The sequence below is a fragment of the Pseudophryne corroboree genome, chromosome 9 (assembly GCF_028390025.1).
Source record: "Pseudophryne corroboree isolate aPseCor3 chromosome 9, aPseCor3.hap2, whole genome shotgun sequence".
In the NCBI taxonomy this organism is placed as follows: Eukaryota; Metazoa; Chordata; class Amphibia; order Anura; family Myobatrachidae; genus Pseudophryne; species Pseudophryne corroboree.
In genome coordinates, this window is record NC_086452.1 from 419,335,967 (window position 1) to 419,624,324 (window position 288,358).

At 46.7% G+C, this 288,358-nt stretch overlaps 1 protein-coding gene and 3 pseudogenes across 1 annotated transcript; 2 read left to right on the forward strand and 2 right to left on the reverse strand.

The window, feature by feature from the left end:
• Positions 1–73,945: 73,945 nt before the first annotated feature.
• Positions 73,946–210,530, forward strand: LOC134958374 (monocarboxylate transporter 2-like). The gene is made up of 5 exons (XM_063940927.1): positions 73,946–74,076; positions 90,711–90,944; positions 196,956–197,099; positions 208,323–209,180; positions 210,073–210,530. Exons 2-5 carry the CDS (start codon positions 90,740–90,742, stop codon positions 210,360–210,362), a joined length of 1,497 nt encoding a protein of 498 aa, XP_063796997.1. The 5' UTR covers positions 73,946–74,076; positions 90,711–90,739; the 3' UTR covers positions 210,363–210,530.
• Positions 110,195–110,313, reverse strand: LOC134964569 (5S ribosomal RNA; annotated as a pseudogene).
• LOC134964570 (5S ribosomal RNA) lies at positions 117,960–118,078 on the forward strand (annotated as a pseudogene).
• Positions 139,201–139,318, reverse strand: LOC134961771 (5S ribosomal RNA; annotated as a pseudogene).
• Positions 210,531–288,358: the final 77,828 nt, after the last annotated feature.

Consider the following 288,358-nt stretch of genomic DNA (forward strand, 5'->3'; position numbering starts at 1 on the left):
AAAGTAGATTTGATTTTAACAGGACATTCAGGTACTTTAAGACTATTATCAGATTTAGAGTTAAAGAATTCTCTAAGACGAAGTTGTCTATTAAATCTGGACAGATCAACCATGCTGTCAAAAGTTCTGTGCTGGTTGGTAGGCACAAAATTAAGTCCTTTGGATAGAACTCTGATCTCTGTTTCTGTCAGAGAACGTGAGGAGAGATTGTGCACTATTTCTTTGGTTTTGCCCTTTTCCTCCCTTCCCTTTGGCATTGCTTGCCGCGTCTTGTTCGTTTGGGCTTTCTCGTTGGGCCCTGGTTTTGACGCCTAAAGGGACATGTTGAGCCAGGGGACGTCGTCTGGTGGGCGCTGCATCTGACTCACTGTTGGAAGCTCCACTTGAGGTATCTCACTCCAATGGAAATCTGCGCCCTCTTCCATGGGATTTTGGACGATAGGAGTGGGGTTTAAATGATGGATTGTTAACCCAAAGGTATACTTTATTTTCAACATAGTCCTTGGTGACTGTAAGCAAGTTTTTTGGTCTTGAATTTAATCAGATCTGTTTTGTACTTTTCGACCTGCTGTGACAGTTTCAACATCCAGTCACAGCTTGTATCGGCAGTTAGGATAGGCAATGTAGTAGTTTCAAACTCTCTGATTTTATCCCGAACACTATTCAATTCTCTTGTCGCTTCCTCCACAACAAGTAACATCAGGTCAAAAGATGCCTTGTTTAATACAGCCGCCCATTTGCGGCAAAATTCTGAATTGTACCTGCCAATCGTAGGAGTGTTTCGGATACGGAATCCTCTGGGGAGCATTCTGTCCCGGTAATAATCTGAAAGACAGACTCCATGCAAATAAAAGTCTGTCTCTTTATTTTTGAGTCTGAGTAATTGTTGATATAGCTGTTCTGTAGAATCAGGTGCAGCGGCAGATAGTAACTTATCCTTAATTAAGATACGTTCAACATATATGTCCGACAGGGAAAGAAATTCTCCTTGTGGTAAACGAGTATGTCGGAAACCAGAAACTTCCTCTTGTAAAGTGTCCATGTTGTTCTATCGGTATATTTCAACCGATTTGCAAGCAACTTCAGAAAGAAATAATGGTGGTCAATAATGGTGGTTGACCACCATTATTTCTTTCTGAAGTTGCTTGCAAATCGGTTGAAATATACCGATAGAACAACATGGACACTTTACAAGAGGAAGTTTCTGGTTTCCGACATACTCGTTTACCACAAGGAGAATTTCTTTCCCTGTCGGACATATATGTTGAACGTATCTTAATTAAGGATAAGTTACTATCTGCCGCTGCACCTGATTCTACAGAACAGCTATATCAACAATTACTCAGACTCAAAAATAAAGAGACAGACTTTTATTTGCATGGAGTCTGTCTTTCAGATTATTACCGGGACAGAATGCTCCCCAGAGGATTCCGTATCCGAAACACTCCTACGATTGGCAGGTACAATTCAGAATTTTGCCGCAAATGGGCGGCTGTATTAAACAAGGCATCTTTTGACCTGATGTTACTTGTTGTGGAGGAAGCGACAAGAGAATTGAATAGTGTTCGGGATAAAATCAGAGAGTTTGAAACTACTACATTGCCTATCCTAACTGCCGATACAAGCTGTGACTGGATGTTGAAACTGTCACAGCAGGTCGAAAAGTACAAAACAGATCTGATTAAATTCAAGACCAAAAAACTTGCTACAGTCACCAAGGACTATGTTGAAAATAAAGTATACCTTTGGGTTAACAATCCATCATTTAAACCCCACTCCTATCGTCCAAAATCCCATGGAAGAGGGCGCAGATTTCCATTGGAGGGAGATACCTCAAGTGGAGCTTCCAACAGTGAGTCAGATGCAGCACCCACCAGACGACGTCCCCTGGCTCAACATGTCCCTTTAGGCGTCAAAACCAGGGCCCAACGAGAAAGCCCAAACGAACAAGAACAAGACGCGGCAAGCAATGCCAAAGGGAAGGGAGGAAAAGGGCAAAACCAAAGAAATAGTGCACAATCTCTCCTCACGTTCTCTGACAGAAACAGAGATCAGAGTTCTATCCAAAGGACTTAATTTTGTGCCTACCAACCAGCACAGAACTTTTGACAGCATGGTTGATCTGTCCAGATTTAATAGACAACTTCGTCTTAGAGAATTCTTTAACTCTAAATCTGATAATAGTCTTAAAGTACCTGAATGTCCTGTTAAAATCAAATCTACTTTTGATCCTTACTCTATAAATCCTGCTATCAAGGTATATACTAAAACTTTGTCTAAATGTATTGATGAATGCAATGAGAAATCTTGTGTTTCTAATTTATCCACAGATGAGCGCGCAGCCTTGCGCAATTTATCATCATATCCTGATATCACTGTGCGCCCCGCCGATAAGGGGGGTGGCATAGTGGTTCAGGATCTTGTTGATTACAAACTTGAAGCGTATAGACAGTTAAATGATAATACAGTATATACAAGATTACTTACAGACCCTACTGTTAAATATACTAAAGAGTTAGATCAGCTACTTGCGATGGCAGTCACAGATGGTATCATTACTAAAAACACACATGCCTCATTGATGACACCGGCTCCTAAAGTGCCAATATTTTACACCATCCCCAAACTGCATAAGGACTCAGTTAGCCCCCCGGGGCGTCCTATAATTGCAGCTAGGGATTCTTTATATTCTAATGTGGCCAAATACATAGATTATTTTTTACAGCCAGTGATACAGAATGAGGACACGTACCTTAAAGATACATCTACATTTTTGCAAAAACTACGTAATTTGGAAGTTAATTTGAAAACATGCTGGTTATGCACGGCGGACGTTGTTAGTCTGTATACCAGCATTCCGCATAATCGAGGTTTAGAAGCAGTCAAAACATTAATAGAAGGAAATTCTAATTAAACTGGTCCTGCGGTGGAGTTCTTTATATCTCTACTGAAACTCACGTTATACAGAAACTATTTTTTATTTAACAATGAATTTTTTGAACAAATATGAGGTTGTGCGATGGGGTCTTGTGCCGCACCGGCATATGCAAATTCTTTCATGTTCAACATAGAAAATGATTTGATTCTGTCTAATACCAACTTTAAGTCCTATATCGCTATATATATACACGCTACATAGATGATGTGTTTATACTATGGACTGGCTCAAAAGAAGCCTTCATAGATATGATGGAGCAAGTGAACACAATGGATGAATCCATTAAATTCACGTTTGACATACAAGCTGAGAGCATACATTTTTTAGATGTAAATGTGAGCAAACTTGAAGGTAAATTAGTCACTTCCATTTTTCACAAACCCACAGATGTCAATAGTTTATTACTGTCCTCAAGTCACCCCCCGAAATCTCTGAAAGATGGGCTCCCCTATTCCCAGTACCTTAGAGTACGTAGAATTTGTAGTGATTCTATAGAAGAATCTAAGCAAATGGATTCCATGACCCAAAGATTCTTGGAGCGGGGGTATAGCAATAAACTGCTTCAAACAGCTAGGGCAAGAGCTATGCTAGAACCAAAGATACCAGCAAAGAAGGCTAGTAATAAGAAACTATTGGATAATGCAGTTATATGCGTTTCCAAATATACTACAGCTAGTCAGAGGCTCACTCAAACGGCCAAAAGGATATGGCCGGTAATACAAGCAGATCCGGACCTCTCCAGTATCAAATCCAGTAGGTTCCTTCCTTGTTACAAAAGGGGTAGCAATATAAGGGATTTGGTTGTTCATAATGACATATCTCAATTAGGTGACACTGATGCGGGTACTTTTTTGAAAAGGAAGCCAGGTAATTATAAATGCACTGGCTGCACCACGTGCCTGTACCTGGAGACAGGTGACTACATATTGCATCCTCATACAGGTATTAAAATCAAAATTCAGCAGATACTTACCTGCACTAGCAAGTTTGTAATTTACTGCATAAAATGTCCATGTGGTCTGTATTATATCGGAAAGACCACATGTCTTTTTAAAGAACGTATGTCCCAGCACAGAAGCGCCATCAAATATATATATGTGTGTATGTGTGCAAATGAGGATGCACTCACCAGACTTCTCCAGAAAACGATAAACTTTAATCCAGACAGCACATACTCACAAAAAGAAGGTCAACGTTTCGGCTCACAGCAGAGCCTTTCTCAAGACCAAATTACCAGGTTGCCATCTTCCTAGCACTGTCCTGAATGAGAGCATTTATTCCACTCGTGCAGCCACGCCCCCAGTTACCCAATTAGCAGCAAAGACCAGCTAACCATCACTAAACTGCTAACTCAAGACAAAGCCAAATACACACAGATAGCGCTAGCCAAACCTACACACACATCTGTGTGTATTTGGCTTTGTCTTGAGTCAGCAGTTTAGTGATTGTTAGCTTGTCCTTGCTGCTAATTGGGTGACTGGGGGGCGTGGCTGCACGAGTGGTATATATGGTCTCATTATTCAGGACAGTGCTAGGAAGATGGCAACCTGGTAATTTGGTCTTGAGAGAGGCTCTGCTGTGAGCCGAAACGTTGACCTTCTTTTTGTGAGTATGTGCTGTCTGGATTAAAGTTTATCGTTTTCTGGAGAAGTCTGGTGAGTGCATCCTCATTTGCGCACATGTATTGTGGAACCTTGTTCAGATTGGACCTGTTCCTGGATTCTGCACCCCAGCTACTGTGATTGCTAACGACGTGAGTGCGGCTTTTCTACAAAGGATATGTTTTGGGACATTTGATCGTGTCCCTGGGCCGCCACCCAGCTGATATTAAGGCTCTATATGTGACACTTGGCATGCTGAAATACATTGTTTCAACTGACTTTTGATCTAAAAACTTTTTTAGCAGTTTGCAGTAGATCTTCCATTTTTTAGCACTGTCTTTGTTTTTTCTTTTTAATGTTATTATTTTTTGTGATTGTTTGGATCAGAGGATGTGGGCATAGATTGGGTTTACAAGCACACCGCAGTTATTAGCTTTTTGCAGTATGTCACATGCCCTAGGTATATTGGACGAGCAGTCACTTAGTGATGCAGAACATTTGCTGGTTAGCCTTACTGATGATGAGGCTGAACGTGTATTATTTAATCAGGTAGATTTTGATGAACTGCCTTCGCAGACACCTATTGATTTATACCATAAACTGCACAGATTGCGCAGGAGGGAGGTTAACCTTAATCCACATGGTCCGTTCCTTTCTGAGTATTTTTCTGTGTCAAATGGTGTGGTGTGTTGAACAAGTGTTCTCTAGACCTGCTTGTGCTAGTAATTGAGGAGGTTGGTGTTGAGCTCAGAAAAGTTGTCTGAGATTGAAATCTTTGAAAAGGAACAGGCGGCCTTACTTAAAGTTGATAAAACTGAGAATTGGTTGGAGAAAATACAAGATCAGATAGACAAATATAAGCAGGAGCTGATATCCTTTAAAAGAAAGAAATGGGAGACCGTAGAACAGGATTACCAAAAACACTCAGTCTATCGGTGGCTCTCTGGTGAGGGTAGGGATAGTTCTTTTCGTTATAATTGCCCACACAGGTTTAGAGGGCGGGGTGGCCATTCCTTTGGTTCACATTCCCACAATTCATACTCCTCCTCCGATTCTGACTACACAGATACTCTACCACCCTCTGGGGCGTCATCCTCCTCTACATTTTTAGGCCCGGATACTCGCTCCAAATGGGAATTAGCTACGGGAGGCCCCACCCGCGGCGGGTGGGTACAAAAAATCATGGAAAAAGCAAGAAGGGGCACAAAATCAAAACCTAATCTTTAATTTGTCTGACCACCAGCTTACCGAGGCTGAGACGTCTCTGTTGAGTAAGGGTTTATTTTTTGTGCCCACCAACGGTTTTAAATCTTTTCAGTGGTCTATTGAGCACTACAAAATGGGCCGGCAGTTAAGACTGCGTGAATACTTTGACAACCAACTCAAAAAAACAAAATCTATAGAGACGGTCTCTACTTCATCCAAAGTGTTCCGCAGTCCCAGTACTTTTGACCCCATCTCCAACAATGCAAGTTTACGAACTTTTATGAGATTGACTAATTCAGATGTGACCAGGGCTGCTAGCAGTAATAAAAAACACTATTCTAATCTCACTAGTGACGAATGGAAAGCACTGAGGAGTTTGAGGAACGACACCGCTCTTGTCATCAGAAATGCTGACAAGGGCGGTGCCATTGTACTACAGAACTTTACTGATTATGACGAGGAGATTAGATCCCAGTTGGCCAATGGGGACACTTTTATGCTCAGGTTGAGTTTAATCCAATTCCACGGATTAAGAAGGAAGTTGACTCCTCTATGAGGAAGCTTCAATTAGAAGCGAAACGCGTCAGAGAAGGTGCCCTTTGTGACCCAATGGACATTTGATACTAGATCCTTATTGATGTGCAATACTGCCTGAGGCTGACAAGCGGGAGACAAGGAGGACGCTATATGCGGCGGCTTGAAGACGGGAGCAAAACCATCTAATCAGCGCCTGCAGTGCGCAAAGCTCCGGGAGCCGGACAGACCTCTATCTCTCAACGTGAATTAAGGTGTGTGTGTGAGAACCTGACACAATAGAAGACGGAGTGCACCACTCACGGACTGTGGCAAACGGGAGCTTTCCTTAGGTGCTTGCCGTGCACCAAGCCCCAGGTGACATTTAAAATTTCCTCTGTGCTGTCTGGAGAATATCTCCACATGTAAAAGAACCACTCACAACTGATATATTGGTTCAATTTACCTGTTTGGTACATACCTAAATCAAATTCTACGAGCACATTTAATGGGACTATCCTATTTTGAGAATATGAAATATGGACATCGTCAACTTATGATTATTGAATAATCCGTTATGGTCACAATTAGTTATATGATCCACCTCTTATGCTCAAATAGTAGGTTTAGTATTTAGCTTTTTTATTTGTATGCGCATACTAATCAATTCATTTTTTATATGTTTATAATTTATTTTATGGATATTAAAACTATCTTAACCAATTAATCATGTGTCTTCACGTCATGTTGCCTTTTATTTAATAGCGCAAGGGGTTAATTAGAATTGTTTGTGCTACACCTGGTTTCAATCAGGTGTGATTGTGTTGGCCACTTCCACTGGCCATTCTACCCTATTTGCGGCTATTTAGATTATATGAGTTGTAAGAGAACTTTATACCTTTTATATGATTACTGTTGATAGCGCCTGACTTCAGTACTAGTATTTTTAATTCAGATGTGACCAGGGCTGCTAGCAGTAATAAAAAACACTATTCTAATCTCACTAGTGACGAATGGAAAGCACTGAGGAGTTTGAGGAACGACACCGCTCTTGTCATCAGAAATGCTGACAAGGGCGGTGCCATTGTACTACAGAACTTTACTGATTATGACGAGGAGATTAGATCCCAGTTGGCCAATGGGGACACTTATGCTCAGGTTGAGTTTAATCCAATTCCACGGATTAAGAAGGAAGTTGACTCCGTGTTACTTACTGCTCTCCAGCAAGGGTGGATTACTGAGGATGTTTATGAATTTCTGACGGTTGAATTTCCGGTGTGTCCAGTAATTTATACCCTCCTGAAAGTCCACAAGTCCTTGAGCAAACCTCCTGGGCTTCCCATTATTTCCGCACGTTGCTCTCTTTTGCAACCGTTGGCGGTGTTTGTAGATTATTTTCTGCAACCTTGTGTAAAGAGTATGAAGAGCTATTTACGGGACACAGATGACTTTTTGGGTGGTTTAAACTCTATGGACTGCATCCTGGCTGATTACCAACTAGCGACCCTTGATGTTAACTCTCTGTATACCGTTATCCCCCATGATGAAGGATTAATGGCTGTACGTGAAGCACTTTTAGCAGGCCCTTATGAAGGACCTCCTATTGACTTCATTTTGGATCTTATTAGATTAGTGTTGTCACATAATCACTTCCAATATCAGGGGGAGTACTTTATCCAGCGCACTGGGACAGCGATGGGGTCGAACCTGGCCCCGGGGTTCGCTAACCTTTATATGGCTAAATACGAGAATGAACACATCCTTCCTAGGTTGGGGAACAGATTGTTTACTATAGGAGGTATATTGACGATCTCTTTGTGATATGGAGGGGTACCACTGAGTCGTTTTATGCCATGGTGGATGCGCTTAATGGGCTGAAAACCCCTATTAGGTTTACTGCAAACATCAGTAGTTCTACAACTATTTTTTTGGATGTGACGATTTTGAGTCACCCACCAGTTTTAGAATACACTCTATACCGGAAGCCCACCGATCGTAACATGCTATTGTGGGCCACAAGTCACCATCCAGATAAGCTCAAATCAAACGTACCTGTTTCACAGCTACTCAGAGTCCTCAGGAATAATTCCGATGCAGGTCGAGCTGAGATTCAGTTGCAGGACTGTATTGACCGGTTTGTGTGTCGTGGATACAAAAGAAGTGAAGTGCTGAAATGCCTTGCCAAGGCACGTACTATCCATGATAAGGGTGGCAATTCTGCCAAACAACCAAGAGAGCCTAACCGTTTGATCTTCAAAACCAGTTGCAGTACCAATTTGAAGTCTATACAGAAAACTGTCATGGACAATTGGCCCATTGTTAGCTCTGACCCCAGGTTTAAGTCCAAATCCTCCTTTATTCAGTATACAACGTGGCCAGAATTTGAAGGACATTCTTCTAAGACCAACTATGAGCGCCGTTGGCTCCAGTGGTGGACAATGGCTTGGTAAAAGACCAGGGTGCTACAAATGTCTGCAGTGCACCACAGCCGATCTATGGTTACCGGACAGTTCTTTAACCATCCACTGTATGGGAACAAGATCAAGTTGAGACATCATCTGGTCTGCACCTTGGATCATGTTATTATACTACCTGACGTGCCCTTGTGGCAAGATGTATGTTGGTAAGACGATACGTACCTTCCGTGAATCGATGAACCAACATTGGTCTTCGATTCATTTGGCTTACTCAACCGGTAAGACTGACAAACCGGTGGCAGCACATTTCTTGCAATCCAAACACCACCTTTCCACCATGCGGTCCATGATAATTAACTGGGTGCCTCCTCTCACTAGAGGCGGGGATAGGAATAAGCTGTTACTGAAACGCGAGGCATATTGGATCAATTTCTTGGGGACAATGTCACCGAAAGGACTCAATGAACAGAATTCATTACACATGTTTTTGTGACTTGGCATCAGTTGATGCTAATGCTAGTCTGACTTTTTGTCAAGCCTTTATTGTTTTTTCTATTTTTTTATTTTTTATGCATTTTTTGACAGTGCAGGGGTGTTCAGCTCATTGAGTGATCCACCAGTCATGTCCTCTGATCCTTTCTTGTTTTGTTTTTTGATTGCATTTATATGTATTCCACTAGGTGTATATGCATCTTGTGGTGCTATATCCTCTTGTGGTTTTTTTCTTTTATTTGTTTGTTTTTTGGGGGTATATGTTCAGCACTATGTTTGTTTTTAAATATATATACCTGTTTCGCTCTGACCATTATTCTGATGGGTGCCTGTGTGCCACTGGTGCAGCCCGCCTAGTAACCCCACTAATGAATGAGACACCTTATTTACCCTGGTAGCTAGGTGGTAAGGTTGGTCCTCGTTGACTTTGTCCTACGCTGATTTGCGTCATATGCGGGAGGTGTACAGCCATGTTTTTTAATCTGAGGTTTATTTTATTTGAACTTTTGTTTGTAACTTGGTATTTTCAGTCCTGTCACTAGCGGGGTATATGTTGCCGTGTAACCTCTATGCGTATCCTTTAGATCCTCTCATTATGCAAGTACATTGACCGAGGCACTCTCCAGTTACGCTAGAGTATAATACTTAAATGAGGGGAGTACATAATTAGGTCTATTAGATTCATCAGCTTATCACTGCTGCCTGGTTACGAGTGATCGGAAGTGACGCGCAGCAGTCAATCTGGGTGGCAGCTTAGGCATTACAGGTTGCTAGGCAACCTATCTATTCATCTTGGCTATCTATTTGTCTTATATGCGCAGCTGTTGTGGAGACCGTACTTGGTTCCACACTCTTGCGCACTCCGATACACTGAGGCTGTTTATATTACTCACGATGCCGTTACCAAGTAACGCCGGACCGGAAGTGACGCGCGGCACACAGGAAGTGCCGTGCGTGTCACTGTCCCGGCGTGCGTTCCAAACACGGGGCTAGACTCCCTTTGTGGCTATAAGTAGTTGTTCTTAAGCTGTTGTGTGTGTAGGTTTGGCTAACGCTATCTGTGTGTATTTGGCTTTGTCTTGAGTTAGCAGTTTAGTGATGGTTAGCTTGTCTTTGCTGCTAATTGGGTGACTGGGGGGCGTGGCTGCACGAGTGGTATATATGCTCTCATTATTCAGGACCATGCTAGGAAGATGGCAACCTGGTAATTTGGTCTTGAGAAAGGCTCTGCTGTGAGCCGAAACGTTGACCTTCTTTTTGTGAGTATGTGCTGTCTGGATTAAAGTTTATCGTTTTCTGGAGAAGTCTGGTGAGTGCATCCTCATTTGCGCACATGTATTGTGGAACTTTGTTCGGATTGGACCTGTTCCTGGATTCTGCACCCCAGCTACTGTGATTACTAACGACATGTGAGTGCGGCTTTTCTACAAAGGAGATATATATATATATATATATATATGATATGTGTGTAATTGTGTATTACATTATGTATAGTCATATTATGATTTATAATGAATGCTGAAGTATTGGTATTCCTTCTCATGTGCTGGTTGCTCTGTTGATGAATGAAGCTCTAGGTCGGCCGTGACGAGTTGGTCTCAGATCCTCTCGAGGAGTCCAAATGTTTATTCTTTTCTCGCCAAGTTTAGAATACTGCGAAAGTCAACTCCTGGTCGACACGGGGCCCGGTCACAAAGGATCGCATACAGGAAGCTAAGTGATATTTTATTTCTATGCTTTGGGCTTATTTGCATTACATGCACATGAAGGAGTGTTTGTATTCGGAAAGACATCCGATAGATTTACCTAAAGAGAGAGGGGATGTTCCTTATGTTGGTTCTTCTCTATAACATTGCGGCAGGCTGTCGTTCGACTACAGGAGGTATGGCCAAGGGAATACTGAGGTTGACTCCGAGAGATGTTGGAGTATTTTCCCTGGGTAGGTGTAACCACTGTTTGGGGATGCCTTAGTTAAGTTGCTCTCGGCTGATTCCATTGGTAAGTCTACCTTCGTGAGATAGGTTCCCGTACAACGGTTGATGACGCATTCCTTTGTGGGATGCAGTCGTTTAAACCGGTTCGATTCCGTTCTTTTTTCCTTTTCTGTGCAGGAAGGTGAAAAGGTAAGAGTTCTGCAGCCTTGTTAGATTCACAGAAGCGGATGTCGTTTTCTGTTCCTACCACATCCACCACATGTCGCTGAGTCTATCTGGATGGAGCCCACTCTGGTGGAAACTGGAAGATCGGTGTGGCCTAAGAGGCCTTTTCAGTGAGCAGGTCAAAGGCCAGAGTGGTTTTCACGGGGCCAGTTGGAAATGTGGTCCAGGTCTCACCTGCGCAAGCGCTGGAAAATAATCCTAATGACCAGGTTTTCGCTCCTGTGGTGTCGGCTCAGTTCTCACCTCCTAGAGAGACGAAGGTTCGGAATCCAGGATGAGATCCTGGTGTCTGTGCATGCAGATCTCCGAGATTGGGGAGCAGTCTGTCCAAGGGAAGTTTTTCCAGAGGAAAAGGTCGAGCTGGGAAGCTTGTGTAAAATAAACTTTCTTGAATTAAGAGCTATTTTCAATGAACATATGCTTCGTGATCTGCCCATGTTAATTCTGTCGGACGACCTGACAGCAGTGGTGCAAGTAAGCCGCTAGGGCAGAACAAGGAGAAAAGCTGCAATGGCAGATGCCGAAAAAGGTTTCCCGCTGGGTGGAATGACTGGTAAACGCTATTGGCGGCCTTCGTTCCGGATGTGAGCGTCGGAGAAATAGATTCCTCTGCAGGCGCGATCTCCATCCGGGAGAAATACGATCGTCATCGAGAAGTTTTCGCTGAAGCGGCAAGTCATTGGACATGTTGGCGTCTCGCCTCAACGAAAGATCTCAGAGATATTGTTCCAGGTCATAGGACACTCAAGCTATAGCAGGGGATGTCCTCGGGACATCTTGGGTGTTTTCAATTGGTCTATATGTCCCCTCCGTTTTCGCTCTTATGAAGGTGATAAACGTAAGAAGAACAAAGGTTCAGGTGATCCACATTGTTCCGGTCTAAATGAGGAGGGCTTAGTATCCAGTGCTTCATGATTTACTCATAGAAGATCTCTGGCCTCTTCCTCTACCTGGGGAACTGTTACAACAGGGTCCGGGCGTGTATCAAAACTTACCGCGGTTGCGTTTTACGGCGTGGCGGTTGAACGACATATCCTCACCAGAAAGGATATTCCCAATAAAGTCGTTTCCACACCTCTTCGGGCTAGAAAAGAAGAAATGGCAGAGCCTTACCACCGTGTTTGCGGAAAATGTGTGTCTTGGTGTGAATCCAGGAAGGCTATTATGGAAATTTTCAGCTGGGTCGTTCTTCTCTATTCTTTGCAGACAGGTGTCGGTGGAGGCCTAAAGTTTAGGCTCCATTTCAGTACGGTTTTGGCCTTGTAAAATTTATTTCAAGAAAGAAGTGGCAACCTTTCCGGAAGTTCGGACATTCGTGGAAGGAGTACTGCACATCCAACCTCCATTTGTGCCCCATTGGCACCGTGGGACCTTGACGTGGTGTTGCGTCTTCTTGTGTCAAGATGTTGGAACCTTTATGAAAGGTTGTGTTAAAGTTTCTCTCTTGGAGAGTGGTCATAATTTTGGCTTTGGCGCCCGCAGGGCGGATGTCAGAAGTAGCGGCTGGGTCTCACAAGAGCCCCTGTTTGATCTTCCAGGTGGATAGAGCGGAATCGAGAACTCGGATAATAGTTCTGAAATAAGTGGTTTCGGTGTTTCGCAGAAACCTGCCTATTGATGCCTGGGGTTGCTTAAGCATTGGCTGATTCAAGGTCTCTCGATGTAGTCAGGGCTTTGAATATTTATGTCGCTAATTTGGCTTAGTTTGGGAAAACAGAGGCTCTGTTTGTCCGCTATGCCCCAGCATGGTTGGGGCGCCTGCGTATTAGCAGTCTTTTACACGCTAGATCTGTGATACGATTCGGCATGCTCGTTCTACGGCTGGATTGCCGTTACCGAAGTCGGTGGTGACCCATTCTACTAGGTAGATGGGCTCTTCTTGGGCAGATGCCGAGGAGTCTCGCCGGTTCAACTTTGCCGAGCGGATACTTGGTCGGGTGCAAACACTTTGGCTAAGCTATACAAGTTTGATACCCTGGTTGATGGGGACCTCATGTTGCTCAATCGGTGCTGCAGAGTCGTCCGCACTCTCATGCCCGGTCTGGAGCTTTGGTATAAACCCCATGGTCCTTACGGAGTCCCCAGCATCCTCTAGGACAGGGGTGGCCAGACTTTTGGAGTCGGTGATCTACTTTGAAAGCTGAAAAGCTTTTGTGATCTACCTAGGTGGAATAATAGTGCGCGCCGCAGGCGCGCGACCAAAAAGGGGGCGTGGCATAACAAAAAGTGGGCGTGGTATAACAAAAAAAGGGACGTAGCCTTGCTGGACAGAGTGTAATGACTGTCTCGCACGAAATAACATATTGGCCCCCACAGGTGAAAAACCTCAAACACATATGCCCCCACAGTGCCAGATACACATATGCCCCCACAGTGCCAGATATGCCCCCACAGTGCCAGATATGCCTTCACAGTGCCAGATATGCCCCCACAGTGCTAGATAGATATGCCCCCACAGTGCCATGTGCCCACAGTGCTAGATTTGCCCCTACAGTGCCAGATATGCCCCCACAATGCCAGATACAGATATGCCTCCACAGTGCCATGTGCCTACAGTGCCAGATATGATCCCACAGTGTCAGATACAGATATGCCCCCACAGTGCCATGTGCCCACAGTGCTAGATATGCCCCCACAGTGCCAGATTACAGATATGCCCCCACAGTGCCAGATACAGATATGCCCCCACAGTGCCATGTGCCCACAGTGCTAGATATGCCCCCACAGTGCCAGATTACAAAAATGCCCCCACAGTGCCAGATATGCCCCCACAGTGCCAGATACAGATATGCCCCCACAGTGCCAGATTACAGATATGGTCATTCTCCGCATCACATGCTGAGCACAGGGACTGAGTGGGGAGCTATTAGCAAATTCATTGCAGGCAGGCTAAAAAATTATATGTCAAATTAGACAAGTCAATAATAACACATATATAAAAATATTACAGGTTATGGCAAAATTCCAGGAGGAATAGCAATGGCTCCACTTGCCCTTCAATGCAAACTGCCATGAGTGATGCCCTGCTCAAGTAGCAACACTTAAAATAAGACGTCATGACGTCACCCGCGCAATGCATAATTGGGAAGGGGACTCACAGAGGTGGCAAGTTAAACTGGAATGCAGAAAAGTTACACTGGAATGCAGAAGTTGGTTGCGATCTACCGGTGGGAGCTCCGCGAGCTACCGGTAGATTGCGATCGACCTTTTGTCCGCCTCTGCTCTAGGACGTCTGAGAAAATAGGATTTTAATACCTACCGGTAAATTCTTTTCTCTTAGTCTGTAGAGCAGAGGCGGCCAAAAGGTCGATCGCGATCTACCGGTAGCTCGCGGAGCTCCCGCCGGTAGATCGTGACCAACTTCTGCATTCCAGTGTAACTTTTCTGCATTCCAGTGTAACTTGCCACCTCTGTGAGTCCCGTTCCCAATGATGCATTGCGCGGGTGACGTCATGACGCCAGCCGCGCACCCGCGCTATGCATCATTGGGAATGCAAAGTGAGGAGCCTCTGCGCCTATTGTATCTTGTTTGATCCAGTCAGCTCAGGCGGGAACAGGCACACTGACAGTGCCAGCCCAGTGGGGAGCCAGCCAGAGATCCAGCCACCGGGGATCTATCAGACCAGGCAGTTCAGGTACATTGTCTTGGAGGGGAAGGCTCAGCACTAATGGAATAATTAAAGGAGGTCTTATTTTAAGTGTTGCTACTTGAGCAGGGCATCACTCATAGCAGTTTGCATTGAAGGGCAAGTGGAGCCATTGCTATTCCTCCTGGAATTTTGCCATAACCTGTAATATTTTTATATATGTGTTATTATTGACTTGTCTAATTTGACATATAATTTTTTAGCCTGCCTGCAATGAATTTGCTAATAGCTCCCCACTCAGTCCCTGTGCTCAGCATGTGATGCGGAGAAAGACCATATCTGTAATCTGGCACTGTGGGGGCATATCTGGCAGTGTGGGGACATATTTGTAATCTGGCACTGTGGGGGCATATCTGTATCTGGCACTGTGGGGGCAAATCTGGCACTGTGGGGGCATATCTGGCACTGAGGGGACATATTTGTAATCTGGCACTGTGGGGGCATATCTAGCACTGTGGGGACATATTTGTAATCTGGCACTGTGGGGGCATATCTAGCACTGTGGGCACATGGCACTGTGGGGGCATATCTGTATCTGGCACTGTGGGGGCATATCTGTAATCTGGCACTGTGGGGGCATATCTAGCACTGTGGGCACATGGCACTGTGGGGGCATATCTGTATCTGACACTGTGGGGTCATATCTGGCACTGTGGGGTCATATCTGGCACTGTGGGCACATGGCACTGTGGGGGCATATCTGTATCTGGCATTGTGGGGGCATATCTGGCACTGCAGGGGCAAATCTAGCATTGTGGGCACATGGCACTGTGGGGGCATATCTGTATCTGGCACTGTGGGGGCATATCTGGCACTGTGGGGGCATATGTGTATCTAGCACTGTGGGGGCATATGTGTTTGAGGTTTTTCACCTGTGGGGGCCAATATGTTATTTCGTGCGAGACAGTCATTACACTCTGTGCAGCAAGGCTACGTCACTTTTTTTGTTATACCACGCCCACTTTTTGTTATGCCACGCCCCTTGCGCTGTTATTCCACCTAGGTAGATCACAAATTCAAAGTAGATCACCGACTCCAAAAGTCTGGCCACCCCTGCCGTAGAGGATGCTGGGCGCCCGTCCCAGTGCGTACTGGATCTGCAGTTATTGGTTATGGTTACACTCTTGTGGTGTTTCTTTTCGGTCAGGCTGTTGCTGACGTTGTGCACAGGGCCGGCCCGAGCTCAATTTTTTTGGTAAGCGAGTTTAGACTTTGGCGCCCCTTGATGGGATCAAATTTTAAAAGGGGTGTGGGCTCACAAGAAGGGGGTGTGGCTACACAACAGTACCCCCAAGGGTACAGGGAGTTAGTGTGTGACTGCGGAGGCAGAGGTGACGGAGATAGTGGGTGACTGAGGAGCAGTGCTTAAAGTGGTCCTAGAGAGGTGGGGGAACTCACCCCTCCCCTCGGTGCCCATGTAATAAAGGTATTGTGCGCGCCTTAGGGGCGTGGTCTCGAAAAGAAAGGGGTGTGGTCACACAATAGTAATAATGCCCATAGTAGTAGCACCCAGTGGTCGATGTGGAAATTTTTAAGTGGGGGTATGGACAAGTGAAGGTTGTAATTATGTGCGCGCCTAAGGCGCGCACGCTCTGGAAATGGGGGCGTGTCCTTCAGTGTAGTTTACCACACCATATACACCTTATACACATTATGCACCCCAATAGTAGGACCCCTTACTGGTGCCCCTTTCACATTATACCACACAGTGGGGATAATTCAGAGTTGATCGCAGCAGCAAGTTTGTTAGCAATTGGGCAAAACCATGTGCACTGCAGGGGGGGGGGGGGGGAGAATATAACATTTGCAGAGAGTTAGATTTGGGTGGGTTATTTTGTTTCTGTGCAGGGTAAATACTGGCTGCTTTATTTTTACACTGCAATTTAGATTTCAGTTTGAATACACCCCACCCAAATCTAACTCTCTCTGCACATGTTATATCTGCCCCTCCGGCACATGGGCCCTCATTCCGAGTTGTTCGCTCGTTATTTTCCTTCGCATCGGTGCGATTTTCCGCTAACTGCGCATGCGCAATGTTCGCACTGCGGCTGCGCCAAGTAAATTTGCTAAGAAGTTTGGTATTTTACTCACGCCATTTTCTTCGTTCTGTTGATCGTAGTGTGATTGACGGGAAGTGGGTGTTTCTGGGCGGAAACTGGTTGTTTTATGGGAGTGTGTGAAAAAACGCTGCCGTTTCTGGGAAAAACGCGGAAGTGGCTGGAGAAACGGGGGAGTGTCTGGGCGAACGCTGGGTGTGTTTGCCTTATTTCACTGAAAAGGTGATGTCAAATAAAGTAGCATGCACATATAAGGACAGCTTTCTATACCGCAATTGCTGCATGTTTATATTCTATCCTGGGTCCTGTAGTCCGCCCAATCATTTTGAAAACTTTCGTTGTAGCTTTTTTATTTTAACATCGGCCAGAGTTATTTCCAGAAGATATGCAGGCCTGAGCTGGCACATTTTACCTAGTTGGTTTATTCGCCATTTCAGATTTCTATATGCTCATTTATAGTGTATATTTTTTATGTAAAGGTATTATTTATATCTAAATCATTTTGACGTGTCTTTGATTTGTTCTGCTATATCAGTATACTTGATTTTATTAGCTATTATAGTAACATAGTATCTGAGGTTGAAAAAAGACAATTGTCCATCGAGTTCAACCTATTTGTGGTCTCCTATGCATGATGATTTGACTAAAATTTCTGACTGATGCTGCTTTCAGCCGTTGCATTTTATCCCTATTTATAGTAACTATAATGCATGACTATGCACCATACCCCTGGATATCCTTATCCATTAGGAATTTATCTAACCCATTCTTAAAGGTGTTGACAGATTCCGCCATTACAACTCCCTCGGGCAGGGAATTCCAAACACGTATTGTCCTTACCGTGAAAAAGCCTTTACGCCGTATTGTGCGGAATCTCCTCTCCTCTAACCTGAGCGAGTGTCCACGAGTCCTCTGTGTTGATCTAACCAAAAACAGGTCCCGCGCAAGCTCTGTGTATTGTCCCCTTATATATTTGTAGATGTTGATCATATCCCCTCTTAGTCTCCGCTTTTCCAATGTAAACATGCCTAGTCTTTCAAGCCTTTCCTTGTATTCCATCGTCTCCATGCCCTTAATTAGTTTGGTCGCCCTCCTCTGTACCTTTTCAAGCTCCAGGATATCCTTTTTGTAGTACGGTGCCCAGAATTGTACACAGTATTCAAGGTGTGGCCTCACTAGTGATTTATATAACGGGAGTATAATACTCTCGTCCCTAGCATCAATACCCCGTTTTATGCATGCTAATATCTTATTAGCCTTCTTTGCTGCAGTCCTACTTTGGGTACTACTGCTTAGCTTGCTATCTATGAGGACACCTAAGTCCTTTTCCAGTACAGAATCCCCTAATTTTACCCCATTTAGTAGGTAGGTGTAATTTTTGTTCTTGTTACCACAGTGCATTACCTTACACTTGTCTGTGTTGAAGCGCATTCTCCATTTGGCTGCCCATGCTTCTAATTTAACTAAGTCGTTCTGAAGAGACTCGGCATCCTCCTCTGTATTTATAGCCTTACACAATTTGGTATCATCTGCAAAAATTGAAACCATGCTCTCTAGACCTTCTGTTAGGTCATTAATGAAAATATTGAACAATAGCGGTCCTAATACTGAGCCTTGCGGCACACCACTTAGCACTTCAGTCCAAGTTGAAAAAGATCCATTAACCACAACGCGCTGCTCCCTATTATCTAACCAGTTTTTGAACCAAGTGCATATTGTGCTTCCTAGCCCTGATTCTTGTAGCTTGTAGATAAGTCTCATGTGTGGTACAGTATCGAACGCTTTGGAAAAGTCTAAAAAGATTACATCCACGTCTTTACCCTGATCTAGGTTTGCGCTTACTGTTTCATAAAAGCCAAGTAAGTTGGTTTGACAGGATCTGTCCTTCATAAACCTATGTTGATTCCTTTTAATGACCTTATTGGTTTCAAGGAACTTCTGAATACTATCTCTTAGAATACCTTCCAATACTTTCCCCACTATAGATGTAAGACTAACTGGTCTATAATTACCTGGTTCAGCTTTACTTCCCTTTTTGAATATAGGCACTACTTCCGCTATACGCCAGTCTTTGGGAACCATACCTGATATAACTGAATCCTTAAAGATCAAAGATAGCGGTTTTGCCAGTTCAGAGTGAAGCTCCATTAGAACCCTTAGATGAATGCCATCGGGCCCTGGTGATTTATTAATCTTTAAATGTTTTAATCGGTCACAGACTACTTCCTCGCTTAAATAAGTACCTATCAGTGTCATATTCTCATTATTGAGATTGTGTGTCAGTCCCTGAATTGGGTCCTCTCTAGTGAATACTGTTGAAAAAAACTAATTTAGTCTGTCCGCTATGTCATTATCATTTTTGCTTAAGACTCCCAACTTGTCTTTTAAAGGGCCTATACTCTCCTTCTTTAATCTCTTGCTATTAATGTATTTAAATAATTTTTTGGGATTCGCTTTGCTTTCCTTTGCTACTAGTTTTTCAGTTTCTACTTTAGCCGCTCTTATTTCCTTTTTGCAAATTTTGTTACATTCCTTATAGTGCTGAAATGACTCTGCTTCCCCGTCAGATTTGTATTTTTTAAATGCTCGCCTTTTCTTGCCCATAAATTCCTTAATCTTTTTGTTAAGCCACATCGGTTTATGATTTTTATTCCTTTTTTTGCTACTCATAGGAATACATTTGAGTGTATTTTTAGCTAGCAGGAATTTTAGTACCTCCCATTTCTCCGTAGTATTTTTTCCTAAAAACAAACCTTCCCATTCAATATCCCTGAAAAATACTCTCATCTTTTCAAAATTTTGCTTTGCTAAAGTTTAAAGTCCTAGTTGAGCCAGTATAGGGCTGTTTATAGAAACTGATATTGAATGTGACCATATTGTGGTCGCTGTTTCCTATGGGTTCCCCTACTATAATACCTGATACCAAATCCCCATTGTTTGTTAATACCAGGTCTAAGATTGCATTGTACCTAGTTGGTTCCTCAATTAGTTGGACTAAGTAGTTATCATTAAGTGTGTTTAAAAATATATTGCCCCTAGCAGTATCACATAAGTCGTTTTTCCAGTTTATCTCTGGATAGTTAAAATCTCCCATCACTACTATGTCTCCTACTCCTGCTGCTCTTTCAATTTGCTTTAGTAACAATTCATCATCAGATGCGTTGATACCAGGCGGCCTATAGCATACACCCAATACTAACCTTTTTATTCCTTTTTCCCTGCATGCAATTTCTACCCATAATGTCTCGACAGTGTCTACAGTCCCCTCCTGAATATCTTCCCATATATTAGGTTTTAAAAACGGCTTTACGTAAAGACACACCCCTCCACCCTTTTTATTTAGTCTGTCTCTCCTAAACAGTGTATAGCCCTCTAGATTGACTGTCCAATCATGAGATTCATCCCACCAAGTTTCAGTAATGCCTATAATATCATACTGTTTGCTTGCTGCAAGTATTTCTAGTTCACCCTTTTTACCAGTAATGCTTCTGGCGTTTACATACATACAACTAAGATAAGTATTTTCCCTTGCGTTAGGGACATCTTTCACCTTATGTAGCAAGGATGACCTGTAATCGTCATTGGTTAGTGCTTTGGTAAAATCCCTTTTAGTACCCATGTTAGTAACCTTACCGCCTGCTCTTACCCTCCCCCTAACTTCTCCCCCATTTCGTTTACTACCGCCATCCCCACTATTCTCACTGCATGACCCGTAGTTTCTAGCTAAACCCTCCCCCCAGGCTCCTAGTTTAAAATCTCCTTCAACCTTCTAACCATCCTTCCCCCCAGCACCGCTGCCCCCTCCTCAGTCAGGTGCAATCCGTCACGACAAAAGAGATGGCGCCTGACTGAGAAGTCCGCCCAGTGTTCCAGGAACACAAACCCCTCTTTCCTGCACCAATCCCTAAGCCACACATTTACCTCCCTAATCTCCCTCTTCCTCCCTGGACTAGCGCGTGGCACGGGTAATAATTCCGGGAATATTACCTTAGATGTCCTTGCCTTCAGTTTCTTTCCTAAGTCCCTATAGTCTTTCTTAAGGACATCCCACCTTCCGCTAACTTTGTCATTGGTGCCAACGTGCACCAAGACCGCCGGGTCTTTGCCAGCCCCTCCCAACAATCTATCTACCCGGTCCGCGATGTGCCGTACCCGAGCACCCGGGAGACAACAGACTGTACGGCGATCACGGTCCCGGTAGCAGATTGCCCTATCTGCCTTCCTGATGATAGAATCCCCTACCACCACCTTCTGACTAGGTACCTCTCTATCTTTTATCCCAACCGCGCCAGAGGGACCGCACCTCTGGATGCTAGAGGGAGCAGTCTCCTCCGGCACAGTCATTTCTTCACTATCATCCTCCGATTCCTCGTCCAATCGGGCAAATTTGTTCGGGTTTGATAGTTCGGAGATGTCGTGCCTCCCCCTCTTTTTCTTCCTTCTAACTGTGACCCAACTGGCTACCTGATCATCATCCTCTTCTACCAGTGACCCCTCCCGCAACTCCTCCACCGTTCTGTCTAAACTACGCTCGAGATTGTGAATCCCCCTCAGTCGCGTAACTGTTTGCTCTAGATCAGTTACCTGGGCTTCCAGGGCAACCGTTCGCACACACCTCGTGCAGATGTAATCACACTGGGCCGGTAGCTCCAGGTGTGCATACATCTTGCACGACATGCACTGAGTGAGGTCCTCAATCACAGCCCCTCCCATATTGTTTGTAAGGTCTAACTCCCTGTTACTCTCACAGAAAAAGCAGCAAAAATACAAAGTAGAAGACAAGCAATCTCACTTATACAATAAATTAAGCTGGCTTATACTTATCTATCTTTGTGTGGTTCTTGGTCCTTCACTTTTATGCAGCCGTGGTACTCTCTCCTGCGGCACCTATACTCCACTTAGCAGTTGCAGTTGTTCCAGCTCACGGCACCTCCTTTTCACTCGGCTTCCAGCTCCTGGAAAAACGCACACACAAAAAAAAAAAAAAACCGCACACACGCACAATCACATCCCCTCTGCTACTCCAAGTAAGAGACCCTCTCACTCACTCACAAGGTCAGCCCCTTGCAGCCTCACCGGAAGTTTAATGGTACTGCAAATGTGTGTTCCTGATTGTGTATTGTGTATTATAAAACTCACCTTTTTGTTGTTTAAAACTCACACTTAGAAATCCAATCAGCACTTGGAAGAGACAAGCCCCACAGAGCAGAGAGTGTGTATACCCATAATATTGTATTATGGGTATACACACTTCCAGTTAGAGTTTGCAGCTACAGTAATATCAGTATCCTATTTAGGATTACCATTGTGATATTTTGTTTTTTATTTCTTCAATTTTTTCATTAGCACCTGGTTACTTATTTGTGTTATTTGTAACATAACATCCCTGCATTCTGTCCTGGACTGGCTGAATGCTCCTGAGGAAGCTGGATCACTCTGTTGCCAGTGAAACGCGTTGAGCTTATTCACCCACCTGGATACCACTCTCCGACGTCATCCATTGGGACTTTGACACTCTTGGCTACAATTGGACACATTTCCTATCACTGGGAATTTCTACAAACAAGGACCTGATCCACATATACAGCTAGCAATGGATTCTTCCTAAAGCTGATGCCATCATAATCGCCTACTGTGGAACTGGTAATTATCTTGTGTTACAGTGAATGCCATCTGCAGATTGTCCTAGCCGTAACAATACACGTCCCAGAGGAGAGTGGATTTATAATAGATTTCATCCAGGGAGAGACTATGACCACAAGTGCTATTAATATTAGGTAATAGGAATCGATTCCTGTTTTTTTTAATGGTTTAATAAATTGTTATTTTTTATATTCAGCAAACCGTCCTTTTATAATTTATTTATTACAGCCAGCGCTGGTACCTTGTGTGTTTTTTCCTCTTTAGTATATTGGGGAACCTGACCATCCCCTTACCTGCTGCTGCTGACTGCGCACTTACACACCTTTTTATTTTCTGAATGGTGGGAAGCTCTCCTGGACTCCCAACAGAGTAGATCAGTGTCATCCTCCTCATCCCTATCACCCACAATTATATATCCCCTAAAAGTGGTTTCTTAAGGCTACAGCTGAGTCAGAATTGGATATGTATCTGTTTGGCACACCGTTTCTATTCTGAAATTATACTGCAACACCCTGATCAACCTTTCCATGCACTTAGGGGGTAATTCAGAGTTGATCTTAGCAGCAAATTTGTTAGCAGTTGGGCAACACCATGTGCACTGCAGGTGGGGCAGATATAACATGTGCAGAGAGAGTTAGATTTGGGTGGTGTGGCCGGAGAGGCCCCAGCTACATGGAAAATGTCCGCCGCGGCACTGAAGGGGTTAACCCCTAGTGCCCGGCGCCATTATGAGGACAATGGGCGCTTGGCGCCATATTCAAAATGTTGTGGGCGCTAGGTGCCGTTTTTGTAATGATGTTTTAACAAATGTATTTTTAAATGATGTGCCGTGGTCCCGGACCTCTCCGGAGACCACAGCAGTGAGGGCAGCCCCCGGCGCGCTGAGCAGAGTGTGCGCGCCGGGTGAGAGGGGAGCTGCTGACCGCCAGAGTCCGGGAGCACCGCTCCCGGCAGCGGTCAGTGCAGCCCCGGGCGCACTAGCTGTGTGCGCGCCGGGGAGAAGGGAGAGCCGCTACAGGCGGGAGATCCACTCCCGCTGCAGCGCTCTCTGTGTGTGCCGCTGCTGGGGGCCGGGAGCTCTGCTCCCGGCGCCTCAGCCCATCGGAGGTGGCCAGCCGCGGCAGCCGGGATGAACGTCCCGGGCTGCTGGGCGGCAAGAGGGGTGCGCCGCAGCCCGGCTCCCCGCCGGACGCTGCGGCGAGGCCACAGATCCAGCGCCGCATACAGGGGACCGGGCTAGCCGGCTCTCTGGCGGCGGCGGGGGGGGATGAGTAGGTTGGTAAGTGCTGGGGTCCAGGAGCTAAGCTCCCGGCAACTCAGCGCTGAAACAAGCCAGAGCCACAGCGGCCGGGACAAGTGTCCCGGGCCGCTGGGCTTCGGATCAGGGGGGTGCGCCGCTACATGCGGCGAGGCCACAAAGTGAGTGCCCCACTTGGGGGACAGGGAGCGCCAGCTCCCTGGATCCCAGAGGCAGGCAGACAGGCTGGAGGATGGGGGAAGCCAGCCCCATACCTCCAGCACAGACAGAGTCCTAGCAGCCAGGCTGCAGGACTAGGGGACAGGATGTAACAAGAAAAACAAAGACATTGTTTTAAATGTAATAACATGTACAGTGTGTTTTAAATGTGATGTATTTAAAGGTAAATTGCACTTACTTGGTTGTGTGTCCCAGGAGGGGGGAATCCATGGCTGTGAGGGCTGATGGATTCTCCCAGACCTTTTCCCCAAAAACGGAATACTTTCCCATCCAGCCTCACACTTTAAAGGGGCATTGGGAGAAAGAGAAGAAGCTCAGCTGTGAAACAAGCTGAGTGGTTTTCTGGAGCTCCATGGAGATCACCCGTAGTGGCCCGGAAACCTGGACCAGGGAGCCAGGCTGCCCAGCTCTGGAGCCCAAATCCAGGCTGCAGGCAGTGTGAGCTGAGTCCCGGGCAGGTTTCTGGAAGTCAGTTTTAGGAGGGAAAACTTCCTCCAGCCTAGACTGAACGGCACCGGGGCGTATCCTGATCCTCCAGGATGGGACAGTCAAAGGAGAACGACCACTCCCCACTGTCCATAGGGAACAATGTTAGCTGTGCATGTGACCAAGGCATGCACAGCTCATGGGTAAACATTGATTGGTTGTACACCACAGGGCGGGCTTACCCCCTGTGGTAATGTGTATTGGAGTGGGATAAAAGGAGTGCAGTTGGCCCATAGAGATTGTATTGTACCATCTTTATTCTGCTGAAACATCCGATTGTATGCTGTTGCCCCTAGCAATAGGGAGGAGCCTTTTTAAAGGTTATTATCATTGAGCAAATAAACATCATTGCCTCAAGAAGACTGCTTCATCTTGTGACCTACAGGGTTAGGCCAAACCTAGCCCCGTCCTCCGGCTGTCCAGGGTAGCACCTAACGTCTCCAAGTTCCACCTTCCGCCAGCTACCGGTAGAGGCCTAGCAAGTGGCTAGTGGGGATTCGTCAACACCACACAGGTGTGGTAAGGCAGTACGTCGGCACATACAGAGCAGAACCGTGGTTCCAAACGCCACGGCAGGTTAGGAGTTTGGTGGTGGCAGCATAAACCCGCCCACAGCGCAGTGGGTGGAGTCAGTAACAGGCGGTTACTGACGGTAAGCGGGAATCCCCTATGTGGTCAGGCCTCGTGTGACTTGACCTTCCATTCTGTGCGCAGCCAACGGGACGCGAAAGCGGCGAGTGCTTTCGTACGGGACCGTCCTGTCACAGAAATTGGTGGCATAGTGGTGGGATTATCCCAGGCGGCTTTTCATCACCCGATTGGAGAAGCCGAGTTACTCAGGAGAGGAGTAACTGCAGCGCAGGAGAACGCACAAGATGGCGGAATTCAGCGGAATGTCCAAGGATGATCTGGAGATCGTGTGCCAGGAGAAGGGTGTGGATATCCCTTCCAACGCGTCCAGAAGCGTCATGAAGGCGGCGCTCAGGAGCTGGGAGGAGTCCCATCGGGCGGAGGTGGAAAGCACTGACGGCATCAGCATCGCAGAGGACGGCCCACCAGTGGACCTTCGTACAGAACCGGTGAGATCCACAAGCCCCGCCCTCTCTCACAGCAGCCATGTTTCCCAGCAATCCCTAGCAGGGCCAGGATCCCAACGTCCCAGGGGGGGCGGCCCGGATACCCTAGCAGATCGGCTAGCGGAATTGGGGGAAAGGGCAACGGAGCAAGAGCGCTTGATCATCATCCAGATGTGGCGTGATGAGCGGGCACCACAGGCCGTGGTACCCCGGGAGCCGTTGTCATCTGTTGTACACAGATCAGGACGTATTCAGTTTGCCAAGTTTGCAGACAGTGAGGGGGACATTGATGGACATTTGCAAGTTTTTGAAAGGACTTGTAAACTACACGATCTACCCAAGTCAGAGTGGGTGAGACACCTTGTGCCCACTCTGCATGGAGAGGCCTTGGAGGCCTATCGAGGAGTGGCCACGGAGGACTGTGGGAACTACGACGAAGTTGCGAAGGCCCTCCTCCAGCGATTCTTCATCACTCCAGAGTCTTACAGGAAGAAGTTCAGAGACTTGCCCAAGAATCCTAGTAGCACCCATGAGCAGTTCGCTAACCAGCTGCGGCAGTACGTGGTGAAGTGGGTGAAGGATTCGGAAGCCACTACATGGGACGCACTGATTGACCTGATCTGCAGGGAGCAGTTCTACTGCAGGTGCGCCCCAGAAGTGAAGGAGTGGGTGCTAGATCGGGAGCCACCCAGCTTAAAGATGGCTGCCCAGTTAGCAGACAAATATGTGGCAATTCGGCCATGGGGGCAGAAGCGCCCAGCCAGCTCCAAAAGACTGCACCACCAAGGGGACCCCCCTCTTCAGCTCATCACCCCCAAAGACAAGCATCTTCCAACCCGGGTGCTCTTGGCCAGCAACCGCACCGCAGCGTCCCTGCAACTGATCAGAGATCATCGGTGCCACGACTGGAGAAGAAGTGCTACGGCTGTGGGAAAATCGGACATCTGAGGATGAACTGTCCTGCATCCCAAGCACCCCAGACTCGTGCCCCAAATCCGAGTGCTGCTTGTTTGACGAGAGGAGATGAGACTGTTCCCCCTCCAGTCAGTCCGATGGAGTGTGGCGACAGACAGGTGCACTCTGCGGAGAGAGTCACCTGCATGGCCAAACAGCCCCTACACAACATGTGGAGGCACCTGCAGCCAGTCCACGTGGGACCCCTGCAGGGAGAAGGCCTAAGAGACTCTGGGGCCTCAATCACTGTGGTGAGCCCCCACCTTATAGATCCTGCTGCAGTATTGCAGGGTCGCACTGCCAAGGTCACCCTGGCAGATGTAATGGAGAAAGCGGATCCCATGGCAAGAGTCTACCTGGACTGGGGAGCTGGACCAGAGTTGCGAGAAGTTGCCGTCATGGATGGTCTCCCAACTGATGTGGTCCTGGGAAATGATCTGGGTGGTGGGATCGTCACTACGTTTGTTGGCGCCATTCCCCGGAGTCAAGTTCCAAAACCACCGTTGACATCCAGCACAGCCCAGCCCAGCACAGCCCAGCCCAGAGGAAAAGACTACAGCTGCTAGACAACTGCCAGCACAGCCAACCACAGCATCAACCAGCCCAGAGAAAAAGATTACAGCGGCTAGATCAGCACATCGACCCCGCATGCCTTTTGCCTCTGGTATGCCTACGTCCCCTAGCAACGCAGAGGATGTCGGTTCCAGCTCGTTTGATCCTGTGGGGGTGCCCAATGATGCTCCTGACCCAAGTGGTTTGCCAACTCCGGCGGTGAGTATGAGAAATCACACTGACTTTTCCATGACTGACCCCTACCAGACTGACCCTAGTAGTCCCCACCTAGATTCCCCTGTAGTGTGTCCCAATTTAGGAGAGATTGAGGGCCGCAGGCAGGAGTTTAGGGAGGCTCAACTCTCTGACCCATCCCCGAAAGGCATGAGGCGCCACTCTGGCAGTGGCCTTGACAGGGTTGGGGCGGGAAGTTTGACCTGGTGGGAAGGGTTAAGGTACAGGGTAGCCAGGAAAGTGGGAGGGGATAGAACAGATAGGGAATGTGTCCAACTGGTCCCCCCAGGGAACTTTCCTGCGCAACCGGTGTCGGTTGCCAGTGAAACCCCTTTGGACAGTAACCCTGAGATAGACCGTACCCTGAAGTGCCTGACACAGTGCTTACCCTGGTCTGGAATGTCGGATGACGCCCAGACCAACTGTAAGGCTGGTGCCATGCGTTGGCAGCTGGGGCACTCCAGCGGTTGTGTTGTCTTTGGGCCTCTGCCCATAGGAGAACCTTTACAGCAAGTTGCTGTGGACATAGCAGGTCCCCTGCCTGTGCTCAGTAGATCGGGGAAGACACGCAGCCTCCCTGTAGTGGATGCCACACAGGATCCAGAGGCTGGTGGTCTGGCCGCCATCACTGTGGCACAGGTAGCGGACGAGGAGGAAAGAGTAGGCCTAGGTGACAGGGTAGGTTTCCCGAGTCATAGGTCGACAGAGGAGGATTGGAGGGCAGGTCTGACAGTTCGGGCAGACAGTTGCCAGATAGGTATGACGGAGGTGCAGTGCCTGGGGCACCATGTGGGAGGAGACAGGGGTAGGCCCAACCCAGAGGGGGTGGAGGCAACCAGAGGCTGTCCCTGACCCACGTCACCCAGACTGGTACTGACCTTAGAACCTCTAAGGCCCTACGGACATGTTGTCATTGACTTTAGTCCTGTAGTGAACCCCTTTACAGAGATGGCTAGGAAGGGCATTCCCAAGTCAGTGGACTTTGCACCTGCTTGCGAGTTGGCATTCCAGTCATTGAAGGAGGCCCTGGTACCCGCTCCAGTGCTGATGGCGCACATTCTTGACCAGGACTGTGTGTTACGAACTACTGCGACACTGCATGGACTGGGAGCAGTACTGAGCCAGAAAGAGCCATATGGGCAGGAGAACCCTGTGGCCTGTTTGAGCAGAATACTGCTATGGTGGGAGGTGGGGTATGCCACAATTGGGACACCGTGGGTGGCACTTGTTTGTAACCAGCCCCCCACCGTGGTGACTTACCACCTACCTGTTAGGTGGCTGCAACCTACCTTGGGGAAATTGGACAGACTTTTGCGGTGGAGCCTTGAATTTGGACTTCAGGTGGACTATTTGAACATTGTGCACCCACGAAGAGAGGCCCACTACACTATGGATGAACTGTCTAGGCCAGAGCCTACACCCCCCAGGTTGCGTCCCCTTCACACCAACGGACTGCGGGACCAGGACCCAAATCGTTGGGACATGGGTCCCTGGTTGACCCGCTTGAATGGGGGGGGAGGAGTGTGACCGGAGAGGCCCCAGCCACATGGAAAATGGCCGTCGCGGCACTGAAGGGGTTAACCCCTAGTGCCCGGCGCCATTATGAGGACAATGGGCGCTTGACGCCATATTCAAAATGTTGTGGGCGCTAGGCGCCGTGTTTGTAATGATGTTTTAACAAATGTATTTTTAAATGATGTGCCGTGGTCCCGGACCTCTCCGGAGACCATGGCAGTGAGGGCAGCCCCCAGCGCGCTGAGCAGAGTGTGCGCGCTGGGGGAGAGGGGAGCCGCTGACCGCCAGAGTCCGGGAGCTCCACTCCCGGCAGCGGTCAGTGCAGCCCCGGGCGCACTAGCTGTGTGCGCGCTGGGGAGAAGGGAGAGCCGCTACAGGCGGGAGATCCACTCCTGCTGCAGCGCTCTCTGTGTGTGCCGCCGCTGGGGGCCGGGAGCTCTGTTCCCGGCGCCTCAGCCCATCGGAGGTGGCCAGCCGCGGCAGCCGGGACGAACGTCCCGGGCTGCTGGGCGGCAAGGGGGGTGCGCCGCAGCCCGGCACCACGCCGGACGCTGTGGTGAGGCCACAGATCCAGCGCCGCATACAGGGGACCGGGCTAGCCGGCTCCCTGGCGGCGGGGGGGGATGAGTAGGTTGGTAAGTGCTGGGGTCCGGGAGCTACGCTCCCGGCACCTCAGCGCTGAAACAAGCCAGAGCCACAGCGGCCGGGACAAGTGTCCCGGGCCGCTGGGCTTCGGATCAGGGGGGTGCGCCGCTACATGCGGCGAGGCCACAAAGTGAGTGCCCCACTGGGGAGACAGGGAGCGCCAGCTCCCTGGACCCCAGAGGCAGGCAGACAGGCTGGAGGATGGGGGAAGCCAGCCCCATACCTCCAGCACAGACAGAGTCCTAGCAGCCAGGCTGCAGGACTAGGGGACAGGATGTAACAAGAAAAACAAAGACATTGTTTTAAATGTAATAACATGTACAGTGTGTTTTAAATGTGATGTATTTAAAGGTAAATTGCACTTACTTGGTTGTGTGTCCCAGGAGGGGGGAATCCATGGCTGTGCAGGCTGATGGATTCTCCCAGACCTTTTCCCCAAAAACGGAATACTTTCCCATCCAGCCTCACACTTTAAAGGGGCATTGGGAGAAAGAGAAGAAGCTCAGCTGTGAAACAAGCTGAGTGGTTTTCTGGAGCTCCATGGAGATCACCCGTAGTGGCCCGGAAACCTGGACCGGGGAGCCAGGCTGCCCAGCTCTGGAGCCCAAATCCAGGCTGCAGGCAGTGAGCTGAGTCCCGGGCAGGTTTCTGGAAGTCAGTTTTAGGAGGGAAAACTTCCCCCAGCCTAGACTGAACGGCACCGGGGCGTATCCTGATCCTCCAGGATGGGACAGTCAAAGGAGAACGACCACTCCCCACTGTCCATAGGGAACAATGTAGCTGTGCATGTGACCAAGGCATGCACAGCTCATGGGTAAACATTGATTGGTTGTACACCACAGGGCGGGCTTACCCCCTGTGGTAATGTGTATTGGAGTGGGATAAAAGGAGGGCAGTTGGCCCATAGAGATTGTATAGTACCATCTTTATTCTGCTGAAACATCTGATTGTATGCTGTTGCCCCTAGCAATAGGGAGGAGCCTTTTTAAAGGTTATTATCATTGAGCAAATAAACATCATTGCCTCAAGAAGACTGCTTCATCTTGTGACCTACAGGGTTAGGCCAAACCTAGCCCCGTCCTCCGGCTGTCCAGGGTAGCACCTAACGTCTCCAAGTTCCACCTTCCGCCAGCTACCGGTAGAGGCCTAGCAAGTGGCTAGTGGGGATTCATCAACACCACACAGGTGTGGTAAGGCAGTGCGTCGGCACATACAGAGCAGAACCGTGGTTCCAAACGCCACGGCAGGTTAGGAGTTTGGTAGTGGCAGCATAAACCCGCCCACAGCGCAGTGGGTGGAGTCAGTAACAGGCGGTTACTGACGGTAAGCGGGAATCCCCTATGTGGTCAGGCCTCGTGTGACTTGACCTTCCATTCTGCAGCCAACGGGACGCGAAAGCGGCGAGTGCTTTCGTACGGGACCGTCCTGTCACAGGTGGGTTATATTGTTTCTGTGCAGGGTAAATACTGGCAGCTTTATTTTTACACTGCAATTAAGATTTCAGTTTGAACACACCCCACCCAAATCTAATAGGCCCTACACGCCGCTGAGCTGCCTGACGGGGGAGGGAGGTGACTGTGTCATCCAGCTCCATAGCAGAGCATGCTAATATGGACGAGATTGCCCATATTGGCTTGCATGCATAAGCGACTTAGCACCAACGATGAACGAGCGCGGGGACGCGCATCGTTCTTCGTTAGTGCCTACACACTGAGCGATATGAACGAGTTCTCGTTCATTAATGAACAAGAACGTTCAGATTGTTCAGTGAAATCTTTAAGTGTGTAGGGCCCATAACTCTCTCTGCACATGTTACATCTGCCCCACCTGCAGTGCACATGGTTTTGCTCATTAGCTAACAAATTTGCTGCTGCGATCAGTTCTGAATTAGGCCATTAGATCTGGAAATCTAGGATATTCTTTATTCTATAATGATTGCACGGTGCACACTTGCATAGTGCTGCATACTTGCCTACTCTCCCGGAATGGCCGGGAGGCTCCCGAAAATCGGGTGACCCTCCCGGCCCCCCGGAAGAGCAGGCAAGTCTCCCGGAATCAGGGGTCCTCCTGCCCGTCCGCCCACTTAGTGTGTAAAGTGGGCGGTCCGGGCAGTTGATGACGCGATTCTTGCTGAATCGCGTCATCATAGCCACGCCCCCTGCAGTGTAATGCCGGGGATCGCGGCATTACAGAGTGGGGGGCGTGGCTTAAAGGATGTGCCACCGAAACCCCGTCCCGCCCCTGCTCCATCCCTGTCCCGCCTCCGGTCCACCTCCTCGCCACGTCACAGTCCTCCCCTGCCCCCTTGCTGAGCCGACCTGGCTGCTCTCTCCCGCAGAGAGCAGCCAGAATGTCGGCAAGTATGTAGTGCTGCTACATTTATGCAAGTCTCATTCTTACAGGTCAAATACTGATTATGGCTAATGCTAAAATAGAAGACAGTATATACCCAGGAAAATATAGTTTCCCTTTTTAACTTAGAAAACTAATGGTACCCAATAAATGACACACTCCTGTGTCAAAAGGGTTAAACAACAGATTAAAAAAATCATTCATTGTTAATGCCCAGGTTGGTTATTATACAGTAATTGTTCAATATTGAAAAAAGCGGTTGGTCTACCAGTGAGGGGGAACTTTTGGCACTCCAGCTGTTGTTGAACTACACATCCCATCATGCCCTGCTACAGTTTTGCTATTTGGCCATGCTAAAACTGTAGCAGGGCATGCTGGGATGTGTAGTTCAACAACAGTTGGAGTGCCAAAGGTTCCCCATCACTTGAGTCTAGGCACTGGCCAAGCACACTGGTAGATGGAGACAATGATAACTGGTGTTGTGGCTGGAAGCTGCTCTATGGGGGTAATTCTGAGTTGATCGCAGCAGGAATTTTGTTAGCAGTTGGGCAAAACCATGGGGGTAATTCCAAGTTGATCGCAGCAGGATTTTTGTTAACAATTGGGCAAAACCATGTGCACTGCAGGGGATTGCAGATTGAACACACCACACCCAAATCTAACTCTCTCTGCACGTTATATCTGCCCCCCCTGCAGTGCACATGGGGGGTAATTCCAAGTTGATCGCAGCAGGATTTTTGATAGCAACTGGGCAAAACCATGTGCACTGCAGGGGAGGCAGATATAACATGTGAGAGAGAGTTAGATTTGGGTGGGTTATATTCTTTATGTGCAGGGTAAATACTGGCTGCTTTATTTTTACATTGCAAATTAGATTGCAGATTGAACACACCACACCCAAGTCTAACTCTCTCTGCACATGTTATATCTGCCTCCCCTGCAGTGCACATGGTTTTGCCCAGTTGCTATCAAAAATCCTGCTGCGATCAACTTGGAATTACCCCCATGGTTTTGCCCAACTGCTAACAAAATTCCTGCTGCGATCAACTCAGAATTACCCCCTATGTTGATACACTGAATAGCATCAGAGAGGTGTTGCTGTCCTGACACCCTGCTCTACAGCCAAGAACCAGAGCACACAGACATCATTTGGTGCAATTAGGGAATAAGTGCCTGCAGCTTCTCCAGGTGTCTAGTTAACTAAAGGTCAACTGTTGTTATTATTACCAGTTATTTATATAGCGCACGACTATTCCACCGCACTTTACACAGAATATTCACATCAGTGGAGCTTACAATCTATGGGAGTCATTCCGACCCATTCGCACGCAGCAGTTCTTCGCTGCAGTGCGAATGGGTCAGAACTGCGGCTGCGTGGCACCCGCATTGCACATGCGTGTCGTTGCCCAGCGACGGCTGTCGCCGGGCAACGACGCCAGGACCGAAGAAAGCGATCGCAGGCCTGATTGCAAGAAGATTGACAGCGGGAAGGAGGATCGGGGCATCTACTCACAGTTTCCCGGGCGTGGTAAGGCGAACGCAGGCGTGTTAAGGCGTTTGAAGGGCGGATGTCTGACATCACAGCCGGGACCTTCATCACTGGATCCGTCGCACTGGGTAAGTAGGTGCAGGGCTGGTCTTGTTCTGCACAAAACTTTTTTAGCATAGCAGGGCTGCACAAGCGATCGCAGCCCTGCTATGCTAAAATACACTTCCCCCATAGGCGGCGTCAGGTTGATCGCACGAGCAGCAAAAAGTTGCTACGTGCAATCAACTCAAAATGACCACCAATATTCCCTACCACATGCATTCATGCTAGGATTAATGTTATAGGGAGCCAATTAACCTAACAGTATATTTTAGGATTGTGGGAGGAAACCCACACAAGTATGGGGAGAATATACAAACTCCACACAGTCAGGCCCATGGTGGGAATCGAACGCATGACCTCAGTGCTGTGAGGTAGTAATGCTAACCATTACACCGTCTCTGCTGCCCACCAGACTCATCTTGAAACCCGTGTTCAGTGTCTTGGGCTGGACCCGGGATTTAAGTATAAAAGGGGTATTACCTGTCTGCTTGGGATTCAGTCATTATATTGACAATCATAATGGAAACTGCAATGTCAACATGTTCGTAATTGTTGACATTTGAAATGTCGACATTCTGCTTGGAATGGATGGTTATGGTTAGAAACTGTGGGGAGGGTTAGGAACTAGGGTTACGGTCATTGCTGTCGACATCTCATTTTCTCCATGATCAGCTATGCGTCTTCCGCATACTTGCCTACCTACCTGACTCTCTCCATGAGGGAGAAAATGCTCTGTTCCTGGACTTTCCTGGTAATGTATGATTGCCATCACCTGTGGTGAAACACCTTTTTTATCAATTAACTAGCTCACCACAGGTGATGGCAATCATACATTACCAGGAAAGTCCAGGAACAGAGCATTTTCTCCCTTACGGAGAGGGTCAGGTAGGCAAGTATGGTCTTCCGCTACAACTTCTGCAAACATGGGGAACAAATTATCTTCCCCTCGCCCCCATTCCCCCTCCCCACCTTTAAACAGCATAATGCTAAAGAAAAACAACAAGCACATGGTGCTCTTGCAGCAGCAAAAGCCTTTTCCTGAACGAGAGGATTAAGGAGGATAAGGTGAGACAAACGGTAAAAGACAGTAATGGCTGCCAGCAGCTGACATTGGTACATTACTGATTCACACATTTTTATTGGGTTTCCACCGGACACTGGGCCTGATTCAGATGTGGATGAAGGTGCTATTGCTGCTAATATGGTATTGCAGCAGGAGGCCTTGTCAGTCCCCAAAAATTGAGGCTTCATGCATTCTTTTTGGGAAACGGTGGACGATGCCACCCAGGGCCGGCTCCACGCACGTTCCAATAGAGCGGCTGAACAGGGCACCAACCTTAATGGGCGCCGCTATTCTCGCTGCTATATTGGAGCCTGGAGCCAGCAGCAGCATTCGGCCAGCAACCCCCAGTTGTCTTGAAGCTTCCTGGATGTGTAGAGAGGAGGAGGAGCCTTGACAATCCTCTGGCGGCGGGCCCCTCCCTCCTGATCACATGCAGCGGCTTCACGAGGCAGAGAGTGAAGGCGGCTCTGCGGCTGCGCTACACTGTGCTGAGGGCGGGAGATGAGCGTCGATGACAGTGTAAATGTTGTGGGGAAGGGTGAGGAGCCTAGGAGCGGGTGGCTGGACTTGCTTTGGCGACTGGGGGGGGCTGCTGATATTGTGCTGCGTGATCAACTTTAATGACACTCACTGTGCTGACTGTCTTTGCAGTAACCAGCAGTAACCAGCAAAGGCAGCCAGCACAGTGAGTGTCATTAAAGTTGATCACTCAGCACATAAATTACAGGCACCCTGACTCGAATCCCAGCGGCTGTACCGAGTGTCCGAAAAGTCAGCGGATGGGATGCAAGCGTTCAGTATACAGACGCCGGCATCCCGATCGCAGCAATGCCGACAAGGGTGCAGAGGGCACCCTAACCTCCCTACCCTACCCCTAACCCTCCCACTCTGCTGCCTAACCCTAACCTCCCCACAGTAGTGCCTAAACTTAACCCTCCCCCATTATTGCCTAACCCTAACCCCCCTCTCTGCATCCTAACCCTAACCTCCCTCACCCTATACCCTAACTCCCCCTGAGTGTGCCTAAACCTAACCCCCCCTCCCACACGCTAAACCTGTGGTGGCAGTGCATACTTACCTTCATGATCCCAACGGGATACCAGCGTCGTTATTCTGGTGGCTGGCGGGATTCCGGCGCTGGTATTACATCTGCTGGGATCCCAACAGCCGGGATCCTGAAAGCATACCGCCGGTATAATAACAGCCCAACAGCGTTATCACCCTCTGCCCCCCCCTCCCTCCCTCCCTCCTCCCGCAACACTTTTGTAGTGTCTAAATCCAGTCTGTGGCTCCTATCATAGCAGCACCATATACCCATTACATATATAAAATGTATTATTTAATAATGTGTTTAGAATAATTTATTGTCCTATTCTTTAATCATATACTTGCGAAGTGGTCTACCTGGCGCAAAGTGTATAATGTGCTCTACCTGCTGCAATGTGTATGAGTGCTCTACCTGGTGCAATGTGTATAACATGCTCTACCTGGTGCAATGTGTGTGAGTGCTCTACCTGGTGCAATGTGTATAACATGCTCTACCTGGTGCAATGTGTATAATGTGCTCTACCTGGTGCAATGTGTATGAGTGCTCTACCTGCTGCAATGTGTATGAGTGCTCTACCTGGTACAATGTGTATAACATGCTCTACCTGGTGCAATGTGTGTGAGTGCTCTACCTGGTGCAATGTGTATAACATGCTCTACCTGGTGCAATGTGTATGAGTGATCTACCTGGTGCAATGTGTATAACGTGCTCTACCTGGTTCAATGTGTATAGGGCAGTGGTTCCCAAACTTTCTTGAATTACGACGCCCTACAGTATCACCATTTTTTTCATAGCACCCCTAAGATAAAAGTTTTTTTTATTGATAAATGTATAAAAAAAGTAAATTATGCTTATCTGTTATCCTTAGGGTTAGTTATGTGGTGGTGTACAACTGTGCTTCTGATCGTTCACATGTTGTATGATTGGCGGCCACTAGTACTGGTTTTGCCTATCATTTTGACCATAAATTATTTGATATGGTCCTGGTCCACCAACAAGACCCCTGCAAGAACCTCGGGGCACCCCAGGATGCCTAGGCACAGTTTGGGAACCACTGATATAGGAGGTTCTACCTGGTGCAATGTGTATAACGTGCTCTCCCTGGTGCAATGTGTATAACGTGCTCCACCTGATACAATGTGTATAAGTGCTCTACCTGGCGCAATGTGTATAGGGGGTTCTACCTGATGCAATTTGTATAAGTGCTCTACCTGGTGCAATGTGTATAAGTGCTCTACCTGGTGCATGGTGTAAAATATGCTCTACCTGGTGCAAAGTGTATAACGTGCTCTACCTGGTGCAAAGTGTATAACGTGCTCTACCTGGTGCAATGTGTATAGGGGCTCTACCTGGTGCAATGTGTATAAGTGCTCTACCTGGTGCAATGTGTATAGGAGTTTTCTACTCAGTGCAATGTGTATAATGTGCTCTACCCGATGCAATGTGTACAATGTGCTCTACCTGGTGTAATGTGTAGAACGGGCTCTACCTGGCTCAGTGTGTATAGAAGGTTCCACCTGGTGCAATGTATATAAGCGGCACTACTGGTGGTGTAGTGTGAATTGGTACTATTTGTCCACGCCCCTTCCCCACAAAGCCACGCCCCTACATTTTTGATGCGCCACGTTGGCACGCACTGTCCCTTATTTGGGGTATGGGTGGGGAAGCACCAATTTATTTTCTGCCCAAGGGCACCAAAATGTCTAGATACAGCTCTGGTGCAGAGTGTCCTGTATGCTACACAGCCCAGCAGCACTGTCACTCCCCTATTACAGCACTTTTGTAGTGTCAAATCAAGTCTGTGGTTTTATATTTGAATCAATAGCAAGATTACTAAGAACCTTTATTCCGATGGGACCCAGAAAAGGACAGGTAGGACCCCAATTTTTAGTCCCTGGGACCCACTTTTTTGGGGGGCTCAGCGTGATCAGTGCAGTGGCTGTGACGACGAGGGGGAGTGCTGTGGGCGGGCCAAAGCTAAACTATGTGCGCGGTGTGTAGCGATCCACACAGCGCATATATAGTTTAGCTTTGGCCCGCCTACAGCATTCCCCCTCGTCATCACAGCCACTGCTAGGAGGCGGGCCGCGGGACAGACGCTGCTGTTGACCCTTCCCGCACACACTGTCACTAAAGCAGACTCCCGAGCACCCACTCGAAGTAAGCCCTGCCTTAAGGGTATTTTTTTCTCTCATATGGTGTGGGGCATACAGTAGGTGTTAAAGTGAGCCGGAATGGGGCGGAACTGCGTTTGTGTTACCAGCGGGCACCCGGCTCCCTCTCCACAGCTGCAGCAACTCACTACTGAGCTCCGGCTTCCGGATCTGTCAGTGTGCGCTATGGGAGAGACGTCATGACGGCTCTCCCATAGTGCCGAGGAGCGGATGCCGGAAGGACCACAGCGGTTGGAAGCGGGAGCGGGGCTTGGTGAGTATTGTGTTTTGTTTTTTCATATGTGTGAGTGTATCAGTGGCACTTCTACTGGGGGCAAACTACATTGGGGCTAACTACTGGGGGCATAACTGCAGGGGATATAACTACAGGGGCTAAACTACGGGGGGCATTACCACTGGGGGCGAAACTACAAGGGGGGGTAAACTACATGAGGGCTAAACTACATGGGCTAAACTACTGGGGGCATAACTACAGGGGCTAAACTACTGGGGGCATTACCACTGGGGGGGTAAACTAAAGGGGGTGTAAACTACATGGGTCATAACTGCATTACCACTGGGGGCTAAACTACTGGGGGCATAACTATTGGGGCTAAACTACAGGGAGCTAAATGACTGAGGGCATTACTACAGGCGACATTACTACTGGGGGCAATACTACACAGGGGCATTACCATTACTACTGGGGGCATTACTGATGAGGACATTGTAAAGGGGGCACTTCATAAGGGGCATCACTCCTGGGGACATAAGGGGCACTACTACTGTGGGCATTGTACAAGAGGCGCTACTGCTGTGGGCATTATGTATATATTACGAGGTGCCACTACTGTGGCATTATGTTTATTAGGGGTGCTACTACTGCGGGCTTTGTGTATAAGGGGCACTAATGTGTATCATAACATGAATAAGGTACATTAGCGCCACGCGCTAGTCCAGGGAGGCAGAGGGAGATTAGGGAGGTAAATGTGTGGCTTAGGGATTGGTGCAGGAAAGAGGGGTTTTCCTGGAACACTGGGCGGACTTCTCAGTCAGGCACCATCTCTTTTGTTGTGACGGATTGCACCAGACTGAGGATGGGGCAGCGGTGCTGGGGGGAAGGATGGTTTGAAGGTTGGAGGAGATTTTAAACTAGGAGCCTGGGGGGAGGTTTAGCTAGAAACTACGGGTCATGCAGTGAGAATAGTGGGGATGGCGGTAGTAAACGAAATGGGGGAGAAGTTGGGGGGGTAAGAGCAGGCGGTAAGGTTACTAACATGGGTACTAAAAGAGATTTTACCAAAGCACTAACCAATGACGATTACAGGTCATCATTGCTACATAAGGTGAAAGGGGATCGGTATGAAATACCTCCAATCAAAATCCCAACGTTCAAAATCCCGACACCAATTGACCGATGGTCAAAATCCCGAAAAGGTCAAAATCCCGACATGGACAAAATACCGACATTTAAAATACTGACAAGGTCAAAATACCGACATGTAAAATGCCGACAGGTCAATATACGACACACGTTTTCTTGTTGTTTTTGTGTGTATGTCGACATAAGTCAACATGGACACCATATAAAGTGTACCGCGTCCCCTCGCATGGCTCGCTGCGCTCGCCATGCTCGGCACACTATTATATTCCCCCTCCAGGTCCACTGGGATGGTAAAGTATGAACAAGTCGGTTTCAATGAAAAAAATCATGAAAAACTCATGTCGGTATTTTGACTTGTCGGCATTTTACATGTCGGTATTTTGACCTTGTCTGTATTTTAAATGTCGGTATTTTGTCCATGTCAGGATTTTGACCTTGTCGGGATTTTGACCATCAGTCAATTGGTGTCGGGATTTTGATTGGAGGTAAATTGACTGCATCCCGGTGAAAGATGTCCCTAACGCAAGGGAAAATACTTATCTTAGTTGTATGTATGTAAACGCTAGAAGCATTACTGGTAAAAAGGGCAAACTAGAAATACTTGCAGCAAGCAAACAGTATGATATTATAGGCATTACTGAAACTTGGTGGGACGAATCTCATGATTGGACAGTCAATCTAGAGGGCTATACACTGTTTAGGAGAGACAGACTAAATAAAAAGGTTGGAGAGGTGTGTCTTTACATAAAGCCGTTTTTAAAACCTGATATACGGGAAGATATTCAGGAGGGGACTGTAGACACTGTCGAGACATTATGGGTAGAAATTGCATGCGGGGAAAAAGGAATAAAAAAGTTAGTATTGGGTGTATGCTATAGGCCGCCTGGTATCAACGTATCTGATGAGGAATTGTTACTAAAGCAGATTGAAAGAGCAGCAGGAGTAGGAGACATAGTAGTGATGGGAGATTTTAACTATCCAGAGATAAACTGGAAAAACGATTCATGTGATACTGCTATGGGAAATATGTTTTTAAACACACTTAATGATAACTACTTAGTTCAACTAATTGAGGAACCAACTAGGTACAATGCAATCTTAGACCTGGTATTAACAAACAATGGGGATTTGGTATCAGGTAATATAGTAGGGGAACCCATAGGAAACAGCGACCACAATATGGTCACATTCAATATCAGTTTTCATAAACAGTCCTCTACTGGCTCAACTACGACTCTAAACTTTAGCAAAGCGAATTTTGAAAAGATGAGGGTATTTTTCAGGGATATTGAATGGGAAGGTTTGTTTTTAGGAGAAAATACTACGGAGAAATGGGAGGTACTAAAATTCCTGCTAGTTAAAAATACACTCAAATTTATTCCTACGAGCAGCAAAAAAAGGAATAAAAATCATAAACCGATGTGGCTTAACAAAAAGATAAAGGAACTTATGGGCAAGAAAAGGCGAGCATTTAAAAAATACAAATCTGACGGGGCCGCAGAGTCATTTCAGCACTATAAGGAATGTAACAAAATTTGCAAAAAGGAAATAAGAGCGGCTAAAGTAGAAACTGAAAAACTAGTAGCAAAGGAAAGCAAAGCGAATCCCAAAAAATTATTTAAATACATTATTAGCAAGAGATTAAAGAAGGAGAGTATAGGCCCTTTAAAAGACAAGTTGGGAGTCTTAAGCAAAAATGATAATGACATAGCGGACACACTAAATGAGTTTTTTTCAACAGTATTTACTAGAGAGGACCCAATTCAGGGACTAACACATAGTCTCAATAATGAGAATATCCCACTGATAGGTACTTATTTAAGCGAGGAAGTAGTCTGTGACCGATTAAAACATTTAAAGATTAATAAGTCACCAGGTCCTGATGGTATTCCCAAAGGTTCTAATGGAGCTTCACTCTGAACTTGCAAAACCGCTATTTTTGATCTTTAAGGATTCAGTAATATCAGGTATGGTTCCCAAAGACTGGCGTATAGCGGAAGTAGTGCCTATATTCAAAAAGGGAAGTAAAGCTGAACCAGGAAATTATAGACCAGTTAGTCTTACATCTATAGTGGGGAAAGTATTGGAAGGTATTCTAAGAGATAGTATTCAGAAGTTCCTTGAAGTCAATAAGGTCATTAAAAGTAATCAACATGGGTTTATGAAGGACAGATCCTGTCAAACCAACTTACTTGGCTTTTATGAAACAGTAAGCGCAAACCTAACTCAGGGTAAAGAGGTGGATGTAATCTTTTTAGATTCTGCCAAAGCATTCGACACTGTACCACACATGAGACTTATCTACAAGCTACAAGAATCAGGGCTAGGAAGCACAATATGCACTTGGGTCAAAACTGGTTAGATAATAGGGAGCAGCGCGTTGTGGTTAATGGATCTTTTTCAACTTGGACTGAAGTGCTAAGTGGTGTGCCGCAAGGCTCAGTATTAGGACCACTATTGTTCAATATCTTCATTAACTACCTAACAGAAGGTCTAGAGAGCATGGTGTCAATTTTTGCAGATGATACCAAATTGTGTAAAGTTATAAATGCGGAGGGGGATGCTGAGTCGCTTCAGAACGACTTAGTTAAATTAGAAGCTTTGGCAGCGAAATGGAGAATGCGCTTCGATACAGACAAGTGTAAAGTAATGCACTGTGGTAACAAGAACAAAAATAACACCTACCTACTAAATGGGATAAAATTACGGGATTCTGTACTGGAAAAGGACTTAGGTGTCCTCATAGATAGCAAACTAAGCAGTAGTACCAAAAGTAGGACTGCAGCAAAGAAGGCTAATAAGATATTAGCATGCATAAAACGGGGAATTGATGCTAGGGACGAGAGTATTATACTCCCGTTATATAAATCACTTGTGAGGCCACACCTTAAATACTGTGTACAATTCTGGGCACCTTACTACAAAAAGGATATCCTGGAGCTAGAAAAGGTTCAAAGGCGGTCGACCAAACTAATTAAGGGTATGGAGACGCTGGAATATGAGGAAAGGCTTGCAAGACTAGGCATGTTTACACTGGAAAAGAGGAGATTAAGAGGGGACATGATCAACATTTACAAATATATAAGGGGACAATATACAGATCTTGCGCAGGACCTGTTTTTGGTTAGATCAACACAGAGAACTCGTGGACACTCGCTCAGGTTAGAGGAGAGGAGATTCCGCACAATACGGCGCAAATGCTTTTTTACGGTAAGGACGATACGTGTTTGGAATTCCCTGCCTGAGGGAGTTGTAATGGCCGACTCAGTCAACACTTTTAAGAATGGGTTAGATAAATTCCTAATGGATAAGGATATCCAGGGTCACGGGGCATAGTCACGCACTATGGTTATTATAAAAAAGAGGGGTAAAACGTAACCGCAGTCATCAACTTCAGTCAAAATTTTATACAAAATAATCGTGCATAAGAGACCACAAATAGGTTGAACTCGATGGACAATTGTCTTTTTTTCAACCTTAGATACTATGTTACTACTATATGGTGTAATGTGGATAAGATTGCGCTACTGTGTGGCATAATTTTAATTGGGGATACTGTTGTTACCACGCCCCTTTGTTTTTTGAGACCATGCCCCTTTTGGGGGCGCATGCAATACCTTTATTACATGGGCATCTGGGGAGGAGAAGTGAGTTCCACCACCTCTCTAGGACCACTTTAAGGACTGGTGGGGCATATAATGTGTATCTGGCACTGTGGGGCATATAATGTGTATCTGACACTGTGGGGGCATATTATGTGTATCTCGTGCTGTGGAGCATATCATGTGTATCTGGCACCTTGGGGACATATCATGTGTATCTGGCACCGTGGGGACAGATCATGTGTATCTGGCACTGCAGGGGGGCATATCATGTGTATCTGGCACCGTGGGGGCATATCATGTGTATCTGGCATGCTGGGGGGCATACCATGTGTATATAGCACTGCTGGGGGGCATATCATGTGTATCTGGCACTGCTGAGGGGCATATCATGTGTATCTGGCACTGCTGGGGGGCATATCATGTCTATCTGGCACTGCCCTTCTGGGGTCCTTATGTGTATCTGGCACCATACTGGAGACATTATGTGTAAGGAACATTACTGTGGCTGTTATGTGTAAGGCTGATAATTGTGTGTGTGTAGAGGGGGTGTGAAAATATATTTATTTATAGTTTGATAAACGGAAGTTGTGAGGCGACGCCCACATTTCCAGGAGCGCCTGCACCTTTGGCATGCACGGGGGGGGGGGGACTTCAAAATTTTCTCGCTCAGGGCGCTAGTAGCCGACCTGAATTGGTCCCCCCTGTCTTTCCTCATTCCAAAAACACCCCACCAAGTATAGCTGCACAGTGATTCCCATGCACTCCTCCAAGAGCAGCTACAATTGTGATTCCACTGCCTTATGTATTATTACACTACACACCACAAAGATTGTAAGCTCAGTCACACAGAGCCGCATTTATCCTCGTTTCATATCTTTGTACATCATTTGTTTGTATTGTGATCCCATCTATATACAGAGCTGTATAATATGTTGACAATGTCTAAATAAAAGATAATAATAATAATAATAATAGTAATACAAGGAACTTTGCTGTGCAGTTAGTCTCTGCTGAAGTCTGCATTTTACACTAGTTACATGGACAGAGTTCTATTTTTTACACTAGTTTCATGCAATAGAGCATACTTGCCTACTCTCCCGGAATGGACCGGAATGGCCGGGAGGCTCCCGAAAATCGGGTGACCCTCTCGGCCAGAGGCGTAGCTAGGGTTTCCGGAGCCCAGGGCAAGATGGAAAATGCCCCCCCCCTAAAAAAAAAAAAAAAAAAAAAACACAAAAAGAAAAAACGGCCGTGGTCAAACACTAGAAGGGGTGTGGCCACGCTCCAGAAGAGGTGTGGCCACTGAAAATGGCCCACAGTGCCAGTTACATTGCCCCCACAGTGCCAGATCAATGCCCCACAGTGCCAGATACATGCCCCACAGTGCCAGATACATTGCCCCACAGTGCCAGTTACATTGCCCCACAGTGCCGGAAACATGTCCCACAGTGCCAGTTACATTGCCCCACAGTGCCAGTTACATGCCCCACAGTGTCAGATACATGCCCCACAGTGCCAGTTATATGCCCCACAGTGCCAGTTGCATGCCCGACAGTGCCAGATACATTGCCCCACAGTGCCAGTTACATTGCCCCACAGTGCTAGATACATTGCCCCACAGTGCCAGTTACATTGCCCCACAGTGCCAGTTACATTGCCCCACAGTGCCAGTTACATTGCCCCACAGTGCCAGTTACATTGCCCCACAGTGCCAGTTATATGCCCCACAGTGCCAGGCCCCACTCAGTGCCAGTTACATGCCCCACTGTGCCAGTTATATGCCCCACAGTGCCAGATACATGCCCCACAGTGCCAGTTATATGCCCCACAGTGCCAGTTATATGCCCCACAGTGCCAGGCCCCACTCAGTGCCAGTTACATGCCCCACTGTGCCAGTTATATGCCCCACAGGGCCAGTTATATGCCCCACAGTGCCAGTTATATGCCCCACAGTGCCAGGCCCCACTGTGCCAGTTATATGCCCCACCGTGCCAGTTATATGCCCCACAGTGCCAGGCCCCACTGTGCCAGTTACATGCCTACAGTGCCAGGCCCCACTGTGCCCCCCCCCCCCCGGTAACTCACCGGCGCCTGTTGTGTATGTGAGGGGAGGAGAGCGCAGTGCAGCGCCTCTCCTTCCCCTCACCGCTCCCGGTATCCGGCGGCTGTCTGGGGCCGGTTCGCTAGCCAATCAGAGCTCGCGGACCGGCAGCCAATCAGGAGCCGGTCCGCAAGCTCTGATTGGCTAACGGTGGTGACCGGGTGGACACAGCAGCGCTGCTAGGGCTTCCAGCGGCGGTGAGGGGAGGGAGAGACGGTGCGCTCTCCTCCCAACACATCTCGGGTTGACAGGGGCGAGTGGGGCATGATGCCCTGGCCGCCGGCGGAGTCCCCCTCTCCTGGGCCTGCCAAGGCGCCGTGCCCCACTCGCCCTACCCTAGATACGCCTCTGCTCCCGGCCCCCCGGAAGAGCAGGCAAGTCTCCCGATTTCAGGGGTCCCCAGCCCGTCCGCCCACTTGGTGTGTAAAGTGGGCGGTGTGGGCAGTCGATGACGCGATTCTTGCTGAATCGTGTCATCATAGCCATGCCCCCTGCAGTGTAATGCCGGTGATCGCGGCATTACAGAGCGGGGGGTGGCTTAAAGGGCGTGTCACTGTAACCCCGTGAACGGGTCTCGGGTCGCACTGACCCGGGTAACCCATTCACACTGCGCTTGACCTGGTAATTACCCGGGAATTACCTTTCTTTATTCCCGGGTTGAATTACCAAATCAGGCAACCCGGGAATGCAGCAGTGACCCGTTCACACTGCACTGTGACCCGTGTCAACCCGGCAAAATACCGGGTCGATACTGGGTTTTTGGTACAGTGTGAACGGGGTATTAGTAAGTAATCGGCACCTGTTTGAACAGTAGAACAAGGGGGACAGACCTGACCTGTGCGGACCTCTGTCGCTTACTGATCCCTTTGTCTTTCATTTTATGCACCTGTTTCAAAAGATAATGTGAATACAAGAAATGAGTAATCAGCTCCTGCTACAAACAGAGGACAAAACAGAATATCTTACTGTGCTTAAGGCACTGTGTATTTATCAGTGCTTACATATTTATAGCGCATGACAGTAACTGAGTGTGTCAGGCCCGGATTAACAATGGGATGGCTGGAACGGGTGTGACAGAGGAATAGAATGCTGACAGGGGACCGGGTATTTTACCCCTCCTCTGTCCCCTACCCTAACCCGTCTGCGGTGGCGGCTAGGGCTAAGATAGTGGGGGCAGCGGCTAGGGCTGAGTCACCAGGGGTGGTGGCTAGGGCTTAGACTCGGGTATGGCTAACCCCCCCCCCCCCCTCCTCTAGGGCCTAACCCTAACCCCCTCCAGGCCCTAACCCAAACCGTCACCCCGATACTTCGGGATGTCAGCGGTCGGTGTTCCATCGCCGGTATTCCAAGTGGTGTCGGGATTCTATCTTCGGTTATATGAGCGTCACCATCATGATCGCTGGGCTGCTAACCGCATCCCGCTGGTACTACAGTTCCAGGACTCAGCATAAAAAAAGGCCCATCATTATGACAGCATGAAGATGACCAGCCGCCCATTCATAAATCATATAAAATTATATTTCTATTTTCCTCAAAAAATAAAATAAAAAATGATGTAAGTATTTAGGGGGCTGATAATATTGGAGGTGGACATGCACACACATTATCGCCGGACAACAGATATAAGGGACCACCAGAGATATGCAATGGCAAGAGTCCATTGAAGGGGTGAGACCATCCATTGGTAGGTGTGGCTGTGAGCTGGAGGGGCGTGGCCATCTGACAAAGAGTACGTCATTGTACTATGCAGCCTCAGATTCCTGGGCCCAATTTTGTCCAATACATTTTATCTGTGCTCCAGTTAAACTAATAATAATGCATTCATATAATAACAATCTGTGCCACCATTAGTCTAGTAATATAATCTGTACCCTATTTTACTATTAATAATGTGTCCCTTGCAGTAGAATAATTAGAGTAATAATATGTGGCGCTTTATTAGACTAGTAATTATATGTGCCCCAGGGGCACCAGAATGTTTTGAGGTTGGGGGCGTGGTCGCAGAAAAAATGACATATTAGCGCGCCCCCCAACCCCCATCCCCAGTGCGGGGGAGCGCTCACCTCCGGATCCCCGCGGTGACTTATCCTTTGCAAAATCAGCTGCCGCAGCGTGATGTGCCATGCGCTGTCCTAGCCGGCTCTTCACTGATGCATTACTGGGGGGAGGCGTGGCCATGCTGAGCCTGCTGGTTATACCCGCCTCCTCCCAGTAATGCATCAGTGAAGAGCCGGCTAGGACAGCGCATGGCATAACACGCTGCGGCAGCTGACTTTACAAGTCACCGCATGGATCTTGGAGATAAGCGCTCCCCTTCCCCAGCGCCTCTGTCATATTTGGGCGGGGGGGTGGAGGATGTGTCCCCATCAATATATTGCTATTTATATAAAATATGCCTCCAATACTGACACACACACACACACACACACACACACACACACACACACACACACACACACGCATTGAGAATGGTTCCCTGGGTCAGACCCACTAGTCGTCTCCTAGAGTAGGAACCAGGCGGCACTCCACGGATTTCCAAATAAATAAAATATTTATATTTCCATAAAAGAATGCAGTTACATTATGTGCAAACAAGCATAGTGCAAAAAAGTTCCGACGTTTCAACGCCCAAGGGTGTTTTTCTCAAGGTGTAAAATGCACTGTTGTTTTGTTTGTTGTCTATTCACACTGCATTTTGCACCTTGAGAAAAACACCTGTGGGCGTCAGAACTTTTTTGCACTATGCTTGTTTGCACATAATGTAACTGCATTCTTTTATGGAAATATTTGATTTATATGGAAATCCGTGCGGCGTGCGGGTCCTGGGCGTGCGGGCGGGAGAAGCCACTGATCGGATTGGTGATGGTAAAGTATAAATTGTTTTTCATTTGTTTTGTTTGTTATCCTGATGAAGTGGGTGACCCCGAAACGTTGAGAATAAGGGCGTGATTGCTACTTTGCACATAATGGAGTCTCTGAGTGCCACTTCATTTACTTGGATATATATATATATATATATATATATATATACCACAGAAAGAATGTAGTTGGCACTCCAGACAAAATAAATGGATGCAGACACGATGTACATCGTGTCTGCATCCATTTATTTTGGGTGGTATTCATGTGACCGCCGGTCAGCTGACCGACAGTCACATGACCTCCTCCACCAGCCCTACGGGTCACTGTCCCGATGGTCGGCATGCCGACCAACAGGGACTATTTCCACTCGTGGGTGTCCACAACACCCATAGACTGGGAATAGAACCCGTGGCGACCGCAGGTCGCCACCGAGCCCGCAAGGGGCTTGCTGCACTCGCCCCTCCCCGCCGGGATCCCGGCGTCGGTATGCTGCCGGGATCCCGGCGTCGGTAAGCTGACCGGCGGTCTCCTGACTACACCCATTTATTTTGCCTAGAGTGCCAACTACGTTCTTTCTGTGGTATATTACATCTTATGGTGGCAGTAAGGCACCCGGCCAGTTGTGTATATTTCTCTTACGAGTGCCGGTCTTACACCCCAACTATAAATATATATATATATATATATATATATATATAGAAACATACCACAAGCCTTACTAAAGTCTAGATAAGCTATATCCATGGCTCCACCTTTATCCATCACTTTAAGTCTAATATTGCGTCTTTCCGAGTGGGCTCCCTCACCAATTGGTGGAGGGATGTTCCCTGAAGGGAATTTAAAATGTCTCTACTTCTAGTGGAACTAGCAACAGACACCTCCCAGGTTACATCAGGAAGATTAAAGTCTCCCATGATTATTACCTCTCCTTAATGCCATTTTAGTAATGTCCTGCAATAGGTTCTTGTCGAGTTCCTCTTCCTGACCTGGTGGCCTGTATATCACGCCAATACGAATAATCGACTTCTCCTCTGTTTCTATGGTCACCCAAAGGGCCTCAGTTTTTTCTTCAATACTTTGTATTAAGGTAGTATTTATGCATTTTTTCCTCTTACGTCCTAGAGGATGCTGGGGACTCCGTAAGGACCAGAGGCGTATCTAGCATGGGGCGAGCAGGGCACATGCCCTGGGCGCCGTGGAAGCCCCAACAGAAGGGGCGCCACCGGCACGGCCTGCTCGCCCCATGCGGCAGGGATTCCGCCGGCACTACCTGCGGCGCTCTCCCTGTCTCCCCGGCTGCTGTGCCTGTCACACTGGACATGCAGCGGCAGCCAGGAGCCTCCCCTCCTCCCTGCACATTGTACAGTGCGCGATCGCGACCTCGGAGGTACGCGCGCAGGTGCGCGGCCGAGGTGAGCTGGGTTAAACAGGTGAGCGGGCTTTACAGTTTTTAAAGATGTTTATAGTTTTCTGTCGGGAGAGGGGGGGAGAGGGGAGGGTGGTGCGGGACAGTGTGTGTGTGTGCTAATTGTGTGAGTGTGTTAATTGTGTGTGTGTGGGACAGTGTGAGTGTGTTAATTGTGTGTGTGTGTTCTCCAAGTACCAGCAAGCGGGGGAGGCTTGCTGGGCCTTGTAGTTCCACAACAAAAAACAATATTCTTTTTTTTATTACATGGCTACAGGGCTTAAAGTGGTCTTGGAGAGGTGGGGGAACTCACCTCACCTGCAATGCCACAGAAAGGGTGTGGCCTCACAAGGAAGGGGCGTGGCCACACAAAAGTACCACCAATTCAAAATAATGCTTCACAGTAGCACAATCTTATTCACATTGCCCGCCCCACATACTAGTGCCCTTTACACACAATGCCCACAATTTTCAGAGTCCCCCCTTTTACACAGTACGGCAGACAGCGTCCCCTTTTACACACTACGACAGGTAGAGCCCCTTCCAGGGGCAAACGCAGGATTTTATGAGGGGGTTTTATATATATATATAAACACACACACACACACACACACACACACTCAGAGTCTTGAAAGTGCAAAAACAGACAAAAAGAGTGACATTGCAAGAGAGGGTGAGAGAGACATGGGGATAGAGACATTGCAAGAGAGAGAGAGAGACATGGCAAAAGAGAGAGAGATGAAGAGGAGACATGGCAAAATAGAGTGACATGGAGAGAGAGAGAGGGACATGGAGAGAGAGAGAATATCAGCAGCAGAAAGACTGGGCACCCAGAGCTGTGAATTGTGGCAGCAGTTACCTGGAGGTCTTCATGAGGAGGGAGAGTTGACTCTCCTACCAGACGCCCAGGCAGGGGCAAACGCAGGATTTTCTTGGGGGGGGTTCCGTTCACGTATGCATGTACATATGTTGTGATAGATATATATATATATATATATATATATATACATACATACTAGAGATGAGCGCCTGAAATTTTTCGGGTTTTGTGTTTTGGTTTTGGGTTCGGTTCCGCGGCCGTGTTTTGGGTTCGAACGCGTTTTGGCAAAACCTCACCGAATTTTTTTTGTCGGATTCGGGTGTGTTTTGGATTCGGGTGTTTTTTTCAAAAAACACTAAAAAACAGCTTAAATCATAGAATTTGGGGGTCATTTTGATCCCAAAGTATTATTAACCTCAAAAACCATAATTTCCACTCATTTTCAGTCTATTCTGAATACCTCACACCTCACAATATTATTTTTAGTCCTAAAATTTGCACCGAGGTCGCTGTGTGAGTAAGATAAGCGACCCTAGTGGCCGACACAAACACCGGGCCCATCTAGGAGTGGCACTGCAGTGTCACGCAGGATGTCCCTTCCAAAAAACCCTCCCCAAACAGCACATGACGCAAAGAAAAAAAGAGGCGCAATGAGGTAGCTGTGTGAGTAAGATTAGCGACCCTAGTGGCCGACACAAACACCGGGCCCATCTAGGAGTGGCACTGCAGTGTCACGCAGGATGTCCCTTCCAAAAAACCCTCCCCAAACAGCACATGACGCAAAGAAAAAAAGAGGCGCAATGAGGTAGCTGACTGTGTGAGTAAGATTAGCGACCCTAGTGGCCGACACAAACACCGGGCCCATCTAGGAGTGGCACTGCAGTGTCACGCAGGATGTCCCTTCCAAAAAACCCTCCCCAATCAGCACATGATGCAAAGAAAAAGAAAAGAAAAAAGAGGTGCAAGATGGAATTGTCCTTGGGCCCTCCCACCCACCCTTATGTTGTATAAACAAAACAGGACATGCACACTTTAACCAACCCATCATTTCAGTGACAGGGTCTGCCACACGACTGTGACTGATATGACGGGTTGGTTTGGACCCCCCCCAAAAAAGAAGCAATTAATCTCTCCTTGCACAAACTGGCTCTACAGAGGCAAGATGTCCACCTCATCTTCACCCTCCGATATATCACCGTGTACATCCCCCTCCTCACAGATTATCAATTCGTCCCCACTGGAATCCACCATCTCAGCTCCCTGTGTACTTTGTGGAGGCAATTGCTGCTGGTCAATGTCTCCGCGGAGGAATTGATTATAATTCATTTTAATGAACATCATCTTCTCCACATTTTCTGGATGTAACCTCGTACGCCGATTGCTGACAAGGTGAGCGGCGGCACTAAACACTCTTTCGGAGTACACACTTGTGGGAGGGCAACTTAGGTAGAATAAAGCCAGTTTGTGCAAGGGCCTCCAAATTGCCTCTTTTTCCTGCCAGTATAAGTACGGACTGTGTGACGTGCCTACTTGGATGCGGTCACTCATATAATCCTCCACCATTCTATCAATGTTGAGAGAATCATATGCAGTGACAGTAGACGACATGTCCGTAATCGTTGTCAGGTCCTTCAGTCCGGACCAGATGTCAGCATCAGCAGTCGCTCCAGACTGCCCTGCATCACCGCCAGCGGGTGGGCTCGGAATTCTGAGCCTTTTCCTCGCACCCCCAGTTGCGGGAGAATGTGAAGGAGGAGATGTTGACAGGTCGCGTTCCGCTTGACTTGACAATTTTGTCACCAGCAGGTCTTTCAACCCCAGCAGACCTGTGTCTGCCGGAAAGAGAGATCCAAGGTAGGCTTTAAATCTAGGATCGAGCACGGTGGCCAAAATGTAGTGCTCTGATTTCAACAGATTGACCACCCGTGAATCCTTGTTAAGCGAATTAAGGGCTGCATCCACAAGTCCCACATGCCTAGCGGAATCGCTCCCTTTTAGCTCCTTCTTCAATGCCTCCAGCTTCTTCTGCAAAAGCCTGATGAGGGGAATGACCTGACTCAGGCTGGCAGTGTCTGAACTGACTTCACGTGTGGCAAGTTCAAAGGGCATCAGAACCTTGCACAACGTTGAAATCATTCTCCACTGCACTTGAGACAGGTGCATTCCACCTACTATATCGTGCTCAATTGTATAGGCTTGAATGGCCTTTTGCTGCTCCTCCAACCTCTGAAGCATATAGAGGGTTGAATTCCACCTCGTTACCACTTCTTGCTTCAGATGATGGCAGGGCAGGTTCAGTAGTTTTTGGTGGTGCTCCAGTCTTCTGTACGTGGTGCCTGTACGCCGAAAGTGTCCCGCAATTTTTCTGGCCACCGACAGCATCTCTTGCACGCCCCTGTCGTTTTTTAAAAAATTCTGCACCACCAAATTCAAGGTATGTGCAAAACATGGGACGTGCTGGAATTTGCCCATATTTAATGCACACACAATATTGCTGGCGTTGTCCGATGCCACAAATCCACAGGAGAGTCCAATTGGGGTAAGCCATTCCGCGATGATCTTCCTCAGTTGCCGTAAGAGGTTTTCAGCTGTGTGCGTATTCTGGAAAGCGGTGATACAAAGCGTAGCCTGCCTAGGAAAGAGTTGGCGTTTGCGAGATGCTGCTACTGGTGCCGCCGCTGCTGTTCTTGCGGCGGGAGTCCATACATCTACCCAGTGGGCTGTCACAGTCATATAGTCCTGACCCTGCCCTGCTCCACTTGTCCACATGTCCGTGGTTAAGTGGACATTGGGTACAACTGCATTTTTTAGGACACTGGTGAGTCTTTTTCTGACGTCCGTGTACATTCTCGGTATCGCCTGCCTAGAGAAGTGGAACCTAGATGGTATTTGGTAACGGGGGCACACTGCCTCAATAAATTGTCTAGTTCCCTGTGAACTAACGGCGGATACCGGACGCACGTCTAACACCAACATAGTTGTCAAGGACTCAGTTATCCGCTTTGCAGTAGGATGACTGCTGTGATATTTCATCTTCCTCGCAAAGGACTGTTGAACAGTCAATTGCTTACTGGAAGTAGTACAAGTGGGCTTACGACTTCCCCTCTGGGATGACCATCGACTCCCAGCGGCAACAACAGCAGCGCCAGCAGCAGTAGGCGTTACACGCAAGGATGCATCGGAGGAATCCCAGGCAGGAGAGGACTCGTCAGAATTGCCAGTGACATGGCCTGCAGGACTATTGGCATTCCTGGGGAAGGAGGAAATTGACACTGAGGGAGTTGGTGGGGTGGTTTGCGTGAGCTTGGTTACAAGAGGAAGGGATTTACTGGTCAGTGGACTGCTTCCGCTGTCACCCAAAGTTTTTGAACTTGTCACTGACTTATTATGAATGCGCTGCAGGTGACGTATAAGGGAGGATGTTCCGAGGTGGTTAACGTCCTTACCCCTACTTATTACAGCTTGACAAAGGGAACACACGGCTTGACACCTGTTGTCCGCATTTCTGGTGAAATACCTCCACACCGAAGAGCTGATTTTTTTGGTATTTTCACCTGGCATGTCAACGGCCATATTCCTCCCACGGACAACAGGTGTCTCCCCGGGTGCCTGACTTAAACAAACCACCTCACCATCAGAATCCTCCTGGTCAATTTCCTCCCCAGCGCCAGCAACACCCATATCCTCCTCATCCTGGTGTACTTCAACACTGACATCTTCAATCTGACTATCAGGAACTGGACTGCGGGTGCTCCTTCCAGCACTTGCAGGGGGCGTGCAAATGGTGGAAGGCGCATGCTCTTCACGTCCAGTGTTGGGAAGGTCAGGCATCGCAACCGACACAATTGGACTCTCCTTGTGGATTTGGGATTTCGAAGAATGCACAGTTCTTTGCTGTGCTGCTTTTGCCAGCTTGAGTCTTTTCATTTTTCTAGCGAGAGGCTGAGTGCTTCCATCCTCATGTGAAGCTGAACCACTAGCCATGAACATAGGCCAGGGCCTCAGCCGTTCCTTGCCACTCCGTGTGGTAAATGGCATATTGGCAAGTTTACGCTTCTCCTCCGACAATTTTATTTTAGGTTTTGGAGTCCTTTTTTTACTGATATTTGGTGTTTTGGATTTGACATGCTCTGTACTATGACATTGGGCATCGGCCTTGGCAGACGACGTTGCTGGCATTTCATCGTCTCGGCCATGACTAGTGGCAGCAGCTTCAGCACGAGGTGGAAGTGGATCTTGATCTTTCCCTAATTTTGGAACCTCAACATTTTTGTTCTCCATATTTTAATAGGCACAACTAAAAGGCACCTCAGGTAAACAATGGAGATGGATGGATTGGATACTAGTATACAATTATGGACGGGCTGCCGAGTGTCGACACAGAGGTAGCCACAGCCGTGAACTACCGCACTGTACTGTGTCTGCTGCTAATATAGACTGGTTGATAAAGAGATAGTATACTCGTAACTAGTATGTATGTATAAAGAAAGAAAAAAAAACCACGGTTAGGTGGTATATACAATTATGGACGGGCTGCCGAGTGCCGACACAGAGGTAGCCACAGCCGTGAACTACCGCACTGTACTGTGTCTGCTGCTAATATAGACTGGTTGATAAAGAGATAGTATACTCGTAACTAGTATGTATGTATAAAGAAAGAAAAAAAAACCACGGTTAGGTGGTATATACAATTATGGACGGGCTGCCGAGTGCCGACACAGAGGTAGCCACAGCCGTGAACTACCGCACTGTACTGTGTCTGCTGCTAATATAGACTGGTTGATAAAGAGATAGTATACTCGTAACTAGTATGTATGTATAAAGAAAGAAAAAAAAACCACGGTTAGGTGGTATATACAATTATGGACGGGCTGCCGAGTGCCGACACAGAGGTAGCCACAGCCGTGAACTACCGCACTGTACTGTGTCTGCTGCTAATATAGACTGGTTGATAAAGAGATAGTATACTCGTAACTAGTATGTATGTATAAAGAAAGAAAAAAAAACCACGGTTAGGTGGTATATACAATTATGGACGGGCTGCCGAGTGCCGACACAGAGGTAGCCACAGCCGTGAACTACCGCACTGTACTGTGTCTGCTGCTAATATATAGACTGGTTGATAAAGAGATAGTATACTCGTAACTAGTATGTATGTATAAAGAAAGAAAAAAAAACCACGGTTAGGTGGTATATACAATTATGGACGGGCTGCCGAGTGCCGACACAGAGGTAGCCACAGCCGTGAACTACCGCACTGTACTGTGTCTGCTGCTAATATAGACTGGTTGATAAAGAGATAGTATACTCGTAACTAGTATGTATGTATAAAGAAAGAAAAAAAAACCACGGTTAGGTGGTATATACAATTATGGACGGGCTGCCGAGTGCCGACACAGAGGTAGCCACAGCCGTGAACTACCGCACTGTACTGTGTCTGCTGCTAATATAGACTGGTTGATAAAGAGATAGTATACTCGTAACTAGTATGTATGTATAAAGAAAGAAAAAAAAACCACGGTTAGGTGGTATATACAATTATGGACGGGCTGCCGAGTGCCGACACAGAGGTAGCCACAGCCGTGAACTACCGCACTGTACTGTGTCTGCTGCTAATATAGACTGGTTGATAAAGAGATAGTATACTACTAATATTATATATACTGGTGGTCAGGTCACTGGTCACTAGTCACACTGGCAGTGGCACTCCTGCAGCAAAAGTGTGCACTGTTTAATTTTAATATAATATTATGTACTCCTGGCTCCTGCTATAACCTATAACTGGCACTGCAGTAGTGCTCCCCAGTCTCCCCCACAATTATAAGCTGTGTGAGCTGAGCAGTCAGACAGATATATAATATATATAGATGATGCAGCACACTGGCCTGAGCCTGAGCAGTGCACACAGATATGGTATGTGACTGACTGAGTCACTGTGTGTATCGCTTTTTTCAGGCAGAGAACGGATATATTAAATAAACTGCACTGTGTGTCTGGTGGTCACTCACTATATAATATATTATGTACTCCTGGCTCCTGCTATAACCTATAACTGGCACTGCAGTAGTGCTCCCCAGTCTCCCCCACAATTATAAGCTGTGTGAGCTGAGCAGTCAGACAGATATATATAATATTATATATAGATAATAGATGATGCAGCACACTGGCCTGAGCCTGAGCAGTGCACACAGATATGGTATGTGACTGAGTCACTGTGTGCTGTGTATCGCTTTTTTCAGGCAGAGAACGGATTATAAATAAAACTGGTGGTCACTATCAGCAAAACTCTGCACTGTACTGAGTACTCCTAATGCTCCCCAAAATTAGTAAATCAAGTGTCTCTCTAATCTATTCTAAACGGAGAGGACGCCAGCCACGTCCTCTCCCTATCAATCTCAATGCACGTGTGAAAAATGGCGGCGACGCGCGGCTCCTTATATAGAATCCGAGTCTCGCGATAGAATCCGAGCCTCGCGAGAATCCGACAGCGTCATGATGACGTTCGGGCGCGCTCGGGTTAACCGAGCAAGGCGGGAAGATCCGAGTCGCTCGGACCCGTGAAAAAAAACATGAAGTTCTGGCGGGTTCGGATTCAGAGAAACCGAACCCGCTCATCTCTAATACATACATACACTTCTGTACATATACATACATACTTACACACAGCATACATACATTCATGGCGTACTTTCAAAAACATATATACAATACATAACTACTCGGATCAAACATACACACTGCAGACACACACACGGAGCATACATGCATGCATACACACAGAGCATGCATACATATACACACAGAGCATGCATACACACACACAGCACATACACACACATAGGATACATACACACTGCACATGATACACACACAGGATACATACACACAGACACATGATACACACACAGGATACATGCACACAGCACATGATACACACATAGGATACATGCACACAGCACATGATACACACATAGGATACATGAACACAGCACATGATACACACATAGGATACATGAACACGGCACATGATACACACATAGGATACATGAACACAGCACATGATACACACATAGGATACATGAACACGGCACATGATACACACATAGGATACATGAACGCAGCACATGATACACACATAGGATACATGAACACAGCACATGATACACACATAGGATACATGAACACAGCACATGATACACACATAGGATACATGAACGCAGTACATGATACACACACAGGATACATGAACACAGGCCATGATACACACACAGGATACATGAACACAGGCCATGATACACACACACAGGATACATGAACGCAGCACATGATACACACATAGGATACATGAACACAGCACATGATACACACATAGGATACATGAACACAGCACATGATACACACATAGGATACATGAACACAGCACATGATACACACACAGGATACATGAACACAGGCCATGATACACACACAGGATACATGAACACAGGCCATGATACACACACAGGATACATGAACACAGGCCATGATACACACACAGGATACATGAACGCAGCACATGATACACACATAGGATACATGCACACAGCACATGATACACACATAGGATACATGCACACAGCACATGATACACACATAGGATACATGCACACAGCACATGATACACACAAAGGATACATGCACACAGCACATGATACACACGTAGCTTATAAACACATAGCACCCCCCCCTCTTCCTTCCAAACACCAGGGCAGTGGGTTCCTCACCCGGCCAACTAAGCCCCCCCCCCTACACTTAAAACAAATACCTGTGCTCAACTGCAGTACAGTTCACTGCAAACATTTCCGTCCTGCCTCACCCGGCCGGCCAGCTCTGTCACATGGGAGGTCTGCCTGGGAGGAGCTGCAACTTTCTCTGCAGCTACTGTTGTTCCCCGTACATTCAGCCAGCCTGCCTCCGTCCTCTCCTCAGTTAGTGGAGGCAGCTGCCGGCAGCCGCACCGCACAGTCTATTTGCGGGGGGGGGGGATCGGGCGTTACAGCCCGCGGCTCAGTCACACTCCGGCGGCTGTGGCTGCGGCAGAGGGGGGGAGTGAGGGCAGTGGGCACTTTGAACCTGGCGCCGGCTGAGCGCCATTCACGGCTCCTGGACCGTCAGCTAATGAGAAGCTGCCACTTGGCAGCTTTTCATTGGCTGGCGGTCTGCGAGCCGTGATTGGCTCACGCCAGATTTTGAAAAAGCCTCATCTAGTTCTAATTGGTGCTGCAGCCGGTCCGCGAGCCGTGATTGGCTGGCGGCCGCTGCCACCTTTATAATGGAACAGGGACATGATGCTGTGGTCGGGCGGAGGCGGAACTGGTTCCGCCTGCAATTAGAGGTGACGGAACGCAGTTCCGTCCCGTTCCGGCCCACTTTAACCACTGCATGGCTATCAGCCTCCCATCCACCGCCCACGGATGGGGGGACAGCCTCGGGCTTCACCCCTGGCCCTTGGGTGCCTGGAGGGGGGGTGACCCCTTGATTTAAGGGGACCCCACTCCTCCAGGGAACCTCGGCCTGTGGTGACTAGTTGGGAGGGTAATGCCACGGCCGCAGGGACCTACAGAAATGTGTCCCCTGGCTGTGGCATTATGTCCCTGGCTAGTGGAGCCCGGTGCTGGTTTTAAAAATACGGGGGACTCCTACATCTTTTGTCCCCCGTATTTTTGGAACCAGGACCGGACTAAGAGCCCGGTGCTGGTTGTCTAAATACGGGGAACCCCTGTCCAATTTTTTCCCAGTGTTTAAACAACCAGGACCGGCTCAAAGAGCCCGAGGCTGGTTATACTTAGGAGGGGGGGACCTCACGCATTTTTTGTTATTATTTTTTTAACCCATTCAGACCCTTCTCCATTTAGATAATGGAAGCCCTGGAAACAAAATTGCATTCATGTCCTCCTCCCACTCCCTTCCCAGTACCAAACACTAATTATAATTTTTTTCTATAAAAATGTACAATATATCACAAGTATGATGAGCAGGCAGGCAGCGGGCATTGGCGGCATCGGACTGAGATGCAAATTAGTGGCAGAGGGCTGGGTCAGTTGATGGTGGGCGGGTTTGTAAGCCATTGGTGGTGGCAGCAGGCATCGGCTCAGAGGCAGTGGCGGGCATTGGCTCGGTGGCGGTAGGGGTCATCGGCAGGATTCGGCGGACATTATGGCTGTAGTGCCTCACCAGCCACTGACCTCACCGCATGCCACTGGTGTGTGGGACAGTGTGCGTGTGTGTGTGGGACAGTGTGAGTGTGTGTTAATTGTGTGTGTGTGTGTGTGTGTGTGTGTGGGGGGGACAGTGTGAGTGGGTGTAAATTTTTGCAGTCCAGTGTGTGTGGGGGAGGGGAAAGTATGAGAATGTGTGTGTAGTCTAAGTGGGTGTGTGTGGGGTTAGGGGGTGGCCAGTCTGTGTGTGTGTAATCTACAGCGTGTGTGTGTAAGTAAGGGGGTGGGGCAGTCTGTGTGTGTGGACGGGATGTACTAATGGCCATTTACCGAAGAGGGATATGTATTAAACCACGGGCACTGAGATGCCCTTCTCACTCACCATCCAGCTGGGTGGGCGAGCCGGGCAAGTGGAAAGTCAGCAGCAGGGGCAGCATGCCGGATATCAGCAGCCGAGGGTGCGGACTGTAAGGCACGTGCGGAGCCCAAAGCCGGAGATCGGCAGCATGTTGACCTGCAACAAGCGGCTTCTGCATCCGCGTTCAACATGATGCCTTTGGGCTACGCAGGGTTTGGGGGATGGGTGTCATCTGCCGGTGTACTGCAGCTCCGGGGGTGTGGGCTCCGGAGGCTTTCAGCACTGTTGAATATCCAGCTGCCTCAAGTATGTACAGCCCGCACCCTCGGCTGCTGATATCCGGCATGCTGCTGGCTGTCCCCCCACCCGGCTCGGCCACACAGCTGTATGGTGAGAAGGGCATCTCAGTTCCCGAGGTTTAACACATATGCCTCAGTAAATGGCCTCTGCGGTAAACGATGCTAATGCTTACCATGACAGTAACAGCGGGGAGGAAGGCGCACATCGGGATCCTGCAGCATGAAACAAGAACCCCTTCGGAGCGCAGCAGGCCACACTGAAAAGGGTGCATCCCCGGTGCGGTGCTCTGCATCCCGGGTGGCGCCGAAGATGTGGAGTGTCGGAAGTGGCAGAAGCGCCGCAGCTTGGGGTGAGAAACCGCTGCAGCCCTTCCGCTGCTAAACTTTGCAATTAGTCTATTAAGGGGGTAGGCTTCCCTCACCACAGTGCCCCGCAGGATTAGTTAATTAAGGGGGTAGGATCCCCTCACTCTATAATGTGAATTTTGGCTCATACCATGTGCTGTAACGTGAATTTTGGATCATACCGTGTGCTATAATGTCAATTTCGGCTTATACTGTGTGGGGTAATGTGAATTTCGGCTCATACCATGTGGGGTAATGTGAATTTCGGCTCATACCATGTGGGGTAATGTGAATTTCGGCTCATACCGTGTGGGGTAATGTGAATTTCGGCTCATACCGTGTGCTGTAATGTGAATTTCGGCTCATACCGTGTGCTATAATGTCAATTTCGGCTCATGCCATGTGGGGTAATGTGAATTTCGGCTCATACTGTGTGCTGTAATGTGAATTTCGGCTCATACCGTGTGGGGTAATGTGAATTTCGGCTCATACCGTGTGCTATAATGTGAAAGGGGCACCAGTACTAGATAGTATAAGGGGTCCTACTACACTAAAGGACACGCCCCTTTTGAGTGACCACGCCCTTTTTATGGAGCGCGCGCATAATTGCTATCTACACTCTTTCATTCCGCCTTCAAAAATTAAACCTCGACCATTGCACCTACATCTATACATACACACCCTGACATCTTTATATACAGTGACACCGGTGGCGTCTGCACATACTTTCCTTTTGTATTTTTTTTTTTGTATTTGTATTTTTTATTTTTATTTGTATTTATTTGTATTTTATTTTGGGGGGGAGGGGGGGCGTCATTATTGATCTTGCCCTGGGCTCCAAAAACCCTAGCTACGCCTCTGGTAAGGACCATGGGGTATAGACGGGCTCTGCAGGAGACATGGGCACTATAAAGAACTTTAGAATGGGTGTGCACTGGCTCCTCCCTCTATGACCCTCCTCCAGACCTCAGTTAGAGAACTGTGCCCAGAGGAGACTGGGTGCATTACAGGGAGCTCTCCTGAGTTTCTCTGAAAAAATAATTTTGTTAGGTTTTTTATTATCAGGGAGCACTGCTGGCAACAGGCTCCCTGCATCGTGGGACTGAGGAGAGAGAAGCAGACCTACTTAAGTGAAAGGCTCTGCTTCTTAGGCTACTGGACACCATTAGCTCCAGAGGGAGTCGGAACGCAGGTATCCCCTCACCGTTCGTCCCAGTGCCGCCGTCCTCCTCACAGAGCCGGAAGATAGAAGCCGGGTGAGTATAAGAAGAAAAGAAGACTTCAAAGGCGGCAGAAGACTTCAGATCTTCCCTGAGGTAAGCGCGCAGCGGTAACGCTGCGCGCCATTGCTCCCACACACAACACACACGAGCAGGCACTGATGGGTGCAGGGCGCAGGGGGGGGGGGGGGTGCCCTGGGCAGCAATATAAACCTCTAGGACTGGCATATAAGTATATATAGGCTGCGGAGGCAGTAGTTATAAAAATCCCCGCCAGTTATACAAAATTGAGCGGGACCGAAGCCCGCCGCCGGAGGGGGCGGAGCTTGGTCCATCAACACTAACCAGCGCCATTTTCTCCACAGTGTACTGCAGAGAAGCTGGCTACCCGGACTCTCCCCTGCTGAACACGGTGACACAGGGCTGAAAAGAGGGGGGGGGGGGGGGCACTTGTAAGGCGCAGTGAGTGTATTACACAGATAATTATATATAAAAGCACTATATTATCTGGGAATTTGTTTCCAGTGTCAGTTGGCGCTGGGTGTGTGCTGGCATACTCTCTCTCTGTCTCTCCAAAGGGCCTTATTGGGGAACTGTCTCCATATAAATATATCCCTGTGTGTGTGGGGGGGTGTCGGTACGAGTATGTCGACATGTCTGAAAGCGGAAGGCTCATCTAAGGAGGAGGTGGAGCAGATGATTGTGGTGTCTCCGTCGGCAACGCCGACACCTGATTGGTTGGACATGTGGAATGTTTTAAATGCAAATGTGACCTTATTACATAAGAGGATGGACAAAGCAGAGTCCAGGGAAAAAGCAGGGAGTCAATCCATGGCTTTGACTGTGTCACAGGGCCCTTCAGGGTCTCAAAAACGTTCTCTATCCCAAATAGCAGACACTGATACCGACACGGATTCTGACTCCAATGTCGACTACGATAATGCAAGGTTACACCCAAGGGTGGCCAAAAGTATTCATTATATGATTATTGCAATAAAAGATGTTTTGCATATCACAGATGACCCCTCTGTCCCTGACACGAGGGTGCGCATGTATAAGGAAAAGAAACCTGAGGTAACCTTTCCCCCATCTCATGAGCTGAACGAGTTATTTGAAAAAGCTTGGGAATCTCCAGACAAAAAGCTGCAGATTCCCAAGAGGATTCTTATGGTGTATCCTTTCCCTGCACAGGACAGGGTACAGTGGGAATCCTCGCCCAGGGTAGACAAGGCTTTAACGCGCTTGTCCAAGAAGGTGGCGCTACCGTCTCCTGACACGGCAGCCCTCAAGGATCCTGCTGATCACAGACAGGAAACTATCTTAAAATCTATTTATACGCATACGGGTGCTTTACTCAGACCGGCAATAGCATCGGCATGGGTATGTAGCGCAGTTGCAGCTTGGACAGATACCTTGTCAGCTGACATTGATACCCTAGATAGGGATACCATTTTTTTGACCTTAGGTCATATTAAAGACGCAGTCTTATATATGAGAGACGCTCAAAAAGACGTTGGGCTGCTAGGTTCGAGAGCCAACGCCATGGCGATTTCTGCTAGGCGAGCCCTGTGGACCCGCCAATGGACGGGTGATGCCGACTCAAAGAAGCATATGGAGGTTTTACCTTACAAAGGTGAAGTTTTATTCGGGGAAGGTCTTGCGGACCTGGTTTCCACAGCTACCGCGGGTAAATCTACCTTTTTGCCTTTTGTTCCCCTGCAGCAAAAGAAAACTCCGCAATATCAGATGCAGTCCTTTTCAGTCGCATAAGTCCAGAAGATGTCGGGGCTCATCCTTCCTCGCCAGAGGTAAGGGTAGAGGGAAAAGAACGCCTGCTTCGGCTAGTTCCCAGGAACAGAAGTCCTCCCTGGCTTCTACTAAATCCACCGCATGACGCTGGGGCTCCACTGAAGGAGTCCGCACCGGTGGGGGCACGTCTTCGACTCTTCAGCCAGGTCTGGGTTCTGTCAGACATGGATCCTTGGGCGATGGAAATTGTATCCCAAGGCTACAAACTGGAATTCGAAGAGGTGCCCCCTCGCTGATTTTTCAAGTCGGCCTTGCCAGCTTCTCCCCCAGAGAGAGCAGTAGTGTTAGCTGCAATTCAAAAGCTGTGTCAACAGCAGGTGATTATCAAGGATCCCCTAGTCCAACAGGGGAAAGGGTACTATTCAACCCTGTTCGTGGTCCCGAAGCCGGATGGCTCGGTCAGACCCATTTTAAATCTAAAATCCCTAAACCTGTATTTGAAAAAGTTCAAATTCAAGATGGAATCGCTCCGGGCAGTGATCTCCTGTCTGTAAGGGGGGGATTTTATGGTGTCACTAGACATAAGGGATGCATACCTTCATGTTCCCATATATCCTCCTCATCAGGAGTACCTGAGATTCGCTGTACAGGACTGTCATTACCAGTTTCAGACGTTGCCGTTTGGGTTTTCTACGGCCCGAGAATTTTCACCAAGGTGATGGCGGAGATGATGGTGCTCCTGCGCAGGCAGGGAGTCACAATTATCCCGTACTTGGATGATCTCCTGATAAAAGCGAGATCGAGAGATCAATTGCTGAAAAGTGTATATCGCTCTCACTGAGAGTGCTACAGCAGCACGGTTGGATTCTAAATCTGCCAAAGTCACAGTTGATTCCAACGACTCGACTATCATTCCTAGGCATGATTCTGGACACGGAACAGAAGAGGGTTTTTCTCCCAATAGAAAAAGCCCAGTACCTCCAGAACATGGTCAGAGACCTGTTAAAACCAAAAAGAATGTCTGTTCATCAAAGCACTCGAGTTCTGGGGAAAATGGTGGCAGCCTACGAGGCCATCCCCTTCGGCAGGTTTCATGCGAGGACATTTCAGTGGGACCTTCTGGACAAGTGGTCCGTGTCCCATCTACAAATATATCAGAAGATAAGTCTGTCTCCCAGGGCCAGGGTGTCTCTCCTGTGGTGGCTACAGACTGCTCACCTTCTAGAGGGTCGCAGGTTCGGCATTCAAGACTGGGTTCTGATAACCACGGACGCGAGCCTCCGAGGATGAGGAGCAGTCACACAAGGAAGAAATTTTCAGGGACTATGGTCCAGCCAGGAGGCTTGTCTGCACATCAACGTACTGGAATTGAGGGCTATATACAACGGCCTACGACAAGCGGAGAATCTTCTTCACGACCTACCGGTTCTGGTTCAATCAGACAACGTCACAGCAGTGGCTCATGTAAACCGCCAAGGCGGGACAAGGAGCAGAGTGGCAATGGCAGAAGCCACCAGGATTCTTCACTGGGCGGAAAATCACGTAAGCGCTCTGTCAGCAGTCTTCATTCCAGGAGTGGACAACTGGGAAGCAGACTTCCTCAGCAGGCACGATCTCCATCCAGGAGAGTGGGAACTTCATCAAGAAGTTTTTGCAGAGATAACAAGTCTTTGGAGAATTCCTCAAATAGACATGATGGCGTCACGCCTCAACAAGAAGCTTCGGAGGTATTGTGCCAGGCAGAGGCGTCACTAGCGTTGGTGTCACCCGGTGTGGTAACTCATGGTGTCACCCCCCATGGACCTCCTCCCCTATCACACCACACAGAATTCTGGTGAAGGGGGGGGGGGCGTGGTGATGGGTTTGCTAACAAAAATCCTGCTGCGATCAACTTGGAATTACCCCCTATAGCCAGAAGTGCCGCACTGTTTTGAATATGCTATGAATATATAGTTTGTGAGGGCACCAGACACAGTTTTTCTGTTTAATGGAGTGTTGAACCATATGCTACATATTATATATATATATATATATATATATATATATATATATAAATGTGTGTGTGTGTGTGTGTGTGTGTGTGTGTGTATAATATACACCCAGTATCATAATATGTATATACCCAGTGCAATGTCAGAGATCCTATTGCCTGCTTATCCCCCCTGTCCAAGTATTTTCTATCCCTACCCGCCTCCATTCCCCTAGTACTGCCCAAACTTCTATCTACCCTTACCCCCTTAAAACCCCCAGTACTGCCTGCCCTCACATCCCATAATATGTGATAGGACACAGAAATGTTGAGTAGGACCCCAATTTTTTAAAGTGAGGAGTCCCTGGGACCCACAATTTTTTTTGCTGTGCACGATCACTGCAACACCCATTAGCACATTGATCCACCCACCCTATCAGCTGACATAACGCTCCCCTCACACAGCAGCACCCATACTTCGCTCACACAGCATCCACACTACGCTCACACAGCAGCACCCATACTACGTAACACAGCACCCATACTACACTCAAACTGCATCCATACTACACTCACACAGCACCACCCATACTTCGCTCAAACAGCATCCACACTACGCTCACACAACAGCACTCATACTACACTCACACAGCAGCACCCATACTTCGCTCAAACAGCATACACACTACGCTCACACAGCAGCACTCATACTACACTCACACAGCAGCACCCATACTACGCTCACACAGCAGCACCCATACTACACTCAAACTGCACCCATACTACGCTCACACAGCAGCACCCATACTACGTCACACAGCACCCATACTACACTCACACAGCAGCACCCATACTACGCTCACACAGCAGCACTCATACTACGCTCACACAGCAGCACCCATACTATGCTCACACAGCATCCACACTACGCTCACACAGCAGCACCCATACTACACTCAAATTGCACCCATACTACGCTCACACAGCAGCACCCATACTACGTCACACAGCACCCATACTACACTCACACAGCAGCACCCATACTACGCTCATACAGCAGCACCCATACTACGCTCACACACAGCACCCATACTACGCTCACACACAGCACCCATACTACGTCACACAGCACCCATACTACACTCAAACTGCACCCATACTACGCTCACACAGCACTCATACTATGTCACACAGCACCCATACTACACTCACACAGCAGCACCCATACTACGCTCACACAGCAGCACCCATACTACGCTCACACACAGCACCCATACTACGCTCACACACAGCACCCATACTACGCTCACACAGCAGCACCCATACTACGTCACACAGCACCCATACTACACTCAAACTGCACCCATACTATGTCACACAGCACCCATACTACACTCACACAGCAGCACCCATACTACGCTCACACAGCACCCATACTATGTCACACAGCACCCATACTACACTCGAACTGCACCCATACTACGCTCACACAGCAGCACCCATACTACGTCACACAGCACCCATACTACACTCAAACTGCACCCATACTACGCTCACACAGCACCCATACTATGTCACACAGCACCCATACTACACTTGAACTGCACCCATAGTATGCTCACACAGCCCAAATTACCCCCCCCCCACAGCACTCAGTAATCCAACAATTTATACATCCCACATTCACCCCCATACAGACACATACACACATCAGAAATGGATTCTGCTCATCATGGACATGGAGAAGCCACTATAGAAGTTACCTGACATCATGCAGCAACATCAGCAGCAACTACATGCTCGTGTAGTTACAGTCTGGGGGCGGAGCTTGTGTGTGTCAGGCTCAGTCAGGACCCGGAGTGAGGAGAGAGTGGACGCTGGAGGAGAGGGGAGGGCTGGCCAGTGCACTGCCTGCACGGGTCTGTGGCTGCTGCCTGCTGATCTCACTGACAGGTGAGAGTGTCGGGCTTTAGGAGGCGGGGCCTGGGAGGAGGGGGTGTGGACGCAGCCATGGACCAGGCATTTTCATGTCAGGGGATGGGGGTGCATGTGAGTGTGCGGCTCGTTTTGGTGTCACCCTATAGAAGGGTAACACCCGGGTGCGGGCCGCACCCCCCGCACCCACCTCATGACGCCACTGGTGCCAGGTTAAGGGACCCTCAGGCAGTAACGGTGGACGCCCTGGTGACACAATGGGTGTTTCAGTCGGTCTATGTGTTCCCTCCTCTTCCTCTCATCTCAAATGTATTGAGAATCATAACACGAAAAAGAGTGCAGACAATACTCATTGTTCCAGATTGGCCTCGAAGGGCCTGGTATTCAGATCTTCAGGAAATGCTCACAGAAGATCCGTGGCCTCTTCCTCTCAGGCAGGACGTGTTACAGCAGGGGCCCTGCATGTTCCAAGACTTACCGCAGTTACATTTGACGGCATGACGGTTGAACACCGAATCCTAGCTGGGAAAGGTATTCCGGAAGAAGTCATTCCTACGCTGATAAAGGCTAGGAAGGAGGTGACGGCAAAACATTATCACCGTATCTGGAGGAAGTATGTGTCTTGGTGTGAAGCCAAGAATGCTCCTACGGAGGATTTCCATCTGGGCCGTTTTCTCCACTTTTTTCAGACAGGAGTGGATATGGGCCTGAAGTTAGGCTCCATTAAGGTACAGGTTTCGGCCCTATCTATATTCTTTCAGAAGGAATTGGCTTCTCTCCCAGAAGTCCAGACTTTTGTAAAGGGAGTGCTGCACATCTAGCCTCCTTTTGTGCCCCCAGTGGCACCATGGGACCTTAACGTGGTATTACGGTTCCTAAACTCTCACTGGTTTGAACCGCTTCAGACGGTTGAATTAAAGTTTCTCACTTGGAAGGTGGTCATGTTGTTGGCCATGGCATCTGCGAGGCGGGTGTCCGAATTTGGCGGCCTTGTCTCACAAGAGCCCCTATCTGATTTTCAATATGGATAGAGCGGAGTTGAGGACTCGTCCTCAATTTTTGCCCAAGGTGGTTTCGTCGTTTCATATGAACCAACCTATTGTGGTGCCTGTGGCTACGGGTGACTTGGAGGACTCCAAGTCCCTGGATGTAGTCAGGGCCTTAAAAATCTATGTAGCCAGGACGGCTCGCGTTAGGAAAACAGAAGCACTGTTTGTCTTGTATGCGGCCAACAAGGTTGGCGCTCCTGCTTCGAAGCAGACTATTGCTCGCTGGATCTGTAATACGATTCAGCAGGCTCATTCTACGGCAGGATTGCCGTTACCAAATTCGGTGAAGGCCCATTCCACTAGGAAGGTGGGCTCTTCTTGGGCGGCTGCCTGAGGCGTCTCGGCTTTACAGCTTTGCCGAGCAGCTACCTGGTCGGGTTCAAACACTTTTGCAAAGTTCTATAAGTTTGATACCCTGGCTGATGAGGACCTTGCGTTTGCTCAGTTGGTGCTGCAGAGTCGTCCGCACTCTCCCGCCTGGTCTGGAGCTTTGGTATAATCCCCATGGTCCTTTACGGTGTCCCCAGCATCCTCTAGGACGTAAGAGAAAATAAGATTTTAAACCTACCGGTAAATCTTTTTCTCCTAGTCCGTAGAGGATGCTGGGCGCCCGTCCCAGTGCGGACTACTTTCTGCAAGGCTTGTATATAGTTATTGCTTACATAAGGGTTATGTTCCAGTTGAAATCAGTCTTTGCCTGATACTGTTTTGTGGCATACTGTTAACTGGTTGCGTATATTCCATGTTATACGGTGTGGATGGTGTGGGCTGGTATGAATCTTGCCCTTGGATTACCAAAATCCTTTCCTCGTACTGTCCGTCTCCTCTGGGCACAGTTCTCTAACTGAGGTCTGGAGGAGGGGCATAGAGGGAGGAGCCAGTGCACACCCATTCTAAAGTTCTTTATAGAGCCCATGTCTCCTGCGGAGCCCATCTATACCCCATGGTCCTTACGGAGTCCCCAGCATCCTCTACGGACTAGGAGAAAAAGATTTACCGGTAGGTTTAAAATCTTATTTTTACATACATTACTACCCCTCCTCCGATTTTTCCAATATACCTCACAACTTTTGAAGCAGTAGAATAGGGACCTTGCGCACCCAAAAAGGGATGTGACCTCAAGCAGAGGGGTGTGCTCTTGTACCACAAACCCCATGATCGTCATTTTTCGGGCGTGCTCAGCGCTTTCCGAGCAACTATGCAGCCCACTGCTCTTCACCCTGCACTGTAAGGTGCCATGCGCATGGCATGGCATCTGTTTAGTGATCACTGGCTGCTCTGCAGAGCAGCGGTGATGATCACAGGCTTCCCTAACCTGCCCATCCGCCTAGGGGACACTGTGACCTGCGGGTGGGATAGCAGGACAGTGTCTGAATAGCGGGTATGCATATTATACGTCATACAGTACACAGCATATCACAAGTACAGTACTGCAGGACATTAAATACCAGCATATCACAAGTATTCAATAAAGCAAAAGTTGGAAAAGTATTGCAAATAATACCAGCACAACTTTAAGGAGCACTGCAGGACGTTACTATTAGAGCTGCGGGACATAATAATATTACCAGTAGAAGAATTACTGCAGGACATTGCACGAATCCCAAAATACAAAGTACTGCAGAACATTGCACTGATGTCAGCATCACAGTAAGAACAGCAAAACACGTAGCAGGCCATCATTCCCAAGGCCGCAGATCATGCACTGACACCAGTATGACTACATGACATTACTCACAGGGCTGCAGGACATTACACTAACACCAGTATAACTGTAAGACACAGCATTACTCCACATCTGCAGGACATTGCACCAATCCCATCTGCACATTACTCCTCTGGCACAAAGACATTGCACTCACACCAGTACGACTGCAGGACAATGCACTAATACCAGTATAACAACAGGACATTACTCCCATGGCTGCAGGAGATTGCAGTCACATTAGCATGGCTGCAGAACATTGCACTCACACCAGTATAACAGGACATTACTCCCATGGCTGCAGGAGATTGCAGTTATATCAGCATGGCTGCAGAACATTGCGCTCACACCAGTATGACTGCAGGACATTACTCCCATGGCTGCAGGAGATTGCAGTCACATCAGCATGGCTGCAGAACATTGCACTCACACCAGTACAACAGGACATTACTCCCATGGCTGCAGGAGATTGCAGTCACATCAGCATGGCTGCAGAACATTGCACTCACACCAGTATAACAACAGGACATTACTCCCATGGCTGCAGGAGATTGCAGTCACATCAGCATGGCTGCAGAACATTGCGCTCACACCAGTATAACAACAGGACATTACTCCCATGGCTGCAGGAGATTGCAGTCATATCAGCATGGCTGCAGAACATTGCGCTCACACCAGTATGACTGCAGGACATTACTCCCATGGCTATAGGAGACTGCAGTCACATCAGCATGGCTGCAGAACATTGCGCTCACACCAGTATGACTGCAGGACATTACACTCACCCCTGCTTGTTCCAGTACACAGGGGGTCATTCCGAGTTGTTCGCTCTGTAAATTTAATCGCATCGCAGCGATTTTCCGCTTAGTGCGCATGCGCAATGTTCGCACTGCGCCAAGTAAATTTGCTATGAAGTTAGGTATTTTACTCACGGCTTTTTCTTCGTTCAGGCGATCGTAATGTGATTGACAGGAAGTGGGTGTTTCTGGGCGGAAACAGGCCGTTTTATGGGCGTGTGGGAAAAAACGCTACCGTTTCTGGGAAAAACGCGGGAGTGGCTGGAGAAACGGGGGAGTGTCTGGGCGAACGCTGGGTGTGTTTGTGACGTCAAACCAGGAACGACAAGCACTGAACTGATCGCAGATGCCGAGTAAGTCTGGAGCTACTCAGAAACTGCACAGAGATGTCTTTTCGCAATATTGCGAATCTTTCGTTCGCAATTTTACTATGCTAAGATTCACTCCCAGTAGGCGTAGGCTTAGCGTGTGCAAAGCTGCTAAAAACGGCTTGCGAGCGAACAACTCGGAATGACCCCCACAGTGTGAACGTCCATAGACACGAACCACTCAAACACAGATGAGCAGCACCCAGCAGCGGCCCAGTTCCATGTCATACTTGCCTACTCCATACCTTCCAACTTTTCAGATAAGAAAATAGGGTGTGATCTTGGGGGATGGGCGTGTCCTATGAAAAGTGTGTGTGGCATCGCAACGCCGACTCATTCTGCAGCATTTTGGGGGTATGCCCAGCACTCCCTGAGCAGCTGGGCAGCCCCCTGCTCAGCTCCCAGTACTGAATACATGCCATGCACGTGCGCACAGCATATATTCAGAGATCACTTGCTGCTTTGCAGAGCAGAGAGCGAATAATCAAAGGCTCTCCATTATTCAGTAGTACTGTGGTACAGGCAAGTGCCAGGAGCAGGGTGCCCAGAATGCCCTCCACACCCTTTTCCTCACCAGAACTATGGGCAGGGCCGTCTTAACAGCAATGTGGGCCCCTGGGCACAGCAATGCACTGGGGCCCTTACCCATCCTCCAGCGGTAGGGGTGGGGGGTGCTATGAGCAGCAGCTTTGATGTCCTGTGGGCAGTAGTGGGTTCTCTATCTTCCGCTCAGCATGTAGGACCTGGAGCAGTAATTTCTGCTAATTGCTCCTTTATTGCACAGATAGTGGAGGATGGGGTGGGAAGGAGAACACTAAACTGTAGAAGGGGGCATTGGGCTGAATGAAGGGGCCCCGGTACATGACTTCCAGGGTGGTAGGGGGTGTTTAATACATAGGGGAATGGTCGATAGTGGAGTGGGCTTAATATTCTTCATTTTCTGGTGAGAGGGCAGCTTGCTTGACTGCAGATATCTCAAGTTCCAGGGAAAAGATTTCTTAGCTTTGAATGGGATAAAAAAATTAGAGAGTCCCACCTTTCAGGAGGTACTGGGATCTTGGGGATCAGAGTTCAGGAGCCAGAGCAATCCACCAATGGAAATATAATACTGCATACCAGGCGTGTGGAGCTGGAGTAGGGACCAGCTGCTGGAAGGCTGCTATCTCTGGTTCTGGGCATAGTAGAGACAAGCTGCCAGTGTCAACCAAAAGTTGAGAGTCTCAGCTTTTGGAGTATACCCTCATAAAATCTGTAAGACAGACAGAGCCCGAGAGACCTGGCTGGGAAGAGCAATTAACAGGCTTGGATGGGGACCACTGCTTTGAAGTCGGATATCTCCGATTCACTAGGGCCGATTTTCAAAAATCTGGTACCACTGGAAAGAGGGGATCCTCAGCTATCTGCCTATGGCCCTTATACTCCTGGGGCCCTTGGGCAAATGCCCATTGAGCCCATATGAAAAGACGGCCCTGACTATGGGGTACTATATGACACACACTTGCTGTGCTGCCATTTTTGGCACTGAATCCTGTGGGATGTTATTTGTTTACATATATATTATGTTTACTACATTCTCTGTATGTGATGTAAACAGCGTCGGACTGGCTGATCGGGGAACCGCTTCCGGTCCATTTATGCCGGGACAGTGTTTAGAAGCACCTGGCTCTTTACACCCGCTACCTGCATCGCAGATGATTGCAGGTGCGAGTGCAGAGAGCCGGGTACCTCTAAACATTGTCCCGGCATCAATGAACTAGAAGCGGTTCCCCGATCAGCCAGTCCTAGGGAACCGGAGATATCCGACTTCAAAGCAGTGGTCCCCATCCAAGGACCTGCTCGCAAGTTTACAATCTATAGAGAGAATAGGCATTGATACAACATGTAGCAATATTTTGACCCTACTTCTCTGATTTGTAAGGATTTACAAATGTGTATCTTTTTTGCCCTGTCCAAGGCAATATGTGTGAGTGGTTTTTTTTTTACCCTGATCGAGAGTCGAGACAATGTTTGTGTGTTTTTTTTACCCTTTCCAGTACAGTGTGTGTGTGTGTGTGTGTGTGTGTGTGTGTGTGTGTGTGTGTGTGTGTGTGTGTGTTACCCTGTCCAAGACAGTGTGTATGTGTTTTTTTGTATTCCTGTCTGAGGCAATGTGTGCAACGAAGTGCTCGCCACGCAGAGGGCTCGGTGACTCGCCACAGGTTCTACATCTCTCATTTTGGGGGTTTGCGCAGTGCAAAATCACACGAGACAATCTTTGCATACAGGCGTAATCTACATCAGCCCTTGTGAGTGTGGGCCAAACCTAGACACAGATTGGGGGTTGAGTTGAGCGATCAGATCTGCATATGGGTCAGGAGGACACCAATAACATGTTCTATATCAAATGTTAATGCTCACATTAAGCTGCAGGATAGAGCAATATGGAAGGAACTGTTACTACCTCAACCTGCAGATCTTGAATTTCAAGATAGTTGTAAAATTCTGTCTTGCGCTGCCTCTCATTATAGACGGTGGGAAGGCACCTGTAAGAAGTCACTAGTACATTTGTCACCATAAATCAGATTTATTCCTTGCACACTTGTTACAAATATGTGTGCAGTGTTGTTAGTAACTCTGTACAGGGATGAGACATAACTGATTGCCTTGTACACTTCAGTGACTCAGCAGCACATTCTCTGCAGCTGCTGCAGAGCCTCTTGGGTCATGATTAATAATATGTCCCTGGAAGCATCTACAACAGTCTTTGCTTTCCAAGACGTTCTGCAGCAGCTTATTTATTATTGTTATTTTGCCTGTACACACAGAATTAATGATTGGTATATGCAGTGATTGAAGAAGAAGCTATGAGGTCTCATGACGTCTGTATGAGGTCTGCTGCTGGTCTCTGGACCAATCATTCCCCCCTGGCCCCCTTTCAAAAAAGTTTTACAGCCTGCCCCTAGGTAAGAGAGGACAAGCCCGGCTCCTCCCTGCATCCTGCCTCCTTCTGCTACAGATAAGGTCTGCATCTGCATTAAAAAGTGTTTTCTTACATAGAAGGCTTCACGTCTGCATGCTGCTGGCAACTCCACGTCATCCAGAGGCACATGGTAAGTGCATTGGGATCCCAGTGCAGCTAGACCCCTTATAGGGTTATATAGAGTGGTGACTGTGCACACGTGGTGAGAGGAGGCTCAGACAATGGGGACTGTCCCTAGTCCTCTGCACAGGAGTATCCCAATACAGGCTGTGTGTGTATGTGTGTGCAGAGAGTGGGGCATTAACCCCATCCTAGCTGGCAGTGGAATTAGGAGAGACTCCTTGCAGTGTGACATGTTCGTGCCCCTGCTGGAGGAGGTGTCCTTTCCGTCTCTGTGGCTGTTGTTGTCTGCTGTGATTCCTGTGACAGTGGATTGATGTGTAATGCAGGACATCACCTGTGGCCAGTAATATTTAGATAAATTAGAAATAACAAAAGATGAGATTAGTTATCTGCTGACACTATACACAGGGGAAGCCGGGAGAGGGACATGTGGGTCATACAGCTTTTTCATTATATTTATTATTTGGTGTAATTGCTAACATAGAAGCTCCTAAAATATATACATAATGTAAAAATATATATTAAGTACTGTGTACATTATGTATGTGTGTGTATGTGTATATATATATATATATATATATATATATATATATGTAATCTATGAATCTATATATCATTGACGTGTGTGTGTGTAAGTATATATACAGGTTGAGTATCCCATATCCAAATATTCCGAAATACAGAATTTTTTTTAGTGAGAGATAGTGAAACCTTTGTTTTGTGATGTCTCAATGTACACAAACTTTGTTTATTACACAAAGTTATTAAAAATGTTGTATTAAATGACCTTCAGGCTGTGTGTATATCAGTGGTCAGGGAACAGGGGTAAATTTACCCCAAATGGGGTAAAAATGAAATTCCTGGGGGTAATGGATGGTCGCGCTGCGGAGACACAGCCCCATCCAGCACTGGCCGGCTCGCGATGTGACGTGCTGACGTCACACCGCGCTCCCTCCTGCCCGCCCTGCGCTGTGCTCCTGGCCGCCCTGTGCTGTGTTCCTGGCCGTGGTGTGACATCAACACGTCACACCGCGCTCCCTCATGCCCGCCCGTCCTGTCCTGTCCTTCCGCCTGCGGCCCCGCCAACCCACACACAGAACTGACGGAGTTCCGCAGGATCAGACAGTGGCCCACATAACAGTGGGAAATTCCCACTGACATTACTGAGGTGAGGATGTGACCATCTGTCTCCTAAAAGTCGTGCCCCCCCTTCCCCCCTCATCCATCTTCTTACATTCATTCTGGTGTTAATTAACCTATTCATTGCCAAAAAATAATTGGCGAAAATAATAAATTTTATATATATATATATATATCTATATATATCTCCAGTATCTCTGAACTGCCATATAAACAGTGATAACCAGTATATATGCACAATAATATATGATTTCCCTCCTTTCAAATCAAGGGGGTAACGTCAGCGTATCCAGAGCCGTTTTAACAGCAGTGTGGGCCCCAGGGCACAGCAATGCACTGGGGCCCCTACCCATCCTCCAGGGAAGGGGGTGTTATCAGTGGCAGCTTTGATGTCCCGCGGGCGGTAGGGGGTGTACTAACTTCCGCCCAGCATGTAGGACCTGGAGCAGTAATTTCTGCTAATTACTCCTTTACTGCACAGATGTGGTGGGAGGGAGAACACTAAACTGTAGAAGGTGGCATTGGGCTGAATGAAGGGGCCCCGGTACATGACTTTCAGGGTGGTATGGGGTGTTTAATATGTAATGGAAGGGTCGATAGTGGAGTGGGCTTAATATTCATAATTTTCTGTTGAGAGAGCAGCTTGCATGACTGCAGATATCTCCAGTTCCTGGAAAAAGATTTCTCAGCTTTAATGGGATAAAAAATTAGAGTGTCTCACCTGTCAGGAGGTACTGGTGACTTGGGGATTAGAGTTCAGGAGCCAGAGCAATCCACCAACGAATATATAAAACTGCATATTAGGCGTGTGGAGCTTGAGCAGGGACCAGCTACTTGAAGGCTGATATCTCTGGTTCTGGGCATAGTAGAGACAAGCTGCCAGTGTCCACCGAAAGTGAAGAGTCCCAGCTTTTGAAATATACCCACATAAAAACTCTAAGGGGGATATTCAATTTGGTTCGAAGAGACATCGGGAGTAAAAACCCCCGATGTTTCTTCGGGTGCTGTGGTCGGGCTATTTAATTTGCTCGGCCGGTAACAAGTCCTCTTACACCCGAAAACACACAGGTTCAGTGAAACCTGTGTGTTTTTGGGTGAAACAGCCCCGTTTTCGGTTGAAAACGGGGCTGTTATCGGGCATTTCTCTAACGTCCTAGTGGATGCTGGGACTCCGTCAGGACCATGGGGAATAGCGGGCTCCGCAGGAGACAGGGCACATCTAAATAAAGCTTTTAGGATCACATGGTGCGTACTGGCTCCTCCCCCTATGACCCTCCTCCAAGCCTCAGTTAGGTTTATGTGCCCGTCCGAGAAGGGTGCAATCTAGGTGGCTCTCCTAAAGAGCTGCTTAGACAAAGTTTTTTTAGGTTTAAATCTCAGTGAATCCTGCTGGCAACAGGATCACTGCATCGAGGGACTTAGGGGAGAGATTTCCAACTCACCTGCGTGCAGGATGGATTGGAGTCTTAGGCTACTGGACACTTAGCTCCAGAGGGAGTCGGAACACAGGTCATCCTGGGGTTCGTCCCGGAGCCGCGCCGCCGACCCCCCTTACAGACGCTGAAGATCGGAGGTCCGGAAAGCAGGCGGCAGAAGACTCCTCAGTCTTCATGAAGGTAGCGCACAGCACTGCAGCTGTGCGCCATTGTTGCTACACGTCTCACTGATTCAGTCACGGAGGGTGCAGGGCGCTGCTGGGGGCGCCCTGGGCAGCAATATTAAATACCTTTAGTGGCGAAAAATACATCACATATAGCCATTAAGGCTATATGTATGTATTTAACCCAGGCCAGTTTTCTTAAAACCCGGGAGAAAAGCCTGCCGAAAAAGGGGCGGAGCTTATTCTCCTCAGCACTCAGCGCCATTTTCCTGCTCAGCTCCGCTGGTGAGGAAGGCTCCCAGGATTCTCCCCTGCACTGCACTACAGAAACAGGGTAACAAAGAGAAGGGGGGCATAATTTGGCGATATTGATATATTAAAAGCGCCTATATCAAAAACAACACCTTCTAGGGTTGTTTATATACATTTATAGCGCTTTTGGTGTGTGCTGGCAAACTCTCCCTCTGTCTCCCCAAAGGGCTAAGAGGGTCCTGTCTTCGATTAGAGCATTCCCTGTGTGGCTGCTGTGTGTCGGTACGTGTGTGTCGACATGTATGAGGACGATGTTGGTGTGGAGGCAGAGCAATTGCCGGTAATGGTGATGTCACCCCCTAGGGAGTCGACACCGGAATGGATGGCTTTAGTTATGGAATTACGTGATAATGTTAGCACATTACAAAAGTCAGTTGACGAAATGAGACGGCCGGAAAACCAGTTAGTACCGGCTCAGGCGTCTCAGACACCGTCAGGGGCTGTAAAACGTCCCTTACCTCAGTCAGTCGACACGGGTACCGACACAGATGAATCTAGTGTCGACGGTGAAGAAACAAACGTATTTTCCAATAGGGCCACACGTTATATGATCACGGCAATGAAGGAGGCTTTGCAGATCTCTGATACTGCTGGTACCTCAAAAAGGGGTATTATGTGGGGGGTGAAAAAACTACCTGTAGCTTTTCCAGAATCAGAGGAATTGAATGACGTGTGTGATGAAGCGTGGGTTAACCCAGATAGAAAACTGCTAATTTCCAAGAAGTTATTGGCATTATACCCTTTCCCACCAGAGGTTAGGGCGCGCTGGGAAACACCCCCTAGGGTGGATAAGGCGCTCACACGTTTATCAAAGCAAGTGGCGTTGCCGTCTCCTGATACGGCCGCCCTCAAGGATCCAGCAGATAGGAGGCTGGAAACTACACTGAAGAGTATATACACACATACTGGTGTTATACTGCGACCGGCAATAGCCTCAGCCTGGATGTGCAGTGCTGGGGTAGTGTGGTTGGATTCCCTGACTGAAAATATTGATACCCTGGATAGGGACAGTATTTTATTGACTCTAGAGCAATTAAAGGATGCGTTTCTTTATATGCGAGATGCTCAGAGGGATATTTGTACTCTAGCATCAAGGGTAAGCGCGATGTCCATATCTGCCAGAAGAAGTTTATGGACGCGACAGTGGTCAGGTGATGCGGATTCCAAAAGGCATATGGAAGTATTGCCATATAAAGGAGAGGAATTATTTGGGGTCGGTCTTTCGGACCTGGTGGCCACGGCAACTGCCGGCAAATCCACTTTTTTACCTCAGACCCCCTCCCAACAGAAAAAGACACCGTCTTTTCAGCCGCAGTCCTTTCGCTCCTATAAAAACAAGCGACCAAAAGGACAGTCTTATCTGCCGCGAAGCAGAGGAAAGGGTAAGAGAGGGCAGCAAGCAGCCCCTGCCCAGGACCAGAAGCCCGCCCCGGGTTCTACAAAGCCATCAGCATGACGCTGGGGCTTTACAAGCGGACTCAGGAGCGGTGGGGGGTCGACTCAAGATTTTCAGCAATCAGTGGGCTCGCTCACAAGTGGACCCGTGGATCCTGCAGATAATATCTCAGGGTTACATGTTGGAGTTCGAAAGGTCTCCCCCTCGCCGGTTCCTAAAGTCTGCTTTACCAACGTCTCCCTCAGAAAGGACGTCGGTATTGGAAGCCATTCACAAGCTGTATTCTCAGCAGGTGATAGTCAAGGTACCCCTCCTACAACAGGGAAAGGGGTATTATTCCACACTATTTGTGGTACCGAAGCCAGACGGTTCGGTAAGACCTATTCTAAACCTGAAATCCTTGAACCTGTACATACAGAAATTCAAGTTCAAGATGGAGTCACTCAGAGCAGTGATAGCGAATCTGGAGGAAGGGGACTTCATGGTGTCCCTGGACATAAAAGATGCTTATCTGCATGTCCCAATTTACCCCTCACACCAAGGGTATCTCAGGTTCGTGATACAAGACTGTCATTATCAGTTTCAAACGCTGCCGTTTGGTTTGTCCACGGCTCCTCGGGTCTTTACCAAGGTAATGACCGAAATGATGGTTCTTCTACGAAGAAAAGGCGTATTAATTATCCCTTACTTGGACGATCTCCTGATAAGGGCAAAGTCCAGAGAACAGCTGGAAGTCGGTGTAGCACTAACCCAGGTAGTGCTTCAGCAACACGGGTGGATTCTGAATCTTCCAAAATCTCAATTGACCCCGACAACACGTCTGCTGTTCCTGGGAATGATTCTGGACACGGTTCAGAAAAAGGTGTTTCTCCCGGAGGAGAAAGCAAGGGAGTTATCCGAACTTGTCAGGAACCTCCTAAAACCAGGAACTGTGTCAGTACATCAATGCACAAGAGTCCTGGGAAAGATGGTGGCTTCTTACGAAGCAATTCCATTTGGCAGATTCCATGCACGAACATTTCAGTGGGATCTGCTGGACAAATGGTCCGGATCGCATCTGCACATGCATCAGCGGATAACACTGTCACCAAGAACAAGGTTGTCTCTCCTGTGGTGGTTGCAGAGTGCCCATCTGTTAGAGGGCCGCAGATTCGGCATACAGGACTGGGTCCTGGTGACTACGGATGCCAGCCTACGAGGCTGGGGAGCAGTCACACAGGGAAGGAACTTCCAGGGCGTGTGGTCAAACCTGGAGACGTCCCTTCACATAAATATACTGGAGCTAAGAGCGATCTACAATGCTCTAAGCCTGGCAAAACCGCTGCTTCAGGGTCAGCCGGTGTTGATCCAGTCGGACAACATCACGGCAGTCGCCCACGTAAACCGACAAGGCGGCACGAGAAGCAGAAGAGCAATGACAGAAGCGGCAAGGATTCTGCGCTGGGCGGAAAATCATGTCATAGCACTGTCAGCAGTGTTCATCCCGGGAGTGGACAACTGGGAAGCAGATTTCCTCAGCAGACACGACCTTCACCCGGGAGAGTGGGGACTCCATCCAGAAGTCTTCCACATGATTGTGAACCGTTGGGAAAAACCAACGGTGGACATGATGGCGTCTCGCCTCAACAAAAAATTGGACAGATATTGCGCCAGGTCAAGAGACCCTCAGGCAATAGCTGTGGACGCTCTGGTAACACCGTGGGTGTACCAGTCAGTGTATGTGTTCCCTCCTCTGCCTCTCATACCAAAGGTACTGAGAATTATACGGAAAAGGGGAGTAAGAACAATACTAGTGGCTCCGGACTGGCCAAGAAGAACTTGGTATCCGGAACTTCAAGAGATGCTCACGGAGGATCCGTGGCCTCTACCTCTAAGAAGGGATCTGCTTCAGCAGGGACCTTGTATGTTCCAAGACTTACCGCGTCTGCGTTTGACGGCATGGCGGTTGAACGCCGGATTCTAAAAGAAAAGGGCATTCCAGAGGAAGTTATTCCTACCTTGATGAAGGCTAGGAAGGAAGTGACTGTACAACATTATCACCGCATTTGGCGAAAATATGTTGCGTGGTGTGAGGCCAAAAAGGCCCCAACGGAAGAATTTCAATTGGGTCGATTCTTACATTTCCTGCAAGCAGGATTGTCTATGGGCCTAAAATTGGGGTCCATTAAAGTTCAAATTTCGGCCTTATCAATCTTCTTCCAGAAGGAATTGGCGTCAGTTCCTGAAGTACAAACTTTTGTCAAAGGTGTACTACATATACAACCCCCAATGGTGCCTCCAGTGGCACCGTGGGATTTGAACGTAGTTTTGAATTTTCTCAAATCTCATTGGTTTGAGCCTCTAAAATCGGTAGATTTAAAATACCTTACATGGAAGGTAACCATGTTATTGGCCCTGGCTTCAGCCAGGAGAGTTTCAGAGTTGGCGGCTTTATCGTACAAAAGCCCATATCTGATTTTCCATTCGGACAGGGCAGAACTGCGGACACGTCCTCATTTTCTCCCTAAGGTGGTTTCGGCTTTTCACTTGAACCAGCCTATTGTGGTGCCTGCGGCTACTAGCGACTTGGAGGACTCCAAGTTACTGGACGTTGTCAGAGCATTAAAAATATATATTTCAAGGACAGCTGAAGTCAGAAAATCTGACTCGTTGTTTATATTGTATGCACCCAACAAGATGGGTGCTCCTGCGTCTAAACAGACGATTGCACGTTGGATCTGTAGCACAATCCAATTTGCACATTCCGTGGCAGGCCTGCCACAGCCTAAATCTGTAAAGGCCCACTCCACAAGGAAAGTGGGCTCATCTTGGGCGGCTGCCCGAGGGGTCTCGGCATTACAACTTGGCCGAGCAGCTACGTGGTCAGGGGAGAACACGTTTGTAAAATTTTACAAATTTGATACTCTGGCTAAGGAGGACCTGGAGTTCTCTCATTCGGTGCTGCAGAGTCATCCGCACTCTCCCGCCCGTTTGGGAGCTTTGGTATAATCCCCATGGTCCTGACGGAGTCCCAGCATCCACTAGGACGTTAGAGAAAATAAGAATTTACTTACCGATAATTCTATTTCTCATAGTCCGTAGTGGATGCTGGGCGCCCATCCCAAGTGCGGATTGTCTGCAATGTTTGTACATAGTTATTGTTACAAAAATCGGGTTATTACTATTGTTGTGAGCCATCTTTTCAAAGGCTACTTCATTTGTTGTTATCATACTGTTAACTGGGTTCAGATCACAAGTTGTACGGTGTGATTGGTGTGGCTGGTATGAGTCTTACCCGGGATTCAAGATCCTTCCTTATTGTGTACGCTCGTCCGGGCACAGTACCTAACTGAGGCTTGGAGGAGGGTCATAGGGGGAGGAGCCAGTACGCACCATGTGATCCTAAAAGCTTTATTTAGATGTGCCCTGTCTCCTGCGGAGCCCGCTATTCCCCATGGTCCTGACGGAGTCCCAGCATCCACTACGGACTATGAGAAATAGAATTATCGGTAAGTAAATTCTTATTTTTGCTTCGCCTGCCGGAGGCAGGTGAAGCAAAACCCCCGATAAGCCGCGGCACGCGCCGGCTTATCGGGGCCAATTAAATAGCCCCCACCGGCCGATACTTATCACCCGGCACCCAGGGCCAAATTGAATATCCCCCTAAGTCATACAGAGCCTGAGATATCTGGCTGGGAAGAGTAATTATCAGGCTTGGATGGGGACCACTGCTTTGAAGTCGGATATCTCAGGTTCCCTATGGCCGATTTTAAAAAATCTGGTACCTCTGGAAAGAGGGGACCCTCAGCTATCAGCCTAGGGCCCTTATACTCCTGGGGCCCTTGGGCAAGAGCCCATTGAGCCCATACAAAAAGACGGCCCTGCGCGTATCTAAATATATTTTGGGGTAAAAGGTAAAAAAGTTCCCTGGTGTATGTGAAACATAAATGAATTGTGTGAATGTACACACATTGTGTTTAATGTACAAAGTTATTAAAAATATTGGCTAAAATGACCTTTAGGCTGTGTGTATAAGGTGTATATGAAACATAAATGCATTCTGTGCTTAGACTTAGGTCCCATCACCATGATATCTCATTATGGCACAGGTTCTCAAACTCGGTCCTCAGGACCCCACACAGTGCATGTTTTGAAGGTCTCCTCACAGAATCACAAGTGAAATAATTAGCTCCACCTGTGGACCTTTTAAAATGTGTCAGTGAGTAATTAATACACCTGTGCACCTGCTGGCTTACCTGCAAAACATGCACTGTGTGGGGTCCTGAGGACCGAGTTTGAGAACCTATGCATTATGGTATGCAATTATTCCAAAATATGGAAAAATCCGATATCCAAATACTTCTGATCCCAAGCATTTTGGATAAGGGATACTCACCCTGTATATACATACATATCATGTGATAAATATCACGTCATGTACATAGTTATACATACTGTATATACAATATATAGAAGATACTTTGTGTGTGTGTGTGTGTGTGTGTGTGTGTGTGTGTGTGTGTGTGTGTGTGTGTGTATGTGTGCAATAAAAAAAGAGTGTTGAGGGCCACTAATATAAATAGATAGACAGACAGACTGATACAGTAGATACATAGTATAGGGGGGTACACACATAGCGATGTTCACTTAATTTCTAAGCAATCTGACCAGATTGCTTAGAAATTAAGCACACATCGCTCCGTGTGTAGGGTGCCTACACGTCGTTATAGCCGGCTCTAGATTTGCCAAATCTAGTAGACCGCTCATTTCACCGCTGGGTGAAATGAGCCCCCCCGCCCCCCTCCCTCCCCCCTTCCCTTGCTCAGCACACATTGCTCTGTGTGCTGAGCGGGGGGAGAGATGTGTGCTGAGCGGTCTGTGCTAGATCACTCACTACACAGAAAAATCTCCCGTGTGTACCCTTAACTCTCAGGTTACTGGGGATGGCCGGTGAAATCATTCTGCCGGGGCCAGTGAAGCCGAGTCTAGGGACGCAGCGATTGGCTTCCGCCCCCCCCCCCCCCCCCCCACCCGGGAATCCTTGCTGAAATGCCTCCATTTTTTAGAACACTGCCTCTCGCCATTCCCAAACGCCAGCAGTCAATCATACTGCAGCTTTTGGGGCACTGCAATCGTTATCACAGCCCCGGATCTGCTCATCCACAAATATATAAACATCGGGTTAGCATACATCTCAGAATCAGCCACTTATTGTGGTTAGTTGTGTGGGCTGGGTACGGGATACGGGCACTCAGGATGCCGGCATTCAGAATACCGACAACGGCATCCCGACTGCTTGAAATCCTGACGGCGTGCAGGAGGCAGGTAAGCCTAATCCCCCCCCCTCACCCTAACTCTCCTTGCCCACAGCTAAACCTAACCTCCCATCCCCGCGGCCTAACCCTAACCTCCCCTTGGCACAGCTTAACCCTCCCTCCCGCAGGCTAACCCTAACACTCCCGCCCACAGCCTAACCCTAACCTCCCCTGGCCGCAGCATAATCCTCCCTCCCGCAGGCTAACCCTAACCGTCCCGCCCACAGCCTAACCCTAACCTCCCCGGGCTGGCATACTGACAGGTGTTGGGATTCCAGCGTCGGCATTCTGACTGGCGGGATGCCGAACGCAGGGGTCTCATCTACGTACCAGTTGTGTATTGAGGCACATAGAACAGAGCAGTCAGTGCAATAATGACCTGACACTGAGGTCGCAGCGGTTACATGGCACCCTGATCAGACAGCTAAAACTCTGTGTTCTCATCTCCATCTAATGTCTTTTTGCCATAAGTTGTCTTGGATTCAGCTGAATGGTTCCTTTGTGCACAGAAAGCCACCAGAGCTTTCCTGTGTCCCGGCTTATTATATTTGATTTAAAGTATTTATTAGTAACATGTGACAGGCAGCTATAACGTGGCTCAGCATTTACTGTAACCTGTTCAGCGTGATCACTGGAGCAGACCAAGGGGTATATTCAATTAGGGTCGAAAACTGCCGTCTGTCGAAAAGACGTCAGTTTTCGACTTTTTAAGGTCGAATAGTGATTCGACCTATTCAATCCCAGCTGTTTTTTCTCGACAAGTCTGGGAATTCGACTTGTCGATTAGTACGTGAATCGCCGGTATAGCTGCCGATTCACGTACTTTTGAGTGAAACGGGGCCAAATTCGACAGGATTTGGCCCAGTTTCCGACCATCTCAGTCCGACTTAAAAAAAAAATGTCGGACTGAGATGTGGGACCCGGAGGAGGAGAGGGGGGACAGCCGCAGGGAGACGGGGGAGAGCCGCGGGCATACAGGGGAGATCAGCGCTACAGCACAGCGCTGCAGAAGGATGTCTCACAGCTGCGCCGCTCGCGGCAGCGTCCATCCGGCTCCAGCAAGTGAGGTCACGCTTGCTGGAGCCGGGTGGACACTGCCGTGAGGTCGGGCAGCTGTCTGACATCCTCCTGCAGCGCTACTGTAGCGTTGCTCTCCTCCGTCTGCCCGCGGCTCCCCCCGCCCCCACCCCTTCTCCTCTTGGTCCCTCATCTCAATTCGACTTTTTAAAAGTCAAATTGAGATTAGATTGAATAGGGGTTGTCGGATCCATTCTGACAAATGCATGTAGGAATGGATCCGACCCTAATTGAATATACCCCCAAGTGCCAGCTAGTGTGGATTACGCCCTCTCTGATTCAGATGGGATACAGTCACTTTGGCTGTAACCAGGGTATAACTGAGAAATACCTCAGCCGTTTCCCCAGGACAACCGGTATAACCGAAAAGCATCATAGCCTAAAAGTAGAGAGTATTAAGGTTATAATTGTTATTATCTTTATTGCTATAGTGACAGCTTATTCTGATGCTCTGTACTATAGTTTCATGAGGCACATAATTATTCCCCTGGCCTTGCCCCTGGAGTTTAATATCTGATTTCCCTACAACAGGTGGAAACACTGGCACAGGACAACCACTAACAAACAGGGCTTGAAAATCAAAACTCTGTAGATTATCTTTCTAAGGCGCCACGTAGGTTCCGCAGCGATGCGATATCACGCTTGTTGGCGCCACCTCTATGGTTTTTTGGTGACGGTCAGGTTTTGGCATGTACTGCCCAGTTTCCAGGTTGCAATAAATACCGAACACTTGAAAGTGATGCAACCCTTATCTGAAAATAAACTAATTGCATAAAAGTGCACACATACATCTAATTACCTTTGTTATGTAATCCACACCTGGGGGCATATGTAATAAGGTCTGGGTTTGCCGGGAAGCTGGATGCAGGCTGATCGCTGATGTTGTTTTTTTTTTTTTTTTTAGTGGTAATCATTTGCAAGGCATGGTTTTGCCTTGTAAATGATTGGCGCTTAAAAAAAATATCCTTATCGGCTGCCATACCACGCCTCCGGCAATCCCAGACCCTATTACATATGCCCCCTGATCTAGTCTTAGCAAATGGATTAAAAGATAACTGGGCATCATGGGTGGCGTAGCCCTGCGGTCAGGTGTTCAATTCCTGAGCAAGGTATTATATGTGTGGAGTTTATATATGTAAATGTGTGGAGTTTGTATATTCTCCCTTTGCTTGCGTGGGTTTCCCCCGGATGTCCCAGTTTCCTCCCACAATCCAAAAATATACTGGTAGGTTAGTTGCCTTCTGACCAAACAAAAATGAACCCCACTGTGTACTGTATGTGTTTCTGGGTCAGGAACTGATGGTAATGACTATATTTTCTCTGTAAAGCGCTGCGTAATAAGTGCGCGCTATATAAGTAACTGTTAATAAACCAATATATGAGATCAGTTTGGAATAATCTGTGCTTCATTTGAAATGAAATCAAAGTTTAGGATTCAGATGAAAAAATACATTTTGTGTCTTGGAATTGTTGTTGGTGTTATCCTGTGTCTCTTCACCGGTGCAAAAGTTCCCTCTAGCGGCCAACACTGTGTTCATGATTATGTCCGTGGAGTGTACCAATCATGACCATATAACAGGGCCATGTTGTGCCACACATGACCATATAACATGGCAGGGGTGAGGAACCTTTGGCCCTTGTTGCTCTATCAGTTCAAATGTTTTGCTGCAGGCAGTGCTTAGACAAGGAGTAGTAATAGGATTTCAGCACTTATGCAAAGTGGTATTGCTCTCTAGGATATTAAAGCCCCGTACACACAGGGGAAATGTGTGCTGAGTGATCTAGCACAGACCGCTCAGCACACATCTCTCCCGCCCACTCAGCACACAGCGCGATGTGTGCTGAGCGAGGGGGGAGGAACGGGAGGGGCCGCTCATGTCACCCAGCGGTGAAATGAGTGATCTAACTAGATTTGGCATGCATACATGCCAAATTTAGCGTCAGCGATAGGGCCGCCAGGGGCCACGCATCGCTATCGCTATGGGCAAGCACGGATCTCTCCATGTGTACCCCCTTAAGAGTTTACAATCTGTAGGAAGGAAGGGAGATAGAGGAATTCATAATAAGCCTTTCTAAGGGAATTGCTGTCATTATTATTTATTTATTATTACCGGTTATTTATATAGTGCACACATATTCCGCAGCGCTTTACAGAGAATATTTGGCATTCAGTCCCTGCCCCAGTGGAGCTTACAATCTATATTCCCTGCCACATGTACACGCGCACACATTCATGCTAGGGTTCATTTTGTTGGGAGCCAATTAACCTACTAGAACTAGTATATTTTTGGATTGTGGTAGGAAACCAGAGCACCCGCAGGAAACCCACACAAGCACGGGGAGAATATACAAACTCCACACAGTTAGGGCCATGGTGGGAATGTAACTTATGACCTCAGTGCTGTGAGGCAGTAATGCTAACCATTACACCATCCCTACATCAGTATTAGACTGAAATAAAATGAAGAGGAAAACAAAAAACAAAGAAACGTTCTTATAGTGATATCAAAAACATTGCGCATACTTATAGAAAGTAAGCAAGACATTTGACATTTACCATGTGTAAATTCTAAGGTTTATTTATTTCATTTATTTACAGCTTCTTATATAGCGTAGCATATTCCATTGCGCTTTGCTATAGACACATTACATGTAATACATGCTTTAATATAAGCAGTTGAATGCAGCCTTTCTACTGGCTCTTTATAAAGTTACCTCAATTCAACTTTAAATATTTCTATATCTTGGTTCTTTTAAAGGGGCAACTCAATTAATGGTGTTACCCGTGATAACCTCTCGGAATGCCAGCATAGAAACATAGAATATTGAGGGGTGATAAGAACCACTTGACTTATCTCGTCTGCACCTCGTGGCCAACAACATTGCAGATTATTCTCTGTACCCTATAAATATGCTCAGTAAAATCTAGTGTTGTATGGTAATTCCCAGCTTCACATTGGGCCTAATTCTGACCTGATCGCAGCAGCAAATTTGTTAGCAAATGGGCAAAACCATGGGGGTCATTCTGGCCTGAACTGCACATGCGCCAGAGCATGGCTGACAACCGACGGCTGTCGTTGCCTATCGATCGCCTCTGCCTGATTGACAGGCAGAGGCGGTCGCTGGGTGGGAGGGGGCTGCACAGCGGCGTTTGGCTGCCGCTTTGTGGGCGCGGTCTGGCCAATGCAGGCGTAGCCGGACCGTGCGGGTGGGCGGGCCGCTGCGAGCCGGGCAGCGACGAGTAGCTCCCGGCCAGCATGCAAAAGCTGCTCTGGCCGGGAGCTACTCCTGAGGTACAAAAGCTTTTGTACTTCAGCGACGGGGCAGGGACTGACTCGCGGGGCAGGCTAGCCCTGTGCTGGGCGTCCTCCCGCATGTCTGTGTTCTTGATCGTAGCTGTGCTAAATTTAGCACAGCTACGATCAACTCGGAATGACCCCCTATGTGCACTGCAGGTGTGGCAGATGTAACATGTGCAGAGAGAGTTAGATTTGGGTGGGTTATATTGTTTCTGTGCAGGGTAAATACTGGCTGCTTTATTTTTACACTGCAATTTAGATTTCAGTTTGAACACACCCCACCCAAATCTAACTCTCTCTGCACATGTTATATCTGTCCCCCCTGCAGTGCATATGGGGGGGTCATTCCGAGTTGTTCGCTCGTTGCCGATTTTCGCAACGGAGCGATTAAGGCAAAAAGGCGCATGCGCATGGTACACAGTGCGCATGCGCTAAGTATTTTAGCATAAAACTTAGTAGATTTACTCAGGTCCGAACGAAGAATTTTCATCGTTAAAGTGACCGTAGTGTGATTGACAGGAAGTGGGTGTTTCTGGGCGAAAACTGACCGTTTTCAGGGAGTGTGCGGAAAAACGCAGGCGTGTCAGGGAAAAACGCAGGAGTGTCTGGAGAAACGGGGGAGTGGCTGGCCGAACGCAGGGCGTGTGTGTGATGTCAAACCAGGAACGAAACTGACTGAACTGATCGCAGTGTAGGAGTAAGTCTCGAGCTACTCAGAAACTGCTAAGAATTTTCTATTCGCAATTCTGCTAATCTTTCGTTTGCTATTCTGCTAAGCTAAGATACACTCCCAGAGGGCGGAGGCTTAGCGTGTGCAATGCTGCTAAAAGCAGCTAGCGAGCGAACAACTCGGAATGAGGGCCATGGTGTTGCCCATTTGCTAACCAATTTGCTGCTGCGATCAGGTCTGAATTAGGCCCATTGTGACTGCTTATCAGCGGGAATTGAATTCAGGACTGTGTTGGAGGCTGACCAATCTGATATGATAAGGGGAACTTGTGCATGTAAATACCATGTGTTTTCACACCCAGGGACAGATTTAGCAGAGCTTGGAGTGAGATAAAGTGGAGAGAGATAAAGTATCAAACAATGAGCTCCTTTCATTTTCCTGGCTTTCATCAATCCCCCCATCCTTCTCGTTGGGCAGCTAACAAAACGTGCTTTTGCCTTAATATGTTAAGAACTGCTGCCAGCTTTTGCGGAGCTGATAACAGATTTAAAATAAAGCTGAATTATTTAAAACTCTAGTTTACCTACAGTAGTTTTTTTTTAGATTACAAAGAAAGAATATCCAATTAGATTGTGACAGAAAGTTTTATTTCATAAGAAAGTGGCGAACGTAGATTTGGGGAGTGTTTTATTCTATTACAGTTTATTTAAAAATGTTTGTTTATTTGTATATTTTTGTCCTAATGTTGTGTAATGGATTAATTTTACTGAGACCACTGGTGTTAAAATTTCCCCCTTAAGGGGGTACCAAACTTTTTTTTTTACCATGGGTTAGGATGATCCTTAATGCTTTTCCACGCAGGGGTGGGAGTTTTTGATAGTTGGGCTTCTGTCTTTTTGACCCCTGTAGCCTTGTCATAGCTGCACCCCCTATTATAATGGTATCAGCGGCTGGTGCTTTGCCCCACCATAATATTTAGGTGATCCGGTCTGAAGATCGACAATGTTTAGGTCGACCACTATAGGTCGACAGGGTTGGAAGGTCGACAGGGTTTCTAGGTCGACAGGTCAAAAGGTCGACATGGGTATTTCAATTTTATTCCTTTTTTTGAACTTTTTCATACTTAATGATCCATGTGGACTACGATTGGAACGGTAATCTGTGCCGAGCCATGCGAGGGGACATGGTGCACTAATTGGGGTTCCCGGTCACTCTACGAAGAAAATGACACCGAAAAAATCCAAAAAACTCATGTCGACCTTTTGACCTTTCAACCTAGCACATGTCAACCTGGAAACCCTATCGACCTTCCAACCCTGTCGACCTAGTGACTGTCGACCTATAGTGGTCGACCTAAACATTGTCGACCTAGACACTGTCGATCTCTTGATCGACACCCAATATTTAGCGTATATAAAGATTTGTATTGTCAATTAGCTGTAGAAAATGTACTACACAAAGGGGGTAATTCCAAGTTGATCGCAGCAGGAAATTTTTTAGCAGTTGGGCAAAACCATGTGCACTGCAGGGGGGACAGATATAACATTTGCAGAGAGAGTTAGATTTGGGTGGGTTATTTTGTTTCTGTGCAGGGTAAATACTGGCTGCTTTATTTTTATACTGCAATTTAGATTGCAGATTGAACTCACCACACCCAAATCTAACTCTCTCTGCACATGTTATATCTGCCTCCCCTGCAGTGCACATGGTTTTGCCCAACTGCTAAAAAATTTCCTGCTGCGATCAACTTGGAATTACCCCCAATATGCACAGATGCAACATAAAGTATGTTTAAAATTTTTTTTGATACTATGTTTACAGTATATTTACAATTCAGTGTTAATGTCTTTTAGGTCTATGAAAACAGTGTCTTCATTTTATAATGGCTCCAGACTTGGGGTACACCCCCCCAGATGGAGGCTGGGGGTGGATGGTCGTTTTGGGAGCTTTTATATCAATGGGATTCTCCTATGCCTTTTCTAAAGCTGTGACTGTTTTCTACAAAGAAATCCAGGAATATTTTGGAGCCTCTTATAGTGAAATAGCCTGGATATCCTCATTGCTGCTGGCTGTCATGTACGCTGGAGGTAAGTCTGTCTGCAAACACAAACCAGAAAAATAGACTTTGTCGTTTGTACAGTGTCCTATGCCAGCAATAGGTACTGTGCTATTACTGATTGCCTGAGAGTCATCACAATAATTCCTCCCGGTTGCGGCCAACTTTTTACAATTAGAATGTTCCCTCCAATACCATACAGTGGAGGCTGCAGATTCACGAAGAACCGGTGACATCACTTTCTCACCGGCTCATTGGTTGGCTCATTGAAATTGGTTCAGCCTTATCATGGCTACCTATATTGTGTGTCAATGCTTGTGATTTAACACTTTATGTATATGGTTCTTTTTGGAATTTCGCATGGTCGCACTATATATCATATTAATGTTTATGGCGCACACAGCGCCATAAACATTAAGATTACCGGGAACACTGGGAGCAGAGGAGGTATGTATTAGTAACAGGATAGAAGGAGACGGAGAGCGGGAGGGGTGGGTGGAGAATGCACTGGGAAGGGACAGGTGGGACGAGGGCGGCAGTCGGCTGATTATAAATATATATATATATATATATATATATATATATATATATAAACAGGCTGGCTTGGTACTCACGGATTGGATGTTATCGGGCTGGGTACCATCCAACAGGTATAGTATATAAGAGATAAATGGCGAGTGCCGTCAATTATCTCATTCATATATATATACACCGCTCAAAAAAATAAAGGGAACACTAAAATAACACATCCTAGATCTGAATGAATGAAATATTCTTATTAAATACTTTGTTCTTTACATAGTTGAATGTCCTGACAACAAAATCACACCAAAATTATCAATGGAAATCAAATTTATTAACCCATGGAGGTCTGGATTTGGAGTCACCCTCAAAATTAAAGTGGAAAAACACACTACAGGCTGATCCAACTTTGATGTAATGTCCTTAAAACAAGTCAAAATGAGGCTCAGTAGTGTGTGGGCTCCATGTGCCTGTATGACCTCCCTACAACGCCTGGGCATGCTCCTGATGAGGTGGCGGATGGTCTCCTGAGGGATCTCCTCCCAGACCTGGACTAAAGCATCCGCCAACTCCTGGACAGTCTGTGGTGCCACGTGGCGTTGGTGGATGGAGCGAGACATGATGTCCCAGATGTGCTCAATTGGATTCAGGTCTGGGGAACGGGCGGGCCAGTCCATAGCATCAATGCCTTCGTCTTGCAGGAACTGCTGACACACTCCAGCCACATGAGGTTTAGCATTGTCTTGCATTAGGAAGAACCCAGGGCCAACCGCATCAGCATATGGTCTCACAAGGGGTCTGAGGATCTCATCTCGGTACCTAATGGCAGTCAGGCTACCTCTGGCGAGCACATGGAGGGCTGTGCGTCCCCCCAAAGAAATGCCACCCCACACCATTACTGACCCACTTCCTAACCGGTCATGCTGGAGCATGTTGCAGGCAGCAGAACGTTCTCCTTGGCGTCTCCAGACTGTCACGTCTGTCACATGTGCTCAGTGAGAACCTGCTTTCATCTGTGAAGAGCACAGGGTGCCAGTGGTGAATTTGCCAATCTTGGTGTTCTCTGGCAAATGCCAAACGTCCTGCACGGTGTTGGGCTGTAAGCACAACCCCCACCTGTGGACGTCGGGCCCTCATACCGCCCTCATGGAGTCTGTTTCTGATCGTTTGAGTAGACACATGCACATTTGTGGCTTGCTGGAGGTCATTTTGCATGGCTATGGCAGTGCTCCTCCTGTTCCTCCTTGCACAAAGGCGGAGGTAGCGGTCCTGCTGCTGGGTTGTTGCCCTCCTACGGCCTCCTCCACGTCTCCTGATGTACTGGCCTGTCTCCTGGTAGCGCCTCCATGCTCTGGACACTACGCTGACAGACACAGCAAACCTTCTTGCCACAGCTCGCATTGATGTGCCATCACTACCTGAGCCACTTGTGTGGGTTGTAGACTCCGTCTCATGCTACCACTAGAGTGAAAGCACCGCCAGCTTTCAAAAGTGACCAAAACAACAGCCAGAAAGCATAGGAGCTGAGAAGTGGTCTGTGGTCACCACCTGCAGAACAACTCCTTTATTGGGGGTGTCTTCCTAATTGCCTATAATTCCCACCTATTGTCTATTCCATTTGCACAACAGCATGTGAAATTGATTGTCAATCAGTGTTGTTTCCTAAGTGGACAGTTTGATTTCACAGAAGTGTGATTGACTTGGAGTTATATTGTGTTGTTCAAGTGTTCCCTTTATTTTTTTGAGCAGTGTATGTATGTATGTATGTATGTGTGTATATGTATATATATATATATATATATATATATATACTTATGTCCCACAGTGACATCAATAGAGTTCATCAATGGGGTGCTCCGAGTGGAGGTCCACTATAAAGGTGGGTCCACTTATATATTTGTAGATTCCAAAAGAATAGAGAGGCAATCTCCAAAAAAGATATCTCCATATAGTGCAATTAGAATTTATTCAGGTATATTCATGGCTCCATAACAGTCGACATTTCGATTCATGTGCTGAATCTATTTCAAGACAAGCCTACATCATATCATCATGGTATATATCCGGTATCCGTTCTTAGGAGAGGATGAAACTGACCTCACCAACACTCTCTGTGTAGTTCCCATGTAGGATAAATCTTAATAGACATCAAAAAAACCACAGGCGCCTCCACGCAAGGCAATGTATGCAGAGGGGCTAAGATGCCACCCCTATTCACGGGAGCCAACACACCAACATGTCCATAAGTATTGGTGAGGTCAGTTTCATCGCCTCCTAGTATGGATATATACCATGATGATATGATGTAGGCTTGTCCGGAAAAAGATTCAGCACGTGAATTGAAACGTCGACTGTTCTAGAGCCATGAATATACCTGAATAAAATTTTGTTGCACTATACGGCGATATCTTTTCTGGAGAGTGCCTCTCCATTCTTTAGAATCTACATATATATATATATATATATATATTTCTCTATCGTCCTAGTGGATGCTGGGGTTCCTGAAAGGACCATGGGGAATAGCGGCTCCGCAGGAGACAGGGCACAAAAAGTAAAGCTTTTCCAGATCAGGTGGTGTGCACTGGCTCCTCCCCCTATGACCCTCCTCCAGACTCCAGTTAGATTTTTGTGCCCGGCCGAGAAGGGTGCAATCTAGGTGGCTCTCCTAAAGAGCTGCTTAGAAAAAGTTTAGCTTAGGTTTTTTATTTTACAGTGAGTCCTGCTGGCAACAGGATCACTGCAACGAGGGACTGAGGGGAGAAGAAGTGAACTCACCTGCGTGCAGGATGGATTGGCTTCTTGGCTACTGGACATCAGCTCCAGAGGGACGATCACAGGTACAGCCTGGATGGTCACCGGAGCCGCGCCGCCGGCCCCCTTGCAGATGCTGAAGTCAGAAGAGGTCCAGAATCGGCGGCTGAAGACTCCTGCAGTCTTCTAAAGGTAGCGCACAGCACTGCAGCTGTGCGCCATTTTCCTCTCAGCACACTTCACACGCAGTCACTGAGGGTGCAGGGCGCTGGGGGGGGGCGCCCTGGGAGGCAAATGTAACCTATATAAAGGCTAAAAATACCTCACATATAGCCCCCAGAGGCTATATGGAGATATTTAACCCCTGCCTGGATTCACTAAATAGCGGGAGACGAGCCCGCCGGAAAAGGGGCGGGGCCTATCTCCTCAGCACACGGCGCCATTTCCTCTCACAGCTCCGCTGGTCAGGACGGCTCCCAGGTCTCTCCCCTGCACTGCACTACAGAAACAGGGTAAAACAGAGAGGGGGGGCAAATTTATGGCGATATTTTGATATATATAAAGCAGCTATAAGGGAGCACTTATTATAAGGCTATCCCTGTTATATATAGCGCTTTTGGTGTGTGCTGGCAAACTCTCCCTCTGTCTCCCCAAAGGGCTAGTGGGTCCTGTCTTCGTTAGGAGCATTCCCTGTGTGTCTGCTGTGTGTCGGTACGTGTGTGTCGACATGTATGAGGACGATATTGGTGTGGAGGCGGAGCAATTGCCAAATATGAGGATGTCACCCCCTAGGGAGACGACACCAGAATGGATGCCTTTATTTATGGAACTACGGGATAGTGTCAACACGCTAAAGCAGTCGTTTGACGACATGAGACGGCCGGACAATCAATTAGTGCCTGTCCAGGCGACTCAAACACCGTCAGGGGCTGTGAAACGCCCTTTGCCTCAGTCGGTCGACACAGACCCAGACACAGGCACTGACTCCAGTGGTGACGGTGACGAATCAACCGTATTTTCCAGTAGGGCCACACGTTATATGATTTTGGCAATGAAGGAGGCGTTACATTTAGCTGATACTACAGGTACCACTAAACAGGGTATTATGTGGGGTGTGAAAAAACTACCTATAGTTTTTCCTGAATCAGAAGAATTAAATGACGTGTGTAATGAAGCGTGGGTTGCCCCTGATAAAAAGCTGATAATTTCAAAGAAATTATTGGCATTATACCCTTTCCCGCCAGAGGTTAGGGAGCGCTGGGAAACACCTCCTAGGGTGGACAAGGCGCTAACACGCTTATCTAAACAAGTGGCGTTACCCTCTCCTGAGATGGCCGCACTTAAAGATCCATCAGATAGGAGGATGGAAAATATCCAAAAAAGTATATACACACATGCAGGTGTTATACTACGACCAGCTATAGCGACTGCCTGGATGTGCAGTGCTGGGGTAGTTTGGTCAGAGTCCCTGATTGAAAATATTGATACCCTGGACAGGGACAATATTTTACTGTCGTTAGAACAAATAAAGGATGCATTTCTTTATATGCGTGATGCACAGAGGGATATCTGCACACTGGCATCACGGGTAAGTGCTATGTCCATTTCGGCCAGAAGAGCTTTATGGACGCGACAGTGGACAGGCGATGCGGATTCAAAACGACATATGGAAGTTTTGCCGTATAAAGGGGAGGAGTTATTTGGAGTCGGTCTATCAGATTTGGTGGCCACGGCTACAGCCGGGAAATCCACCTTTCTACCTCAAGTCACTCCCCAACAGAAAAAGGCACCGACTTTTCAACCGCAGCCCTTTCGTTCCTTTAAAAATAAGAGAGCAAAGGGCTATTCATATCTGCCACGAGGCAGAGGTCGAGGGAAGAGACAGCAACAGGCAGCTCCTTCCCAGGAACAGAAGCCTTCCCCGGCTTCTACAAAAGCCTCAGCATGACGCTGGGGCTTCTCAAGCGGACTCGGGGACGGTGGGTGGTCGTCTCAAAAATTACAGCGCGCAGTGGGCTCACTCGCAGGTAGATCCCTGGATCCTGCAGATAATATCTCAGGGGTACAGGTTGGAATTAGAGACAGATCCACCTCGCCGTTTCCTGAAGTCTGCTTTACCAACGTCCCCCTCCGAAAGGGAGACGGTTTTGGAAGCCATTCACAAGCTGTACTCTCAGCAGGTGATAGTCAAGGTACCTCTTCTACAACAAGGGAAGGGGTATTATTCCACTCTTTTTGTGGTACCGAAGCCGGATGGCTCGGTAAGGCCTATTCTAAATCTGAAGTCCTTGAACCTGTACATAAAGAAGTTCAAGTTCAAGATGGAGTCACTCAGAGCAGTGATAGCGAACCTGGAAGAGGGGGACTTTATGGTATCCTTGGACATCAAGGATGCGTATCTCCACGTTCCAATTTACCCCTCACACCAGGGGTACCTCAGGTTCGTTGTACAAAACTGTCACTATCAGTTTCAGACGCTGCCGTTCGGATTGTCCACGGCACCTCGGGTCTTTACAAAGGTAATGGCCGAGATGATGATTCTTCTTCGAAGAAAAGGCATATTAATTATCCCATACTTGGACGATCTCCTAATAAGGGCAAGGTCCAGAGAACAGCTAGAGATGGGATTAGCACTGTCGCAAGAAGTGCTAAAACAGCACGGGTGGATTCTGAATATTCCAAAATCCCAGTTAATGCCGACAACTCGTCTGCTGTTCCTAGGGATGATTCTGGACACGGTTCAGAAAAAGGTTTTTCTCCCGGAGGAAAAAGCCAAGGAGTTATCCGAGCTTGTCAGGAACCTCCTAAAACCAGGAAAGGTGTCTGTACATCAATGCACAAGAGTCCTGGGAAAAATGGTGGCTTCTTACGAAGCAATTCCATTCGGCAGATTCCACGCAAGAATTTTCCAAAGGGATCTGTTGGACAAATGGTCAGGGTCGCATCTTCAGATGCACCTGCGGATAACCCTGTCTCCAAGGACAAGGGTGTCTCTTCTGTGGTGGTTGCAGAGTGCTCATCTATTGGAGGGCCGCAGATTCGGCATACAGGATTGGATCCTGGTGACCACGGACGCCAGCCTGAGAGGCTGGGGAGCAGTCACACAAGGAAGAAACTTCCAGGGAGTATGGACGAGCCTGGAAACGTCTCTTCACATAAACATTCTGGAACTAAGAGCAATATACAATGCTCTAAGCCAGGCAGAACCTCTGCTTCAGGGAAAACCGGTGTTGATCCAGTCGGACAACATCACGGCAGTCGCCCATGTGAACAGACAGGGCGGCACAAGAAGCAGGAGTGCAATGGCAGAAGCTGCAAGGATTCTTCGCTGGGCAGAGAATCATGTGATAGCACTGTCAGCAGTGTTCATCCCGGGAGTGGACAACTGGGAAGCAGACTTCCTCAGCAGACACGATCTTCACCCGGGAGAGTGGGGACTTCATCCAGAAGTCTTCCACTTGCTGGTAACCCGTTGGGAAAGACCAATGGTGGACATGATGGCGTCTCGCCTCAACAAAAAACTGGACAGGTATTGCGCCAGGTCAAGAGATCCGCAGGCAATAGCTGTGGACGCGCTGGTAACGCCTTGGGTGTACCAGTCGGTGTATGTGTTTCCTCCTCTGCCTCTCATACCAAAAGTATTGAGAATTATACGGCAAAGAGGCGTAAGGACGATACTAGTGGTTCCGGATTGGCCAAGAAGGACTTGGTACCCGGAACTTCAAGAGATGATCACGGAAGATCCGTGGCCTCTACCTCTAAGGAGGGACTTGCTTCAGCAGGGTCCCTGTCTGTTTCAAGACTTACCGCGGCTGCGTTTGACGGCATGGCGGTTGAACGCCGGATCCTAAAGGAAAAAGGCATGCCGGAAGAAGTCATTCCTACTTTGATTAAAGCAAGGAAGGAAGTAACCGTGCAACATTATCACCGAATTTGGCGAAAATATGTTGCGTGGTGCGAAGATCGGAGTGCTCCGACGGAGGAATTTCAACTGGGTCGATTCCTACATTTCCTGCAATCAGGATTGTCTATGGGTCTCAAATTGGGATCTATTAAGGTTCAAATTTCGGCCCTGTCGATTTTCTTTCAAAAAGAATTGGCTTCAGTCCCTGAAGTCCAGACCTTTGTTAAGGGAGTGCTACATATACAGCCTCCTGTGGTGCCTCCAGTGGCACCGTGGGATCTCAATGTGGTTTTGGACTTTCTAAAATCTCATTGGTTTGAACCACTAAAGAAGGTGGATTTGAAATATCTCACATGGAAAGTGACCATGCTTCTAGCCCTGGCTTCGGCCAGGAGAGTGTCAGAACTGGCAGCTTTATCTTACAAAAGCCCATATCTGATTTTCCATTCGGACAGGGCAGAACTGCGGACTCGTCCGCATTTTCTCCCTAAGGTGGTGTCAGCATTTCATCTGAACCAGCCTATTGTAGTGCCTGCGGCTACAAGTGACTTGGAGGACTCCAAGTTACTGGACGTTGTCAGAGCATTAAAAATATATATTGCAAGGACAGCTGGAGTCAGAAAATCTGACTCGTTGTTTATATTGTATGCACCCAACAAGATGGGTGCTCCTGCGTCTAAGCAGACGATTGCTCGTTGGATCTGTAACACAATCCAACTTGCACATTCTGTGGCAGGCCTGCCACAGCCTAAATCTGTAAAGGCCCACTCCACAAGGAAGGTGGGCTCATCTTGGGCGGCTGCCCGAGGGGTCTCGGCATTACAACTTTGCCGAGCAGCTACGTGGTCAGGGGAGAACACGTTTGTAAAATTTTACAAATTTGATACTCTGGCTAAGGAGGACCTGGAGTTCTCTCATTCGGTGCTGCAGAGTCATCCGCACTCTCCCGCCCGTTTGGGAGCTTTGGTATAATCCCCATGGTCCTTTCAGGAACCCCAGCATCCACTAGGACGATAGAGAAAATAAGATTTTACTTACCGATAAATCTATTTCTCGGAGTCCGTAGTGGATGCTGGGCGCCCATCCCAAGTGCGGATTATCTGCAATAATTGTACATAGTTATTGTTAACTAATTCGGGTTATTGTTGAAGGAAGCCATCTTTCAGAGGCTCCGCTGTTATCATACTGTTAACTGGGTTTAGATCACAAGTTGTACGGTGTGATTGGTGTGGCTGGTATGAGTCTTACCCGGGATTCAAAATCCTCCCTTATTGTGTACGCTCGTCCGGGCACAGTACCTAACTGGAGTCTGGAGGAGGGTCATAGGGGGAGGAGCCAGTGCACACCACCTGATCTGGAAAAGCTTTACTTTTTGTGCCCTGTCTCCTGCGGAGCCGCTATTCCCCATGGTCCTTTCAGGAACCCCAGCATCCACTACGGACTCCGAGAAATAGATTTATCGGTAAGTAAAATCTTATTATATATATATATATATACTTTTTTTTCTGACCCGTCATTTGTCTACTCGCTTGCCGTTGTAACTGTTTTTTTGTTTTGATATTTTTTCTTCCCCTCCTTCCCCAGACCCCCATATCGGCCCTAGGGGGCTAGATCCATCGCATTGCTTGGCTGCTTTATCTGGTCTTGCTGTTGTCGTAGTGGTTGGGAGGGTGAGTGGGTGAGGCCTGCAGCTGCATGTCCTGGGCAGGTAGTTCTGTGTATAGGGTCCAGCACTCTAGCGCTAGACACACACCATACAGGATTATATAATAGATATATAGATATAAATAAAAGTGGATTTTTAATGCAAAATGTGTAAAACTACATTGAAATGTGCAAACTAGAATTTTTTTTTCATTTTGCTTTTTCTTATTTCTGTCTCTATAATATTCTGTATTTCGCACTGGTAACATCCACGTCCATGCACACTGATATTATCTCACCACTATACATAGTGTGCTTCAGGGTCAGTTTTTCTGCCCAATCAGTGTTGCAGCCAATGCTCTATCTGTGCCACAGACGAAGGTCATGAATTTGGCAAGGATCATATTTAGCAGAGAGTGGGACATGATCTGTGTCTCCTCCTGGGAATCTCGCAGTGCTGTTGTTTCAGCTTTACTGCTGGTAACTGCTGAGGCGCCGTGTATACTTAAACGCTCTGTAAATGACTAATAAAACCCAACATGGAAATTTACAAATATTAACCACGGAGAGCACACAAAACACTGTCCCACTTTTTTACTTAGAAGTCTAGAAGAACACAATTACCTCACCCCTTCCTTATAGGTAGCTAAGTAATAAACATCCAACTTATTTCATTTATATTATTCATTTCAGTAAGGCACATCAGAAATTGCACATGTAATGAGGATGAGGAGCTGGGCCTGGATACTCAGTACCCCCCCAATCCACCTCAGCGCCCTGCATTCATTCCATCTATGAACGTTATTTCACGTTAGAAGCTATGAACATCTGTGGGCTCATGTACTGTTGGGTGTCAACAAAATTTGCATTCCCTTCCCCCACTACAAATTTTTTTTTTTAATCTCACTGCGCTTGTGTCCCAAACATTCTTATGTTCCTTTTTCTGAAACCATATGAGACACATTTTTCATTTACTGTATGACCCTTTACACTAAGGTGGACGGAACACATCTGTACTGGCCCGGTGGGGTCCTGTGCTCTGGATTTGAACCTTAGGAATGTTAGGGAACCACCTGATGAGGTCATCTGCCTGTGGTAGATGGGCCCATATTTTTTGGCCAAAAACGATGCTAAGAACCTCAATTTTACTCTATGTTAAATTGCAGCTTATTATAATTGTTCTGATTACCAGTGTTCTTAGTGTTTAGAGTGTGCACTGTGCACCTGCATTTTCTCTTTTTTTCTGTGTAATCTTCGGCTTACTCAGATGGCCAGTGGTAGTGATGGGGATCCGATGATGCGTCTTCTGGCGCTGCATGCAAGAGGCGTCTTTTACCTACAGATGCCTCCTGCTGCATTAGAATATTTGAGCATCGCAGCTGTATCCAATAACAAATATACAAATTTTATATACACGCAAGTTTTTTACTTGCTCTGTAAAAATATGCGTGCCTTTACACTATAACATATAAATTCTAACATATACATTCCTCTATGGAACAGTCTTTCACATTTTTTCCTTACAAGTAAAGCTATTTACATCTTATATTCATAAGAACATAAACTATTATAGACGATCATTCACAGGTTAGTGTCTATACTGAATAGGTGGAGCGCCTTTGTTTTTCCTTCCCGACTTTCTCAAACCCTTCTGCATGATTGAACCATATTACTTAACCCAAAATTTTCCTTGCACTGGCTGGCAGAACATGCTGCACTGACCACTTTTATTTCGTTCTGCAATATTGGGCCTAGATTCACATCTCTGGGTTGTCCTACTTCAAAGAGGGGACCAATTCTCTCTAGTTCTTCCTGAGTGTTGGAGCTTGACCTCTGGACCTCAAGGTTTAATGGCTCCTGTTGTTGGCAGTAGTGTTCAGACAGCATCTACATATTGACTGGCCCTGCTCATCAAACTTGTCGGTGGCCATCTTCTTGAATTCTTTATCATCCAATCGAAGTTTCTTTTGTGGTCACCATTCTTTCTTGTCCATTATGAAACGCTCCTTTAAGGTTTTGTGCTCCTGACACATGCTAGTTATTTTTTGAGCCAAACCTGCAACTTTCTCTTCCATTATGCTTTTCATTATGCTAAAAGATTCCACTAATGCTGTTGACTGAACTTGTTGCACCACCATTTCCGGAATTGAAGTTACTTGCGGTTGGCTGGAAGTGATGCCCAAAATTTAAATTGCCATCTCCTTAAACTCCAGGAAGCTGCAAGTTGGATCCTGGAGTCATACCATCCTGAGCTACTGTAGGTTTTGATACGTTCACCAAAAAAACCCTCAATAAACTGGCTAGTCAATGCCTCATCCTCCTGTGTTTTTTCTCTTGGTTCTCAAATATTAATGGCCTGCATGTTCACACTACTGTTGCCGACATCCAGCTATCCAGTCAGGATTTACTGCTATAAACAACAAAACCTGTGCACCAGCAAAGTGAACTAAAGGGCCCCATACACTAGAACGATCTCAGGTCAGCGGTGATCGCAGGCGATCACCCTGGCAGCCTCCCGGGGGACAGGATCGGCCAAGATACATCGGATGCTGCCCATTTGCATACGATATATCTTGGCGATCCTCCACTATCCCAAACCATGCCCCCAGGTCGGACCTGATTGAATGTGCAGCACATTCAATCTGGAGGATCCGATCCGATGCTCACGGGAACGCGCATTGGAACGGTTTGGGAACACCTCTAAAATGCCCAATTTCAGCCGATATATCGGGCAGAATGCCCGAATTGGGCTGAAATCGGGCATTTTCGCTCTAGTGTATGGGGCCCTTTAGACTTTTGCCCTCAAGGGATTTCATATGCATTTAGGGTTTTATATTGCACTTTAAAGAGGAGAAATAGGATATTCTAGCTGTAGTTTGTAATAGATGTTACAATAGTCTAAGCTGTGTTGTTAGTTTATGTTGAAACTAGTTACCAGCCCGTCAAACAAAAGGAGCAACAATTGAATTGCTCCATCAGCGCCATCTATTGCTATCACTATGTAACCCAATCACTGGACAGTGAAGTATCGACTTCCAACTTTTACGCACAATTCACAAAGGTTTCAAATATCAGATTACATTTTTCTATAGTTCAGTGTATCCATGTGTCTTGTGCTGTGCTGTGGAGTTTTTTCACTCTACAGAACAGAACAGGACACATGGATACTCTGAACTATAGAAAAATGTAATGTGATATTTGACAACCTTGCGGATCTCCGCATGTGCAGAACGAGTCATGTGTGATCGGGCTGGGTATGCTTGACCGGCAGTCAGGAGACCACCGATGACCATACCTCCACCGGGATCCCTGCAGCAGAATGCCGGCGGGGGGGATCGCAACAAGCCACAGGTTCTATTCCCACTCTGTGGGTGTCGTGGAATAGTCCTTCTTAGTCAGTTTGCCAACCGTCTGGATTCTAAGGGGGCGGGATATAGGGGGAGGTTTTGAGACCGCCGGTCACATAACTGCATCCCTGTGTGATCAGTCGCAGTCCCTCTTTATCTGCAATGTGATTGACATGCTGCAGCATTTGGGGGGTGGAGCACGGTCGGCAACGGGGACTGTTCTGCTTATTGGGGGATGTTGCCCCCGTTTTGTAGGTGTTCTAAGGTAGAATATCTGAGCGATGCTCCCTGGGTCCATCTCTAAATCAGGCCCTGAAATATTGCACGTCCTCATGCAATTTTCACCCATAATCTCATCCCCATAGAGAAAACATTTTTCATACAGATTTTATATACCAGTATTTTTTTTTACTTCCTCGTTAAAAATATGCGTGCACTCACGTTGTAGCATATAAATTCCTCTGTCAGACAGTCTTTCACATTTTTCTATATCAGTAAAACTATTTACTTCTTATATTTATAGGAACATAAACTACTATAGACAATCATTCGCAGGCTAGTGTCCATACTGGATAAGTGCATGCACCTTTGTTTCTGCTTCCCTACCAAAATTTTCTGCATAATTGATGCAATCTCACTAGATCTAATCTCAGTATATTCATGGATTGGGAATTTATACTCTGCTGGAACAGATGATGGGATACGTTTGGCTAGACTACATGATTCCCCTGCCTCTGTGCATCCAGTTTCACATGCATCTTGCTGGTTGTAAGAGCCTGGGTTGCCTCTGAGGTAATGGCTCGGCAAGGGAAGGTGATAGATCTGTCTTCTGTGGCTGCTGACACATCACTACATGGTACTGTTCCATCTCTGGGTTGACTACCACTTCCTTGACTGTAATTAGTTCCTCATGTGGGTTAACCACCAGGTCTTCTACTCTAGACTGCTCAACATCTGATCCTACCGCCTCGTCTAGCTTCTTCACTTGCTTGCTACCAACAAAAACGGGAACACTGGGATACTCTTATAGATGTCCATGTGGCCGTCTCCACTGGTTTGGGTCATACTAGCATCTCCTATATGACATCTGCGGGTTGGTCTGTATCTCTGAGTTGCTTAGTGTATCTTTGTATACAATGAAGCTATCATCAGGGCTAAGGTTTAACTGTTGCATCCCTCCTCTGCTTCTTGTTAAGGAGTGTCCGAGCTGTAGTTACCTGGGGTGTGTATTTCTTTTACCTCAGTAGAAGCTCACTTTGGCCAGTGTTTCAGAGGTGGCTCTCAGTACTGGTAAGTGACTACCCCACAGCTGTGCTGCACTGATGCACGGTCTCTCTGCTGGTTCCTGTCTCAGCCCGCTCTCTCCGCCCACAGCCTGTCACTACCGCTGGTCCCACTGTCACTACTTTCCAAGAACAGCACTGTGATACACCATGACAGGAGCAATATTCATTTATTTATTATTTATTTATTAACAGTTTCTTATATAGCGCAGCATATTCCATTGCGCTTTACAATTACAACAACAGTAGTAGAACAAAACTGGGTAACAACAGTAATAGAACAAAACTGGGGAACAACAGTAATAGAACAAAACTGGGTAAAAACAGACAGACAGAGGTAGGAAGGCCCTGCTCGCAAGCTTACAATCTATAGGGAAATAGGCATTGATACACATGCTACCTATCGCATAATGGTCCACCAGATTGCTAGGTTCTTAATGGTTTGTATAATATGATCACCCAGCAATGTTGGCCAAGGGTCAGGAGGGTGTGAGAGTAAAGAGAGGCAAAATATGTGAGTTTATGTGTACTGTACAGAGAGGATGTAATTAGATAGGGAAGTACTGAAGGTTATGTGGGTGGTCTGGAATTTGATAGGCTTGTCTGAAGAGATGAGTTTTCAGAGAACGTTTAAAGGTTTGGAGACTAGAGGTGAGTCTTATTGTGCGTGGGAGGGCATTCCACAGAGTGGGTGAAGCCCGGATAAAGTCCTGTAATTTTGAGTGTGAACAAGTAATATCTGGAGTAAGATATCTGGACACAATTCCAGACCTAGCACCGTGTGACTTCTTTCGTTCCCCTAAAGTCAAATCTGTACTCAAGGGAACCCCTTTCTCTTACGTCCTAGAGGATGCTGGGGTTCCATTTAGTACCATGGGGTATAGACGGGTCCTTTGGGAGCCACTGGCACTTTAAGAGTTTAACAGTGTGGGCTGGCTCCTCCCTCTATGCCCCTCCTACCAGACTCAGTTTAGAAAATGTGCCCGGAGGAGCCGTTCACAGCTAGGGGAGCTCCTAGGAGTTTTCTTAGTTTTATTGTTTTCTAGAGTTTGTTATTTTACAGGCAGGCTGCTGGCAACAGCCTCCCTGCTTCTTGGGACTTAGGGGGGGGAGTAGGATCCAACCCTTGAGGTTAATGGCCACTATCTCCGCTGACAGGACACTGAGCTCCTGAGGGTGATGATCGTTAGCCGCCCGAGGCGACCGCTCATTCCCGCAGCATGCCGCCACCCCCTAATAGAGCCAGAAGAAAGAAGAGTGGTGAATCTGACGCAGGAGTCCCGGTAAGCGGGTCCCCGGCAGGAATGGCGGCACAAGGGTGGAAGCGTCGCACTGACAGGCTGCGCTCCGGAAGGCTCAGCGCCACACTGTGTACGGCGCTGTGAGGGGCGTCCCGGGCCAGCGCAATACCCTACACTGGTCAAACATAGCTTTCAAGGTCTAACCCACTGTTTGCTGCAAAAATTACCTCAGGCCAGTATAATCTCTAAGTGCGGGAAGACGCACCATTACAGGGGGCGGAGCTTCTCCTCAGAGCGGATCCAGCACTAACCAGCGCCATTTTCTTCCAGCAGACACACGCTGACGGGGAACGCTGCCCTCCACATAACTACACTGAGGTAAAAGGTGTTATAAAAGGGGGGAGTGATATTATGTACTAGCTACCCTGTTAAGGTTACGCTAGTCAGCGGGGTTTTTATCTTTATAAAAGCCTGTAAGGGCGCGCTGTGGCTGGCTTTTTTGTGCTCTGTGATTCTCTGAAGATATTGCGGGGGGGGGGGGGGAACTCTGTTGACATTTTCCTGTGTATGTGTAATCCACTTTACCATGTTTAAGGGCCTTTGTCCTGTACTGCAGAATGTATATCTTCTCCTGGAGAGTCTATACCATGCTCAAAACTGTATACATAGCAGGCTTCGGTGGCAGATTCCCCTGGGGTGGCCTCCATAAGGTGTACTTTAAGAATAAATCGCTTCCAATATATCCCATACTGGGTAGAAGCCACAGTTTTGAAAAAAGTGGGGTTTCAAATCCCACTGCTGTGCCTCTCACCTCATCTCCGTACCCTAGAAAGCGTACACTTGCCCATATAATGCATATATATGAGGGGTCCAACATATGTTTGAGGCTATTAAGGATGAGGAATGTTATTATACGTATATAATGAATGCCTTTCCACTGTGTAGGGCATTGAACTCCTTATTTGGGAAAACCTGAGTACATTCAGAGTTATTATCCACATCCCTATAGAGTGTCTAAATTGTCAAATATGGTTGACTTACCTGTCCCTGGTACAACCTCCATAAAGGCTGATCACCTATTGAGACTAATCTCTAATACTGTACACTGCTGCAGGTGTGACTCGGGGACCCACTTTTGCGTACATCTCTGGGGCTATTGTAACATGGTCAGGCTCCTTACTTGATGATTTAGATTCTATGTGTAGAAGTGACCTGTACTTGTTTCTATGTCACATACAGGATTCTACAGGCTTCACGGCGAGACGCCATGAAGGAGATTGACCTGCGTAATGCAGGGACCACGGCTCTGGCAGTTTCGACACGCAGGGGACGGTGGCTACATCAATGGACTGCGGATACAGAATCCGAGTAAGGTATGACAGGTCCGCCCTTCACAGGTAAGCCCTGTTGGGACGCACGGGATACGTGATTATCCATGTCAACTGCGGGTAAGTCGGTATGTCTTCCTTCCGCAGCTGCACAGACCAGGAAATTATATCCTACACCTACACTGCAATTCCTTCGAACATGATTCCACAAATCCCTCCACTTCCTTTAGAGGACGTTGGGGAAATCAAGAAAACCTGCGCCGCCAGGTTCCCAGAGACGGATTTTAAATTTGACTTTTTTTCAAACCCTTCGGTTTGTCGGTGGACCTCACTGCCTGGGGATCAGGCAGGTGGAAGCGAGACTAAAGAGATTCAGTAACACATCTGGGTGATATACTGCCTAGACCCCTGGAAACAGTTGGGTTGCCCGGAGGTGCAGACTAGAATTTCTAGTATTCCCGCCTCACAGATTATTCAAATCTGGCTTACTAGCTTCTCAGACAGAAAGTGCACTACTGCTGGAAGCTATCATAACATTTGTGTCAAACTAATGTCATTATTCCAGTTCCACCTCATTTACCTAATAGGGGTTACTATTCAAACCTGGGGTCATTGATTCCCTACTGGTGGGTGTTCAATTCAGGATGGAGTCTGGGAGTGGTGATCTCTGCTCGAGATGTAGAGGAATTACTGGTATCCCGGGATATCAGGGGTACGTACTTCACATTCCAATCTGGCCGCCTCTCTAGGCCTAACTAAGGTTGCACTACAACTATGTCACTTCCAGTCCCAAACACTGAACTTGGCTTCTACGCAACACCGGGGGTGTTCATCAGGGCCATGGCTGCCTTTATACTCCCGCTCCACAAACCAGGAATGGACATAATTTCATATCTTGGTGACCTTAACATCCTCCAGGGAGATGTTGTTACGGAGTGTTGCTCTCTCAAATCAACTGTCCCGGGATCTCGGGTGGATCCTGAAGCTTCCAATTTCGCATTTGAAGCCGATAAGGAGGCGTTCCTTCCTGGGGATGATTCTCAACACGGTAGTGCAGAATGTGTTTCTACCGGTGAATAAAGCGTTGGTGATCCAATCAATGGTCCGGGATGTCCTGATGCCAGCCCGGGTATCGGTTCATCTGTGCATTCGCCTTCTGGAGAAGATGGTTGCCTACTAAGAGGCTCGACAGTACATAAGATTCCTTGCATAGTCTTTCCCACTGGATCTCCTGGTCTTGTGGTCAGGATCTCATCTTCACATGCACCAGCGGATACGCCTGTTGCCGAAAGCCAGAATTTCACTCCTCTGGTGGCTGCAAACTTCTCACCTACTTGAGGGCCGCAAGTTCGGTATTCAGAATTGGATTCATCTAACCACAGATGCAAGTCTCAGGGGTTGGGAAGCGGTCAGTTCAGGTATCTCTCCTTCCAATAAACATTCTGGATCTGAAGGTCGTGTACAACGACCTTCTACAAGCGGCACATCTTCTGCGAGATCAAGCCGTTCAGGTTCAGTCGGACAACGTCACACGGGTGTCCTACATAAACAAGCAGGGCGGAACAAAGAGCAGGGCTGCAATGTCAGAGGTGACAATAATCCTCCTCTGGGCAGAGAAGCATGCGGGGGCGCTGTCAGCAATCTTCATTCCGGGAGTGGACAACTAGGAAGCAGACTTCCTCAGCAGACAGGATCTCCTTCCAGGAGAATGGGGCCTCCACCCGGAGGTTTTCGCGAGAAGCTTCGGAGATACTGTTCCAGGTCACGAGACCCACAAGCAGTGGCGGTGGATGCCCTGGTAACTCCGTGGGTGTTCCAGTCAGTGTATGTGTTCCCTCCACTTCCACTCATCCCATGGATTCTCAAGCTAATAAAAAGAACAAGAGTTCAGGCGATCCTCATTGCTCCGGACTGGCCAAGAAGTGCTTGGTACGCGGATCTTCTGGAGTTACTGCTGGAAGATCCGAGGCCTCTTCCTCTTCGCGAGGACCTTCTGCAACAGGGGCCGTTCGCTTATCAAGACTTACCATGGCTACGTTTGGCAGCGTGGAGGTTAAACGCCAGATCTTACTTCAAAAGGGCATTCCGAACAAAGTCATTCCTACCCTGATACAGGCTAGGAAGGGGGGTAACGTCTAAACATTACCATCGCACTTGAAAAGAGTACGTGTCTTGGTGTGAATACAAGAAGTTTCCTACGGTGGAGTTTCAACTTGGACGGTTTCTCCTCTTTCCGCAAGCAGGTGTGGTTGTGGGCCTACGCTTGGGCTCCATATAGGTCCAGATTTCGGCCTTGTCCATTTTCTTCCAGAAACAATTGGCTGCTCTCCCTGAGGTTCAGTCTTTCTTGAAAGGGGTTCTGCACATCCAGCCAGCCTTTGTGCCTCCTACGGCACCATGGGATCTTAATGAGGTGCTGCAGTTCTTGCAGTCGGATTGGTTCGAGCCTTTACAGGAGATGGATGTCAAGTTTCTAACTTGGAAAGTGGTCACACTGTTGGCATTGGCATCTGCTCAATGGGTGTCGAAATTGGGGGCATTGTGATGCAAGAGCCCCTACTTGTTTTTCCATGAAGATGGAGCTGAGCTCAGAACGCGTCAGCAATTTCTACCAAAGGTTGTGTCGGTTTTTCATATCACCAACCTATTGTGGTGCCAGTGGCTACTGACTCCTCAATTACCTCACTGTCCTTGGATGTTGTGAGGAGGACTTCCTGTCACAGGTAGTCGGACGCTCTGTTTGTCCTTTATGATCCCAACACGGTTGGGTGTCCTGCTTCTAAGCAGACATTTGCTCGCTGGGTCGAGTTTACTATCCACCATGCTTATTCTACAGCAGAGATGCAAAGGGGAAGGAGAAAAGAAGACTCTTTTGTGGGCGCACTCTTGTTATTCTTGAAGTCTCAAATGAAACAATGATTATTATAAAACTATAATTTTATTAACAATATCAATAAAATAATTAGTAGTTGGATATACAAACAAAAAAGAAAAAAAGGGAGAAACAGGAACGAATAATATTGGCATGAATGCTTGATGAACGTTCCAAAACTGTCCGGGTTTCAAACACAGATTTGCCACAGCTAACTGCCTGAAAATATATAAAATCCTGAAATAATGCAAGTCGATAGGCTAAAGCTCCTCAAAGATGATAATGATTATAATTTCTTGCCACTTGTATTTAAGAAAGAGGATAGAAAAGACTGAATAGAAGAGATGAATCTGCTGTCAGTGTTAGACGCTGAGCATGGTCGTCCAAATCTTCTACTGAACTGAGTATTCCTCAATAGTCTCCCACTTGAGTACTAACTCAGCCCAACACTGCTTAGCTTCCAAGATCGGAAGGATTCGGGCGTTGCCAGTGTGGTATGAAAGTAGAAAGAATATCCAATGTTGGTGGGCTCTGGAATCACTGATGAGAGTTCACGAAGATTGTAGTAAGAATAGAATAGATGATAGATGGGAGAAGAAAATAGGGGATCTGCTTAATGAGTTCTTTGCTGAGATCACCCCCGCGTATGCCTAAATGAACTCTATCGAGACCAAAGGCGCGCATCTCACAGGGTGAACCTTGATGTAGAGCATGGTAGTGTCTGGCTACCGATGTTAGTTTTTTGCCCTTCAGAAGATCCGATGCTGCATTTCTGATGGAACCCATATGTTCCAGAATTCTGGTTTTAAATTTTCTGGTTGTCATGCCTACATATCGTTGATTACAGCTGCAGGTTAGGCAATAGACTATTCCTTAAATTAAATTAATCTAATTTATTTCAATTAATTAAATTAACCATATTGCACTATTAATATATTCCAATATCCGCAATGTGCGGCACGTCTTCTTTTTCTTTTCTTTTCTTCTCTATCTCTTTTTCTTTTCCCTTTTTTTATTTTATTTTCTTTTTATTCTGGATATATGCCAACACTTGTTGAGGTACATACTCAAACCAATACAGATTTATTTACATGGTAATATACATGCATGTCTCTCCTTTTCATAATGCATATGCAGGTCCAGCATACTGTCATCTAATTATTCTAGTTATCCTTAAAACTCTCTGTTTTTACAAAATAAAAAAAGACACTAATTTGCTTGTTTGTTTTGTTTTGTTTTCTTATGCTCGTGAATGGGCCCCGGATTGTAAGATAATAAGAATGGAGTACCACTAATTTAAAGAGTAATGGGCCCCGGATTGTAAGATAATAAGAATGGAGTACCACTAATTTAAAGAGTGACTACAGCCTCGCAACAATCTTAATACGGGACGACACCCCCCCTCATTGATTGGATAACTGCCAGCCTTCTCCAGAATAAAGCCCGCACGAGCCTGTGATGTAACAGGAAGTGACCAAGCCCGGTGAACGGGCGAAACGCGTCTTCCACACACCCCTGTCCGGGGACACAGCCGTCTTCAGCCTGCCTCAGCTTCGTTCAGCCACGTCTCATCCAGTACCAGCGTTCACCCGACGTTTCCTGTCCACTATGCACTCTCACCACGGGATACCTGACAACGCATCTTAAAGACCTCCCATACAGACTTGGACAAACCGTGCATTATTCAGCACAGCGGCCACACGGTATTCCACATTACAACGTCGGACCTCTCCACGGACGTCCTCCATCTGCACCGCATCCCATCCTGATCCAGCGTCTTTCAGCGACGGACCCGCTCCACGGACGTCTCCTGTCTGCACCGAATCCCTGTTTTCGCTCCAGAAGCACGGCGCAGGACCAATTTACTTTGGACTCGGGTAATATCTTCATATATTACCCCATTATCACATATCAGGAACTGCACAATAGAACCAATACTGCTGTAAAATACTTTACATCTGGTCCATCACGACCATTAACTTCTCCCCCCCTCCCCCCTTCCTTTTAAAAAGGATCTCTTTATAATCATTGTTATGTTTAACATCATATGGAACGGGTTGATTATAACCAAAGTTCCTTTATCTCTCAAACTGATGTTCTTTTGACAGCTTGTTCATTGAATTGGAATTATTAGCTATCCAGAGACTTCTCTCTTGTTGCAATCTTTACAGAGAACGTACTTAGCTACTATTGTTTTCTCTATCGTCCTAGTGGATGCTGGGGTTCCTGAAAGGACCATGGGGAATAGCGGCTCCGCAGGAGACAGGGCACAAAAAGTAAAGCTTTAGGATCAGGTGGTGTGCACTGGCTCCTCCCCCTATGACCCTCCTCCAAGCCAGTTAGATTTTTGTGCCCGGCCGAGAAGGGTGCAATCTAGGTGGCTCTCCTAAAGAGCTGCTTAGGAAAGTTTAGCTTAGGTTTTTTATTTTACAGTGAGTCCTGCTGGCAACAGGATCACTGCAACGAGGGACTTAGGGGAGAAGAAGTGAACTCACCTGCGTGCAGGATGGATTGGCTTCTTGGCTACTGGACACCAGCTCCAGAGGGACGATCACAGGTACAGCCTGGATGGTCACCGGAGCCTTGCCGCCGGCCCCCTTGCAGATGCTGAAGTAAGAAGAGGTCCAGAATCGGCGGCAGAAGACTCCTCGGTCTTCTAAAGGTAGCGCACAGCACTGCAGCTGTGCGCCATTTTCCTCTCAGCACACTTCACACGGCAGTCACTGAGGGTGCAGGGCGCTGGGAGGGGGGCGCCCTGGGAGGCAAATGAATACCTATTTTGGCTAAAAATACCTCACATATAGCCTCCGGAGGCTATATGGAGATATTTAACCCCTGCCAGAATCCGTTAAGAGCGGGAGACGAGACCGCCGAAAAAGGGGCGGGGCCTATCTCCTCAGCACACAGCGCCATTTTCCCTCACAGAAAGGCTGGAGGGAAGGCTCCCAGGCTCTCCCCTGCACTGCACTACAGAAACAGGGTTAAAACAGAGAGGGGGGGCACTAATTTGGCGATATGCTTATATATATATTAAGATGCTATAAGGGAAAACACTTATATAAGGTTGTCCCTATATAATTATAGCGTTTTTGGTGTGTGCTGGCAAACTCTCCCTCTGTCTCTCCAAAGGGCTAGTGGGTCCTGTCCTCTATCAGAGCATTCCCTGTGTGTGTGCTGTGTGTCGGTACGTGTGTGTCGACAGGTAGGAGGACGATGTTGGTGAGGAGGCGGAGCAATTGCCTGTAATGGTGATGTCACTCTCTAGGGAGTCGACACCGGAATGGATGGCTTATTTAGGAAATTACGTGATAATGTCAACACGCTGCAAGGTCGGTTGACGACATGAGACGGCCGACAAACAATTAGTACGGTCCAGACGTCTCAAAAACACCGTCAAGGGTTTTAAAACGCCCGTTTACTTTAGTCGGTCGACACAGACACAGACAGGGACACTGAATCCAGTGTCGACGGTGAATAAACAAACGTATTCCTTATTAGGGCCACACGTTAAAGGCAATGAAGGAGGTGTTACGTATTTCTGATACTACAAGTACCACAAAAGAGGGTATTATGTGGGATGTGAAAAAACTACCATAGTTTTTCCTGAATCAGATAAATTAAATAAAGTGTGTGATGATGCGTGGGTTCCCCCCGATAGAAAATTATGGGCGGTATACCCTTTCCCGCCAGAAGTTAGGGCGCGTTGGGAAACACCCTTTAAGGTGGATAAGGCGCTCACACGCTTATCAAAACAAGTGGCGGTACCGTCTATAGATAGGGCCGTCCTCAAGGACCAGCTGACAAGGCTGGAAAATATAATAAAAAGTATATACACACATACTGGTGTTATACTGCGGCCAGCGATCGCCTCAGCCTGGATGTGCAGAGCTAGGGTGGCTTGGTCGGATTCCCTGACTAAAAATATTGATACCCTTGACAGGGACAGTATTTTATTGACTATAGAGCATTTCTATATATGCGAGATGCACAGAGGGATATTTGCACTCTGGCATCATGAATAAACGCGATGTCCATAACTGCCAGAAGATGTTATGGACACGACAGTGGTCAGGTGATGCAGATTCCAAACGGCACAGTATGGCCGTATACAGGAAGAGGACTTGTTTGGGGTCGGTCCATCGGACCTGGTGGTCACGGCAACTGCTGGAAAATCCACCGTTTTTTACCCTAAGTCACATCTCTGCAGAAAAAGACACCGTCTTTTCAGCCTCAGTCCTCTCGTCCCTATAAGATCATATCTGCCCAGGGATAGAGGAAAGGGAAGAAGACTGCGGCAGGCAGCCCATTCCCAGGAACAGAAGCGTTCCACCGCGTCTGACAAGTTCTCAGCATGGCGCTGAGACCGTACAGGACCCCTGGATCCTACAAGTAGTATCCCGGGGGTACAGATGGGAATGTCGAGACGTTTCCCCTTCGCAGGCTCCTGAAGTCTGCTTTACCAAGTCTCCCTCCGACAAGGAGGTAGTATGGGAAAAAAATTCACAAGCTGTATTCCCAGCAGGTGATAATTAAATTACCCCTCCTACTACAGAAAAGGGGTATTATTCCACACTATATTGTGGTACTGAAGCCAGAAGGCTAGGTGAGACTTATTCTAAAAATTTGTTTTTGAACACTTACAAAGGTTCAAATTAAGATGAAGTCACTCAGAGCAGTGATAACGAACCAGGAATAAGGGGACTATATAGTGTCCCGGGACATCAGGGATGCTTACCTCTATGTCCCAAATTTGCCCTTCTCACTAAGGGTACCTCAGGTTCGTGGTGCAGAACTGTCACTATCAGTTTCAGACGCTGCCGTTTGGATTGTCCACGGCACCCTGGGGTCTTTACCAAGGTAATGGCCGAATTGATGATTCTTCTTCGAAGAAAAGGCGTCTTAATTATCCCTTACTTGGACGATCTCCTGATAGGGGCATAGTCCAGGGAACAGTTGGAGGTCGGAGTAGCACTATCTCGGATACTGCTACAATCAGCACGGGTGGATTCTAAATATTCCAAAATCGCAGCTGATCCCGACGACACGTCTGCTGTGCCTAGGGATGATTCTGGACACAGTCCAGAAAAAGGTGTTTCTCCCGGAAGAGAAAGCCAGGGAGTTATCCGAGCAAGTCAGGAACCTCCTAAAAACAGTGCATCATTGCACAAGGGTCCTGGTAAAAATGGTGGCTTCCTACGAAGCAATTCCATTCGGCAGATTTCACGTAAGAACTTTTCAGTGGGATCTGCTGGACAAATGGTCCGGATCGCATCTTCAGATGCATCAGCGGATAACCCAATATCCAAGGACAAGGGTGTCTCTCCTGTGGTGGTTATAGAGTGCTCATCTTCTAGAGGGCAGCAGATTCGGCATTCAGGATTGGATGCTGGTAACCACGGAGCCCAGCCTGAGAGGCTGGGGAGCAGTCACACAAGGAAAAAATTTCCAGGGAGTGTGATCAAGTATGGAGACTTTTCTCCACATAAATATACTGGAGCTAAGGGTAAATTTATAATGCTCTAAGCTTAGCAAGACCTCTGCTTCAAGGTCAGCCGGTATTGATCCAGTGGGAAAAACATCACGGCAGTCGCCCACGTAAACAGACAGGGCGACACAAGAAGCAGGAGGGCAATGGCAGAAACTGCAAGGACTTTTCGCTGGGCGGAAAATCATGTGGTAACACTGTCAGCAGTTTTTCATCCCGGGAATGGAAACTGGGAAGCAGACTTCCTCAGCACGACCTCCACCCGGGAGAGTGGAAACTTCATTGAGAAGTTTTTTCCACATGATTGTAAACCGTTGGGAAATACCAAAGGTGGACATGATGGCGTCCCGTCTGAACAAAAAACGGGACAGGTATTGCGCCAGGTCAAGAGACCCTCAGGCAATAGATGTGGACGTTCTGGTAACACCGTGGGTGTACCAGTCGGTGTATGTGTTCCCTCCTCTGCTTCTCATACCTAAGGTGCTGAGAATTATAAGACGTAGAGGAGTAAGAACTATACTCATGGCTCCGGATTGGCCAAGAAGGACTTGGTACCCGGAACTTCAAGAGATGCTTACAGAGGTCTTATGGCCTCTGCCGCTAAGAAGGGACTTGCTTCAGCAAGTACCATGTCTGTTCCAAGACTTACCGCAGCTGCGTTTGTCGGCATGGCGATGGAAAGCCGGATCCTAAGGGAAAAAAGGCATTCCGGAAGAGGTCATTCCTACCCTGGTCAAAGCCAGAAAGGAGGTGACCGCACAACATTATCACCACGTGTGGCGAAAATATGTTGCGTGGTGTGAGGCCAGGAAGGCCCCACAAAGAAATTTCAACTCGGTCGTTTCCTGCATTTCCTGCAAACAGGAGTGTCTATGGGCCTCAAATTGGGGTCCATTAAGGTTCAAATTCGGCCCTGTAAATTTTCTTCCAGAAAGAATTGGCTTCAGTTCCTGAAGTCCAGAAGTTTGTCAAGGGAGTATTGCATATACAAACCCCTTTTTTGTGCCTCCAGTGGCACTGTGGGATCTCAACGTAGTTCTGGGATTCCTCAAATCACATTGGTTTAAAACCAGTCAAATATGTGGATTTGAAGCATCTCACATAAAAAGTGACCATGCTCTTGGCCCTGGCCTGGACCAGGCGAGTGTCAAATTGGTGTTTTTTTCTCAAAAAAGCCCATATCTGTTTGTCCATTCGGACAGGGCAGAGCTGCGGACTCGTCCCCAGTTCTCTCCCTAAGGTGGTGTCAGTGTTTCACCTGAACCAGCTTATTGTGGTGCCTTGCACCTACTAGGGACTTGGAGGACTCCAAGTTGCTAGGAGTTGTCAGGGCCCTGAAAATATGTTCCAGGACAGCTGGAGTCAGAAAATCTGACTCGCTGTTTATACTGTATGCACCCAACAAGTTGGGTGCGCCTGCTTCTAAGCAGGCGATTGCTCGTTGGATTTGTAACACAATTCAACTTGCACATTCTGAGGCAGGCCTGCCACAGTCTAAATCGGTTAAGGCCCATTCCACAAGGAAGGTGGGCTCATCTTGGGCGGCTGCCCGAGAGGTCTCGGCATTACAACTCTGCCGAGCAGCTACGTGGTCAGGGGAGAACACGTTTGTAAAATTCTACAAATTTGATATCCTGGCAAAAGAGGACCTGGAGTTCTCTCATTCGGTGCTGCAGAGTCATCCGCACTCTCCCGCCCGTTTGGGAGCTTTGGTATAATCCCCATGGTCCTTTCAGGAACCCCAGCATCCACTAGGACGATAGAGAAAATAAGAATTTACTTACCGATAATTCTATTTCTCGGAGTCCGTAGTGGATGCTGGGCGCCCATCCCAAGTGCGGATTATCTGCAATACTTGTACATAGTTACAAAAATCGGGTTATTATTGTTGTGAGCCATCTTTTCAGAGGCTCCGCTGTTATCATACTGTTAACTGGGTTTAGATCACAAGTTGTACGGTGTGATTGGTGTGGCTGGTATGAGTCTTACCCGGGATTCATAATTCCTCCCTTATTGTGTACGCTCGTCCGGGCACAGTACCTAACTGGCTTGGAGGAGGGTCATAGGGGGAGGAGCCAGTGCACACCACCTGATCCTAAAGCTTTACTTTTTGTGCCCTGTCTCCTGCGGAGCCGCTATTCCCCATGGTCCTTTCAGGAACCCCAGCATCCACTACGGACTCCGAGAAATAGAATTATCGGTAAGTAAATTCTTATTTTTTCTCATCAGTTACATTTCATTATTTTTTATAGTACTGGATTACAAATTAGCTACTTTCTAACCATCTTCTCCATTTGTTGGAAGATATAGGACATCTGCCTGTGTTCATTTGTTCAAATATGAAGTATATATTTTGACACCCATTTCAGGTCTAATTACCAAGAAATTTTCCACTTATTTTACTAATGTTCTAGTGTTCAGCCTTAAACTACTACAGGTTGCTAATTAGAGCAATTTAGCTCAAATTTATTCTCTTCATATCTCTACTACTTTTTCCCACATTTACCTATTTTCAGGACTCTCACCATTGATTCAGGGATATCCGTCCCTGTCTAACATTGGCAGCAGATCCCCTATTTTCTTCTCCCATCTATCATCTATTCTATTCTTACTACAATCTTCGTGAACTCTCATCAGTGATTCCAGAGCCCACCAACATTGGATATTCTTTCTACTTTCATACCACACTGGCAACGCCCGAATCCTTCCGATCTTGGAAGCTAAGCAGTGTTGGGCTGAGTTAGTACTCAAGTGGGAGACTATTGAGGAATACTCAGTTCAGTAGAAGATTTGGACGACCATGCTCAGCGTCTAACACTGACAGCAGATTCATCTCATCTATTCAGTCTTTTCTATCCTCTTTCTTAAATACAAGTGGCAAGAAATTATAATCATTATCATCTTTGAGGAGCTTTAGCCTATCGACTTGCATTATTTCAGGATTTTATATATTTTCAGGCAGTTAGCTGTGGCAAATCTGTGTTTGAAACCCGGACAGTTTTGGAACGTTCATCAAGCATTCATGCCAATATTATTCGTTCCTGTTTCTCCCTTTTTTTCTTTTTTCTTTTTTGTTTGTATATCCAACTACTAATTATTTTATTGATATTGTTAATAAAATTATATTTTTATAATAATCATTGTTTCATTTGAGACTTCAAGAATAGCAAGAGTGCGCCCACAAAAGAGTCTTCTTTTCTCCTTCCCCTTTGCATGTTTCATTACTGACTCAGGGTGCACCACCAAATCTAAGACTAACTAGAAAACAGTAGTTTTCTTTGTATATCACTTTAATTTGGTAATTACATTATCTACTTTATCATTCTCCGGTGCGGTATACCCCCCATACATGATTTTATTCTACAGCAGGCCTGCCGTGTCCAAGATCTGTTAAGGCCCACTCTACTCCGACAGTGGGTTGTTCCTGGGCAGCTGCCCGGGGTGTCTCGGCTTTACAGCTTTGCCGACCAGCTGCTTGGTCGGGGTCGAACACGTTTGCTGAAGTGCTACAAGTTCGATACTTTAGCATCTGAGGACCTAAAGTTTGGTCACTCCGTTCTGCAGGATCCTCGGCACTCTCCCTCCCATACTGGGAGCTTTGGTACATCCCCATGCTTATAATGGAAACCTAGCATCCTCTAGGACGTAAGAGAAAATTGGATTTTAATTACCTACCGGTAAATCCTTTTCTCGTAGCCCGTAGAGGATGCTGGGCGCCCGCCCAGTGCTTCGTTTTCCTGCGTTGCTACTTGATTAAGTATTGATTCAACTGTTGCTTTGTCTCTGTCATGCATGGTTAGTATGATTTCTTCAGGTTACATGCTGATTGGCATGGTTGCTCCCTGTTTCATGCTAGATAACATGTTGTCTTCGTGTTGCATGATGGTTGTCATGATTTCTTCATGTTTCATCCAGGTTGGCATGATTTCTTCATGGTACCTGCTGGTTAGTATGGTTTCTTCATGTTACCTGCTGGTTTACATGGTTTCTTCATGTTTCATGCGGTTGTGTATGATTTTTTCATGGTGCATGCTGATTAGCATAGTTTCTCCTTATGTTGCATGCTGGTCAGCATGTTTTTTTCGATTCGGTGTGGGCTGGTGTGAATCTCACCACTATCTGTATTTCCTTCTCTCAAAGTATGTCCGTCTCCTCGGGCACAGTTTCTAGACCAGGCATTCCCAACCACGGTCCTCAAGGCACACCAACAGTGCAGGTTTTAGTGATATCCAGGCTGCAGCACAGATGGTTAAATCAAAATAACTGAGCTACTAATTAAGTCACCTATGCTGAAGCCTGGATATCACTAAAACCTGCACTGAAAGTGTGCCTTGAGGACCATGGTTGGGTATGCCTATTCTAGGCTGAGTCTGGTAGGAGGGGCAAAGAGGGAGGAGCCAGCCCACACTGTTAAACTCTTAAAGTGCCAGTGACTCCCAAAGGACCCGTCTATACCCCATATACCCCATAGTACTAAATGGAACCGCTGCATCCTCTACGGACTACGAGAAAAATCCTATTTTTGCATCAATTACTGAGGTAAAGAAGAAAATGACGGAGCTGTTCAGACAGCTGACAGATAATGAGCTGCAGCACGGCTTTGACCGATGGAAAATAAGAATGCAGAGGTGTGTGCATGCAGAAGGGGAGTAGATAGAAGGGGAACTGAGCTAATATGTACTTAATATAATTAAACTTCAATGATAGTATCAGTCTCGTTAATTAATAGCCACACCTCGTATATACTAAAGTGCGGATGTTCAGAAGTGAAGATGTTGCCCATAAGCAACCAATCAGATTCTACTTATCATTTATCTGGAACCTTATAGAAGATAATAGCTAGAATCTGATTGGTTGCTATGGTTAACATCTACACTTCTGACAACCTGCACTGTAAGAAATATACCTCAGATGTCTTTGCATAAATGGAAAATTGATGTCAAATAAAGACGTATTTTTCCATTATCTATAGGCTAAGGCTGGCCTGGCCAACCTGTGGCTTTTCAGCTGTTGTAAAACTACAAGGGGTATATTCAATTAAAGTTGGATCCATTCCGACATGCATTTGTCGGAATGGATCCAAGAAGGGATATTCAAAGACCATCCTAATTCGACTTAAAAAAAAAGTTGAATTAAGATGAGGGAGCTGAGACGGGGGAGAGCAGCGCGGAGACGGGGGAGAGCAGCGCTACAGCAGCTTAGCCGGAGGATGGGGCACCGCCGCCAGACCTCACGGCAGCGTCCACCTGGCTCCAGCGAGTGGGACCTCACTTGCTGGAACCGGGTGGACGCTGCTGTGAGCGGCGGCGGTGCCCGATCCTCCTGCTAACGCTGCTGGAGACGCTGCTTTCCCCCGTCTCTCCGCGGCTCTCCCCGCAGCTCTTTCCATCTCCTCCTCCTCCTCGGCTCCCTTATCTCAATCCGACTTTTTTAAAAGTTGTATTGAGATGGTCGGAAAAGGGGCCAAAACCTGTCGGATTTGGCCTCATTTCTGTCAGAAACATGCGGATCGGCGGCTATGGGGTATATCTATATGGAATAGGTCGGAACCCCTTCTGACCTAAAAAAGTCGAAAACTGCTGTCTTTCCGACAGACGGCAGCTTTCGACTTCAATTGAAGTCTCAGCATACCCTGTCACAGTTTTGCTATTAGGGAATGATAAAACTATGGTATGGCATGCTGAGATTTGTAGTTTACAACAGCTGGCGAGCCACAGCTTGTCCAGGCCTGGTCTAAGGTCTCGTAAAATAAGCATTAAAAATAATAGATTTCAAGTAAAAATGAAACTGTCCTGGGATACATGAGTGATGAAAGATTTGTGCTTGCAGCTCACATGTTGCTTGGACCCTTAATTTATGTCCTTCAAAAATTGTGCCCTCATGTGAATTATTCTGGCCATATATTTACGACACCGATTCCCAGCTATGCCGATCCAATTCACTGATCAGCGGACAATGATGATCTGAGATCTGTCAGAGAATCTAAAAAAAAACCAGCATGTTAAAAATACAAGACTTGCCGATCCTGATGATTTTTGTGCGGCATTTGTTAATTGAGGATTTCCAACATGTTGGATTCCCCCCATCTCCTGACCAGTGGCGTAGAGAGACAGGTACAAATTACCCGGGCCTGGGATGCTGGAGGGGCCCAGGTCTGCTACCATCCCACCCCCCTCCCAGTATACCTGGCTGAGGCTGGCCACCGCCGCTGCCATCATCTTCCCGGGTAATATCGGACCTTATTCAGTAAGGATTGTAGTTTCTGCTAAAAAGCAGTTCCTGCGATCAAATAGTTGCCGCCCAGAAATAGAGGAAAAACGCCCATTGCAGAAATTGCTAATTCATCGCAATATGCTGGCTGTTCACAAAACCATATGCAAGATTTTTCCTATCTGCGTTGTCCACAATTCTTACGACACAAGAGGATGGAAGTGGTCATCGCTGACGTCAGAGGCCCTCCTTAAAAACGCCTGGGCACACCTGCATGTTTTCTGACACACCCAGAAAACGAAGTTTCCTCTCAGAAATGCCGGCTTCCTGTCAGTCAAAGAGCGGCTGCATTGCGATCATGATGTGTACGCAATTTCTGTTGCTATTTTTCCTTGCATGTGCGCAATGCGAACGCTGCGCATGCGCAGTCGTTCCGTAATCGGCCAGATTACGATTCGCAAATTTTGCAAACCTTACTGAATGAGGTCCATCTTCGGGAAGATGGCACTGCACATAGAAAGCAAAGTCTCTGGCACTGTGCCAAAGTCTTTGCTCTGTATTGGCCAGCGTCATCTTCCCAAATATCACTGGGAAGATGGTGCTGACCGAGGAGGAGGGACCCGCTTCCAGACCAAGTAAGGTAGGAAGCTTGTGCCCTCTACCTTCCCCTCCTTCCCCCTTTGTTGAAACGGTGCCCCCCTTGTGGAGCGCACGGGTACTAAAGGGCATAGTCTTGTCCACTTAGTAAGCCACGCCCCCACCCTTTTACTGGGGCTGAGAGTGGCTCTCTATAGCCCTGCTCCTGACCATGCATGGTCAGAACTGAGAATTGCCCCGATACTTGCCTGATGTACAGGCTCCTTTAGAAGTCTTCTTTGTGTCATTTCATGTTGTGTTTTGCGATGTCTGTTGATGATTATCAGTGTGGCTTGTGTAATGATGTGATTACCTGGTTGGAGAATCTGTGTGTTTGGCAGAAACTCAGGGTCTTTTGAAATAATTGTCTGCAGAATTTCAGCAGATTTACTAACTTAACAGGTTACATCACATAACTTACCATACAAACCAAACATTGACATTGAGTATCTTCAGGCTACAAAAAATTTATAAAACCCGACCCTGGTAAATTCCTGCATCGAAGTCCCGGGAATTTCAACCCGGGTTGACCCTTTCACATAGAAAAAGGACCCGTGTGAATGGCTGCACTCAGGATCTTGAGGAATTCCCATCGTACCCTGTTGGTGGTAACAGTGTTGATTAGGAGATAGAAGACAGGTGCTACCTAAAAGCTGTATAGGGTAAATCATAACATCAGGGTGCAGTCCATTAAGAATAGAGATGTGCGGTTTGGATTTACTCTGATTTTCTTGGTTTTACTCGGATCTCAAAAACAGCATCTTATTGGCTATCCGGCTATCACGTTTTGGATAGCCAATCAGAATAAATCCGCACTTGCACATCTCTAATTAGAACACAAGTCATAGAGCCCTTTTCTTATTCCCTAAGGTGATAAAGTCACTAGATTACAGTGCATGCTGTGTAATATACTGCTTCAGGCCTAAAGGTTATTCTGGATTACAGCACCAATTTCAGTTTCTATATATTTTTTTTATTGGTGCCCTTTCTAGGAGTGCCCCAGGTCATGTGCTAGGTATGTACTGTACAGTAGCACTCCCAGTGTTCCTCTGACCTCTTGTCTAACACTTCTGTCGCAGATACAGATGACCTGTATAAAAGGAAAGCCAAGGTGATTTTTGAGAGAGAAAATGTTGCACAGCAGTTTTGGATGGAATACATATGTAATACCGGCGGCCGGGATGCCGGCTGTTAGTATCCCGACAGCAACATCCCGCCCGCCAGAATGCTGACAGCGGGGCGAACGCTGTGAGTCCTCTTGGACACCCACGAGTGGGAATAGCCCCTGTGAGCTGGTATTCCGGCTGTCGACTTTGTTAACGATATAGGGTGACTTTGTTGGCTGTCGGTATTCTGGCGTCGGGCTCCTGATCGCCGGGATCCTGACAGCCGGCAAACTGATTGCCTCCCCTTTGGATATAACAAAATGCCAATGACTGTGTTCTGTATAAGAGCTCCATAGGTGTACTCCTAAACATCATTAAAGCCTTATGGCCGTGGACCCTCATTTTCTACATGAAGTAAATACTTAACATAACCAACCCATAACCATTACCCTTTTGACCATTAATGGTAAACTTAACCCTAAATAAATGACACAGACACAAATAATTGACACTGACACATAAACGGCTTGGCTTAAAGGTCAAAGCTATTTATTCCAAATGTGATTGACCTACTAGGTAAAGGTGGCAAGGAGACGCTGCAATCTCAGTTCCAGCCTTGACTATTGTGTCGGGCCCTAGGGGACGACTGTCACGTCCCCCCTGCAATGATGCACTAGCATCGCAGGGACTCACCACACCTCCTGGCCAAGACTGAAACGCTCCCGCACATAGGGCGTCCAGGTCCCCCACACTGAGCAGGACAAACTAATCAGAGGGTAGGTGCCCCACGACTACATCTTGCGCCAGAGTAGGCCACTGAGACTGCAGCGCTCTCCCGCCAAGCTGCGCCTCACCTGAATGAAAGGAAGAAACAAGCAGTGACAAAGTTAGTTTTGGGTGGGTGGACGGGACTCCAAATTGAATCAAAAAGAGGCTGTCCACATGACCAGCCTCTCCTTAAATACCCTAACAAGGCCATCCCTTTCTTACACCCGATTGGCCACCCTTAGTAGAGTGGCAGACACCCAAACCACTAAATTCAGCCCAGCACAGATGTAGCAGCACACGTCCGCACTGATAGGTGTTACGTTCACACTCTCCCTGAAACGCTTTTTCAAAAGTATGATGTCGACTTATACCCCTTTCAGACAGAAAATGAAATTACCGGGGGAAGCAGTTCCACCCGGTAATTTCATGAAACACACGAGTCCTTTTTCTGTGTGAAAGGGTCGTACCTGGTTGTAATTCCTGGGACTTCGGCCCTGGAATCTACCATGGTCGGAGACACGGGAATTTCGACCTGTGTTGAACCGTGTTTTTTTCGGGGGGAGGAGGGGGGTTTAACTAGCATGTAGTCCATTGATAGGTAAACTAATCAGGGAACACTTCAGGGATCGCATGGGAGGCATCTAACCGTTAGCACATTGGGCCTCATTCAGGTTGGATCGCAGTGTGCGATCCAGCCGCAAAAAATATAAAAAAGATGCTGGCGCATGCGCAGCGAACGTCATGCACAGAAAAGGCGATCACCTCTACCTGTCAATCAGGCAGAGGCAGGGTGGGGGGGCAACGCTGCGTTTCCATGGCAGAGACGGAGCGGAGGGGGTGGCGATGGAGAAGTGGGGGAGGCGATGGGGAAACAGCAGGTGGGACGGGGGCATGATCGCGGCGGCTACGTGATGTCACACGCAGCTTGCGTGATCGGAAACATGGCGACGGGCCTCCTACGGGCGCCGACAAGAGGCAACCTTAGTTTCTGCTAACAAGCAGAAATTGCGATCACAATTTCTGCTTGTTGAAGGGGGATATGCTGCGGTCAGCATGGTGGACAGCCTTGCCCAGTGATGGGCGGCCCCCCAGCATGCTGACAAAAGGATAGCAAATTCTGTTAATTAGCAGATTTTGCAATCCTTACTGAATTAGGCCCAATACCTTAATATAAAAAATAAATGAACACAATACATTTAATGAAAGAAAGGGCCACAGATCTGTAATAACACACCAGCTGCATTTTACATAAGAGATACAAACTATAACAGACAGAGAATCTGACAATGAAGCAGGAAAGGAGCAGGGGGCACAGGTGCAAGGAGGGGGTGGGGCACAGATGCAAAGAAGAGGGGGGGGGGGCACAGATGCAAGGGGGGGGGGGAGGGGGGGGTATGTGCTGTTGCCCAACAGTTATTTAGCCTAACAATTAACCTTTGAATCACAAGTTGTATACTTTAGGGGTTTTATAACCACTATACGATTAAGCAGGTGTTGCATTGGAGCGGATCTTGGGGTTCTTCCTTTTTTTCTCCTTCCGTATGGACTGTTATGTACTGTATACTCTATTAACTCTATTAGAGAATGTATCTAGGGGCAAATTCAGTATGAATTGCAAGTAGCAATTCGTACGGAATTTTTGCTGAGGGGCCGCAGGCACATGCGCAGCAGGCCCTACTGCGCATGCGCCCGCATTTTCTGCGTGGCGCCGTAGAAAATACGATCGCCTCTGCCTGTCAATCAGGCAGAGGCGGTCGCGGGGATGTGGCGCTCCATTTTCTGGGTGGAAATGGAGCGTTGCGGGGGCGTGCCAGCCCATACGGTGGGCTGGTACGCGCGAGAGGGGGCGTGTCAGGGGTGTGGTCGCAGCGGCTGCATGACGTCACACGCAGCCGCTGCGACAGCAAAAATGGCGCCGGGACTCCTGCGGCCGCAGCTAAGCTGTGCCGGCAGGAGTCATCCTTAATTTCTGCTAACAAGCAGAAATTGCGTGCTGTTCGCAATTTCTGCTTCAAGCAGGGGGGGAGGCGCCGGGCAGCATGCTGGGTGGCCTTGCCCAGCGCTGGGCAGCCCCCAGAATGTGTGCTAATGATTAGCAAATTCTGGCCCCCTAATGAGCAGAAACATGTTTTTTGTGGAACCGCACTAGTTAAACAATATTACTAACGTACCAAAAATAAATGTTAACAATGAAATACCAATATACATGCAGTTATTAAGTAGTTCTAGAACTGCTAATGATTGGCGGTGCTCCCAGGAATTTTGTAGGTTATACTACAATTGGAAAAGACAAGAGGAAAAGACAAAAAACCCTTGTTTGGGAGCACTCATTTGAAATGTTAAGGATAATATGTATAGTGAAAGATATTAAGACATAACCTTTATTTAGTCCTTGGATAAAAAGAAATTTTGGACAGAAAATTGGGACTCGTGTGTGTGTGTGTGTAAAAGTCTTGTTTAACCTTTTTAGCAAATGAGGTACAAGATGATAAAGATGGTGAAAATATCAGTGGAGTGGTGAGGGATACCAAATGGTCTCATTGAGATACAGGGTATCCAGAAAATCACTGTGCTTGCCTGGATTAAGGATATCAATGATAGAAACAGTATGGGCAATATTCTAAGTTTGGTCAAGGTAGTGTCAAAGTCAGAAAAATATCTCTATGCACACTGCCATATTTGCACCTCATTCAGGTCCGCGCTGCGCATGCGTGCGCTCTCCCGTGAGTGCGCATACCCGCTGTTGCGTGCACCCGCTGGTGCTCGGTATGCGTATTTACGGTAAAGTTTGTGTAGTCGTAGCGTGCGACTCAATCGTTACATATTTTCACAAATAAGGTATTTTATAGATCATGGTCCCTTTGATAGATTCTGAAAGTTTGGTTAACATAGCATGTTCCTGAACGGAGAGATTCCTCTTTGTATTGTACGAAGGGTCTAACAGGGGTCATACAGTAGTGTTTGGTACCCATCGGAAGAGTATTTAAATAGCAATATTCCGGTGTTGGTTTGGAGCGGATTAATCGCTCGTGCGAATAGTTATGGACATAAGAAGTTTATGTCCATTTACTATTATTTGTTCTTACTTAGTCATGCGGCGGGAAACCCAGTATCCCACCCACCTGAACAGTTGGAAACAGTCACAGCCCACCTGTATGAATCAACCTATGACCTTTTGTTATAATGTGAAGCCGAATTCCTGTGTCTAATGGACAATGAGATTGTAGGGACCATTGAATTGTATTGTGTGTGGGGCATAAATAGGCGAGCCGACCATATCCAACTTCACTCTCATCAACGGTTCTCATTGCTGATAATCGGGAGCTGGATATCGAGGCGCATGCGATCGTTCCCCTTGTGCGTAAGTTTTCTCCGTAATCATATTGTCTTACTGTGAGCCATCTCTCTCTCTCCCTCCTCTATCTCTCTCTCTTATTTTCCCTTTATTGTATTGTATTGTATTGTATTTCCTGTGTAGTTATCTGGTTAGTTGGTTTATGTTATATTGTAGTGTATCATTTGTACTGTGATTCCTTTTGCAAGTATAATAGTTATAATACATATAATAGGTTTTGGACCCTAAGCCCAGGTATCTGTGTATTCTTTATAGGGTTAAGTATTCTCCGAGCGTCGGTGACGCTCAAGCAGCTTTGTAGTTAATCAGGTTACACCAGGTTGCACTTACACTCTGTCTCTACACTAAGGTATACTGTGTATCTCATTGTTAAAAGTATAGATATAAAGGTTTTAACGTTGTAAGCGTCTGCACCGCTGGTGATCTCCTCGTGGTCCCGAGAGTACGCTACGCTATAGCGAATCATTACGTTAGTCGGCAGCCAATAGCGTGCCTGCCTGTGATCACTGGGCCGTAAGCGAACGTGACGCTTGAGCGTCTCGACTACGGTTGAGCGATCGCTACACAACTTGCGTACCCTTACGGTACTTCTTACGTAGATAGCGTACAGTGTTCTTAGACCTCTTAAAGTGTTTTATATACGATAAATATTTAGCTTTATCAATTGGCGGCTCGCCCGTCCTTCACATATCTGCACTAGGTAGATCAGCAGACATTATCCCTCAGCAAAGGGCGGGAGGTTGTATCCCTCGTAGTGCTGACAGGATAAGCGTCTGCTTCGCTTAGGTAAAGAGTGCTGAAGGAATCCGGGAACCGGAGGTAAGAACAAAACGCTAGTGCCTTTTAAAACTGTTTATTTTTCTGTCTTGCGTACACACGCACGCACACACATATATATCTGCATTTCTTTTTCTTTTTCATTTTCGTATATCACTCTCCTGTCTGCCAGTTTTATAGTTGATAGAAGTGCTAAAAGAGATTTGCCGTTATTTCATAGTTTAAGAGTAAAGGTAATATAGTTAAAAGATAGACAAACACACAGTTTTGCCTGGGAGATAAGGCGAAGTCAGTGTGTTGTGTGGTAGATGATCAAGGATCATCTACATTGATAAAAGTATAAATTGTGTTACGGTGGATCTTTGCTTTGCGTATACGTGTCTCTAACAAAGACTTGCGTACGCAATCCAAAGGCCGACGCACGCAGCGTACGTTACGCAACGGAGCGTCCGGTTACGCCCACGTAGCTCAAGTCACGATAAGTTGATTTTTAATGCAAAGCGATAAATAACGCAAAGCGATAAATAACGCGAGGCGAGAAATAACGCAAGTCTATTTTTGGGTGTCCGAAATTTAATTAACAGATCCTGCTCCTAATTGGTAACACACCTGATCTAAAGAAAAATTTCTGCGCAGAAATAGAAATAGAAACAAAAGTGTACATGTGATGAGTGAGTGTTTTTACAATTTTTAAAGGTTGAACCACAAGAAAAGTCGAGTACTCGTGAGGTACATGCGTGTAAGTGACGTGCACGGTGGCTAGGGAGGCATCCCTGGTTAAATATACAATTTTGAGCATTAGAGTATAGCAGACCAGGAGGTCATACTGTAACAAGACCAGGAGGTCATAGCAGACCAGGAGGTCCAGGTACAGCCGACAAGGAAGTCCGCTATACAGTTCACAGGCACAACACCGAAAAGGGTTGGTGCAACACCCATATAGGCCATATAAGCTCTGGCTGAAGGAATTCGCAGCCGTAATTTTCGATTCCATTGGTCTTTCCGTACATAAGCTTAGTTGTTTGTGTACTGAACGATTGGACCGCACGTAATTGTGTGCACTAGTTAGTAATCTGACCTAATACCATTAGAGTAAAGGGGTCACAAACGCTATTTGTACACTCTAACGTGATTTGTGTAATTTTTTTATTTTAAGGGAAGTTTGCTGCTCACTCAGGAACTATCCAGCAACCAATAGTTACTGGAAAGAGTAAGTGTTCTTCGGATAACCCTCGCAGGTTCCAGTAAATAGAGGTTCAGGTCGCAGGGGCCCTAGGTCGAGTACGCCAGCACCATATCGGTGTGATCAGGTCGTATTGGTCGGCGTGGGCGAGTGAGTGGGGTACTCGGTAAACCGCCACCGTCAGCCTATTGTGGACATTTGGTTTTGCGTAAGGGTTGGCTAAATAAAGCAACACTTTCGAACTATGGGGGCCACTTGTTCAGGTAGGGGGCGATCAACCTCGGTTCGGGTTGATTCAGTGGTCCGACCAATTGGGTCGGCCAGGTATATAGTGTGTGAGAAATACGGAAGTCACACAGAAACTTTATGTGATGAATGGGAGAGAATGACTGTACATGACGGGGAGAAATTCCCAAGAGTAGGGAGCTTCAGCTCAGAAGTGTTACAAAATTTAAGGAGGAGGATATGTCTCATAAAATCAACAAAGAGACGAATCCAGCATTATGATTATTTACAGTTGTGGCAACAGGAAGGTGAGATACAGAGAGGTTTGGCTCAGGCGGCGGGATCTGGCTCTAACAGAAAACTGATTGCCACGGCCCCACCGCCACCATACATATCAGGAGAGAAGTTGATTGCGGAGAAAGACGCACTAAGGTGTAACACAAAATCACTTAGTAACTGTGTAAATGTTAATGATAATGTTAACCCATTAACCCATGCAAGTATTAACCCGTGCAAGTTGTACCCTGTTTTGAACTTTCCTCAGGAGTGTGATCAAGAGGACGAATCGGCAACGATTTCAGCGCCCTCTCTAGCAGCCACCATAGCAGAGACCACAGTAGGCACAGCTCCACCCATGAGATTAGTAAAGGCCCCTAGCGGAGGGATAGGTGAGGTCGTATCAACTGGTAAGTACGGCACCATGCATTATGCTGAGACTATTTCACCACAGCCTGTAGAATCTACACAGAATGAGGTTGTTAGAATTACACCTGTTAGAGTAATAGCAGTGCCAAATGGGAAAACAGACACATCAGGAGCCACTCCCATTAGGAACATTGCCATGTACACCCCATTTTCCCGAATGGAATTAAGGACCATAGTGTCTGAATTTCCTGACCCTAGAAAAGACTTAGTTGCCAGTCAAAAATACATCAGAGACTTAGGTAACACTGTAGAGCCAATAATAAAGACTGGCAGATATTGCTGAGAGCATGTTTACCCTCAAATGTCGACGCAACTCAATTTTTAGCTGATTGCGGACTAGATCATGATGTACCTCTTACAGATGTGTACAACCAAGATAATGTGAAAAGAATAAACTTGCAGTTAAAAGAGTATTTCCCAGCGGTAGCTAAATGGAATAAGATATTCTCCATTAAACAGAAGGAGTCAGAGACAGCTGCAGAGTATTTTCACAGAGCATTATTAGAAATGGCAAAATACACAGGCATAGAGGACATTAAAACAGACACAAACCATCGGGAAGTAGCAGTATCGGTACTGATGGATGGTTTAAAAGAGTCATTGAAGACTAGGGTACAGACCACACAACCATGTTGGCGAGGTCTGTCTGTGGCTACTTTGAGAGAGGCTGCTATTGATCACGATAGAAACATCACCAGACACAGGGAACAACAAGGTGATAAATTAATGTCAGTAAGTATACAGGCTCTGACCACAAGGCAGCCTTTGTTTGTATCACCAAATCCTGTGGGTAAGTCAAGTATGGTTACTTGTTATTCTTGTCACAAACAGGGACACATGGCACGAGATTGTAGAGTAAAGAATCCACGAAACTCATACCAACCCCCTAGACAACGACACGACACACGACATTGGGATCGGGGTCCACAGAAACGGAGTTATGAGCCACATACAGGGGAAACAAAAAGATATCCCCCGAACAGAGACTGGCATGCCTCTGGTAGTTCCTAGCTAACTCCCTCACAAGTAGTTGCTGCCAGCGGGATTCAGGAAGGTCACCATACCCAATAGGGGTGTGGCCATACCTGTAATCTGCAGCCAGTAAAATTAATTGCCAACCTTGGAAGTGAACCCGAGATCGCAATTAATGTAGCTGGTAAAACTTTAAACTTTCTTGTAGACACAGGGGCGGCCAAGTCAGTGATAAATTCGACAGTGGGCATGAGAACCACTGGTAGGACAATTCCAGCCATGGGAGTAACAGGAGTAGTCCAGCACTACCCTGTTAGCAAACCAGCCGAGATTACAATAGGGCCTTTGCATACCAAGCATTCCTTTTTGCTGGCTGCATCGGCACCAACCAATCTCCTGGGAAGAGACTTACTGTGTAAAATGGGGTGCGTCATTTATTGTACTCCTGAAGGTGTATTCTTGGACATACCTGAGAAACACGCTCAGGAAGTGCGAGACATGTTAGACTCCCCATCAAAATTAATGTCACATACCATTATGACAAATAGCAATCCATCCCAAATAGAAGAGATGACATCTCAGATACCAGAGTCACTTTGGACAAAAGACGGACAAGACACTGGATTAATGGCAAACGTAGCTCCAGTAGTTGTACAAGTAAAAGATGGTAGGATAGCTCCAAAAATCCCACAGTACCCTCTGAAGCCAGAGGTGGAGTTAGGAGTTTACCCAGTAATAGAGCGCTTGCTACAACAGGGCATTCTGGTAAGAACGTCCAGCACTGCCAATAGTCCCATCTTCCCTGTTAAAAAGAGTGGGGGGAGGGGTTACAGACTAGTGCAGGATCTAAGGGGGATTAACAAAATAGTTGAGAGTCAGTTCCCCGTAGTGCCAAATCCAGCTGTCATCCTAATGCAAATCCCTCCCACTGCCAAATTTTTCACTGTTATTGACCTCTGCTCCGCTTTCTTTTCGGTACCTCTGCACCCTGACAGCCAATATTTGTTTGCATTTACATACAGAGGAGTCCAATACACGTGGACTCGATTACCCCAAGGTTTCATAGATAGTCCAAGTATATTTTCTCAGGCTTTGCATGATTGTTTACAGTCTTTCCAACCAGACAGTGGATCAGTATTGATACAGTATGTGGACGATTTACTACTGTGTTCAGATTCACTGGAAGCATCTCTGAAGGATACGAAACAGCTCCTGTTTCATCTTTCAGACACAGGACACAAGGTGTCCAAAGACAAGTTACAATTATGCCAAACTAAGGTAAAATATTTGGGACACTGTCTAACACAAGGACTGAGACACCTGACCGCTGATAGAATCCAAGCAATTAGAGACATGACTCTGCCACAAACCCAGCAACAGATCAGAACGTTTTTAGGAATGTGTGGGTATTGCCGTAATTGGATCCCAGGGTTTTCCATTTTGGCGTTACCTTTGCAGGAAATGGTCTCCTCAAACAAACCTGATAGGATTTCGCATACAGACGAGTCCAAAACAGCATTTGAGAGACTCAAACAGTGCCTAACGCAGGCACCAGCACTAGGTATGCCAGACTATGGGAAACCCTTTGAACTATACGGAACAGAAAGTGCTGGTTGCGCGGCAGGTGTACTAACCCAAAAACACGGTGATGCCAGCAGGCCAGTTGCATACTACAGCGCTCAGCTAGACACGGTAGCGCGATCCCTCCCCACATGCTTGCGAAGCGTTGCTGCGATAGCATTGCTAGTGACAAAAAGCGAAGACGTCGTGCTAGGCCACAACCTCACAATCCATACGCCACATGCAGTATCAGCCTTATTGAATTCTGCCCAAACCAGACACGTCTCATCAGCGAGGTTTACAAGATGGGAATTGGCACTAATGGCCCCCGTAAACATCACCATAAGGAGATGCAGTGCATTAAATCCTGCAACGTATCTCCCAGGTGTGCCTGGTCAGGCACAAAGGGTGGAAGGTGAGAGTGATGGGGAAGGAGGATTTAATACAAAGGAAGATACACATGATTGTATGGAATATTTGACCCAAAATTTTACCGCAAGGCCTGACATCAGTGACAACCCACTGGAAGATGCAGAACTCACGTTCTACACGGACGGTAGTTGTCATAGACAGTCAGACTCGGGAGACTTGTGTACTGGATACGCAGTCGTAGATGACCAAGACACCATAGAAGCGGAACCGCTAGGCCCACCTCACTCAGCCCAGGTTGCTGAACTGGTCGCCCTAACCAGAGCATGTGAATTGGCTAAGGGTAAGTCAGCCAATATCTACACCGATTCTAGATACGCATTCGGGGTAGTCCATGATTTCGGAGCCCTATGGCGCCTCAGAAATTTCATGACGGCAGCTGGTACACCGGTAGCGCATGCAACTCACATAAAAAGGCTTCTAACAGCGATACAGGAACCCGACAGAGTGGCTGTTATCAAATGTAAAGCACACACATATAGCCAAGACCCGGTATCACTTGGTAACAGCCGAGCAGACGAAGCTGCTAAGTTAGCAGCTGATACCCCCATACAGACAGACACCACACAATTGATGGTATTTAATACCATTAACACACAGAAGTTGTGTGAAATGCAAAATTTGTGTTCCACACAGGAGAAGGCAGTCTGGAAGGCAAAGGGATATGGCCAGGAGTCCTCAGGACTCTGGACGGATGGACATGGTAAACCAGTGGCCCCCAGGGCATATCTTCCATGTCTGGCTGAGGCAGCTCACGGGCTGACTCATCTAGGCAAGGAAGGGATGTGCAAATTGGTGAGAGCATATTGGTGCGCCCCTGGATTCTCCTCTCATGCGAGTAAAAGAGCAATGTCATGCCTTACCTGTTTGAGAAAGAATATTGGAAAGGCAATACCTACAGAACCATCCCATATCCCACCTGCCGGCGGCCCTTTCCAGGTAATACAAATTGACTTTATACAATTACCCCCTTGTCGGAATTTGAAATATGTACTTGTTTGTATAGATGTTTTCTCAAATTGGGTCGAAGCATTTCCTGCGGCTACAAATACCGCTATGTTTACTGCTAAGAAAATTGTGCAGGAATTTGTATGTAGATATGGTATCCCTAGAATAATCGAAAGTGATAGGGGTACCCATTTTACAGGTGATGTCTTTCAAGGAATGTGTAAGTTGATGGGAATTGATAGCAAGCTGCACACTCCGTACCGTCCACAGGCGAGTGCGAAGGTCGAAAGAGTGAACAGCACTATTAAAAATAAATTGAGTAAAGTGATGGCAGAGACAGGATTGACATGGCCAGAAGCTTTACCCATTGTATTGTACAGTATCAGAACCACTCCCAGGTCCCCCCTTAATCTGTCTCCCTTTGAAATCTTGTTTGGTCGACAACCGCATGTCATGATTAACCCTCAGGATGATTTGAAATGTAACAATGAAGTAACTATAAAGTACTTGATTAACATGAGTAAACAGTTAAGGAATCAAAATGATAATCTGAAGTTGGTGATTCCTGATCTACCTGATAGTAATTGTCATGACATTGAACCTGGGGATTATGTAATGATACGGAATTTTCTACGCTCAGGTTGCCCTATTGACAGATGGGAAGGACCATACCAGGTCTTATTGACTAGCACTACAGCATTGAAGGTTGCTGAGAGAGAGACTTGGGTCCATTCATCCCACTGCACGAAGGTTGCTGATCCAGAGAAGCCCCGTGATAAGGAACAGACGGTAGAGGTTGTATCACTGGAGTGTCTGTTCCAGGAGGACTGAGGCGGCACCTGAGCCTTGAAGACCGAGAGCTGTTGTCGACTCCCCACTCCCTTTTATTGTTTTCCTCCACTTCCCATCCCCTCTCCCTCAAATTTCTTTTTCCTCCTTCTCATTCTTCTCCGTTTCCTCCTATAAGATGGACTTGCCCCAAGAGACTGTGATCCGGATTTTCCTGTTGACCATGATGTTGACCAGAGCAGTCTGTTCCGGCGAGAGTACCATGGAGGTCGATAGAGGTTCTGGAATGGGTTCTGATGATAAAGATGGAGGCGTAGTTTTCCAAGATCAACCTAACCAACAAGCAAAGGCGAGTATCAGAAAACGATCCGATAGCATTGACCATAGAAGGAATTGTGACGGATTGTTAGCTGAGGAAAACTGTATCTGTAGGCTCTGTAACAATGTCATTGAAGATGGGTGCATTAAGAAATGCCAATCCAGTTTTAATATCCATATGGACCGGCATCCATTGAGTGACTATCACTCCTTAGTGGGTAATGTGTTAAACAAAACAGATTGTTGGGTATGCTCTCAAGTACCTCAGGGTCATAGCAAATCAGGGCTAGTACCATTTCCTTTAACGATAGGAGAGGTACTTGAGTTAAATGGTGGGAGACCGGTGGACAGGAGGTTTAATATCTCCAGCCCTCCTAGTTTGAAGCTCCACCAATACCATGTGGATAGGTCCCTATTATGTTTCAACATCTCTAATCCCAGAAAGCCGGGAAATTGGGAAGTGTCATGGAGTAACCACACCATGACCTTTTCGCATAGAGCAGATAGAATGCCTACAGATACAGAGCTTGTACGCCACATAGCTAGTAGAGGAAAATCTTTCCGGTATAGGTACACCTTAGGAAATAGGATTACGAGAGTTGGAGAAGTATCACCAGGATACTGTGCACATATCGTACAACCTGATACGTGTATTAAGCAGATGGAAGAATTAGGGTTAGGAGATTTCACCTGGAAGGTGTGTAATATGGTTATGTCCTTCTCCGTCCCATATGTTCTCCCCGATGATGCATATTTCATATGCGGGAGAAAGGCGTACAAGTGGCTTGCCCCAAACTCTGAAGGATTGTGTTATATTGGAAAAGTATTGCCTGAAGTAATGACTGTAACACATGATAAAATGAAAGACATACATCGTGGTGCCCAAGCTCCTTATACTCACACCCATTACGAGCACGTTGTTAAAAGGCACCTGATAGAGAAGACAGAGCATCCGGCCTCTGATCTGATAAGTGAATCCACCGGGATTCAATTCTTAATCGCGTTAGATTTCACCCGCACCGCTAGAGGAGTGCTAAATTATAAATACATATCGGCGCTCGCAAATTTGTTAGATAATATCACTGAAATGTATGATGACACGTTTAGATATACTGGAAGGGAACTTCAAGCTTATAAAACAGAACTGGTGCAGCATAGAATGGTTCTTAATTACCTCACAGCAGTGACAGGCGGATATTGTGTTACATTGGCAACACAGTACGGCGTGAAGTGTTGCACGTATATCACAAATAGCACCGAGGATCCGGTCGAGGTCATAGACCAAAAGATGGACGATATTCTCCAATTGAAGTGGGAATTTCGCCGAAAACACAATCTCACTCTTGCTGCTGTAGGTAATGAGCTGACTGGTTGGGTGTCATGGTTGAACCCGCGAAATTGGTTCTCCGGTTTGGGAGACTGGGCTCAAGGAGTCATAATGGATGTTGGGAAGTTTCTCCTATGTATCTTAGGTGTTGTCATATCAATTGGATTGATATTTAGATGCGGTCAGGCTTTAATGAAGTGCAAACATCGTACCAGGGTAATGAGTTTGAGGAGTGAGGAAACTGTAATTAACCTGGATTTGATTTATGACCCAATGATAGAAATAATGATGTAATGAAAATGCGATTATACGGTCCGTTTCTTTCACCTGTTTTTCTGGCTTTTCTCCAAGATAAAAAGACCCACTTGGACGAGGAAGTTGACGAGACGCTATACAGACAACGGATAGACCAAAGAAGAAGTTTTGACCACTTGAGATATGGACATTTGATGAACTTTGCCATGGATCCCCAGTTTCCCTAGAATTCTTAAACTTACGCTAGCCCAACATTTTTTGTAAATCTAATGGCATTGACAAAGCTTTTTGCTCACACCTAATGGGCAACACAGCGCAAAGAAGACGACTTTCAACTGATACCGAACAAAACTTCAACCGACAGATGTACATTAACCTGACATAGAATACCACCGCATTTACCGTAATTATGTCTTTTCTTCATTTCTACAACCCTCAGGTAATGACACACATGGTATAGGGAATACAGGCTCAGATATCAGCAATCACATATTCCCCCATTCATGTATCATCAACTAAAATGTGCTCCCCATTTTGTTCAAAATCCGAAAAGAGCTCGGTAAAGTTTGACAGCCCATCCACAGACCCGTACCACGGGATAAGAAGGATTTCAAATGTATACTTCGCAATACCTCGAAGCTTAATTTACAACACGTACGGCACGATGATACATGACCCCCCAAACATGGACTCATACACACATGCTTCTGCTATCTCACTAGGTCATACCCTCTTCCCACCTACTCCTCTCTCCTCCCTTACCCAACCATGGAAATGAATTAACCCCTGACATATATTTTTCTCCTTTTGAAATGTTTTAGAAGGTGGCAGTTATTATTGACTGCCAAAGGGTGGACTGTCAAAGTCAGAAAAATATCTCTATGCACACTGCCATATTTGCACCTCATTCAGGTCCGCGCTGCGCATGCGTGCGCTCTCCTGTGAGTGCGCATACCCGCTGTTGCGTGCACCCGCTGGTGCTCGGTATGCGTATTTACGGTAAAGTTTGTGTAGTCGTAGCGTGCGACTCAATCGTTACATATTTTCACAAATAAGGTATTTTATAGATCATGGTCCCTTTGATAGATTCTGAAAGTTTGGTTAACATAGCATGTTCCTGAACGGAGAGATTCCTCTTTGTATTGTACGAAGGGTCTAACAGGGGTCATACAGTAGTGTTTGGTACCCATCGGAAGAGTATTTAAATAGCAATATTCCGGTGTTGGTTTGGAGCGGATTAATCGCTCGTGCGAATAGTTATGGACATAAGAAGTTTATGTCCATTTACTATTATTTGTTCTTACTTAGTCATGCGGCGGGAAACCCAGTATCCCACCCACCTGAACAGTTGGAAACAGTCACAGCCCACCTGTATGAATCAACCTATGACCTTTTGTTATAATGCGAAGCCGAATTCCTGTGTCTAATGGACAATGAGATTGTAGGGACCATTGAATTGTATTGTGTGTGGGGCATAAATAGGCGAGCCGACCATATCCAACTTCACTCTCATCAACGGTTCTCATTGCTGATAATCGGGAGCTGGATATCGAGGCGCATGCGATCGTTCCCCTTGTGCGTAAGTTTTCTCCGTAATCATATTGTCTTACTGTGAGCCATCTCTCTCTCTCCCTCCTCTATCTCTCTCTCTTATTTTCCCTTTATTGTATTGTATTGTATTGTATTTCCTGTGTAGTTATCTGGTTAGTTGGTTTATGTTATATTGTAGTGTATCATTTGTACTGTGATTCCTTTTGCAAGTATAATAGTTATAATACATATAATAGGTTTTGGACCCTAAGCCCAGGTATCTGTGTATTCTTTATAGGGTTAAGTATTCTCCGAGCGTCGGTGACGCTCAAGCAGCTTTGTAGTTAATCAGGTTACACCAGGTTGCACTTACACTCTGTCTCTACACTAAGGTATACTGTGTATCTCATTGTTAAAAGTATAGATATAAAGGTTTTAACGTTGTAAGCGTCTGCACCGCTGGTGATCTCCTCGTGGTCCCGAGAGTACGCTACGCTATAGCGAATCATTACGTTAGTCGGCAGCCAATAGCGTGCCTGCCTGTGATCACTGGGCCGTAAGCGAACGTGACGCTTGAGCGTCTCGACTACGGTTGAGCGATCGCTACACAACTTGCGTACCCTTACGGTACTTCTTACGTAGATAGCGTACAGTGTTCTTAGACCTCTTAAAGTGTTTTATATACGATAAATATTTAGCTTTATCAGTAGATCTCAAGGGGAATGCGAGAAGGGTGGAGCAAGGAATGTGATCAAGCTTCCCTTGGTGGAAGAGAAGGGGGGGGGGGGGGTTATTGTGGTGGGGTAGGTAACACAAAGGCCCACTGCACTTGGTATTCTCAGGAGGTTTCCCGTCCTAGTACTGGCCAGGCCATGCCTGCTTAGCTTCCGAGATCAGATGAAATCGGGCGTATTCAGGGTAGTATGGCAGTGGGCCGTTATCAAAAAGAAATGGAAAAGAGAGGGAGAGACACTTCTATTTTCTGTACTCTAATGAATCAATACCATGATGGTGCCGGCAGGAGTCATCCTTAATTTCTGCTAACAAGCAGAAATTGCGTGCTGTTCGCAATTTCTGCTTCAAGCAGGGGGGGAGGCGCCGGGCAGCATGCTGGGTGGCCTTGCCCAGCGCTGGGCAGCCCCCAGAATGTGTGCTAATGATTAGCAAATTCTGGCCCCCTAATGAGCAGATCAAGTTATTATACCCATTTGATGAGTGTGCTTAACAATTGGCGAGTATTTTGGGCCTTATTCAGAGCTGTTTGCAAACCAAAAAAGCACACTAATACCCCTTTCACATCGCACAAATAACCCGGTATCGACACGGCATATTGCCGTGTCGAACCGGGTCAGTGTGCGATGTGAAAGGTCCTTTGGCGATTTAGCGGGTCGCCTGACCCGGTAATTCAACCAGGTAAAAAAGAAGGGTTTTACCCGGGTTGATTACCGGGTCAGGTGCGGTGTGAATGGGAGCCGTGTCGATGCGACACGGTTCCCATTCACAGCATAGGGAGAGGCGGCGCAGGAGATGAGCTCATCTCCCGGCGCCGCCTCCACCCCCGCCCCTGCTGCTCCCTCCGCTGCTATGGCAACCGACCCGGTATATTGCCGGGTCGGATAGCCAGCAGCGGAGCGCAAATGCCGGATCCCACCCGGTAAGTACACGTTTGTCTTACCGGGTAGGATCCGGCATTTGCGGTCTGAATGCGGTATGATGGGCAAAACCGTACTGCACTGCAGGTGGGGCAAATGTAACATGTGCAGAGAGAGTTATACCCCTTTCACATCGCAAAAATAACCCGGTATCGACTCATATTGCCGGGTCGACATGGCTCAGTGTGCGATGTGAAAGGGGCCTTGGGGAATTCCCGGGTTGCCTGAACCGGTAATTCAACCCGGGTAATAAGAAGGGTTATTCCCAGGTTGAATACCGGGTCAGGAGCAGTGTGAATGGATTGCCGGGTCGATGCGGCCCGGTACCCATTCACAGCATAGGGAGAGGCGGCGCGGAGATGAGTTCATCTCCAAGCGCCGCCTCCACCCCCGCTACCAGCTCCGCCCCCCACCACTATGGTAACCGATCCGGCATATTGCCGGGTCGGAAAGCGAGCAGTGGCAGCTCAGAGTCTCCATTGCCCGATCCCACCTGGGAAGGATCCGTTTACAATTCCCGGGTGGGATCCGGCATTGGAGATGTGAAAGGGGTATTAGATTTGGGTGGGGTGTGTTCACACTGAGATCTAATTGCAGTGTAGAAATAAAGCAGCCAGTATTTACCCTGCACAGAAACAATATAACCCACCCAAATCTAACTCTCTCTGCACATGTTACATCTGCCCCACCTGCAGTGAACATGGTTTTGCCGAATAGTGTGCTTTTTTTTGTTTACCAACAAACCTGAATAACCCCCTTTGTCTGCTATCTGAACACTTATACAAATAGAAAAGAATTACGGCCATGATCATTTAGACTGGGTTGTGCTGGGACATATAGTTTCATACCATTTATCACGATACACTCTGCTTAACTCCATGTGGGGAAAAGGCCTCAGCGACTATACAGGGCACACATTTTCTTCCTGCGCCCTACGTAGTAACTTATCACTTGTATTCCTGGTAATTTCCCACCACCTGCGCTCTCTCTCAGATCATGTGACAGATTAGACAATATGTGTAACATAAATCAGTATTAGTAAGAGGCCAATATCATCACAGAGGGAATGAAAAAGTATGAAATCCTCAATGAGCTGAGCCAATGATACGTGACGTGTTTTGCTTATGAATAATTGTCTGGAAAAGTCTGGGTGACCAAGTGGATTAAAAAAAGAAGACGGGTTCAGCGATTTAAAGATCATGATATGTCTAAATAGCGTGTCCTGGTTATTAGCCCTTTTACTGCGTGACTGAGCATTGCGGTTTATAACGGCTGATTGTAAGCGACTCTCGTAATTATGCAGCTCACTAAACAAGATAAGTTACAATCACATTTAGCCTTAATGGCTCTTGAGTCAGTAAAAATGACACAGCACCAAGAGGGACAAACAAACACTGTTTATGTAATGCAACAGGTTAATACGCCCGAAGAATTAATATGATCATTCAACCAGGCTGCCAATAGATCGCATAATGAATTATCTGACCTTTGGACTGTCAAATAAGCTGTTTCATAGAGTTTGATCGAGCATCAAAGGGCAACTAGAGAAACTAAATGTGGGAAGGTGACAAACATCATATTTGACCTTATAGCAATGAAGATCAACTAGAAACTGAAAGGCAAAACATTATTTCTCTTACGTCCTAGATGATGCTGGGGACTCCGTAAGGACCATGGGGTATAGACGGGCTCCGCAGGAGATAGGGCACCTAAAAAGAACTTTGACTATGGGTGTGCACTGGCTCCTCCCTCTATGCCCCTCCTCCAGACCTCAGTTAGATCTTGTGCCCAGAGGAGAAAGGGTACAATGCAGAGAGCTCTCCAGAGTTTTCTGTTTTAAAGAATTTTGTTAGGTTTTTTATTTTCAGGGAGTCCTGTTGGCAATAGGCTCCCTGCATCGTGGGACTGAGGAGAGAGAAACAGAGCTGGCTTGTCAAGTTGGGCACTGTTTCTAAGGCTACTGGACACCATTAGCTCCAGAGGGTGTCGTAACACAGGTCTCACCTGGGGTTCGTCCCGGAGCCGCGCCGCCGTCCTCCTCACAGATGCCGAAGATAGAAGCCAGGTGAGTATGAGAAGGCAAGAAGACATCAGGCGGCAGAAGACATCAGATCTTCCTGAGGTAAGCGCGCAGCGGTAAGCTGCGCGCCATTGCTCCCAGTACTCACACACAAGCAGGCACCGAAGGGTGCAGGGCGCAGGGGGGGGGCGCCCTGGGCAGCAATATTCCTCATTTTGTGGCAATATAAGCAGGATTAGGCTGTGGCACGGTAAATCCACAAATCCCCCGCCATTTTTTAATATAAGTTTACTGGGACCGAAGCCCGCCGTCGGGGGGGCGGGGCTTGATCCTCAGCACTAACCAGCGCCATTTTCTCCACAGAAACTGCATGAGGAGAAGCTGGCTCCCTGATCTCTCCCCTGCTGTACTTCACAGGCTGGAAAAAAGAGGAGGGGGGCACTTTGGAACGCAGTGAGTGGGAATTAAGGCTATATATATAAAAAGCGCTATCTGGTATATATATTCCAGTGTTTTTAAGCGCTGGTGTGTGCTGGCATACTCTCTCTCTGTCTCTCCTAAGGGCCTGGTTGGGGTTTTGTCCCCTTATAGGTTAATCCCTGTGTGTGTGGGGTGTCGGTACATGTGTGTCGACATGTCTGAGGCGGAAGGCTTCTCCAAGGAGGCGGTGGAGCAAATGAGTGGTGTGTCCCCGTCGGTTGTGCCGACCCCGGATTGGATGGACATGTGGCATATGTTGAATGCAAGTGTGGCATCTTTACATAAAAGGCTTGATAAGGCTGAATTACGGGGGACATCAGGGGGTCAATCCTCGGATTGGACCGACTCACAGGGCCCGTCGGGGTCTCAAAAGCGTCCCTTAACACAAGACACTACTACCGACACGGATTCTGACTCCAGTGTCGACTACGACAAAGTAAAATTGCACCCGAGGGTGAATAAAACCATTCAGTGTATGATTGTGGCAATAAGGGATGTGTTACATATTGAGGATGAACCCTTGGTCCCCGACACAAGGGTACACATGTTTAAGGAAAAGAAACAGATTATTAATTTTCCCACATCTCATGAATTAAATGATTTCTTTGGAAAAGCTTGGGAGACTCCGGAAAAGAGACCGCAGATCCCCAAAAGAATTTATATGGCATACCCCTTCCCTAAGCAGGACAGGGAGATTTGGGAATCACCCCCCACTGTGGACAAGGCCCTGACACGCCTGTCCAAGAAAGTGGCGCTACCGTCTCCTGACACAGCAGCCCTTAAGGACCCTGCAGATCGCAAGCAAGAAACTACCTTAAAGTGTATTTATTCTCATACGGGTGCTGTGCTAAGGCCGACAATTGCGTCGGCATGGGTGTGTAGCGCAATTCCAGCTTGGACAGATGAGCTGACAGATCAATTTGATAATATGGATAAGGATACTATATTCTTAACTCTAGTCGATATAAAAGACGCAGTCTTATTTATGAGGGATGCTCAAAGGGACATTGGATTGCTGGCTTCTAGGGCCAATGCCATGTCTACCTCAGCGAGAAGATCCTTATGGACTCGCCAATGGACGGGTGATGCGGATTCCAAAGAACATATGGAAATAGTACCCTATAAGGGTGATGTATTGTTTGGGGATGGGCTGACGGACCTGGTTTCCACAGCTACAGCAGGTAAATCAAATTTCTCTGACGTCCTAGTGGATGCTGGGAACTCCGTAAGGACCATGGGGAATAGCGGCTCCGCAGGAGTCTGGGCACATCTAAAGAAAGCTTTAGGATCACCTGGTGTGCACTGGCTCCTCCCCCTATGACCCTCCTCCAAGCCTCAGTTAGATTTCTGTGCCCGACGAGAAGGGTGCACACTAGGGGCTCTCCTGAGCTCTTTGTGAAAGTTTTAGTTTAGGTTTATTATTTTCAGTGAGACCTGCTGGCAACAGGCTCACTGCATCGTGGGACTAAGGGGGAGAAGAAACGGACTCACCTGCGTGCAGAGTGGATCGGGTTTCTTAGGCTACTGGACATTAGCTCCAGAGGGACGATCACAGGTTCAGCCTGGATGGGTCCCGGAGCCGCGCCGCCGGCCCCCTTACAGAGCCAGAAGAGCGAAGAGGTCCGGTGAAATCGGCGGCAGAAGACGATCCTGTCTTCAGATAAGGTAGCGCACAGCACCGGTGTGCTGGCAAACTCTCCCTCTGTCTCCCCAAAGGGCTAGTGGGTCCTGTCCTCTATCAGAGCATTCCCTGTGTGTGTGCTGTGTGTCGGTACGTTTGTGTCGACATGTATGAGGAGAAAAATGATGTGGAGACGGAGTAGAGTGTCTGTAATAGTGTTATCACCCCCTAGGGGGTCGACACCTGAGTGGATGTACTGTTGAAATTGCGTGACAGTGTCAGCTTTGTATAAAAGACAGTGGTTGACATGAGACAGCCGGCTACTCAGCTTGTGCATGTCCAGACGTCTCATACAGGGGCTCTAAAGCGCCCGTTACCTCAGATACAGACGCCGACACGGATACTGACTCCTGTGTCGACGGTGAAGAGACAACCGTGATTTCCAATAGGGCCACTCATTGCATGATTGATGCAATGAAAAATGTTTACACTTTTCTGATAATATGAATACCACCAAAAAAAGGGGTATTATGTTTGGTGAGGAAAAACTTCCTGTAGTTTTCCTAAATCTGAAAAATAAAATGAGGTGTGTGATGATGCGTGGGTTTCCCCCCGATAACAATTGATAATTCTAAAAAGTTATTGGCAGTATACCTTTTCCCGCCAGAGGTTAGGGTGCGTTGGGAAACACCCCCTACAGGGGATAAGGCGCTCTCACGCTTGTAAGAACAAGGGCTCTACCCTCTCTTGAGATGGCCGCCCTTAAGGATCCTGCTGATAAAAAGCAGGAGGGTATCCTAAAATGTATTTACACACATACTAGTGTTATACTGCGACCAGCAATCGCCTCAGCCTGGATGTGCAGTGCTGGGTTGGCGTGGTCGGATTCCCTGACTGGAAATATTGATATCCTAGATAAGGACAGTATATTATTGCCTATAGAGCAATTAAAAGATGCATTTCTATATATGCATGATGCACAGCGGAATATTTGCCGACTGGCATCAAGTATAAGTGCGTTGTATTCTACCAGTAAAGTGGTCAGGGATTCCAAACGGCATTTGGAAGTATTGCCTTAAAAAAAGGGGATGTACCCTAGGTCGCCTCTCAAAATAAGACGCCGTATTATCAGGCGCAGTCCTGGTTGGCAAGCGGACAAAAGGGTTCCTCTTTTCTGCTCGTGACAGAGGGAGAGGAAAATGGCTGCAGAGATCAGCCAGTTCCCAGGAACAGAAACCCTTTTCCGCCTCTGCCAAGCCCTCAGTATGACGCTAGGGCTTTACAAGTTCAGGCACGGTGGGGGCCCGTTCTCAGTGAATTTCAGTGCGCAGTGGGCTCACTCGCAAGTAGACCCCGGGATCCTTCAGGTGTTATCTCAGGGGTACAAAATTGGAATTCGAGACGTATTCCCCTCGCCGTTTCCAAAAAGTCTGTTTTACCGACGTCTCCCGCTGACAGGGAGGCAGTTTTGGAAGCCATTCACAAGCTGTATTCCCAGCAGGTGATAATTAAGGTACCCCTCCTGCAACAGGGAACGGGGTATTATTCCACACTATTGTGGTACCGAAGCCAGACGGCTCGGTGAGACCGATTTTAAAATCTAAAATCTTTGAACACTTACATACAGAGGTTCAAATTCAAAATTGAGTCACTCAGAGCAGTGATTGCAAACCTGGAAGAAGACTACATGATGTCTCGGGACATCAAGGATGCTTACCTTCATGTCAAAATTTACCCTTCTCACCAAGGGTATCTCAGGTTATGGTACAGAACTGTCACTATCAGTTCAGACGCTGCCGTAGGGAGGGTCCACGGCACCCCGGGTCTTTACTGAAGTAATGACCGAAATGATGATATTCCTTCAAAGGAAGGGAATTTTTAGTTATCCTTTACTTGGACGATTCCCTGATAAGGGTAAGATCCAGGGAACAGTTGGAGATCGGTGTAGCACTATCTCAGGTAGTGTTGCGGCAGCACGATTGGATTCTCAATATTCCAGATTCGCAGCTGGTTCCGACGACTTGTCTTCTGTTCCTAGGGATGATCCTGGACACAGTCCAGAAAGAAGGTGTTTCTCCCGGAGGAAAAAGCCAGGGAGTTATCCGAGCTAGTCAGGAACCTCCTAAAACCAAACCAAGTCTCAGTGCATCAATGCACAAGGGTTCTGGGTAAAAATGGTGGCTTCCTACGAAGCAATCCCATTCGGCAGATTCCACGCAAGACTTTCCAGTGGAACCTACTGGACAAATGGTCCGGGTCGCATCTTCAGATGCATCAGCGGATAACCCTGTCACCAATGACAAGGGTATCCCTCCTGTGGTGGTTGCAGAGTGCTCATCTTCTAGAGGGCCACAGATTCGGCATTCAGGACTGGATCCTGGTGACCACGGATGCCAGCCTGCGAGGCTGGGGAGCAGTCACACAGGGAAGGAATATCCAGGGCTTATGGTCAAGCCTGGAGACATCACTTCACATAAATATCCTGAAGCTAAGGGCCATTTACAATGCTCTAAGCTTAGCAAGACCTCTGCTTCAAGGTCAGCCGGTGTTGTTCCAGTCGGACAACATTACGGCAGTCACCCACGTAAACAGACAGGGTGCCACAAGAAGCAGGAGGGCAATGGCAGAAGCTGCAAGGATTCTTCGCTGGGCGAAAAACCATGTGATAGCACTGTCAGCAGTTTTCATTCCGGGAGTGGACAACTGGGAAGCAGATTTCCTCAGCACGACCTCCACCCGGGAGAGTAGGGACTTCACCCAGAAGTCTTCCACATGATTATAAACCGTTGGGAAAAACTCGACAGGTATTGCGCCAGGTCAAGGGACCCTCAGTCAATAGCTGTAGATGCTCTGGTAACACCGTGGGTGTACCAATCAGTGTATGGGTTCCCTCCTCTGCCTCTCATACCCAAGGTACTGAGATTGATAAGATGGAGAGGAGTAAGCACTATATTAGTGGCTCCGGATTGGCCAAGAAGGACTTGGTAACCGGAACTTCAAGAGATGCTCACGGAGGATCCGTGGCCTCTACCTCTAAGAAGGGACCTGCTTCAGCGGGGACCTTGTCTGTTCCAAGACTTGCCGCGGCTGCGTTGACGGCATGGCGGTTGAACGCCGGATCCTGAAGAAAAAAGGCATTCCGGATGAAGTCATCCCTATCCTGATCAAGGCCGGGAAGGATGTAACCGAAAAACATTATCACCGCATTTGGCGAAAATATGTTGCGTGGTGCGAGGCCAGTAAGGCTCGACGGAGGAAATTCAACTGGGTCGATTCCTACATTTCCTGCAAACAGGAGTATCTATGGGCCTGAAATTGGGGTCCATTAAGGTTCAAATTTCGGCTCTGTCGATTTTCTTCCAAAAAAAAAAAGAACTAGCTTCAGTCCCTGAAGTTCAGACGTTTGTTAAAGGGGTACTGCATATACAGACTCCTTTTGTGCCTTCAGTGGCACTTTGGGATCTCAAGGTGGTTTTTGGGTTCCAAAAGTCACATTGGTTTGACCCACTTAAATCTGTGGAGTTAAAATATCTCACAGAAAAAGTGGTCATGCTGTTGGCTATGGCCTGGGCCAGGCGCGTGTCAGAATTGGTGGCTTTATCCTGTAAAAGCCCTTATCTGAGTTTCCATTCGGACAGGGCGGAATTGAGGACTCGTCCTCAGTTTCTCCCTAAGGTGGTTTCAGCGTTCACCTGAACCAAACCTATTGTGGTGCCTGCGGCTACTAGGGACTTGGGGGACTCCAAGTTGCTAGACGTTGTCAGGACCCGGAAAATATATGTTTCCAGGACGGCTGGAGTCAGGAAATCTGACTTGCTGTTTATCCTGTATGCACCCAACTAGCTGGGTGCTCCTGCTTCTAAGCAGACTATTGCTCGTTGGATTTGTAGTACAATTCAGCTTGCACATTCTGTGGCAGGCCTGCCACAGCCAAAAATCTGTAAATGCCCACTCCACAAGGAAGGTGGGCTCAGCTTGGGCAGCTGCCAAGGGGTATCGGCTTTACAACTTTGCCGAGCAGTTACTTGGTCAGGAGCAAATACGTTTGTAAAATTCTACAAATTTGATACCCTGGCTGAGGAGGACCGGGAGTTCTCTCATTGGGTGCTGCAGAGTCATCCGCACTCTCCCGCCCGTTTTGGGAGCTTTGGTATAATCCCCATGGTCCTTACGGAGTTCCCAGCATCCACTAGGACGTCAGAGAAAATAAGAATTTACTTACCGATAATTCTATTTCTCGTAGTCCGTAGTGGATGCTGGGCGCCCATCCCAAGTGCGGATTGTCTGCAATACTGGTACATAATTATTGTTACCAAAAAATTCGGGTTATTGCTGTAGTGAGCCATCTTTTCTAGAGGCTCCTCTATTATCATGCTGTTAACTGGGTTCAGATCACAAGTTGTACAGTGTGATTGGTGTGGCTGGTATGAGTCTTACCCGGGATTCAAAATCCTTCCTTATTGTGTACGCTCGTCCGGGCACAGTATCCTAACTGAGGCTTGGAGGAGGGTCATAGGGGGAGGAGCCAGTGCACACCAGGTGATCCTAAAGCTTTCTTTAGATGTGCCCAGACTCCTGCGGAGCCGCTATTCCCCATGGTCCTTACGGAGTTCCCAGCATCCACTACGGACTACGAGAAATAGAATTATCGGTAAGTAAATTCTTATTTTTTTTACCATATATTCCCCAACAGCAAAAGAAAGTAACACCCTATCAGATGCAGTCCTTTCGGTCGCACAAGTCCAAAAGAGGTCGGGGATCCTCTTTCCTCGTCAGAGGTAAGGGCAGAGGCAAAAGAGCACCTGCTTCGGCAGGTGCCCAGGAACAAAAGTACTCCCCGGCTGCTCCAAAACCCACAGCATGACGCTGGGGCTCCCCTGAGGGAGTCCGCACCGGTGGGGGCACGTCTTCGACTTTTCAGTCAGGCCTGGGTCAGATCAGACCTGAATCCCTGGGTGTTGGAAATAGTTTCCCAGGGGTACAAACTGGAATTCGACGAGGTGCCCCGGTGCCGATTTTTCAAATCGGCCCTACCAGCTTCCACATCGGAATGGGATGTAGCGTTAGCTGCAATTCAAACGCTGTGTATACAGCAAGTGATAATCAAGGTTCCCCTGCACCATCTGCACTTGCATCGGAAAATAACTCTGTCCCCAGGGGCCAGAGTGTCTCTCCTGTGGTGGTTGCAAAGTGCTCACCTGCTGGAGGGTCGCCGGTTCGGGATTCAGGACTGGATCCTGGTTACCACGGACGCGAGCCTCCGAGGATGGGGAGCGGTCACACAGGGAGAAAAAAAAAAAGAAAAGAAAAAAACTTTCAGGGACTTTGGTCAGACCAGGAGTCCTGTCTACACATCAATGTGTTGGAACTCAGGGCCATTTACAACGGCCTTCGACAAGCGGAGAGTCTTCTTCGAAACCTACCGGTTCTGATTCAATCAGACAATGTCACAGCAGTGGCTCATGTGAACCGCCAAGGCGGGACAAGAAGCAGAGTCGCGATGGCGGAAACCACCAGGATTCTTCGCTGGGCGGAAAATCATGTAAGCGCTCTGTCGGCTGTCTTCATTCCAGGAGTGGAAAACTGGGAAGCAGACTTCCTCAGCAGACACGATCTTCTTCCAGGAGAGTGGGGACTTCATCAAGAATTCTTTGCAGACATAACACGTCTTTGGGGAACTCCTCAAATAGACATGATGGCGTCACGCCTCAACAAAAAGCTTCGGAGGTATTGTGCCAGGTCTCGGGACCCTCAGGCAGTGGCAGTAGACGCTCTGATAACACCGTGGGTGTTCAAATCGGTCTACGTGTTTCCTCCTCTTCCTCTCATCACAAAAGTGTTGAGGATCATAAGGCAAAGAAGAGTACAGACGATACTCGTTGTCCCAGACTGGCCTCGAAGGGCCTGGTACTCAGATCTACAAGAGATGCTCACAGGAGATCCCTGGCCTCTTCCTCTGAGGGAAGACCTGTTGCAACAGGGGCCCTGTGTATTTCAGGACTTACCGCGGTTACGTTTGACGGCATGGCGGTTGAACGCCGAATCCTAGCGAAAAAGGGGATTCCGGAAGAGGTCATCCCTACTTTAATAAAGGCTAGGAAGGAGGTGACGATTAAGCATTATCACCGTATCTGGCGAAAGTATGTGTCTTGGCGTGAGACCAAGAATGCACCTACGGAAGATTTTCATCTGGGTCGTCTTCTTCACTTCCTACAGACAGGAGTGGATATGGGCCTGAAATTAGGCTCTGTTAAGGTTCAGATTTCGGCCCTCTCGATTTTCTTTCAGAAGGAATTGGCTTCTCTTCCAGAAGTCCAGACGTTTGTAAAGGGAGTGCTACACATCCAGCCTCCGTTTGTGCCTCCAGTGGCACCGTGGGACCTCAACGTGGTGTTGCAGTTTCTAAAATCACACTGGTTTGAACCGCTTAACAAGGTTGAGTTGAAATTTCTTACTTGGAAGGTGGTCATGTTGTTGGCCTTGGCATCGGCAAGGCCAGTATCAGAATTGGCGGCTTTGTCACACAAAAGCCCTTACTTGATTTTTCATGTGGATCGAGCTGAATTGAGGACACGTCCGCAATTTTTGCCTAAGGTGGTTTCTTCATTCCATGTGAATCAACCTATTGTGGTGCCTGTGGCTACAAGTGACCTGGAGGATTCCAGATCCCTGGACGTAGTCAGGGCCTTAAAGATTTATGTAGCCAGGACGGCTAGAATTAGGAAAACAGAGGCCCTGTTTGTCCTGTATGCGGCCAATAAGATTGGCGCACCTGCTTCGAAGCAGACTATTGCTCGCTGGATCTGTAATACGATTCAGCAGGCTCACTCTACGGCTGGATTGCCGGTACCAAATTCGGTTAATGCCCATTCCACTAGGAAGGTGGGCTCTTCTTGGGCGGCTGCCCGAGGCGTATCGGCATTACAACTTTGCCGAGCGGCGACTTGGTCGGGGTCAAACACTTTTGCTAAATTCTACAAGATTGATACCCTGGCTGATGAGGACCTAGCGTCTGCTCAGTCGGTGCTGCAGAGTCATACGCACTCTCCCGCCCGATTGGATGCTTTGGTATAAACCCCATGGTCCTTACGGAGTCCCCAGCATCCTCTAGGACGTAAGAGAAAATAAGATTTTAAACCTACCGGTAAATCTATTTCTCCTAGTCCGTAGAGGATGCTGGGCGCCCGTCCCAGTGCGGAAACTCTGCAAGACTTGTATATAGTTGTTGCTTACATAAGGGTTATGTTACAGTTGAATTTGGTCTTGGACCGTTACTGTTGTTGTTCATACGGTTAACTGGTTATGTATGATCCAGGTTACATGGTATGATTGGTGTGGGCTGGTATGAATCTTGCCCTTGGATTGCTAAATCCTGCCTTGTATTGTCCATCTCCTCTGGGCACAGTTCTCTAACTGAGGTCTGGAGGAGGGGCATAGAGGGATGAGCCAGTGCACACCCATAGTCAAAGTTCTTTTTAGGTGCCCTATCTCCTGCGGAGCCCGTCTATACCCCATGGTCCTTACGGAGTCCCCAGCATCCTCTACGGACTAGGAGAAATAGATTTACCGTTAGGTTTAAAATCTTATTTTTGCTGTAAGCCTGTGTATTGTACTGAGTAACAAAACAAAAATGGAATAACGGAGGTTCTTGGATTCTCCAGCATGCTGCCGACTTATCACTTATTGACAATTTCATCTTTAAAAATGTGTTGGAAGGGAATTACTGGGGGTCCTACTAGGAGAAAAGGCAGGGGAAGGGGGGGAAGGGTGGGTGGGGGTTAGGGTCATCAAGATGGAATATGCAATGAGACCCTGTCCACTTGCCCAGTGTGGCTGGTCTGCTTTATCAGGAATCTGGGAGAATTCAAGAAATTCTGGAGTCTGACGGCATTCTGGGAGAGAAGGTAAGTAGGTCTTTGACGTTATAGTGTTTTGCTTTTATCCTCAGAAAGGCTTCTCATTATACACTTTCACAAAGGGTGGGGTGGTGGAAGCTGGGCCATAGGGAGGGGTCGGAGAGCAGTGCCTTGGTCCTGGGGCAGCACCACTGCTGCCCCATGGCTCCTCCACCTTTCTAGCAAGGTGCTTGGTATGGCACCCTGCGGCCAGTAACAATGCTGCAATGCTGCTTGAAACATCCAAAGAACGATACGTCTCGGAACCTGTAGTGTACAGATCCACTCGGAGCGGCCGTGCAGCTCTCTACTTTATTCTGCCTTGCCCCCTTGCGTGATGTCACATGCTCGGGGGTGGGGCTAACACAGGGTGAAAGTGAGCCCTGCAATGGCACTGGCTGGAAGTAAAATAACACAATATAGGGTGAATCTTCTCTTTATATTGTTTGTTTGATTTTTGTACTTTAAAGGAGGAGTTTCAATTGTTTTTCCCCAAGGCCACCACTAAATGGCACCCAATGGAGCATTTCAGTTGTTGCTCCATTTGGGCGCGATGGGCCACTGGGAGATACATTTCAGTTGGCAGCCCCCGAGTTAATCAGAGAGGGGTGGTGCTTTTTCCCCCACCTGGTATCCCCCCCAGCACACTGACTATTAACAATTCTTGAACCTATCTGGCAATAGAAATTCAGAGAGTTGGTCACATCCGTTTGCAAAGACATGGTTAGCTGCTTAGTCGCATCAAGGCTTCTCCGATATCCGCAGTCCTAACACTACATAATAGCAGTGCCCACATAGGGCCATGTGATTTGTCTACAGTATGGCCTCATGATAAAGGCTCATACTAAAACGCATCCAGACTGAGGGCTAGCTTACCTGGGAGCCATCACTAAGATCTCCCATTAGCACTACAAGGACCAGCATGCCTTCCAAATGCTGCTCCCATTCAATGCCTTCTCACACATGCAGACAAACAGTGTTAGCAGCTCAATCATTCCTGGAGATAATTATATATCAGGTGCTAGAAAAGGGGAGGGGTCACAAACAAACAGCAGACAGTGCTCCCCCACCTTCCCCCTGGTATCCCCCCAGCACACTGACTATTACCTGTAACAATACTTGATCCTATCTGGTAATAGAATTTCAGAGAATTGGTTACATGCATTTGCAATGACATGGGGGGGTGATTCCGACTTGATTGCTGCTGTACGTTTTCGCACAGCGGGTGATCAGGTAGTAACTGCGCATGTGTATGCACCGCAATGCGCATGCGCGTCGGACAGCAACAATGGGCATCTCCTGTCAGCGACAGGATGATGCGAAAAATCCGATAGCACGGGTGTTTTCAAGGTGATTGACAGGAGAAAGCTGTTTGTGGCTGGTAAATGACCGTTTATTGGGCATGTCCGGAAAAACGCAGGCATGCCCAAGCATTTTCAGGGAGGGTGTCTGACGTCAGCTCTGGTCCCGATCAGCCTGTTCTCATCACACTGTAGGATTAAGTCCTGGGCTGCGCAGAGACTGCACAAAGTGGATTTAAGCACATGGGATCGCACACTTGCACAGCGAATGTACATTCCCCCTGGAGGTGGCGACTATCTGAACGCAGGACAGCAAAATTAGCCTAGCGATCAGATCTGAATCACCCCCATGGTTAGCTGCTGAGCCGCCGGAGGTAGCAAGCTGAAATGTGCGCAAAGTGACCCATTTGGGTGCCAAAACGGCACTTTATGCATTTGCCCAGCACTTTGGTCGGGAAACCGGGTCTGTCTGGGCACGATCGACGCAGTAAAAACAAACAAACAATTGAATTGCACCCTGTTATCTCCCGCCACTTTAGACTAGAGATTTGGCATGCAAAACTTTGAATCACCCCAAAATTGTCACTTGCACTGTGGAGGCAGCTTTTATGTTTTATAGCCATAGGCGAACACAATCAGCCTCACTTGGGGTATATTTACTAAAGTGCGGGTTTTCAGATGTGGAGATGTTGCCCACAGCAACCAATCAGATTCTGGCTAATATCTTCTAGAATGTGCTAGATAAGTGACAAGGACAATCTGATCTCCACATCTGAAAACCTGCATCTTTAGTAAATATGCCCCTTAGAGTTTGATGCATTACTGTGATCAGGATGACAGTAACTGTGTTGGCTGGGAACTAATTCCAGTGGCTGGGTTTGCCTGGAGGGCCTAGTGAGAGCCCTTGCTAGCCCTGGAGGAGGATGATAGCCGCCCTCCTTGGCACATATTGTGCAAGATTTAATGAGTGGGCGTGTCCATGCCCCGTGTTTGGCCACGCCTACTAACAGCGGTCCTATCTGATCCAATCATAAAGGGCCCTACACACTAGAAGACATGACCATTGTGGAAGATGAACAGTGTCCCTTGAACTTCCCAGAGCCCTGACAAACGAAATTGAGTGTACACATTAAGCAATTTTTCAATTTGAAAGACGAAAGATATCTTTGGAATTGGCACCTTTTTTACATACTTTAATATTGGGGAGGCATTTCTGGGTGTGTGGACAGGGCTGTAGAAGGGGGAACCAATGAAGTTTTTTTACCACCCACTGCCCCACCAATTTCCACTATGCCACCAACTTAATAAAAAATTAATTATAATGGGTTAAATTTTATATATATATATATATATATATATATAACAAGTATATTCCTGCACTCGCATCAGAATGTTATAACAACAATGGGGTGCTCCTAGTGGAAGTCTCCATATACATGGGAGACCCACAATATTTAAACAGAGGTCCAACGATGTGGAGGTGCACTCTTCCAGTTCAATGATTTGTCACACGTTCATCTTTCACAATAGCTTTATTGCAGTCAAATCTAGGCTTATTTAATCGACGTTTCGATCCTCAATTTAGGATCTTTATCAAGATAAGCTTCCAGTTTATGAGAGCATCATATATTGATTACTGGAAAAACATAAAATAAAATATACACACATATTAAACAAACACAATACAACAAGAGAACAAACAAATAGAACATTAGTGGACCACCACGCCCTTTTTGGTCGATTATAGAAAAGATTCATTAATCACCAGCGTGAATCGTGTGTATTGACCAGTGTCTATATAGGTTATAGTCGTGTGTGAGCAAATCTAGACCGCAGATATATATCACACCATATGTGGATACCAGGTGCCACCAACCTATAAGATAGGAAAACACTAGCTTCAAAATGTCGCTAGCCCTGGACACTTACTCACACTAATCAATATGTCAGGTTCAGACAATGCCAGGTCTGTAGGGTTAATAAGGTCATATTCAAGCAGAATTTCTGTAGATAAATAAACCAATACATATAACTGAAAAAACACTCAAACTAATTAACATGTGTATAATACACATTTTCACCTGTTCAGTGAACGCACACCCAGGTACTTACTATTAGGTTCATTAGAGTTCACTTCTTATGGGACGACTGAGACAACCAAAGTAATCACTGTAAGCAAATACACAATAGGCCAACCTCTTAGTCCTAAAAACCTCCAGTGCAATTGCTGTCATACCACACATACATAAAAAAACTGCAATACTCACGAAGGGTGTTCGCGTCCTCACCACCTCTACAGCCACACAGCTGAGGGGCTGATGGGCTGTCCTTAAATACCATTCAGACCGGAAGTGTATGGTGCACCCTATCTAATCCATCCCTGGACGCTCTCATGGTGCACAAAAGTCATACCCGCGGAGGCCGCCGTCCTCACTGGCGTCCATCCAATACCCCCACCACCTGGGGGCCGTCCCGCTACCGAGCACGCCACCGCACAGGGGAAAAGCAACAGTCGCGACTTCAGTGGAACGCAAATGCGTTCCACGACCCGGAAGTCGGAAACCGGAAGCGTCGTACGCTCCGGTCTCTACGATGGCCTAATAGGTTCAGACAGCTGATTCACAATACTGACAGGCGAAACTTCAGTTTGCAGAAGGAAAACATACACACTGGAGGGGGGAATACACACAATCCACTAGGGAATCTAAACATGGATCTAAGACATGCTCACAACTTAAATCATCAAAGAGACGCAGTGGTCACTGTGTACAGACATATTACGAAAATCATATACATCCAATAAAAGCTCGATGTGCTACAGTGTGAGACCGTAAACAGAAACCTCCAAAACTAATTATCATGCATCAGAGTAATCTTTCTCAGTAATTAATACCATCAATGTTTATTAAACACGTAATTAGTTAATACATGTGAAGAAACTCAATTTTATTTATATCTGAAAAAATGTTTTAAAAAAATGTTTTCAACAGAGGTTTACAGGTTATGTCTCAAACCATAGCACTCACATTAAACATTTTTTCATGGTCAGGTTAACTCATAAATGCCACAGAATCCCTCAGGTTTATACCCATGTTGACATCTATAGGAGTATCTGCTAATTAATTCACAAGAAAACATTCATAGCGGCATGTTCATTTAGGCCTTTGGGTGAGACCGTGTTGAGGTGAGCAATCCAGAAGCTCTCCCTTTGGCGTAAAACTTGGGTGCGGTCCCCACCGTGACTCAACGGTGGAACCCAATCGATGAGTCTGCATTTCAAATTTGCTACCTGATGTCCTCGTTGCAGGTAATGTCTAGCAACAGGCTTATCACTGGTACCTGTTTGTAATGCAGTCCTAATAGATAACCGATGGTTTGCCATCCGTTCCCTAAAACAACGGGTGGTAAGCCCCACGTAACATAAACCGCAGGGGCATGTTAAGGTATACACCACAAAGTCGAGTCTACAATGTAGATGGTACCTGATTTTGATATTCCTACCGGAATGTGGATGGGGAAAGGTAGAACCAGTCTGCAGGGATCTGCACGTTGTGCATTTCCCACATGAAAAGCAGCCAGGCTTTTTACTCATAATCTGAAGAAAATTCAATTTAGTCTCAGGTACTGATGTAGGCCTCATCAGCATCTGTCGTAGGTTAGGCCCTCGTTTGTAAGCCATCATCGGTGGGTTTGTGTGTGTAAATGGTAACCCTTGATCAGATTTTAGGATTGGCCAATGCTTCCGCAGTGTTTTACATGTAAAATGTGCATAATTGTCAAACTTCGTAGTGTAGATCATACGATTATCATTAGCAACAACCTTAGGTGATTTTTTGCTGAATAAGTTCCTGGCTCTACGCAAACTATTACTGATCACTTTGGTAGAGTAACCTCTTTCTCTAAACCTTTGTTTCATTTCCACCAATTGTTTCTCCCTAATTTCTTCGTCGTTATTGATTCGCATTACTCGTAGAAATTGTGAGATGGGTAGATTGTTTTTTAACGAGGGGGGATGGAAACTACTGGTCAATAAGGTGGTGTTTCTATCTGTGAACTTCCTGTATAGGGAAGTAACAAAAGCTCCATTTTGTATGGACACATTCACATCTAAAAAATGCACTGAATGTTGTGAGCTCTCGTGTGTAAATTTAACCGGGCTATTAAGCATGTTGATATTGTTAACCATTTCAATAAAGGATTCCTGTGTGTCCTCCCACAGTAGGAAGACATCGTCAATGAATCGTTTATAGAAGGAGATTTTCGATCCATAGATGGGCAAAATATGCGTTTCCTCGAAGTTCGACATATACAAATTAGCATATGCAGGCGCCAGATTGGAGCCCATGGCTGTCCCTGAACATTGGAGGAAATATGAATCCTTGTATTTGAAGTGGTTTAGACTCAAAACTAGATTGGTTAGTTCTAGAATAAATTCAGTAGGTACATTACCAACTGTATTACCAGTGAGTACATCCCTTATTGTTTCCAGTCCTTCATTGTGTGGTATAATGGTGTACAATGATTGTACATCCATAGTACATAAGAGGCAATTGCCCCTCGGTACCTCAATCAGTCCTAATTGATGAAGAAAATCGCTAGTGTCGCGTATGTAGCTGCGGCACTTGTTAACATGCGGCTGTAGTATAGAATCCACCCACCTAGCTATCGGTTGTAGTAATGAGCCTTCGGCTGCGATGATCGGTCGCCCAGGCGGATTAGTCATCGTTTTATGAATTTTAGGGAGTGTATAGATAATGGGACATTTTGGCTCATCTACACTCAAAAAATCAAAAAGATCCTGATCTATCCAATTACTTTCTAGTCCTCTCCTCAAACTTAGATCAATGGTCTTTTTAATGGAGGGTATAGGATTGGTCGCTACCCTTCGGTATGTGTTGGTGTCCGCCAATTGGCGACTCACCTCTGAATCGTAATCAGTCCAGTCCTGGACTACCACGGCGCCACCTTTGTCGGCTGGTCTTATAACGACTGAGGTATCATCCCTCAGCCTCTTGAGTGCCTTTCTTTCACCCGGAGTGAGATTATCAAAAATACGTGGTGGCTTGAAATGTTGTATATCGTCATTGACCAGTCGGAGGAATGTCTTCATGCTGGGATTGTATGAAACAGGATCAAATTTAGAACTTTTTCTGAAAGACTTTTTTTCGGCCTGCTTGGGCTGACCCGAAAAGTATTCCCTAAGTCTGAGATTTCTCCCAAACCGGTACTGATCAACTGTGCCCTGGAAGACTTGATGAGGAAAAGTGGGTACAAATGACAATCCTCTCGCAAGAAGACTCAATTCAGACTGATCAAGACTACGTTCAGATAGATTGAATACTAAATCTAGTTTTGTTTCCTGCGACCCCTCCTTTTTATAACCACCTCTCCTGGTGGTTGTTCGGTGTTTCGCGAGTCTCCGCGGGCCGGTGGAAGGCCCTTGGGTCCAGTTGTTTTTTCTAAAAAACGGGCAGTATTGCCCCGCTGAGCGTCGGATAAATCAGTATCAGACGTGGATATAGATGAAGCAGTCTCACGTGGAAAGGGGTTATGTCTATGCTTCCTAAAAAATCGTCCGGTCCGATTGCCTTGATGCGGATTACTGTTGCCCAACAGCCATCGGTATACGGTGTGATTTTGATAGTCCGCTGTTACAGTGGACAATTTTTTTCTTTTAAATGAGGTTAATTCATTCCTGTATGTGTCCACCTGCGTCTGCAATCTATCTACCCAGTTATTGTTCTTATCGTCCCGTAGGGTGGACAACGAACTGGCCTCCAATTGCTCAATCTCTACCTTGACCTTCTTCAGTTCACTTCCTACTTCCTCTACAACCAATATCAACAGATCAAGCGAACATTTGTTGAGAATGGAGCACCATCTACTACAGAAAACTGGGTTATTTCGGCCCAGGGTTGGTACATTATTGACCCTAAAGCCACGAGGTATCAGTTTCCGTCTGTGATATTCAGACAGAAACTGTCCATGTAATAATAGATCCACCTCTCTGCGTTTTAGTCTCAATATCTTATAAAATATGTCTGCAGATGATTCAGCAGGCAAGGTGTCAAAATCTAATTTATCGAACAGGACTTTTTCAATATCGTCGTCAGTAAATGAAATAATACCTTGCTCGGCTCTGGATAACAACCCTTCATCAAATGGACATGTGCCTCCCTGGGCCATGTTATGGCGATATCTGTGGTATATGAGGAAAACCTACCCAACAGTCTACAAACAACAACAACAGAAAAACATACAGTTGTATCACAAATTAAAAGGTAATAAAAACAGTCTGACCACTTGAGTATTCTATTTTTTGTAACTCAATTAATACACAATATAGTGATGGGTGTCAGAAAATATGGAGGTTCACAACCAACCATAAAACATAACAAGTATATTCCTGCACTCGCATCAGAATGTTATAACAACAATGGGGTGCTCCTAGTGGAAGTCTCCATATACATGGGAGACCCACAATATTTAAACAGAGGTCCAACGATGTGGAGGTGCACTCTTCCAGTTCAATGATTTGTCACACGTTCATCTTTCACAATAGCTTTATTGCAGTCAAATCTAGGCTTATTTAATCGACGTTTCGATCCTCAATTTAGGATCTTTATCAAGATAAGCTTCCAGTTTATGAGAGCATCATATATTGATTACTGGAAAAACATAAAATAAAATATACACACATATTAAACAAACACAATACAACAAGAGAACAAACAAATAGAACATTAGTGGACCACCACGCCCTTTTTGGTCGATTATAGAAAAGATTCATTAATCACCAGCGTGAATCGTGTGTATTGACCAGTGTCTATATAGGTTATAGTCGTGTGTGAGCAAATCTAGACCGCAGATATATATCACACCATATGTGGATACCAGGTGCCACCAACCTATAAGATAGGAAAACACTAGCTTCAAAATGTCGCTAGCCCTGGACACTTACTCACACTAATCAATATGTCAGGTTCAGACAATGCCAGGTCTGTAGGGTTAATAAGGTCATATTCAAGCAGAATTTCTGTAGATAAATAAACCAATACATATAACTGAAAAAACACTCAAACTAATTAACATGTGTATAATACACATTTTCACCTGTTCAGTGAACGCACACCCAGGTACTTACTATTAGGTTCATTAGAGTTCACTTCTTATGGGACGACTGAGACAACCAAAGTAATCACTGTAAGCAAATACACAATAGGCCAACCTCTTAGTCCTAAAAACCTCCAGTGCAATTGCTGTCATACCACACATACATAAAAAAACTGCAATACTCACGAAGGGTGTTCGCGTCCTCACCACCTCTACAGCCACACAGCTGAGGGGCTGATGGGCTGTCCTTAAATACCATTCAGACCGGAAGTGTATGGTGCACCCTATCTAATCCATCCCTGGACGCTCTCATGGTGCACAAAAGTCATACCCGCGGAGGCCGCCGTCCTCACTGGCGTCCATCCAATACCCCCACCACCTGGGGGCCGTCCCGCTACCGAGCACGCCACCGCACAGGGGAAAAGCAACAGTCGCGACTTCAGTGGAACGCAAATGCGTTCCACGACCCGGAAGTCGGAAACCGGAAGCGTTGTCCACCCTACGGGACGATAAGAACAATAACTGGGTAGATAGATTGCAGACGCAGGTGGACACATACAGGAATGAATTAACCTCATTTAAAAGAAAAAAATTGTCCACTGTAACAGCGGACTATCAAAATCACACCGTATACCGATGGCTGTTGGGCAACAGTAATCCGCATCAAGGCAATCGGACCGGACGATTTTTTAGGAAGCATAGACATAACCCCTTTCCACGTGAGACTGCTTCATCTATATCCACGTCTGATACTGATTTATCCGACGCTCAGCGGGGCAATACTGCCCGTTTTTTAGAAAAAACAACTGGACCCAAGGGCCTTCCACCGGCCCGCGGAGACTCGCGAAACACCGAACAACCACCAGGAGAGGTGGTTATAAAAAGGAGGGGTCGCAGGAAACAAAACTAGATTTAGTATTCAATCTATCTGAACGTAGTCTTGATCAGTCTGAATTGAGTCTTCTTGCGAGAGGATTGTCATTTGTACCCACTTTTCCTCATCAAGTCTTCCAGGGCACAGTTGATCAGTACCGGTTTGGGAGAAATCTCAGACTTAGGGAATACTTTTCGGGTCAGCCCAAGCAGGCCGAAAAAAAGTCTTTCAGAAAAAGTTCTAAATTTGATCCTGTTTCATACAATCCCAGCATGAAGACATTCCTCCGACTGGTCAATGACGATATACAACATTTCAAGCCACCACGTATTTTTGATAATCTCACTCCGGGTGAAAGAAAGGCACTCAAGAGGCTGAGGGATGATACCTCAGTCGTTATAAGACCAGCCGACAAAGGTGGCGCCGTGGTAGTCCAGGACTGGACTGATTACGATTCAGAGGTGAGTCGCCAATTGGCGGACACCAACACATACCGAAGGGTAGCGACCAATCCTATACCCTCCATTAAAAAGACCATTGATCTAAGTTTGAGGAGAGGACTAGAAAGTAATTGGATAGATCAGGATCTTTTTGATTTTTTGAGTGTAGATGAGCCAAAATGTCCCATTATCTATACACTCCCTAAAATTCATAAAACGATGACTAATCCGCCTGGGCGACCGATCATCGCAGCCGAAGGCTCATTACTACAACCGATAGCTAGGTGGGTGGATTCTATACTACAGCCGCATGTTAACAAGTGCCGCAGCTACATACGCGACACTAGCGATTTTCTTCATCAATTAGGACTGATTGAGGTACCGAGGGGCAATTGCCTCTTATGTACTATGGATGTACAATCATTGTACACCATTATACCACACAATGAAGGACTGGAAACAATAAGGGATGTACTCACTGGTAATACAGTTGGTAATGTACCTACTGAATTTATTCTAGAACTAACCAATCTAGTTTTGAGTCTAAACCACTTCAAATACAAGGATTCATATTTCCTCCAATGTTCAGGGACAGCCATGGGCTCCAATCTGGCGCCTGCATATGCTAATTTGTATATGTCGAACTTCGAGGAAACGCATATTTTGCCCATCTATGGATCGAAAATCTCCTTCTATAAACGATTCATTGACGATGTCTTCCTACTGTGGGAGGACACACAGGAATCCTTTATTGAAATGGTTAACAATATCAACATGCTTAATAGCCCGGTTAAATTTACACACGAGAGCTCACAACATTCAGTGCATTTTTTAGATGTGAATGTGTCCATACAAAATGGAGCTTTTGTTACTTCCCTATACAGGAAGTTCACAGATAGAAACACCACCTTATTGACCAGTAGTTTCCATCCCCCCTCGTTAAAAAACAATCTACCCATCTCACAATTTCTACGAGTAATGCGAATCAATAACGACGAAGAAATTAGGGAGAAACAATTGGTGGAAATGAAACAAAGGTTTAGAGAAAGAGGTTACTCTACCAAAGTGATCAGTAATAGTTTGCGTAGAGCCAGGAACTTATTCAGCAAAAAATCACCTAAGGTTGTTGCTAATGATAATCGTATGATCTACACTACGAAGTTTGACAATTATGCACATTTTACATGTAAAACACTGCGGAAGCATTGGCCAATCCTAAAATCTGATCAAGGGTTACCATTTACACACACAAACCCACCGATGATGGCTTACAAACGAGGGCCTAACCTACGACAGATGCTGATGAGGCCTACATCAGTACCTGAGACTAAATTGAATTTTCTTCAGATTATGAGTAAAAAGCCTGGCTGCTTTTCATGTGGGAAATGCACAACGTGCAGATCCCTGCAGACTGGTTCTACCTTTCCCCATCCACATTCCGGTAGGAATATCAAAATCAGGTACCATCTACATTGTAGACTCGACTTTGTGGTGTATACCTTAACATGCCCCTGCGGTTTATGTTACGTGGGGCTTACCACCCGTTGTTTTAGGGAACGGATGGCAAACCATCGGTTATCTATTAGGACTGCATTACAAACAGGTACCAGTGATAAGCCTGTTGCTAGACATTACCTGCAACGAGGACATCAGGTAGCAAATTTGAAATGCAGACTCATCGATTGGGTTCCACCGTTGAGTCACGGTGGGGACCGCACCCAAGTTTTACGCCAAAGGGAGAGCTTCTGGATTGCTCACCTCAACACGGTCTCACCCAAAGGCCTAAATGAACATGCCGCTATGAATGTTTTCTTGTGAATTAATTAGCAGATACTCCTATAGATGTCAACATGGGTATAAACCTGAGGGATTCTGTGGCATTTATGAGTTAACCTGACCATGAAAAAATGTTTAATGTGAGTGCTATGGTTTGAGACATAACCTGTAAACCTCTGTTGAAAACATTTTTTTAAAACATTTTTTCAGATATAAATAAAATTGAGTTTCTTCACATGTATTAACTAATTACGTGTTTAATAAACATTGATGGTATTAATTACTGAGAAAGATTACTCTGATGCATGATAATTAGTTTTGGAGGTTTCTGTTTACGGTCTCACACTGTAGCACATCGAGCTTTTATTGGATGTATATGATTTTCGTAATATGTCTGTACACAGTGACCACTGCGTCTCTTTGATGATTTAAGTTGTGAGCATGTCTTAGATCCATGTTTAGATTCCCTAGTGGATTGTGTGTATTCCCCCCTCCAGTGTGTATGTTTTCCTTCTGCAAACTGAAGTTTCGCCTGTCAGTATTGTGAATCAGCTGTCTGAACCTATTAGGCCATCGTAGAGACCGGAGCGTACGACGCTTCCGGTTTCCGACTTCCGGGTCGTGGAACGCATTTGCGTTCCACTGAAGTCGCGACTGTTGCTTTTCCCCTGTGCGGTGGCGTGCTCGGTAGCGGGACGGCCCCCAGGTGGTGGGGGTATTGGATGGACGCCAGTGAGGACGGCGGCCTCCGCGGGTATGACTTTTGTGCACCATGAGAGCGTCCAGGGATGGATTAGATAGGGTGCACCATACACTTCCGGTCTGAATGGTATTTAAGGACAGCCCATCAGCCCCTCAGCTGTGTGGCTGTAGAGGTGGTGAGGACGCGAACACCCTTCGTGAGTATTGCAGTTTTTTTATGTATGTGTGGTATGACAGCAATTGCACTGGAGGTTTTTAGGACTAAGAGGTTGGCCTATTGTGTATTTGCTTACAGTGATTACTTTGGTTGTCTCAGTCGTCCCATAAGAAGTGAACTCTAATGAACCTAATAGTAAGTACCTGGGTGTGCGTTCACTGAACAGGTGAAAATGTGTATTATACACATGTTAATTAGTTTGAGTGTTTTTTCAGTTATATGTATTGGTTTATTTATCTACAGAAATTCTGCTTGAATATGACCTTATTAACCCTACAGACCTGGCATTGTCTGAACCTGACATATTGATTAGTGTGAGTAAGTGTCCAGGGCTAGCGACATTTTGAAGCTAGTGTTTTCCTATCTTATAGGTTGGTGGCACCTGGTATCCACATATGGTGTGATATATATCTGCGGTCTAGATTTGCTCACACACGACTATAACCTATATAGACACTGGTCAATACACACGATTCACGCTGGTGATTAATGAATCTTTTCTATAATCGACCAAAAAGGGCGTGGTGGTCCACTAATGTTCTATTTGTTTGTTCTCTTGTTGTATTGTGTTTGTTTAATATGTGTGTATATTTTATTTTATGTTTTTCCAGTAATCAATATATGATGCTCTCATAAACTGGAAGCTTATCTTGATAAAGATCCTAAATTGAGGATCGAAACGTCGATTAAATAAGCCTAGATTTGACTGCAATAAAGCTATTGTGAAAGATGAACGTGTGACAAATCATTGAACTGGAAGAGTGCACCTCCACATCGTTGGACCTCTGTTTATATATATATATATATATATATATATACTGTATATGGAGGAATCGGCAGCTAATCCCCAAACAGGTCCTCTTGCCAGTGGAGAACCAATAGTTTATCGAAGTAGGTGGTTGTGTGGGGAGTGCTCAGGTGACCGTTATTGACTCTTAACGGATTTTTTCGAGGAGTATTCCTTCACGTTGGAGGTAAACCAAGGAAGAGGCTGATGTTTCTGGAACAAACCCTCTCACCAGAATCACCCAGACAGCAAATTCACTCGTTAGTGCATATCCATTTTAAATGATTTATTAAAATAATTTCTGTTTGTTAAAAATGTATTGTACGACTCTTACATTTGTCTTGACATTCGTGGGTAAGAAGATCTTAATGGGACTTGCTGTACACCCCAGGCGGGGAGGAGCTCCTATGACAGCCTGTCCACCCACTATGTCTAAGACAGTCATCCAACATCTAAGACAGTCAACCAACGCGTTTTGTCTATACAGACTTCCTCAGGGGTGTTTTCTACGTGTAAGAGCGATGTCCTAGCCGTAGATTTTTTTAAAAGGGGGAGAAAATCCCGTAAAACAGACAACTAATATTCTAGAGGTGCATATCCTAAACTCAAAATAGTGCAAAGAAATCCAGAAGTCCTTATTGACAACGATTTTATTAGTAGCTGCAAACTTGTGCTGGTATCCACAGTGCTGTCTTGGCCAAGACAGCACTGTGGATACCAGCACAAGTTTGCAGCTACTAATACAATTGTTGTCAATAAGGACTTCTGGATTTCTTTGAACTATTTTGAGTTTAGGATATGCACCTCTAGAATATTAGTTGTCTATTTTACGGGATTTTCTCCCCCTTTTAAATTTTTTTATATATACTACTCAAAAAAATAAAGGGAACACTTAAACAACACAATGTAACTCCAAGTCAATCACACTTCTGTGAAATCAAACTGTCCACTTAGGAAGCAACACTGATTGACAATCAATTTCACATGCTGTTGCGCAAATGGAATAGACAACAGGTGGAAATTATAGGCAATTAGCAAGACACCCCCAATAAAGGAGTTGTTCTGCAGGTGGTGACCACAGACCACTTCTCCGCTCCTATGCTTTCTGGCTGATGTTTTGGTCACTTTTGAAAGCTGGCGGTGCTTTTACTCTAGTGGTAGCATGATACGGAGTCTACAACCCACACAAGTGGCTCAGGTAGTGCAGCTCATCCAGGATGGCACATCAATGCGAGCTGTGGCAAGAAGGTTTGCTGTGTCTGTCAGCGTAGTGTCGAGAGCATGGAGGCGCTACCAGGAGAAAGGCCAGTACATCAGGAGACGTGGAGGAGGCCGTAGGAGGGCAACAACCCAGCAGCAGGACCGCTATCTCCGCCTTTGTGCAAGGAGGAACAGGAGGAGCACTGCCAGAGCCCTGCAAAATGACCTCCAGCAAGCCACAAATGTGCATGTGTCTACTCAAACGATCAGAAACAGACTCCATGAGGGTGATATGAGGGCCCGACGTCCACAGGTGGGGGTTGTGCTTACAGCCTAACACCGTGCAGGACGTTTGGCATTTGCCAGAGAACACCAAGATTGGCAAATTCGCCACTGGCGCCCTGTGCTCTACACAGATGAAAGCAGGTTCTCACTGAGCACATGTGACAGACGTGACAGGAGTTTGGAGACGCCAAGGAGAACGTTCTGCTGCCTGCAACATCCTCCAGCATGACCGGTTTGGCAGTGGGTCAGTAATGGTGTGGGGTGGCATTTCTTTGGGGGGCCGCACAGCCCTCCATGTGCTCACCAGAGGTAGCCTGACTGCCATTAGGTACCGAGATGAGATCCTCAGACCCCTTGTGAGACCATATGCTGGTGCGGTTGGCCCTGGGTTCCTCCTAATGCAAGACAATGCTAGACCTCATGTGGCTGGAGTGTGTCAGCAGTTCCTGTAAGACGAAGGCATTGATGCTATGGACTGGCCCGCCCGTTCCCCAGACCTGAATCCAATTGAGCACATCTGGGACATCATGTCTCGCTCCATCCACCAACTGTCCAGGAGTTGGCGGATGCTTTAGTCCAGGTCTGGGAGGAGATCCCTCAGGAGACCATCCGCCAACTCATCAGGAGCATGTCCAGGCATTGTAGGGAGGTCATACAGGCACGTGGAGGCCACACACACTACTGAGCCTTATTTTGACTTGTTTTAAGGACATTACATCAAAGTTGGATCAGCCTGTAGTGTGTTTTTCCACTTAAATTTTGAGTGCGACACCAAATCCAGACCTCCCATGGGTTAATAAATTTGATTTCCATTGATAATTTTTGTCACTGACCTGGGTTGGGGGTGTTGTGAACTCGGGGGTTCTTCCGATGATCGGGAAGAGGAACCACAGTTGGGTCGGAGCAGAGATGGCCGGATATAGGTTTTCCTCATACAGGACTCTGACAGTTAGATTTGGTGTAAAATGCTGAAGGACTTTATTATGGGAAGGGAGCAATACAGCGACACATAAACAGAAGTGAAGTTGTGGGCAAAGTCCAAGGTTACTGAAGAGTTAGTGAGCAATGTCTACAGACACAAATGAAGAACCTGTGAGCGATGTTGAGAGACACTAACAAATGAAGAACTTGAGAGCGATGGTAAAAGACACTTGATGAATGAAGAACTTGTGAGCGATGGTGAAAGACACTGAAGAATTTGTGAGCGACGTTTAAAGACACTGTTGAATGAAGAACTTGTGAGCGATGGTGAAAGACACTGAAGAATTTGTGAGCGATGTTTAAAGACACTATTAAATAAAGAACTGGTGAGCGATGTTTAAAGACACTGTTAAATGAAGAACTGATGAGCGATGTTTAAAGACACCGTTAAAAGAAGAACTGGTGAGCGATGATAAAGGTCACTGAAGAATTTGAGAGCGGTGTTTGAAGACACTGTTAACTGAAGAACTGGTGAGCGATGGTAAAGGTCACTGAAGAATTTGAGAGCGGTGTTTGAAGACACTGTTAACTGCACTGCAAAGAACCACGCTGGTTGCTGGGTACTCTGGAAACTCGGCTGCCGAAAGACACCCTGAAACGCTGGAAGCACTGGAGTACAGCCGCTGGGAGACACACGGTGAACAGGAGCACTGGCATCCACCTTAGAGGAAAGACGATACTCAGGCGCCGGGGCTTTGTCCGGCGTCTGGTTTTGAATTCTCCGCCTTTTCGCGATTGGTGGAGCGGGTAGGTGACGTCAGCCGCTTCCACCCCCGTGACGTCGGACGTCACAACGTCGCCCACGCTCCAGGGAACCTCCGGGAGCCACGCCAGCCAGACGCCAGGACCTGAGGACCGCCGGAGCGACCAGCAGACACGTAGGGTAAGCGCGGCGGCCGCTGCCACTGGCGTGTGACACTACCCCCTCATCCAGGAGTGGCCCCTGGACACTTTCCGGGCTTAGTTGGATGTTTGGAATGAAAAATCCGCACCAGTCGGGGGGCCGTCACCTCAGTAGCTTTGACCCAGCTCCTCTCCTCAGGACCATAACCTTTCCAATCTACCAAATACTGTAGATTCTTGTGAAGATAACGAGAGTCAAGAATAGCTTTGATTTCAAAATCCGTTCCAGCTTCAGTCTCTACAGAGGTTGGCCTAGGGGGTTCTGAATGGAACCGATTCAAGATAAGGGGACGGAGGAGAGAGACATGGAAGGAGTTTGGTACCCGAAAGTGGGAAGGTAATCCCAATTTGCAGACAACCGGGTTCAAGACTTGCAACACTGGGTATGGACCAATAAACCTCGGAGCAAACTTCATAGCGGGCACTCTTAAACGGAGATTGCGGGTAGAGAGCCATACCCAGTCACCAACGTTGTATTGAGGAGCTGCCCGTCGCTTCCTATCCGCAAAGAATTTGTAGCGACCGGAGATTTTCTTGAGGTTAGCGTGAATCCTACTCCAGATTTGACTGAAGTGCCGGAGAGTAGAGGCTGCAGCAGGAACATCTTCCGGGGGACAGATGGGTAGTTCTGGAACTTGTGGATGGAATCCATAATTAATGAAGAATGGGGATTCGCCAGTGGAAGAGTGGTACAGATGATTATGGGCAAATTCGGCCCAGGGCAACAGTTCCACCCAATCATCCTGCGAAGGAGAGAGATAAACGCGGAGAAAAGTCTCTAAATCTTGATTGACGCGTTCAGTTTGCCCATTGGTTTGAAGGTGGTAGGCAGATGAAAACTTGAGCTTTATTTGTAAGACTGAACAGAGGGCCATCCAGAATCTTGCAGTAAACTGCACTCCCCGATCAGAGACTATTTCCAGAGGTAACCCGTGTAAGCGGAAGTGTTCTCGGATAAATAATAACGCCAACTTGGGAGCCGACGGTAGCCCGGTCAAAGGAACAAAATGTGCCATCTTGGAAAAGCGGTCAACAATCACCCAGACAGTATTGTGACCCTTGGAGAGGGACAAATCGGTGACGAAGTCCATAGAAATATGGGTCCAGGGCTTCTTAGGAATGGACAGTGGATGAAGCAACCCCGCTGGAGGTAGCCGAAGAATTTTGTGCTGAGCACATTGTGGACAAGAGTTGACATAATCTCGTATATCCTTCTTCATAGTGTCCCACCAGTATGACCTTTGTAGAAACTCCCACATTTTTTGGACTCCAGGATGACCGGTGAACTTGGAGACATGAGCCCACTGCAGCAACCTTGGTCGAAATTTAGCTGGTACCGACATTCTCCCAGGGGGAGGACCCAGAACAGTGGGAGCTGCCGAAATAGAAACTGGACTGAGAATCAAAGCCTTTTCAACAGAATTCTCCTCATCCAAAGCCGTTAAGGAACGAGACAGAGCATCAGCCTTAGTGTTGAAAGTCCTGGCCCGGTACTTAATAACGAACGAGAATCGAGTGAAGAAGAGCGCCCATCTAGCTTGACGGGGATTCAGGCACTGGGCCGTCTTGAGGTACAGCAAGTTCTTATGATCAGTGTAAATCGTAATTAGGTGTTTAGCACCTTCCAGTAGGTATCTCCATTCTTCCAGGGCAGATTTTATTGCCAAAAGTTCCTGATCTCCAATGGTGTAGTTTCGTTCAGCAGGAGAGAACTTGCGAGAATGGAAACCACATGGATGTAACTTCCCGTCAGAGGAGTACTGAGAAAGCACGGCACCGAAGCCTACTGAAGAAGCGTCGACCTCCAAGAAGAATGGTTTGGAAAAATTTGGTTGCTGGAGTACCGGAGCGGACATAAAGGCTGCTTTTAACTGAGCGAACGCTGCCACAGCTTCGGAAGACCAGTGACTTGGGTCAGACCCCTTCTTGGTTAGGGCAGTAATAGGGGCCACAATGGTAGAGAATACCTTTATGAATTTCCGGTAGTAGTTTGCAAAGCCCAGAAATCTTTGTACCGCTTTCAAGGAAAGAGGCTGAGTCCAGTCCCGAATGGCAGTAAGTTTTTCCGGATCCATGCGAAACTCCATACCTGAGATGACATAACCGAGGAATGGAATTGAAGGGACCTCAAAGGTACATTTGGAAAATCTTGCCGTAGAGATGATTCCTTCGTAGACTAAGAAGTACTTCCCTGACCTGTACTCTGTGCTCAGTGAGATTCTTAGAAAATAGCAGAATGTCATCCAAGTATACCACTACACTTAGGTATAACATATCTCGGAAGCTTTCATTCACAAATCCCTGGAAGACAGCAGGGGCATTGCTAAGGCCAAAGGTCATTACCAGATATTCGTAATGCCCGTCCCTGGTATTGAAGGCCGTCTTCCATTCGTCCCCCTGTCTGATACGTATCAAATTATAGGCTCCCCTTAAGTCGAGCTTGGTGAAGACATGGGCTCCACGAACCCTATCAAATAGCTCCGTGATGAGCGGCAAAGGATATTTGTTCTTAATGGTAATATCATTGAGGCCACGATAGTCAATACATGGACTCAAGCCTCCGTCCTTCTTCACAAAAAAGAAGCCTGCACCCGCCGGGGAGGTAGAAGAGCGGATGAATCCTTTCAGCAGATTAGACTTGATATAGTCCGACATAGCTTGGGTCTCGGGTAAAGATAAGGGATAAGTGCGTCCCCGGGGTGGCATTTTCCCTGGGATGAGCTCAATGGGACAGTCCCAGGGTCTATGGGGTGGCAACTGATCGGCTGCCTGCTCCGAAAACACGTCTGTGAAATCCCGATAGGCCTCTGGAATAAGCTCCTCATCCGACTTGGAAGATGCACGAAGCGGATAGACAGGGGTGAGACAATTAGAATGACAAAATGAACTCTAGGACATTATTTGTGACGACTTCCAGTCGACATGAGGGTTGTGAGTTTTAAGCCAAGGAAGACCAAGAACCAGATCGTGAGGCATCTCCCGAATCACTAGAAACTCCAGATACTCTTGATGCAGAGCTCCTACCTGCAGCTTGATCGGCACTGTGCGATTTGAAATAAGACCATCAGAAATTTGGGTACCATTGATGGCAGTCAAAGTAATAGGTCGTTCTACAGACTGTAACTGTAAGCCCAGATTCTGGACACAAGAAAGGGAAACGAAATTCCCCGCAGCCCCAGAATCCAGCAGAGCCTTAACAGGTTTGGCTATAGACTCAGAAAACAGAGACACGGAGAGTAAACAGTCCACTGTCGGAGAAGATTTGGATGTAACCCCTAACTCGACTCCTCCGGAACCAGCTAGGACTGCCCGTTTCCCGAACGGGACTTGCAGAATTTGAGGAAATGATCCGCGGCTCCACAGTAGAGACAGAGTCTATCCTCACGACGGCGCTGTCGTTCTTCCGGGGAGAGCCGAGATCGATTGATTTGCATGGGTTCGTCTGGACTTGGGGTAACTGTTTGCTTAGCCGGGAGAGACCGGAATCTGGATCGATCTGACCGACTACGCTCGCCACCTCGTTCCTGCATGCGAAGATCCACCTTCACACAAAGTGAGATCAACTGTTCTAAAGAATCTGGCAAATCCCTAGTGATCAGTTCATCCTTAAGACGGTCGGACAGCCCGTTCCAAAAAGCGGCCCGGAGAGCATCATTATTCCAGTGCAGTTCAGAGGCTATGGTTTGAAAATGAATCACATACTGTCCCACTGAACGGGAGCCTTGTCGGACTCGGAGCAAATCTGAAGAAGCAGCGGTCGTTCTGCCGGGCTCATCAAAGATCCTTCTAAAAGACGCAATGAAATTGGTGTAACTGGAAACCAAAGGATCAGATCGCTCCCATAACGGAGATACCCAATCCAACGCTGAACCCTCAAGCAAGGAAATAATGTACGCCACCTTGGACCAATCCGTGGGGAAGTTGTGTGAGAGAAGTTCAAAATGTACCTCGCACTGGTTGAGAAAACCACGGCAATTCTTCGGATTCCCGTTATAACAAGAGGAAGTGGGGAGCTGAAGGCATGACCTGGTTCCGGGCAAAGATTGAACGTTACCAGGGACAACTACTGGAGCGGGTACTGGAGCTGGAACCGCAACTACTGAAGCCAGGGAAGCCTGAATTTGATCCAGCCGGCCGGATAATTCCTGGAGATACTGCATCACCTGACTCTGTGCCGCCTCCTGACTCTGAACTCTGGTAACCAGGTCCTGGATGGCACTTGCCTCAGGGTTCCGATCCCCCGGGTCCATGTGGCCTGAGTATACTGTCACTGACCTGGGTTGGGGGTGTTGTGAACTCGGGGGTTCTTCCGATGATCGGGAAGAGGAACCACAGTTGGGTCGGAGCAGAGATGGCCGGATATAGGTTTTCCTCATACAGGACTCTGACTGTTAGATTTGGTGTAAAATGCTGGAGGACTTTATTATGGGAAGGGAGCAATACAGCGACACATAAACAGAAGTGAAGTTGTGGGCAACGTCCAAGGTTACTGAAGAGTTAGTGAGCAATGTCTACAGACACAAATGAAGAACCTGTGAGCGATGTTGAGAGACACTAACAAGTAAAGAACTTGAGAGCGATGGTAAAAGACACTTGATGAATGAAGAACTTGTGAGCGATGGTGAAAGACACTGAAGAATTTGTGAGTGACGTTTAAAGACACTGTTGAATGAAGAACTTGTGAGCGATGGTGAAAGACACTGAAGAATTTGTGAGCGATGTTTAAAGACACTATTAAATGAAGAACTTGTGAGCGATGTTTAAAGACACTGTTGTATGAAGAACTGGTGAGCGATGTTTAAAGACACTGTTAAAAGAAGAACTGGTGAGCGATGATAAAGGTCACTGAAGAATTTGAGAGCGTTGTTTGAAGACACTGTTAACTGAAGAACTGGTGAGCGATGGTAAAGGTCACTGAAGAATTTGAGAGCGGTGTTTGAAGACACTGTTAACTGCACTGCAAAGAACCACGCTGGTTGCTGGGTACTCTGGAAACTCGGCTGCCGAAAGACACCCTGAAACGCTGGAAGCACTGGAGTACAGCCGCTGGGAGACACACGGTGAACAGGAGCACTGGCATCCACCTTAGAGGAAAGACGATACTCAGGCGCCGGTGCTTTGCCCGGCGTCTGGTTTTGAATGCTCCGCCTTTTCGCGATTGGTGGAGCGGGTAGGTGACGTCAGCCGCTTTCCACACCCGTGACCTCGGACGTCACGACGGCGCCCACGCTCCAGGGAACCGCCGGGAGCCGCGCCAGCCAGACGCAGGGACCCGAGGACCGCCGGAGGCGAGAGCCGCCGGAGCGACCAGCAGACACGTAGGGGTAAGCGCGGCGGCCGCTGCCCCTGGCGTGTGACAATTTTTGTGTGATTTTGTTGTCAGCACATTCGACTATGTAAAGAACAAAGTATTTAATAAGAATATTTCATTCATTCAGATCTAGGTTGTGTTATTTTAGTGTTCCCTTTATTTTTTTGAGCAGTGTGTATATATATATATATATATATATATATATATGTTTATTATTGAACCCATTATAATTAATTTTTTATTACGTTGGTGGCACAGTGGTAATATAATTGGGGCAGTGGGTGTAAGAAAATTCATTGGTGGGGCAGTGGTCGGAGACGCTGAGCGGTCAGCGGGTCTCGTCAGCGGCTCAGCTACAATGAAGCCGCTGCCGGGGAGGAAGCCGCTGCCGGAGAGGGAGCCGCCTGCCGGGGAGGGAGCTACCTGCCGGGGAGGGAGCTGCCTGCCGGGGAGGTGAGCCGCTGCCGGGGAGGTGAGCAATGTCACATTGTGTACATCGCTCATTGCGGCTCCGTACACACATGCCGTGATGAGTGATGTCACAAGTGACGTTGCTCACATTGAGCATGCTGCACGGGCGACTGCCAACCTGCAATCAACGAGTGCAGGTGCGCGCATCGTTGATTGCAGGACCATACACACTAGACGATGTGAACGATATATCGTTCACAATAGTCTGTATCGGCCATATTGGGCAAAATAATCGTCTCGTGTGTATGGCCCTTAAGTGTAAAAATGTGGCTGCAAAAATGGCTTGCTGGGACCACTAGTGCTGCATTTAACATTTATTAGCCCTACAGCCACCATTTGTTGTTATTAAGAGGACTTCAGCCACAGGCTATTTTTCTTAGTGGGGATCCCAGCATGGTTTGTGCAGGTCCTGTTCCCCTAGAGATGTCAGGCTCATGTTGAACAGGATGCGGCTGTGTGACAACATCACAGGGGTTACCCACACTGTATTTTGTTGTGTGAAAATATTTAGTAAGTCAAATATTTGTTACAGTAACTGTCACTCACACCTGCACTTAGCTGAGAAATGTCCTAGAGACATCTGCGCATTGGATGAGCAGACTCATTTTGTATCTTCTAACCACTTAACTGACGATTTTTCCCTTCAAAAGCGTTAACAACATTGTTTTTTAAAATGTATTTTATTTAATAAAGTTGAAAAAGTATTTTTTTTAAATATGTAAACATTATATTATGCACATCTGCAGAACGGATCTCCTCGTCAAAATCGGGGGGACAGGGTGGGATGGCGCAGTTGCATGAAATCTGACCATGCCGGTTAAGTGGATTTATACTTTTTAACCTTAAATATATACATTTTGTGGGATTAGGAACCGTGAGAAGGACCTGAAAATAAAATGTTTTACTTTTGTTGAATTTCTGAACTTGGCACTAATTCAAATGGGTAATACAAAGATTTCCTCCGGTCATTGTGACATCTGACTTTGGAAGCAAAAGTTTTACCTCTGTAACCGATGAACCTCCTGACTTCCAAACTGATTAAAGGAAACTACAGAGGCAAGATGCTCATTACATGTATTTTGTCCATGTATAGTGCTGTATTAGAGCTGAATGCTTCTTTTCTTTAAAGCTAGGCACGCTGGACCACGAGTGCCAACTTGGGCACAGATGACTTAATTAGTACCTCAATCAATTGAATTTAACCATCTGTGCTGAGCCATCTTTAAGATCTAGACTAGTTGGGGTGCCTTGAGGACCGAGTTTGGAAACCACTGATTTAGGGACATCTGTACGGGATCCGGTCTGCAGATAGACAGTGTCTAGGTCGACAATGTTTAGGTCGACCACTATAGGTCGACAGTCACTAGGTCGACATGGATGGAAGGTCGACAGGGTTTCTAGGTCGACATGTGCTAGGTCTAAAGGTCGACATGAGTTTTTCAATTTTTTTTTCTTTTTTTGAATTTTTTCATACTTAACGATCCACGTGGACTACGATTGGAACGGTAAAGTGTGCCGAGCAAAGCGAGGGCACCATGCCCGAAGCATGGCGAGCGAAGCGGTGCACTAATTTGGGATCCCGGTCACTCTACGAAGAAAACGACACCAAAAAAAAAAAAATCCTCATGTCGACCTTTAGACCTGTCGACCTAGCACATGTCGACCTAGAAACCCTGTCGACCTTCCATCCATGTCGACCTAGTGACTGTCGACCTATAGTGGTCGACCTAAACATTGTCGACCTAGACACTGTCGATTTGATGAACCACACCCCATCTGTACAGTGGGGCCTATCAAACATGGCTGACCTCACATGACCTACCCTGGAGCACAGTTACTGCTATCTGCATTATCTGCCCCACTGTATATACCAAATACAGGCTCCTACTCCCAGTCTGCCTTCCATCGCTCCCGCCACATGCTAAGTCCTGGCCAGCAAAGATTACTAGACATCTGTAAACACATGATTTGTCCCAATCATCTCCTGATTGTGCAGGTCACAAATTGCAACCCCAAAGCTTGGGCTGTTGCTGTTCCTCTGCTTCATTTGGAGCATTTAGGTTTTGGGTGGTAACTTTATAATTTCTCATACGTCCTAGAGGATGCTGGGGTCATCATAGAACCATGGGGTATAGACGGGATCCGCAGGAGACATGTGCTCTTTAAGACTTTGAAAGGGTGTGAACTGGCTCCTCCCTCTATGCCCCTCCTCCAGACTCCAGTTTTAGAATTGTGCCCAGTGAGACTGGACGCACTACAGGGAGCTCTACTGAGTTTCTCTGAAAAATACTTTTTGTTAGTTTTTTTATGTTCAGGGAGGCTGCTGGCAACAGTCTCCCTGCTTCGTGGGACTTAGGGGAGAGGAGTATGACCCACTTCCAGTGAGTTCAAGGGCTCTGCTTCTGGCTACAGGACACCATTAGCTCCTGAGGGTGCTGATCGCTGGGTACGCCTAGATGCTCACTCCCGCAGCCTGCCGTCACCCCCTTACAGAGCCAGAAGACAGGTGAGTAGCTGAAGAAAAGAAGACTTCAGTGACGGCATTCTCTGAGGTAGCTCCCACATATACACAGCACTACAGGGTGCAGGGCGCGGGGGAAGGCGCCCTGGGCAGCTAATATATCCTCAGTGGACACTGGCAAAAGAGGGACATTAGTGCTGAGGCACTGTCCAAAAACCCCGCCAGTATAATCATAGAAGAAGTGGGACGGAAGCGTGCAATTAAGGGGGCGGAGCTTCGTCCTCACAGCTCACTCTGCGCCATTTTCTCTCCATGCAGAGACGCTGGTCCTTCCTTCACACTGACAAGTATCATGGTGCAAAATGGGGGGGCACTGGCTAATTTGGTGCAATATACCTTATATTAAAAGCTCTACAGGTCTGAGGCATTTATTGGGCGCTTCAGAACCGCTGATTGGGCGCTGGGGTGTGAGCTGGCAAATCTCCTCTGTGTCTCTCTAACAGGCTTTACTGTGGGTCTGTCCCCTATAGGCCCGGTGTGTCTGTGGGTGTTTGGTGCACGTGTGTCGACATGTCTGAGGCTGAAGGCTCTTCCCAGGAGGAGGCTGTATTAGGGACACAACGCCGACGCCGGATTGGATAAATGTGTTGAACGCCATGAATGCTAATGTGGCTCTTATTAGTAAGAGGCTAGATAAGTCTGAGTCTCAGACCCAGGCATGGAAGAAATCTGTAGAAGATATGTTATTGCAAAGTCAGGTCCCCTCAGGGTCACAGAAACGTACGCTGGCCCAGTTGGCAGACACTGATACCGACACGGACTCTGATTCCAGTGTCAACTATAGCGATCCCAGATTAGATCCAAAATTGGCAAAGAGTATTCAGTACATGATTGTGGTGGTTAAAGAGGTGCTACATATTACAGAGGACCCGGCTGTCCCTGATAAAAGGGTCTGTATGTATAAGGAAAGGAAACCTGTGGTAACGTTTCCCCCCTCTCATGAACTGAACACGCTATTTGAAAAACTCTGGGAAGCTCCTGACAAAACGTTTCAGATTCCCTAAAGAATTAAGGTAGCTTATCCATTTCCCTTGGCGGATAGGGAAAAGTGGGAGTCACCCCCCACCGTGGACAAGGCCCTGTCACGTTTGTCTAAAAAGGTGGCTCTCCCGTCACCTGACACGGCGGCCCTTAAGGATCCTGCGGATCGTAAACAAGAAACTACGTTAAGGTCCATTTATGCGACCACAGGTACGCTACTCAGACCTGTCATTGCGTCTGCGAGGGTAAGTAGTGCTATCGAAAAGTGGGCAGACAACTTGTCTTCTGAAATAGATACCCTAGATAGGGATAGCGTCCTCTTGACGCTGGGTTATATCAAGGACACTGCAGCATACCTTAAGGAAGCTGCGAGAGATATTGGTCTTTTGGGATCAAAGGTCAATGCCATGGCAGTCTCAGCTAGACGAGCGTTGTGGATTCACCAATGGAATGCTGATGCTGATTCCAAGAAAAGTATGGAATCTCTACCATATAAAGGTAAGGCTTTATTTGGAGACGGCCTTGATGAATTGGTATCTACAGCTACCGCGGGTAAGTCTTCCTTTTTGCCTTATGTTCCTCCACAACAAAAGAAACGCATCACTATCAGATGCAGTCCTTTCGGCCCAATAAATACAGAAAGGGCCGAGGTTCTTCCTTCCTATCTACTAGAGGAAGGGGAAGAGGTAAACGATCACCAGCCTTGTCAGGCTCCCAGAAGCAGAAGTCCTCCCAGGCTTCTGCCACTTCCACCGCATGACGTTGGGGCTCCTATGCGGTAGTCCGCACCGGTGGGGGCACGTCTCAAACTCTTCAGTCAGTTTTGGTTTCGTTCGGACCTAGACCCATGGGTTTTACAAATAGTATTCCAAGGGTACAAGCTGGAGTTTTAAGACGTTCCCCCTCGCCGTTTTTTCAAATCGGCCTTACCAGCTTCTCTTCCGGACAGGGAGGTAGTTTGCGACGCAATACAAGAGTTGTGTCAAAATCAAGTTATCATCAGGGTTCCCCAGTCACAACAGGGATAAGGCTTTTATTCAAGCCTGTTTGTGGTCCCGAAGCCGGACGGCTCGGTCAGACCAATCCTAAACCTGAAATCCCTAAATTTCTACCTAAAGAAATTCAAATTCAAGATGGAGTCTCTCCGCGCAGTGATCTCCAGTCTGGAGGAAGGGGATTTTATGGTGTCGGTGGACATAAAGGATGCCTACTTATATGTTCCCATTTATCCTTCGCATCGGGCTTACCTGAGGTTTGCAATTCAGGATTGTCATTTCCAATTTCAAACGTTGCCGTTTGGTCTGTCCACGGCTTCGAGGATTTTCACCAAAGTGATGGCGGAGATGATGGTTCTCCTTCGCAAGCAAGGAGTCATGATTATCCCATACTTGGACGATCTCCTGATAAAGGCGAGATCCAGGGACCAGTTGGTGAAAAAAGTTGCACTCTCCCTGACAGTTTTTCAGCAACATGGTTGGCTCCTAAACTTGCCAAAATCACAGTTGATTCCGACGACGCGGTTGTCGTTTTTGGGAATGATATTGGACACAGAACTACAGAGAGTCTTTCTTTAAGTGGAAAAGGCTCTGGAACTTCAGAGTCTGGTCAAACAAATTCTGAAACCAGCAAGAGTGTCAATCCATCAATGCATTCGGTTGCTGGGGAAGATGGTTGCGGCCTACGAGGCCATTCAGTTTGGCAGGTTCCATGCCAGAGTGTTCCAGTGGGACCTGTTGGACAAGTGTTCCGGGTCCCACCTACACATGCACCGGAGGATAATCCTGTCTTCCAAGACCAGGGTATCACTCCTGTGGTGGCTGCACAGCTCTCACCTCCTAGAGGGGTGCAGGTTCGGGATTCAGGACTGGATCCTAGTGACCACAGATGCAAGCCTCCGAGGCTGGGGGGCAGTCACAATGGGAGAAATCTTCCAAGTAAGATGGTCAAGTCAGGAAACTTGTCTCCACATAAATGTTCTGGAGTTAAGGGCCATTTACAACGGCCTTCTGCAAGCGGAACATCTTCTTCGAGATCTGCCTGTACTGATCCCGTCGGACAATGTAACAGCAGTAGCGTACATAAACCGTCAGGGCGGAACGAAAAGCAGAGCGGCAATGGCAGAAGCCACAAGGATTTTCTGCTAGGCGGAAAAGCATACAAGCGCTCTGTCAGCGATCTTCATTCCAGGAGTGGATAACTGGAAAGCAGACTTCCTCAGCAGACACGATCTCCATCCAGGAGTCTGGGACCTCCACCAAGAAGTCTTCGCAGAGGTGACAAGTCGTTGGGGAGTTCCTCAAGTAGACATGATGGCATCTCGGCTCAACAAGAAGCTTCAGAGATATTGTTCCAGGTCAAGGGACCCTCAAGCAATTACAGTGGATGCACTGGTGACACCGTGGGTGTTTCAGTCGGTCTATGTATTCCCTCCACTTCCTCTCATTCCAAAAGTTCTAAAGATCATAAGAAGAACAAAGAGCCGGGCGATCCTCATTGTCCCAGACTGGCCAAGGAGGGCTTGGTATCCAGATCTTCAGGAATTGCTCATAGGAGATCCCTAGCCTCTTCCTCTGTGCGAGGACCTGTTACAACAAGGGCCGTGCGTGTATCAGGACTTACCGCGGCTACATTTGACGGCATGGCGGTTGAGCGCAAAATCCTAGCCCGTAAGGGTATTCCCAGTGAAGTGATTCCCACACTTATTCAGGCCAGAAAAGGGGTAACGTCTAAACATTACCAACGTATTTGGAGAAAATATGTTTCTTGGTGTGAATCCAAGGGAGCTCCTACGGAGGAGTTTCGGGTAGGACGTTCTCTCCATTTTCTACAAACAGGTGTGGATGCGGGCCTAAAATTGGGCTCAATTAAGGTACAGATTTCGGCCTTATCGGTTTTCTCTCAGAAACAATTGGCCTCCCTTCCAGAAGTTCAGACTTTCGTGAAAGGCGTGTTGCACATCCAACCTCCATTTGTGCCTCCAGTTCCTTGAATCACATTGGTTTGAACCTTTACGGAAGGTGGAGTTGAAATTCACGGAAAGTGGTCATCCTGTTGGCCTTGGCTTCTGCAAGGTGGGTGTCTGAATTAGCGGCCTTGTCTCACAAGAGCCCTTATTTGATCTTCCATGAAGATAGAGCTGAATTGAGGACACGTCAACAATTTCTGCCGAAGGTGGTTTCCTCTTTCCACATGAACCAACCTATTGTGGTGCCTGTGGTTACTGACGCTTTCGCTGACTCAAAATTTCTGGATGTGGTCAGAGCTTTGAAGATTTATGTCGCCAGAACGGCTCAGATTAGGAAAGCAGAATCTCTGTTTGTCCTGTATGCTCCCAACAAGGTTGGGTGTCCTGCTTCCATGCAGACCATTGCACGCTGGATCTGTAACACGATTCAGCAGGCTCATTCCACGGCTGGATTGCCCTTACCGGAATCGGAAAAAGCCCATTCTACTAGAAAGGTGGGTTCACCCTGGGCGGCTGCCCGGGGGGTCTCGGCATTGCAACTTTGCCGAGCAGCTACTTGGTCGGGGTCAAACACTTTTTGCAAAGTTCTACAAGTTTGACACCTTGGCCGATGAAGACCTTAAGTTTGGTCAATCGGTGCTGCAGAGTCATCCGCACTCTCCCGCCCGTACGAGAGCTTTGGTATAACCCCATGGTTCTATGATGACCCCAGCATCCTCTAGGACGTATGAGAAAACAGGATTTTAATACCTACCGGTAAATCCTTTTCTCTTAGTCCGTAGAGGATGCTGGGCGCCCGTCCCAGTGCGTACTGTCTCTGCAGTTATAAGTTGTGGTTACACACATATTGTGTTACGTTATTGTCAGCGTGTTGTTGCAAGTGTTCATGCCGTTGGCTTGTGTTCTGTTGAATGCCACGTTGTGCGGCATGCTTGAGGTGTGAGCTGGTATGAATCTCACCTTAGTTTAACAATAAATCCTTTCCTCGAAATGTCCGTCTCCCTGGGCACAGTTCCTATAACTGGAGCCTGGAGGAGGGGCATAGAGGGAGGAGCCAGTTCACACCCTTTCAAAGTCTTAAAGTGCCCATGTCTCCTGCGGATCCCGTCTATACCCCATGGTTCTATGATGACCCCAGCATCCTCTACGGACTAAGAGAAAAGGAATTACCGGTAGGTATTAAAATCCTATTTTTTTTACTGGAGGAAATCTAACTGAAGTATACATTTCTAAGGATACATGACTACTCTCCAGAATGACTCCTATGTTTTTGGGGACTTCTCATGGACAGCTTTGAGGGTAAGACTAACCTCCTGAATCACTGGATAAGTGGGCAGTCTGGGGTCTCGATTACCTGATTTTCAGTAAATTAAGGAGTTATTGCCCCAAACGCACTGTGTGATGCTACAAATTGCGATATTGCATAGTGGGAGATGGGTCCACAATGATGAGAATCTTGTCACCACAAAACTCAGCACTTGGAACTCTCCTCCAGGATCTCCAGCAAGGTTGTCATAAACATTAGGTAAGTAGCAAGATGTACATAAAGCAAAATTTAACAAGGTAACCTTCACTGAGAAGGTGAGCCCCACATTACTGAAATGGGTGAATTTTATGGATTCTTGCAGAGTTGACAACCCAGCAACTTACATCACTGACCAAAATAAAAGTCAGTCAGAATGTTTCCCCTACATGTCTCCGAACATAAATGGCAGTGGGAAAATAATGTTACCTTAGTATATGTCAGCAACGGGTTACGGTCATTAGGTCGACAGTCATTAGGTCGACCACTATTTCACGACATGCATTAGGTCGACATGGTCAATAGGTCGACATGGAAAAAGGTCAACATGCGTATTTCAAATTTTTTCCCATTTTTTAAACTTTTTCATACTTTACGATCCACGTGGACCACCATAATTGGTAACGGTAACCTGTGCTGAACCATGCGAGGGGACACGGTGCGCTAATTGGGGTTCCCCATCACTTTACGAAGGAAACTACACCAAAAACAGTAAAAAAAAAACCTCATGTCGATCTTTTCCATGTCGAGCCATTGACCATGTCGACCAATAGTGGTCGACCTAATGACTGTCAACCTAAGTGTGGTCGACCTAATGACCCATACCCGTCAGCAACGTGCAAGCAGAGATAATTACAGGTGCTCCCCTTATTTTCTTCGTTCCTAATCCAAATGAGACCCTGTAGCCAAAGATATTCTGTCCCTGGTTTTTTCACTTACTTTCCAAATAGAATGAGCCTGGCCAGAATAATGTAACACGTTATAGGTTCTGTAACACATTACTTATGGTTATATAATTACTCACACATCATGCTAATGGTACATTTTGTATTGTTTCCATTTGTCTCTCATTCTGGAGTAGAAGAAAGATTTGGCAAGCCCCAGGACACACTGTGTACCTCTACCTTTCCCTGACAAATCCGCATGCAGCAACTCAGTGTCCTGTCCCTGCCACTCCCCAAAACACACATTCTCTCCATTACGCTGACAATCACAACTTCCCAGGGGAGAGCAGGACTGTTGGGAATACTGTATGTCACTGTGCTTTCAAGTTGTTCAGTTCACAGGAACTCTAAAACATTAGTGGTCTATTGATGAATCAGTGAGAAGAGTGGAGAAGTGAGCCTGTGGAAAGGTTGCCCACGGCAACAAATCAGCTGCTCAGTACAATTGTATAGTATGCAAATTATAAATGTTACTTCAATGCTGATTGGTTGCAATGGCCAACTTCTCCACAGGCTCACTTATCCACTCTTTTCACTGCTTCATGAATAGACCCCTAAAAATAGTTGATATTATACTCTCTCCCCTTTTCCCACACACCTGCTACCTTGGTGTCATCATCATCTCTGTCCTCAGCGTTACTCCCAGCATTCAGTACTGTATGCAGTATTGTTGCCTCCTCCTACAAAACATTGCCAGAATACGCCCCTTTCCCACAGGATTCTCATGCTCTCTCACCATAACTACTGAAACCTAATCTTTTCCCTCCTTTCCTCTCTGTAATCCCTCGTAAATGCAGCACCACTCTGCAGATCACGTCACAGGTTCCCCATTGCCTCCTGAATTCAATTCAGTCTGCTCACCGTCCACTGCAAACCTTTCATAGGACCTCCCTCCATATATTACTGACCTAGTCGTGGGATACCCTCCCCAGCTCCACTTCTCTCCACCTCTCATTTCCTCTAATAACCACCTCTCACTCCAGCGCCCAACTCTTTGCCCAACCTCTCCAAAAGTTCTATCTCACAGAACCCACCTCTTCTCTGTAGCCTACCCTACCCCTCACAGACTACTCCTTCTAAGCGCTCTGGGGTACATTTACTAAGCAGTGATAAGAACGGAGAAGTGAACCAGTGGAGAAGTTGCCCCATCAACCAATCAGCACTGAAGTAACATCTATAATTTGCATACTATAAAATTATACTGAGCTGCTGATTGGTTGATGGGGAAATATCTCCACTGGCTCACTTCTCCACTCTTATCACTGCTTAGTACATGTTCCCCATAATCTGCTATGACCACTTCTGTCCTACTGTCTCTGCTTGCCAGCTCCCTCTAGACGGGATGCTCTCACAAGCAGAGTCTTCTCCTCTCTGTGGGGCTAATTCTAAAACGCCCACTGCTGTGACTATTTTAGGATCTTTTGTGGTCATCAAGTCTGTGGCTATATGTTATTGCTAATATCAGCCCTGCCCCTGGTGTACAAACATGAATGTGCAAGGACTGAGACACCTACCTAGAGTGTCTTCAAACAATGTAATACCGCTTGGTGTGACTTTAGATGCCACCAACAATCGCACAATCAAAACTTACACAGCCCTGTGTAGGTGCAGGTTCTCCATCAGAGTCTGGCCTCCAATGTGAGCGATTAAGCATCTGTGTACACAAACGCTTCAGCAACTCCTACAACCCGCCCAAAGGATGGGCCGCCTCCATATGCCTGAATAGCCACACCCAGTCATTACCCAGGAGCATCCAGGTCTTTTCGAATACATTTCTGAAATTGCAACTGCAGCTCTATACAAACATTGGGGGTAATTCCAAGTTGATCGCAGCAGGAAATTTTTTAGCAGTTGGGCAAAACCATGTGCACTGCAGGGGAGGCAGATATAACATGTGCAGAGAGAGTTAGATTTGGATGGGTTATTTTATTTCTGTGCAGGGTAAATACTGGCTGCTTTATTTTTACACTGCAAATTAGATTGCAGATTGAACACACCACACCCAAATCTAACTCTCTCTGCACATGTTAAATCTGCCCCACCTGCACTGCACATGTGCAGAGAGAGTTAGATTTGGGTGGGGTGTGTTAAATCTGCAATCTAATTTGCAGTGTAAAAATAAAGCAGCCAATATTTACCCTGCACAGAAATAAAATAACCCACCCAAATCTAACTCTTTCTGCACATGTTATATCTGCCTCCCCTGCAGTGCACATGGTTTTGCCCAATTGCTATCAAAAATCCTGCTGCGATCAACTTGGAATTACCCCCATAGGACGCATGCACTGTCCACTTAGACGCACACACTGTGACAAAAAAAAAATCACACAACTATGTTCGACATCAACATAGTGTGCGACTGTAATGAACAATATTTGTTATGTTTTTATGATTAACTTTTGTGTTATTTTTTTGTTTCATTTCTGCCTAAAGATTTTGTGTATGTGTTATTAATAATTACACTTGTATGATTTCTACTTGTAATTTGTATTTATACGATTTGCTACTACAGTATGTTTAGTTTGTATTGGCGTAATTTGTGCGTTGTCTGTCCAGGGCTGAAAAATAAGCATCTCAAATAAATAATGATAATTATTCTGGCCTGATTCTGACTTGAAAGTAAAACAAAAACAGCAAGTAACTTTGTTTCTGGAACAAATCATGTTGCAATACAAAGGTAGTAAATACATTTATATTATTTCTGCGTAGGGTAAATACTGGCTGCTTTTGCATGTATCCCACAAATGTTGAACAGGTTTATTTTTACACTGCAATTTAGATTTCAGTTTGAACACACCACACCCAAATCTAACTCTCTCTGCACATGTTACATCTGCCCCACCTGCAGTGCAACATGGTTTCCCCCAGGTGCACAGTTACTTGTTTCTTTTTTTAGCTTTACTTACAAATCAGACTTCCCAGAGGAGAGCAGAACTGCGATCACTTTTGCCAGTCCGCGCTGCTAATAGGTATAATGCGATCGCAACGCATTAGTATGCCTTATTGTCTCAAATTATCTCTGCAAGCTTTGATAAATCTCCCGCTAGATTTTCCGGGGACACACCCTAATGAAACAATTGTAAGACAAGTCTTACCTGGGAGTGCTGCTTTAAAATGCATGACCTGGCAAACTTATACCAGGCTAAAGGTTTATGTTGGACAGCTTGCTAGAAACCGGTACAAACAAAAGTGTTCCTTGTTCAAACACAGATAAAAACAAATGGACTAAAGAAATGTAATAAGTAATCTATATTTCCTAATGTCCTGAGTATTGCTCTACTGGGTGTGTGACAAGGCTTGGCTACTATCGTGTGTTTGAACAGACTTATAGTCCTTATGACCGATCAAGTTATATTGTTTTTTTTTTTTCACAAATAGGTGTTATTTACTATGGAATAATTCCTACTGGGACTGTTAGTGTCTACACACTGTGCAGGCATTTTGTGAGCTGAATAGATATTCAGCCTAATCATTATGGCACGGAATCAGAGCCGGCCCTAACCAATATGATGCCCTAGGCAAGATTTTAGATGGTGCCCCCCTAGCACCACCGCTGGTTCCGCCTCTGACCTTGCACCTCTTTCCCAGCACCACCACCCCTCATCCATAACAGTCCTCATTTTGGTGTTTGTACCCCCTATATTTTAAATAGGAACAGTTCGCACATTTGGAGCACAGCCCAAAGAGGGGTGTGTTTTTGCTGGCAAGGGGCATGGCCACACAATAGTAACCCCAATTCCAATTACGCCACACAGTACTGCAACTTTATTCACATTTGATCATGCGATAATGTCCATAATTCATATTACATCCCACAGTAGTATCACTTTACCTTATAAACGTTACATTAGAGCCCCTTATTCACATTACATCACACTGAATTGCTCCTTATTCACATTCACATTACACCACACCCTATTGCTCCTTATTCACATTACAGGACACAGTAGTGCCCTTTCTATACGCAATGCCACATAGTAGAGCACCTTATACACATAATGCCACACAGTAATGCCCCTTACACATATGAGACAAATTATTAATGTCCTTATAAACATAATGTGCCTTACACATTATGACAACCTTTATTAATGCCCATTTACACATAATGTCCCTTACACATATGCTGCACATTAATAATGCCCTTATACACATAATGACACACATAGTGCCCCCTGCACATTTGCTGCACATTATTAGTCCCCTATACACATAATGACACACATACAGTATTACCCTGTTACACATATGCCGCACATTATTAATGCCCTTATACACATAATGACACACATAGTGCCCCTACACATTTGCTGCACATTATTAGTGCCCCTATACACATAATGACACACATACAGTATTACCCTGTTACACATATGCCGCACATTATTAATTCCCTTATACACATAATGACACAGTATCCCTTACACATATGTTGCACATTATTAATGCATTTTTACATGACACACATAATGCTCCTTACACATATTCTGAACACTACTGCACAACCAACCCACTCACATGCACACAGCACTCACACTGCCACTAACACTGTGACCTCTGCCTCTGCTTGGATACAGATGTATCTTCATAAATCTTGCCTCAATGCTGACGTCTGGCACATTATTTTAATGAAAATGCATCTTATTTGCATTGCTATGTGGCTACTATGCACAAGCAGCTTCTGCTGAATAAAATGATATGTGGCATGCCTATATACTGTATGCCACTGTGGCTGTATCTACATATGAAATGCTACACACAGAATATAGGCATGCCGCATATCATTTTAATCAGGAGAAGCTGCTGATGCCCCTAGGCATATCAAATGCCCTAGGCAATTGCCTAGTTTGCCTATACCTATGGCCGGCTCTGCACGGAATGAACGGTGCCTCATGCCTCAGTGATGTTCACGCACAGCGGCGGCAGACATTTTGTGTTAATGTCTGGGAATCACTGAGGCATGAGGCCTTTTCCAGCGGAATATAGGTTCAGCTCACAAAATGTCTTCCTCCACAGTGGGTAGATTACTGGTAAACTTTAAACAATGGTAGCAGCAAAATCAGGACTTTTGCGATTACAATGCATGTACGAGTGTGAGTCACACAGAAGGCCAAGCAAAATTTCTCCTCAGGGGGAAATCATTTGAGATATTAATTTGTGTGTCCTGGCGGGTGCGAATTACTTGGTGCATGTCATGCCCAAATGGGTTTAGGGGGTCATTCCGAGTAGATCGTAGCTGTGCTAAATTTAGCACAGCTACGATCATGTTCCCGGACATGCGGGGGGACGCCCAGCACAGGGCTAGCCCGCCCCGCATGTCCGTCCGCCCTTCCCACCCCCCACCCGCACAAGTACAAAAGCATTGCACAGCGGCGATGCTTTTGTACTTGTTGAGTAACTCCCGGCCAGCACAGCTCCTGCGGCTGCCCGGGAGTTGCTCGTCGCTGCCCATGCGTTGGCCGGACCACGCCCCCAAAATGGCGGCCAAGCGCAGCCGTGCTGCCCCCTCCCCCCCAGCGACCGCCTCTGCCCGTCAGTCAGGCAGAGGCAAACGCTAGGGAACGATGGCCTTAGGCCGTCCGGCATGCGCCGGCGCACTGCGACGCCGGCGCAGTTCCGACCCGATCGCTGCACTGCGAACAACTGCAGCGAACGATCGGGTCGGAATTACCCCCTTAGATGGGTAAAACTGCTAAACCCGTGCAAGATACTGGGCATGCAGCATTTGGGTACCCAGTTTGCAGATTTCCGCTCGCAGCCTCAGGAGGGCGCAAGCAGAAATAATGGGTATTTGCACCAGCAATTGAATTGCAACTGTCACTTTAGATGGAAGCTATGGGCAGGGCACAACAATTAAATTCACGTTCACATGATCACATCATAAATTGATCATAACAGGTCATTGATGATCCAGCCCTGCAGTTTGGGCCACCATGGCCAGACTCACCACAGCCGGGGGAGGTGCTGTGTTGATGTGATTCAGTACACCATTTCCCCTGCATTTGCCCTTTGCACTGGAGGAAACCCACACAAATTCACAACATACAAACTCCACACTCCCTATTGAACACATTGTACTATTGCCATGAAGCAGCAATGCTGTCTATCTGGCTAGGTTTATAATGTGAAAATCAGTTTGGGGGATATGTATCAAACCTTAGAGAGGACAAATGGAGAAGTTGCCCTTAGCAATTAGCTCCACTTTATCTCTCTCTAATGACAAAGCAGGATTTTTGCGTTATGTGCACTGCACATTTTATCTTATTTTTGTCGTTATGGAAAATGTATGATTGCACTATTTTGTAGCCATAATGGGTTCCTGTGCTGTTTTCAGATTCGCAGTACCTATTCAGGATGAATTACAACTTTCATGTATAACGCTTCAGAAACTAGCCTCTTCATCTCTTATTGTCTATCTCCCCAGATAGAATTCTGTCCCAATTCTCTCTCTCTCTCTCTCTCTCTCTCTATATATATATATATATATATATATATATACAAAATTATATATATATATATATATTTTTTTTTTTTAATTTGTGATCTATTTATTTGAGACACCAAAAGGCCGTTTTATGTTTTTTTAGTTGTACAGTAATCTGGCATTCCTTGTTACACTGCTGAACACAGAGGGAAGAAGCCATTCACTGTGTAGGTAATGAGGTTCGGCCTGTATCATCGGAGCATGCAGGCCTAGTTACTATCTGAAAACCTTTAAGTTGATAAATTACATTCTTCTTTTTAACATTGTGGGGCAAATGTATTAACAAGAGCCACTGTAGTCTGTGAAAAATGATGAACTGTACTGCACAGAAGCGTCATTAGGGGGTTGCGGACCGTACCGGGTGAATAGCAGAGCTGCTCTGCAGTGGCGGCACCGAGGTTGGAGACACTCGGTGTAGCCAAGAGACCCCCCCCCCCTTCCCTGACAAGGGGGCTTGGTTTCCCAGGCAGGGGGCATGGCTTCACAGCAGCCCCACTGATGTCACTCAAGGGGCGAGACCTTGCAGGAATTCCCTGATTACTTCACTCTGGTGGCTTACGGGCTGACCCCAGAGACTCTTCCAGCACTGCGGGCTCTGTCTGAGTGACAGGAGTGTTGCAGGGTAATGTCACACTGCAGCACCCAGCTCCTGTCACTGCGGCATTTTGGTGTCACCCCCTGGAAGGGTGACACCCGGGTGCGGCCCGCACCCCCCTTGTGATACCTCTGCTGCTCTGCTATTTTGGTGTCACCCCCTTGGCAGCAGTGATGGATGACACGTGCATCCACACTGTGCCTGGAGAGGCTTGGGGTTGCCCAGCAGCTCCTGGAATGCTGGTCAAGACCTGAGCATAATGATAAAGGGAGCATGATACACGGTCACGCCCCCAAAACATCATCCTCCACGTAGTCCGCACTGGGTGACACCAACCCCACTGATGCCACTGGGACTGTACATATCAGTTCTCAATATATACTGAAAAGATTGTAGCATGATTCAGAGGTGGACACTATGCCAATGTTTGCGCAGTTGTCCGATGTTTATTGCACTGCACATGCGTCCCAATGATCACTGCCCGATGATTACCGCCGGGGGGATGTAGTGCAGTTTTGGACGCAGGGAACTGGTATTGAGTTGACATTTCTAGGTGGAAACGGGGGTTGCTAGTCAGATGTGGGTGTGTTGCGGCCAGCAACTGTGTCCACGAAGCAGTTGCACTGGCACCGGCACTGTTGTCCATGTTCAGACTGAGCAACCATAGGGCTGCTCTTATCTCCAGTGGATGGATGTGTGACTAATGGTTCGACCAGGGCCAAATTTAGGGTTGTGGGGGCCCGGGGCTAAGTTGTTGGGGCCCCCTCCAATAAAATGGCCCCTTGCCTTGCCCATCCCCAATTTATGGCAACAGTACCCCCCCATATGCTGCACAGGGAAGGCGGAACTGCTTGGCCAGCACCGGTCTATGTGTGCCGTGCGTCCGGGCCGGTACCATCAGGCCATTGGCTCTTCCTGCACATTGTAAGTACATTTTTTTTTTATTAATGTCATAGAATCATGATGCGCTTCTCATGAGCTTTTGCTGTAGAGGTGAGTTCTCCATCACCCAGAGGTATTCTTTGGGTATCTGGTCTTTAGGTCGACAGCACTTAGGTAGACACTCATTAGGCTGACCACTATTGGTCGACATGCATCAGGTCAACGTGGTCTACATGTCGACATGGTCACTAGGCCGACATGGACACGATCGACATGGAAAAAAGTCGACATGAGTTTTTCATATTTCTCTTACGTCCTAGAGGATGCTGGGGACTCCGTAAGGACCATGGGGTATAGACGGGCTCCGCAGGAGACACGGGCACTCTAAGACTTTAGATGGGTGTGAACTGGCTCCTCCCTCTATGCCCCTCCTCCAGACCTCAGTTAGATCCTGTGCCCAGAGGAGACTGGATGCACTGCAGGGGAGCTCTACTGAGTTTCTCTGAAAAGACTTTTGTTAGGTTTTTTATTTTGAGGGAGCACTGCTGGCAACAGGCTCCCTGCTTCGTGGGACTGAGGGGAGAGAAGCAGACCTACTTTACTGATAGGCTCTGCTTCTTAGGCTACTGGACACCATTAGCTCCAGAGGGTCGGAACACAGGTGTCGTCCTCGCTGTTCGTCCCGGAGCCGTGCCGCCGTCCTCCTCACAGAGCCGGAAGATAGAAGCCGGGTAAGTATATGAAGTAAGAAGACGACAAAGGCGGCAGAAGACTTCAGATCTTCAGAGAGGTAGCGCGCAGCGGTCGCGCTGCGCGCCATTGCTCCCACACACACACACAAGGCACAGCAAGGGTGTAGGGGGGGGGGGGCGCCCTGGGCAGCAATAATTACCTCACATAACACTGGCACCATTGTTAGACACTGCGGAGGCAGTATATTATAAAAACCCCGCCAATATAAAAAATGAGCGGGACCGAAGCCCGCCGTCGAGGGGGCGGGGCTTGATCCTCCAGCACTAACCAGCGCCATTTTCTCCACAGCATGCTGCAGAGAAGCTGCTCCCGGACTCTCCCCTGCTGAACCAAGTAACAGGGGACAAAAAACGAGGGGGGGGGCACATTTATTTGGCGCAAATCATATACAGGTTGTGTATCCCTTATCCAAAATGCTTGGGACCAGAGGTATTTTGGATATCGGAATATTCCGTATTTTGGAATAATTGCACACCATAATGAGATATCATGGCGATGGGACCTAAATCTAAGCACACAATTCATTTATGTTTCATATACACCTTATACACACAGCCTAAAGGTCATTTAATACAATATTTTTAATAACTTTGTGTATTAAACAAAGTTTGTGTACATTGAGCCATCGGAAAACAAAGGTTTCACTATCTCACTCTCACTCAAAAAATTCCGTATTTCGGAATATTTGGATATGGGATACTCAACCTGTATATAAAAAGCGCTGTATAGGCTGGGACTGTGTTTTCAGTGTCTAGTGGCGCTGGGTGTGTGCTGGCATACTCTCTCTCTGTCTCTCCAAAGGGCCTTATTGGGGGGCTGTTCCCATATTCATATATCCCAGTGTGTGTGGGGGTGTCAGTATGTGTGTCTCGACATGTCTGAAGCGGAAGGCTCGTCTAGGGAGGATGCAGAGCAGATGGTGGTGGTGTCTCCGTCGGCACAGCCGACACCGGATTGGTTGGATATGTGGAATGTTTTAAATGCTAATGTGACCTTATTACATAAGACATTGGACAAAGCTGAGTCCAAGGACAAAGCAGGGAGTCAATCCATGGCTTTGACTGTGTCACAAGGCCCTTCACGGTCCCATAAACGTCCCTTTTCCCAGATAGCAGACACTGATTCCGATACAGATTCCGACTCCAGTGTCGACTATGATGATGCAAGGTTGCACCCAAGGGTGGCCAAGAGTATTCAATATATGATTATTGCAATAAAAGATGTTTTGCATATCACAGAGGACCCCTCTGTCCCTGACACGAGGGTCTGTATGTTTAAGGAAAAGAAACTTGAGGTAATGTTTCCCCCATCTCATGAGCTGAACGCTTTATTTGAAAAGGCTTGGGAAACTCCAGACAAGAGACTGCAGGTTCCCAAGAGAATTATTATGGCGTATACTTTCCCCTCACTTGACAGGTTACGGTGGGAATCCTCGCCCACGGTGGACAAGGCCTTGACGCACTTGTCCAAAAAGGTTGCATTACCGTCCCCGGACACGGCAGCCCTCAAGGATCCTGCGGATCGCAGACAGGAAACTACCTTAAAATCAATTTATACGACTACGGGTGCCCCGCTCAGACCGGCAGTAGCGTCGGCATGGGTGGTTAGCGCGATTGCAGCGTGGGCATATAACTTGTCATCTGACATCGACACCCTAGATAAAGATAGTATTTTGTTGACCTTGGGTCACATTAAGGACGCAGCGTTATATATGAGAGAGGCTGCGAGAGATATTGGGCTGTTGGGTTCAAGAGCCAATGCCATGGCAGTTTCTGCTAGAATGTCCCTGTGGACCCGTCAATGGACAGGTGATGCTGATTCAAAGAGACATATGGAGGCTTTGCCTTACAAAGGTGAAGTTTTATTTGGGGAGGGCCTCGCGGACCTGGTTTCCACAGCTACAGCGGGTAAGTCTTCTTTTTTGCCTTACGTTCCCCCACAGCAAAAGAAAACACCTCAATTCCAGATGCAGTCCTTTCGGTCGCATAAGTTCAGAAAGGGTCGGGGCTCTTCCTTCCTCGCCAGAGGTAGAGGTAGAGGGAAAAGAACACCAGCTACGGCTAGTTGCCAGGAACAAAAGTCCTCCCCGGCCTCTTCAAAATCCACCGCATGACGCTGGGGCTCCGCTGAGGGAGTCCGCACCGGTGGGGGCACGTCTTCGTCTCTTCAGCCAGGTCTGGGTTCAGTCGGATTTGGATCCTTGGGCGGTAGAAATTGTATCCCAAGGCTACAAACCGGAGTTCGAAGAGGTGCCTCCACGCCGATTTTTCAAATCGGCCTTGCCAGCTTCTCCCCCAGAGAGGGAAATAGTATCAGCTGCCATACAAAAGCTGTGTCAACAGCAGGTGATTATCAAAGTTCCCCTAATGCAACATGGGAAGGGGTTTTATTCAACCCTGTTTGTGGTCCCGAAGCCGGATGGCTCGGTCAGACCAATTCTGAATCTAAAATCCCTGAACCTATATTTGAAAAGGTTCAAATTCAAGATGGAATCTCTCCGGGCAGTGATCTCCAGCCTGGAAGGGGGGGATTTTATGGTGTCACTAGACATAAAGGATGCATACCTTCATGTCCCCATATATCCGCCCCATCAGGCGTACCTGAGATTCGCTGTACAGGATTGTCATTACCAGTTTCAGACGTTGCCGTTTGGGCTTTCCACGGCCCTGAGAATTTTCACCAAGGTAATGGCGGAAATGATGGTGCTCCTGCGCAAGCAAGGAGTCACAATTATCCCATACTTGGACGATCTCCTGATAAAGGCGAGATCGAGAGATCAGTTACTGAAAAGCCTGTCTCTCTCCCTGAGAGTTCTACAACAACACGGCTGGATTCTAAATCTACCAAAGTCGCAGTTGGTTCCGACGACTCGGCTGTCATTTTTGGGCATGGTTCTGGACACGGAAAAAAAGAGGGTTTTTCTCCTGACGGAAAAAGCCCAGGAACTCCAGAACATGGTCAGGGACCTGCTAAAACCAAAAAGAGTGTCAGTTCATCAATGCACTCGAGTATTGGGGAAGATGGTGGCGGCCTACGAGGCTATTTCGTTCGGTAGGTTCCATGCGAGAACTTTTCAGTGGGACCTTCTGGACAAGTTGTCGGGGTCCCATCTACAAATTCATCAGAGAATAAGCCTGTCCCCCAGGGCCAGGGTGTCTCTTCTGTGGTGGCTTCAGAGTGCTCACCTTCTAGAAGGTCGCAGGTTCGGCATTCAAGACTGGGTTCTTGTGACCACGGACGTGAGCCTCCGAGGATGGGGAGCAGTCACACAAGGAAGAAATTTTCAAGGAATATGGTCAAGCCAGGAGGCTTGTCTACACATCAATGTGCTGGAATTAAGGGCCATATACAATGGCCTACAACAAGCGGAGAATCTTCTTCGCAACCTACCCGTTCTGATTCAGTCAGACAACGTCACAGCCGTGGCGCATGTAAACCGCCAGGGCAGGACAAGGAGCAGAGCAGCAATGGCAGAAGCCACCAGGATTCTTCGCTGGGCGGAAAATCATGTAAGCGCTCTGTCAGCAGTTTTCATTCCGGGAGTGGACAACTGGGAAGCAGACAGCAGACACGATCTCCATCCAGGAGAGTGGGGACTTCATCAAGAGGTCTTATATAATAAGATAATAAGTTGTTGGGGATTTCCTCAAATAGACATGATGGCGTCACGCCTTAACAAAAAGCTTTGGACGTATTGTTCCAGGTCGAGGGACCCTCAGGCAGTGGCGGTGGACGCACTGGTGACACCGTGGGTGTTTCAGTTGGACTATGTGTTCCCTCCACTTCCACTCATCTCAAAATATTGAGAATCATAAGACGAACAAGAGTGCAGACAATACTAATTGTTCCAGATTGGCCTCAAAGGGCCTGGTATTCAGATCTTCAGGAAATGTTCCCAGGGAGGACCTGTTGCAACAGGGGCCCTGTGTGTTCCAAGACTTACCGCGGTTACGTTTGACGGCATGGCGGTTGAACACCAAATCCTAGCTAGGAAAGGTATTCCGGGGGAAGTCATCCCTACTCTAATCATAGCTAGGAAGGAGGTAACAGCGAAGCATTATCACCGTATCTGGAGGAAATATGTTTCTTGGTGTGAAGCAGGCTCATTCTATGGCTGGATTGCCATTACCAAATTTGGTACAGGCCAATTCCACTAGGAAGGTGGGCTCTTCTTGGGCGGCTGCCCGAGGCGTCTCGGCATTACAGCTGTGCCGAGCAGCTACTTGGTCGGGTTCAAACACTTTTGCAAAATTCTACAAGTTTGATACCCTGGCTGATGAGGACCTCATGTTTGCTCAATTGGTGCTGCAGAGTCATCCGCACTCTCCCGCCCGGTCTGGAGCTTTGGTATAATCCCCATGGTCCTTACGGAGTACCCAGCATCCTCTAGGACGTAAGAGAAAATAAGATTTTAAACCTACCGGTAAATCTTTTTCTCCTAGTCCGTAGAGGATGCTGGGCGCCCGTCCCAGTGCGGACAATTTCTGCAAGACTTGTATATAGTTGTTGCTTACATAAGGGTTATGTTACAGTTGTGATCAGTCTCTGGCTGATGCTGTTTTGTTCATGCTGTTAACTGGTTAGTATATCACAAGTTATACGGTGTGGATGGTGTGGGCTGGTATGTATCTCACCCTTAGATTAACAAAAATCCTTTCCTCGTACTGTCCGTCTCCTATGGGCACAGTTCTATAACTGAGGTCTGGAGGAGGGGCATAGAGGGAGGAGCCAGTTCACACCCATCTAAAGTCTTAGTGTGCCCATGTCTCCTGCGGAGCCCTTATGTACCCCATGGTCCTTACGGAGTCCCCAGCATCCTCTACGGACTAGGAGAAAAAGATTTACCGGTAGGTGTAAAATCTTATTTTTTAAAATAAAATTCATACTTTAAGATCCACATGGACTACGATTGGGAATAGTAACCTGTGCCGAGCGCAGCGGTAGCGGAGCGAGTCATCTTGCCCAAAGCATGGTGAGTGAAGTGAGCCATGCGAGGGGACACGGTGCACTAATTGGGCTTCCATGCATACTATAGTGTTCATTAATATATTCCATATTATGGTGGTGCCTTGAGTTCATCCTGTAATAATCATCTTGTTTAAAATGTTGTTTTAGGTCCCATCAGTAGCATTTTGGTAAACCGCTATGGCAGCCGGCCGGTGGTAATTGTTGGTGGCCTCCTGAGCGGAACGGGAATGATTTTGGCTACCTTGTGCACAAGCATTTTACAGCTGTACATCTGTGTCGGTGTCATTGCAGGTAATGAACCATTATTTCCTCATTTACTGTATTTAGGGGGGCATTTACTAAGCAGTGATAAGAGCGGAGAAGTGAGCCAGTGGAGAAGTTGCCCCATCAACCAATCAGCAGCTCTGCATCATTTTATAGTATGCAAATTATAGATGTTACTTCAGTGCTGATTGCTTGCCACGGGCACTTCTCCACTGGCTCACTTCTCTGCTCTTATCACTGCTTAGTAAATGTACCCCGTAATCTCTTTTAACATATGGATTCGTTGCTACGCAGGCGGCATGCCAATCAATGGGCTGATTTGCAACGCATGTTTTATGATAAGGAAGAGGCTTTTAAGGGGGATCCGGTCTCTAGGCCGACAAGACTTAGGTCGACAATGTCTAGGTCGACCACTATTGGTCGATAGTAAGTAGGTCGACATGATTTCTAGGTCGACAGGGACACTAGATCGACATGACAAAATGTCGACATGAGTTTTTCACATTTTTTTTTCTTTTAATTTTTTTTTTACTTTTTCATACTTTACGATCCACGTGGACTACAATTGGGTAACCAGTGCCGAAGCATGGCGAGCGAAGCGAGCCGTGCGAGGGGACATGGCGCACTAATTGGGGTTCCCGGTCACTGTACAGAGAAAACAACACCAAAAAAAAGTGAAAAAACTCATGTGGACCTTTTGTCATGTAGACCTAGTACATGTCGATCTAGAGTCCCTGTTGACCTAGAAACCATGTCGACCTACTTACTGTCGAGCAATAGTGGTCGACCTAAGTCTTGTCTATCTAACATACCACACCCCTTTCAAGGTTATAGCCGGTAGTAGATTTTGCTTCACTTTAACGTATGACTTCAGAGTTGGGTCAAAAATGAATATTGTATATCTCTTCGATTTATACATTTGTAAGGATAATGATAATACATATCTCATGAGTATTATGGTTAAGTTTTATTGTCTCCTATGCATAGTTTATTTGCATTGAAGGGATCACGAATAGCAATTTACTGCATGGAAGAGAGGGGTATTCAAGCGCAGGATATTCCCCCGTCTTGCAATTCCTTGAAACCTCAATTGGGAAATTTTGTCCTTTCTCCTTCCCCAGAATACCACTCTCCTTGAATGGTATTCTGGGGTACAAAATTGGCGTTGATGTTGGCGGTCAGGGACTGCTACATCACCGCAGAAGTGAGTTCATCTTAAAAACGCAAGAGTACAGAGGAAGCAGGCACTGTCACATGGGATGCACCCATGTCAGAGAATGCCCACATGGCTGCGATTGCATGCCATGTGACCGAGATACAATTAAGTGGATAATACATAGGGAAATGCAGAGTTCAATAAACGTAGATTTTTTTCAGTACATTTTCTTAGACAATAATTCGATTTCATCCAACTTGCATCCTAGTGAGAGGCAAGAGGCACATGTTCTGGACTGAGTTAATAGATAAAGTTTTAGGGCTGCATAAACCTCCTACTGGCTGAGGGGTTTCACTCCCTCATGACAATGAACAATTCTAAACAACTTAACAATAGAATAACGACACGGACACATGTATTTTGGCAGAAAGTTGTTAGCTATTTATTATTAATCTAAATAACTAGAGAAAACCTGTAATAAAATGAAATTAATATGAATATTAATAAAAAGAGTATGGTGGCCAGAAAAAAGAACGGCTGAAATCCAAACACAAAAAACCCCAAGCTAATTAAATCTAAACCTTCATCTTGACTACCCACCCTGAAGGGTGATGACGCTGCCCCCTGAAGGGTGGTCCAGCAGATATAACAGTCAACGAAGGAGAGTGCACCTAAACAGCACCAAACCGACTAAAAAACTGTGACTAACAACTCCAACACGAGAACCTGCCGCTCTTTTCCGCCAACAGCGAAAGGCTCTTCTTAAAGGAGCTTCGCACCGCCACCATACCCACAACCCAAATGATCCAAAACAGAAAACAGATCCTCCAGGAAAAACACCAATCCTTCCTGTGACAAGTGCACACCATCGGCCCGAAAAAGGTAATCATAACTATACCTGATCCTATCATGGCGAACCACCGCACATCCGTTAGCCAGAACCCACTTTGCCACTGCCGAATTCACCTTTTTTCTGGCCTCATCAATAGGGCGACCATCCGGCACTCCCCGCCAACACAATCTTGGCACTATGAAAGAAAAAACCAATGTACAGTGAGACCAAGCCACGGCAATACTAGCCAAATCCTTTATCATAGAACATCTCAAATCTAGTGATGTCCTCTTACCCAAATCATTACCACCTAGGTGCACCAACAAAACTCCAGGGACACCATGCACCCGAGCCTGACCCAATAGCCTACTTTTAAGGTCTTGCCACAACATTCCGCGCCAGCCAAGCCAGCGAATACCACGAGCCCGTGGAAAAAACTGCGCCCCCTTAGATGCCAAAAACCTGGCCGCCCAGTACACGTAGGAGTGACCAACTACCCACACTGTAAAACCATCCTCCTCCCAACCTAAAATGAAGGAAATGAAATAAAAGTAAGTTAGTTAATTAGGCCAAAATGAATGCAAACTTGCAATAACCTGAAGGATCTGCCAAAAAGAAATTTTTTTATTTTTGAATACAACGGCCTGGCCGTGCCAACAAGCTTCAAGCCAATCGAAGCGAACATAAAGACACAATGGGAAAGGAATAAAATTAAATGAAAAAGAAAAAAGGGGGAAACCTTAAAACTCCAAAAGGAAATGGGGAGGGGGGAGGGGGGGGGAAGGGAGGGGGGGGAAGGAACACAGAGAAAACTCAGCTGGAGGTGAAACTTAAAAAACCTGCCGAGGGACTTTTAATTGGAGTCCAATTAGCCGAATTAAAATAGAATAAACCGAATTCAGTTCGTCAGGTCAGGCAAAAAAGTGAAAAATAACTCCAGACCCCCACTGCCAGCAGCGGCGAGTAGCTAATCCCTGAGTAGGATGAACGGGATAACACACGAACATACTGGACGTTAACGTACTTAACAATTGAACAATCAAATCGCAAACATTTGCAATACCAAAAAACCTATAACACAGGGTGAATATAACACTTGTAGCTGGAAGACTTCCAACGGCCCAACAATTGGATCTCCCTGACAGAAAAACCGGCTGAATCGGCCGACGTAGCCGCTCCGATCCGAAACGAATGCGTACCGAAAGCTGCGGGTGAAAGGCCAATGCTGGACAGACAGCGACTCAACATCCACCGAAACTGGTATCTCGTCAAAGGCAACCCGTCATAATGCAGCAACCATGACCCCTTCAATGAGGGCCGAACTGACGCATAGCGGGCCGCCAGAACCACCGGGCAAATGCGATCATCCAACGACGAGACCAAAGTAACCCATCGCCCTCTACCTAATTGATCCGTCTTAGAGCGACGCAGTCTACACAGCAAGGACCTCTCACCCACAACCACATCCTCCCGAAGCGTGGTCGAATCTTTCCACTTCGACGGCGCCACCAACTCTGAAATGCGAAAAGCCCCATGATACGCCATGGAAAAAGCTAATTCGAATAACAAAGCCTCAAAACTTGAAGAAGCAACTTCGGCAACCGCTCCAATAACCGCTGGCAAAAGGGGCGCATCAATCGGGCGTCTCCTATCAGGTGGCGTTGGTGCCAACCGCGCCCAACCTTTCAGAGCCTTCGCAAGGAGAAAACTCTTTGTAACGTCAGGGAGACCCTTGAGCTTAGCGAAAAATGAAATCCCCGCCAGGTACCGTGACACGACCGCTCTAGACCTACCAGTGACGCAGAGTTGCCAAATAAAAGAAAGCATCAGCCGATGCCCACTCTTACCTTCATGCCCACGGCCGCGAGCAAACTCTTCCCATTCACTCCAAGCCTGACTGTAAGCCTTGAGCGTACTCTGTGCTAATGACCGCATCGCTAATCCCTCCATGCCGCACCGATCACCTGCCAAACATAATCGGGACAGCGTATCCTAAGAGCATCAGCCTCAGGTGCCAAAACTCTAAATCTCTCCCACTGCCCCCGTGACAAAGCGTCGGCAATTCCATTATCCTCCCCGGGCACATGCAGCGCGCGAAACCAAACATTCCAACGCAAACAAGCCAACACAAGCTGCGCAAGTACCCTTAATACCACGACCGACTTCGCCCTCTGATTGTTAATCGCATGCACCACGCCCAGATTATCGCATCTGAACAAAATGCTGCGATCAGTCAGACGCTCTCCCCACACCTCCAAAGCCACCATAATTGGGAAAAGCTCGAGCAGCAACAGATCCTTAGTGAGACCCTTACTGCCCCATTCTTCAGGCCAAGAAGCCACGCACCAAGACCCGTCAGGGTAGCACCCAAACCCAGAGGAACCTGCCGCGTCGGTAAAAAGCTGTACAATTGCCTATTGTGCAGGGAACGCGCGTCCCCGCGCGCCCCCGCACTCAGCGCCATCCGCCGCAGCTCCCGGCCGGGAACAGTCTCCGGCTCAGTGGGAAGCGGCAGGGGAGAGTTACAGACTGCAGGCGCCGCTGCGCGCTCCCGTGCGCCTGCAGACACAACCCCCAGGCGGCGCGCACCAGCCCGGCGCGCACCAGCCCCACGCGACCGCGCACTCGCGCACCGTGTACAACGGGGGAGGAAGCCGCAGCTCGAGGCTCGGCCGCAGCACCTGCCCGCCCCGCCGCCCACGTCCGGCAACGGCGGCAGGGCAGAAACCGCATCCTCGCCCGTCGCCGCGCGCACCCGCCGGCAGAAACAACCCGCGAGCGGGCAGCAGCGACTTCGGGCTCCATGGAAACCCCGCCGCTGCCGTCCTCTGAACGGTAACGGGCGGGGGTAACGGTGGGGACGAGAGGCGGTGGCCATCATAGGACTAATAAATGAGAGGTCCAGCAGATATTAGAGGCACAAGCAATAATAACAAGGTGGGATGGGAGAGGCGGAGTAAGCAGGCTGTTATAACCCAACTAAAAGATGTAAACTGACAACTACCCTGTCTGGGGGCACACTAATCTCTTCAACACCACAAAGACACTCACCGGCCTGAAGGCAAATTGAAAGAGACAAGGTACCACACAGAACCAGCCCAATACAACCACTGACACCACCTCTCACTTTCCCTGATTGGTTGTAGACAATCATACCATCCTGATCCACCCCCAGCCCAGGAGGTTTAACTCTCTCCATTCCAACAAGTGTCATTCTGTTCTCCTTATGACTTTAAGCATTTGTTAAAGAATCAGTCACAGCAAAGGGTTTTGTTGTCATGGAAACGACATTGACATTAGCAGTAACAATGCTTTTGTAGAAATTCCACTTAAACGGATTGCCCGCTAAAAGTAATTTTGTTCCTTCCTGATTAACTTTACCACTCCCTACCATTCCTGCGCTGCGGGTGTTCATGAATGTGTATTTTCACTAATTCTTATTAAAGGCATTAAACCTTTAACTATAAACTTAGCTAATAACAAAGGATTTTAACCAGGTGTAAAATCTCATTATCTGTTACAGACCCTGCAAAGACAAATGGGATGTACTGTATAATGCAGTAATGTTGGCATTTGCTCATATTGTAGATATAATATGAAGTAAAACATGAAAATCTTGAATAACATTATGCTGTTATTAGGTGTGTAGCTTTTCTTAACTGTGCACTATAGGAAAATATAGGAAGGAAGGTCACGAAAGTTCATCCGGTGCTGTGGGCCATTCTCTGCCTTTTTGAGGTTGCACATTCGCAGTGAAGCCTTGTTCAGGATATTGGTTCCAGAACTGAAAGCCTAAACAGAGATTCACTTCGAATCCGCCAGCCCCTTCCCACATGACCAGAAATGATGCCTCGGCAGCGAAGCGATCTGTATTTTCCGAGTCCCCCTCACCTCCAGGCACCATAGCCATAATACCCACTGCAACAGCGACAAGTCCCACAGAGGCTGAAACCGATAGCAAATCAAATCAGCTGTAATCTATGTTCAGTCTTGTGCAAAATTGAAAAATATACAGAAATATCTGCTTGTCATGGATGCCTCAGTGACATTAGTAGGAACTTCCTTCCTGAAGATTTAGGCCAGTGGTAGCCAACTCTGGTCCTCAAGAGCTACCAACAGTTCACGTTTTCCAGCTCACTTGGCAGGCACACGTGCAGTTATTACTAGCAGTCACATTTTAAAAGATCCACAGGTGGATTCTGTGAGGAGACCTGGAAAACGTGCACCTGATTTAGGCGTGACATGAATGTAAGTAATAGTTGCCATAAAGGTGTAGGTCTAATCATGGCCGGTACTTAATCAATCGCTGTCATGATGATACTGTTAGAAGTGGAGAGTGCTACTGTGCAGTCTACAATATGGCTGCTCTGGGGGTGGTGCTTCATTACCTTACCAAGATGGCCGCCATTACTATTACTGCTCATGCGTGGCACCATCTTGTTACATAGTGGGAGATGGTAGAGTGGCACTGGAGGGACCCTACACAATTCTTTCTTAGGAATCTATTGGCACAATGGTCTGTCCCCATTCACACTTCTGACTACAACACCTTTCTGCAGCTTTTATCATGTCACTACCTGTCATTATAATCTTATGTGTATAGGCGATGTCCTGCAGGAGATCCCTGGGGAAAGCTCCAGGTGGAAAGTGTGGGCACTGTGGATCTGTGAATTGCATCATTTCTGTTTCAATTTGCGGCATTGTGCATTGGGGTCACAGTGACGCAATTCAGCGCAAATCTAGTCATCAAGCTCCTATACCACACATTTCACTAGGGGAAGAAGATGGTTTTCGAGAAGCCGGTCTACACTCCAAAAATTTTGGGAGTCTCCTAGACATTCATGTAGAATACAAAGAGACTTGTTGAGTCCTGTCAGACTTACAAAAGCTAATAGTATTATTGATTGTGAAATCTAGCATATTGTGGTCCTAATTCAGACCTGATCGTAGCAGCAAATTTGTTAGCAGTTGGGCAAAACCATGGCCCTCATTCCGAGTTGTTCGCTCGCAAGCTGTTTTTAGCAGATTTACTCACGCTAAGCCGCCGCCTACTGGGAGTGAATCTTAGCAACTTAAAATTGCGAACGACATATTCGCAATATTGCGATTACACCTCTCTTAGCAGTTTCTGAGTAGCTCCAGACTTACTCGGCATCTGCGATCAGTTCAGTGCTTGTCGTTCCTGGTTTGACGTCACAAACACACCCAGCGTTCGCCCAGACACTCCCCCGTTTCTCCAGCCACTCCCGTGTTTTTACCAGAAACGGCAGCGTTTTTTCACACACTCCCATAAAACGGCCAGTTTCCGCCCAGAAACACCCACTTCCTGTCAATCACATTACGATCGCCTGAACGATGAAAAAGCCGTGAGTAAAATTCCAAACTTCATAGCAAATTTACTTGGCGCAATCGCAGTGCGAACATTGCGCATGCGCACTAAGCGGAAAAACGCTGCGATGTGAAGAAATTTACCGAGCGAACAACTCGGAATGACCCCCCATGTGCACTGTAGGGGGGCAGATATAACGTGCAGAGAGAGTTAGCTTTGGGTGGGGTGTGTTCAAACTGAAATCTAAATTGCAGTGTAAAAATAAAGCAGCCAGTATTTACCCTGCACAGAAACAATATAAACCACCCAAATGTAACTCTCTTTGCACATGTTATATCTGCCCCCCCCCTGCAGTGCACATGGTTTTGCCCAACTGCTAACAAATTTACTGCTACAATCAGGTCTGAATTAGGCCCTATGTTACACTTTTACTGTCTTATTGTGCAATAGGCCCTGCACACAGGGCGATATCACTCAAAGATATGAACGATCTCGTTCATTAATGAACAAGATACCATTCATATCTTTGAGTGTGGAGGCACCAGCAATGAACGATGCACGGCCCTGCGCTCTTGTCCATATTTGCCTGCACTTCTGTGGAGCCATGTGACGGAGGGAGTGAAGAAACTTCACTTCCCCCGTCACTGCACCCCCGCTGCCGGGTTGCCCGTCGGCCGTATTCGCTGTCGGGCGGCTCGGCGGCAGATCGTTAAATGTGTAGGGCCCTTAAGTCCCATTTTATAGAACACAAATACAGAACATTTCAATACAATTGTTTTTCTACAACACAGATGAATCCATTGTGTGTATTTTACTCTATTTTACACAAAGGCTTAATGACGTTCCTCCTGAAGGACCTATTTTTCCTAACAGTTAACCGGGGAACAAAAAGCATCTTGGAGTCTAATTTGCAGCAAGAATTTTGTTAGTGACCTAAAATCACTTTAATGACAAGTCAGCAAGAGGAGCTGCTGTGTAGGAGCTATCACATCCTCTAATTAATGCTAGTAAAATGAAATTATAATAAATTAGATTTGTGTCAGTGGAAAATTAATGATGAGATAATAGGGAGCTGTAATTGATTATTACTTAAATGGGTAGTTGGCATTCAGCAGAAAGCAGCAGACGTTGTTGTTTGCCTGAGAATTTACCGTCTACCGGCAATTACTTTATTTTGGAAATTCATAAACAGGTGGATTTTATCTGCGTACCAAATGTAGGAATTAGGCTTATCGGATTAGTAATTTGTTCCGCTTCGCTATTTCCCTTATACCTGTAGAGTGCTTCCAAAATAAACTCTCATCCATAGTATACTACAGTATGTTAAAAGTGTTTATTTATAATGTAAATGAAAAGAATCACCTGTAAATTAAAAAAAAACCACAAAAAAAAACAGCTACATGGTGGTCCACTATGACTTTTGTTCTGAATATTTTTCCAATGTACTATATTGACTTTTGTGAAGAATGTCCTATGGTGAGGATCCAGAAAGTGTTTGTAGTACCCTAAGGAAGGGTAGACCATATGCGCTTGTCTCGTTTGGTTTAGCTTTGCGGACTTTTTCAGGGCAATCTCTCCATGTGTACTATCCTGCCCTCATAAGATAAGCAGTCTTTTCATTTTTAAATGTATCCTTTGATTATAATAAAACATAAGCTTTACACATAATGCACATGGATGTAGAGTGCAAGGGAAGCAGCCCTGGGGAAAAAAATGAAAGACTAATCAGATAAGTCTAATTAAGGGAATACAGTTGGTACGCATCTGTTTATGAATTTTTTATATTTTCTTTATTTTTTTTCACATTTAGCCTTTGACTCACAAAAAGGGGTCGATTCAGTTACCTACATTGACCTTGGTTAGAAGGGGGGGGGGGGGGCCCACAAGGTGAATTGGGGCTGACCTTTGTGGTTTTACCAATTTAGCAGTTCCCACCATAGGAATGAATTGAACTGAGCATCCCCATTCACTTCTATGGACAAACAGTGATAGGCTGTGCCCTGGGAGAGCAAAGCCAGGAAGCTGTTGCTATGTCAGTGGCTCCTGATTGGATGGTGGGTCCCTGTAGGTACATTAGTCACGTGGAGGGCTGGCAGTCCCGAAGTAGAAGTGTATGTGTAAACATACACTTTTACATGTATGTTCTGGATCGGGATTGTTACAGTTTTTTTTTTTTTTTTAACCCCCTGGATGCCTACTTGGAACAAAGAGGACCGATCTACACTGGATTAGGTGAGTATAGGATTTTTTATGATCATAAAAATTCTGATTGGATTGCTATTTGCGATCCAACCTGAATTTGCCCCTATGTACGATGTGTGTGCTCTGTGTTTATTGCAATATTTCTTTTACTGTGAATCTACAGGTACCAGCAGGCCCTTTAATGCCCTGCATGCTGGTACTTGTGGTTCTCCAAGTACCAGCATGCGGGGGAGGCTTGCTAGGACATCTAGTTCCATAGCAAAAGACAATATTGATTCTGTTTTTAACACAGTGGACTATGAAGTCGCCACCCACAGCCAAGGGGTGGCGACCGTAGCCCCGGGCTTCCTCCCTGGCCCTTGGGTGCCTGGAGGGGGATGGTCCCTTTCTTAGGGGGGTTCCCCACCACCAGGGAATCATGGTCAGGGCTGACCAGTTGAGTTGGCAATGCCACGGCCGCAGGGACCAGTATAAATGTGTCCCCCGGCTGTGGCATTATCTTCTTGATTAGTGGAGCCCGCTGCTGGTTTCAAAAATGCATCTTCCCCCCCCCCCCCCCCCTCCCCCCCGTATTTTTAGAACCAGGACTAGTCCAGGAGATGGTGCAGGTTTATAAAATGCCGCAATTTTTCCCCGGTATTTTAAGATCCAGGAGCAGCTCAAAGAGCCCGGAGCTGGTTATGCTTAAGAGGGGGGACCCCACACAGTTTTTTTCTGATTTTTACCTATTTGACATACGTTTACACCGAGAAGCATGCACGGATCTCACTGATTCATGCATGATTCTCCAAACACACCAGCCAAAAGCAAGTCTATTTGAAAGTTCTATTTCTGTAGGAATTACATGCTTTTGTAGCAGTGTTTCAGAATTGTCAGCAGAGATTGAGAATACGAATATTTAGTAAATCCCCGTGTTCTATGAGGTGTATGTGAAAATCCAACCGTGTTTGGCCGATGGTCTATTGATTTGTATTTGTGTGGACGGCTGTGTATCTTAATAAGAATTGGTTAAAGTCTGCCGTGATTTGTGTTTAGTAAATTACCGAGATGCATTTTCAGCCGAAAATGCCATCTCAAACAGATATAGGAGCTTAGTAAAATTTCCCTTACTAATTTCTGTTCTGCAAGATTGGGCTACGGTGAGATGAGATGCCGTTGCCGGTGTTGCTACACCATTTCAATGGCAAATTGTGCCTTCAGGCCCAGCTGCGATTCTGTAACCTGGATCGTTCCAGCAAAATCACAAAAAAACAGCCTAGCGCTAACCTCCCGAATGAGCCAATGACACTCAGATTTAATTATCACTTTCAGTGATGACTGTTGCTTCTAATCACCAAAAGGGATGTCTGAAACCCCAAGCTAATAACCAAAAGACAAAATAAGTATCAGAACCGCTGTCAAACACCTGACATTTATTAAATTAATAACACGTATTAAAAACACATGTCCAATTCACTCGGCCGGTGTATTCTCTAAACAATAAACATAAGATATATGCACAACACGATTTTTAGACTGGCACATGATATTTTGTACCAACTCAAAGAAATAACTTTCTCTTGTGGCGCGCCAATAGCAGTAAAATCAACCTGGTTTTACTCTTAAAATTGCAATTTTAAAAACTGTGTTTTTGAGCTAGTTTTGGTTCTTTTTGTTTTTTTTATAAAGAAAATGTGTGTTATAACACTCAATTATATAGATACTGAAGTTATTATATATTTGTTTTTCTAGGGTTTGGTTTTTCGATGAATCTTCAGCCGTCAGTCATCGTGGTGGGAAAGTACTTTCAGAAAAGACGCCCCATAGCTAACGGCCTTGCGATGGCTGGAAGTCCTGTTGTACTCTCGACACTCGCACCTCTGAACCAGTTTTTGTTTGACAAGTTTGGGTGGAGGGGCAGCTTCTTAATCCTGGGAGCCCTGTTGCTTAACTGCTGTGTTGCCGGTGCTCTGTTTCGACCTATTGGACCAATGTCCTCAAAAACAAAAAAAGAGAATAACAAGCCAATCCAAGAGAAAGACCCAGAAAAAGTTAACATAAGTCTACTGGAACAAGTTAAAGTGGCGACACCTGAAAAGAAAGAGAAGGAAAGTTGTCTGACCAGGTTTAATAAAGTCCTGGACTTAACTCTTTTTAAGCACAGGGGCTTCTTGATCTACCTCATTGGAAATGTGTTAATGTTCATTGCCTTTTACGCACCTATAGTGTTTCTGGCTCCTTATGGAAAACATCTTGGTGTTGATGAATATTCAGCTGCTTTTCTGTTGTCTATACTTGCCATAATTGACATGGTTGCCCGACCAGCAACTGGGATCATTGCAAACACAAAGTGGATTAGGCCAAGGATCCAGTACTTCTTCAGTTTTTCTGTGACATTTAATGGCCTCTGCCATCTCTTGTGCCCTCTAGTTACAGGCTATACCGGCCTTGTGGTGTACTCTGTGTTTTTTGGCCTGGGTTTTGGCATGGTTTGTGCTCTGCTCTTTGAAACTCTTATGGATCTTGTTGGACCTAAACGATTTTCGAGTGCTGTTGGTCTGGTCACCATTGTGGAGTGTGTCCCTCTTCTCCTTGGACCCCCGATTGGAGGTAATTTTCTATCCTTTTAAGCAGACATTCCATCGACTTTTTTAAAGTTATTTTTAGTGTGTGTAAAGACACATAACTGGATATTTTTAATGAACGATGTGAGGGATGTTATATAACTGTAATGTTAGTATTTATTTATTTTTTTAAATTGAGCTTTTAACTTATGCAGGCCATACATCAGTACGACGATTTCCCAATCTGATAATCAAAAATGTTGATTCACGGCCATCGATGATCAGCGATCCGTCGGGGAATCAGGGAAATTCTGCTTGTTAGACCACGGCCTGATCTAGAAGTTGCATCCATGCACTGCTTAGAAAATTTGACGACAGATAAGAACCACTTGGCCAATCTATCTGCCATGTACACGCGCACACACATTCACACTAGGGTTAATTTTATTGGGAGTCAATTATCCTACCAGTATATTTTTGGATTGTGGGAGAAAACCGAAGTACCCAGAGGAAACCCACACAAGTACAGGAAGAATATACAAACGCCACACAGTTAGAGCCGTGATGAGAATCAAACCTATGACTTCAGTGCTGTGAGGCAGTAATGCTAACCATTACACAATCCATACTGCCCTAATGCATGATGGGCCACTATGATGGACATCCGCATCCAGCACACCTTGATTCTGGAAACAAAGGAGTGCCTTTGGCCAGGTCAGGTGTTGCAGACATGGAGATTACAGAGAGACGTTTAGCATGATCTGGACCCCACCCCTACAATAGGGGGTGGGGCCGACAGCCTGTGTGGCCCACCGGGATTTTCCCTACGGACCCTGCTCCCTGACAGGGCTATTTTGACTCTGTCTATGCATCACATTTTTTAGTAACCTTCTCTAAATTCTATTGTTCTGATATTTTTTTATGTTTATTGTTTACAGGTGCAATTGTAGACACCTTTGGAGATTACAAATATATGTTTATCGAATGCGGGGCCATCATGGTGTTTGCTGGTATCTTTCTTTTCGTTGGGAACTTTTACAACTACCGGATGCTGAGGAAAGAGGCGCAGGCGGAAAAACAAGACCAAAAGAAAGAGATAGAAATGACGGAAGGTGCCAAACTCAAAAAAGAGGACAGTGATCAAGTGGCAAAAAATAGCGAAATTCCTTCTGTAAAATGCGAGACAGAGAAGCCTGAAGAAGTGAATGGATCAGGTCATGCGAGTTAGAAGGACTTGGGGATAGTTGAACAGACATCCTCATTTGTAGGTGTGATTTGCCTAGAGGACAGTTTTACACTCTGTCAATCCGTATGTACGTATAGTACAAGATCCACCCAGGGCCAGATTAAGCCTTGGGATTGGGGGGCTCGGGTCACTTGAGACAGGGGGACCCGGGGAAGGAGGGGGGGGGGTTTATATTAGATTTTGCATACCTCCCAACATGACCAATTCCAAGAGGGACAAAATGCTCTAGTTGGACTTCCCTATTAATATATGATTGGCGTCACTTGTGTTGAACTATTTCATTGATTGAAAGGCATTTCAGCACAGGTGATTGAAATCATAAATTAAGAGGAGTCCAGGTAGAGAGCATTTTGTCCTTCATGGAATGGGTCATGTTGGGAGGTATGTATTGTGTATGCTAAATTTAAACCTATAGTTTAATAATGCCTGGGTATGCTTTATGGGGGCTGATTCAGAGATGGTCGCAGCCACACGTCCGTATGCAGCGGCCACGTCCATCTGGTCTGCTAACGCGCATAGGCCGCAGTGTGCATGCATGACCCTTCTCCTTGCGACCGCAAGATGATCGACAGTGGCAGGCGTTTGCGAGGTGACGACGCAGTGTTGTGCGGGGGGGGGGGGGTTTGGTGAGTCAAACGGGGGCAGTCTGGGAGTGTTTTCAGGGTGGCTGCGTAATGTCACACGCAGCGGCTCCTATTAAAAAATGATGGCGGACTGTGCAGCCAGGTTGTGCTGCCAGGGGTCAACCTTAATTCGATGCATATGGAGGCGCCCTGTCACACATGCTGGGCGGCCCCCAGCATGTGAGGAGATGGACACAGATCTGACTGCGTATGCAGCGATCTGTGTCCATCTCTAAATAAGGTCCTATGGGGGTCATTCCGAGTTGATCGCTAGCTGCTTTCGTTCGCTGTGCAGCGATGAGGCAAAAAAAGGCACTACTGCGCATGCGTATGCAGCACAATGCGTACGCGCGACGTACTATTACAACGACTGATGTCGTTTCACACAAGGTCTAGCGAAGCTTTTCAGTCGCACTGCTGGCCGCAGAGTGATTGACATGAAGTGGGCGTTTCTGGGTGTCAATTGACCGTTTTCAGGGAGTGTTCGAAAAAACACAGGCGTGCCAGGAAAAACGCAGGCGTGGCTGGGCAAACGCAGGGCGTGTTTGTGACGTCAAAACAGGAACTGAACAGTCTGAAGTCATCGCAAGCGCTGAGTAGATATTGAGCTACTCTAAAACTGCACACAAAAAATATGCCGTCGCACTGCGATTCTTTCGTTCGCACTTCTGCTAAGCTAAAATACACTCCCAGTGGGAGGCGGCATAGCGTTTGCACGGCTGCTAAAAACTGCTAGCGAGCGAACAACTCGGAATGACCACCTATATTCTACCTAATTGAGAGACAACTATTTTATAAAGTTTTCTTGTAGTGGAACAAAGACAACTTAAACAGCCTTAAAATACACATAGAAAAATAAAATCGATAATTTATCTTGTCACATGCAAGAAAGCAGCAGCCTCTGTACTACTTACACACTGGGATAGGACTCCAGAGAACTCTCTTTGTCTCTCTCTCTAGACACGAATGCTTTCATTAGATAACAGGTTACACTGGACCCAGACCCCCAGGCAGGAAGGAGGAGAAGCTGGGATCCCTGGGTCACTTCCATCTCTCTTTCCCCTTCTATCTCTCCCCTAGTCGGGAAGCTCCATTGGTAGATCACAAAACCTGATACTGGTGCTGCTGCACAAGCGGGAGAGCTAGTGATGTCAGTGTCACTCTGACAAAGGGTGGCCTGGGGTACAGTATCCCCTGCTCCCCCCCCCTCTTTTAATCTGGCTATGGCTCCACCCCTTTGTGTGGTGTAATAGTCCCAGGGAACTGACAGCACACTGAAAACAAGATTAAGATAAAGGACAAATCTCATCTATATGTAATTCTTGTTGCTATATCATGTGTGATGATATGGGGCAATTAGCTTGACAGAAGGGTGTATTGGTGCAGTGTCTACGTGCTAAATAAAGATACAAAGATTTTTCTGGTGAATAAATGAAATAATAAGGTTTTACTGGCAGTATTTAACACAAATGAACAGAAAATAACAAACAGCCTAGCCCCTATTCAGGATACTGACTCACTTCTTCGCCTCTGACTATTCTTCGGTAGCTATAGATGTGTCCTCTTACAACTTTGCTCCATGTGCTACAAGTCGCATTACACATAACGCATGTGTGCTGCGTTATTCGGTAGCGCTGAGCGTCTTTTTTGCACCTTTTGTCGCGAAATGCAATAGAACACAGAAGCAGCTTCTGCTGATTAAATTTATATGTGACATGCCTACATTCTGTGTGTAATTGCGGCTGTATCTGCATCCGAAAATAATAGCATTTTGTATGCAAAAACAGTCGCAGTCATTCACAGAACATAGGCATGCTGCATATCATTTTAATCAGCAGAAGCTGCTCGTGTGTCCTATTGCATTACATTGTGTCTAAGATGATGCATTTTCATGGCAAAAAAAGATGCTCGGCGCTACCAGGTCCCGCCACGGCATGGTGCGACTCGAAGGGCTGTTTAGCGTGACTGCAGCAAGGATGTAAGAGGACACATCTGTAGTCTGCAACCAGTCCTGCAGAGTAAGACAGGCTGACTTCTTCCTGGCAACACAAACTCAGTCCCAGAGTCCCACAGTCTGTCCTGCTACATGCAGGATAACACAGGCTCCTGTCTGGCTTGGTTTGGTGCCACAAATTTGCAAGTGCAGTTTCCACAGAGTTTGGTAGCCCACCCTGCCACATGTAGGTTTAGACTGGCCTCCTGGCACTCAGTAGCCTCCAATTGCCTGTTGTCCCACTTGGACAGTGTGTCTGCTCTGGCCCCACCTGAGTTCTGTCTCAACAGGACAGCCCCTTAGGTGTCCTCACACCTGCCTTTTATTCCCTGTGTGGATGAATCCCTCCTGCTCCATACAGAACCTGTGGCTCGCCATCGCCGCCTAGCTTCATTCTACCACAATATACTACAACATACAGTTTGTAAGAAGAACAAAAGATTTTAAACTGTTTACACCTTCTCACATTCCATACTCATGAAGAATTGTATTTTAAAAAAGGTGTTCATATGCACATACATGATTTTTATGTATACAAAATGAAGTGGTGCTAACAAGCTTGAGGTATTAAAAAAAATCATTTTAAGATCTAAAGACATAAATGATATATATCAACAGTGATGACTCTCAGTATATCCAGTCTATACAGTGTGTGTATTCCAAATTCTTGTGAGAGTTTCTCTTATTTATGTGTTTGTCAGGGACCCAGTAGGTTTGCACCCTGGCTACGGTCAGAGGCAGTAATTTGAATCACCTAGACCGTATCACACTCGCAAATACAATGCCCACACTGAATATTCTATCTCTCTGCCCATGATACCTTACACTTATCATTTCGACCACCGCCTGTGGGCAATTACAAAGGAGTCCTAACACTCTATCACAATTGCTCATGGCTCAAAGAAAATATAAAACAGCACGTGGCATTTGTTGAACCCCTTTAAAGGAAACGATTGTCAGAATATTTCTTCTGAGTAGTAGAACAAAGGTCTCTTTAAGCGGTTGTTTACTTTCGGGCATACTTAATTAGTATATCCTACCGCCTATGAATTAGATAGAAGATACCCCCACCCCACAGTGCTGCTATCAAGCAGTTATATGGTGGGTATGCAGTTATATTCCCGACTGACGGGACCGTGGCGGTTGAAAATCCCGACAGCCATTGAAATGCTGATGGTTAGAATCCCGACCGCGGGCCAGAAGACCCACTTGGGTCCACACGACCACACGAGGGAGAATAGAACCTTGTGGAGGCCAAAGGTCGCCACCTGGCCCGAAGCCTGGCGAGCGCAGTGAGCCCACGAGGGGACACGCTGCATTTGAGTCTGGAATTCCGGCTGATGGGATTCCGGCATCGGTATTTTGACCGCCGGGATCCCGTCAGTTGGGTAATCATACTGATCCCATATGGTGACCCCCTGCTTCTAGCAATCAATAAACAGTTATAGTGTAACCTTACTTATCTAATAGACTCATCAAAGACTGGGTTCTGGAGCATATATGGAATAGACTTATAAAGAATACTTTGTTTACAAAAGAAGGAAAAAAAAGAAAAACGCAATATAGCATACAGACAATTCTGTTCCGGGGGAACAGCAGAAAATTATGGAATAGTCTCAGGAGGATTGATCCCCAAAGTCTGAACCCAGAACAAAGAACTCCAATTCATTTTATCCCGTGTTCGCACCCTTGGGATGTCATAACCAAGTCTCTGCTGACTGGCTACCAGTTAATTCAATCTGGGACCTTCCCAGAACTGCACATGTACGGTAATTTTTAAAGTGTGTAATGACTACTTAGCATATGGTATGTTCACATTAATCTCCATTATTTAAGCTATAATATCAGGTGTAAATATGATACACTGTGATGTGGAAATGGGTAGATACCTAATCTTTCTGAAACCACGTAACCAAGTCATTTACAAATCATACATAAATCGTGTATATATTTCAGTTATATTTATATAATTTTGGAAGCTCCCAGCTATAGTAGAAATATACATTTTACATCAAAAACAGATGAAATATGGTGAGGCTTTGATCTATACTTTCTGTGCAATCACTCCTGGGTAACCAGACTGAAAACACATTTTGCTAGCCGGTGGTTTGCTACCTCACACGGTGTTTAGTAGACAGACAGCCTTACTTAATTTATCTGCAGACACAAAGGCTGTGATTATGACTGTCATGTCAGGTAATAGCATCTTCCTGCTGACAGGGTTACCATAATTGAATGTGCATTTAAACTGGGACTACCCAGACCACCTGGCCAGTGCTTCCTGAGGAATTAACATGCCAATGAAAAACTTACAAGAGGGCAATCAGATTTATTGTCCGCCATTACCTTTAATTAACAAAACTAGGATGAAAAGAAAATCATACCTCTCAGTATGTCGCAATATCTATATCTCTACAGTGTTAAATAATTATTATGCTGGGTGTTTCTACCAGGTGCTATTAAATTCACAATGGTGCGACAATCTCGGTGTGAGCTATTGCCGCTAAACTTTGGCGATGCGCATCCCTTATTTTCGAATAGGGGTCATCTCAATACAGGAATCTTTCTACTGATGCTGAGAATGGCCACAGACACTATGGGGGTAATTCCAAGTTGATCGCAGCAGGATTTTTGATAGCAATTGGGCAAAACCATGTGCACTGCAGGGGAGGCAGATATAACATGTGCAGAAAGAGTTAGATTTGGGTGGGTTATTTTATTTCTGTGCAGGGTAAATACTGGCTGCTTTATTTTTACACTGCAAATTAGATTGCAGATTGAACACACCCCACCCAAATCTAACTCTCTGCACATGTTATATCTGCCTCCCCTGCAGTGCACATGGTTTTGCCCAATTGCTAACAAAAATCCTGCTGCGATCAACTTGGAATTACCCCCTATATCCGGCCCCTAAGACTCTCCCGTGACTATTGTGGCATTTGATAACTGTACTGAGTAACTATATAATCTACTTAATCAACACACATGGCCACAGGGTAATAAAATATATCTGTGGGCACTGCTCTTATGTAAATGCTGCTATTTCATTCCTTATAATGTGTTCCTCAAATCTTTGTTTGTCTGTTAAAGGTGGTGTTGATTCTACTGCAGATTAGTCTCACATCCTGCTCGGCTGTTCCAACTGTCTCTAATGTGCATATGAAGCAGGAATATTGGTCTGCACACCCAAATTCATACAATGTACTGTAAAATGCTGCACTGTTGTGGCGTGTTGGGTACGGTATGCCGGCAGCCGGGATCCCGGCGGTCAGCATTCCGACGCCGGGATCCTGGCCGCGCTCGCCACGCTGCGGGCTCGTTGGCACGCTGCACTCGCCACAGGTTCTATTTCCACTCTATGGGTGTCGTGGACACCCACGAGTGGGAATAGCCCTTGTTAGCCGGGATTCCGGCTGTAGACATTGTCAGTGGTCGGGATTCCGGTGTCGGTATCCTGACCACCGAGATCCCAACGGTCGGCAATGTAACTGCTTCCGTTGTGGCTGGCTCAACATCATACGAACCTAAGTACAGGAACAAATATATATATTATTATTATTATTATTATCCTTTATTTATATGGCGCCACAAGGGTTCCGCAGCGCCCAATTACAGAGTACATAAACAAATAATCAAGCAGGAAAACAGCAACTTACAGTTGACAATATAGGACAAGTACAGGGTAAATAAACATAGCTACATCAGCAGATGACACTGGAATAAGTATCAGGTGGCAGGAGACTGCTGGATTTATTAAAAAAAAGGAGCAATTTGCTCTTGGAACAAAGTATGTTGCTGGTGGTTCATATACATGTATTTCTTTTTTGCATTTTTGCATGCAGGCCAAATACCTGCTGCTTTTGCATGTAGTGAACAAATACTGGGCAGATTTGCTATTACACTGAAATGTAGAGTAAGCTGGGACACAATCCTAACTATAACTCTCTGTGCACATTTTAAATTTGCCCGGACTGCAGTGCAAGATGGTGTTTCCAAGGTGCAGATTGCTACTTTTTTTTTTCTTGAGTTGCTCCTAACTCTGAATCTGGCCCTTTAAGTGAAGAATAACACGGAACAGGAAACATGTATAGTAAACGCTGCAACACTGCTGTGTGATAATATGTCTGGAATAATAATTAAGGGATTGCGATCAGTGGAGAAGGTGCCCATAGCAACCAGGTAGAATGTATCAAGTGCAGCTTCACCACTTGTGCACTTCACTGCTTTTTTCACTGCTTGATACAAAAACTACTAAGGGGCAAAATCCAATTCGCCACGTCTAACTGACGCGCCCGGGGCTATCCTATTTGCCCCGATGTTGGCACTTTTCGGGGATTTGGTTTCGCTTGCCTCAGGCAGCCAAAACCGAAATTCCTGATAAAAAGCCCTTGTTTCCCCAATTAGTGCCACGAAAATACACAGGGCCACGGTTTTTCGTTGACACCATGTGTTGCCACACGAAAAAGGGTAATTTTTCGCGTTTAAAAAATGGTCTATAATTGGATAGCCAGAAAATGACCATTGGGCATATACTGCGATCAAAGATATTTTTTTGTGCAAAAAATTAACGTGGCTAATAGGATACCCCCCTACGTCCTTATACCCCTTTCACATCGCACTAAAAACCCGGTATCGACACGGCATATTGCCGTGTCGAAACGGGTCCGTGTGCGATGTGAAAGGTCCTTTGGTGAATTAGCGGGTCGCCTGACCCGGTAATTCAACCCGGTAAAAAAGAAGGGTTATTACCGGGTTGATTACCGGGTCAGGCGCAGTGTAAATGGGAGCCGTTCCGATGCGACACGGCTCCCATTCACAGTATAGGCAGAGGCGGCGCAGGAGATGAGCTCATCTCCCGGCGCCGCCTCCGCCCCTGCTGCTGCTGCGCCCTCCGCTGCTATGGCAACCGACCCGGTATATTGCCAGGTCGGAAAGCCAGCAACGGAGCGCAAATGCCGGATCCCACCCGGTAAGTACACGTTTCTCTTACCGGGTAGGATCCGGCATTTGCGATCTGAATGCAGCATTAGAGTACACTTTAAATCAAACCCAGTAGTAGGTGGAGCCTATTTCAATTAATGAACTCCACCCACTTCAGAATTGTTAAAGTTTCAGGTGTTTACATCTATGGAATGGGGGTGAAAATGGCACTGTACAGCGCGTGTAATTCCTTCCAAGGAAACCATTACCAGAATGTTTTTTATTTTTTTGGCATGGTAGAACTAAAGTCTCTTTAATGGGTTGTTGCTTTTGGCATATCCTGCCCCCTGTGAGATGATCCCATGGCTCCATTTCGAGCAGTACTCAATCCAAGTCCTCATCACGAGTATCTTTATTATAGGTCTGTGGAAGAGTACTAGAAGGATTGTAATACTGAGCAATGTTACTGACGATAAACACAATGGCCTCATCGCTGGAGATGACCCCGTTCCTTTATTACAGAGTTGGGGGGGGGTGATATAAAGTACTGAATAACCATTATGAATCATCATTCACTAGACCTGGGGTTACGCAATCTAGTAGAACACTTTGACCTGTTTAGAGGCTCAGGGTATACAAATGTTTGGGGTCTCTAGAACTGTTACTGTGTATCCATAGGCTAATGAGAAGAAATGATCTTCTGATTACAGCGGTAGAACATAGCCCTATGTGGCTCTTTCAATCTCAGGGGAAATTACAGACAAATTGAACATTAATTCAGCACAGTGGCGTCTGGTAATGTACTCGCCGTGGATTGCATGGCTTCCTGTTCTAATACACTACTTATACTTGAAAACGTTTGTTAACTATTAACTTTTCGGTTATCTCTCTGTTAGGGTACTTTCTTCCTCACCTGACCAAATGTATGGGGACATTTATCAAAGCGTGGAGAGAGATAAAGTACCAGCCAATCAGCTCCTAACTGCCATGATACAGGGGGAAGCAGTTCGCTTCCCGACGAACGGGATCTCGGCAGTCGATATACCAACGCCGGAATCCCGAAGGAGGATGCAATCCCGGCGTTGAGATACCGACGCCAAACGGGATGCAGGCGTCACAATACCTACAGCTGACATCCCGATCGTCCTGACAGCGGGATGCGCTGGCGTTCTGCTGTGGGGGGGAGGTTAGGTTTAGGCAGAAAAAGGGAGATTAGGGTTATGGGCCAGCGCCGGGAAGGTTAGGGATAGGGAGGTTTAGACACATAGAAGCGGGATTAGTGTGCAGGGCCGGGAAGGTTAGGGTTAGGGACCGGGGAGGGAAGATTAGGTTTAGGCACATAGAAGGGGAAGTTAGGGTTAGGCACCACCGGGGAGGGTTAGGTTTAGGCAGCGGGGAAGGGAGGGTTGCGGTTAGGCACCAAGTGGTTAGGGTTAGGCAACACCGGGGAGCGTTAGGTTTAGGCAGCGGGGAAGGGAGGGTTGCGGTTAGGCACCAAGTGGTTAGGGTTAGGCAATACCGGGGAGGGTTAGGTTTAGGCAGCGGGGAAGGAAGGGTTAGGGTAGGGAGCAGGGTAGGGTTAGGGGGCGGTCCAGATTCTGATGGATGGGATGCTACTGTCAGTATACTGACCATCTGCATCCTGCCCATCGGTAAGTCATAGGTAATGTTTGGTTGGTACTTTGTGCCTCTCCACTTTATCTCTCTCCAATCTGATAAATCTTCCCCATAGTATGAAGAAAGAAAACTATATATGATTGGTGTAATCTGAACCAACAATATCTCTTCTGGTTCTAATATTAAATTTGTGGAGCAAGACTTAATTGTTTTGAAAATGACTGTATGTTCATGAACACTGTACTAATAAATGTTTTTTTGCAATTACAGTAACTTGCTTCATGACAAATCTATTTATATATTCTTCTGCGGAATAAATAGACGGGATAACACACTTCCCAATTAGAATATCGGGACAAATTAGAGCACACGACACATGCTGTTATATCACACGTGATCTATGTTCTTCCCTATACAGGTACTGGTTGACCCATTTAGCTCACTGAAATCAGAATCACCTGCAAAAACTGTTGGGGGTAAATATTTAGGGTACATTGATCCATGAACCTGGGTGACATTCCCTGGTCACAGTATTATGCAGTAATATTACGGGAATTATGTAGTAATATAAGGGAATTATGTATGCAGCCTAAAACGGAACAATGACAAAATACCTTCAACGCAAGTCCACTGTGCTACCCAAACACAATACCAATCCAACAGGATGAGCCTCTTCTTGCAAATATAGAAGGTCCCGTTTCATCGGGCTTTGGATTTTCTGGGATGTCAGACCCCGGCCATTTACCTGTATCCTACATCCAGGGGGTCATTCCGAGTTGATCGCTAGATAAAAATGTTTGCAGCGCAGCGATTAAGTGAAAAAGCGGCACTTCTGTGCATGCATATGCGGCGCAATACGCACGCGCGACGTACTTTCACAACAGCCGATGTAGTTTTACACAAGATCTAGCGAGGCTTTTCATTCGCAATGTCCGCCGCAGAGTGATTGACAAGAAAGGGGCGTTTCTGGGTGTCAACTGACCGTTTTCAGGGAGTGTTCGGAAAAACGCAGGTGTGGCTGGGAGAACGCAGGGCGTGTTTGTGACGTCAAATCCGGAACTGAACAGTCTGAAGTGATCGCAAGCACTGAGTAGGTATTGAGCTACTCTGAAACTGCACAATTTTTTTTTGTAGCCGCTGTGCGATCCTTTCGTTCGCACTTCTAAGCTAAGATACACTCCCAGAGGGCGGCGGCTTAGCGTTTGCACGGCTGCTAAAAACAGCTAGCGAGCGATCAACTCGGAATGACCCCCACAGTTACAGATGTGTCTTCATACACTGTGTTATCAGTCACGCCAAATAACCCCTCTAGTATGGCGACTCAGCCATGTTGAGTGTCTCTCTCACTCACAGCGTGCATTTTATGGGCATAAATAGAACAACCGGAAGTAAAAAAAACTACTCTGCTAGATTCCAGTGATCAATCTTGATGTGCGACACTTGTACGTCTGTGTGCAAATGAGTCTGAATCTGCATACAAAGTGCTACAATGCAGCAGCCGCAGCTCTTTCTCATGCCAAGTTCCGTTGTGCTTCATCGTTGACTCTGTACGTGTTTAAAATGAATCCCTGTGCAGTTATTTTCCGAACCCAGCATTTCTAGTGCACCTTGAGTGGCGTTTTGCTGCATCTGCCATGCAAATATGACACAAGTTAGAGCATCTTGCGCCATAGGGCGTTTTGTTATGAATTTTAGAAGATGTTTAAATATTATATAGAGGCAAGACTTTACATCAGATGTTCATTAAAAAGACATTTCAATAACAATACATATATAATCTGCTTTATTTATATGATGTACCAAGGGGTCTGCAGCGCCCAATGAATCAGTGCGTATCAGTGGGGGATGGTGGCGCTAAAATATGCAGCCCGGCTACTATGGGTTAGCTAACGCCATCTTAGCTACCTGGGCCAAGCTCCGGATTGCTTTACATTTTGGAACTTAATAAATATGACTCCATTGATATCTGACAACTTTGTCTTAAGTATTTCTGCCTAGTCACAGTTCCTTAACTAAACACACCACGTAATACTGTATGTAGGTGTGAGATGTACAGTGCTTGCTATATGTGTGAGTTTCTGTGCTTTAGAAAGTAATGTAAAAAATAATAATAATTCCATTACACCCGGTAATGTGGTTGCACCTGTTCTCTATAAACTGCAATATTCTGACTGAACAACTGATAAACGGCAATGAATAGACAATGGAGGGATATATCACCATCTACTGTCCACAACTGGTACTGCAGCAGCAAAAAACTGCCACATTAAGGTTATGCAGAATCAGAATTACAGGCCTGTGGTACAGATAATGTTTTGCAATGTTCTGTATCAATTTTTGTTCAAAGTAGCCCAATGTTTTACAGAGTGCATGGAAATGAAAACATGCTAGTGTCTATGGGGTAGCAACATTTAGCATTTTCTGATGAGGGAAGCTGAGTGGATTACTGATGTTTCTAACTAAAGTACAGGTTTAGCCTTCCATATCTAAAATGCTTGGGCCAGAAGAATTTTGGTGTGGGATTTTTCCTTATTAGAATAATTTGGACAGGGATAGTCCAGGGGGGCTCAGGCTGAGTTACCTGCGTGGACCCCGGCATCGGTGATCTGCACTGCTCTTGCTTCTCCATGCCCCGGAGCTCCATGGCTTACTTCTCTTATCGCCAGCTGCAGTGCTGTCTCCTTGTTACGAGCGCCATCTTGAATTTCGCCCCTGATGGCTGTTGCAGCTCATGTCATTGGTGGTGCTTGCCTGACACCTCCGCTGCATTGTCTAACGCTGTGGGGTAGTGGGTGGCTATGCCACAGGAGGTATCTGCGTTCTGTGTGCCTCCACTGACCTGCAATTCCTGTGCCCGGCCAACATTTTTGGTTTGGGAACTTTAGTTTTCCAGAGATTTCGGTATGTATATTTGTATGTATATATGTATAGTGCTATTATGCTGTGCATAACATATTTAAATTAGAGATGTGTGCTGGACCATTTTTGCTGGTTTTGGTTTGGGTTCTAATTCGTCATCCATTTTTGGTTTTGGATTTTTCAGAAATTGACAAGAAAGGCAAAAGAGGGTGCCGAGTCATGGCCGCGGAGCCTTACGTAGAATCCGAAACCCACGAGAATCCAACGCCGGGAGGATGACGTTTTCCTTCTAAATGGAATCTGAGTCTGGCAGGAAAACTCGAGACGCTGCTCGGGAAGACTTGTTTTCCAGAAGTTCGGGATGGATGGTCAGAATGGATGATCGTTACCCGGCCCGGGCTGGGCCCAGCAGGAGAACAAATTTAATTCAAATAATGTATTTAATAATAAGGAATGCCTAAAAGCAGCATTACAGGTAGTAAGGCTAAAGCTTAAACTTCATTGAACGATTTATGTGAAAATACATTAAATAGATTACAAAGTAGATTTTAAACTAAGAAAAAACACTTACATTATACTTTAAAAACACTAAAACTAAGAGGATAACTAAAATGATCTCTCAGACAAGCCCCTACAATAATGACAACGCCTGTCTGTGTCTGGAGTGGTGGAGTGCACAGACCAAAGAATGACAAAAATAATGGGCAGCGGCTGTTAGTACATACGAGCCGTCCTGGACACCATAGAAACCAACAATAGCTGCGAAGCGGAGACGCAGGGAAGGGAGGCGGAAACAGGAAGAGGGCTGGACGATAAAACTTTATTAGTACATACAAGGCTGTACCAGCGCAACATTAACAACAGCCTGAAGCGGCGGTAACGTATGATACATCCCACCCTGAGTGTCATCATGCCTCTGCGCAATGACAAACATTGTCATGCGCAGTAGGCATTTGAGGACGTCGTTCAGGGGCAGGCTCCATTTTCACGGCAGCAGAGGAGCGGGCACAGTGATGATCCCATTCACAACCGCAGAAAGAACACAATCGACTCCTTGTGCTCACGGGCTGAATTTGTAGCTTTAATAACTGTGCCCTGCCGCCGCCCACAGTCCTTCTCTGCACCTCCTCCGCACCATGCCAACCACAGCCTTCTCATCCACCGCACAGCAGACCACAGCATCCTCAGCACCGCCGCTGCTAAATAGGTAATCTTACCCTGCTGCCTTTCTTTTTCCCTAATCCCTACTGTATGCCCTTGCTGTCACTCTCCTTGTCCCTATGTCCCTACTGTCACTCTCCATGTCCCTGCTGTCACTCTCCCTGAATTTTGTCTCATTCCATGTGGCATAATGTGAATTTTGGCTCATTCTGTGTGCTATAATGTGAATTTCTGCATATACTAAGTGCTATAATGTGAATTTCGGCTCTTTCTGTGTGCTATAATGTGAATTTTGGCTCATTCAGTGTGCTATAATGTGAATTTTGGCTCATTCCGTGTGCTATAATGTGAATTTTGGCTCATTCTGTGTGCTATAATGTGAATTTCGGCTCATTCTGTGTGCTATAATGTGAATTTTGGATCATAGCATGTGCTATAATGTGAATTTCAGCTCATTCTGTGTGCTATAATGTGAATTTCGGCTCATACCGTGTGCTATAATGTGAATTTCGGCTTATATCGTGTGCTATAATGTGCATTTCGGCTCATTCTGTGTGCTATAATGTGAATTTCGGCTTATATTGTGTGCTATAATGTGCATTTCGGCTCATTCTGTGTGCTATAATGTGAATTTTGGCTCATTCTGTGTGCTATAATGTGAATTTCGGCTCATTCTGTGTGCTATAATGTGAATTTTGGATCATAGCATGTGCTATAATGTGAATTTCAGCTCATTCTGTGTGCTATAATGTGAATTTCGGCTCATACCGTGTGCTATAATGTGAATTTCGGCTTATATCGTGTGCTATAATGTGCATTTCGGCTCATTCTGTGTGCTATAATGTGAATTTCGGCTTATATTGTGTGCTATAATGTGCATTTCGGCTCATTCTGTGTGCTATAATGTGAATTTTGGCTCATTCTGTGTGCTATAATGTGAATTTCGGCTCATATCATGTGCTATAATGTGAATTTCGGCTCATTCTGTGTGGTATAATGTGAATTTCGGCTCATACCGTGTGGTATAATGTGAATTTCGGCTCATACCGTGTGCTATAATGTGAATTTCAGCTCATACTGTGTACTATAATGTGTACCATTGTTGTCCTATTACTTATGCCATCACAGGATCTATTAAAAGAAATTAGTATTTACATAAAGCATTTTTTCCTGCTAAAATAAATGTATTTCACTGTTTTCTCTCTGAAAGTGGACTGGTATCCCAAATCTGGGCTGCATGATTGTGCATGTGTGATCTACGAATGTGCAGATTCATGCAGGAATGGCGATTCGCCAGTCTGTATCACCAGTGCGCAGGGTTCTCTCCAATAACTGGCAACATTTATTAGTAATGGCAACAATAGGACATTTTAGAAGCGAATGGGAGGGCCATTTCTAAGTGGGAGGAGCTATGATTAGGGAGGAGGAGTCATAATTCTTAAACCGCCCCCCCCCTAAAAGTTAAGTCTAGATTCGCCACTGTCTCGGAGTCCACGGAATCCGAACCGCTCATCTCTGCTCATCTCTAATTTAAATGTGATTCATGAGTTGAAGAGGGTGCATGTCCTCAGCTTTGTCTTTAAGTATTGCTGGTTTCCTCAGCTTCATCCACAGTCATTGCTGACATCCTCAGCTTCGTGAACAAGTATTGCTGACATCCTCAGCTTCGTCTTTAAGTATTGCTGATGTCCTCAACTTCATCCTCAGTCATTGCTGACATTCTCAGCTTCGTCTACAAGTATTGCTGACATCCCCAGCTTCATCTACAGTTATTGCTGATGCTCTCAGCTTCGTCTACAGTCATTGCAGTTGTCCTCAGTCTCGTCGACAGCTATTACACTGGTTCCAGCAAGTGATCTGTGACTTTCCTGCATTGCTGATCCTGCCAGCATTCCGTCATCTCACCAGTTCTCACGTGACTCTCCATTTGGTGACAACCCAGCTACCCATTGCACTGGTGGCTTTCACTATCAGTGTTCCAGTACCCATGGCTGGTTACCTTTCCTCATACAGTATACTGCCTGACTGCCACGTCTGGATGAGCGGATCATTCATTAAGCCAGCCCGATTCTGTCCACTGCGCTCAAGACCGAACCCAGGGTCCAGTACTAGTCTGGGTTCACAAACAAACTCAGCTGCGACAGAGGGTAGTTTTGGCAGCTCTAGATGGGATTTAGACAGCTGATTGCAAGAGGCATACAAGTTACCTACGTTTTATACCTCCCCTTTGGGAGATCATGGTAGGAAGGTCCAAGCGTCAAGGTCAGGGCATCATCATAGCCCCCATGGCCCACCCCCACTATGGGTTGCCGCAGTTTACAGCAACACGCAGTACAGCACAGCTATAATGATGAGAATTGTGGCAAATCAAGGTATAAAGGGGGTCATTCCGAGTTGTTCGCTCGTTGCTGATTTTCGCAATGGAGCGATTAAGGCAAAAATGCGCATGCGCATGGTACGCAGTGCGCATGCGGTTAGTATTTTAGCACAAAACTTAGTAGATTTACTCACGTCCGAACAAAGATTTTTTTTTTCATCGTTGTAGTGTGTGATTGACAGGAAAGGGGTGTTTCTGGGCGGAAACTGGCCGTTTTCTGGGAGTGTGCGGAAAAACGCAGGCGTGCCAGGAAAAAACGCAGGAGTGTCTGGAGAAACGGGGGAGTGGCTGGCCGAACGCAGGGCTTGTTTGTGACGTCAAACCAGGAACGAAATGGCCTGAGCTGATCGCAATCTGTGAGTAGGTCTGGAGCTACTCAGAAACTGCTAAGAATTTTCTATTCGCAATACTGCTAATCTTTCGTTCGCAATTCTGCTAAGCTAAGATACACTCCCAGAGGGCAGCGGCTTAGCGTGTGCACTGCTGCTAAAATCTGCTAGCGAGCGAACAACTCTGAATGACCCCCAAAGTCCCTGACCTCAGTATCCAAGAGAGTGCACTGTTCTACTGTGCGCCAACTGGACATTCTGAGACAGTAGTCAAGTGTAGGCTTATTGGTGCCTGGTGCCCCGATTTTCTTATTCAAAGGTTGGGAAGTAAACTATATCCTATGAAAAAAAACATTTTTGCATACCTCCATCTTAAAGTACATTTGTAAAGTGTACACAGTGTAGGCTGCCATTTTGTGCAATAAGACACTGTAGAATGGATAGTCTACATTCATGAATATGAGTTCAGCCCACAAAATGGATGCTTCCATTGTTTAGAGTTGGAAAGCGGAATGTTGATTGCTATGATTTGGGGACTGTGGTAGTGACCTTGTTTCATCATGAGAAGAAAAATGTAATTAAATCAAATGTGGTAAGAATTTCCTGTCCCAAAACAACATGAAAGTCCCAAGACCCATTCTGCTCCTACATCCAGCTCTGTCATTGACTGGAGAATACAAGAGCTCCTTTCATCAGTCATTCTGCTCACATGCCCGGATGCCAGAAGTGAATCTATTAATGAAGGTAATTAAACATCCATCTATAATTAATTTCACACACTTCCCTGCTTCTGACAGACAGTCTGGGCATAAAATCTCTGAAAACAGAGACGTGTGGTATTACATTTTCCATGTATAATGGCTAGCAAACAATATTGTGATCATCAGTGGTTTCATGTCTAAATCTTTTTAATCCTTAAAGTAAACCTGTTATTTTCACAGAAAACTGCATAAAAAAAAGAGTCAAAACAAAAAAAGCTTTATAAAATAACTGTGTTAATTGTCTTTCTGTCCTTGAATGCTGTCTTTCATTTTACACTGTTAGAAAGCCTGCTGAATCTGTCCTCTCATTTGCATAATATAGCCACTGGCATTTGACCTACCGGAGGTTGCAGATACGAAATAAGATAAAAGGGGCATTCCTGTACCAAATAACAAGCAGTTTGGAGCATGGTCATGGTGTGGTAAGCATTATCCAGATCTTTTAGTCATAAATGTTGTCAGGTATAGGAATATATTTACATTATCTAAGTGATTGGTTGGTACTTTGGGGTCTATGGGCCAGACGTAATGACACCCGAGTTAGGCGGCCGTGCGGTATGCCGGCTGAACTCAGACGTTTTTTTAAAGGGGAAACCACTTACAAGACAAAACCATGGGGGTCATTCTGACCCATTCGCTCGCTGCGTTTTAACGCAGCAGAGTGAACGGGTCCCTGCTGCGCATGCGCCAGCGCCATAGTGCGCCTGCGCATGCCAGATGGACGAAGGCTGTAGCAGGGATGCGATTGCCTCTGCCTAATTGATAGGCAGAGGTGATCGCTGGGCGGGAGGGGGGGGGGGGGACGGCGGCGTTTGGCCGCCGTTTCATAGGTTTTGGGCCGGCCAACGCAGGCGTGGCCGGACCGAACGGGGGGCGGCCCGCAGTGGCTGCGTGACGTCACACACAGCCTCTGTGGGCCAGGGAGCGATGAGTAGCTCCCGGCCAGCACGCTAAAGCTGCGCTGGCCGGGAGCTATTCTTGAAGTGCAAAGGCATCGCCGCTGTGGATGCCTTTGCACTTCTGCAAGGGGGGGCCGGATTGACATGCGGGGCGGGCTAGCCCTGTGCTGGGTGTCCCCCCGCATGTCAGGGTACATGATCGTAGCTGTGCTGAATTTAGCACAGCTACGATCAACTCGGAATGACCCCCTATGTCTTGTAAGTGATTGCCCCTTTATAAAAAGGTCCAAAGGGGTAATTCAGAGTTGATCGCAGCAGCAAATTTGTTAGCAGTTGGGCAAAACCATGGCCCTCATTCCGAGTTGTTCACTCGCTAGCTGCTTTTAGCAGCATTGCACACGCTAGGCCACCGCCCTCTGGGAGTGTATCTTAGTTTAGCAGAATAGCGAACGAAAGATTAGCAGAACTGCTACTAAATAATTCTTTGCAGTTTCTGAGTAGCTCCAGACCTACTCACAGATTGCGATCAGCTCAGTCTGTTTAGTTCCTGGTTTGACGTCACAAACACGCCCTGCGTCCGGCCAGCCACTCCCCCGTTTCTCCAGACACTCCCGCGTTTTTCCCTGACACGCCTGCGTTTTTTAGCACACTCCTGGAAAACGCTCAGTTACCACCCAGAAACACCCACTTCCTGTCAATCACTCACCGATCAGCAGTGTGACTGAAAAGCGCCGCAGAATCCACAGCAAATCTACTAAGTTTTTAGTTAAATAACTAAGCGCATGCGCCCTGCGTGCCTGCGCATGCGCATTTTGCAACAAATCGCAGCATAGCGAAAATCGTCAACGAGCGAACAACTCGGTATGACCCCCCATGTGCACTGCAGGGGGGGCAGATATAACATTTCCAGAGAGAGTTAGATTTGGGTGTGTTATATTGTTTCTGTGCAGGTTAAATACTGGCTGCTTTATTTTTATACTGCAGTTTAGATTTCAGTTTGAACACACCCCACCCAAATCTAACTCTCTCTGCACGTTATATCTGCCCCCCCCCCCCCTTTGCACTGCACATGGGCCTAATTCTGAGTTGATCGCAGCAGCAAACTTGTTAGCAGTTGGGCAAAACCATGGCCCTCATTCCGAGTTGATCGGTCGCAAGGCGAATTTAGCAGAGTTACACACGCTAAGCCTACGCCTACTGGGAGTGTATCTTAGCTTCTTAAAATTGCGACCGATGTAATCGCAATATTGCGATTACAAACTACTTTGCAGTTTTTGAGTAACTTCAACCTTACTCTGCCTGTGCGATCAGTTCAGTGCTTGTCGTTCCTGGTTTGACGTCACAAACACACCCAGCGTTCGCTCAGACACTCCCCCGTTTCTCCAGCCACTCCTGCGTTTTTTCCGGAAACGGTAGCGTTTTCATCCACACGCCCATAAAACGCCGTGTTTCCGCCCAGTAACACCCATTTCCTGTCAATCACATTACGATCGCCGGAGCGATGAAAAAGCCGTGAGTAAAAATACTATCTTCATTGTTAAATTACTTGGCGCAGTCGCAGTGCGAATATTGCGCATGCGTACTAAGCGGATTTTCATTGCGATGCGATGAAAAATACAGAGCGAACGACTCGGAATGAGGGCCCATGTGCACTGCAGGGGGGACAGATATAACAAGTGCAGAGAGAGTTAGATTTGGGTGGGGTGTGTTCAAACTGAAATCTAAATTGCAGTGTAAAAATAAAGCAGCCAGTATTTACCCTGCACAGAAACAAAATAACTCACCCAAATCTAACTCTCTCTGCAAATGTTATATCTGCCCCCCCCTGCAGTGCACATGGTTTTGCCCAATTGCTAACAAACTTGCTGCTGCGATCAACTCAGAATTACCCCCATGTGGTTTTGCCCAACTGCTAACAAATTTGCTGCTGCGATGAACTCTGAATTAGGCCCCAAGTTCAGCATTAATATATTGTGCATATGCCTAACCTACAAAATTGACAGAAATATATACCCAGCAACCTGCAGCTACAAACATCACAGCCCATAGAAGTGAGATGCCGTAATTCTCACCAGTGAGCGTTTTCACGCACATTGATGATAATTGAATTGGTATCCGGACTCCAGGTCGACAACAAAAAGGTCGACACACCTTAGGTCGACGCCAATTGGTCGACACACCTTAGGTCGACATGGGCAATAGGTCGACATGGACAAAGGGTCGACAGGAACAAGGTCGACATGGAAAAAGGTCGACATGAGTTTTTTATGTTTTTTTTCTTTTTTGGAACTTTTTCATACTTCATGATCCATGTGGACTACGATTGGAACGGTAAAGTGTGCCGAGCGGAGCGGAGGCACCATGCCCGAAGCATGGCGAGCGAAGCGAGCCATGCGAGGGGACGCGGTGCACTAATTGGGGTTCCTGGTCACTCTACGAAGAAAACGACACCAAAAAAACATAAAAAACTCATGTCGACCTTTTCCATGTCGACCTTTTGTCCATGTCGACCTTTTGTCCATGTCGACCTAAGGTATGTCGACCAATTGGCGTCGACCTAAGGTGTGTCGACCTTTTTGTTGTTGATCTGGAGTCCCAGACCCATTGAATTGCCCTGCGTTTGTGTAATGCAGTAGGGTAGTACGCAATGAGAATTTACACAAAGGTGTTGGGTTAATTTTGAGTTGATGAGAATGTTTAGTGTAGTTAAATAATTATGTCCAGGTTGCTGCAATTGGAAATAAAGGGGGAGATGTATCAAGCTTTGGAGAGAGATAACTTGGAGAAGTTGCCCAAAGCAACCAGTCAGATTCTACTTCTCATTTATTTATCACTTTCTAGAAAATAATACCTGGAATCTGATTGGTTGCTGTGGGCAAAATCCCATCTTAAATAGAACTCCCATCTTAGTAAATTTACCCCTTACAGTCATTTTTTAAGCTCAGTCTTTGAATTGACTGTTAGAAGCTGTTCAGCTGGACAAATTCTCCACTTTAATACTCTCCATGGCTTGAGACATCTCCACTCAAATGAGAATTGTAGATGAGTGAATTGATGGAAGAAAGTTTGTGGGAATCAGATTAAGAGGGAGATGTACTAAGCAGTGATAAAAGTGAAGAAGTTGCTCATGGCAACCAATCAGCTTTGACGTAGCATTTATAATTTGCATACTATATAAGTATACAGAGCAGCTGATTGGTTGCCATGGGCAATTTCTCCACTTGCTAACTTCTCCATTCTTTTCACTGTTTAGTACATCTCCCCCTTAGTGGCAGAGCAGGATACTTTGCCGATGTCATAGTGATTTACTTTTATATCTCCATTTCTCATTATGATTAGACCAACGATGACAATGGTGATAAAATAATTTTGCGACAGTAAGTGGTGGTTGGGGTAAGACTGGGAATAAACTTAATGCCAATTTTCTGGTGAAAAATAGAAATTGCGTTCAAATGCGGATTGAGAGAAGTATTCTGCAGAACTGGGCAAACTATGTAATGGTATCCGAGTTTGCCAGAGGTGCGGGATGCCGTCGATCTTGAATGTTTTTTTTTTTTAAAGGGGCAATCATTTACAAGGCAAAACCATGCCTAATAAATGATTGCCGCTTTAAAAAAACATCCAAGATCGCCCGACATCATTATCCTCTAGCAAAGCTGGATCCTATTACATAAGCTCCTTTGTATTTATATATTTTTAAGCAATAGGGAAGGAGGGAATGGAAACTCCAATCCTATCACAATATTCAGAGATTGTAAGAATGAAAAAGGGTCCGCTGAAATCCATTGAGGGCTGTTACACTAACATCTAATGCAGGAGCAGAGAACAGTGGAGTTACAATAATTCCAGGGTATCTTAGGGGTCTATGCACGAAGCCTAATAAAAGGTTACATTTATTATTAGTCATTTATTCATTAACTAGTCATCTAATAAAGTAGATGGTTTGTCAGTTAAATGTGAATTAAGATATGGTTGAGGCTAGATCCAAGTGGCCTAAGGGACCTTTTCCGTCAGGGGGAGGAGCCACGACACAAGGGGGAGGAGCTACGCCAGCAGGTCAGTTGCTCTAGTATCCACGCCACCAACTATTACCTTTAGTAATTAGGTGGCGAGCGAAGCGGAGCGGAGCGAGCCACCGTGCCCGAAGCGTGGCGAGTGAAGAGAGCCCGCAAGGGTACTTTTCGGGTACCTTGTTCGGGCGTAGCTCCTCCCCCTGGTGACGGGTCTCCTCCCTTAGGTACGTCAGAAGGTCCCTTCTCCCACTCCGATATAGAATCAACCATTAAGACCGCTTGGGAATGTAATGTTGACAGTCATACTGTAGACAGTGATGAAATGTTGACATAACAACAGAATGTCGACATTTCGTCCTGATGTCCCAACAGTGGCTTACCTGCTTCTGGTGGTTGCAGAGGCACCAACATGTCACCCTCACTTCTGGAACAAACCTCTGATCCTCCGGGGTTCTGGTAAGTATTTGACCGCTCTCACTAACCTTAATATCTACCCCTTCCCTTCCCTGTATTGCCTCGCCATAATCCCCCCTCCCCTCAGCTGCTTAATGATGACATTGTTGATATTTCACCTGTCGACATTAAGAGAAGATCGACATGTTGCCTGCTGACATTTTAACAATGCCGACATAACTTCCAATACTGTGGTGTCGACAATATAATTGACAACAATTTTATTGTGGACCTTTTGACTACATCCCCTAGCAATATATTCTAACTCTATATCACTAAGACTTTGTTGTTTCTAGCTATAAGTGGAGATATAGTAAAGCTATTTTCAGGCATGTCCACCACATGCAGGATAGAGTACCCGCTCCCTCATAGAGTATCCAACAACAGAGGTGTGCAGGAAGATCATAAGTATTCATTTGCTTACCATATGTACTTGTAGAACACTTTATAGAAATGTTTTCTGATGTTCATATGTGCCCTAATTTGATTGCATACCTCTGATTCTAAGATCTACCCCATGTCCTCCGATTTTAGCTGACATGCATCATTTGTAGACTGATTACTAGTAGAGATGAGCGGTTCGGATTTACTTGGTTATGTCCTGATCTCAAAAATGGCATCTCATTGGCTATCCAGCTCTCACGTGTTTTGGATAGCCAATAAGATAAATCCAAACTTGCGCTAGTTTGGTGAAATAAACCAAGTAATCCAACTCGCTCATCTTTAGGAACTAAGAGCCAAGGTGTTATACTGTGACACAAAGATTCCAGCAAAGAGACCTAAGTAGACAGAGTTCTAGACTTGTACATTGTACTATACGGATGTCTAATTTTGATCAACTGAAAAAGCAAGAGGAAGGGTGAGAAATTCCGTCTTTGTGAATCAGTAAATTCTAGAAAACTTCTCAGTGGGGAAAAATCCCCTACAAAATTGTGTACTGTCTTTAAACCAATGTTTCCTTGTTTCCTCAGATGATCACAAGCATAGAGAGGTTGATGGAACTCCATTTACTTTTGCACATAGTCCCCTTGAGTTGGGTACGATATCCCGGCAGTCAGAATCTTGACCGTCAGAATCCTGCCAGGTATTGTAACCCTAACCCACCACTCCTGCAGCCTAACCATAACCCTCCCCTTCGGAAGCCTAATCCTAATCGCCCCTATTGCCTAACCCTTACCCTAAATCTAACCCTGATATTCCACTTCGGCATCCAAGGGATTCCACTGCCAGGATTCTGATTCCTACTTAATCCCTGGCCATATCTGACCCATCGATAGCCATCTATAGTACATTTGCATTCCCCGAGCTTTAGAAGGACTGCAGTACTTCATGGGAATACAATTCTCAATGAGTCAGACAAGCACAATATAGAATCAACCTACATGAGCAATGGAAGAGCCATGGATAAAACGACAATTAATCAGCGAGCGCTCTTTCAACACTTCAGTCTGCAACAATATTGTACAGAGAATCATATTCCTTTTCAAGTGTTGGAAATCGTCAAGTGTTTGTGAAAGCGTAAACCTATTCTGCAGCTGTTGGGCCTCCCGCCCCCTCCCCTCTTTGTGCTAAGAGAAAACTAATTGTGATTTGCATCTGTAGAAAGAGCTCAGAGGACACAAAAACATTTAACTTCCTCAACGATGATGAGACAGTGAGAGATGCCCCCGATTAATAGCTGTGTCGGATCATATTGCCGTTATCTGGTCATTTCTCCTGGATAAAAGGTTAATGAGTAAAGTGTCTATTTGTAATGGAGTGGTCAGATAGAGACGTTACTGCTGTCTGGTTAGATCAATCCTCTCCTGTTAGCCGATTGGCACAATGAGAGGAAAACATTGCAGCTTCTAGGACATATAAATGGTTATACAGCAATATGGTACACATATTACATATTTAATCTAAGCCGTATGACCCAATCTGATACTGCAAGCCTTGTGCGCAAATTAAGCTAATGAAAGGTAGCTTAATTTGCGCACAAAGGACCTAATTCAGTAAGCATTGCAAATTGTGCTTTTTAGCAGAATTTGCAATATTTTCACTCGCATGCTGGGGACCGCCCACCCACTGCGATCACACTGAAATTGCGGCGAGGGATATTAAGTATCTTTCAAATGTACCATGAGGGGAAGGCAGCAGATATCTCCATATCTGCTGCTTTCCCTCCATTTCCGAGAGCAGTTACAGCCCATAGGTTTCTATGGGGCCTGCTGTGCTGCTGGATTTACCAAGCTTGGCCCCGGCAGATAATGCTATCCTTAAATGGTGTTAGCCTGTCGTAGCCTATACTTTTTTAATAGCTAGCACTGAATATAGAAGTTCAGTCAGTTTGAATCCCAATTTACCGCAAAGTCATTAAAATGGCTGCTTTGGATGGAACAGGGTGTCCACCAGAATTGGACAACTCCACTAAGGTCGCTGAAGACTCTATATTCTTAGTTCTCTTTATGATAAATGTACCCATGAATATTGCATTGTACTCAGGGCCGGTTCTAGACCTTGTGGCGCCCAGGGCGAAAGTTTCCTTTGGCTACCTCACTGCGTGTCTAGATTCCCTTCGCGGAGAGGACCTTTTCAAAGCCGCCGCCGCCATCCGAGTAAGTAGCGGCTCTTGCCACGGCGGCAGCGCCCCCGGGACAGCGGCGCCCCGGGCAAAAGTACTGCTTGCCCGTGGCAAGAGCCGCTACTGATTGTACTTTAATAAAACTCGTTCTCCAAGTTTTGTGCTGTGCAATCAGCTTTGTCCATTAATTAATTTCTCCTAATGTTTGTGAAAACACGCTGACAGAAAGTAGCAAATCGTGTGTTCATTACAGTGAAATAATTAGGTAATGATTTTCTGCCACAAAAGCTTCTCTGGAGCGCATCATTTTACAGGCAGTACACAGGATTAGCCACTAGAGGCCAGCCTTGCACTGTAGGTGAAATGGTTTAGCAGACAGCGGAGGACTGTTCTTCTCTTTTTAGCAGTTTACTATTCTCATACACCTGATTACATTCCAAGTGATTTTACTTACGTTCATAATTAAATTTCTAACTAGCAATAATGAAATACTGTAGACATTGATAAGCTCTCCAGCACTTTATGGGGCATTGTTTCCAATAATAGAAGGGTCTGATTACATGTTATATGACCTGCACTATGGGGGTCATTCTGACCCGATCGCACGTTGCAGTTTATCGCAGCAGTGTGATCGGGTTAGTACTGCGCATGCGCCGGTGCCGCAGGCCGTCGTTGCCTAGCGATCGCCTCTGCCTGATTGACAGGCAGAGTCAGTCGCTGGTCAGGAGGCGGCTGGACGGCGGCATTAAGCTGCCGTTTTGGGGGAGCGGTCCGGCCAACGCAGTCATGGCCGGACCGTTGGGGGGGGGGGGGCGGGTTGCGGTGGCTGCGTGACGTCACACGCAGCCGCTGTGACCCGGGCAGCGAAGAGGTTCTCCCGGCCAGCTGCAGGAGCTGCGCTGGCCAGGAGTTACTCCTCAAATGCAAAAGCATCACCCCTGTGCGATGCTTTTGCATTTCTGCGGGGGGGGGGGGGGGGGGGGGGGGGGCACTGACATGCGGGGTGGACTAGCCCTGTTCTGGGCGTCCCCCCGCATGTCTGAGTGCCTGATCGTAGCTGTGCTAAATTTAGCACAGCTACGATCAACTCGGAATGACCCCCTACGTACACAAAATTGCGACTTAAGCTGCAAATTGCATTCGCTAAAAATCCCGCAATTGCGACCATATGTATGTGGCATATTAACTATATTATGATGTGTGACAGTTGGCAAACAGTAGTGTATGTGCCTGGTTTATGCCGGCGTACATCACAGACGCATCCATCTGCCACAGTTTTAAACATTTCTTTGATGCTGTGGGGTCTATTTACTAAGCCTTGGGTGGAGATAAAGTGGACGGAGAAAAAGTACCAACCAATCAGCTCCTAACTGTCATTTTTCAAACCCAACCTCTGAAATGTTAGTTAGGAGCTGATTGGCTGGTAGTTTATCTCCACTGACTTTATCTCCATCCAAGGCTTAGTAAATAGACCTGTATGCAGTAAATGCATTCACTATTATACATTTAATGTCTCGGTATCCAGCCATTGGTCGACATTCAGTATGTCAACACCAGAAGTTTCTGAATGTCAACAGTCAGAACTTCAACAGGTGCTAATTGTCGACATTCAGAATGTTGACACGATCATTAGGTTGACGAACAATATCTAGACATTCAAGTCCACATTGTTAAAAGGTCGACGTGTGCAAAATGTCAAAATTTAACACCTCAACACCAAAATGCCGACCTATGTTTTCTTGTTGCTTTTAAGGGTTAGTGGTTAGGGTTAGGCTAAAATAAGCACACACAAAAAACCCAGATGTCAACAGTCTGGTGTTGGCATGTTAAATGTCGACATTTCAAAATGTGTCAAACTTAATGCATGTCTTCATGTTGGTTGTCGACCTAATGACTGTGTTGTCATTCTGACTGTTGACGTTCAGAACTTGTCGGCATTCTGGTGTCAGCTTACTGAAAGTCGACCTCACACCCCATATCACAGTTGTGGATCCTGGGCTGGTTTGATTTGTTTTCAACCGTTTCTCACAGTTTGAAGTACGTAATTCAAGGCACAAGTGTAGTATTCTAACATGTTTCTACTATAGAACAGATAATATTACCATATTCATGTTTAAAGATTGAGTGAACTGTTATCATTTCTGTACACTGTTGTAATCTAAAGGGCCCTACACATTTAACGATCCGCCGCCGAGCTGCCCGACGGCGTATACGGCCGACGGGCGACCCGGCGGCGGGGGGTCAGTGACGGGGGGGGGGGGGGAGTGAAGTTACTTCACTCCCCCAGTCACACGGCTCCATAGAACTGCAGGCAAATATGGACGAGATCGTCCATATTGGCCTGCATGCACAGCCGACGGGGCACCAGCGATGAACGAGCGCGGGGCCGCGCATCGTTCATCGCCACAATATGAACGTTATCTCGTTCATTAATGAAATCGCCCAGTGTGTAGGGCCTATAAGTTCAAACATAATTGAACAAGCTCAAACAGTGAAAGCTAGTGTATGATACCCCTTTCACAAAGGTGAAGAAGTTCTACCCGGTAATTTGCCAAAAAACACAGTTGTGCAAGGGTCAACTCGGGTTGAAATTCCCCAGACTTCGACCCAGGAATTTACCAGGGTTGGAGACCCCGTGAATTTTGACTAGTGATGAGCGGGTTCGGTTTCTCCGAAACCGAACCCCCCCGAACTTCACCTTTTTCACACGGGTCCGAGGCAGGTTCGAACCTCCCCGCCTTGCTCGGCTAACCCGAGCGCGCCCGAACGTCATCATCCCGCTGTCGGATTCTCGCGAGATTCGGATTCTATATAAGCAGCCGCGCGTCGCCGCCATTTTCATTTGTGCATTGGAGATGATAGGGAGAGGACGTGGCTGGCGTCCTCTCCGTTTATTGTAGAAGTTGATTGGTTTACTTTATTTCTTATTTGTGGGGAGGATTGGGGAGCAGCTGTTAGGAGGAGTACAGTGCAGAGTTTTGCTGATAAGTGACCACCAGTTTTTATCCGTTCTCTGCCTGAAAAAAACGCTCCATACCATATCTGTGCTCAGTGTGCTGCATAATATATATGTGCTGAGTGCTCACACTGCTTAATTGTGGGGACTGGGGAGCAGCTATAGCAGGAGTACAGTGCAGAGTTTTGCTGACAGTGACCACCAGTATACGTTGTCTGCCTGAAAAACACTTCATATCTGTGCTCACAGTGTGCTGCTTTATTGTGGGGACTGGGGACCACCAGTATAATTAATATTATATAGGAGTAGTACAGTGCAGAGTGCACTGCTGTACCTACCTCTGTGTCGTCACTCGTCATCCATTAAGTATACTATCCATCTGCATTGTATACCTGTGGTGCATTTTAGACTAGTTTAGCAGTTTGCTGACAGTGTCCACCAGTATACTATATATAGCAGTATGGTAGGCCACTGCTGTACCTACCTCTGTGTCGTCACTCGTCATCCATTAAGTATACTATCCATCTACATTCTATACCTGTGGTGCATTTTAGACAGTTTTGCAGTTTGATGACAGTGTCCACCAGTATACTATATATAGCAGTACGGTAGGCCACTGCTGTGTACCTACCTCTGTGTCGTCACTTGTCATCCATTAAGTATACTATCCATCTACATTCTATACCTGTGGTGCATTTTAGACAGTTTTGCAGTTTGCTGACAGTGTCCACCAGTATACTATATATAGCAGTACGGTAGGCCACTGCTGTGTACCTACCTCTGTGTCGTCACTCGTCATCCATTAAGTATACTATCCATCTACATTCTATACCTGTGGTGCATTTTAGACAGTTTTGCAGTTTGCTGACAGTGTCCACCAGTATGCTATATATAGCAGTACGGTAGGCCACTGCTGTGTACCTACCTCTGTGTCGTCACTCGTCATCCATTAAGTATACTATCCATCTACATTCTATACCTGTGGTGCATTTTAGTTTTGCGCAGTAAATATAGTAGTAGGCCATTGCTATTGATACTGGCATATAATTCCACACATTAAAAAATGGAGAACAAAAATGTGGAGGTTAAAGGGAAAGATCAAGATCCACTTCCACCTCGTGCTGAAGCTGCTGCCACTAGTCATGGCCGAGACGATGAAATGCCATCAACGTCGTCTGCCAAGGCCGATGCCCAATGTCATAGTAGAGAGCATGTAAAATCCAAAACACAAAAGTTCAGTAAAATGACCCAAAAATCAAAATTAAAAGCGTCTGAGGAGAAGCGTAAACTTGCCAATATGCCATTTACGACACGAAGTGGCAAGGAACGGCTGAGGCCCTGGCCTATGTTCATGGCTAGTGGTTCAGCTTCAAATGAGGATGGAAGCACTCATCCTCTCGCTAGAAAAAAGAAAAGACTTAAGCTGGCAAAAGCACAGCAAAGAACTGTGCGTTCTTCAAAATCACAAATCCCCAAGGAGAGTCCAATTGTGTCGGTTGCGATGCCTGACCTTCCCAACACTGGACGGGAAGAGCTTGCGCCTTCCACCATTTGCACGCCCCCTGCAAGTGCTGGAAGGAGCACCCGCAGTCCAGTTCCTGATAGTCAAATTGAAGATGTCACTGTTGAAGTACACCAGGATGAGGATATGGGTGTTGCTGGCGCTGGGGAGGAAATTGACAAGGGGGATTCTGATGGTGAGGTGGTTTGTTTAAGTCAGGCACCCGGGGAGACACCTGTTGTCCGTGGGAGGAATATGGCCCTTGACATGCCTGGTCAAAATACAAAAAAAATCAGCTCTTCGGTGTGGAATTATTTCAACACAAATGCGGACAACAGGTGTCAAGCCGTGTGTTGCCTTTGTCAAGCTGTAATAAGTAGGGGTAAGGACGTTAACCACCTCGGAACATCCTCCCTTATACGTCACCTGCAGCGCATTCATCATAAGTCAGTGACAAGTTCAAAAACTTTGGGTGACAGCGGAAGCAGTCCACTGACCACTAAATCCCTTCCTCTTGTAACCAAGCTCCTGCAAACCACACCACCAACTCCCTCAGTGTCAATTTCCTCCTTACCCAGGAAAGCCAATAGTCCTGCAGGCCATGTCACTGTCAAGTCTGACGAGTCCTCTCCTGCCTGGGATTCCTCCGATGCATCCTTGAGTGTAACGCCTACTGCTGCTGGCGCTGCTGTTGTTGCTGCTGGGAGTCGATCGTCATCCCAGAGGGGAAGTCGGAAGACCACTTGTACTACTTACAGTAAGCAATTGACTGTCCAACAGTCCTTTGCGAGGAAGATGAAATATCAAAGCAGTCATCCTGCTGCAAAGCGGATAACTGAGGCCTTGGCAGCCTGGGCGGTGAGAAACGTGGTTCCGGTATCCATCGTTAATTCAGAGCCAACTAGAGACTTGATTGAGGTACTGTGTCCCCGGTACCAAATACCATCTAGGTTCCATTTCTCTAAGCAGGCGATACCGAAAATGTACACAGACCTCAGAAAAAGACTCACCAGTGTCCTAAAAAATGCAGTTGTACCCAATGTCCACTTAACCACGGACATGTGGACAAGTGGAGCAGGGCAGACTCAGGACTATATGACTGTGACAGCCCACTGGGTAGATGTATTGCCTCCCGCAGCAAGAACAGCAGCGGCGGCACCAGTAGCAGCATCTCGCAAACGCCAACTCGTTCCTAGGCAGGCTACACTTTGTATCACCGCTTTCCAGAATAGGCACACAGCTGAAAACCTCTTACGGCAACTGAGGAAGATCATCGCAGAATGGCTTACCCCAATTGGACTCTCCTGGGGATTTGTGACATCGGACAACGCCAGCAATATTGTGCGTGCATTACATCTGGGCAAATTCCATCACGTCCCATGTTTTGCACATACCTTGAATTTGGTGGTGCAGAATTATTTAAAAAACGACAGGGGCGTGCAAGAGATGCTGTCGGTGGCCCGAAGAATTGCGGGCCACTTTCGGCATTCAGGCACCGCGTACAGAAGACTGGAGCACCACCAAACATTCCTGAACCTGCCCTGCCATCATCTGAAGCAAGAGGTGGTAACGAGGTGGAATTCAACCCTCTATATGCTTCAGAGGATGGAGGAGCAGCAAAAGGCCATTCAAGCCTATACATCTGGTCACGATATAGGCAAAGGAGGTGGAATGCACCTGACTCAAGCGCAGTGGAGAATGATTTCAATGTTGTGCAAGGTTCTGCAACCCTTTGAACTTGCCACACGTGAAGTCAGTTCAGACACTGCCAGCCTGAGTCAGGTCATTCCCCTCATCAGGCTTTTGCAGAAGAAGCTGGAGACATTGAAGGAGGAGCTAAAACAGAGCGATTCCGCTAGGCATGTGGGACTTGTGGATGGAGCCCTTAATTCGCTTAACCAGGATTCACGGGTGGTCATTCTGTTGAAATCGGAGCACTACATTTTGGCCACCGTGCTCGATCCTAGATTTAAAACCTACGTTGTATCTCTCTTTCCGGCAGACACAAGTCTGCAGAGGTTCAAAGACCTGCTGGTGAGAAAATTGTCAAGTCAAGCGGAACGTGACCCGTCACCATCTCCTCCTTCACATTCTCCCGCAACTGGGGGTGCGAGGAAAAGGCTAAGAATTCCGAGCCCACCCGCTGGCGGTGATGCCGGGCAGTCTGGAGCGAGTGCTGACATCTGGTCCGGACTGAAGGACCTGGCAACGATTACTGACATGTCGTCGACTGTCACTGCATATGATTCTCTCACCATTGAAAGAATGGTGGAGGATTATATGAGTGACCGCATCCAAGTAGGCACGTCAGACAGTCCGTACGTATACTGGCAGGAAAAAGAGGCAATTTGGAGGCCCTTGCAGAAACTGGCTTTATTCTACCTAAGTTGCCCTCCCTCCAGTGTGTACTCCGAAAGAGTGTTTAGTGCAGCCGCTCACCTTGTCAGCAATCGGCGTACGAGGTTACTTCCAGAAAATGTGGAGAAGATGATGTTCATTAAAATGAATTATAATTAATTCCTCCGTGGAGACATTCACCAGCAGCAATTGCCTCCAGAAAGTACACGGGGACCTGAGATGGTGGATTCCAGTGGGGACGAATTAATAATCTGTGAGGAGGGGGATGTACACAGTGAAAGGGGTGAGGAATCGGAGGATGATGATGAGGTGGACATCTTGCCTCTGTAGAGCCAGTTTGTGCAAGGAGAGATTGATTGCTTCTTTTTTGGTGGGGGCCCAAACCAACCAGTCATTTCAGTCACAGTCGTGTGGCAGACCCTGTCACTGAAATGATGGGTTGGTTAAAGTGTGCATGTCCTGTTTATACAACATAAGGGTGGGTGGGAGGGCCCAAGGACAATTCAATCTTGCACCTCTTTTTTATTTCATTTTTCTTTGCATCATGTGCTGTTTGGGGACAATTTTTTGGAAGGGCCATCCTGCCTGACACTGCAGTGCCACTCCTAGATGGGTCAGGTGTTTGTGTCGGCCACTTGTGTCGCTTAACTTAGTCACACAGCCACCTTGGTGCGCCTCTTTTTTTCTTTGCATCATGTGCTGTTTGGGGACAATTTTTTGGAAGGGCCATCCTGTCTTGATTGACACTGCAGTGCCACTCCTAGATGGGCCAGGTGTTTGTGTCGGCCACTTGTGTCGCTTAGCTTAGTCACACAGCGACCTTGGTGCGCCTCTTTTTTTCTTTGCATCATGTGCTGTTTGGGGACAATTTTTTGGAAGGGCCATCCTGTCTTGATTGACACTGCAGTGCCACTCCTAGATGGGCCAGGTGTTTGTGTCGGCCACTTGTGTCGCTTAGCTTAGTCACACAGCCACCTTGGTGCGCCTCTTTTTTTCTTTGCATCATGTGCTGTTTGGGGACAATTTTTTTGGAAGGGCCATCCTGTCTTGATTGACACTGCAGTGCCACTCCTAGATGGGCCAGGTGTTTGTGTCGGCCACTTGTGTCGCTTAGCTTAGTCACACAGCCACCTTGGTGCGCCTCTTTTTTTCTTTGCATCATGTGCTGTTTGGGGAGTATTTTTTTGAAGGGCCATCCTGCCTGACACTGCAGTGCCACTCCTAGATGGGCCAGGTGTTTGTGTCGGCCACTTGTGTCGCTTAGCTTAGTCACACAGCCACCTTGGTGCGCCTCTTTTTTTCTTTGCATCATGTGCTGTTTGGGGAGTATTTTTTGGAAGGGCCATCCTGTCTTGATTGACACTGCAGTGCCACTCCTAGATGGGCCAGGTGTTTGTGTCGGCCACTTGTGTCGCTTAGCTTAGTCACACAGCCACCTTGGTGCGCCTCTTTTTTTCTTTGCATCATGTGCTGTTTGGGGAGTATTTTTTTGAAGGGCCATCCTGCCTGACACTGCAGTGCCACTCCTAGGTGGGCCAGGTGTTTGTGTCGGCCACTTGTGTCGCTTAGCTTAGTCACACAGCCACCTTGGTGCGCCTCTTTTTTCTTTGCATCATGTGCTGTTTGGGGACTATTTTTTTGAAGGGCCATCCTGCCTGACACTGCAGTGTCACTCCTAGATGGGCCAGGTGTTTGTGTCGGCCACTTGTGTTGCTTAGCTTAGTCACACAGCCACCTTGGTGCGCCTCTTTTTTTCTTTGCATCATGTGCTGTTTGGGGACAATTTTTTGGAAGGGCCATCCTGTCTTGATTGACACTGCAGTGCCACTCCTAGATGGGCCAGGTGTTTGTGTCGGCCACTTGTGTCGCTTAGCTTAGTCACACAGCCACCTTGGTGCGCCTCTTTTTTTCTTTGCATCATGTGCTGTTTGGGGACAATTTTTTGGAAGGGCCATCCTGTCTTGATTGACACTGCAGTGCCACTCCTAGATGGGCCAGGTGTTTGTGTCGGCCACTTGTGTCGCTTAGCTTAGTCACACAGCCACCTTGGTGCGCCTCTTTTTTTCTTTGCATCATGTGCTGTTTGGGGACAATTTTTTGGAAGGGCCATCCTGTCTTGATTGACACTGCAGTGCCACTCCTAGATGGGTCAGGTGTTTGTGTCGGCCACTTGTGTCACTTAGCTTAGTCACACAGCCACCTTGGTACGCCTCTTTTTTTTCTTTGCATCATGTGCTGTTTGGGGAGTATTTTTTTGAAGGGCCGTCCTGCCTGACACTGCAGTGCCACTCCTAGATGGGCCAGGTGTTTGTGTCGGCCACTTGTGTCGCTTAGCTTAGTCACACAGCCACCTTGGTGCGCCTCTTTTTTTCTTTGCATCATGTGCTGTTTGGGGACTATGTTTTTGAAGGGCCATCCTGCCTGACACTGCAGTGTCACTCCTAGATGGGCCAGGTGTTTGTGTCGGCCACTTGTGTCGCTTAGCTTAGCCATCCAGCGACCTCGGTGCAAATTTTAGGACTAAAAATAATATTGTGAGGTGTGAGGTGTTCAGAATAGACTGGAAATGAGTGGAAATTATGGTTATTGAGGTTAATAATACTATGGGATCAAAATGAACCCCAAATTCTATGATTTAAGCTGTTTTTTAGGGTTTTTTGAAAAAAACACCCAAATTCAAAACACACCCGAATCTGACAAAAAATTTTCGGTGAGGTTTTGCCAAAACACGTCCGAATCCAAAACACGGCCGCGGAACCAAACCTAAAACCAAAACACAAAACGCAAAAAATTTCCGGTGCACATCACTAATTTTGACCCGAGTTGACTCACACAGACGAAATACCCATTCTGATCCGCAACTTATCATGTAGAAATTCTTGACTCTGTAATTTGCTTCTCTGTGTGAAAGGGGGGTCAGGCATGGATCAGCAAAACTACCCGGCACTGAAATGCCGGGTAAAAGCCGTGATTTTCAGACACTTCTGTCTGAAATGGGTATCAGTAACCTACTTTTTTTCTACTTAGCTCACATTTTTAGTCTATCTAAAGTGAGTTTGGAATAATTACAATTTCTAGTGGATTAGTCCTCAGGGCCTTTGGCCTGGTAACGGGCCATAACGCTGCCCCTCTCATTAGTAGGGCACAAGATTTATCCCCAAAGGTTCCGAAGTGGTGAATACTACGACACATCCATTGTTGGGCTGCTGCATTTGTGCATTTTGTGAGTAGAACTGTGCCATGTTTGCCCATTTTTTTTTTCTCCCTTCATGTTTCAACGCTGTAACAAATTATCTGCATGTGTTCTGGTTGTCCTTATGTGTATTTTTATAGCACTGTGTGAAGCTCTTCTTACTAGTTTTGTGTTTTGTCTTTTTTTTTATTTTTATTATGTTGTCTTACCTGCATTGAAAAGGTGACTTTCTTCCCAATGATAGACATTACTTAAAAAAAAGTGTGACGTTTCCGTGCTTTTTCCTTTTTGGTACTGTAGTCACATGCAGGAAAGTACAAGTGAAGTAGGTATTTACTCCTGTTTATATGTATTTTATTTTTTAATATGTCTGAATTCCTGTTTGTTTGGCATCACTCAAAAGATGGGGGAGGGGGTGTATCAAACCATGGAGAGAGATACCACCAAATCACAGCCTGTAAAATGGCAGTTAAAAGCTGATTGGTTGGTCCTTTATCTCTCTCCACTTTATATCTCTCCAAACTTTGATAAACTTCCACCTACAGTAAGTGTGAAAAATGTAACTATAGCAAATACTGTGACTTATAAACTGGCTTGTAGCAGTTCTCGTCGGGGCTTTTGTGGTCTATTTACTAAGCCTTGGAGAAAGATAAAGTGGACAACGAAAAAGTACCAGCCAATCAGCTCCTAACTGCCATGTTATGGTTTGAAAAATGACAAGTTCTGGTTGGTTGGTACTTTGGGGGTCATTCGCTCGCTGCCGATTTTCGCAGCGCAGCGATCAGGTGAAAAAATGTCATTTATGCGCATGCGTATGCCCCGCAATGCGCACGTGCGGCATACAAAGGTATGTTCACAGCGTAGCGATCGGGTCAGAAGCGCGCATACGCCAGTGCCGCAGTGCGCCGGCGCCTGGCCGCCCGTCGCTGCGCTACGATCGCCTCTGCCTGATTGACAGGCAGAGGCGGTTGATGGGTGGGAGGGGGCGAAACAGCAGCGTTTGGCCGCTGTTTCGTGGGCGCGGTCCTGCCAACGCAGGCGTGGCCGGACCGTATGGGGAGTGGCCCGCAGCGGCTGCGTGACGTCACACGCAGCTGCTGCGGGCCGGGGAGCGATGAGTAGCTCCCGGCCAGCACGCTAAAGCTGCGCTGGCCGGGAGCTACTCTTGAAGTGCAAAGGCATTGCCGCTGTGCGATGCCTTTGCACTTCTGCGGGGGTAAGGGGGGGGGGGGCGGCACTGGCATGCGTGGCAGACTAGCCCTGTGCTGGGCGTCCCCCCGCATGTCTGAGTTCATGATCGTAGCTATGCTAAATTTAGCAAAGCTACGATCAACTCTGAATGACCCCCAAAGTCCTTTGTGGTTGTGCTCAGGTTCTAGCGAAGTTTTTCTTTGCACTGGGGGCCGCAAGAAGATTGACTGGAAGGGGGCGTTACTGGGTGTCAACTGACCGTTTTCAGGGAGTGTTTGCATAAACGCAGGCGTGTCTGGAAAAATGCAGGCGTGGCTGGGCGTTCGCTGGGTGGGTGTATGACGTCAAATCCGGACATGAATAGGTTGAAGTGATCGCAAGCGCTGAGTAGGTTCAGAGCTACTCAGAAACTGCACAAACTGTTTTTGCAGAGCTCGGCTGCACATGCGTTCGCACTTCTGCTAAGCTAAAATACACTCCCCAGTGGGCGGCGGCTTAGAGTTTGCACGACTGATAAAACAGCTAGCGAGCTATAAACTCGGAATGACCCCCTTTATTTCTCTCCAAGTGTTAGTAAATAGACCACTATGTGTACTAGTAGCACTTTGCAATTTCATCCAACACTATTACACAATGCAAGGTGATTGTTCAACTACCTAGCAAGTTTGCCGCTCAGTGAATGGTGACGATACACTAAGGTTGGGAGAGAAATGCTGCAGTAATAACTGCAGCTCTGTTACACATGAGCATTAAATCCAAACCATAAAACTGTAATAATGTCATTCATCTTTTGGCCAAGTTATGTGACATAAATATAAGTAGTTTTTTTTCTCCGAGTCTTATGCTCACAAATTTTACTTTTCCAATGTCATGCCGCCTCCTGTAATGTAGATCTAAGCATGGAATGCCTGCACTTGGCATCCACCGGTTCACTTCATGCAGAACTAAGTAATTTGGGCATTGTAATATAATAAAGGGGGGCCCTGAAGATTTGCTCAAGTACATGGGATGCAGACTGCAACCAACGGGTTTTAATTAAATGAAATTGGGTGACTCGGGAGAAGAGGGTGTTTGTATAATTATTACTAAGACAGGTGGTTTCAGATTTTGTACATTGAAGCCAAGTTGGAACCAGTCACACTTAATCAGTATCTACTGATGTCTAGAATCCTTACGCAAGGACACATCTACAGTATCTAAAACTCAGTTACACCACAGAAATACAGGTCATTAAGTGAATCTGATACACGGTAGATTGTAATAACCAGCTCCAAATTGTGGGCAAAATGCATTTTTTTTTTTTTTTTTGTGAAAATCAATGTGGTTGTTCGCTTTGATAAATGCAATGCAATATGTGTGATTCCGTCCTCGCTGGCAGGAGATTGTGATTGGCTCCTAATAGATGGAATTTCAGCCAGCGGAGCTTGTTAGGACTGAGAGGAAAATTCTCAGGCAATAATGGGTGGTGTTTTTAATTATGTTTTTCAGCACACTTGCTATGGGTACTTAAAGTGAACATGCATATTAACTTTAAGGATTTGATAAGATGACTGCATACTACAAGCATTATATATTTATATATATATCTCCTATATATTAGCCCTGTGACTCTGTGCCTGCATTTCTAACGCTGGGCGGAGTCACAGGCACAGATCTGGGTAGGAACAGTCCCCTCCCTCGGTCCGCCCATCCCTGCCCAGTCCCCTCCCCATCTCCGCCCAGTCCCCTCTTTCCCTCCTCCCCGTACACTCCCTGCACCCTGGTGAGTTGTGACACTGCAGCCGGTGAGTCTTGCCAGACAGTGCGGCTGAGAATGCTGTGGACGTCCTCGGCCTGCCGTACCCGCCCCCCTCCCACCCGCGGTACCCACAGCCTCCACAATATACGCCCCTCACCCGCGGCACATGCCCTGCACCACCCTAACCCTCCCACCCGCGGCACCCACACCTGCAGCGCCCCTTGCCCACCCGCGGCACTCCCTCCCCCACCAGTGGCAGACGCCCCTCCCCCACCCGCGGCACTCCTGCCCCTCCCCCACCAGCGGCAGACGCCCCTCCCCCACCCGCGTCACTCTCGCCCCCTCCCCCACCTATTGCACCCACACCTGAAGCACCCCCCGCCCCTCCCCCACCCGCGGCACTCCCGCCCCTCCCCCACCCGCGGCAGACGCCACTCCCCCACCCGCGGCACTCCCGCCCCCTCCCCCACCCGTATAACCCACACCTGAAGCATCCCCCGCCCCTCCCCCACCCGCGGCACTCCCGCCCCTCCAGCACCCGCGGCAGACGCCCCTCCCCCACGCACGGCACTCTCGCCCCCTCCCCCACCCATTGCACCCACACCTGAAGCACCCCCCGCCCCTCCCCCACCCGCGGCACTCTCGCCCCCTCCCCCACCCATTGCACCCACACCTGAAGCACCCCCCGCCCCTCCCTCACCACTCCCGCCCCTCCAGCACCCGCGGTACATGCCCGTCCCCCATTCACGGCACTCCCGCACCCTCCCCCACCCGTAGCACCCACACCTGCAGCACCCCCTCCCCCACCCGCGGCACCCCCCGCCCCTCCCCCACCCGTGGCACCCACACCACCCACATCTGTCCTCCACCCATGGTACACGCCCCTCCCCCACCCGCACCACTCCCGCCCCCTCCCCCACCCGTAGCACCCTCAAACCCCGGCACCCCGCCCCTTCCCCACCCGTGGCACCCCCGCCCCCATACCCACCTCTTCCCCTGCTACACCCTCCACCCCACCCCCACCCGCGGTTCCCCCACCTGCGGCACCCACAGTATCCACCACATCCGCCCCCACCCGCGGCACTCGCGCCCCCACCCGCAGCACCCCCCGCTCCTTCCTTACCCGCCGCACCCACCACATCTATCCCCCACCCCGGCACACGCTACCTGTGGTCATTGTGTATATAAACTGCTTTGCTACCTGTGGGCACGTTGTGTATAAACGTCTCTGTTACCTGTGGGCACTGTGTGTATAAGCGGCTCTGCTACCTGTGGGCACTGTGTGTATAAGCGTCTCTGCTACCTGTGGGCGCTGTGTGTATTAGCGGCTCTGCTACCTGTGGGCACTGTGTGTATAAGCAGCTCTGCTGCCTGTGGGCGCTGTGTGTATAAGCGGCTCTGCTACCATTGGGTATTGTGTGTATAAGCTGCCCTGCTACCTCTGGCCACTGTGTGGATATGTGGCTCTGATACCTGTGGCCACTGTGTGTATAAGCTGCGCTGCTACCTGTGGGCGCTGTGTGTATAAGCTGCGCTGCTACCTGTGGGCGCTGTGTGTATAAGCGGCTCTGCTACCTGTGGGTATTGTGTGTATAAGTGGCTCTGCTACCTGTGAGTATTGTGTGTATAAGCTGGCCTGCTACCTCTGGCCACTGTGTGGATACGCGGCTCCGTTACCTGTGGCTATTGTGTGTATAAGCGGCTCAGCTACCTGTGTCCATTGTGTGTATATGCGGCTCTGATACCTGTGGCCACTGTCTGTATAAGCTGCGCTACATACACTAGCAGTATATACTACACTATGTTATTCATTGTGCCCTGCGGCCACTCTTCACGCCCTCACAAAGGGCTACGTCCCCTTGACAATTGCATGCCCTTCCCCCTTGCAATATTTACCCAATAGCATAAACTTTTGTGAATGTAATACTCCATATAATAACAATTATAGCACAGCTGAAGCCCGTGCGGGGGTTAAAAGGTCGTAGCCTCTTGCAACGCTATTTTCTGTCTAACACCTTCCCTCTCTTTTATCCTCTCCCTACCACCCTGCCTCTCCCTATCCTTTACCCATCGCACAGCGTTTTTCTATACATTTCCTTTCTCCCCCCCTATACCTGTCTACCTTTTCTCAACCGGAACTCATTTCTGTATGCCCTCTATACTGCCCTGCATTTCTGGTTCTTTTATCTACCGGCCTGCGTATGTTCAAAGGCGTGCAGGGGTTAACGGGGCGTAACCCCTAACGACGGTGTGAAGAGCGCCCGTAGGGCGCCATGAATCACCTAGTATATATATATATATATATATATATATATTATACAAAACAATATATAGGACATGCGCTTGATTTTAGTCTGTTGTGAAATAAATCCAATATCCAGCCCACTGCTAAGCCCCTAATAAATAAGGGGTCCTGCACCAAAGTCAGAGATTCTGTAGGACTGCCGCTCCCCTCTCTTTTCTAAATACTCCCAAAATCCCACAGGACTTGTAGAATCTGTTAACAATAAATAGATAGGGGGCGCACCATAGTGCATATAAGTATTTATTCTTGGACAAGCATTAAAACACAATACTTAAAAACGTATAATAGCGTACCCTGGAAGTGTGGCCAGGCCCCATCCTCGGTAGCAGATCCAAAATATAGTATATGTCAGCCGCACTGATGCGCTGAGTCTCCCCCATCCCCCGCCCCCCCCCCGGGGGGGCTCAACTGGGCATGCGCGAGATCTCGCTAGCATCGCAATATCTCCCATGTGCAGCCCGGAACTGTCCTTGCTGTGGTGATGGGGCAATGACACCTGCAGCTGTCAAAATCGATAGCTGCAGTCATCCGAACGGTCAATGCTACTGACCGTTCACACATTGGTTGGAATATCGGCACACTATCTTAAAGATAGCAGTGCCAAGGATGACAGGGGTACATAGTCATCAGCCACACATCTCCTCCTTAATACATGGGGGTAACGTGCACTGATAGGACTCTCCCCCGTAACACCCTTCCTTTCCCTGAATCGTTTGTACGTCTGTGTATAACCTTCATCTGCCAGCATTAAAGGCAGGCTTGGACTGGCCCACAGGGGTACAGGGGAAACCACCGGTGAGCCCCACTGCCTGTGGGGCCCAGCTCCTGCTCTAGGAATCAGATTTCAGACTGTGCACTTGAATTATACATTATACATATGCAGTGGCGGAACTAGCGAGCGGTGGGCAAAGGTGCGACAAAATGCTTTGCCCCCCCCCATCCCATCCAAGTCCACCCCCTCACCCCTGGAGAGGATCTGGTGAGGGGGACCTGCTCAGGGCCAGAGAAATGGATACCTAGCAACAGTGCCATAACTAGACATTTTAGCACTGTGTGCAAGAAACGGCATCGGAGCTCCACCCCTGCATGCAAAACAGGGGCAGTGCGCGCCCTAGGCGCGCGCAAAAATACATAGTGGCGTGGCTTCGTGGGGAAGGGGTCTGGCCACAAAATAATACCAATTCATAAAACGGTGCACAGTAGTCTCCATTATTCAAATTACGCCGCACAGTAGCACCACTACACCAGGTAGAGACCCTTTTACACCTTACAACGGACAGATTCCTCTTTTTACACATTACGGCAGACAGCGTCCCCTTTTTACACATAACGGCAGACAGCATGCCCTTGTTACACATAGCGGCAGACAGCGTACACTTTTTACACATAACGGCAGACAGCGTCCCTCTTTTTACACATTACGGCAGACAGCGTCCCCTTTTTACACATTACGGCAGACAGCGTACACTTTTTACACATAACGGCAGACAGCGTCCCCTTTTTACACATTACGGCAGACAGCGTGCCCTTGTTACACATTACGGCAGACAGCGTCCCCCTTTTTACACATTGCGGCAGGCAGATTCCCCCTTTTTACACATTGCGGCAGGCAGATTCCCCCTTTTTACACATTACGTCAGGCAGATTCCCCCTTTTTACACATTGCGGCAGGCAGATTCCCCATTTTTACACATAGCGGCAAGCAGATTCCCCATTTTTACACATTGCATCAAGCAGATTCCCCCTTTTTACACATTACGTCAGGCAGATTCCCCCTTTTTACACATTGCGGCAGGCAGATTCCCCATTTTTACACATAGCGGCAGGCAGATTCCCCCTTTTTACACATTGCGGCAGGCAGATTCCCCCTTTTTACACATTACGTCAGGCAGATTCCCCCTTTTTACACATTGCGGCAGGCAGATTCCCCATTTTTACACATAGTGGCAGGCACATTCCCCCTTTTTACACATAGCGGCAGGCAGATTCCCCATTTTTACACATAGCGGCAGACAGATTCCCCATTTTTACACATTGCGGCAGGCAGATTCCCTATTTTTACACATTGCGGCAGGCAGATTCCCCATTTTTACACACTGCGGCAGGCAGATTCCCCCTTTTTACACATTGCAGCAGGCAGTCCCAACAAAGACAGAAAGAAAGACAGAAAGAAAGACAGAAAGAAAGAAAGAAAGAAAGAAAGAAAGAAAGAAAGAAAGAAAGAAAGAAGAATTATACTTACCCTCTCCGCTGGCTCAGGCTTCTCGGTGCAGCTTGACGATTCTCGGGCAGTAGAGAAGGAGGGAGCCGCAGCAGCACTGTGTTATTGGTGGAGGCGCTGCTGCTGCTGCGCCTCTGCTTCACTATAGGCTGTTCTCGGAAGACAGCCTATAGTGAAGCAGAGGGGCAGCAGCAGCGCCTCCACCAGTTTCAAAGCGCTGCTGCGGCTCCCTCCTCCACCTCCCTCCTCCTCCTTCCCCCGTACCGCTGCTCCTCTCCGGGCGGCTGTGCGCTGCGGGCAGCGGTTGCCCGCAGCACACAGCGGCATGTAATGAGTCAGTTTGACTCATTACATGCTTTGGGCCCCTGGACAGAGGTGGGCCCCAGTGCAACGCACTGGTTGCACTGGCGGTAGTTCCGCCTCTGTACATATGTTACCTTATACTGGACTATAGGTTTTGGATACCTGCGCTCACCCTCTATTTGGTGTTTGTATGTGAGAAATGATGTATCTCTATGATCTGTAAATACCTTTATAAGTCACAATGCTTAGTATAACAGATGGTACAATAATTCATATATAATTGATGATATTGTGATCACACATAAATGCCCTTATAGTAACATGCATATTGTTTGAACATCCGATGTATAGGGAATTTAAACACAAGATGAAATAAAATATGGTATTGCCGCTTGATAAATATCCTAAAAAAAAAAAAAAAAGTCTTGTGAGAAAAGGAGTGTCTTTGTTCCAGATATATAGGAGTCAGTCTTTATCTGAAGGGATTTCCTTTCCCCTCAGTGTGAGTCTAAACAGTGTGCCCAGAGGCGGTTCTTTTGTCAATAATTGATCGTAGGTGGAGGTCGTGTTCTGGGAGGCCGGCGTCCCGGCCTGCCAGGTGCAACTTACCCTCACGATGTGATGTTTAGTTCTCTTTGTTCACTCTGTGGTGAGTGATGATGTGGCCACTTGCGCTGTTTCCGCTGTATCCGTCCCCGGTGGTGTTCCTCAGCAGACAGGGCTGGAAGCCTTCCTGGCTCTGCTGCTAGGCTGCCGGGTCCCGCCGGAAGCCGCACTGAACAACCGGAAGTTGCGTTGCCACAACGCTCAGCTTCTTCCTATGTCCTGTGCGGTCTCAACGGCCGCTCCACTCGCCGGCCGGCGAGGAGTCTTGTGGATGTAGTTTGCGGTGATGTGCTGGCAAACTTGAGGTGTCTGCATGGATCTGTTTCGAGTGGAGCGGCCGTTGAGACCGCACAGGACATAGGAAGAAGCTGAGCGTTGTGGCAACGCAACTTCCGGTTGTTCAGTGCGGCTTCCGGCGGGACCCGGCAGCCTAGCAGCAGAGCCAGGAAGGCTTCCAGCCCTGTCTGCTGAGGAACACCACCGGGGACGGATACAGCGGAAACAGCTCAAGTGGCCACATCATCACTCACCACAGAGTGAACAAAGAGAACTAAACATCACATCGTGAGGGTAAGTTGCACCTGGCAGGCCGGGACGCCGGCCTCCCAGAACACGACCTCCACCTACGATCAATTATTGACAAAAGAACCGCCTCTGGGCACACTGTTTAGACTCACACTGAGGGGAAAGGAAATCCCTTCAGATAAAGACTGACTCCTATATATCTGGAACAAAGACACTCCTTTTCTCACAAGACTTTTTTTTTTTTTTTTTTTTTAGGATATTTATCAAGCGGCAATACCATATTTTATTTCATCTTGTGTTTAAATTCCCTATACATCGGATGTTCAAACAATATGCATGTTACTATAAGGGCATTTATGTGTGATCACAATATCATCAATTATATATGAATTATTGTACCATCTGTTATACTAAGCATTGTGACTTATAAAGGTATTTACAGATCATAGAGATACATCATTTCTCACATACAAACACCAAATAGAGGGTGAGCGCAGGTATCCAAAACCTGTACGATAACACTAGCCCTAGAGTCTGGACAACTCTCCAGATACCAGCAGCCCCCTTGAACAAGATACACATACTGTGCGCTCCACGCAAACCCCTTGATTCCATTATACTGGACTATGGTGTATTTTCTCTACAGTGCATTGCTGTTATTAATCTGTTATTAATCTGGTACATTATCATGCATGCAGCATCAGAATTTACCGTATATATTATTTATGAAGGGGCCCATGCGTTGCACTCTCTAATAGTTAGTCAAACCAATGAGGTGGCAGACCCTACCCCCTCTGCAGACTGGCCACACCCCTAAACATGGGCCCCTACCACTGCATTCCCCCGTTGGGCCCTACATGCTCCAGTCCAACACTGATTAAAGGCCACATGACTGAACACACCACAAAGTAGTAGAGCAGGGAATGGGAGAATCTGGAACCCATCACTGCTTTTTTTAACGTCTTCCACCACCTCAGTTGCTGTTTCCACAGAGACGGAAAACAAATGCGCTTCATTTTCTCCAGCGTCAAGTTAGGATGACCTCTTGAAAGCACAAACTAACAGGATGGACCATCAAAACTTGCACACGCCCTATGATAGGTGCAGACTTACCCTCTGGCCTCCATGATGGCTTTAGGGGAACAACCAGCATTTTCCCAAGACATCTATTATACCGTGTGTAACGCATGTGACGTGAGGGGGTTTATGGTTTTTAACCATTGCAAAACTTGCTGAACTCTGCCATAAACTCCATTACAACCCCATGTCCTCTGTTACACTTACGTTAGCCAAGGCCACTCCATCCGCTGGCTCATTTCTCCCCCAAGACCTTCTGGAAATGGAAATCTTTCCCTTTCATGACGCTGACCCATTTTTCACAGCTGTGTTTCATTGTTCACCATCTGACTGTTAGATCGCTCGCTCGCTGATAAATAGATCATTGATTACTTGTCTGCAATTTACAACATAGCTTTATTTTATTGAGAAGATTGTGCTGTTCTCTAGCGCTCACACACTTCTAATCTAAGCAAAAATGTCCAGTGCTGCTGCAGATCAGTAGTTTATAGCCGCAGAGCCATAATCAGACTGATAATTCTGATAGTGCCACCGATAATTGCAGCAATCGGTAATCCTGCGTGCACGCGCGTCTCAGACCCTGCACGGTTGATCGTACGATTGTATGCAAGGGAGGGAATTTGTAGAAGCATTTGCATGAAATTGCGACTGCCAATAGAATCCGCTGCGTGCACTTCTAAGGGCCATATTTATCAAAATTGTGTTTTTAATTTGATAATTACGCCACAAATTCCATTGCAATTTCTATTCATTTTGTTGGATTGTATTAATGTTGGCATGACAAAACGGCGGTCGTGACAAAGAGCTGTCCTGGCAAATATTCACCCTATGCACTAAAGCTGTCCGGGTAGATCTTACACAAATGTAAAAGTTGTAATCACAAGGTGCATGTGCCCCATGAATATCAGTCATGAGTATCAGTACTGCATACTTACCTGCTCTCCCAAAACCTGCTAGAGACACCTGATTCTTCACAGCCACGGAAGACTGGGCACCCCTTCCGCATCCCACTGACTGCCTAGGGAAGGCCAGGTGGGGGCGGGGCCTAGGAAATGTCTTTTTGGGCCCACCCCTATGCAATTGCTGCGATTGTCACAATTGCAGCAATTGTCCTGCAAGTGGGTGGGGCCTAATGATGTGACTAGCCCATCCCTGTCCCCGCCCACCTGCATGCCCTCTCCGGGGAAAAATTAGGTAGGCAAGTATGTACTACTGCAACATGGAAGCAATAGGAGCTTTACCTCACAGTGGACAGTGCAGTAAAGGTAAATAATGACTCACACAGGAGGTGGCAAATGTACGAACTGGAGTGAAGATAAATATCCTCTTTGAAAAATGAACAAATGTTGTTTCTAGCTCTCTGTGGTCAATCAGTACGGATGGTGTAATGGTTAGCATTACTGTCTCACAGCACTGAGGTCATGGGTTCAATTCCCATCATGGTCCTAATTGTGTGGAGTTTGTATATTCTCTCCGTACTTGCGTGGGTTTCCTCCGGGTACTCCGGTTTCCTCGCACTATCCAAAAATATACAGGTGGGTTAATTGGCTCCCAACAAAATTAACCCTAGTATGAATGTGTGTACATGTGATAGGGAATATAGATTGTAAGCTCCACTGGGGCAGGGACTGATGTGAATGGGCAAATACTGTCTGTAAAGTGGTAATAAATAAATAAATCTGCATTTGATTTAAGAAGAAGTGTATATCTAAAGGAGAGATCAATCAGACCTTCTAAAGAGTGGAGGATTGGGCAAGTGGAGAAGCTGATCCTAGCAGCCAATCAGCACTATCATTTTATAGACTGTACTTGATAATTGCCAGCTCAAAACTGATTGGTCAAACGCTAATTGATAGTTGAGTCCATACATTTGCCCTAACCTGTGTGAGTGATTTGTCTTTTATTATGAAGGTCCAGTGAATGGAAAGAAGAACATTGCTGGCTGCTGGGCTATGTGCTCAGAGGAGCCAGCTCAGAGGAGGAGAAGGGGAGAAAATCCTTCTGTGTAGATTCGCTAGAAATTGTCTGCTAATGCCAACTCCCCTTGATTCGCAGGGAGACTCCCTGAATTAGTAGCAATCACCCTGACTCCCTGAAGAGCCTAGCAATCTCCCTAATTGCACCTTTCCCACATTATGTAGCTGTGATATTCTTTGGGATATAAAGAAATCAGAGATATATAAACACTAAAATGGGATCATCAGTAGCATGTCCCTGCATTGGTTATAAGGCACAATATTGGGGCAGATTTATTAAGCCTGGAGAAGTGAGTGAAGTTGATAACGCACCAGCCAATCAGCTCCTAACTGTCAATTTACAGGCTGGAGGGGGAAATGTATTATAGCGGCACGCATTGTGTTGCTATAACACTTCCTGCTCCGCCTCACTACATCTTGTCTGCCAAAGAGTGCTCCCCCCTCCGGCGATGCCCCCCTGAGAACACAGTGCATCAGCTTAGTGCTGATGCGCTGTGTCTCCCTGCCCGTCCGGCTCCACTGCGCACGTGCGGGATCTCGCTACTCACATGAGATCCCCTGAGCAGGCTGGAGCAGGCACCCACCACAACCATGAACAGCTCTGTCCCTGCTGTAGGGTATGGGCATCGCGGGTGTGGTTCATCAAATCGACAGTGTCTAGGTCGACAATGTTTAGGTCAACCACTATAGGTCGACAGTCACTAGGTCGACATGGATGGAAGGTCGACAGGGTTTCTAGGTCGACATGTGCTAGGTCGACAGGTCTAAAGGTCGACATGAGGATTTTTTTTTTTTCGTTTTCTTCGTAGAGTGACCGGGATCCCAAATTAGTGCACCGCGTCCCCTCGCATGGCTCGCTTCGCTCGCCATGCTTCGGGCATTGTGCCTTCGCTTCGCTCGGCACACTTTACCGTTCCAATCGTAGTCCACGTGGATCGTTAAGTATGAAAAAAATTCAAAAAAAGAAAAAAATGTGAAAAACTCATGTCGACCTTTAGACTTGTCGACCTAGCACATGTCGACCTAGAAACTCTGTCGACCTTCCATCCATGTCGACCTAGTGACTGTCGACCTATAGTGGTCGACCTAGACACTGTCGATCTTCAGACCGGATCCCGGGCATCGCCACCATGTAACTGTCGCTGACCATTCATACATTGCCCAAGCAAGTAGATAGCAGCGCCAATATGGACAGGGCTGCATAGCTTGAGTTTGATACAGTCAATAAAACCGCAGTTCCACTTACAGATATGGAAACTCAAGGAGATGTTTGCAAATCCGCATCCGTCACTCCCACCCAGGGCCGCTGAGACAGCTGTGGGGCCCTTTTACTGAGGGGTGTGTGGCCAAATTAGGGAGACATGGCCACTCCCCTGTAGTATCTATGTAAATAGTTTATGTGCATTAGCTAGATGAGGTAGTGTACCTTTAAGAATCTGGCTGCACAGATGAACATGTGATCAGGAAGTAGAAGGAGAGTAAGGAGGAGCAGCAGCATGTCGAGTTGGGTTAATTCTATTTCGGAGTGGGAGAAGGGACCTTCTGACGTATCTAGGGGAAAAGACACGTCACCAGGGGGAGGAGCTACGGGCGAACAGGGTACCCGAAAAGTACGCTCGCCACGCTTCGGGCTCGATGGCTCGCTCCGCTCGCCACCTGATTACTAAAGGTAATAGTTGGTGGCGTGGATAGTAGAGGAACTATCCCGCTGGCCTTGCTCCTCCCCCTTGTGTTGTGACTCCTCCCCCAGACGGAAAAGTTCCCTTGGCTCACTTGATTCTAGCATATTAAAATTATGATGAAATAGTCGTTTTTATTGTTATGAAGTACATGTCACATGTTAATTTCACCCGGAAGTGCTCAAAATAAGGTGCAATGAGTTTCTAAAAAATGTATTCCGTTTTGATGATATTATTAAAATAATGGATTATGATTATATGAGTCTGTCCGAGAATCACAAACAAAGTTTGGGTAATGTAATTTCATATACTTTTGAACACTGCATTTATAGATTAGAAGGATTGAGTGATCAGGTGTAGATTGTTTTAGAATCAGTACTGGTATAAATACCAGACCAGCTCAGCTATACAACATCCTTTGATAAAGCTGTAGTGCCTGCAGCGAAACGCGTCAGGAATCATCTTTGGGTCACCATCTGCTACTTTACACTGCCTATATCCGGACCAGAACTGGATGATATTGTTACAGACGAACTGTGGCTTAAATCTCTGATATCCAACAAACTACCATCCTAAGGAGAAGGACACCGCAAATAATTAAGGACCCCTTTTGGACGTTTTGCTTCACATCTAAGATTTCCAAAGGACTTCACCTCTAGCGGCATTGGTAAAGTTGGACAGTTAAGACTGCGCAGTCAGTCTCTTTTTCAAGTCACTTATCTGTCTATCCAGTTCATATTATAGGAACGGACTGCACATCATAGGCAATCTAAGTTGAGACCCAGAGCCGGCCCTAACCAATATGATGCCCTAGGCAAGATTTTGGCTGGTGCCCCTAGCACCACCACTAGTTCCGCCTCTGACCCTGCACCCCTTTCCCAGCACCATCACCCCCCCCACCCATAGCAGTCCACTTTTTTTTTTTTTTTTAAACCCCCTGTAATTTAAATAAGAACAGTGTGTACATTCGGCGCACAGCCCAAAAAGGCATGTGTTTTTGCTAGCAAGGGGCATGGCCACACAATAGTACCCCCAATTCAAATAATGCCTCACAGTAGTGCAACTTTATTCACAATTTATCATGCGATAGTGTCCCTTATTCACATTACATCACACAGTAGTACCACTTTACCTTATATACTTTACTCCTCACAGTGTGCCCCACATTCACATAACATCATACTGAATTGCTCCTTATTCACATTACACCACACCATATTGCTCCTTATTGTACAGGCTCTGTGCACGGCAGGGAATCCGGCGCTGGTTTTGTGCTCACAGTCTGTGAGGTCTGAGTGGGGCGTGGACAGCACCTGCTATATAAACCATCCTCTCAGGCTAGGCAAATGCTGCTGAATCTTTGTTTGTTAGTCAGTTCCAGAGAGTTAGCTAGTACTGTGTGACTTTGTATTTACTTGTTGCTTACTGCGAATAGGCCTTGGGATTCGGTACTTCATTCTGCCAATCCGGACCTAGCAGTAAGACTGGAGTCAGTTGTTTGACCTGCTGGGGTTCTTTTGCTATTCTGTGAACCCAGCAGGTTTGCGGCTGTACTCTCAGACCTGCTTGCTTAATCCTCCCTCACTGTGCAGGGCGTCCAGGTGTCAGTTTAGTGGCAGTAAGCTGAACCTGTGCCCTGCAAGTGGGGGTTAGGATTGTGGATACTCTCCTTGTGTCTATATTTCTATCTCTGACCAAGGAGTTTATTCCCACACCCGTTGGTAACCCTTTGGGGTTTTTTCTGTTGCTCTTAGCAACATCATTTCAGGTGCTCCACATGTTAAATCACTACACATCGCTTCATTGTCCGCTCTATTCCATCTGAGCATTCCTGACACTAGGGAGACACCCAATTCCTGAGCCTTTGGGCTTCTCCGTTCACTTTGTGTTTATTAGTTATTCCATCACCTCCTGTGTATGTTATGTTATACTGTCTGTGAGTTCGTTTGCTTCGCTTCCCTCTCTGTTCATAGACCGGTATACTCCTGTTACCACTGGTGTGCGTAACATATTCAGCAGCCTTACTCCTGTTGAAATTTTGTGGGAATATGGAGCATACCCCTCAAAATACTTTGCAACAGGTGGTCGATCAGGTGCAGGTCCTGACTCGACAATTTAATGAGATGTCCATTAAAATGAACACCCCGCAGGCCGCTAGCGGAGCTCCCGCAGCAGCAGCGGCAAGTTCAGGGGTTAAGGAGCCGAAAGTAAATCTCCCGGATCGTTTTTCTGGAGATCGCTCGCAGTTCTTTTGTTTCAAGGAGAGCTGTAAGCTATATTTCAGGCTTAGGCCCCAGTCTTCTGGGTCGGAGATTCAGCGGGTGGGCATGGTGATTTCCTTGCTACAAGGAGACCCACAGGTCTGGGCATATGGGTTACAGCCTGACTGTCCGTCGCTTAAAAGTGTTGATGCTTTTTTTACGGCACTGGGCATTTTGTATGATGACCCTGACAAGATGGCTTCAGCCGAGGCTCAGATTACGGTTCTTAAGCAAGGGCGATGGCCAGCTGAGGTTTATAGTACGGAGTTTCGGAGGTTGGCTCATGATACCCAGTGGAATGACCCAGCCCTGAGAAACCAGTACCGAAGGGGTCTTTCTGACCAGATAAAGGACCAACTGGTACAATATCCCTCGCCTGATAGCTTAGATCAGCTCATGCAGTTATCCATCCGGGTGGATAGACGGCTGAGAGAGCGTAGGCTTGAAAGGGAGACCGCAGTTTCCTTTTTTCCCAAGGGAACCTCAGACTCTGAGGAATATTCCGAAGAGCCTATGCAGATTGGGGCTACCCGCCTCTCCTCGCGTGAGAAGACGCGGAGGAGACAGCAGGGTTTGTGTTTGTACTGTGGGAATAAAGGTCATGTTGTAGTATCATGCCCAGAAAAACAGGAAAACTTCAGGGCCTGAGGGTGATGGGAAATATCCTGTCAGGCCAGAAGTCAGAATTTCCCAAAAAGACTTTTCTCATTCCGGTGACTTTGGAGATCCTCGGTCAAACTGTCAAGACTGAGGCCTTTGTTGACAGTGGGGCCGATGGGGTTTTCATGGACCGTCAATTCGCCCTGGAACACTCTGTTCCCTCAGTACCTTTGGCATCAGAGATTGAGATCTGTGGGTTAAACGGGGAACCATTGTCCCAGGGTAAAATTACCTCCTGCACCAGCCAAATTCCTTTGTTTATTGGAGCTACACACTCTGAAAAATTGTTTTTTTATGTGACTGTCTGTTCTTTTGCCCCATTGGTTTTGGGGTTACCCTGGTTAAGGGCCCATAACCCTCAATTTGACTGGGTCTCTGGGGAGATTCTTAGTTGGGGTAGTGATTGTTTCAGGAGTTGCTTGAGCCTTCCAGTCAGGCTCTCGCAGCTAAATTTGCCAGGATTGCCAGGATGTTATGCAGATTTTGCGGATGTGTTCTCCAAAAAAGTTGCGGAGGTACTACCTCCCCATTGCCCCTATGACTGTGCCATTGATTTGTTGCCGGATGCTAAGCTTCCCAAGAGCAGGTTGTACTCCCTGTCACGTCCTAAGACTCAGGCTATGGCAGAGTACATTCAGGAGAACTTGGCTAAGGGATTTATCAGACCCTCACAGTCCCCAGTTGGGTCGGGGTTCTTTTTCGTGGGTAAAAAGGACGGTTCGTTGCGAACCTGCATCGACTTCAGGGAATTGAACCGTATCACGATTAAAAACTCGTACCCACTGCCTCTCATTTCGGTTTTGTTTGACAAGCTTCGTACTGCCACCATTTTTTCTAAGATTGACCTACGCGGTGCTTACAATCTAATCCGAATAAGAGAGGGGGATGAATGGAAGACTGCCTTTAATACCCACTCAGGGCATTATGAATATTTGGTGATGCCTTTTGGGCTCTCTAATGCCCCGGCAGTCTTCCAGGAATTCATGAACGATGTGCTCAGGGAATATTTGGATAGATTCTTAGTTGTTTATCTAGATGACATCCTAATCTTCTCTCATTCCCTGGAGGAACATCGGAAGCATGTACGCTTAGTCCTCCAGAAACTCAGAGACCACCAGCTTGGGGCGAAGCTGGAGAAGTGCGAGTTTGAAGTCCAGCAAATCGCATTTCTAGGGTATATTATCTCCTCAGAAGGTTTCCAAATGGAGGGCTCTAAGGTACAGGCAGTCCTGGATTGGGTGCAGTCCACTAGTTTGAAGGCGCTTCAGCGTTTTCTGGGCTTTGCGAATTTTGATAGACGGTTTATCGCTGGATTTTCGTCTATAGTGGCCCCCTTGGTGGCACTCACTAAGAAAGGGGCGGATGTTGCTCACTGGTCTTGTGAGGCCAAAGCGGCCTTTGCCCGTCTCAAAAGGGCATTTGTCTCGGCCAAGGTGCTGCGACACCCAGATCCAGAGCGTCCTTTTGTGGTAGAAGTGGATGCCTCTGAGATAGGTATTGGGGCAGTGCTCTCTCAGATGGGGGTGTCTGATAATCGCCTTCATCCCTGTGCTTACTTTTCCCGTAAGTTTTCGTCTGCCGAGATGAATTATGATGTGGGTAACCGGGAATTGTTGGCTATAAAGGATGCACTCGGGGAGTGGAGACACTGGCTTGAGGGGGCTAAGTTTGTGGTCTCGATTCTCACCGACCATAAGAATCTAGCATATTTAGAGTCAGCGAAGCGGCTCAATGCCAGGCAGGCACGATGGGCTTTGTTTTTTGCTCGCTTTAATTTTTTGATAACATATTGCCCTGGGTCAAAAAACATCAAGGCTGATGCGCTCTCGCGGAGTTTTGCTCCAGTTCAAGAGACCACCGAGGAGCCATTGCCCATTGTGTCCCCATCATGTATTAAAGTGGGCATTACCCAGGACCTCTTGTCATTAGTCCTTAGAGCACAGGAGCAGGCTCCTCCAGACCTTCCGGTAGGTCTCTTGTTTGTGCCTCCTAGGTTAAGACAGCGAGTGTTCCTGGAATTCCATGCCAAGAGGTCGGCAGGGCATCCGGGTATTGCCAGAACTCGGGAGTTGCTGTCTAGGGCGGTGTGGTGGCCCTCGGTGGCTAGGGATGTGGATCAGTGGGTTCGGGCATGTGACGTTTGTGCCCGAAATAAAACTCCTAGAGGGGTTCCTGTCGGCCCATTACATCCACTCTCTATTCCGTCTAAGCCATGGACCCACATTTCCATGGATTTTGTGGTGGACTTGCCCAAATCCTCGGGGATGACAGCCATTTGGGTTGTCGTTGACAGGTTTTCGAAGATGGCGCATTTCGTTCCACTGGTTGGGTTGCCATCGGCCAGACGCCTGTCTGAGTTATTTATGCAGCATGTTGTGCGCCTCCACGGGTTGCCACTTGATGTGGTCTCTGACCGTGGATCCCAGTTTGTGGCTAAATTCTGGAGGGCATTTTGTTCTGATCTCCAGATTTCTGTGAGCTTGTCGTCAGGCTACTATCCACAGTCTAATGGGCAGACTGAGAGGGTGAACCAGTCCTTGGAGCAGTTCCTCAGGTGTTATGTCTCCAAGTGTCATAATGACTGGGTTGCTCATCTGTCCATGGCGGAGTTTGCCTATAACAACGCGGCTCACTCTGCTACAGGGATCTCTCCCTTCCTTTGTGTGTATGGGCATCATCCTAAGGCCAATTCTTTTGACCCCCTGGATTCCACGCCTGGTGGTTCCTCTGTTGTTTCGGTCCTTAGGAGGATTTGGAGGAAAGTGAAGAAAGCCCTTGTGTCTGTGTCATTAGTGACCAAAAGGGTTTTTGATAAGCGGAGAAGACCCTGCAGCTTCAAATTAGGAGACTTCGTCTGGTTGTCCACCAAGAATTTGAAGTTGAGACAGCCATCTCATAAGTTAGGCCCCCGGTTCATCGGCCCTTATAAGATCACCAGGGTTATCAATCCGGTGGCATTTCAGTTAGATCTGCCCCGTTCATTGGGTATCAATAAAACATTTCATTGTTCCCTTTTAAAACTGGCGGTTAGTAATCCTTCTTCCAGTGGAAGACCTTCTCCTCTTCTCATACGGGGTCAGAGGGAGTTTGTGGTTGAAAGGGTTCTTGACTCCAAGATGGTTCACATTACACCACACCATATTGCTCCTTATTCACATTACACCACACCATATTGCTCTTTATTCACATTAGACCACACAGTAGTGCCCTTTCTATACGTTACGCCATACAGTAGAGCACCTTATACACATAATGCCACACATTGGTAATGCATTTATACACATAATACCACACAGTAATGCCCTTTACACATATGACACACATTATTAATGTCCTTATAAACATAATGCGCCTTACACATTATGCCAACCCTTATTAATGCCCTTATACACAGAATTTCCCTTACACATATACCGCACATTATTAGTGCCCTTATACACATAATGACACACATACTGTAGTGTCCCTTACACATATGTTACACATTATTAATGTCCTTATACACATAATGACACATATAGTTCCTGGCGTGAGTCAACTGGCAGCTCTGCTAATGTCGGGTGCCTATTTTCCTTATGAAAATGCATCTTATTTGTATTGCTATGTGGCTAGGATGCACAAGCAGCTTCTGCTGATTAAAATGATGTGCGGCATGCCTTTATACTGTGTGCGACTGTGGCTGTATCTGCATACGAAATGCTACACACAGAATATAGGCATGCCACATATTTTAATCAGCAGAAGCTGCATGTGCCCCTAGGCATACCAGATGCAATTGCCTAGTTTGCCTATGCCTAGGGCCGGCTCTGTTGAGACCCATAGATATTAAAGAGCTGTGTATATTGTTTTTAGTCTGGCTAATCAATTGCCATCTTATTAAATATAAATTTTATCACACAATCCTTTTTTATGTGTTACTAAATAATAGCGCTGCTATTTGTGTGTTTGTATTTGATTCTAGCATCTACCTGTGGAGTTGATGTCTATCTAGACTATAACCATGCAAGTACTACTTACCAATAAGAAATAAATACATAATCTTCATACTGTATGATTTATTGAAATAAAGAGATGTACATCAGGACATAACAACTGGCGACGAGGATAAACTTTTAACTACTTACACTCAGCTACTGTACATTCCTCTTAGTCACCATGGCTGACATGCTAGCATTAATCCCTCAGTTTCTGCATACTGATGCCCCTCATGCAGCAGAGTTATGGAGAAAATGGCTTGCCCAGTTTGATCACTATATTGAAGCTATGGGGGTTACTTCTGATAGCAAAAAGAAAAGCATGCTTCTTCTCAGTGCTGGCTCCAAGATTTATGAACTGTATGATACTTTGCCAGAGGCAGACACCAGGGATTATAACAAATGCAGGGACTCTCTGACTGCTTATTTTGCCCCAAAATGCAGCCTGTCACATTCAAAATACCTATTCAGGATAGCTATGCAACTGCAAACTGAATCTTTTGATGCATACATTACTAGATTACGGATTCTTGCCAAAACTTGTCAGTTCCATGATGTAGAGCAGGCCCGGCCAACCTGTGGCTCTCCAGCTGTTGTGAAACTACACATCCCAGCATGCCTTGCCACAGTTTTAGCATTCCCAAATAGCAAAGGCTGTGGCAAAGCATGCTGGGACTTGTAGTTTCGCAACAGCTGGAGAGCCACAGGTTGGCTAGGCCTGATGTAGAGGATAAAATTAAGCAGCAGCTAATCACATTTGGAACATGTGGAAAGTTGCGCAGACGTGCTCTTAAATCTGAAATGATCCTGACTGAGCTGCAGCAATATGCTAGAAGTCTAGAACTTTCAGAGACACATGCTAAAGACATGGAGAGGGGCATGACCCAGCTGCAAGTGTGCAATAAATTACACACTGACACAAGTACCATTCCGGAGACAGGGAAATCTAGATCATGTTACAGGTGTGGACGCTCCTATCCACATTCAGGAGACTGTCCTGCCATAGGTAAAATTTGCACTGCATGTGGCAAAATGAATCACTTTTCCTCTGTTTGTTAATCTAAGGAAATCAAGTCTACACTTAGACAATCTTCACAGCAGTTTAAATCCAGGCGAAAGAGAGTGTGTTGTGTGGATCAACATTCTACAGTGGATCTGCCTGCAGAATCATCTGACAGTGATGACAAGTCAGAAGGATTTATCTACATGATTCATCAAGTTGGAAAAAACAAGGTCAGTCCAAAAACTGCCATCACTCTAGAACACACTTCTGTCGACTTTCTCATAGATTCCGGTGCTTCTGTAAATATAATGGATGCTACCAGTTTCAAGAAGCTGCATGGCAGAGTAATTTTGAACATCTGTGAAAATATTCACCTATGGTAATAAACGACCTCTTCCACTAAAGGGTTCTTTTGACATAATTGCACGCAAAAATGACAAAATGACAAAAGCTGTATTTTATGTCACTAAGTATGCAAGAGGTAATCTTTTGGGATTGGATACTGCATCAGAGTTGGGTCTTATACAAACTGTGGCACACACTCATGATTCCGCTCATGTCTTACATGACCCTCCTAATCTCACTCCTGTCCTACATGACCCAAAACCACTACGAAGTGATGTGGATGTTTTACTACGGGAGTATGATCATCTTTTTCATGGCATTGGAAAACTTAAAGACTATCAAGTTCATCTTCACATTGATCACTCAGTTATCCCAATTGCTCAAGAACATCGGCGTATTCCTATCAACATAAGGAAGCAAGTGGAAGAGGAAATTCAGGCCCTTGAAGACTTAAATATAATTGAAAAGGTATCTGGTCCGACACCATGGGTATCCCCTATTGTGGTAGTGCCCAAACCAGGTCAACCAAATGCAGTGAGAATATGTTGATATGCGTCGTCCTAATGTTGCCATTAAAAGAGAGCGCCATATTACTCCAACTATGGATGATATCATACATCGACTCACAGGTGCAAGTTTCTTTTCAAAATTGGATTTAAATAAAGGTTATCATCAACTGGAACTTGATGAAGAGTCACGGCAAATAACAACATTCTCAACTCATGTTGGGTTACGACGATACAAACGGCTATCATTTGGAATCATATCTGCAGCAGAGGTGTTTCAAAATGCTCTCCGTCAGGTTATACAGTCAGTTCCAAATGCCATCAATTACAGTGATGATATCCTGGTTTTTGGAGCAACACGCCAGGAACATGATGTAGCTCTGCGTCAAGTGTTGCAGTGTCTTCAAGCCAACAACTTAACACTGAATAAAGATTAATGCGTCTTTCTTCAACAGAAGCTCAAATTTTTGGGGCATATCTTTTCTCAAGATGGAGTTGGTCTTGGTCCACAAAAAGTTCAGGCTATCACAAATATGTCCAAACCTGCTAATGCTTGTGAGGTCAAGTCGTTTCTTGGGATGACTAACTATTGTTCCCAATTCATTCCAAATTACGCTACTCTGACTGCCCCACTTAGGGAACTCACAAAGAAAAATGCAAAATTCATATGGACTTCCTCTCAATTACAAGCATTTGATGACATAAAACGATGTCTGCAGGATAGTGTCACAATGTCATATTACAACACTGACTGGAAAACAGAACTTATTGTGGATGCCAGTCCTGTGGGGCTCGGAGCTATCTTGACTCAGGTGAATACACATGGGGATCATCATATTGTAGCATGTGCACGTTGCAGTTTGACAGAGGTGGAAAAACGTTACTTTCAACCAGAAAGGGAAGCTCTTGCAGTAGTCTGGGGTTGTGAACGCTTTCATCTCTATCTATACGGCATTGACTTTACCATCCAGACTGATCATCAAGCCATAGTGACACTTTTTGGAAATCCAAAATCCAAACAACCAGCTAGGATACAGCGATGGGGCTTACGTTTGCAGGCATGCAATTTCTCCATCATTCATAGAGCTGGTGCTGACAATCCCTCAGATTACATGTCCAGACATCCTCTGCCTTCTGACATATTGCAGTCTACTTCAGTGGAGGAATATGTGAACTTATTATTAACAATTCAATTCCTGATTCACTTACTAGTGCCAACATCAAAGAGGCTTCTTCCCCAGATAAAGTTTTGTCAGCAGTAAAACATTGCATTATTTCCAATGATTGGCGACTGGGACAGTTTTTATTTTCAACTGATGAGGAACAAGAATTCCGAACACTTAAACATTGTCAAGAACTTACTGTACATGATGATTCAATAATTCTCAGAGGTGACAAAATTGTTATTCCAGCTGTTTTGAGAAAGAGGGTGATTGATATTGCCCATGCATCATTTGCCCATGCATCATTGCCCATGCATCATTTAGGAATCATAAAGACCAAACAACTTTTACATGAAAAGGTAGGGTTTCCCTCCATGGAGCAACTTGTTGAATCGGAAATCCGTAACTGTATGACATGCACCCTTCTTTCTACCCAAACTAGCAGTGAACCATTGCGGATGACTAATCTACCTGAAAATGTCTGGGAAAATGTCGATGTTGATTTCTATGGACCATTATACAATGGTAAATACGTACTAGTGGCTGTGGATGAATATTCAAGATATCCTGTTCTTGAAATATCTTCAACGTCTGCCACATCTGTCTTACCAGCGTTAGATAGAATATTTACTACTTATGGAATTCCAGGAACAATAAAGACTGATAATGGTCCGCCATTTCAAGGTGATGATTTCAGCAAATTCGTGAAACATTTTGGAATTCGACATAAAAAAATCACTCCCCTGTGGCCACAGGCTAATGGTCTTGTTGAACGTTTCATGTGTAATCTGGGAAAGCAAATAAAGATTTGTAAAGTATCCCGAATTCCAATTCAACAATCTCTAAATCAATTTCTCAGACAATATCGCTCAGTGCCTCATTCCACAACAAATGTCCCTCCTCAGACATTAATGTTTCAAAGGAAAGTAATCAGATCCACTCTTCCAGAAATCCATTTGACTCCTTCATCTAGAGATCATCAGGTTAGACAAAAGGACTCTGCCAATAAACAAAAGGCTAAACAATATGCAGACCGGAAAAGGAGAGCTATTGTTTCGAACTTACAAGAAGGAGATCGTGTTCTGGTGAAACAAAAAGTAGTACGTAAGGACATGACTGCTTTTCACCCAAGTCCACTGACTGTAGTGAAAAGGAAAGGAACAATGGTTGTTGCAGGAAATGACCATCACACAGGAGAGAGTACTACAGCTGCATAAAAGTGAAGGACCAAGAACCGCACAAAGATAGATAAGTATAAGCCAGCTTAATTTATTGTATAAGTGAGATTGCTTGTCTTCTACTTTTTATTTTTGCTGCTTTTTCTTTGAGAGTAACAGGGAGTTAGACCTTACAAACAATATGGGAGGGGCTGTGATTGAGGACCTCACTCAGTGCATGTCGTGCAAGATGTATGCACACCTGGAGCTACCGGCCCAGTGTGATTACATCTGCACGAGGTGTGTGCGAACTGTTGCCCTGGAAACCCAGTAACTGATCTAGAGCAAACCGTTACGCGACTGAGGGAGATTCACAATCTCGAGCGTAGTTTAGACAGAACGGTGGAGGAGTTGCGGTAGGGGTCACTGGTAGAAGAGGATGATGATCAGGTAGCCAGTTGGGTCACAGTTAGAAGGATGAAAAAGAGGGGGAGGCACGACATCTCCGAACTATCAAACCCGAACAAATTTGCCCGATTGGACGAGGAATCGGAGGATGATAGTGAAGAAATTACGGTGCCGGAGGAGATTGCTCCCTCTAGCATCCAGAGGTGCGGTCCCTCTGGCGCGGTTGGGATAAAAGATAGAGAGGTACCTAGTTAGATGGTGGTGGTAGGGGATTCTATCATCAGGAAGGCAGATAGGGCAATCTGCTACCGGGACCATGATCGCCGTACAGTCTGTTGTCTCCCGGGTGCTCGGGTGCGGCACATCGCGGACCGGGTAGATAGATTGTTGGGAGGGGCTGGCAAAGACCCGGCGGTCTTGAATGACAAAGTTAGCGGAAGGTGGGATGTCCTTAAGAAAGACTATAGGGACTTAGGAAAGAAACTGAAGGCAAGGACATCTAAGGTAATATTCTCGGAATTATTACCCGTGCCACGCGCTAGTCCAGGGAGGCAGAGGGAGATGAGGGAGGTAAATGTGTGGCTTAGGGATTGGTGCAGGAAAGAGGGGTTTGTGTTCCTGGAACACTGGGCGGACTTCTCAGTCAGGCGCCATCTCTTTTGTCGTGACGGATTGCACCTGACTGAGGAGGGGGCAGCGGTGCTGGGGGGAAGGATGGTTAGAAGGTTGGAGGAGATTTTAAACTAGGAGCCTGGGGGGAGGGTTTAGCTAGAAACTACGGGTCATGCAGTGAGAACAGTGGGGATGGCGGTAGTAAACGAAATGGGGGAGAAGTTGGGGGGAGGGTAAGAGCAGGCGGTAAGGTTACTAACATGGGTACTAAAAGGGATTTTACCAAAGCACTAACCAATGACGATTACAGGTCATCCTTGCTACATAAGGTGAAAGATGTCCCTAACGCAAGGGAAAATACTTATCTTAGTTGTATGTATGTAAACGCCAGAAGCATTACTGGTAAAAAGGGTGAACTAGAAATACTTGCAGCAAGCAAACAGTATGATATTATAGGCATTACTGAAACTTGGTGGGATGAATCTCATGATTGGACAGTCAATCTAGAGGGCTATACACTGTTTAGGAGAGACAGACTAAATAAAAAGGGTGGAGGGGTGTGTCTTTACGTAAAGCCGTTTTTAAAACCTAATATATGGGAAGATATTCAGGAGGGGACTGTAGACACTGTCGAGACATTATGGGTAGAAATTGCATGCGGGGAAAAAGAATAAAAAAGTTAGTATTGGGTGTATGCTATAGGCCGCCTGGTATCAACGCATCTGATGATGAATTGTTACTAAAGCAAATTGAAAGAGCAGCAGGAGTAGGAGACATAGTAGTGATGGGAGATTTTAACTATCCAGAGATAAACTGGAAAAACGATTCATGTGATACTGCTAGGGGCAATATGTTTTTAAACACACTTAATGATAACTACTTAGTCCAACTAATTGAGGAACCAACTAGGTACAATGCAATCTTAGACCTGGTATTAACAAACAATGGGGATTTGGTATCAGGTATTATAGTAGGGGAAACCATAGGAAACAGCGACCACAATATGGTCACATTCAATATCAGTTTCTATAAACAGCCCTATACTGGCTCAACTAGGACTTTAAACTTTAGCAAAGCAAATTTTGAAAAGATGAGGGTATTTTTCAGGGATATTGAATGGGAAGGTTTGTTTTTAGGAAAAAATACTACGGAGAAATGGGAGGTACTAAAATTCCTGCTAGCTAAAAATACACTCAAATGTATTCCTATGAGTAGCAAAAAAAGGAATAAAAATCATAAACCGATGTGGCTTAACAAAAAGATTAAGGAACTTATGGGCAAGAAAAGGCGAGCATTTAAAAAATACAAATCTGACGGGGAAGCAGAGTCATTTCAGCACTATAAGGAATGTAACAAAATTTGCAAAAAGGAAATAAGAGCGGCTAAAGTAGAAACTGAAAAACTAGTAGCAAAGGAAAGCAAAGCGAATCCCAAAAAATTATTTAAATACATTAATAGCAAGAGATTAAAGAAGGAGAGTATAGGCCCTTTAAAAGACAAGTTGGGAGTCTTAAGCAAAAATGATAATGACATAGCGGACACACTAAATGAGTTTTTTTCAACAGTATTCACTCGTGAGGACCCAATTCAGGGACTAACGCACAGTCTCAATAATGAGAATATCACACTGATAGGTACTTATTTAAGCGAGGAAGTAGTCTGTGACTGATTAAAACATTTAAAGATTAATAAATCACCAGGGCCCGATGGTATTCATCCAAGGGTTCTAATGGAGCTTCACTCTGAACTGGCAAAACCGCTATCTTTGATCTTTAAGGATTCAGTTATATCAGGTATGGTTCCCAAAGACTGGCGTATAGCGGAAGTAGTGCCTATATTCAAAAAGGGAAGTAAAGCTGAACCAGGTAATTATAGACCAGTTAGTCTTACATCTATAGTGGGAAAAGTATTGGAAGGTATTCTAAGAGATAGTATTCAGAAGTTCCTTGAAACCAATAAGGTCATTAAAAGGAATCAACATGGGTTTATGAAGGACAGATCCTGTCAAACCAACTTACTTGGCTTTTATGAAACAGTAAGCGCAAACCTAGATCAGGGTAAAGACGTGGATGTAATCTTTTTAGACTTTGCCAAAGCGTTCGATACTGTACCACACATGAGACTTATCTACAAGCTACAAGAATCAGGGCTAGGAAGCACAATATGCACTTGGGTCAAAAACTGGTTAGATAATAGGAAGCAGCGCGTTGTGGTTAATGGATCTTTTTCAACTTGGACTGAAGTGCTAAGTGGTGTGCCGCAAGGCTCAGTATTAGGACCGCTATTGTTCAATATTTTCATTAACGACCTAACAGAAGGTCTAGAGAGCATGGTGTCAATTTTTGCAGATGATGCCAAATTGTGTAAGGCTATAAATACAGAGGAGGATGCCGAGTCTCTTCAGAACGACTTAGTTAAATTAGAAGCATGGGCAGCCAAATGGAGAATGCTCTTCAACACAGACAAGTGTAAGGTAATGCACTGTGGTAACAAGAACATAAATTACACCTACCTACTAAATGGTGTAAAATTAGGGGATTCTGTACTGTAAAAGGACTTAGGTGTCCTCATAGATAGCAAGCTAAGCAGTAGTACCCAAAGTAGGACTGCAGCAAAGAAGGCTAATAAGATATTAGCATGCATAAAATGGGGTATTGATGCTAGGGACGAGAGTATTATACTCCCGTTATATAAATCACTAGTGAGGCCACACCTTGAATACTGTGTACAATTCTGGGCACCGTACTACAAAAAGGATATCCTGGAGCTTGAAAAGGTACAGAGGAGGGCGACCAAACTAATTAAGGGCATGGAGACGATGGAATACAAGGAAAGGCTTGAAAGACTAGGCATGTTTACATTGGAAAAGCGGAGACTAAGAGGGGATATGATCAACATCTACAAATATATAAGGGGACAATACACAGAGCTTGCGCGGGACCTGTTTTTGGTTAGATCAACACAGAGGACTCGTGGACACTCGCTCAGGTTAGAGGAGAGGAGATTCCGCACAATACGGCGTAAAGGCTTTTTCACGGTAAGGACAATACATGTTTGGAATTCCCTGCCCGAGGGAGTTGTAATGGCGGAATCTGTCAACACCTTTAAGAATGGGTTAGATAAATTCCTAATGGATAAGGATATCCAGGGGTATGGTGCATAGTCATGCATTATAGTTACTATAAATAGGGATAAAATGTAACGGCTGACAGCAGCATCAGTCAGAAATTTTAGTCAAATCATCATGCATAGGAGACCACAAATAGGTTGAACTCGATGGACAATTGTCTTTTTTCAACCTCAGATACTATGTTACTATGTTACTGTGACAAGGAATGTGTCCCATTTCAAGAAGATATTCCCATCCTTATCTTCTGATGCACCAAGTCAAGATGATGTCAACATACCACCTATAACATCCTCAGCACCAAGTGATTCTATTGTGTCTGTTCCTTTGAGTGAAGGATCATATACTCGGACGAAAGCAGGCAGAGTCATTAAACCTCCTACAAGGCTTATTGAGCAGATATGACTTTCATCTTAAAGCTCATAATTTGTTTTTCAAAAATCTTTTCCAGTTTAATGTGTATTGTATATTGTGGGTTAATGTTCATGCTCAAATTCAGTCAGCATATTGTTGTATGTTTAATTGGTTGAACGTAAAATCAATTTTATGTGTTTTAAAGAAATATATTAATTTACATATATGAAAGGAAGGGGGAGATGTAGTATCTATGTAAATAGTTTATGTGCATTAGCTATATGAGGTAGTGTACCTTTAAGAATCTGGCTGCACAGATGAACATGTGATCAGGAAGTAGAAGGAGAGTAAGGAGGAGCAGCAGCATGTGGAGTTGATGTCAATCTATAACCATGCAAGTACTACTTACCAATAAGAAATAAATACATAATCTTCATACTGTATGATTCATTGAAATAAAGAGATGTACATCAGGACATAACATCCCCCTCAGGAAAAAAAGTGATATGGTAAATACTATGTGCAGGATGGAGCAGCGGCACCGTGTGCTGCAAAGTGGTACATTTGTCCTCCTCAGCAGCTGGTCTGGGCCCTTCATACAGGCCCAAGCCCAGAAAACTAGACACCCCCACCTCCCAGCGCCACTGCTTCTACCCTATCATACCGTCACAGTATACGGCACAGTTAGCCTTACTAGAAGAATGTCTGTCTTTACTGTGGTAATGCGGGGATATGGTAGAGTATATTGCCTGAAATTAATATTGTGAAAACCTCTGACTCCAATCAATGAATTGGTGAGATGAAATGTAATAAGTATATTATTTCTACAAGGATTCTCCTTTCAAAAAATAAAATAAATATATATATATATATAATTTCAGTGAGGATCTTATTTTTTTCCCTTAAAATATTTGCACCGAGACGCTGAGCGTAATTGAGTCAGCTGTTCCATTGTTTATATTATTGATCATTAACGAGTGTTACGGTGTATTACCCAGAGCCGTTACAATCTCGGCTGTCACATGTGCTTGCTAAGTGTGTTTACCTATGAAAGCCCTGCAATAACGAGCTTCCTCTACAGCGTGTAAGGGCAAGTACATTAATCACACTCTTTTTTCCCCTTTTATCTGCTATCTGAAATCTGAATAATGATTGATTGTCCTCTCACTTTTACTGTCCTCTGGGTATCATTTAAAGTAAGTTGGCTGGATGACAGCCCACGTCTGAGTTACAAAGTGCTTTGATTTGTAGGTGTTACTTTTGTTCATACCAGGAGCTAAGTAATTACATTCATCGTTCATAAATTAGAATGTAGTAAAATAGTAAGAGACTAGGATCAGCAACCAGCTTAGTGCCCCAGGGCTACTGGCTAGTAAAGTGCCAATGCTACACTGGTTAATAATAAAGCTTGTAAACCATGTTGAACATCCACGTAATTGACAGTCCTATCACTAGTGCACTTTACACTGCTGGAACTGTTAGCCACCAGGGGTGCCTACAGCCTTGCTGGGCTCAGGTAATGATGGAGGGGGTGGGGAGGGGGCGACGGCCGTAAAGCAGGCATGTGCTGCACAGGGGGGCACCAGGCGTCTATATGGTGGGTGGTGAGCAGCAGGCTGCAGCAGCGGGGTAGGAGGAAGCAGCGGTAGGTGGGTGCGATGGCAACGCGATTGTGCAAGGTAAGACAGGACTAACTGACTTCTGCTTCTCTCCCCAGCACAGCACACAGCAGCGTGTATGGGTGGTATTCAGGTGACCGCAGTCTGGAGACTGATGGTCACATGACCTCCACCAACATCCCGCCCCCTCACTATCCTGACGGTCGGCATGCCGACCAACAGGGACTATTTCCACTCATGGGTGTCCACGACACCCATAGAGTGGGAATAGAACCCGTTTGCCACTGAGCCCGCAGCGCGGCGAGCACAGCGAGCCGGGAAGGGCTTGTTGCACTCACTCCCCCCCCCCCCAGAATCCTGGCGTCGGTCAGCCCGTGTGCTGAGCAGGTGAGCAGGAGAGAGAGGTTGCTGCAGCAGCCAGTCCTATCTTTCCTTTGTACACAAAGTACCTCTGCAATGGGGGATGGGGTGAGGAGTTAGCGGGAATACCCGCCGCCAGCCACTGTTAGCTATCATTGGCAATGCAAAGATAAGGCGTATTTACTCGCTGTATGGTTGGGGTAGATGTTTTCTTCCAACCAGGTTCCCAACCATGACACTTGTAGCCGATGTCTCTCCTCTGTCTGGGGAGAGTGTAATAGGGTGTGAGAATCAGAGAGTGAGAGATTTTTTGAGAGTTATAGGGCCAGATGTAATAGGGTGCGATTTTTGAGAACGTGCGATTTTTCCCAAAAAATAGCACGTTTCACGAAAATCGCAAATTTGCATGTTTCCAGCAGTCTAAAAAATCGTAATGGCAAAAATCGTATCCAGATGTTTTGCCACTGCAAACATACAGCTCCGGCAATGTAATAGGATGCGATTTTTAAAATCGCACCTAAAACATTCCCCAAAAATCGCACATTGGGGGTAATTCCAAGTTGATCGCAGCAGGACATTTTTTAGCAGTTGGGCAAAACCATGTGCACTGCAGGGGGGGCAGATATAACATGTGCAGAGAGAGTTAGATTTGGGTGTGGTGAGTTCAATCTGCAATCTAAATTGCAGTGTAAAAATAAAGCAGCGAGTATTTACCCTGCACAGAAACAAAATAACCCACCCAAATCTAACTCTTTCTGCAAATGTTATATCTGCCCCCCTGCAGTGCACATGGTTTTGCCCAACTGCTAAAAAATTTCCTGCTGCGATCAACTTGGAATTACCCCCATAAATAGACCAGCTTCTGGCTGGCGAGTTTGACAGAACCATGCGCAGATCAGTGAGATCCGTGCACGCTTCTGTCTGCAAATGCTAAGAAAGAGTAAAAAAAAAAAGAAAAGAATGTGCAGGTCACCCCCAAAAGCATAACCAGCCTCGGGCTCTTTGAGCTGATCCTTGTTGCAAAAATACGGGGAAAAAACTGTGTAGGTGTTCCCCGTATTTAGACAACCAGCACCGGGCTCTTGGACCGGTCCTGATTCCAAAAATACGGGGGACAAAAGAAGTACGGCTCCCCCGTATTTTTAAAACCAGCACTGGGCTCCACTAGCCAGGGAGGTGATGCTGCAGCCGGGGGACACTTTTATATAGGTCCCTGCGGCCGCAGCATCACAACCCCCCAACATCCCTGGCCGGGGTTCCTTGGGGGAGTGGGGACCCCTTAAATAAAGGGGTCCCCCCCCTGCAGACACCCAAGGGCCAGGGATGAATCCCGAGGCTGTCCTTGCCGTCCATGGGCTCTGGATGGCAGATATTACTATCGTGGATGGATCCCATTTGTGTAGTACAATGGTATGTACAAACATACACTTCTACCTGTCCAATGGATACGGGTTAGCGTTATTTTTATTTTTTTAACCCCTGGGATGCCTACATGGACAGAAGAGAACCGATCTTCACCGGATATTAGTTGAAAGTTTTATTTTTACAGGCACCCTAATGGATTTTACATGGACAAGTGGACCTAAATGGCGGCGTAGGATTATAGGCGTGCGCAGCTAATTTTATTAGGGGGTGCACCCCCGGAGGGGCATGTCTAGCACCGCCTTTTGGGCGTATCAAGGACCGCCTTTTGGGCGTATCTAGCACCACCCATAGACACGTCTAGAACTATTTTACATTCTCGCAGTATAATCACATGGCTTGCTATAATTTCTCTCTAATAATAAAGTAGATATAATACACCCCAGAGAAAAAAAATGAAATATAATGGTGCAACCACCAGGCAGTACTGACTGTCTGCTACGGCATAACCCTGAGTGCTAGCTGCAACTGTACCCTATTCACTGCTTACACTTCCCCAATCTATCCCTGACCCAGTGATGGAACTAGAGAGTGATGGGCCTAGGTCCAAAATTCACATTACGCCACACAGTATGAGCCGAAATTCACATTACCCCACACAGTATGAGCCGAAATTCACATTACCCCACACAGTATGACACGAAACTCACATTACGCCACACAGTATGAGTTAAACTCACATTACGCCACACAGTATGAGCCGAAATTCACATTACCCCACACAGTATGAGACAAAACTCACATTACGTCACACAGTATGAGCCAAACTCACTTTACGCCACACAGTATGAGCCGAAATTCACATTACCCCACACAGTATAAGACGAAACTCACATTACGCCACACAGTATGAGCCGAAATTCACATTACCCCACACAGTATAAGACGAAACTCACATTACGCCACACAGTATGAGACGAAACTCACATTACGCCACACAGTATGAGCCGAAATTCACATTACCCCACACAGTATGAGACGAAACTCACATTACGCCACACAGTATGAGCCAAACTGACATTACGCCACACAGTATGAGCCGAAATTCACATTACCCCACACAGTATAAGACAAGACTCACATTACCCCACACAGTATGAGCCAAAATTCACATTACCCCACACAGTATGAGCCGAAATTCACATTACTCCACACAGTATGAGACGAAACTCACATTACGCCACACAGTATGAGCCAAACTCACATAACGCCACATGGTATGAGCTGAAATTCATATTAAGCCACACAGTATGAGCCAAACTCACATTACGCCACACAGTATGAGCCGAAATTCACATTACGCCACACAGTATGAGCCTAAATTAACTTTTTGACATACAGTATGAACTGAAATTAACGTTATGCCACACAGTATGATCCAAAACTCACGTTATGTCACACAGTATGAGCCGGAATTCACATTATGGCAAACAGTATGCCACCAGCAGTGCCAGATACACATAATACCCCCGTAGTGCTCACTGTTATTACAATAGTATACCACATTATTAATAATAAATATTTTGAGGGATACAAATAATCCATAGTAATAAAAAAATCCAAATTTAACATATTAAACAGAGCTGTCTCAGTGACACACTGGCAGATTTAATCAAAGACACCCGTGTACCCATCTCCCACCGGACCTGCCACTACCGCTGTCACCCCTACTTCATTTGTCCCCCGTAATTTTGGAACCAGGACCGGTCCAAGAGCCCGGTGCTGGTTGTTTAAATACGGGGAACCCCTACACAATTTCACCCCCGTATTTTTGCAACCAGGAGCGGCTCAAAGAGCCTGGGGCTGGTTATGCTTTTGGGGAGGACCTGCACATCTTTATTTATTTTTTTGAACTCTTTCTTAACTTTTACAGACAGAAGCGTGCACGGATCTCACTGATCTGTGCATGCTTCTAAGTAATAAAAACATGACCTAAAATCCCCATGTTTTTATTAACAAAAATTGCATGTTTCCTTTACTATAAATCGCCAATAATCACATTTGATTTCTGTTTTAATCTTAAAAATCGCACCCTATTACATTTGCGATTTTTACCAAAAAAATCGCAAGTTACAAACGTGCGATTTGATGCAATATTTTAGACACCTGAAAAATCACACCCTATTACATCTAGCCCATAATGTTTTTTTAAAGTGGCAATCATTTACATGGCAAAATCAACCTGATTTTACCATGTAAATGATTGCCACTTTTAAAAAACAGGATACAGTAACTCTCACAAAATCTCTCTCTTTCTTATTCTCACACCCTATTACTCCCCCACCCAGGTCTGGATCAAGCCCTAAGTTACTACTTTACATAAATTGGCTAATTCTTAGTCAGACACCTCTATGGCTATATGGAAAAGTAGCCTACTTATACTAATGCAAGAAACCACCCGTGCATGCCAAACATCAGAGCGTCTGCATGTTGCATACCATGCCGGCAACTGTTTTACCATCCAAAGCCGCAACTGTCATTATTAGTGTCTGTACACGGACTCACTTTGTGTGGCATGTCCCCCACACACACACACTTACATAACATCACATGTGCAGGGGGCATCGTAAGCAGGCACAGGGCTCAGAAGTGTTTCCACCTACGGCTGGGCTGTTATGTGATGCACAAATATTTTATTGTTAACCTAAAAGTTATCGAAAATTAAGGTAATATATCTAGAAGACATTTATGACAGTATGTAGTCAAAAGGTCGACAATAACAATGTCGTCCGTTATGATGTCAACATTTTTAGTATGTCGATGGGCATATTGATGGCATTCTCAAAATGTTGACATTGTAAGACATTAGGGTTAGGTTGCGGGAGAGAGGTAAGGGTTAGGCTTCGTAGGAAGTTTATGGCTAAACTGTGAGAGGGAGGATTAGGCTGCGGGTGGGAGGGTTAGGTTAGGCTGCAGGATCAAGGGTTAGGGTTAGACTACGGGTGGGAGGGTTAGGCTGCGGGTGGTAGGTTAGGGTTAGGCTACGGGATCGAGGGTTAAGGTTAGGCTGCGGGTGGGAGGGTTGGGCTGCGGGTGGTAGGTTAGGGTTAGGCTGCGAGATCAAGGGTTAGAATTAGGCTGTGGATGGGAGGTTAGGGTTAGGCTGCGGGAGGGGAGGGTTAGGTTGAGGGAGGGAAGGCTAGGGTTAGGCTGCAGGATGAAGGGTTAGGGCTGTGGGTGAGAGGGTTAGGCTGCAGGAGGGAGAGCTATGGAAAGGTTGCAGGAGGGAGGATTAAGGTTATTAGGTTGCAGAGGGAGGTAATGCTTAGGCTGCAGGGGGAGGTTAGGCTGAGGGAGGTTAGGCATTGGATGCAGGGGGAGGTTAAAGTTAAGCTGCGGGAGGGAGAGTTAGGCTGCAGGGGAAGATTGGGGTTAGGCTGTGATGGAGTTAGGCTGTAGGGGAGGTTAGGCTTAGGCTGTGGGGGGGTTTAGGGTTAGGCTGTTGGAGAGAGGTTTGGGTTAGGCTGTGGGGGGTAAGGGTAAAGGCCTATATAGACGGGCCGATGCAGGAGAGATGTGAACCGCTCAGCACACATCTCTACCGCCGCTCAGCACAGCGCGATCTGTGCTGAGCGTGCGGGGGGAGATGGGGGGGGGGGGGTGCTCACTTCACCCAGTGAGCACCAGCGATAGCGATGCGTGTGGCTGCGCATCGCTATCGCTGTTAGGGCTACACACGGAGCGATCTTGCTGAAAATCTAAGCAATCTAGTCAGATTGCTTAGATTATCGCTCCGTGTGTACCCCCCTTTAGGCTGAGAGAGGGAGGTTAGGCTGCGGCAGGGGGGAGGTTAGGGATAGGCTGCGGGTGGGAGGGTTACGCTGTGGGGAGATAAGGGCCCTCATTCCGAGTTGTTCGCTCGGTAAAAATCTTCGCATCGCAGCGATTTTCCGCTTAATGCGCATGCGCAATGTCCGCACTGCGACTGCGCCAAGTAAATTTGCTATGCACTTAGGAATTTTACTCACGGCTTTTTCATCGGTCTGGCGATCGTAATGTGATTGACAGGAAATGGGTGTTACTGGGCGGAAACAGGCCGTTTTATGGGCGTGTGGGAAAAAACGCTACCGTTTCCGGAAAAAACGCGGGAGTGGCTGGAGAAACGGGGGAGTGTCTGGGCGAACGCTGGGTGTGTTTGTGACGTCAAACCAGGAACGCCAAGCACTAAACTGATCGCAGATGCCGAGTAAGTCTGAAGCTACTCAGAAACTGCTACGAGGTGTGTAATCGCAATATTGCGAATACATCGTTCGCAATTTTAAGATGCTAAGATTCACTCCCAGTAGGCGGCGGCTTAGCGTGAGCAACTCTGCTAAAATCGCCTTGCGAGCGAACAACTCGGAATGACCTCCTAGGTTAGGATTTGGGAGGGAGGTTAGGGTTGAGCTGTAGGGGTTAAAGGCTGCGAGAGGGAGGTTAGGCTGCAGTGTGAGGGTTAGGTAGTGGGGGGTCTGGGTTAGGATGTGCGAGGGAGGATAAGGTTAGGTGTGGTGGGAGGATAAGCGCTGTGAGAGGGATGTTAGGCTGCAGGAGTGGTTAGAGATAGGCTGCGGGTGGGAGGGTTAGGGTAAGGCTACGAGAGGGAAGGCTAGGGTTAGACTGCAGGTGGGAGGGTTCGGCTGCATGTGGGAGGGTTAGGGTTAGGCTGTTGGAGGGGATGATTAGGGTTAAGCTGCGGGAGGGAGCGCTAGGGTTAGGCTGCGGGTGGGTTAAACTGCAGGGGAGGGGTTAGGATTAATCTGTGGGGGGGATTAGGGATAGGCTGTGGGAGGGTTAGGTTTAGGCTGCAGGGGTGGGGTGTAGGGTTAGGCTGCAGAGGGAGGTTAGGCTTTGGCTGCCGGGGGATGTTAAAGTTAAGCTGTAAGAGGAAGGGTTAGGCTGCGGGGGAAGGTTAGGATAATGCTGCTGGGGGGAGGCTTAGAGTTAGGCTGCGGGTGGGATGGTTAGGCTGCAGTGGGGAGGATTAGGGTTAATCTGCTTGGGGAGGTTAGGGTTAGGCTGCAGGGGAAGTTAAGCTGCGGGAGGGAGGTTTAGGGTTATGCTGCGGGGCGAGGTTAGGGTTAGGCTGCAGGGTGGGGTTAGGCTGGGGGGGGTAGGGTTAGGCTGCGGGAGGGAGGATAGGCTTTGGCTGGGCTGCCGGGGCAAGTTTAAAGTTGGGAGGGTTAGGCTGCAGCGGGGAGGGTTAGGGTTAATCTGCGTGGAGGATGTTGATTATTCATGTACTCTGTAATTGGGCGCTGCAGAACCCTTGTGGCGCCATATAAATAAAGGATAATAATAATAATAATAAAATGTTAGGGTTAGGCTGCAGGGGAAGGTTAAAGTTAAGCTGCGGGAAGGAAGGTTAGGGTTAGGCTGTGGGAGGGAGGGTTAGGCTGCGGCAGGGAGGGTTAGGGTTTGGCTGTGGGAGGGAGGGTTAGGCTTAGGCACTAGAGTGAGGGGTAGGGATTGGAGTTGGGGATAGGGGAAAACACTTGAAGACCACAGGTATCACCCAGAAGTGATGATCACATGACCACTGGGACCTGGAAGATGCTGCTGGAAATACTGACGCCGCCAGGAGCGGGTAAGTCACCACTAGACCACCAAGACGAAATGTGAATATTCTAACATGTCGACATTCATCACTGTCTACATGATGAATGTCAATATAGTCAACGTGTTTATGATGATGATGATGATGATGATGATGATAAAAGCACAGAAGTCAGTCAGCTTTAAGAACCACATCCAGAACACATCCACTACAAAGAACATTTCAGCACACATCCTTAGAAGTTCTCACCCTGCAGCTTTCTATTGCTGTGAGATAGGATAATACCTTCATCTGCTGTACTGTACCTGTGCTGACTGTTCTCTTTGTAAAGAAAAGCAGAATTTGGCAGGATACAGTGTACAGATTCACATCAGCCCCGTCCACATCAATTACAAACTCTGCTGGCAGTTTTCTTTCTCAAAGTAACAGCCAAAACAGAGCCGCGTTTGCCAACACATTTAAAGGAAATAAAAAACGAATTTAATGACTTTCACTTTGAATCAACACAATCTGTAGCACAGATGTAGATCCAAGTGTATCTCTCTTGTCACAGAGGGGGGTGCTTATATAAATGGAGTTGCTGTGCACTTTGTTTTTAAGTAACACTTTTTTATGCTTACAAATTGCAGGTTTTGTCCAATATGCATCACATTTAACGAAGTACAGTAGAAATGGATCTAACAATGATATTTCACACTGATGTGCACTTCAATGCGGGGGGAAGTGTACCAAACATTGGAGACAGATAGAGTAGAAGGAGAAACTAAGGGGCCGATTCCGACCTGATTGCTAGGCTGCGTTTTCTCACAGCCTGCAATCAGATCTGAACTGCGTATGCACCGCAATGCGCAGGCGAGTTGGATCACAGCAACAGGGATTACCGGGCAGCGACGGGATGGTGCGAAAAAAGCGATCACACAGGCGATCGCAAGGAGACTGACAGAAAGAGGGCGTTTGTGGGTGGCAACTGAGCGTTTTCTGGGAGTGTTTGGAAAAACGCAGGTGTGTTCAAGCATTTGCAGGGAGGGTTCCTGACATCAATTCCGGTCCCGAACAGGCTGATGTGATCGCAGCAGCTGAGTAAGTCCTGGGCTGCTCAGAGACTGCACAAAATCTGTTTGTACAGCTCTGCTACACATGCGTTCGCACACTTGCACAGCTAAAACACCCTCCTCCTGTAGGCGGCGACTATCCGATCGCAGGGCTGCAAAAATCGCTACTCAGCGATCAGGTCTGAATTACAACCTAAGTACCAACCAATCAGCTCCTGTCATTTTTTAAACACAGCCTGTAAAGTGACAGGTAAAAGCTGATTGGTTGGCACTTTATCTCTCTCTAAGCTTTGATACATCTCCGCTTTCATCCGCTAATGACTATTATGGTAAACTAGGTGATTCATTGTGCCCTGCGGGCACTCTTCACACCGTCGTAAAGGGCTACGCCCTCTTAACCCTTTTCACGCCCTTGTGGCGTGCAATATTTGTATTATGTGGAGTATTACCTCCAATCATAATTGTGTAAGTGGTTAAATATTGCAGGGACAAAGGGCGTGAGATGGTAAAGGGGTCGTAGTCCCTTGCAATGGCGTGAACAGTGCACGCAGGGCCTGATGAATCACCTAGTAGGTGCTGTGGTTGGGGTAGTGGCGGGTGTGGGGGAGACGCAGATGGGGGAGGGGGTCCGGGGGTGTCGCGGGAGGGGTGGTTGCGGGGGGTGCCGCAAGTGGGGGAGGGGCGGGTGCGGTGGTGCCACTGGTGGGGGTGGGGTGGGTGCTGGGGGTCCAGAGCCACAGCAGGTGTGGGGGTGCCGCAGGTGGGGGAGGGGCGGGGGCGGTGGTGCGATGGGTTGGGGAGTGGCAGGTGCAGGGGTGCTGCGGGTGGGGGAGGGGGTCCGGAGCCACCGCGGGTGGTAGAGAGGGTTGTGTGTGGGTGCAGCGGATGGGGCCTGGAGGTACTGCGAGTGGGAGAGGGGCGGGTAATGCTTTTCTTCGTGGAAGCAGCTAGGCTGCTGTCCTCCCTTTGGCAGTGGCTCTCCCGGAGACTCGCAAAGCAGCCAATCATTATTGTTAGCGCCGGTGCCCCAATGTGCCGCATTACAGGGAAGAAGATGCACTCAATAAACTACAGCTTCTAGCAGGCCTTAGCGCCGGAATGCTTTGGCGCTAAGGGCTACTGGGAGCTGTAGTTTATTTAGTGCATCTACCTCCCTGTAATGCGGCGCGTTGGGACACCGACGCTAACAATAGTGACTGGCTGGCAGAACTGACTGACTGGCTGAATCAATGTAAAAGGTGAGAGTGCTGTGCAGTGTCAGTGACACTGCACCCCCACTGTACTGCACAGCACTGTCACCTTTTACATTGATTCAGCATCCAGACATTACCCTCCGCGATATCACCCACTCTATCTATTACATTAGCCATCTCGGGGCTCTCAGGCTGGCAGGCCAGGTGCTGTGTTGCGAAGTCAGGGCCTCTGAGGATCTGGGCGTGGCTGTGGCGGGGAGGGACTTCTGTGACATCACGCCCAGAGGAGGTTTTGGGGCTCAGAGATTATGCGCCGCAGGGAGGGCTGTGAAAGCCTTCCGCTGTGCCGCTTTCATACACATCTATGCCGGTGGCTGCAGCAGCTTTTGTTCCATCTGTGCTGCGGCTAGGGAGTGGGGATTGTTGATGCCGGAGGGGGCAGGCGGACTGGCAGCAGGACATAGGACGCTACAGTAAAAGGATTTTTTTTTTGCCTATCTACAGCACAGAGACTTGCTGCAGATGGATTGGCGTACCCTCCAACTGTACCTTTTTGGCATGTACAGTACCTTTTTTTATGGCCTGTACCGATTTTCGGCTCTTCAAACTTCCATTGAAAGTATAGGAAAAGGGGTGTGATCTCGTCACTTTGCCCGTGGCTACGCACCTTTTCGAATATGTAGCAATTTTTATGTGTAAATTGTTGGAGTGTGGACCTGGAGCTGCAGCTCCATCAGCCCCATTGTTAATCCTGCTCTGGGAACACACAGCAGCCAAAGGGCAGAGGCTCCCATTGGATGTAACCTGTGTGGGAGGGCATTTCTCGCCCAATCAGCTGTGGACTGGGTGTGATAGACATGCTGCTAACCCAATGAGAGCTCCTAGCCATGCCCAGCATTATCCACAGTCACAGAGTGACAGATCTGGGCTGTTATACAGGAGATTATGGTAAATGGGTCAAAATATATTTTCCATAAGATAAGTCCATTTCGAGTGCCTTCTTTTGCAGTGGTAAAAAAAAAGTCTGTTCTTACATTCTAGTTAGAAGTTTTCTGAAAAAAAAAAAAAAAAAGTATGTTTTCAAACATAATTGTGTTTCAATTTCCAGGGAAATAATTGAAGTGTAGAGAATTTTACATTGAGGATGTGAGGAGATGGATCCAGATCTGGCTGCGTATAAAGGTCGTGAGTTTGTGCAACACAGTCAGATAGTTATTGCTGGAAGGACTGAGCTAAATATGCAAGTGTTGATTAAGCCCTGTAACGGAAGAGACTGAGATTGTTCCATACAAAAGCTCCTTTATTGTGACATAAGTGCCGTGGTCAAGGGACATTGCTTTTCCTTCGCTAGCTACATCCTCTTTGAGATAAAGTACTGAGTTGTATTAACATTTCCCATCCCAGGACCCATTTAATTACTGTGTGTTCATTTTCCCCATTGGCACTCTGTGGCACAACAAACTTTAATAAGAGCTCCAACGAACATTGCGGTGAAGACACTTGCTACCTTGGCTAGAGAAAGTTAGAAAGTCAGTATTTAGGATTACTGAAACGTATTGTCATTGTTCTTCTTATGATCACATTATAGAATGGAATGCAGTGTCTGATTTGATTTTCCTGATTCCAATGATTCTAATTCCTCTTCGCAATTCTAATAACTTGTCTTTTGCAAATTGGATGGACTTTTGTGGTGTGAACTGTAGAAAAATTGCATATTCCTGTTTTCATTGTATTTTACAGTCTTCTTTTTGTGATTTACCACCCAAGCAATGATCTTTAATTAACTAATCATCCCAAATCCAGAGTTCATTGCAGATGAATAAAAAGCCTTCCTGTTGGAATTGCTGACTCCTGGTTCATATCAATCTACTGGCACATGTTACACTTAACACTGCCATAAATCCCTGAAAGACTAGTTACACAGACAGGCTAAAGTGCTCCAGCGTAAGTTGTATCCATCTTTAGCAGAGGAAGCCAATCTCAGCTGACATTGCTGTAAGTGAGATAAAACCATTTTACAGTCTGGAACCCACCGGTGGGCCCAACTGCCTGGGTTCCAGATGATGCACTTGACGTACACATAATATATATGTTACCTTACACAAAGGCTGTCCCGAGGCCTACTAGCACCTTGTGCGAGACTTTTTGGAGCTCCCTCCCACGACCTGGCTGCTGTATTGATGTGGCATGGTTGCTGTATCGAATGTGAAGAATCAGTTGCATTTCAAATAGTGATGAGCGGGTTCGGTTTCTCGGAAACCGAACCCCCCCGAACTTCACCTTGTTTACACGGGTCTGAGGCAGGTTCGAACCTTCCCGCCTTGCTCGGCTAACCCGAGCGCGCCCGAACGTCATCATCCCGCTGTCGGATTCTCGCTTGATTCGGATTCTATATAAGCAGCCGCGCGTCGCCGCCATTTTCACTCGTGCATTGGAGATGATAGGGAGAGGACGTGGCTGGCGTCCTCTCCGTTTATTGTAGAAGACAGTTGATTCATTGGTTGTTTATTGCTTAATTGTGGGGAGGATTGGGGAGCAGCTGTTAGGAGTACAGTGCAGAGTTTTGCTGATAAGTGACCACCAGTTTTTATCCGTTCTCTGTCTGAAAAAAACGCTCCATACCATATCTGTGCTCAGTGTGCTGCATAATATATCTGTGCTGAGTGCTCACACTGCTTAATTGTGGGGACTGGGGAGCAGCTATAGCAGGAGTACAGTGCAGAGTTTTGCTGACAGTGACCACCAGTATACGTTGTCTGTCTGAAAAACACTCCATATCTGTGCTCAGTGTGCTGCTTTATTGTGGGGACTGGGGACAACCAGTATAATTAATATTATATAGGAGGAGTACAGTGCAGAGTGCACTGCTGTACCTACCTCTGTGTCGTCATCCATTAAGTATACTATCCATCTACATTCTATACCTGTGGTGCATTTTAGTTTTGCAGTTTGCTGACAGTGTCCATCAGTATACTATATATAGCAGTACGGTAGGCCACTGCTGTACCTACCTCTGTGTCGTCACTCGT

What these genes read in the sequence shown, in the direction of transcription:
- LOC134958374 (XM_063940927.1), top strand. Translation starts at nt 90,740, where the DNA reads ATGGCTCCAGACTTGGGGTACACCCCCCCAGATGGAGGCTGGGGGTGG. An exon ending in GGCTGTCATGTACGCTGGAG is followed by an intron (nt 90,945 to 196,955) that starts GTAAGTCTGTCT and finishes ATGTTGTTTTAG; the next exon opens with GTCCCATCAGTAGCATTTTG. An exon ending in CTGTGTCGGTGTCATTGCAG is followed by an intron (nt 197,100 to 208,322) that starts GTAATGAACCAT and finishes TTGTTTTTCTAG; the next exon opens with GGTTTGGTTTTTCGATGAAT.